Genomic DNA, 288,268 nt, shown 5'->3' with positions numbered 1-288,268 from the left:
ATAGTGGAGGTGAGAAAGGCATAGAATAGACAGGCACTTGAAGCAGAAAAATAGGTTGTGTTTCAGTGGACTTCTGTGAAGCCTATTAACACACGGTGTGACATTTAAATATAAATGTCAAGTCTATAGGCACATTGTACACAGACAAGCTCAGACATTGCTACTGTTGGGCTAACTTATGCACAAGCAATTCAAGGTAAAGGAGTTCAGATCATAGGCATTGCACTCACACTGAAAAGTCAGCAAATCTGCCTTTTCTCCAGCTTGCTGTTTCATGGTCTATTAGCGGATGCAATGCAAAAAAATGTGATTTTTACACCTTGTGTTTTTTCAGAACAACTTTATCCTGCTGATCGTGGAGTGCATGAAGAAAGGGAGGCACTTAATGTGCAGAATTTAATCACAGTTATTGTCGTCTTCCTCCCCACCCATTTCCTCCACCTGTTGTTGTTGTCCCATCATAAGAGTAGTCTGCAAGGTCTTTGTGGAAGAGACTGGGTTTTTTTTATTATATGCGTACAGCGTGCCTAACACAATGGGGGCCTTGATTCCCAATCAGGGTTTCTCAATTATTAATACTTTAGTACTAATATTATCACTTTGCTGATAACGATTGCTGAATCAGAATTAGGCTGCAAGAAAAAGGGGGGCATTAGCATTTTGGAGACCCTGGAAATATTAGTATTTGTTGGACCTCATCAAGGTAGCATTGAGGATTACAACTAACCTACAAAGTGAACAATATTGGATGAGAACACTTTCATCATTGTTTCTTACCAGAATTTACCCCTCCTTAGTTTAGAAAAGCACTCTCTCTAAAAGTCTAAGATCTAGATTAATTACTGACTTGACTGAAAGCAAATTACTTTATTAATTTTTCTGCCTCTTTCTAGGAACTCATAGAAAAATGTACACTGCTACGCTCACTGCGTCAGAACATTAGTCAAGGCAAATAAACTAAGACTGAGGGCACTGTTCAACTGGCCGAGATGTAAAACAAAGGTTCTGACCCTTTGTGCTAATTAAACATCCCATGGCTGCCTGTGTAAATGAGAGATTGAGAGTTACAGCTCAAAGTGTATGTGCACCATGATGCTTAAGGGAGTTTTTGACATTTCTCACCAAGATGATAACTCCCTCCCCCCCCCGTCAACTAGGAAGTACTTAAATTAAATCAACTTTTTACAACAAAAACAGAAGATTACCTTATAAGAATTATTACCTTGTTCACCATTTCCCTTTCTGTGATAAGAATTTTCAGCATTTAGCCATCCTGTGTTACTATCTTTAGACAAAATCCAAATTGCTCAGCTGCTTCAGGGGCATTTTTCAGTGAGAATAGTTCTGAATGTGTCTTTAGTTTTTTTTCTAGCCCAGCTAACTGTGTGATTATAATTTTTGTCAGGGCTTGTGATCAGCTGCAAATGCAGCAGCAAAATACTATATTGATACAAATGTATGAGCTACTGACCCCTTAAAAACTGTGGCAGTGCTTGTAGCCACAGGGGAATTGAGTGCTAAGACATCTTTTAAACCAGCTAAACTGTGCCAGGCTACAGAGGCTGCTCTGACTAATAACCTGAATTAAGTCCTGATACCTACTTCTGTATTTGTCTACATTCAAATGTAAATCTTAAGTTTAAACTTAAGTTTAAACTACTGCAAATACATGACAATGATACACTAAAATTTGATCAGATTCGTGGTTACATTTTAGAGTTATTCTAGTCACAATGAACTTTGACCCATTTAAGACCATTTCTGAGTGAACTATCCCACTATATCCTTCTCCCATATTATTTAAATAAAAGCAGAACTACTTAACATGGAATGAGCGCTAACACTTTAGTGTGAAATCCTGCCTCATTGACGACAATGACAAAACTCCCATTTTGTTCAACAGGGCCAGGACTGTAGCATTTGTGTTGTTGTAGCACTGTTCACTCCGACACATTTTTGAACATGTGACCTGTGATGTATGTAGCTATGATTCTTTATTTTGTGGTCGGTGGTACAATTCTGGGTGACTGCACATTTAACCCCCCTTCATGGTCTGCTCCAGGAATTCTCACTCAAGTCTCAGGCCTCTAGGGCTGTGTCTATCTTGCAATTAAAAACCCGTGGCTGGTCCATACCAGCTGACTTGGGATCTTGGGGCTTGGGGTTGAGGGGCTAGTTAATTGTGGAGTAGAGTTTCAGGTTCTGGCTCGGGCTGCTGACGGGCTCTAGGACCATGTAAGGTGGGAAGTCCCAGAACATCTACACTGCAATTAAACTGCCCCTTGGCCCAAATCCTGTGAGCCTGAGTCAGATTTCACAGGAACTCCGTGGGTGTCTAATTGCAATGTAGACATACCTCTATTTCTGTCACCTCTCTTCAGGGAGGGACCTCTCTCCCTTCTGACCAGGGTTCAGGCTACAGCTCCCATGCAATTCACTGTGTTAATCCCAGCAGGTCTGACCAAGGTCCAGCCCCTGTGCTGTTTTTTTCACTCTTCAAGGACTATGACCAGTGAATGCCAGTGTTTATAAGTAATCAAACAGCTCTGTCAATGCAGAGTACATTTATTTAAGGACAAAACCATACAGAGAAAACATATAAAACATAAAAGGATCTAAACACTTTACCAGTAGCCCCTCCCACTCCAATCAATCTCATGGAAATGCTGGCAGGTTCTAGTCCTTCCAGCTGTTCTGCAGGATTTGCTCCCACTCCCCCCTCAAACAAAAGGTCATGTCAGGTTGTTGAATCAAAATGAAGGCCCTCTTTCTGTGTCTCTTTCAGCACCCCCAGTATAATTGGCCATCCCTCAATATGAGGCTGATGTCTGTCAAGGGGAACAGATTCTCTCTGATGAGACTTAAGATGGCTGAGGAGTCCAATTCGTGCTCTACAGGTTTTTCCACATATATGATAGGTGGTTGTTTGGAGAGAGCAGAACTGCTGGCCAAGATTCTCCTTCCTCTGTCATTTCTCAGCCTCTAGAGCAGTGTTTCTCAAACTTTTGTACGGTGACCCCTTTCACATAGCAAGCCTCTGAGTGCAACCCCCCCCCCTTATAAATTAAAAGCACTTTAAAATATATTTAATAACGTCATCAATGCTGGAGGCAAAGCGGAGTTTGGGATGGAGGCAGACAGCTCCAACCCCCACCCCCAAGTAAAATCTCGTGACCCCCTGAGGAGTCCCGACCCCTAGTTTGAGAACCCCAGTCCTATGGTTATTTTCACAAAAAATGAGTGCTAACGCTATCTCCTGGGGAAAAAAAATCAGGTGTGGGGATACTACAATTACAACTTGCTTATCTATATTCTATTTTTGAGATCAGTTAATTATTAATCAATTCCCCTCCTACGAATCCTGCTGGGTAAAACTGAGGTGCAGATTGGTTGCTTTATTTCCATCCCCGAGGTGGCTGCATTTCAGTAATATGCACATGCAGCCTCTTTGAAATCTATTGGGATGAAATGTGCTGTATAAACAGAAGGTGTTCTGTATATATGATCAGTGGGGAAACCCAAATGTAAAAAGAAGGAGTAAAATAAAAGGAAAAGCAACAGATCATCATGAATGAGTAAAGATCACTGAGCCATGAACTATCAAATTAGAAAATACGCTGGAAAGTCCACTTTGCAATTTTACCTTGCAGATATTGAACTTGACAGTATAACAGAAATAATCTTTTTTGCAAAGATAAGCTTTTTTACAATATAAGCCTTGTACAATATGCTAGAGCAGTTTTCCTATTTTCTCCTTTTTCCAGAACAAATGTATTTCTTGTGGCTATTTCTCAGAATCTTCCACTTTTTTAATGTTAAACGTTCTCTCTCCCTGTTACAATAACAGACTGTAATGCCATACAAGCCCTAGAAGAAACCTCCTCTGAAACTGTTTGCCTCTGAAATTAATCCCTGGATACAGCTAGGACAGGCGGAGAGTTGTATTTAAGATCATTTATTACTAAATCATCTTCTTTACTGCAAAACACAATAGACGCTGACTGGTAATTTATGTAATAAAAGAAATAATAATTATATGCTTACAAAGTAACCCTTTGGGATTGTGTATATGGCAGAGCAATGAACACTAGCAGGGTATGATTTTTAAAGAGCACCAACATGTTACACACTAACTGACCCATTTAGACCGGCATGAACTAAAGGTTCCCTATTACTACATAGCAATAGGAAATTTTCAGTTCACAGCAGCAGGGTCTCAATGGGCCAGTTAATGTGCAACACACGGGTGTACTTTAGAAATTACACCCCTTTGGTGCACATTCCTGAGCAGTATAGACAAGCCTGTAGAGACAGTGAGCCTGATTCTCATTTACACCAAGGCCCCTATACTCTCTGGGGTGTAAATATAATTACAGCAACCATTCTAAACTAGCATATCTACACAAGGGATATTTTTGGAAGGGAAGTAAAAAAAAAACTTGTTCAACTGAAACTATGGGAGGAAGGAATTAGACAGGAAAATGTAATCACCCATGTTGGTATTTAGCCAGAAAAATAGGTTTAACAGCTTTCAAATTATCACTGAGAAACAATTAAGTGGTTCTTGAAAATTTGTAATGAACAAACTGAACATTAAAAAAATTACTCCCAAGTTATTTCCTCTGGTCTTCCCAGTTCATCTCATCTTTTCCACTTGTGTTATTTAGAACAGTAAGGTTTTCAACGCAAGGTTTGTCTCTTCTTTTCTATCTTGTATAGTTTAGAGCTTAATTGATATGAATAAAGAGTCAATAGAAGAAAATATTGTGGGCAAGGGAAGTGCATGGAGGAAAGATGGGATGCAGTTATTAGTAACATGTGAGGTGGGATCTAGTGATTATATCATATAGCCCCTTACTCTGAACAAACGTTGCAGTATTTTATACTGGAATATCTTTTTTACTGAGCGCCACTAAACAAAGCTAGAGATCTAAAAATGCTTAAAAGTTGGGTTATGCCAGGCTTAGATCTGAATTTTACAGTGGTCCCATAGAAGTCACCTAAATTAAGTCCATGAGAATACTTGTGTGCTTAAAGTTAAGCACATATATAGGTCATGAGAAGGATCAGAGCCTAAATTAATCATAATATAGAGATTAATTAGATGTCCTTATTCTGGGGGGTAGAGACTTGTAGACCTTGGAAAAAACAGGATTCAGAAGTGCTTTAAGAAGGAGAAAAGAACACTCATGTATTTGATAGAAAATAACTACTTTAACAGCATTGAAACAGAGAGTCATAGAGTAAATTCCAAAAGCAATGAGGTGTGGAGGGAGACAATAAGTACTTCAGAAGCATGGAGCACTTTTAAAAAATATTATTTGAAATTATTCCCAAAGCATTTGATGAAGAGTATGACTTTGGTTATTTTTTCCCTACCAAACATGTGAAATGTAAATGAAAGAGAGAATGTTACTGTGCTAGGGAAGGTAGTTTTCACATTAGGAAACTACCTTTGTTCTGGAATATTGTTGCACCCATCGTGGGACTGAGACCAAGAACCCCTGGGTTACAATATCTGGTGCTGTTGTTGGCATCCTTTTGTCTGCAAGAGACCGTGGGAATTGCAGACTGTGATGTAGATGTTTTGCAATGTCTCATGTGACTGAATAGTCCAATCCAAGATTTAAAACAAACAAAAGGAAATATTTTTTCACACAACGCACAGTCAACCTATGGAACTCCTTGCCATAGGATGTTGTTAAAGCCAAGACTAAAAAAAGAACTAGATAAGTTCATGGAGGATAGATCTATCAGTGGCTATTAGCCAGGATGGACATGGATGGTGTCCCTAGCCTCTGTTTGTCAGAAGCTGGGAATGGGCGACAGGGGATGGATCACTTAATCATAGAATATCATGGTTGGAAGGGACCTCAGGAAGTCATCTAGTCCAACCCCCTGCTCAAAGCAGGACCAATCCCCAATTTTTGCCCCAGATCTCTAAATAGCCCCCCTCAAGGATTGAACTCACAACCCTAGGTTTAGCAGGCCAATGCTTGAACCACTGAGCTATCCCTCCCCCACTTGATGGATCACTTGATGTTCATTCCCTCTGGGGCACCTGGCATTGGCCACTGTCTAGATGGTCCTTTGGTCTGACCCAGTATGGCCATTCTTATGTTATTTGCATGATCTTTGGCAGTTATGGCAAATGTACATATCTTGGTTGGGAGCTGCTTGCTTATAGATTCATAGATTCGTAGATACTAAGGTCAGAAGGGACAATTCTGATGAGCTAGTCCAACCTCCTGCACAACGCAGGCCACAGAATCTCACCCACCCACTCCTACTAAAATCCTCACCTATTTCTGAGCTATTGAAGTCCTCAAATCGTGGTTTAAAGACTTCAAAGAACAGAGAATCCTCCCTCAAGTGACCCGTGCCCCATGCTACAGAGGAAGGCGAAAAACTCCAGGGCCTCGTCCAATCTGCCCTGGAGGAAAATTCCTTCCCGACCCCAAATATGGCGATCAGCTAAACCCTGGGCATATGGGCAAGATTCACCATGCTTCCTATGGGCTCTTTTCTTGCCAAGCTGTAGGAGCCAGCTTCTGTCATGAACTTTGATACCCTGATGGAGATGATGGCGCCAATTGTTATGATCACTTGCCAAGATTTGCAATTGGTCAGGATCAATTCCAAATTCCTTCATATCTCGCTTGCATGTGTCTTTATAGCAAAGCTTGGGACATCCTGTTGTTCTTGTTCCCTCTGATAGATCTCCATGAAGCATGTCCTTGGGAATGCATCCATCTTCCAACCTACTCAGATAGCAATTGCGAAAATGGCAATTGCAACAACTACAGGGGTATCTCACTACTAAGTGTAGCAGGAAAAGCTTTCACAAAAGTCATCTTAGTGCTCCTACAACACCTGGCAAATCAGGTGCTGTATGGCTTGAGTAAGTCACTTAGAACTTGTTTACACTTGCTTGAATTTCATATGAGTTAGATCTCTGTTTATAAAGGCCGGAGGATAGGGTATTTTAGGGGAGCTGAGCTACAGTGGAGTTTCACAGGAACATATTATCAACACCCTCCCTGATTATTCTCTAGGACGATGCGGCTCCACACCATCCCCAATTCAGAGATGTGCTTAAATCCCAAAATTCACTGCCAAGTGTACATGTCTGCCTGGGACTATACATTGTAAGTAATGGCTATTAACTTGGTGGATCGAGAATTGTAAAGGGATAGTGATGATGCTTTATAAGATTATCCTCTGTAATGAGGCCAAGCCAAGGTCATTGTCACATGGCTAATTCCCATATCGGGAAGACAGCCTGTTCAATAAGTTAAGACTATCTAGAGCACCAGATTACTCTTTTCCCCTGGTACTGAATCAACAGTGTTTGGGCTTGTTTCACCTTTTTGACCTCATTCTCCTGCAGATGTTGTCTAAAGCATCTTTCTCATGTATTGGCTGAATGATTTTAGCACACCAAAGTACTGGTCTGAAAATTGGCTTGTATTGTTCATGGATAGCTAGTAGTGAATAAAGTTTGATCTCCTACTTTAACTTTCATACAAAACAGAAATGTATAAAGTCTCTTTGAACTGTCTGTGCTTATACAAATAGAGCAACTATACTGATACTTGATCATTATGATTGAAGCACTTAATTTTATTTTCTTCTGGTAATATTTTCAAAGAACATAAGTGTTTTAGGAGCCTAAGTCCAAAAGTGACTTAGGTACCTAGGTCCAGATACTCAAAGGTATTTAGGCACCTAACATTGATTTCAAAGGATGTTAGGTGCCTTATTGCCTTTGATGATCTTGGTGCTAGCTCCTAAATGCCTACATTTTACCCTTCTCCATTTTAGGGTGGACGGGGACTACCTTTTTTCCTATAAAAGTTGTAACATAGGCATTAGATGCTGTTATGAAAAACATCTTTTTAAATCAAACATAATGGAAAAAGAGAAAATAAAATATTTTTATAGCAATCACGGGCTGTGATGGCTGATGGAGGTTCAACCATAGGGGAACGTGTGATGCATCATGGGAGATGTAGCTAGCTGGGGAGAAGAATATGGTCATCTTCTATGTGACATCATGACAGCTCAGTTGGACACAGATTAATCGCAAAATGACAGGAAACAAAATGTTTTGACTCAGTTTGACAAATCAAAATGTTTCAGTGTGGGATGACCCAGCCCAAAACTACATATTTTGTTTAAGTTTTCCCAACTTAAAGATGAAATTTTTGTGCATAAACTTTTGATTTTTTGTGGAAACTATATTTTTCATAGAAAACATTTTGAAGGAAAATTTCCATCCAGCTCTAGTTAAATCATTGCTACATACATCATATTCACTCATCTTAGGACAGATCTTTAGCCGGTTTAAATGAGGGTAGCTCTGCAGAAGTCAGCAAAGATATGCTGGGTCATAGCAGCTGAGGATTTGGCCCACTGTTTGCCTACACTGAATACTGCAATGCTACATGGGGAAGAAGATACACCCTTTCCACATTTCTCCTATGGAAAAGGCAATTTTTCCTGTAGCATCCATTCAACAAGAAATGTAAAAATGTTCAGTTTTACTGCAAATACAACAGGAAAGGAGTTTGAATTAAACTGTGCACAGGTTAGGCGTGGTTTTATTTTAAAGAAAGCAAAGCATTGGCTATGTACAGATATATAACCGATATTTCACGATAAATAGTGTAAAGAATATGCTAAGTAGAGATCTATAATACAGATGGTAGGGGCAGGGCCAGTGGGTCTGCAACTAACTGGATTCACTGGCCCACTTCCCCAAAGCTAGGCGAACACAGCAGCTGTCTGGGTTGGCATAGCCCAGAGGCTGCAGTAGCCGCTGCAAAAAAGAACAAGTGCTACTGCTGCTGCTGCTCCATAACCTGTAGGAAACGAGTTCATTCAATCGCTCCCCGCAGACCTTCCCCAAGCACACACCGTGTACTCGGGCTGCGCAAGCTTGACCATCTTCTCTCCCATTTTGTTTGCACTGCTCTCTTTCCACTATAAAGAAAGGGATTGAGAGGAAGAGCTCCAGGGAAATATTAGTGCTCAGAAAGGTTAAGTGGAATTTTGGAAGCAAATTAATTTATTCATCTTCAGGCAAATTAAAGGCAGGGACCACAACTGTGTAAATGTCTGAAAGAAACAATTTCATCCCGTCTGGGGGGACTCCATTGCATGAATGACCAGTAATGTCTTCATGTCTTCCCTACCAAAGAAGAGACTATTAGCTATAAAAATCTCTATGGTATATGCTTTCCCTGTTGATTAGTGTAACTCTTATTAAAATCACTTGGAGTTACGCTTACGAAAGGGGATTCTGATCCAATACCCATTGACCCTGGATCAGGCCCTCAGAGGAGAAGAGACATCTTTATGTTAACAGACGTATTGGAGCATGAGCTTTCGTGAGTGAATATCCACTTCGTCAGATGCCATCCGATGAAGTGGGTATTCACCCACGAAAGCTCATGCTCCAATACATCTGTTAATCTACAAGGTGCCGCTTTTACAGATCCAGATTAACATGGCTACCCCTCTGATGCTTGATCTTTGTGTTAAACTTTCACAGTTTAGCCCATTCTTTATGGATAAAAAGTGATATTTGCCAAATACATTTCAGATACTAAAATGATCTTGATGGCATTAGTCACTGACCTTTGCCAGGTGTCATTCTCAAACACTAGGTGTTTGGGCCACATAATGCAGTGTGTGAGTGAACGTAGGGCTGGAGGAATGCTCTGTTTAACTCTGTTCCTATCAAAATATGATGTGAATACTTCACATATCACCACTTTCAAATGTATCATTCTATTGTTTTCCCATAAGCCTCCTTTGCCTTCTTATATTCGTCCACCTGTCAGATAATATGCAATGATAATAAGCGGACACTTCACGGGATTAAATCTTTTGACTGCCCTGTGGATCATATAAAGCACATCTCCATTTGGATGATTCAGAGGAAAGGAACAATGTACCACTTGCACTCTGCTAATTTACGTTTGACCCACTTACATGCGCAGCATGCTTAACAGCCAAAATGCAGCCGGAAGATTGTACAGGTGATGAATTAGCAATGCTTCATCAGCAGCCTCCAATAGCATTGTGCTAAATCCCAGCTCCAAATGCTCATTTAATGCAGCTGAATGCTCTTACCAACATCTTTTTCATAACTTCTCTATAGATGCAGATGCCTTTAACCAACACATGTTTACAATATTTACTTGGAAGAAGTCAATTACTTAGGAGGCTGAGAAGGGGTGTCAGATGCTTTCATTTAAGGTCACTAATTTGAACACCAGCACACTTTTGTAATGAATACGGCTATATATCTGTCATGGCCCTGACTTTGGTGACATAACACATGACTTTGAAATGTGGCTTATCTGTGAGACATCATCAGATGCTGCACCTGTGTGCTGATGGTTGTCTAGTGACAGGAAACTGAAAAGATGGATGAAATCGCTCAAAGGTGTTTTTCAATGTTTTTTCTGCCATAGTTAATAAATGTTGGAGGAGAAATTATTATGGAGCGTTGCCCCTTGAAGAATTAGGGCCCAGTCCTGCAAGCTGAGCTGCACAGGTGGTCCCTGCAGCTGTGCAGAAGCCTGTTGAATTCAGTGAGGCACCACACAAGGGCAGGAATCCTCCTATGCAGGTCAGCATGCGGGACTGGGGGCTTAATGGATAACATTTGGAGACAAAGTTCAGTTATTGAAGTATGAAATACTATTTCCTGCTTCAAGTGCAAATCTTAGTTTTGTTCAGTACCGTTGCATCCATTTATGTATTCCACTAGATTAGAATTTAGAAGAAATGCAAAATATGTCCCCCCCCCCCCCAAAAAAGCAGGGGGAACTCAGCTGTGGGTTAAATCCTGCCTTTGCAAAACAGAACCAAACTTGGAGTGGGAGGGAAGCTGGATGTGAATAATGATACCTATCTGCCGGAGAACCTTGTGTGGCAGTCTATATATAGCATGTTGCTCAAGCTTTTTCAGGTTATTTACCCCTTATTCAAAGTCTAAAAATGTCACGACACCTTCACATTCACAATAAAAGTAAGAGCAAATATTTATATTATAACTACTGCCACCACTACTACATTTGATCTGACAGACGTTGAAGGTTTTGGCCATCCCAAAGTTTTTTTGGACATTTTATTATCTGTGCTTTAGAACTGTAATAAAATTGTCAACAGCTTGCACCCCCTGCACCTCAATTGCCTTTTGTGATTTCCTCCTCCCCAACCACCTAATTAGTTAAGTGCTGATTTGGAGAAACATCCCTGTTCATGCAATAAGCACTTAAATGTGTCAAAATATAAGCACATGCTTAAGTGCTTTACTGAATCATCAGCATCTTAAAATAGAAATAAAAAGTCCACTTCTTCTTCTTTTTAAAATGTCTTTTATTCTGAAGTTTGGAAGTTGTTATATATTTTTTTGCCCTCACAGGTTTGAGTAAGACTTGGGTTTGATCTCATAGTTATGAAAAAAATAGTTCCCAATAACTATTTATCGGTTTAGGACATATATTTTGATTTCATGCTGAATTGTGGCAGTTTGATAATAACGTTTGTTTGTTTTAAACAGGACGCAATCTGCTAATGGATCAGCTCAAGCAAACATGTTAAAGGATACAACACATCTATCTGTGGAAACAAACAGCAAAAAACACCATGAAATGAAGACTTCACAGCCCAATATATTAGTTGAACCAGCTGATAAGGTATAATGTGTCTCAAAACAGCAGTGAAATCCTGTCCCATTGACACTGATAGGAGTGTTCCCATTGAGTTCTATAGGGCCAGTGTTTAATCCCCAAAATGTAATTTTAGGCCAGGTTTTCAGTGGGCCTCCAAAAATACATCTGCAAAACAGAGGGTACTGTTTGGTGGTTTGCTGTTTGACATTTTTATTTAACCAGTGCTCATATTTAGGCTAAGGGCATGAAAAATGGATGTGCTAGCAAGTTTTGTAGCACATTTTTAGAGGGATGCAGAAAATAGTAAATGTAAATAAATAAGCAAATAAAATTCTTGACTCAGAAATAGGAATGAATAAACAGATAAAGCAAAATGTATCACCCACCCCTGAAACCAAATATCAACTGAACCTCTTTTCCTTTCCCTGGGAAGAGCCAGAGGAGGAACAATTTGTTAGATACAGGAGACCCGGAGATATCAGCAGAAAGGTAGCACTAGGCTGGAGTAAATCCATGGATCCAGAAATAAATGGGAAGTAGAATTGTTTTCAGATAACGGATGATATATTTTCTTTGTCCATATGAGAAAGCAGGCAGTATTATTGTGCACAAATTGGGTAGTAGGGACTTTAGGCCACCATACAAAAGGGAATTATAATAATCAAGGCAAGAAGAGCTAGAGGAATGGGTGAGGTTTTCAGCAAAGGTGGAGCAAAAGCATTGCCGTACATGAACAATAAATAGGTGCTTAACCTGCAGTTGGATCCATGAGAGCAAACACCCTGCCCATTGCAGTTCAGGGCCATCATCTGTAAAGTATGAGAATCACTTTGCAATTTTTGGATGAAAGCGGCAATATATTTGTATTGTTATTATCATTAATCAGCCCCGGTCCTCTAAAGAAAGCCACTAGAGTCCCAAATCAGCAGCACATTTTAGTATGTGCATGAGTGTTTTGCTGAATCATGGCCTAAATTTAGATGTGAAATTAATATTAGCTTTTCTCTCTTCTGTTTAGGATCATGCCAATGGTCCCCAGATACTACTCTGCATGTAATTATTTTACAACATTTTAGAAGATAATGAACAGATACAATGTACTTCTTTGTACTTACATTTTTTTTAAAAATAGCTAATTAAGAAGCAGCTGGAATGATCCAGATATATTTATGCCAGACTGTTCTGCACTTTTGGTACAAAGATCTTCCATAACTATTACAATCCTGCATTACACATTTGTTTAGACTCTTGGCAGTAATATCACCATTTAATATCATGTTCCAAATTATGTTTCATTTTATTCTACCCCCTTTCTCGTAGTGCCACTAAAGCAATTAAACCTGGAGATAATATCTGTTGCAAAAGTGTATCACATTTTGCTTTTGAAAGTCTGAAAAAGATGCTTTACATATTTAATTAAAGAAAAAACACAGAGGAAGTCAGAAACAGTTGTTTTTTTTAATTCTAGAATATTATTAAGTGAAATATAAGAATAGAAATACTTCCTCCAGTTTAATTATTCATATTTTATCCCATCTATACATGTTGCATGTTTAGCCATTGGCACATATACTTAAAATATGATCATTTCCTTCCCTGGTACTCATCTGAATTAATTGTACTTCTTGTACATGCTAATCTTTAGATATTTTTAAATTTCTTGATTTGGAACTCTCTGTCCTGGAATTAAGAATAGGTAAATAAAATGAATCTATGTGCTAGGAAATAAGGATTCAAACATGACAATTGCACTTAGACCAAGATGTTGCTATATTTCTGACTGTCCTTTCTGCTGATATTCATAATTAGTGATGCCTGCACAAGCTTCATTTTTAAAACATGTCTTAATGAAGGTTATCTATTTATACAATTTTCAAGGTGATTTTGCAGCTTACCCATGTGTACAGCACCTGTAAAAATGTCTATGAATATTTTTCATATCAATGACAACTCTGACTGCATTTTCAGAAAAAGAGATCTCATTTGTAGTGCTGTCAGGTGATCTAATTTTAACTATTTCATTATTGCCCTGCAAATCAGGCTGTTTCTTCTGTTGCTACTCCTTTCAGATATTCCTCTCTCCTTTAAACTAATACCAGCCACTCCCAAGAAGTTGGATTTTATATATTAATTTCTCATTTGCAAAGGAACATGAGAGAAAAAATACTTCATTTGGAATGTTTTTCATGCTAAACATCAGAACAAGAAGAAATACTGAGCAAACAGGTAAATATAGATTATAAAAAACCCCATAGCTTCTTCTTATGAATACAGCAGTTAAAAAGGACATAATTGTCAGGGTGCATGGAAAAATAACTTTCCTAAGGCATAAGAACAAATAGAACCATAAAAGCATGCAGGCAGCAGAAAACAAATGACAACACAGATTCAGCAATGATTGAGAATCACAAAGATATTTCATTGACAAACTATTTGTGTCACTGTCACTGCCAGTGGCTAATGCAAAACTGTTTACAGGACTAGCAATGAGATTTTCCAGACTAGGTCTTCAGATTTTCTTGCTTGCCTTCTCTTTCTTCAACATCACAACATATTTTCAAAGGGATGGGTGAATAATGTTACTGCAGTATAAGGCAAAATCACAATGTACTATGTTGTAATACAGGTTTACTGTGAGGTATTACAAGATAACAGAAAGTTTCTAATAATCTCCATTTATCACTTTGAAATGATAAATTCACCTTCATCAGAGGGAGAGAACTATTAAATATTGCTATAACTATTGCTAGTCTTAAACTCTAGCTCCAATAGAAAGGAAACTCAACTGCCTGTTCTTTAAGGACTTGTGTGGTTGATCAATTTGCCATAAAGTTGAACTATTGACAGCTATTACCTACTTTAAGAAGATAGTGGAGTTATAAATCAAGAAATGCTATCAAACTGTTTAAATTATAGGTGAGGCTGGTGACATTGCTTATTATTTAGCTTTCCCAACACTCCCCATTATAAGACCCTGTTTACAGTTCCTTATAACTTTCCCAAACTTTAATCATTTGAGCTGACATTTTCTATGCCAGGTGTCTGCTTCAGGCTGATTTTGAGGTGGGAGGGGTGGGGATTTTATCCAGACCAGTTCAGCTGCTTCAAAGAACGAGGGGCTAGGGACAAATATATTGTTTTGCCCATATTAATAAATTATGGCAACCTTTTCTTTGAAAAGTTCTAGTGCACCCAGTTTTTGAAATTTGGCGGGGGTGGACCTCTGAGTCATGGATGTGTTTTTTGCTGTCCCCTGTGCAAATCTACCCAAATTTGGCTAAGTTATAAGCCTTTGGAAAATTATAGTTCACACATAAGCAGTAAAGACTTGCTAGACACGCACAGTAATGTAACCATACTATATGTTCAGCTTACGGACTGTAAGACTAGTATAGTTCAAAAGGAAGAGTGATATGCATGCAAAGGTCATGCCAATTGTCATGAAATATTTTATTATGTTTGTCTTGTTGAACAAAAAAGTTATTTAACTATTTTTGTTAAAGGTGGAAATTTTTGGATGATAAAGATAAATCTCACAGCACCATGACAAGAGCCATTCAAAATAGCTGAGTTATAAATAAAAAAACCCGAAATGTTTCAAGTTTTTTTTCCCCAAGTTTTGCAGCAGTTCAGTTTTGGAAGTTGGTCACCTCCTCACTCCTCACCCCCTCTCACACAACCTACATAATTGACAATATCAGCACAGCTTTTGTTGTTGTGTTTTAGACTGTGCATTTGTGACTAGATGGCTCTCCCAGATTTTTTTTTTTTTGACTGCTCCTGCCATGGAGTGTTGAGTTCACTGACTTAAGCTGAGTTACTCTGGATTTATACCCGTGAGAGGTGAACCACACCCATTATCTGTGTGTGTAATATTTCAGATGCAATATAGTAGTTTCAATGATTTCTATTCCTCATTTATTAGATTAATTTTCATCCTGCACTAAAGCTTCAAAATTGGTACCAATTTTTACAGCAAATGTAATAAGCTCTTAATAAAATGTAGTTTATTAATATTTTATTGTATACATTTTATATTGGCTTTGTACAACATCCTGGGGTGCTTGCATGGAGGATGCTCTCTAAATATTAATGTAATTAATTGTGTTTGCTTAATGAACAAGTATTAAAAAAAAATAACTCACAAGCAAATTATGCCATTATGCATAACATGGCACCAAGATCATTGTTCTATCATCAGTGGTAAAAAAACTAAGCATTGGGAGGGAAAATGTGTGTATGAGATCGAGAGGAGGAGTGGTATGGTGATGTGGGGGTGGGGTGAGATAGAACAGAAATGCCTGCAAAGCTATAGGGACATTTCAGGGGAATAGAAGGGTCCAGATTGTCAAAAGCTAGACTGAAATGAAGGAGAACAAGGAGCGGAAAGAGCTTCCATCAGCAGAAATAAGGAGGCTACTAACTACACAGAGGAGCGTGGTTGATATGATGATGGAAAGGTTAAGAGCATTGGAGAAATACATGGACGGGGAGATGAAAAGAAAAATATGAGAGGTGCCTGTATTGTCACAAATTACGGCAATATGGATTAAAGGAAGGAAGCAGATTCTTTGCATCTCACCAGGAATGGAGGGTGCATTGGAATGATAGCATAGAGAATAAATGGCACACAAAAGGGACTAAAAGAAAAGGAGTACTTGTGGCACCCTAGAGTCGCTAAGGTGCCACAAGTACTCCTTTTCTTTTTGCGAATACAGACTAACACAGCTGCTACTCTGAAAAGGGACTAAGGATTGCTAGAACTTTTGGAAATAAGGGAAGAGTAGAGATTAAACTTTTCAGTCAAGAGCCTATTCCTGCAGAGCTTCTGATAAGACTTGCAGATCTCATATGATATGATAATGGTGTAACGTGTGTTGTTTTTTTCTGAGGGGCTGACTTGTGCATTTGATGGTCTGTACTTGGTGCATATTTCAGAGGGAAGTTGAACAGTAGGAAGCAGTGCAAAGTTTGCTTTTGGCAAGATAGTTAAAGATGACACTGTATAAGTGTGATAGAATATACCCCTGCGTTCACACCCTACACACTATTGTAATAATGTTTGTCTAAGATATGCTGATTAGTAATATGGCAAAAATGCATGTGGCAGCATTATATATAAAATTATAAACAGAAGCTGATATCACGACTATAAATATGTTTTCCAGATAAGTCTGGAGAGTGGCCAAATCCTTTCCTCCTAGACAGAGGGCAAGCTGATACCTGAGCCAGGTGTAAACAAGGCTGATGGACCATTACCTGCTAAATGTCTATTGGAAACTGAGGCTTTGAATAAAATTTCCAAAAGCTCCTAAGTAATTTAAGAGCAAAGTCCATTTTCAAAAGTGACTTAGGGTGAGATTGTCAAAGGTATTTAGGTGCCTAAAGTTGAAGATAGGCATCCAGTAGGGTTTTCAAAAGTACCTAGGCATTTTTGAAATACTAATAGGTGCCAGTTTTCCTTTTTAGGCACCTAAATACCTTTTAGAAGTCTAGCGCACTGCAAATCATCTTTTTAGATTAGTGCAGTGCATCTATAATAGGGGCATTAGGGTAGCTATATTGGAATAACTATAGCAGTGCAAAAAAAAAAAGAAGTATATTCAAGCCTGAAAGGACATATAAATGTCTTGTGTGTGTGTGCGCACGCGCGCATGTGTGTGTGTGTAGTAACAAAATAAATGACAATTGAGCATAATTCTGTCTCAAGTTAATGGGATTTATGCTTGATGAAATGGCACCCACTTTAATCCAAACTAATGATTTCACCTTTTTAGTACTGAAAAATTGTGTTGTTATAACTAATACTCGCTCATGTTAGTTATTGCATATAGCTTTAGAAAAATTTGGACCAAAACCTCTCCAAATAAACAATAAATATAAATCTAATTGTAAATTTATAAACAGAAAAAGGGCAAGTAAATTATTCTTTACAAATAGTTTGTGAACAGCTCATTCTTTACCATGACAGGTTTTTTCCACTGGCGAAAGTGCTTTGTCAGTGACAAATGGTGTTGCCAAATAACTTCAAGGACGAATCATGACTGTCAATTTTTGCTACCTTATAAAACATCCTTAATTAATATTCCTCAGATCAAGCAATCACAACTGAAGTTTCTTATGGAAATGATTTGTCTTTTGTTTACCTCAGATAGTCTCTTCAAATTATAGATGTCAGGTAACCCTTGGCAGATCATAATCTATGTTCAGCACTAGCTGATAAATCATGGGACAAAATTTGGTCCTGTCCTACGAAGATGCACTAGAGAAAGGGCACCAAAAGTTAAAGGAGACACAGGATCAGGCTAGGACACAAGTCTTAAGCTTTCTCCTGCTGATAATAGCTCATCTTAACTAATTAGCCTCTCACAGTTTGTATGGCAACTTCCAACTTATCTGTATGTATATATACAGATCTTCTTACTATATGTTCCATTCTATGCATCTGATGAAGTGGGCTGTAGCCCACGAAAGCTTATGCTCTAATAAATTTGTTAGTCTCTAAGGTGCCACAAGTACTCATGTTCTTAATATGGGTGGTGGCACTCCATACCCCAAGGTCAGACAGCTTGAGAGTCATGGCCTGTTCCTAATACTACTGCTGTCAGAAGGTGATGTGGGGGAGGGGGGGAGATTAGGGAAGGTGCATATGTGCTGCTTTCTTGGCTCAGCAGTAAACAATGATTCTTCCAGATCCCACTCTGAGCCACTGTGTTCTATACAGACCCAATGGCTCAGGATTAGAAACCTTCCACTCAACTGCTACCACAAATCTGCGTCCCATGTGTCAGAAGATCAAGGGCAAAACTTTTCTCAAAGTGAGTAACATAACATCTGTGAAAATCAGAGGGGACAACATGTAAAGCAATAGACCATATATATGTAAAAAACATATGATAACTAACTAATTTTATTTCACCAGAGCACACGCTCTAATATAAAGTGGCCTGCAGTCCTTAGGTTAGGCAATATCTTCTCTTTTCCATTTCTATCAATTCCTAAAGAAAGGAAACCTCATTTGTGACAGGTTTCAGAGTAACAGCCATGTTAGTCTATATTCGCAAAAAGAAAAAGGGAGTACTTGTGGCACCTTAGAGACTAACAAATTTATTTGAGCATAAGCTTTCGTGAGTTACAGCCTTACTTGTTGGAAACTGAGCAGAATTATACCCCCTACAATCTTTAAAGCAGCTAATTGTTTTAAAACTGCTCTAACACTGTGAATCTATTGCTAATTAACATCATAGAAAATGGGACTTTTGGGCATGAATATTCATCGCATTCAAATCCTCACATTATTGCCTTGGTTTGCTCAATGTGACATAGCTGCTAAATTTTGTGCAGCTCTTCGTGTGCCATTTATCATAGATGGTGGAATGTCATTGATTTCCTTTCCCATGTCCTGCACCAAGCAGTGAGGGAATGACCTCCAGCTGGAAGAGATAGCTTAGGTGGTGGCAACTGATGGCTGGGGGACTGACTGCAGGGATTAGTTGGGGAAGTCGTGCTGGGGGAGGGGCCAGAATTGTGGCATTATCCCCACCAGCTCTTTGGCCAATATTGCCTCATACACGCCCGCTATCTGCTGCTTCTTCAGCCTAGTTGTTTGTCCCCAGCTTGAATTCAGCAAAGGGAGAAGCACATGGGGAAGAAGAGAGGATGCCTGTAGAATATGTAATGCAGTCGCTCCCGATGGCTGGAGGGACTGCAGTGAAAGAGCTGCCAAAGGTGTGAGCATTACATGAGGTGCATAAAACTTGGCAGCTCTTTAAAAGACAGCAACTGCCAATTATTAGTATACCATAAAGGTGACTAGTGAATTATGTGAAAAGTCCGTTCAACTTAAAGATGTGGGTAACCCTGACCTTGAGAGGACTGGTGTAGTTGTAGTCACATTGGCCTCGGGATATTAGAGACAAGATGGCTACGGTAATATCTTTTATTGGACCAACTTCTGTTGGTGAGAGATACAAGCTTTTGATGTACACCATGCTCTTCCTCAGGTCCAGGAAAGGTACTCTGAGCATCACAGCTAAATGCAAGGTGGAAGAGGTTGTTTAGCATAAGTAGTTAGCACATATTCTAAAAAAAACCAACCACACAACAAGGAATGTGGTGGCACCTTAAAGACTAACAGATTTATTTGGGCACAAACTTTCAAGGGTAAAACACCACTTCTTCAGATGATTCTAAGGGACCATTCAAGGTAAAGTGGCCATAACTCTGCTGACACTAAAAACCATGGACTGAACAGAGACACTAGATTTATGTCTTATTACAACAATATGTAACCCACTAACCCCTTTTGTTTGTCATATGACTGCAGAGGTGTTAACAGGCCACTCTACCTTGAATAGTGGTGCAAACTGTCTGGCACATCAAAGGTGATTACACAATCTATGCTCATCCTGGAGGTGTCACAGCCATTAACATGGGTATCCCCTCTTCTCTGAACTGAAGATCCAACTGTAGTTACGCCATTGTGTTGATAAATGAAAAGTAATGCCCCTTGGAAACCATAATCCCATATAAAATGATGGGGTCTAAATTAGCTGTTACTACTCAAGAAAGAGATCTTGGAGTCATTGTGGATAGTTCTTTGAAAACATCCACTCAATGTGCAGTGGCGGTCAAAAAAGCAAACAGAATGTTGGGAATCATTAAGAAAGGGATAAATAATAAGACAGAAAATACCATATTGCTGCTATATAAATCCATGGTACACCCATATCTTTAATACTGTGTGCAGAAGCGGTTGCCCCATCTCAAAAAAGAGATATTGGAATTGGAAAAGGTACAGAAAAGGGCAACAAAAATGAATGGATGTATGGAACAGCTTCCCTATGAGGAGAGATTAACAAGAGTGGGACTTTTCAGATTGGAAAAGAGACAACTAAGAGGGTATATGATAGAGGTCTATAAAATCATAACTGGTGTGGAGAAAGTAAATAAGGAAGTGTTATTTACTCCTTGTCATAACACAAGAACTAAGGGTCACCAAATGACATTAATAGGCAGCAAGTTTCAAACAAACAAAAGGAAGTATTTCTTCACACAACGTATAGTCAATCTGTGGAGCTCTTTGCCAGAGTATATTGTGAAGGCCAAGACTATAACACGGTTCAAAAAGAACTAGATAAAATCATGGAGGATAGGTCGATCAATGGCTATTAGCCAGTATGGAGAGTGATGTTGTCCCTAGCCTCTGTTTGCCAGAAGCTGGGAATGGGCAACAGGGGATGGATCACTTGATGATTACCTGTTCTGTTCATTCCCTCTGGGGCAACTGGCATTGGCCTCTGTCAGAAGACGGGATACTGAGATAGATGGACCTTTGGTTTGACCCAGTATGGTCGTTCTTATGTTCCCCTATCGCCACGCAAAAGAAAAAGAAGAAATGGATTTATCCTGCTCACATGGACTCAATATGAATTTTGTCACTGACCTTAGCAGAAGCAGGAGCAGGCCTTCTAGTTTTAATTTTGTACTCTTCTGCTGCACTTAGAGAAGTAAATCCAGCATAGTTCACTTGCAAACAACCTTCTGATTACTTACTTACTTGCTTATGCAACATAAACAAAAAGTAAATGGGGGAGTGAGAACAGTGTATTGCACTCCATAAGTATCAGCATTTGCCAATTCAAAAGAGACAAAATTAACAGGTGTTTCAAACTTCTAACTGGGTACTACAAATAATATAGAATAAGAAACCAAAAATTAAAACTCTCAAATTATGAGTACCCTGTGTTTTTTTTAAAGCAGACTAGTAGATTCACAGGCTGCTGTCATTTACTCTAGGAACTCTACTGGAGTCAGTTGGGTAAGTGAGGTCAGAATTTGGCTTGTAGCAATCTAAATGATATACTCATTTCTTTCCTATAGGTACAGTTTATCTTTCAGCTTGGAGCAGAACAATATAACTCACTGTCCTTAGAGACTTCTCTTGAATAAGTATTACTTGTGCCATGTGCACTAAAACTTGAGCTTTCCTGCCCCTGCCCTGGATTTGTCTTGTATACAGAATACTAATTCACAGTGATTCCAGTTGAAATAAAGGTCCAGGATAAGACAGATGAGATTGGAAGTGTCTAGGATCTGCTCTCAGAAAAAATTACCAGACAGAGATCTTCTTATCTTGCCAAGGTCTAGAGCTGAGACCTAAAACAAGGGACAAAAGATTAATCCATCTAAACAACTAAATGTGATCTCTATTTTTTTTTCCTAAAGCCACACATGGACTCATTAAAAAAATCTCAGCACCTTACTTTTATGGTAAAGATCTCCATTTTGGCTTGCTATCTATTTAGTATATTTTTATTGGCAAATAATATATTGCCAAATATTGATCAAATAATATTTTATGCATGATCGTTTATAGACACTTTATAAAGTGTCTATGTGGACCCATCACAAAGAGCTGTATATTAATCCTGTATTGCTTTCCTCTCTATTTTGAAAAGTAGTGTAGCTGGTACAATACATACTTTATCACACGGCACCATCTACTGTGGGAACTGAGAAGTGCAACAGTGTTTTATCAAAGACTGAACCACACTGTGTTTAGATACACTCAACTGTTCGGTAGGGATGAATGTGGGGTGTATTGTTAATCACAATAACTTAATTTGCAATGTCCAAGTCTCTCCTTGTCTGATATAACTTTTATGTTCCTTTTCTTTTCAAAGTTAATTTTGTTCAGATACACTTTATACAGCAGTTTTTTTCTCCAATCAGTTTTGAGGATAGTGTAGTTTTGACAGGTTTCAGAGTAACAGTTGTGTTAGTCTGTATTCGCAAAAAGAAAAGGAGTACTTGTGGCACCTTAGAGACTAACAAATTTATTTCTCCCCACAGTATTTTCCACTGCATGCATCCGATGAAGTGAGCTGTAGCTCACGGAAGCTTATGCTCAAATAAATGTGTTAGTCTCTAAGGTGCCACAGGTACGCCTTTTCTTATTGCAAAGAAAGTGTTTTAGAAAAGACCTGGTTATGTAAAAGAACGTGAGGATGTTCCCTTTTTTTTTTTTAGAATGTTATCTACCAAGCCATAAAGTGAAACTTCACCCAACCCACTGCTCACCCCATAAAGAAAAGCCTCTAGAAAAACACAGAATCAGAAATGTAGGATTGGAAAGTACCTCAATAGCACAGAAGCAGGACTAAGTATTATCTAGATTATCCCTGACAGGTGTTTGTGTAACCTGTTCTTAAAAACCTCCAATTACAGAGATTCCATAACCTCCCTAGGTAATTTGTTCCAGTGCTTAACTACCCTTACAGTTAGGAAGTTTTTCCTAAATTTTTAACCTAAATCTCCCTTGCTTGAAATTAAGCCCATTACTTCTTGTCCTGTCTGATAAGAAGGACAACGTATAACCTTCCTCTTCATAACAATTTGTATGTACTTGAAGACTGTTGTTATGTCCCTGCTCAGTCTTCTCTTCTCCATGATTCTGTGTCATGATGTGTGGTTGGAAGTATATGAAACCTTTTTTTATTTCTTAAATATTGAAATGGCAAACCCCTTTGTGAAATGCATACTTGCAAATGTTAGCTAAATGAAAAATATTAAATGTAATTTTCTAATTACATTGCTATGTAAAATGCTAAATGCTTTATGAACCAATCTGAAATCTAATGACTAATTACTAAATTACTATTGAATAAGAATCCATTTAAACATGGAATATTTAGATTAATGGGGAATTAAATATATAAGCAATTCCCTCATCTAACTCAGAATAACAAGAATCATCTCTTCAAAAATGGTTATGAAGAATCAACAACTTCTTTAATAACAATTTAAACTAGAGACTCTGAAAATTATTTAATTTTACAAAAAGACTTGAGAGCTAAAATCTTGTATATAAAGAACACAAAGGATTGGATTTTCTGAAAATAGAATTTCATTTTCTCCTGAATGCTAATCAAATTGAAGGGTTTCAGAGTAGCAGCCGTGTTAGTCCGTATCCACAAAAAGAAAAGGGGACTTAAATAACTTTAAAATTATCTGAGGCTGTCCCACCACAAGCGAACAAAAGTGTGTTGCATATTCGTTACGTAGACTTCATATTCAGGAGTGTGTTACCAAAATAAACCCCGGAAGGCACAAAGCCAATGAAAGAATGACAGCAGCCAACTTTTGAATCTGAATAAGTTAAAATCTGTTTTCCCTATAAATTCATGAAAATAAGAAGAGGATATAAAGCTCTGAAGTGAGCACCGCTCTCTCTCTCTTCCTTCTCTTTCTGTGCTACCCTACTCCACCGAATGCATCCAATGAAGTGAGCTGTAGCTCACAAAAGCTTATGCTCAAATAAATTTGTTAGTCTCTAAGGTGCCACAAATACTCCTTTTCTTTTTTACTCCAACACAGCATTCATCAACATGTCCTGTTCAACAACATAAGCAACCTGCCACAGACAGCTGAGAAGCCAATCCAAAAACAACTTTCACAAGCCTTTCATCACTGAAATCCAGCTAAGATAGAGGCAATGCTCGCGGAGAGAACAATGCCAATAATCTGTTAGGTGATTCCTTTTGCCTGTTATTAGATGACTGTGTTTAACTGGTGTCAAGGAAGTTTGCGATCTGGGTGTCAAATCTCTGCTCAGAAATCTCAGGTGACATCAGTGGTCAGATACGTCTTCTTGCCTCTGTGCTTAAACTTTCCATGTTTAAAGTTCAGCAGACTAGAGATGCAGGATCAGGCCCGAGGTTTCACTTTTATAGCTGAATCAGGCTGTCAAGTGTTTGAGCACAGCACGTGAATGAGGATTCTTTTTTCTTAAGCACACACTGACCCACCACTTTGAAGTTAACATTCAATTTCCTATGCCTACATAGTTAATCTAGTTACACTATAAGGCAACAATTGGTCATTTGTTATAACAGGGATAGATAAACTGAAGATAATGTAGATAATATTATTAGTTTCCTGCAGTATCTCACATCTTGATCTTAAGGTTAACTGAACACAGTTGCATACATAATTAAAGCAATTGAGACATGGAAAGGACTTAGCATCTAAACGCTAATTTGGTTATATTGGTAAACTTCTGACAGGATACAGGTACACGGACAAACGCATTTAGCATCTATCCTTGATTTCTGTTACTACAAATGAATGGCAGGTTTCTAGTAGCAGCTGTGTTAGTCTGTATTTGCAAAAAGAAAAGGAGTACTTGTGGCACCTTAGAGACTAACAAATTTATTAGAGCATAAGCTTTCGTGAGCTACAGCTCACTTCATCGGATGCCCGATGAAGTGAGCTGTAGCTCACGAAAGCTTATGCTCTAATAAATTTGTTAGTCTCTAAGGTGCCACAAGTACTCCTTTTCTATTTGCAAATGAATGGGTTAGTGATTGCTGGTCTAGTACATCTCTTTGATAGTCACATACAAGTGAATTGTCCTAATACAATTGAAATGCCTCTTGTAAAGTTGTTAGAGGTCATATACAGGTTAGCAGGTTTGCCAGTATCACAGCTGCTGCTAAACAACTAGGTAGCCACATTCTGCCCTAGCTGACCCTTCTAAGAAGTATTCAAGTATTTGACCCATGCACAGCTTCTAAGACAAGTGTTACTTTCCTTTTAATATTTAATGCAATGTAGCTAATTCATATATTTGCAAATAATTTGCACTTAACCATAAACAACAATTTTAAAGCCATTGTGTGGCTTTGTTGCTGACAAAACTGATTCAAACACAAAACTTCTCTTGCAGGGAACCGCTGACCAGTGGGATCAGGGGTAAGCAAGAACCTAATTCCTTGCTTTCCTTTTAGAAGGGATGGGGGAGCACTTGAGGGAAGCTAGAGATAACTAGGAGGTTTTGAGGGGATACCATTGCTGGGTTAAGGGAAACATGGGGCATTGATACAGGGTGGCACTAGCCCCATATCCTGTTCCCCCAATCCACTCCTAAATTATCCCTTGCTCCTTCCAGGAACACCTGCTCTTCCCTTAGGCTCTTGCCCTGGCTCCCCCAACCCATTGAACTCTATACCCTTTCTCAAGTAATAGTTGTCCCTGGTCTCTCCTGTCTTCCCAGTATTTCACAATCTCCCATACCTATGGTTTTCTGAGACTACCAATACCATCCCTTCCCTCTCTGTTGCTCCACATGACTGATAGTAACAGGTGAAATAGAAAGCAACCAGAGAGGGCGATAGAGATGCTGACAGCTTGGAAAATGCCCCAGCAGCTTCTAATGGCAACTGTTCTAAACTGCATCCCAAACCCCTCTCCTTGTTCACGGCGCAGCTGAGAGACGTGACATTCAGTCTGGTCTGGGGGGGAAGCGTGAGGGGCAGCTTGCATGTGTGAATGAATGCATGAGAGGAGAGACCTTTGGGAGGTCCCATGCTGCATGCATTTCAATAATCTATGGCATAGATTATGGTGATGAGATCTGCAGGAGGAAAAAATGGTCAGCCATTTAGCTACACACAGATGTCAGATGCATCTTCTTACCACTGATGTCACCTAAGACTCCTGAGCTATCAGAGATTCGACCGCCATACTGCAAACCGCCTTGACACCGGTTAAGCATAGCTTTTCAATAACAAGCCAAGGTACCACTTACCACCATCTTGAAATCATAATCCTTATCACCATTGCCTCCGTTTTGCCTGGATTGTGCCTTAACTAGCCTGGTCCACTCACATCCAAGTCCCAGTTGTCCACTGTGCAGCTGGAAATCAAAGAGATCAATTTGGTTTGACAACAATGAAGCATACAGTTATGTGTAGCTGCCTACTGGTGGCATCATAGTCCAAAATATCTCACAATCTCCCTTAAGAATTTTTATGCTGCATAATTTCACTGCTACCTGTCATAATCAGCCATGTGGGCACTCACTATATCTTTCAAACTCTGACTTTTGAGCATTTATCTGTATAACCCTGAATACTAGTGTAGATTTTAGCATTGTAATGTATATATTATGGTTCACTTTAAGTGTTTTTTCTTCATTCAACAAACTCTTTTTAAACTCTTTTGAGATATATATATATATATGAGGAAAGATTAAAAAGATTGGAACTGTTCAGCCTAGAAAAGAGATGACTAAGGAGATATGATAGAGGTCTATAAAATCATGAATGGAGTGGAGAAATTGAACAGGGAAGTGTTATTTACCCTTTCACATAATACAAGAACCGGATGTCACCCAATTAAATGAATAAGTGTCAGGTTTAAAACAAACATAAGACAGTTAGTTCTTCACACACCTCACAGTCAACCAGTGAAATTCATTGCCAGGGGATGTTATGGTGACCAAAAGTATAAGGGGGTTCAAAAAAGAAGATAAGTTCATGGAGAATAGATCCATCTATGGCTATTAGCCAGGATTGTCAACAACGCAGCTCCATGCTCTGGATTTCCCTAAACCTGACTGCCAGAAGCTGGGACTGTATGACAGGAGATGGATCACTTGATAATTGCCCTGTACTTTTCATTCCCTCTGAAGCATCTGGCACTGGCCACAGTCAAAATTGTCTTTGTTCTAAAAAGTTAGGAAGACCTAGAGAGGATTCAATTTCCTGTGTTCATCTGAGGTACAGGAGCCATGTTAATTCTCTGTCTCTTGAATGTGGGCTCGAGCTCTGTTGGTGTATAATATGAAAATTTTGGTAAACCCAAATTCCTTTGTTTAGGACAGATGTGTCTTCTTAAACATATTTTAGTAACATTATACAGAGGGAACTCATAACTTCACACATAAGATTAACACATGCATTTTACAATGATATTAATGCCCAGTGTGCTATTAGTTTTCAAATGACAACTTACAAGCCATATTTTACACACATCATTGCAGTACTGTGATTGCAGTAGGAGCGTGAATATAGGGATACTTAGGGTGACCCGGGGCTAGTGCCTCTTTGGACTCCATAGCTCCCCTCCATCATGTAACTCCCACACAGCAAGCAGAGATTAGAGGGGTACTTCAGACTCACCAACAGGTGTTTTCCACCTAGATCCACCTTCCTCCTTTTGCTGTACACTGGGTGGAGCTGGGACCCCAGGGGCTCTGATTAAAAGTTCACCCTTCAGAGTTAACAGGAAAACAGCCCAGACCCTGCAGAGAGAAATTGCTGACATGCTGATGTTAGGGGTGATCCATGGTGAAATAGTCCATAGGCATCTCCCATTGCACTGGTTCCTAAGGGGGATGGGTTAATCAGATTCTGTGTGGATTACAGAAAGCTCAACACCTGCACAACATATGACACACCCCCATGCCTCAAACAGACAATTTGGGGAAAGGTCCAATTCCTGACAATAACTGACCTTTCTAAAGGTTATTGACAGTGTCTTTGGACCCAGATGCCAGGCTCAAATTGCATTTACCACCCCCAAAGGGCACTTTGAGTTCCTTTTCCTATCTTTTGGCCTCAAGACAGTCCTGGCATAAATAGATAGATAGCCTTTCAGAGGCTGGTAACTAGCTGGGATAGGGGAGTTTGCCCTGGCATATATAGATGCTATCTGTATCTTCAACCAGGCTTGGGAAGACACATGACCCAGATAAGGAGGGTGCATCACAGCTTTCTAACAATAGGCGTAAATGTAAAAGTGGAAAAATAAAAGAGTTAGCCACATGTACTGGACACTGCAGGGATATGGCAGTGAAGTACAGATGGACTTTTTAACTTGCCATCACTTAACCTATATCCTTTTGTTAATTAGCTTGTTTTATTTTTAATCTAAACCAGTGCTGTGTTTCCATGGAAGTGATTAACTCCTATTAATGTGGCAAGCTGCTGGTTATTGTCTCTCTAAAGGAGAAAACAAACCAGATTATTTCTTTGAGAGGTCCAGGTTAGAGCTGGATGCTTCAGGTCAGATGGTTTGGGGAAAATTTGGGACTGGGGGTGTATTGGGGTCACGTGGCTAGCAGTAAGCAAGGCTGGTGGAGACCAGAGTGTGGTTGTGGTGTAACGAGGCTGCTGAAGTCAGAGTTGCTGAACCAGGGCTGCTTAAGGCATTGATACAGTGCATGCTTGTATGCTGGCTAGAAAGGTCCAGATAGGAGCCTACAGCAACAAAGAATTTTGAGACTCATAGGGTTACAGGATGAGCAGGGACACAACTCCGTAACTGGTCTGGATTGTGCCACAAAACATGACACCTTATTTCTGATAGAAAATTTCTGCTAGACACCAGATCTTCCCACCCCCCTCATCCTCCCAGTGATGACACATAGCTAGGGCCAGAGTCTCTCTGTCATAAATGGTTTCATCATGTTCACATGATATGCTTGGTGTTGAGGTGAGCAATTAGATAGCTCAACCATATAGTTTACCTTATTGAACTGTTTTATTATTTTAAAATGCCCTTCCCAAGGATCCTGGAGTTTATTCCACCATACTAGAATGAGCATCATATCTTGGTCCCCTGAATCATATAACAATGTGCACACAGTGCAATCATACCAGACTTTCTGTCTCTCCTGAGCTTTAGGTAGATTCTACCAGGAGAAACTCATGAATTCATGGTGTCTCCCTAAGGAGAGGCTGTACCTTCCCATTCCACCTTCATTTGGGCAGGGGACCCCCTACCATCCTCCATAGAGTGGTTCTAAAGAGAAGAGTCCTGTGGATTCCTGGGGAATTTCCTGATAGGCAAGCAGCAGGTGAGGTAGACTTTTATCCCAGTCAGCAGGGTATTAGTCCACAGAAGTTTTCAACATCATTTTAAGGGTTCCATAAAGACTCTCAACCAGCTGCTATTCTGGGGGTGACCGGGAGATAACCAAAGGTGTTGAAGTGCACATTTTCCCCATAGTCCTTCACATATGGCAAATTTTCCCCCAATCAGTCAAAACCTCATGGAAAAATCTTAGCCATCTGAATATGTCTAGTTTCAGAGTAGCAGCCATGTTAGTCTATATTCGCAAAAAGAAAAGGAGTACTTGTGGCACCTTAGAAGTGAGCTGTAGCTCACGAAAGCTTATGCTCAAATAAATTTGTTAGTCTCTAAGGTGCCACAAGTACTCCTTTTCTTTTTGTGAATATGTCTAGTAAGACTTCGGCCACCTTTTCTGCCTCTATAGAGGACAAGACTACTGCTTCTTGGTCATGGGTAGTGTAATCTACTACTACCAGAATATACCTTTTTCCCCATCTGGGCAATTTTGCTAAGGGACTGATGGATGTTTTGGGGTTTACCTATGTTACTAAGGGGTTCAGTCAATGTTTGCCTTAACCCTGGGTGTCTTGTGGCTGTTCAACTTTGGTTTAGAGCTCTGAACCCAACATCTGCCACCAGCACACAAGCCCCACCCTGGCTTTGCCCAACTTGGGTACTCCTTGCAGGCTGACCTTTGTATCCTTCCAGTCCTGAGCTTATCTCCCCAGATTGTCCTATTTGAAGAACCAGTCACTCTCACTGGACCCTCACAAAAAAAGTGTTAGGTTCTCTGTCTCTGAAAAAAGAGTAAAACTTGCCTGACATCTTACTAGAAGCACACACTTTATTGAACTTATCCAGCACTGATGATTTATGGTGAAAGCAAAACAAGTTTAACAAAAGAACATGGCTTGAGTGCCACCAAGCAAAAGAAATGAAGGTAAAGGTGGTTATAAGCAAAGAAAAGTGAAACACACATCTAAAACTTAATTTAGTAAGATACAGTCTTTGTTCAAGATGAAAAGGATTACCCGTGGCACCTTAGAGACTAACAAATTTATTAGAGCATAAGCTTTCGTGAGCTACAGCTCACTTCATCGGATGCAGTGAGCTGTAGCTCACGAAAGCTTATGCTCTAATAAATTTGTTAGTCTGTAAGGTGCCACGGGTACTCCTTTTCTTTTTGCGAATACAGACTAACACGGCTGCTACTCTGAAACCTGTTCAAGATGGTTTCTCTCTTGTGAATAGTTCTCTGAAAACATCCACTCAATGTGCTGTGGCAGTCAAAAAGGCAAACAGATTGCTGGGAATAATTAAAAAAGGGACAGTTAATAGGACAAAAAATATCATGTTGCCTCTATATAAATCCATGGTATGCCCACATCTTGAATACTGTGTGCAAGTGTGGTCGTCCCATCTCAAAAAAGAGATATTGGGATTGGAAAAGGTTCAGAAAAGGACAACAAAAATGATTAGGGGTATGGAACAGCTTCTGTATGAGGAGAGATTTAATAAGACTGGGACTTTTCATCTTGAAAAAGAGATGGCTAAGGGGAGATATGATTGAGGTCTATAAAATCATGACTGTTGTAGAGAAAGTAGATAAGGAAGTGTTGTTTACTACTTCTCAGAACACAAGAACTAGGAGTCACCAAATGTAATTAATAGGTAGCAGATTTAAAATAAATAAAAGGAAGTATTTATTCACACAACGCACAGTCAACCTATGGAATTCCTTGCCAGAGGATGTTGTGAAGGCCAAGACAATAACAGGGTTCAAAAAAGAACTAGATAAATTCATGGAGGATAGGTCCATCAATGGCTATTAGCCAGGGTGGCTAGGAATGGTGTCCCTAGCCTCTGTTTGCCAGAAACTTGGAATGAGCGACAGGATGGATCACTTGCTGATTACCTGTTCTGTTCATTCCCTCTGGGGCACCTGGCATTGGCCACTGTCAGAAGACAGAATACTGGGCCAGATGGACTTTTGGTCTGACCCAGTAGGGCCATTCTTATGTTCTCCCACAAGTTCCTTTCCAGTTTTTCATTGGCCGGCCTGGCTAGGACCCATCCCAGAGAGGAAATTGCTCTGTTTCTTTGTTTCCTTAAGGTGAAGGATTATTTAGGGATTTTCTCACCTCTCTTTATAGTTCAGTGAACCTCTGAAATATATTCTTCTGATAAAATGTATTAGTTCATGGAGCCATGAGGTCTGGCAGCTAAGTTTCCATGCTGCTTCCTCCCCCCCACCCCCACTACTATGCAAATTATCTCTGCCTGCTACAACAGCAGATACAAATAAAGAGCCCATTGAATTTGGTCACACCTGTCTTGAGGTGTTGGCCTCTTTCCTGTGTCTGGAGAAAACCTGTTTATCAGCTCCCCTTGATATGCCTGGTTAAACATCTTTTAGTCACAGACTTTACAGCATAATATTAGTGAATATTCATAATTTTACATACAGCATTGTTACACATATTTTGCAATGATATTGTGGAAGTAAAAAAAGGAATAAAGGGGATTTGGATGCAGACATCTTAGTTTTCTTAGGAATAGACTAAGAGTCAGGCTAACTCTAACTCTAATAATGCGAGACTTTAAGGCAGGGCCTGGGCGAGTGGGAAGCGAGTGGGAAAACTGTAAGAGATGCTGTTTTGACCTTGTGTTAAATAAGAATGAAATGCAGACTGTAGCAGGAACTGCTGAGAAAAAGTAAGATATCAGGAAGGAATATGTACAAACAAGATGCAGCAGTTGATCATTATTGTGCGTAACAAAAGGTATAAATGCTTGCCCTAATTGTTTATTGTGCGGAGACCTGCCTAGGAAGGGGGAATCCCTATCCGTGCACACTCTCCCCCTTGCCATTGCTTGAGAATAAACCTATCTCTGACTTGTTGCAAACTACCTAAGAGTGAAGACTTCCACAATATTATTGACCTGTGTATTATTAGTTTTCAAGTGATATCTCACAAGGCATATATTGTCCAAAAAAAATCATCAGTGCTCGGTATGCTCAGTAAAATGTGTGAATACAGGGATGCGTCTGGTCACAGACCCACAATGTCCACAGTGACCCTCTGAAAGGGTTCCTCTACAATGGGAAGGGGATCAAGGCAGTCTTATCCTTGCCGTAGCCCTTCCACATCTTTTGGCATGGGTCACAGTACTTACAGTGTTTTTGCACTGCATCAAAATCCCTAGGCCAATAGAAATTCTAGAGTCAGTACTGTTTGTGTGTTGTATTGCCATGAGCCCCAAGAAGGATATACCATGGGCTAAGCTAAATAGCCTAAGTCAGTACTTTTGTGCTACCACCAACTGTGGGCATATTCTCCATGGCTCAATATTCATAGGTGACATCCACTCTCTCTACAGTAGCCCCAGATCCCAGAGAAACTTTTCCAGCTGTCCTTCTGTCAGGGATCTATCTGGGGCTGGTTTTGTTCAACATCTTTATCAATTATCTGGATGATGGGATAGATTGCACCCTCAACTAATTTGCAGATGACACTAAGTTGGGGGGAGAGGTAGATACGATGGAGGATAGGGATAGAGTTCAGATGATTGGGCCAAAATTTCAACAAGGACAAGTGCAGAGTTCTGCACTTAGTAAGGAAGAATCCCATGCACTGCTACAGGCTGGGGACCAACTGGATAAGCAGCAGTTCTGCAGAAAAGGACCTGGGGATTACAGTGGATGAGAAGCTGGATATGTGTTGCCAAAAAGGCCAATGGCATATTAGGCTGTATTAATAGGAGCATTACCAGCAGATTGAGAGAAGTGATTATTCCCCTTTATTCGGCACTGGTGAGGCCACACCTGGAGTATTGAGTCCAGTTTTGGTCCCCCCACTACAGAAGGGGTGTGGACAAACTGGAGACAAGTCCAGCAGAGGGCAACAAAAATGATTAGGGGACTGGGGCACATAACTTACAAGGAGCAGCTGAGGGAACTGGGGTTATTTAGTCTCCAGAAGAGAAGAATGAGGGGGGGATTTGATAGCAGCCTTCAATTACCTGAAGTGGGGTTCCAAAGAGGATGGAGCTAGGCTGTTCCCATTGGTGGCAGATGACAGAACAAGAAGCAATGGTCTCAAGTTGCAGTGGGGGAGGTCTAGTTTGGATATTAGGAAACACTATTTCACTAGGAGAGTGGTGAAACACTGGAATAGGTTACCTAGGGAGGTGGGTGGAATCTCTATCAATAGAGGTTTTTAAGGCCCAGCTTGACAAAGCCTTGGCTGGGATGATTTAGTTGGTGTTGGTCCTGCTTTGAGCAGGGGATTGGACTAGATGACCTCCTGACACCCCTTCCAACCTTGATAGTCTATGATTCTATTCCTATGAGCTTCAGGGATCAGCTTTTGCAACAATGCCTGTGTGACTCCAGGAGCCCCTCAATGCTAACTAGCAGAGGGGCCCCCCATACTGTAACTGGCAGGGGGGCCCCATATTGTGACAAAGTCTTTGCCCCCAACACACTGTTTTCATAATTTAGATCCCAAGGGTATCATGTAAGGGATCATTTGTAAACTGGTGACACATTGTTTTCAAAAATCATTGCTTGACGTATATGCAGGTTGTGAACAAAAAGTTATACATATGTGCTGGAGATATGTTCTTAAAATGTGTTTGGGAGGCAGAGCATAAAACCAGCCTGCTCCAGACAAAGGAATGTGTATTTATCAGTCTGCCTGGCTTGGCTACAGGCAGCGAACAATTAAAATACAATATATGATTTTTAAAAAGCCATCAAACTAAATGAACGTGGAGAAGACCATTCAACAATCACACCAGGGGACAGAATCGGCTCCCACCAACCATCGCCCTGGGACCCTTTCTGGCTCTTGAGGTAAAGACAATGGCCTCTGAGCAATATAAGGGGAGCAAACAAGACATTTGCATTATCCATCACTTAGGGGACAGCACCCTTTGAGCTTATGAAAGCTGTGTCCTCTTGGCCTGAAAGGCAAGAGCTGCTGCAAACTTGATGTAAGTGAAAACCTGCATAGCCAAAGATTGTAACTTGCCAAAATTAAGTTTTAGTCACTAGAAAGTGTGTTTTGTTTATTTGTAACCCTACCTGTCTCATTGATTCTTGCTTAGTATCACTTAAATATCTGTTTTTTTATTAATAAACTCATTCGTGATTTATTACAAAACCATCTCAGTGTTAGGTATTGAAGTTGAGTCCTCAGTTAACCTAACAGGCTGGTGTGTGTGCTCTGTCTCTTCAGTGTCAGTGAACTTAATCATTTCCAAGTATCCAGTGAGAGGGACTGGACGCAGCAGGAAGGCATCCCTGAGGAATTGGGGTTCACTGATTGTTACCTGCAAGGACTAGCAGAGTTTGCTGGCAAGGCAGACAGGCTGGTGTGTCAAGACGCTGACAGCTTAGCCGCAGCAAAGCTCACTCTTGCTGAGTCAGAAGAGTAACACGGTGGCTCACAGTTCTGGGTTTCCTGAGCAACGTCACAGCTTGTTCTCATTGCTCATAATCTGTTTAGTCTGCTCAGTCATCTGGGTGAAAATGTCTAAAGCCTTTGTCCCTGACAGTAACGGAGCCAGATACTGTACCACGTCCTTCTGCTCTGTCCACCTCCATTTCAAAAGATTTTAGAAACACTTCCATCTCCGCCCCGTCACTAAAGTGAGGAAATAATTTGGAGTCTCTGCTGCCCATCAGGACACTTACATGGTGTCTGGTTGCACCTACTGGTTTAGGATTTTGCTGAAGCAGTCTATCGATCTTGAGCTGATGCTGACAATCTTTGTCCTTCTTTCTCCTTGTGCTAGTATTCCTTCTGTTGGTCTGCTCTCTCTCTCCAGGTCTACAAGGAGCTAGGCTTCTAGATGCAGCCTGTCTTTCTTGAGATGCAGCTTTTGTTGATGGATCTAGCCCAGGGCCTGATTATGACATTCTGAGGCTCTAAGATACGGCAAGTGTAAGAAGCCATAAAAAAATGTATTATTTTCACAGAAAGAATATTGAATATAGAAACACGAAATCAACTGTAGTTTAGTTATCTTATGCCTAATCCAGCTCTGATCTAGCCCATAAGTGCCTATGTCACTTTGAAAGATGTTTAGATGCCAAAATACAAAATTTAGATTGTCAAAACCCCTGCTTAGTTGCCACCTAATCCTGTAGGCACCTACATTTCTGCTGGTGGGCATGTGTAAAGCCATCTAAGTGCTGGCAGGATTCTTAAACTAGGGCTTTCCTATGTATCTTGCTTGCAGGACTTGCTCTAGTAGGAGCTCTCAGAAACCACTAAGGAGCATGCCTATTGGGTCCCACACAAAACACTGCCAAATAGGTGGTACCCTCCTTATGCTCCACTGGTTAGAGCACTCATCCGGCATTTGGTAGACACAGCTTCAAGTCCCCGCTCTGCCTGGTTTGGAACAGGGGCTTGAGCCCAGGTCTCGTAGCTAATAGGTGAGTGCCCTAAACCCTGGGCTATAGGATTTCTGGGGTGGACTGCTCTCAATCATTCCCATTAAAGATATACCATTTTGTATAAAATACTTAAATTGTCATTGGAGCAGGAACTGGAACCCCGGAGAGTGAACTAACCACTACACTAGTGGCTAACCTAAACTATTCTAAATATCTGAATCTTTAGACACATAAATACCTTAAAAAATTGGTCATAAGTACTGTTGAAAGTGGGACACAGGAGCCTAAGTCATAGAATCATAGGGCTGGAAGGGACCTGCAGAGATTATCTAGTCCAGTGTTTCTCAACCTTTTTTATACCAGGGACTAGCTTGCTGCCTTCCTAGACTGTATCAGGGAGATCTCAGGGTCCGGTGCTGGTCCACGGACCAGTCATTGAGAAACGCTCATCTAGTCCATCCCGCAGTGCTGAGGCAGGATCAAGTGTAGCTAAACAATCCCTGACAGGTGTTTATCTAACCCGTTCTTAAAAACCTCCAGTGATAATATGACAGATGCAAGACCTGGGAAGTGTAAAAAGTTCAAACAACTATATTGAATGTGCTCAATAGACATGGATTTGGGAATAAAATTAAGGTAGTTTCCTGGGGAATCGCTGGGGTGTGGTTAATCTAAATTCAACAACTACAGTTATGCAAAAACCTAGCATTTTAAAGATATGGCCTGAGGAGAAGGCTATTGACTAGTGATTACTTGTACCAGATGACTGGAAGGTCCAAGCAGTATAAAGAAACAGCTGAACGGGGACTCAGCCATCTAAGTCACTGGTGCCCAGATTTTCAAAGGTATTGAGGTTCCTAGCTCCCAAATCAACAAGAATTAAGCACCTAACTACCTTTGAGGACCTGGGCACTAGGCCTTGCAATGCAGAGATGAGCAAGACCTGCATACCATTAAAACTCTGAGGCTTAAATGAAAATTGGTATAGGTGGCAACTACTAGTGTGTTCCACATTTAGGAATAATGTGTAAGGTTAACAAAGATACAGGCACTGTACTTAGCCAAAAACAGTACTTAGCTAAAAATCTGAATCTGTCTCAATCCTCCTTGGCCCTTTATCGTTTGCAAGGAAAACTCAACTTCTGTTTAAATATTTTTGAGTTTATTTCAGCAACATTTGAGAGAGAACTAAAGTTTCTGTGAATAATCCTTGAAACTAGCTTTTATATACTAGATATACTTTTCCTAGCCACAGAGTGGCAGTGTTACTATACCTTATGATATTTTGTTTGGAAAATGATTGTAGATTCACTTTTATTTCCTGAAGGAAATGCCATGTCACTGCATATCACTTGAAAAATAAAATGTAATCTCATGTTTATCTTGTAAAATGGCTAAAATGGCATATCCAGCTATATCGTCTGGTATTTCCAGTAGCTGTTTGAACAGAATGATAGTTAATGTTATAGTAATTTTATCCTAAAAATTCAGAAGACTGAACTAAAATGGAATCAATTACTCCATGTGCATATACATTTAGGGGTATTTTTGTAATAAGCTTGAGAACCAAAGTTCCTGTAGTGACATGCTGAGCTGCTCTTCTACAAGATATTGACCAATCTCTGAAGTACATGGCAGGTTGAGGTGCCCAGAACATTTAGGATTGGATAATAGATGCTAGAGGAACTGGATGGCTCAAGGGATTGGTAAGGGAACCCAGAACTTCTCTCATTTCCATAACTGATTTAAATGCAGCTTGCTTCAGTAAATACTAAAAGGTGGGTCCATCTGACAGTTTTTGGCACCCTGACTGAAATAAGGGGAGGATTTCTGTCTGGTGCCTATTAGACAGATGCCCATGTTACGAAAGCTACTAATACTGGCACTCTTCTTGATGGCTGATCAGAGAGGCGAAGGAAGGAATGACCATGAAGACTGAATTATCCTTCCAAACTGCTCACAAACCTGTTGGCACATCAGTTGGACAGCATGGGTGAAGTTGTGGATTCTTTTTGCCAATAGTCAAGAGGGTGCCATTCAGTACTACATCCACTTAAAAGTATTTTTAAAAAGGGATACAACTGAATGCCTTTGAGCAGCAGTACCAATGTCTAGTCAATGTTTTGTTGTTTTTTAACTGTTCAACATAATATTCGTTTAACCTTTTGAAACATCTTTGTTTGGAAGTGAGCTTTCTACAATTGAGGGGGAGAGGCTCTTTTTTCCTCTGACCTGCTCTTGTGTTTTATTGGACAGTGTTGCCTTTGGCTTTTTATATGATTCTGCATGGTTTGTTTAGTTACTTTAAGCCACCAAGCAATCATTAGGTCAATGAGGCACCTTGAAAATGTATTATTTATCATCCATATTATAGTATTTCATATATACGTGCAGTGGTTCTCAACCACGGGTATGTGTATCCCTGTGGGTACACAGAGGTCTCCATGGGGATATATCAACTCATCTAGATATTTGTCTAGTTTTACAAGAGGCTACATAAAAAACTCTAGCAAAGTCAGTACAAACTAAAATTCTATAAAGACAATGACTTGTTTATACTCATACAATATTTATATTCCAATTGATTAATTATATGGTAAAAATGAGAATGTAAGCAATTTTTCAGTAACAGTGTGCTGTGACACTTTTGTATTTTTATGTCTCAAGCAAGTAGTTTTTAACTGTAACTTGGGGGTACACAGGACAAATCAGACTCCTGAAAGGGTACAGTAATCTGGAAAGGTTGAGAGCTACTGTTACATAGCACTTTTTATCCATAGATCTCAAAATGTAGTGTTATCAAATGTGTTATTAGTTTTACCATAACTTGACCGGAGGGAAAGAAAAAATCTTTTCTAGGCACAAACATATTGAACTGATGAAATCAGATGATCTTTCTTTCTCCAAATCAGAGATTTTATACCCAATATCACCACCTGGAAGACAATATCATTCTTGTGCATTTGTTACCCCGATGCACATATAAAGGCACTAGACCTGTTGAAATCTGTTTAAAAACCACAATCTTTTAACCACATTTGATTGCATGGAACTGTCTAATTTAAATTTTAAATTTTTAAACTGGGAATTGCATGCACATACATGAAGGCAGAATTTGGACCTCAGTGGTTTCTTGAGGCAGCCTGGTGATCTGGGGAACATTACTGAAATGTCTGCAATCATGTGAGAGAACCACATTTAGAAGCCAACTCAGATAAATTCCTCTTCTATCGGCTGTGAAGGCAAAAGAATATATCTGGCAGCTAATTTCTGCGATAGTATTGGCTACCTCAGAAGTTACCTGCTTTGACACAGCTTCAAATAGTAGTGTGCAAACGTCTGACTAGTTCCAACAGCTAAAGGTGGGTCCTTCTAACTCCAAGAATCTGCCTTAATCCAATATGGGGGCATCCTTTGTAAAGAGAATCATAGAATATCAGGGTTGGAAGGGACCTCAGGAGGTCATCTAGTCCAACCCCCTACTCAAAGCAGGACCAATCCCCAACCAATCCCTTACATAAAAAAACCTAACCATCCCACCCTCTTTGGTATTTGTCTTGGATCAGGTTTAAGACAATTTATATGAGACACTAGTACTTAGCACTTACACTGGGCTTTTCATCTTCAAAGTACTTTACAACCATTAAGTAATTAATCCTTACAGCCACCATGTGAGGTAAGTATAATTTTCTTACAGAGGAGAAACTATGAGAGAGGTTTCTTTTGGCGGGGAGGGGTGTCTTTGATTTTGAAGGAATGAAGAACACTCCTGATAAAAAGTCTTCTAGAGGGACTTGGAGGAAATGAATTAACCATCTCAGCAGCAGCTACTCAAGATTCCTCAAGCTTCTACAATCAGCACAGGACAATGCAGGCTAACTATGAGGACTGCAGATGGTTTTCTGGCTAGCAAGTGAGGACATAGGACAATTGTAGTGAGTAGTACATACTCAAATATCAAAACACTGCACTCCCTTTATTGCATGTTCCTCCCATGGGAGACAAATGTCATTAGAGCTGTGCAAAATGATTGCAACAAAACCTGACACCCAAAACAACATGAGATCATTACAAATTCAGAACTCACAGCAGCTTTATCTAGACTCCCTAAATTTCCTAAGCCTGTCCAAGCACCCCGGGCCAGTTTATGGTTGTATGTTGAAATTATGCCTAACTCCCAGTTTTGACATGACATCAAATGAAACTCTGTTGTTTCAATGGTAAGCTCCATTCAAAAGAAAAATTAAGGCCCGCATTCTCACCCAGTGTAGATCAGCCTCACTCTATTTCCTTCAATAGAGCTATGCTGATTTACAGCAACTAAATATCTGATCCTGTGAGAGTAAAGCCATGTGAATCGAAACAAAGAAAATGCTGAAATGAACAAGGCCATCTGTATAGTATGGATAGACTATATAGATGCAGACTGGCACCTTGTCAGTCTTCCCCTATTAACACCGTCCCTAAGCTTCATTTAGTGGAGTTTGAAGCCAGTCCAAATCTCATGGGTAACTCCAGTCCTTAAGCGAGCAGAAGTACAGAGGTTAAGGGCTAGGAAAGAAGGGTAAAGAAAAGGGAGTGAGAGTAGAATCATGGCATGACAGAGGAGCTGGACAGAGAGCACCCTGGGGAGTGGTGGCTAATAGGCAGGGGTGGTGTCCCAACAACCTCTGTTTGCCAGAAGCTGGGAATGGATGACAGGGGATTCATAGATTCATACATACTAAGGTCAGAAGGGACCATTCTGATCATCTAGTCCGACCTTCTGCACAATGCAGGCCACAGAATCTCACCCACCCACTTGATCACTTGATAATTAACCTGTTCTGTTCAATCCCTCTGGGGCATCTGGCATTGGTCAGCAGATGGGATACTGGGCTAAATGGACCTTTGGTCTGACCCAGTATGGCCTCTTTTATGTTCTTATGTGTTGATTTAATGGGATGGGAGAGGCCAGAAAGCATAACAAGAGAAGAAAGGAATGATAAAGAGAAAGTGTGGAAGGCAGCAAAAGCAAGGATGGGAGTTAGTGAAAATGAAAAATGATAATGGAGGACAAAGAAAGTGCATGGTAGAGATGGAGCTGAGGGTGGTAATAGCAGTGAGGGCTAGAAGGGACTGATTAGATGAGGGAAGGAGAAAATATAAAAGAAACTGGGGATGAGGGAATAGAGGGAAGGGAGGGCAGGGGAAAATAAGCAGTAAGGAGACTAAAGAGGAAAGTGATTTAAAGATTATAGATAGAGAACACATGACAGGAAAAGAAGCAGTGAAAGAAAGGAGTGATATGGAAGGAAAAAATATTACTCATTAGAGGCAGAGCTGCTAATGTCACTGATTGTTAAGGTTACCCAACCCACTTCCCATTATAAGACCCTGTTTTCAATTGTTTGTAACTTTGCCAAACTTTAACTGTTCTGGCTAAAATTTTCCATGCTGGTGTCTGCCTCAGGCTATTTTTTTATTTATTTATTTATTTTAAGTTTCAGCCAAATCAGGTCAGCTGTTTCTGAGAATGAGATCAGGGAAAATATGTTGTTTTGCACATGTTAAAAAAATCCTTACAAGTCTTTTGTTGAAAATCTCTAGTGCATCCATGCTTTGGAACAGGGACTTCAAATTTGGCAAAGGAGTCATCCTTGTAAGAGGGATGTGCTTTTTGCTGATGCTGGGGAAAAAAACACCCAGTTTTGCATTTGCAAATATGTTTGCTCACTAGAGACCTGTTAGGGTTTGGAGGCTCAAGGATCAAAAGATTCTGTCTGCATGAGCAATGCTCTATCCCAGGAGTTCAGAGGCTGAGCAGGACTTTCCTTGCAGTTGCTGCTCAGATCAGGGTAGGCTGGGCACTGAACTGAGAGAAGGGAAACTATCTTCCCTGGGCTCTCAGAGAATCTTCTGCTGGTGCCTGGGTAGAAAATATGTGATGAAAGCCATCTTACTGAAGTACAGCGGAGACAAGAGCTGCTATGAGTTCTGGTATCAAACAGCTGTAAAACCCACTGATGCTATGTGTTTCGTCCCCCTATAGTGATGGCCCATACAGATTTTGATTTGATGTTACTGGATTTACTCCACATATACACCAATATAAATTTGGCCCCTTTATTTCCTACTCCTTCTGTGCAGTAATTCTGTGTAAATAAATTCTGCTTGAATTGCTTTTCAGTCTGACTCTCCTTAGTTTATTGTTATGTTTGACAGTAGCTGAGATAGCTTTGTAACATCTATATCCTCCAGCCTTTGCCGAATGTAGGATTTTTGGTGAAGTCCCATCCTAATCTCATGTTATAAAGATAGCATTTGGACCCCATAGTAAGCTACATAAGGATTTTCCTCCTTTCAGATAGTGGAATTCATCAGAGTCCATAGTCTTTATCCTAGAACAATGAATAAAGATCATCCTAGGAAGTGTTAATAGGCTTGTGGATTGCATGTACTGGATTTATTGCTGAACTGTAAATTCTCATGAACGTTTGATATGCATTGTCTTTAATCAGCAGCAATGAAACAGTTCACAGTGCAGTATAAATACAGCACAGTCCTTTTGTCTGTGATAGTGGGCAGGAGGGGAAGCGTCCGGAAGGGCTTGTGAGAAACATGAATGAGCAGGTTTTGCTGACTCTTCTAGCCACAGGGCTTGACAAAGTGCCTATAAGCACATTTCCCATGTATTTAGCAGCAGTGCGGGAACTTTGTTGTATAAGTGAGTATTTTGGAGCTTGTCAAACTCAGACAAGTGGGAGGAAGGAGTAATTAACATTACTGAAGAATTAAAACTATGATTAATCATGACTGTTTTTTTTAATCTCATAATTAATTGCGATTAATTTTTTTAATTGTTTGACAGCCCTATTTATAATGTTTAATATTAATGTCATAGACCTAGATCAAGGAAGAGAACTGGTAGTGATTGTGGATACTAAACTACCTTCACACTGTTTTGAAACAATAAAATAAGACAAACTAAGTCCCAGGACATGTCTATTGAGATATAGAGTATAAACTTCAAGAAGTTTTTCTGGCCCTGATGAGGCCTCATTTACAAGAATGTGAAATTCTTCAAATAAGACAACACAGGGTTTGCAAAGGTTCAATGGTTTATCAGAGGGCAACTCAGAAGTGACTCATGAACAATGAATCTTGAGAAAAGATTAGTTTGATTTGCCTTTTAATGATGCTTAGAAGGGAAAAAGGAGACTCATTCATTCCCACAATTTGATCCTTCAGTATCAGGCACAACTCTATTGATAGAAAGAACTTGCTCTATCACTTTCAAAAACAACCTTCCAGCAGCTTTCCCTGAGCTATTCTTTTTGTCTTAGATTTTTACAGAGAGAGAGAGAGCGAGAGTAATATAAACTTTAAGGTGGATCATGCACATTCACAGATCCAAGTCAAAAAAATACTTAGCAATGTAACTATATTTTGATTTGTACATATATTCTGGGCTAGGTCCAAAAAGGGATTTAGGTTCCCAACTGCACTTTAGCTGCATAAGCCCAAAATTTATAGCCTCAAACCTCCAGTTATCTGCTACCTAACCTTGTAGATGCCTAAGGCTTGGTCTACACTAGGAACTTATGTTGGATTTTCCACGTCCCTTAGCAACGTAGCTATACTGACCTAATTCCCAGTATAAACAGCACTATGTTGATGGAAAGGCTTCTCCTGTTGACATAGCTACTACCTCTCAGGGAGGTGGAGTACCTAAACCAACAAGAGAAGCTCTCTGTCGGCATAGGCAGTGGCTTCACTAAGCGGAGTAAATGTAGGCCAGCTCTTAGTTTCCATCAAAAAAGTCCCCTAAAAATCTACTAGTTAGCATGCCTCAGTCTAGGCACCCAAGCCTAATGGCTATTTAATTATTTATACAAAGTGTAACAGCTTCAACAGGAGAGATTGGGCACCCCACCTGAAAATATCCAGTAGCCTTGTGGTGAGGGCAGTCTCTAGTCTCTAGCGGGATATGTGAATTCAAGTTCCAAATCTGGCTGAGGGAGGATTTGAACATGCGTTTCTTACAGGCTAGGTGAGTGCTCTAACCCCTGGGCTAAAGGTTATGGGAGGGGGCGGGGAGAGAGGTTGTGGGACCTTCTCCTTGATACTTTCAGAGAAAGGCATTAGGTGCCTAACTCCAGGAGAAGGTTCATGGCCATGAATCCCAAACTGAGGGAGGCACTTCCCCCTGACCTGGCCTTAGATGCCTAAGTCTTTTTGAGGGGTTGTGCTTAGGCTATACTACTCTCCCCAGCATTTCCCAACTCAGCTTACTGGCTTTTGTGGATCCAATTCATAGGCGCTTAACCTTCTCCAGAGAAGTGGAGAAGTGTTGCATAGAGAGCCTGGGCAGCTAACTTGGAGCTCTGGTTTCCATTCAGCCAGTGGTTCTCAACCTTTTTTTAACCTGGGACCCTTAAAACTCAAATAGACAAACTTGCAGAGCCCCATCCAGAGGTGATGCAGGAGGGCATGCAGGGTCACATGCCCCGCTCCCAGATTTCTGCCTTCCATTTGGCCCTGCTCCCTGAAGTGATGATGTATCAGGACAGAGCAGTGGTGTGACTGTGAGGTCACCTTGTCTGATAGCATGGGGAGATCTCTCTTCTGCAGTGATGCTGCAATTTTTGGTTGTGTCCCCTCCCCAACTAAGACAGGCTGGGTGGCCCACTGAGGTGAGTTGGGAGGGAGGTGGTGCTCCCTCCCCAAGTCCTGCCGCCTGGGACTGAAGCCCAGTCCCTGGCATACTCCCTGAAATTGGGGAGTTGCAGAACCCCAGTCGAGAATCAATGCATTAGGCAGCAGGTCGCCTAAAGTTAGGCATTGCAACACTAAGCCTAAGTCCCCTTTATGCATCTAGCCCTGTGTATCTTAAACTAAGGTTTGTCTATTAATTACATGCAATAGCTATAAAAGATCAGCTTCAGATTAAACTATGACATGAGGTAAGATGCCATTCAAATGTAGGTTTTTTTGCTTCTGGCATGCTTTTATGTTCTACTTAGATTGGTACTGTCTCATTTGAGGAGCCAGACTGGATATAGGGCAGGGAGAACTAAATATGTGTTTCGACTTTTAATTTTGAACTGATCTTCTTGAAAGTGTCAAGGTCCACAAATGTTTCAATCCCAATAGTTAAAGGTATTAAATTACTTTTTATTGGTACAATTTATAGCCACAGAATACATAATGGTATCCACATTTAAAGTTGTGATGTGGAATGCACATGGGATAAATTAGCCAGTAAAGGCATGTGTATCCTGTTAGTCCTTAAGAGAACAAGGGCACAAGTAGTTCTCCTACAGGAGATAAATTTATTTTTTTCACTCGCTATCAAGCTCATAAAATCAGGGGTTGTACTGGCTTTTACTCAGCTTCATATGTTCTTTCTGTAATTCCTGTAGAATCAGCTAAATCCTTCCCTTCAAAATAGCTAAAAATCTACTGTTATCCAAATAGTCATTTATATAATTCCCCGGACCAGTTGCACTAAAGTCAATGGAGTTAAACCAGTAGCAAATTTTAAATATTTGTTCTTAGATGGAAGAGCAGCATAATCTAGTCTTCATATGCCCCTGCTTACAGTTTTACAAGAAATTAGAAACATGTCCCTAATACACAGGAAATAAAGGCAATTGTGTTGCTAACTTGGATTTCTCCAAGGCATTTGACTTGGTACCATATGACTTTTTGATTAAAAATCTTGCATTATATGGAGCTAGCAGGGCACATGTCACATGGATTAAAAAACTGGTTTACAGATAGCTCTCAAAATGTAGTTGCTAATGGGTAAATATCAATGAGCAGGGCCTTTTCTGTTCGGGGGTCCTCCAGTAGGTTCTTGGGCCAACACTAGTAAATACCTTTATCAACAATCTAGATGATACAAATATTGCTGATAAAGTTTATAGATTACTACTCATCAATATTTGTATTAACAATGAGGACAGGTTACAGTTAGTGATCTGAAATGCCTGGTTAAATGGCCCGTGAGACAAATATGGCAATATCCTGGACAAATGTTATTTGTTAATGTAAGTTTACGTATTTTAGGAATTCTTTGTATTAAAATACAATTGTTTATATATTATTGTGGAATTGTATGCAGCTTCTCTAGGGACCAGACTAATATAAACTCTGCAAAGTTTTATGAGCTTCAAAGGACTATTTGAAACATTGTGAACTTTTAAATTTAAGTGGCTTTCCCAGGCAGTTGGAGGGGGTGAGGGGAGGCATGTATGCAAATGTGAACTCCTCTAGGTATGCCAAAACTCAGCCTTCGAAGCTTCATTGTGAGGAGGGGACCTTTTGCCACCTGATCACCTATTGCATGAGAACAGATAAAAAACCCCAAAACTGTATAAAGAAGTGACTAGATAGATCAACTTCTATTGGTGAGGGAGACAAGCTGTCAAGCTTACATAGAGCTCTTCTGCAAGCCTGGGAAATATACTCAGTATCACAGCTAATACAAAGCAGAACAGATTGTTTAGCATATGTAGTTAACATATATTTCAAGGTTAACACCCCTCCAGTCATAGGGGAGAAATGAAAGGGGGAGAGGGGTATAAGGCAGCTGGGGGCATGTTGTTAGTGGGTTATAAATTGTTGTGTTTAGCTGTGACACTCTGAGGACAGACCTGAAGGAGAATTCTGTGTAAACTCAAAAGCTTAGAATCATAGAATCATAGAATATCAGGGTTGGAAGGGACCCCAGAAGGTCATCTAGTCCAACCCCCTGCTCAAAGCAGGACCAAGTCCCAGTTAAATCATCCCAGCCAGGGCTTTGTCAAGCCTGACCTTAAAAACCTCTAAGGAAGGAGATTCTACCACCTCCCTAGGTAACGCATTCCAGTGTTTCACCACCCTCTTAGTGAAAAAGTTTTTCCTAATATCCAATCTAAACCTCCCCCATTGCAACTTGAGACCATTACTCCTCGTTCTGTCATCTGCTACCATTGAGAACAGTCTAGAGCCATCCTCTTTGAAACCCCCTTTCAGGTAGTTGAAAGCAGCTATCAAATCCCCCCTCATTCTTCTCTTCTGCAGACTAAACAATCCCAGCTCCCTCAGCCTCTCCTCATAAGTCATGTGCTCTAGACCCCTAATCATTTTTGTTGCCCTTCGTTGTACTCTTTCCAATTTATCCACATCCTTCCTGTAGTGTGGGGCCCAAAACTGGACACAGTACTCCAGATGAGGCCTCACCAGTGTCGAATAGAGGGGAACGATCACGTCCCTCGATCTGCTCGCTATGCCCCTACTTATACAACCCAAAATGCCATTGGCCTTCTTGGCAACAAGGGCACACTGCTGACTCATATCCAGCTTCTCGTCCACTGTCACCCCTAGGTCCTTTTCCGCAGAACTGCTGCCGAGCCATTCGGTCCCTAGTCTGTAGCGGTGCATTGGATTCTTCCATCCTAAGTGCAGGACCCTGCATTTATCCTTATTGAACCTCATTAGATTTCTTTTGGCCCAATCTTCCAATTTGTCTAGGTCCTTCTGTATCCTATCCCTCCCCTCCAGCGTATCTACCACTCCTCCCAGTTTAGTATCATCCGCAAATTTGCTGAGAGTGCAATCCACACCATCCTCCAGATCATTTATGAAGATATTGAACAAAACGGGCCCCAGGACCGACCCCTGGGGCACTCCACTTGACACCGGCTGCCAACTAGACATGGAGCCATTGATCACTACCCGTTGAGCCCGACAATCTAGCCAGCTTTCTACCCACCTTATAGTGCATTCATCCAGCCCATACTTCCTTAACTTGCTGACAAGAATGCTGTGGGAGACCGTGTCAAAAGCTTTGCTAAAGTCAAGAAACAATACATCCACTGCTTTCCCTTCATCCACAGAACCAGTAATCTCATCATAAAAGGCGATTAGATTAGTCAGGCATGACCTTCCCTTGGTGAATCCATGCTGACTGTTCCTGATCACTTTCCTCTCCTCTAAGTGCTTCAGGATTGATTCTTTGAGGACCTGCTCCATGATTTTTCCAGGGACTGAGGTGAGGCTGACCGGCCTGTAGTTCCCAGGATCCTCCTTCTTCCCTTTTTTAAAGATGGGCACTACATTAGCCTTTTTCCAGTCATCCGGGACTTCCCCCGTTCGCCACGAGTTTTCAAAGATAATGGCCAAGGGCTCTGCAATCACAGCCGCCAATTCCCTCAGCACTCTCGGATGCAATTCGTCCGGCCCCATGGACTTGTGCACGTCCAGCTTTTCTAAATAGTCCCTAACCACCTCTATCTCTACAGAGGGCTGGCCATCTCTTCCCCATTTTGTGTTGCCCAGCACAGCAGTCTGGGAGCTGACCTTGTTAGTGAAAACAGAGGCAAAAAAAGCATTGAGTACATTAGCTTTTTCCACATCCTCTGTCACTAGCTTGCCTCCCTCATTCAGTAAGGGGCCCACATTTTCCTTGGCTTTCTTCTTGTTGCCAACATACCTGAAGAAACCCTTCTTGTTACTCTTGACATCTCTTGCTAGCTGCAGCTCCAGGTGCGATTTGGCCCTCCTGATATCTTTCCTACATGCTTGTCTCTTTCACCAATAGAAGTTGGTCCAATAAACATATTACTTCACCCACCCTGTCTCTTTCCTATCCTGGGACCAACACCTGTACAACAACACTTCATAAAGATATGACTCACTGATTCATCTAGGCATATCTCACCTACTCAGTTCCCTACTATGTCAGGGGCCACAGGGACTGATGGCACCTCAGTGTCTCCTGTTCTCTGCCTGTGTCACCTAACAGTTTTGTCTCCTGTGGACTAAAATGCTTTAGTGTAACCCAAGTTATTTGGTTCATTATAGGGATAACAGAGAAATTTAATGGCCTGTGATATACATGAGGTCAGACTAACTGATCTAATAATAGTTTCACAGCATTTAAGGCAAGAAAGGACTAATTCATTTCCACTTCACAGGAAATTAGGCTCCTTGATTACTCTGTGGATTTTTATTTAATAACAACTGGAGAGGTGATTTCAACTGCCCCCAGATATAAAATTAGATACAAATCCTTGAGCATGCCATTCACTTGAAAAGAAGATGTGGAAACACCAGAAAGTTCAACTCAGCATCTGAATTTGTTTGCAACATGGAGACAAAACCAGCCCACACATTCCTATTACTCAGCAGTGCATGATTCCTTTTCCAGAGCAAATTTTGATTTCTTTCTTTTCCAAAGTTCTTGAAACTGAATCTCTCCAGAACCTACTGTATGCCGATCATTCTCCTTTATTCATATGAAACTAAATAAACTGGGATTTTCATTTTTCCAACAAGGAGAGTGGGCTACGCTGTCGTAGAGGCCAAAATCAGTAGCAGCAGTGCTAATGGTAGGGGTTAGAAAGGCTACCATTACTAAACATTAGGTGGTGGATGCACTATGGCAGTAGTTCTTAACCTTTACTGCAGCCTGCACCCCCTTTGGTTCTCAAAATATGTTCTTGCACCTCTATCAAAAATCATTGAAGTAGGTCAGTTCTTTAAACCTAGATATATTTTTTTGTTTGTATGTTACAGTAATCATTAAAAAATGTATAATGTTGTACTTATGTGCCTGTGCTTAATTTGTGTGTTCAATGATTTACCTTCTAAAAAAATCTGGCATATCTCGCACCCCCAGAAAAGACATCTCACATCCCAGGGTGTGTGTGCACCCCAGGTTAGGAACCATTGCACTATGGCATAGCAATAGTTTCTGGAAGATCCAGCTACATCCATGTATATCAGTGGTAATATTCCTAGAATTAGATGATAGAACTGTTGCATGTATCCAGCGCTAAAAGCAATGGTGAAAGGAATGAATAGGTTTTCCAACTGTTTGCTGAGTGCTGTTTGACTCCCTCTTCTGATTTCATGAAGAAAAAACCAAAAGCCAGCACTAAAATAGACAGCAAGCAACTAAATAGAATAGAAATGCACATGTGTATCTTTCCCATTGGATGTATGATCCTGAAATGAATGCAACCTGACTATGGAACAGACAGAAAAAGAACTTTAAAATTGACTAAATTCCATACCTTCGAAGAACTGAAACTATAGGGAAAGGTGACACTTCCACTTGAACATAAGCTTTCGTGAGCTACAGCTCACTTCATCGGATGCATTTGGTGGAAAAAACAGAGGAGAGATTTATATACACACACACAGAGAACATGAAACAATGGGTTTATCATACACACTGTCAGAGACTGGGAATGGATGAGTCATTACACAAAGTAAAACTATTTCCCCATGGTATTTCTCCCTCCCACCCCACCCCCCACTGTTCCTCTGATATTCTTGTTAACTGCTGGAATTAGCCTACCTTGCTTGTCACCATGAAAGGTTTTCCTCCTTCCCCCCCCCCCCCCCCCCCCCCCCCGCTGCTGGTGATGGCTTATCTTAAGTGAGCACTCTCCTTACAGTGTGTATGATAAACCCATTGTTTCATGTTCTCTGTGTGTGTGTATATAAATCTCTCCTCTGTTTTTTCCACCAAATGCATCCGATGAAGTGAGCTGTAGCTCACGAAAGCTTATGCTCTAATAAATTTGTTAGTCTCTAAGGTGCCACAAGTACTCCTTTTCTTTTTGCGAATACAGACTAACACGGCTGCTACTCTGAAACTTCCACTTGAATCACTCCCATAAGGTTCAAGTTCAAATGATCAGTTTAAGGGCCCTATTTTGTAACAAGCAAACTCACTTCACAGCTGTAAGTCTCTGGCCAGATGTGCCATGGTGAGGGGTGGAATTTCTTTTCTGCTTTTAGCACTTGAAGCTGGAAAGGGTTTGGAGAGTTTGGGTTTACCTTTCCTAACTTACTTTAAAAACAGTACACACCCTATATAAAGGCCATACTCACCTCTTTCCTAGACTTTAGATTTAATAGCCAAGCAATCAATGAAGTAAATGGTTACCTCAAACTGCAGAATCGTGATTCTGGCATGTCTTACCTTCATTAAAGAGCTTGAGGATGTTTTCTACACATTTGGTGAAAAACAGTTATCTGATCTGGGCTAGTTTAGCTGGCAATGTAGGAGCAATATCAGAAAATTAACTATGAAGCGCCACCACATTTCCTGGAGTAGCTCCCCTTGGTTTTTCTCAATGAGAACTTATCAGTATTTGGAGAGTTGTAGCACATTACTTGTAATATGAAACCTAGTCCTTGACTGTACTCAAGACCAGCAGAGACATTTTGAGACTACAATGGATAAGGATTCTCAATACTTTAGTTTCTAAAGAAAGAGTGCCAGCTACTTTTCAATAAGCAGTGGTAAACCAACTATTCAGCAAACCACCTCTTGTCATGAACAGGCTCACCAACTACAACCCCATTCTCTAACTTACTATTTTTGGGGAAGATTATGGAGAAAATGGAGTTCAAACAGCTACAGTCACCATTGGTCCCATAGATGTCTTTGCCCCTTTGCTGTTTGGTTTCAGTTAGAGAGAATGCTGTTGTTTGGGGCTGATAACCTAGACATCAGGGACATACTCTTGCTGGACTTGTGAGATCTATGAGAAGCCCTCAATACTAGTGACCATGGCCTAGATTCACAAAGAGACTTATTCATTGTGACTATAGGTATTTAAGAATGGGATCCACAAAAACCAGCATACTTGTCAAGGAGCTGCCTAAGATAGCCAATGGTAGATGGTAATGAGAGAAGCCCTGCCCTTCTCAAGAAGTTTGGGAGTGTGAGCTATGAACCCTCTCCTAGAGTCATCATCATCAGCACCTTCCATATAAACTTTAGCCCAATGGTTAGGGTCCTCACCTGGGATGCAGGAACTACTTGTTCAAGTCTCTCCTCACCCTGATGCAAAGGTATTTGAACAGGGGCCTCTCCTCTCTCAGCAAGTGCCCTAACCACTTGGTGATGTTGATGGGGCTGGAGGCAGTCTCAATCTCTTGGGTTGAAGCTGTTCCACTTTGGATAAATAATTAAAGAGTCATTAGACCAGAGGACAATAGCACATGAGAATGATGCTCTAGCCTGGTGGGTCAGCCACTCACACAGCACTTGGAAGGCTCAGGAACCATTCCGCCTTCTCTGAGAACACCTACAACACTGGGGCTGCAGGCAAGTCTGTGAATTTCACTAGGATGTCACCTGGAAGTTACCTGGAAGCCTAGAGTAAGGCAGCAGCGAGCATGAAACATAAGTGTGTAGGGAGCATTTACTACAATCAATTAGGCTCCAAATGACGGTGTGACAGCAGCAAAGCGGGGTTTTTATTAATACTGGTGATGCTTACATTTGGGACTTGGTTGCCTAATTGTTATTTTAGACAACTATGTCCCTTTGTGAGTTTTTTTGACTTTTGACTTGCAAGTGGGGGATGATTGAAAGACCCTTTTAACTGGGTTAGTTCCATTCTTCTGGAATGTTTTAGAAGCTTTTGACATCCTCCTATAGGAAATTCAAGTCTCAGGTTTCTACTTACAACCAAATATGTATGCTTTTCTGTTGCAGGCATATCATTTCAAACACATGTAAACACTCAAATTTCATGTGTGATGTTAGTACATCCATTTTGACAAAATTGCAAACAAAACCTTTGCAGGTACAAAGTCCTTTAATGCAGAGAAAAAAAATCATGAGAAATGCTGCCAAATAAAAATTGTAAATGCCGCACAACCCTAATCTTTCTAGACAAGCAGCAGTTAGAAATATTAGTTGATCTGAGTGATTTTGAATAAACAGCCTTCTCTAGCTGTGACCCCCAATATCTAGAAGAGTGAATTACAGTAAATTAGTTAATTTAGCTAGAACTAGTAATAATTTTTTATATTATATGTTGCAGTTCCCTTTGCATCAGGTCACACTACTTATCGAATTACTTAGTTAACCAGAGAACCAAACCATCTGCACTCAATTAACACATCATTCTTACTAAAGAGTGAGCATACACTGTTTGCAAAGTTATTCATAAAGTTCTTATTACTTAGTTTCTAAAGAAACCTCATGGAGACATAAACAACCTTCCATGCATAAAATCCAGTCATGGGAAAGAGTTCAAATTCACTTCAGATACTGTAGATTCCTGATGCAGTGTCAAGAGATGTCAAGGCCAGGCAATGAATAGTCTGTAAGTATAGGTAAGGTACTAAGTTGCAATCAGGAGACAAACAGCAGAGTCAGGATTGAGCTGGGTCTGGATGTCAGAAAGTCAGGGTCAGGCACCAAGTTGTAAGTAGCAGAATGAAGGACAAGCCAGGATCAGGAGCCAACATCTGGGATTCACAGCAAGGCAAGGGCTGGAGCAGAAGCAAGTAGGCAGCCTGTATCATTCCTCAGACAGCTCTCTGTGATGGCTTCCTGGTCTATATATTGGCATGAGCCAATCAGTAGGCTATGGGAGGCTGCCACTCAGGGCAAATTGGGTGGTACATCCTGCAATGTCTAGCTTCACAGGGTCCCCCAGGCGAAACCTAACCTGAGTTTCTGGTGGTGATATTGAAGTATCTCTGTTCTGCAAGGGAAAGTGACTCTCAATTTATTTATTTTAATTTGAACAAAAAATTTCTTCCTTTTCCAGGCTCTAATTCTTACCCTTAGTTAAATCCCTAAACAATTAAAACATTGCAAAACAAAATGGCAGCAAATACCCACTTATATACAACCACAAGTCAGAAAAAAAAAATCACAGAAAAATCTCCCTGGCCTTCAAATTCACGAAGGAAACAACACATCATAGCTCCCTCAATACATACTCAAAAGGTAGGCTTTATAGCATGCTTGGAAAGACTGCGGATTTGAAAACCTATCAGGTAGCAAGCTTCAAAGTCAAGGGGCACTCATGGGGAGCATCCTACCAACAGCTTCCTCTGTCATATAGGTTCATAGATTCCAAAGCCAGAAGGAATTATAGTGATCATCTAGTCTGACCTCCTGAATAGCACAGGCCATAGCACTTCCCTCCCCCAAATAATTCCTAAGTCATATCCTTTACAAATATCCAATCTTGACTTTAAAATTGTCAGTCATGGAGAATCCACCACCTGGATAAATTGTCCCAATGGTTAATTACCCCCACATTTAAAAATGTACACTTTATTTCCAGTCTGAATTCATCTAGCTTCAACTTCCAGCCATTGGATTGGGTTATTCCTCTCCTAGATTGAAGAGCTCATTATTAAATATTTGTTCTCTATGTAGATACTAATTGACTGTAATCAAGTCACCCCTTCACCTTTTCTTTGTTAAACTAAATAGGTTAATCTCCTTGAGTCTATCACTATAAGGCAAGTTTAGTCACTCTTATGCCTCTTCTCTGAACCTCCTCCAATTTATCAACATCCTTTTTGAATTGTAGCCACCAGAACTGGACATAGTATTCCAGTAGCAGTCACACCAGTGCAAATACAGAGGTAAAATAACTTCTCTACTTCTACTCAAGATGCCCCTGTTTATGGATCTTGGGTTTGCATTAGCTCTTTGGCCACACTCAGAGATGTTCAGCTGATTATCCATCAAGACCCCTAAATCTCTTTCAGAGTCTTTGCTTCCCAGAATAGAGTCCCCCCCCACATGCTTTGTTTCTAGATGTATACATTTACATTTAGCAATATTAAAACACATGTTGTTTGCTTGTTCCCAGGTTCTCAAATGACCCAGATTGCTCTATATCACTGACCTATCCCCTCATTATTTACTACTTTCCCAATTTTTGTGTTGTCTGCAAAGTTTAGCAGTGACAATTTTGACAAAAAATGTTAAATAATATAGGGCCAAGAACCAATCTTTGAGGGGTCCCACTAAAAACACATCCATCCATTAGTTTACAATTACATTTTGAGACCTATCAGTTAGCCAGCTTTTAATCCATTTGTGTTATGTTAATTTTATATTGTTCTAGTTTTTTTTAATGAAAACGTTGTGGAGTACCAACTGAAACACCTTACAGAAGTCTAAGTATATTCCATCAACATTATTATCTTTATCAACCAAACTTGTAATCTCACTACAGAAATCTAATTAGTTTGACAGGATATATTTTTCATAAACTCATGTTAATTTGCATTAATTATATTATCCTTCTTTAATTCTTTATTGAGTCCCATATCAGTTGCTCCATTATGTTGCTTGAGTTCAGTGTCAGACTGACAGGCCTATAATTACTAGGGAATCCTGTTTACCCTTTCAAAATATTGTCACAATATTAGCATTCTTCCAGAACTTCCCCATTGTTCTAAGATTTATTGAAAATCAATATTAACGGTCCACCAAGCTCTTCCACCAGCTCTTTTAAAACAGGTAGTGTAAGCTGCCATCCACAAGTATTACATCTCTCCATTCCTTTGGACTAGCTGGATTCCTGGCTCCTGTTAACGTGTGAGCCTCCTCCACTCCCCAGTGATGCAGGAAGCAAAACCACTGAGAGACGCTCCCTGATGGTGGATCTCTCATATACCCAATGCTAGGTAATAACATGAGAGGACTCCATGTTTCTAAAACTAAACTAAATAGAGAATTATTTACAAAGGTGCTGCACCTGCAGTAGGATTCTGGTTCATTGTCCCTGAAGGAGTGAAATGTGCCCCTGTTATCAGTCCACTTGGGGACACACACACACACCATCCACATTGCACAACAGAAACCTGCTTAAGATAAAAATAAACAAAAAAATATTTTTAGAAAAATCACAGATTCAAAGATGACAAAGTAAGAAAATGCAAATACATACAAGTTACATAGAAAATAGCTATAAAGACACAATCTCAGGCTTTACACTTCTATACCAGTTAAATTCCCTTCTCTAGGGCAAGTTACCTTTTGCCTCTCAACAGTTTCCCAGTGTGCCCTCTGTCACAGAGGGTATGACGCACACCTGGGGATACCCAGAGCTGTCAGCCAATGGGTTACCTCCCTGCACAGCAAACATAAGTTATACTGTTGATTAGACTCTGTGTCAAGTCCCTATCCCACCAGTCTATCTTCCTCACCAGCAAACTCCTCAAGGCTTTCCCAGCGCAAACCTTGCCTAGCAGGTAACAATCAGTGAACTTCAGCCCCCAAGCTTGTCAGAGATGTTTCTCTCTGCAATGCACAGCACCTAACCCTGTACATTAACAGATGATATTAAGTTTGCTGCTCTGTTAAAGAGTCAGTATATTACAGCTCTGGCCTTAAACATGTTTTAGTAACAGCATACAGAGGGAATTCATAACTTCACATATAACAGTAACACATGAAATTGGCAATGATATTAATAACCAGTGTGCTATTAGCATTAATCTGATACCTCACATATTTTGTAGAAAAATTATTTCAGTAGAGTGTGAATATAGAGGTCCCTTGGGTAGGGCGAATCAAGGCGACTGCTCTGGGCCCCGCACTTCAACATCACGGTGTCAGATGCAATACTTCGCATGCACCCATCAGAGCATGCGTGTGCATTGCTCGGGGGGCTCAGGGATTCCAGGAGCCAATCGGGGCTGGAGGATCCCAGGGCACCGGTGGCAACCCGTGGGGGGAGCCTAGTGGTGGTTCTTGGGTTCACCCCGCAGCAATGAAGGCAGTGGTGATTGTCCCTGCGTGGACCCCATGGTCGGGTTGCCCTGGAGACTGGGGGCTGTGGTGGCAGTGGGAGAAGAGGCAGGAGGCAATGCTAGGAAGACAGGGGGTGAGTGTGGGGCCGGGGGGAGAGAGTGCAGCTGAGTGGGGGCATCCCATGGGCTGGGATCTCTCAGTCCCATCTCATGGGGGTCAGTGCTGCCCTCCCGGGGTCCCCGGCCCAGCCCGCCAGCAGCAGGATCATGGGAAGGCCCCAGCTCTGGGAGCCTGTGAGAGGCCCCTTCACAGCTGGTTATTTCTGTGCAGGGCAGAGGCCTGGTCCAGCCCACCAGGACTGGCCCATGAGCTCTCCATGGAGGTGCGGAGCAGCTCGGACACTGGCCCCCAGCTAGAGGGGCCATGTACAGCTCAGTCCTGGGGTGGGGCTACCTAATGGTGAGGGTTTTTTTAGTTATATGAACTTCATTATAATTATACATCAGAACTATAATATAAAATTATTACATTATAATTATACAGCTGGGTGCTATCAATATTTAACTTGTAGCCTGCAGCTGCCCTTGAAGTTCACTGTAACCAGATTTCACCTGTATAAAAAATGTTAAGGGGGGTCCCATATAGGCTGATTTGTCCCGGGCCCCGCATCCCCCTAGGGACAGCCCTGACCGGGGGGGGGAATCCAGTGTTTCATCCCTGATTAGATGCTGCCCTCCATTTCTGGATAGCCTTTATTTCCACCTCTTCCCTTTAAACAGAGGTTTGCTGGTTTTTTTCCCTTTCTTTCAGACAATAGTAATTCATGATTACATAGAGAGGGGAAAACTCCCTCCTCTTCCTCAGTTTTCCAGTACTGGGATTTACTTTACCATTTCAGCATCTTGCTATTTTCTTTAATGGTCTACCATTGTTTTTCCCTGTGTTGTAAGTACAAGGCTAGGAGCTTGGAGTTAGTTTTGTAAAAAGGTGTCCCGTCCTGCCTGCCTGCTTCCCCACACTGCTGTGAGGTGATGCTGTAGTTGCATTCTGGTTACATGCACATTGTTCAACACATGGATACATGCATCCATTCATAACTTGCATACATATCTCCTAATGGCTAATTTCAGAATTGATAAAAAATCTTACCAGACAAAAATTGATACCCAATAACATTGTATATAATAAGTTGAGTTAATTGCTTATTCTTTGGGGTTCAGATTGCCTATTCTCCCCTTAGGGTGTCTGCTCCCTTCTTGTTAACATTTTTGCTCAGTTTTGGAACAAAAATGATTTCAAAAGATGGAAATGCTTTATGTAACTGATATTCCATTTTTCATCCAGCTCTTGATTTAGTACTGGTAGGTTTTTCTCTGCTTCCAGACCACATTCAGAGCTCCAAGGACTGTTTCTGCTATTAGCGTCCTCCCTGCTCTAAAGATACTGGGCCCTTTCCCCACTAACCTTCTTCCTGATCCTATATACGTTGTCCATGGAAACAAGCCAGCTCCTTTTTCCTAAGAACTGTTGTCAAAAGCAGTTCCCCAAAGGCGCTTAACATAGACCCTGTCTACCACTAGAGAAACTATCACTATTGTCCCATGTAGGTAGTCAAGACCTGTACTGCAGCATCCTAATGAGGCACTGCTATTCAGTACCTCACAAGATATTCAGTTCATAGATTTTTAAGGTGACAAGGGATCATTTTGTCTAACTTCCCACATAATACAGGCCATAGATGTTCACCCAGTTATTCCTGTACTGAGCCCAGTGCAGGATCATATAATTTTGCAGACCTCTCTCTGTTACTATTGACATTTATGTCCCTTTTCTTTGTGCCCATACATTTGCATAATATTTTTGAGGTCTGGGGGGCTTCCAAAATAGCACTTACATGTAATTCTATAAAAATTACTTTGCATTTTCCAAGTATGTGGGATTTAGTGGCATGAAGTCAACCAGTTACTGAACTGATAAAAACAAGACACGTGTCTGCACCAACATAGCTATATAATTTGAATTATGGAATTCTCTCTACAAAACAAAATGGAAATCTTTGAATAAAGTAAGTCCTGCCCAAACCTTCCTTTGTAAACAAAGGTTTCAGAGTAGCAGCCGTGTTAGTCTGTATTCGCAAAAAGAAAAGGAGTACCCGTGGCACCTTAGAGACTAACAAATTTATTAGAGCATAAGCTTTCGTGAGCTACAGCTCACTTCATCGGATGCATTTTACATCCGATGAAGTGAGCTGTAGCTCACGAAAGCTTATGCTCTAATAAATTTGTTAGTCTCTAAGGTGCCACGGGTACTCCTTTTCTTTTTGTAAACAAAGGCTATTTTGTCTTTCACTGTCACAGGTTTGTAGTATTTCTATGTCATCTGTTATGGACAGCTAGATTTAAATATATGCTGTGCAAGAGGGATAAATCACTTGCGGACTAATTAGTTATTTCTCACTGCCTGGTGATTTTATGTGCTTAAAAAGTCAAATCATGCTGACACATATAAGATGATAATGTTCCCATAATCATCCATAAGGGAGCACCTGACTGTCAATCAGAGCACACTGTACAACCACAAGGAAAATTTGGGGTAAAAGGACTGCAATGCAGCAACTTCCATGCAGAGTTATTAGTATCACTTTCTCGCCCACCAGGAGAAGAATACAGTGGGAGAAAGAGGGAGAGACGCTATTGTTTTCTGTATTTGATAAATTATTGAATGTCTCCAGGCAAGCTTCCCTTTGCCTATGTTATCACTCTAAGCTAAGAACATCTCTGTAGTTCTAATAATAGTCTGACTGGGACCTCAGATTAGCTTATTTCTTAGTGAAGGAAAGCTAGCTATAATTTCCTAAGAAAGACATACCTTTCTTTGAAACAGGGCTACAGTTCTTGATGAAAAAAAATCAGGTTTTAATATTAGATGGTGTTGAATCTCCTAGGAGAAAATGTTTTTGCCAGAAATCTTAATTGGTTATTTTGGAAGTAAAGAAAAATCAATTGTCTTCTTTTCCAGTAATATTTGTTGGTGACAAGGGAGGTTTCATTACTGGATACATTACTGATTAATTTTGGGTGACGAATGAGGAGCAAGTTTAGGAACTGGTCATATTAAATAACATCTCTTGGAAGGCTAGGCGTACCCATTTTTAAGCAGTTTTCTTTCTTTCTTTCTGAACTTGTGCTCCAAATGGACCATGCGGTTTTAAATAGCACCTTTCATGCCCAGCGTGTCCCAAGACATTTTACAATGAAATAGATAACTGTAGTTAGGTGGCTATGAAACGGATTGTCCTTCTTCCATAGAGAAGCTCTCATAAAAGGGTCTTGTGGGTAAGGAGGGAAATCACTGTTATCCTCAGACAGCTTTCCCCAGACCATTCTATGTGGGGAGCAGGGAAAGGGTTCACCACACAACTCCTATGGAAGAAGCAGGTGGATAGTTCCTCAAGATATGATTATTTCAGTAAACCAACTAAAGATTTATTAACTAGGCAAAAGAAATGAGAGAGTTATTTACAGGTTAAAGCAGGCAACATATAAACACAAACAAGTTACAATCTTAGGTTCCTAAAGGTGACAGAGATGTAGTAGTAATCTGTCTACTGAATGTCTTTTAGGACTAATCCAGGTTGATTCTAGGGATCTCTACTTTTTTTTTCTTAGATCCAGCCCTTGCGAGAGTCCAAACAGCAGAAGAGAACCATTTCTTCTTGTGACAGTGTTTATATTGCCTTCCCCCAGAGTTCAAACTGATGGTGTAAGGGCTCCTGCATGTAACTTCTTCCTGGGTGGTTGGGCAATCAACAAAGTTTTTGTCCTACAATGCCCCATTTAGTCTTGATAGTCCTTCTTGATGGTCAGGAAAATCATTCTTCCTGCCTAGGTTTACAAGTTCAAAGCAAGCATTTTTACTATTATAAATGGGGATGTCAAGCGATTAAAAAAATTAATCACAATTAATTGCGCGATTAAAAAAATGAATTGTGATTAATCGTGCTGTTAAACAATAATAGAATACCATTTATTTAAATAGTTTTGGATGTTTTCTACATTTTCAAATATATTGATTTCAATTACAACACAGAATACGAAGTATACAGTATTCACTTTATATTTATTTTTATTACAAATATTTGCACAGTAAAAAGCAAAAGAAATAATATTTTTCAATTCACCTAATACAAGTACTGTAGTGCAGTCTTTTTGTCATGCTCTTACAAATGTAGAATTATGTACAAAAAAACCCAGCATTCAAAAATTAAATAATTTAAAACTTTAGAGCCTACAAATCCACTCAGTCCTCCTTCAGCCAATCGCTCAGATAAACATATTTGGTTACAATTTTCAGGAGCTAATGCTGCCCATTTCTTCTTTACAATGTCACCTGAAAGTGAGAACAGGCATTCGCATAGCACTGTTGTAGCCAGAGTCGTAAGATATTTATGTGCCAGATGCAATAAAGATTCCTATGTCCCTTCATGCTTCAACCACCATTCCAGAGGACATGCATCCATGCTGATGATGGGTTCTGATTGATAAAGATCCAAAGCAGAATGGACCAATGCATGTTCATTTTCATCATCTGAGTCAGATGCCACCAGAGAAAGGTTGATTTTGTTTTTTGGTGGTTCAGGTTCTGTAGTTTCCGCATCTGAGTGTTGCTCTTTTAAGACTTCTGAAAGCATGCTCCACATCTCGTCCCTCTCAGATTTTGGACTGTGCTTCAGATTCTTAAACTTGGGTTGAGTGCTGTAGCTATTTTTAGAAATCTCACATAGTACCTTCTTTGCGTTTTGTCAAATCTGCTGTGAAAGCGTTCTTAAAACAAACATGTGCGGGGTCATCGTCCAACTGCTATAACATGAAATATTTGGCAGAACACAGATAAAACAGAACAGGAGACATACAATTCTCCCCCAAGGAGTTTAGTCACAAATTTAATTAATGCATTATTTTTTGAACATGCATTATCAGCATGGAAGTATGTCCTCTGGAATGGTGTCCGAAGCATGAAGGGGCATACAAATGTTTAGCATATCTGGCATGTAAATATCTTGCAATGCCAACTACAGCTACAAATGTGCCATGCAAATACCAGTTCTCACTTTTAGGTGACATGGTAAATAAGAAGCAAATAGTAGTATCTCCCATAAATGTAAACAAACTTTTTGTTAAGCCAATTGCTAAGACAAACAAGTAGGACTGAGTGGACCTGTAGGCTCTAAAATTTTACATTGTTTTGTTTTTGAGTGCAGCTGTATAATAAAAAAAATCTACATTTGTAAATTACACTTTCACAATAAAGATATTGCACTATAGTACTTGTATGAGGTGAATTAAAAATGCTATTTCTTTTGTTTATCATTTTTACAGTGCAAATATTTCTAATAAAAATAATAAAAAGTGAGCACTGTACGCTTTATATTCTGTGTTGTAATAGATATCAATATATTTTAAAATGTAGAAAAACATGTAAAATATTTAATAAATTTCAATTGCTATTCTTTTGTTTAACAGTACAATTAATCGCAATTAATTTTTTGAGTTAATTGCGTGAGTTAACTGTGATTAATTGAAAACCCTAATAATAAAGCAAAATTTACATACTTCCTTATAGCATGGGATACATACATTACAAGTAAGATTAATGCATGCCACAACTTACATGCATTTTATAAAGCCTAAGCACTAAACACATCTTTACAAGTTTAACACCTATCTTGAACAATATTAACATAAAGGTGAGCTGGTCTGGTTTCCAGCTATGAATTTGTCAGTGCTCAGCTGGAAGCTACAGCCTTGGCAAGAGCTGGCGCCCGTTTTCCCAGTGTCACATATACAAATACACAAGGATAGAAAGACCAATATACCCTCCTTCTACATATATTGTGAGGGTGGATACATTAAAATATTAAATAGGGTGTCTTGACCTTGCCAATCTTTGTGCAGTGAGCAGCAGAATGCATGGTTGTTGCGCTCCAGTGCAAGTGTGAGCAAAAACTGTGTGGGCATCAGGAAGATGAAGAAGTGGCTGCCTCTTCAGTCATCATGATCCAGGGTATAGGGAAGTGGACTAGGACACAGAATTAGACTGGTAACAAATAAAACCATTGAAAATGAAATCATTTTCATCAAAACGTCTCTAGACTTTTTTGTGTGTTCCCTTTCAAAAACAAAAAAGCTGAACAGCCTCAAAAATGTTTTGGTTTTCAGCAACTGAAAACTAAAAAGTGTTGGCCAATCGGTCAAAAATTTTGGCTGCTTTTTTGTGGAAAACAGAAATGTTTGTTTTGATTAAAAAAAAAGAAGCTATTTTCCACCACACAGTTTCAAACAAAAAAAATATCAACTAGTCTTACTCAGGAAAGCTGGGTTCTAGACTTGCCTCTTCCACTAATGGCCTGTGTGACCTCTCAGAACTTTGTTCTCCCCTCTTACCATTTCCCTCTCTTGTCTATTTAGACTGTAAACTCTTTGGAGCAGATACTGTCTCTCACTATGTGTTTGTACAGCATCTAACACAATGGGACCCTGATCTCACTTGGGGCTTCTAGGTGCTACCGTCATACAAATAAATAAAAATAACAACAATAATCCCCATGCATACCTATTCCCTTACTCATAGTCTGCTGGTTGAAAAATGGGATGGGAGCCAGGGGTTCTGTGGCTTATGGACATGTCTGAGAGACATGCACAAGGCACTTGACTACTGGTTCCCCTCTTCAGCTTATCCCTGCTTCTAGGAAGGAGTAGTTTGGAGACCACACAAAACCATTCTCATTAATGCTGACCAGATTCCCCTGGACTCCCTGTCTTTCTCAGTACTTTATCTGGTGCTTATAACACAACCCTACATAACTTTGCTAGTAAAGATCAAGCCTAATAATCCTGCATTCCTTTCTCTAGCAAATCTTCATTTGGCATTTTGCCTTGTAAGTAATGAACGTTCAGGCCTGTGACCCCTCTTTAGAGCCTATTACTTTACATAACTCATCTCAAGTATCTTTGTAATTCAATGCCCTAACTCTTTGGCTCCATTAATTTGTTTTAAAACCACATCTAGACACAATACTGCCCTAACAAAGTTTCTAGAGCCACTGCCTTCTGCTTGATCTCAGATTGCTAGCCTGTGAAAAAGCTTTCTGTAACTAAATATAACTTGGATACATTTTTTTTTTTATGAAACTGAGTTGTACCTAGGGAAAGCTTTGGATTTTTTTATTTCAATTCTTGCCATCTCTTAATTCATTGGTCATCTTGAATCCTAGCATATAACCAGAAGCTCTATTAAAATCCCTTTAAAATGTGGTTACAAATATTCGGTCAAGTTAAATATGGAAAAATCGAGGGCATTTGTTTATGACTTTGGTAGACTTTGGCATTGTGGCTTGTTTACCTTAGGCCCTTATGCCAACATTTTCAAATATAACTAGTGATTTTGCTACGGCTGGCCAGAAAACAATTCCATTTGGCCAAAAAAAGTTTGAGGTTTCAACCTGCATTGAGATGAAATCAAGACCTTTCTAAATTCCATTCCATTTGCCTATCCTGGAATATGTCTACAATATGTGATTTCTATTTTATATGAATGAATCCCTGATCTGTGAAGCCTGGCTCTGAGAAATGAGATAAAATATCATTTGTATATCTAAGAAACTTTGATCTACAGAAGTGTTTCTTAAACTGAGGTCCGCGGACCCCTGGGGGTCCCCGAGGGTACTCCAGGGGGTCTGCTAACCCTGCAGATCAACTCCTCCCTCTCCCTCTATCTCCTGGAGCAGGGGGGTCTCCATGCACCACCCCTGCCTCCAGAGCAGACTCTGCAGCTTCCACTGGCCGGAACTTCGGCCAAAGGGAGATGCGGGGCAGTGCCTGTGGGCAGGGGCAGCATGCAGAGACCCTCTGGCCCCAAGAGATGTGCCAGTTGCTTTTGGGAGCTGCCCAAGGTAAGCGCTGCCCGGCCAGTGCCCACACCCCTCACCCCTCCTGCACCCCAACCCCAGCCCCAGCCCAGAGACTTACCCAAACTCCTTCCCAGAGCCTGCACCCCTCATCCCTCCTGCACCCAAATGCCTTCCCAGAGCCTGCATCCCACACCGTCTCCTGCACCAGCCTGGTGAAAGTGAGTGAGGGTGGGGGGACAGTGAGCGATGGAAGGAGGGGGAATAGAGTGAGTGGGCAGATGGGGCAGGAGTGGGGCCTTGAGGGAAGGGATGGAATAGGAGCAGGGCCTGGGGCTAAGCAGGGAGGCTGGGGGTCCTCAAAAATTTTAAATCAAAATGGGAGGTCTTCGGGTTGCTAAAGTTTGAGAACCGCTGATCTATAGCGAGGAAAGCTCTAAAGCAGACATTAGACAATGCTATACAAATGTAATGTCAGCAAAATTTGTACATATTATATATACCAGATACTGCCATGTACAGTGGCATGTATACCATGTACAGTGCATTAGGCAATATGAAAAAAACATGAGTTGTGAATGATAAAAGAAACTACAGCATTTGCTCAAGAAACTCCCTGAAAAAGCACAAGAACAAATCCGCACAGACACACCCCTGGAGCCAGGACCTGGGGTATTCTATCTGCTACCCAAGATCCATAAACCTGGAAATCCTGGACGCCCCATCATCTCAGGCATTGGCACCCTGACAGCAGGATTGTCTGGCTATGTAGACTCCCTCCTCAGGCCCTTCGTTACCAGCACTCCCAGCTATCTTCGAGACACCACCGATTTCCTGAGGAAACTACAGTCCATTGGTGATCTTCCTAAAAACACCATCCTAGCCACTATGGATGTAGAAGCCCTCTACACCAACATTCCACACAAAGATGGACTACAAGCCGTCAGGAACAGTATCCCCGATACTGTCACGGCTAACCTGGTGGCAGAACTTTGTGACTTTGTCCTGACCCATAACTATTTCACATTTGGTGACAATGTATACCTTCAAATCAGCGGCACTGCGATGGGTACCCGCATGGCCCCACAGTATGCCAACATTTTTATGGCTGACTTAGAACAACGCTTCCTCAGCTCTCGTTCCCTAATGCCCCTACTCTACTTGCGCTACATTGATGACATCTTCATCATCTGGACCCATGGAAAAGAAGCTCTTGAGGAATTCCACCATGATTTCAACAATTTCCATCCCACCATCAACCTCAGCCTGGACCAGTCCACACAAGAGATCCACTTCCTGGACACTACGGTGCTAATAAGCGATGGTCACATAAACACCACCCTATATCGGAAACCTACTGACCGCTATTCCTACCTACATGCCTCTAGCTTTCATCCAGATCATACCACTCGATCCATTGTCTACAGCCAAGCGCTACGATATAACCGCATTTGCTCCAACCCCTCAGACAGAGACAAACACCTACAAGATCTCTATCATGCATTCCTACAACTACAGTACCCACCTGCTGAAGTGAAGAAACAGATTGACAGAGCCAGAAGAGTACCCAGAAGTCACCTACTACAGGACAGGCCCAACAAAGAAAACAACAGAACGCCACTAGCCATCACCTTCAGCCCCCAACTAAAACCCCTCCAACGCATCATCAAGGATCTACAACCTATCCTGAAGGACGAGCCATCGCTCTCTCAGATCTTGGGAGACAGACCAGTCCTTGCTTACAGACAGCCCCCCAATCTGAAGCAAATACTCACCAGCAACCACACACCACACAACAGAACCACTAACCCAGGAACCTATCCTTGCAACAAAGCCCGTTGTCAACTCTGTCCACATATCTATTCAGGGGATACCATCATAGGGCCTAATCACATCAGCCACACTATCAGAGGCTCGTTCACCTGCGCATCTACCAATGTGATATATGCCATCATGTGCCAGCAATGCCCCTCTGCCATGTACATTGGCCAAACTGGACAGTCTACGTAAAAGAATGAATGGACACAAATCAGACGTCAAGAATTATAACATTCAAAAACCAGTTGGAGAACACTTCAATCTCTCTGGTCACTCGATCACAGACCTAAGAGTGGCTATACTTCAACAAAAAAGCTTCAAAAACAGACTCCAACGAGAGACTGCTGAATTGGAATTAATTTGCAAACTGGATACAATTAACTTAGGCTTGAATAGAGACTGGGAATGGATGAGTCATTACACAAAGTAAAACTATTTCCCCATAGTATTTCTCCCTCCCACCCCACCCCCCACTGTTCCTCTGATATTCTTGTTAACTGCTGGAATTAGCCTACCTGCTTGTCACCATGAAAGGTTTTCCTCCTTCCCCCCCCTGCTGTTGGTGATGGCTTATCTTAAGTGATCACTCTCCTTACAGTGTGTATGATAAACCCATTGTTTCATGTTCTCTGTGTGTGTGTATATAAATCTCTCCTCTGTTTTTTCCACCAAATGCATCCGATGAAGTGAGCTGTAGCTCACGAAAGCTTATGCTCTAATAAATTTGTTAGTCTCTAAGGTGCCACAAGTACTCCTTTTCTTTTTATGACTGCATAGGTTAATAAGAGTACTTGTAGTATACGTTTTAATTTCCTAATCATGAGCTTATCCAGACTCCAGATTTTGCCTGGTTTCGATTAGTGGAATAGTAAGCATGTGTCTAATACGATCTTATCTACTGCAGAGTAGATAAGACAGTAAGAAAAGACAGCCACTTCCCATAATTAACAGTGGCTTTTACCAGTGAGAATGACTATGATCAAGAATAAGACTCTTCATTTGTAAAACAAACAAACCTGATTTTTTCCCCAGCTAAATTAAATACTAGATTTCACTAAGGCCAATAAAGGACAATAACCTGTACTTCAAAATCTACAGGATTTCAAAAGATTTTTTAAAAATTATACATCATCATTACTTATATTTAAACAACACATCCTGTATAGCAACTGATTTTTCAGTTCAACCATTTAATTCCTCTATATGTTATACTCCAAACTGTAATGGGCGTTGTAGGAATGTCTAAAGCACATTAGATCAATAAAAAGGTAGCTCTTCAGCTAGCTATTCAGGCAGAGACTGTCCCTTATCTTTGTAATACCCTGTAAATTTTGGAACAGCATGACAAGCCAGGTAAAAGGCTAGTCTACACTGGCCATGCTAATGCGCTGCTGTGGTAGCGCTTTAATGTGGTTTTTGGGGTCACGGCGCAGCGCTGGGAGAGAGCTGTCCCAGCACTAAAATAACCCACCTCAACGAGAGGCTGGTGTACTGTTTACACTGGCACTTTACAGCGCTGTAACTTGCTGCGCTCGGGGGGGGGGGTGGTCACATCCCTGAGCAAGAAAGTTGCAGCGTGTAAATTGCCAGTGTAGACAACTTCACATAGTGCAAGGGAGAGTGGATGGCCTGAGGAAGAGAGGAACAGGACCGGCTCTAGGCACCAGCAAAACAAGCATGTGCTTGGGGGGGGCACAATTCCAGGGCACCTCTGGCCACCTTTTTTCTTTTTTTCCCCGCTTGGGCAGTTGCGCTTTCAGAGCTTGGGGTGGCAAATTTTTTGCTTGGGGCAGCAAAAAACCCTAGAGCCGGTCCTGGAGAGGAAAATCTGAGGGTAAAGTGCTTGGCTTTCCCATTGATAAACTGGGAATTACTTAAAAACAACGAGGAATCTGGTGGCACTTTAAAGACTAATAGATTTATTTGGGCATAAGCTTTCATGGTTAAAAACCCCCACTTCTTCAGATGCATTTATGGACACAAATCAGACATCAGGAATGGTAACATACAAAAGCCAGTAGGAGAACACTTGAATCTCCCTGGACATTCTATAACCGATTTAAAAGTAGCCATACTTCAACAAAAAAACTCCAAAAACAGACTTCAAAGAGAAACTGCAGAGCTACAATTTATTTGCAAATTTATCAATTTGGGCTTGAATAGGGACTGGGAGTGGCTGGCTCACTACAAAAACAATTTTCCCTTTCTTGGTATTGGTATCAATTATTGGGAGTGGCCCACCCTGATTGAATTGGCCCTGTCAGCATTGGTTCTCCACTTTTAAGGTAACTCCCTTCTTTTCATGTGTCTGTATATTTATGCCTACATCTGTAATTTTCACTCCATGCATCTGAAGAAGTAGGTTTTTTTACCCACAAAAGCTTATACCCAAATAAATCTGTTAGTCTTTAAGGTGCCACCGGACTCCTTGTTGTTTTTGTGGATACAGACTAACACGGCTACTCCTCTGATACTGGGAATTACATGTACAACTTTTGCTTGCATAAATGAGATGGACAGTTCTGCTGCCTTTAAGTTTTACCTGCCCCATATTATTGTTATTTATTAATATTTGCACTGTAGTAACACCCAGACGCTCAAGTCAGGACCAAAGCTTCATTGTACTAGACTGTACAAACACATAGGGTATGTCTACACTGCAGTTGACCTCTTGAGCTTAGACAGCTAAGGACAGGTACCAGTGTTATATATGAAACCCAACAGCAGCCAGCACTCTTGTGTTGCTTCAAACTCAGTTGTCAACCTGACTTATTTTCAGTAGGCTCAAATATAATCCAGGATAGAAGCAATTTGCACAGAAAGCTGAGAGGTCAATTCAGTAGCACTTTGTGTTTGTTGGTTTACTTATGTGTATTCACAGTAGTTACAACAAAAGCAAGGACATTTTATTGAATACGTTTAAAATCCTCCCCACCCACACCATAAACTATGTGAAATGAGATCATCACCCTCAAAGGAGGAGACTGTCTCTTGGAGAGTTTATTCAAACCAATTCACAGTCCCCCAGGGTTTTTGTAAACCCATCAAATAACCAAAAATCCTATTTCTCCCTATGACCCAGAAGTTAGAGGAGCATAATGGTCATATCCCACTTCATTATTACACAATAAAAATAATGATGTGGTAATCCTTGTCCACTTTGTAGACAGCCAATGTTATCCAGGAATTAAGTCACTCTTAACCACAGCATTTTGGTTCTTTTTGTTTGAGATGATTAAGTTAATGGTTCAGAATAAACTACAAGGGAACTGTAAACAAAAGATCTCTCTTATTTTTCAAGTGAACTCCAACATTAGCCCACAGGAAGGCACTGAACTGCTGTTATCACAAATACTTGTTTGTAATCTGTCATGGTACATTTTGAAAAACAGAAACCTCATTTGACACAGTGAAAATTTCTGTACAGATAAAAATGAAAATTATCACAGTGAAAACAAGGCTAGAAAAGTAAAACAAGGGAAGAAAAATAACTACCATCCTGCCTTAACATGGGGGATGGACTCCTGAGGGCCCTTCCAGCCATGTATTTCTATGAATCCAGCTTTATTAATGAAGCTATCCGGGTCAGGGGGAGAGGTCTCCTGCCTTCCAAAGGGCTGTTACATGGCATAGTCAAAAATCCCTCTTTAAGAATAGGTCTACCTTGTACCTAAAAATAAAGGAGATAAAAATTATGCTATTGAGCAGCGTGCACTACAGCTGGCACACCATCACTTGTGCTATTTCTTCCAGCTCTCCCCACCTTCAGGTTGAGCCCCAGTAAGCAGCAGCAAAAACCGTGCCAGTCCCTTTGATGAACCAATATCTATGAACTCTGGGATACTTTATCTTTCTTTGAGGAAAAAAGTGTAGAGCTAGCTCTAAGTTCAATGTGATGGCCTAGGCTAGGTAAGAGTGAGTGAGCGAGCATGTGTGTGTGTAAGCAAAGGGAGGGGTTATGTTGAAAAGACTGCAGAGATGGTTACTGTTGAGGTAGAGGTAAAGTGATAAAAAAAACCCTCCTTAAGGAAATCTGTACTCCCAAAACAATAAAAAGGAGGTGGGAACCAACTGAAAGTCTAGAAGATCTATGTTCGTGGTCTCCAATCTTGTGTGGAAGGACTAGATACAAGAAAAATCCTTCCACAGCACCTAAGGATAACAGGGCTTAATCCTGTGGTCATTGAGAATAATGGTGAAACATCTATTGACTTCACGGGGACAGGATGAAGCACGTAATGAAGACTCAGCTTGCAGAAGTGCTATCTAACATCAGTAAGGAGAAATTCTGTGCAGGAAGAGCAGAAGTTATCATTATCTGATGTCAGGGACAGAGAGAAATTGAATGCTTGCTTAAGAACATGATTAAGTCCTTTATGGCAGAATTTTGTTTATTGTTTCTCTATACAGTATTCTTTTTGCATAGAAAGGCTGTGAGGTCCTACCAGAGCTTGGGCGCCACTGTGTCTGTGCGTGTATGTGGAAGCAACACCCACAATGCTGGAGATATGACACAAGAAGGAAAAAAGATGATAGATATTTCTTTGGGGAGAACAAGCAGAAAATCTGCATTCTATGTGCTCCTAACACCGACAAGGAACAGTACTAAATATTCACTCAGGAAATGCAGCCAGCTAGCACATTTTAAAATACTATGTTCCATAACCTGGAGTTGAAGTGCTTTCTTATTCATTATCTTTCCACCTTGTCTTGTCTAACCCTATGTGTACCCTAAAAAATTATGGGTCCAGTCCTGCAACAGGTCCCCATATAAGTAAGTGATCTTTCCTCACATGAGTAATCCCATCAAAATCAATAGGAAAACATTCTGCAGGATCAAGCTCCAAATTTCTGGTTCTTTGTGTTTTATTCTATTCCTGTTAATTGTTTTTAAATTTTTTTTTAAAAAATAGATAAATACAATAAATGCTTCAAAAATATTATTAAAGGGTGGAGGGAAGAGCATGAGAGAGACCCGGGCTCATACTTTTAGACTGAGGCCTGGTCTACACTATAAGGTTAGGTCAAATTTAGCCGTGTTAGGCCGATTTTATAATGAATGCGTCTACACAACCAACCCTGTTCCACCAACCTAAAGGGCTCTTAAAATTGACTGCTGTACTCCTCCCCAATGAGGGGAATAGCACTAAAATCGACCTTTCTCAGTTGAATTTGGGTAGTGTAGACGCATCACTGTGCAATTCAATGTTATTGGCCTCCGGGAGCTATCCCAGAATGCTCCAGTGTAACAGCTCTGCACAACACTTTCAACTCCTATGCACTAGACAGGTACACAGGAAAAGCACCAGGAACTTTTGAATTTCATTTCCTGTTTGGTCAGCGTGGCGAGCTCAGCAGAACAGGTGACCATGCAGTCCCAGAATCACAAATTAGCTCCAGCATGGACCGAATGGGAGACACTGGATCTGATTGCTGTATGGGGAGAAGAATCTATGCAGGCAGAATTCTAATCCAGCAGAAGAAATGCTGATATATATGCCAAAAATCACAGAGGGCATGGTGAACAGAGGCTACACCAGAGAGACACAGCCGTGCTGCGTGAAAATTAAGAAGCTCAGGCAAGCCTACCAAAAGACAAAGGAGGCAAACTGTTGCTCCAGGTCAGAGCCTCATACATGCCACTTCTATGATCAGCTGCATGTCATTCTAGGGAGGGACCCTACCAGTACTCCATCACTCTCCGTGGACACCTGCAAGGTGGCAACCTCACACAACATGGATAAGGATTTTGTGGATGAGGAAGAGGAGGAGAATGAGCAGCAGACAACCGGAGAATCCATTCTCCCTAGCAGCCAGGACCTTTTCCTCATGCTGGAGCCAATACCCTCCCTGGGCATATTGTTCCCGGACTCTGAAGGCAGAGAAGGGACTTCTGGTGAGTGCACCTTTGTAATGACACTACAGGGGTTAAAATAAATTGTTTTTAATGTTTGATTTGCCCTGAACAACTGGGAGGCATTCATGGCCAGTACAGCTATTGGAAAAGTCTGTTAACATGTCTAGTGATGGAGCGGGAATGCTCTAGGACATCTCCATGAAGCTCCTCTGGAGGTAAACAGATATCCTTTGCTGAAGGTTTCTGGGGAGGGCTACCTTATTTCATTCTCCATGGTAGGACACTTTACCACACTAAGCCAGTAGTCTGGAATCATTGCAGCACAAATCATGGCAGTGAATGGTCCTGGGTTTTGGTCGCATTCATGCAACATTCAGTCTTTATCTTTCTGTGTCAACCTCAGAAGAGTGATATAGTTCATGGTCACCTGGTTGAAATAGGGGCATTTTTGTAAGGGACCAGTAATCCCCTCTGTTTGGTGATCCCCAACACATTAGACCCCGGTCATGCTGGGCTGTTTGCGTTCAATTAAAAGGGATCATCCCAGAGAATAGCCACATGGGGGAAGGGAGGGGGTGTGCTGCACATCCACCCCAAAACCGCAGTCCTTCCTTTTAAAGAGCAAGCACAGACCCTCCTTTTAAATGGCAAACCCAACTGGCATTGGTTGCTATGGGAAGGAGGTTGATGCAGTTTGAAACTATTCCCACATGTTATGAATGTGGAAGATACCAACCCCACGTACCCTTTGGCTTACCATGGCTGCCGGGAAACAGAATTCTGTTGTCCAGCCGTGTGCGATGTGTCACCATACCGGCAGGTGCTCAATATAAAAGGCAAAATGTGACATTGTACCTAAAACACATGTGCTGTCTGCTGTGAATTGCTTGATTCACTGTGAAAGAGTCTCCCTTTTGTTCTCAGAAATGTATCTTCTTAAAATCTACTCTCCCTTTTTTTCCCCCGGCAGCTGCAAATGTTTCTATGTTCCCCACATCAACTCTGCCCCTGTGGTTATCACAGATTAGAAGATGAAAAAAAAATGCACTCGCGATGACATGTTTTCCGAGCTCATGCAGTCCTCCCACACTGATAGGGCACAGCTGAATGCATGGAGACATTCGGTGCCAGAGGCCAGGAAAGCATACTGTGAGCATGATTGGAACATGCAGGAGGAGATGCTGAGGCTAATGGGGGAGCAAACGGACATGATGAGGCGTCTAGCAGAGCTGCAGGAAAGGCAACTAGAGTACAGATCCCCACTGCATCCATTGTGCAATCACCTGCCCTCCTCGCCAAGTTCCATATCCTCCTCACCCAGAGGCCAAAAAAGGTGGGGGAGCTCTCCGGGCACCCTGCCACTCAACTCCAGGGGATGGCCCAAGCAATAGAAGGCTGTCATTCAAAAGCTTTGATTTGTAACATGGCCTTGTTCTTCCCTCCTCTCCCACTCCATCCTCTTATCAAACCCTTTGTACATCCAGGCTACCTTTTACGAGTCAGCATTGTCAGTGATCTCAAGTTTTTTTTTTAATAAATAAAGAATTAATGGATTCAGAAAAATAGGGACTTTATTTCCTATGCCAGCTGTAGTTGAAAAGCAGGAGGGGGATTGGATTACAGGGAAGTACATTCACCAAAGGGGTGGGTGGGTTGCATCAAGGACGAACACACACAACTGTCACACCGTAGCCTGGTCAGTCATGAAACCGTTTTTCAAAGCCTCTCTGATGCGCAGCGCACCTCGGTGTGCTCTTCTAATTGCCCTGGTGTCTGGCTGTTCAAAATTGGCCGCCAGGCGATTTGCCTCAACCTCCCACCCTACCATAAACATCTCCCCTTTACTCTCACAGCTATTGTGCAGCACGCAGCAAGCAGCAAGAACAATGGGAATACTGGTTTCACTGAGGTCTAACTTAGTCAGTAAACTGCACCAGTGAGCTTTTAAACATCCAAATGCACATTCTACCACCATTCTGCACTTGCTCAGCCTATAGTTGAACTGCTCCTTACTACTGTCCAGGATGCCTGTGTATGGCTTCATGAGCCACGGGAGCAAGGGGTAGGCTGGGTCCCCAAGGATAACTATAGGCATTTCAACATCCCCAATGGTAATTTTCTGGTCTGGGAAGAAAATTCCTTCCTGCAGCTCTTCAAAACAGACCAGAGTTCTTGAAGATGCAAGCATCATGCACCTTTCCCAGCCATCCCATGTTGATGTCGGTGAAACATCTCTTGTGATCCACCAGTGCTTGCAGCAACACTGAAAAGTACCCCTTGCTGTTTATGTACTGGCTGCCAAGGTGGTCTGGTCCCAAGATAGGAATATGCGTTCTGTCTATTGCCCCAGCACAGTTAGGGAACCCCATTGCAGCAAAGCCATCCACTATGACCTACACATTTCCCAGAGTCACTACCCTCGATAGCAGCAGCTCAGTGATTGCATTGGCTACTTGGATCATAGCAGCCCGCACAGTAGATTTACCCACTCCAAATTGATTCCCGACTGACCGGTAGCTGTCTGGTGTTGCAAGCTTCAGGCTATTGCCACTCACTTGTGAACTGGGAGGGTTGCTCTCATCTTGGTATTCTTGTGCTTCAGGGCAGGGGAAAGCAAGTCACAAAGTTGCATGAAAGTGCCCTTATGCATGCGAAAGTTTCACAGCCACTGGGAATCATCTCACCAGTCTGAGCTTGTTTTCTGGGCCCAGAATCGGCATTCCACAGCAGGAACCTGCCCCATTACTACCATGATGTCCATATTGCCAGGGCCCGTGCTTTCAGAGAAGTCTGTGTCCATGTCCTCATCACTATCGTGATCACACTGTCGTCACCTCCTCGCCTGGTTTTGCAGGTTCTGCACATACTGCAGGATAATGCGCAAGGTGTTTACAATGCTCACAACAGCAGCAGTGAGCTGAGCGGGCACCATGCTTGCCATGGTATGGCATCTGCAGGAGAGCAGAGTTGCAGCGGAAGTGGTGGATGACGACAACATGGAGAAATTTGTTATGGAGACTAAGCTCATTTACAAGACAAGGAGAGCAGAGTTGCAACGGATGACGATGGTTAGCAGTCCTACTGCACTGTTTGCTGACAGCATCACCCAGGACACAACAGCAGTGGTGACCTTGAGCTGAGCTGAGCAGGCTCCATGCTTGCCGTGGTATGGCGTCTGCACATAAAAAAGGCACAAAACAATTGTCTGCTGCTGCTTTCACGGAGGGAGGGGTGATTGACAACATGTACCCAAAACCACCCGCACCAATGTTTTTGCCCCATCAGGCATTGGGAGCTTAACCCAGAATTCCAATGGACAGTGCAGACTGCGGGAACTGTTGGATAGCTACCCACAGTGCACTGCTCCGTAAGTTGATGCTAGCCATAGTAGTGAGGACGCACTTCACTAACAATGCGCTTAGTGCGTACATGCGCAATTGACTGTATAAAATAGATTTCTAAAAATCGACCTCTATAAAAATCGACCTAATTTTGTAGTGTAGACATACCCTTAGAAAAAAGGGCCATGGGATTTTTAATGCCCATGGAGAGCAGATGGAATCACCATTTAGATGCCTCACTAGCCAATCCAAACAAATGAAAACACAATTTTCAAGTAGCCTATCATTATTCATTAGGTGTAACCAAAAGCTTCTAGCTAGCTACTGATATCTATGCACTGTGCTGGTCATCCTGGTACTTGAGAGCTTTACAACTTTAAAAACATTTTAGATTTTTAATTGTAAAGTAAAAAAAAAAATCTGAGCAACCACAAAAAAGCAGCTTTGCAATGGAAGAACCAACACAAGGCAATAAATTCAGTAAAATGTTACGCCTAAATTCATGTAAACATCCCTTTTACTTTTCACCCAGTAGGATCATCTCCCACAGAGAGACTACTGCATCTTTGGTGTCAACTGGCTCCTGTCTGGGCCTGGCAGAAGCAGTGGGTTAATTTTTAGCTCTTTCTCTTAAGGGTTCTGATCCTGCATCACAGAAGTCACTGGTGCTTTGCATACTGACTTCAGTGAAAGCAGGGTCACACCCCAGAGCAGGCATTGGCAGAGGTTAGTATTTGAAATTGTATGAAACATTTATATGAACTGGGGACAAGAAAGGGAGAAGGACAAAGAAACAAGAGTAGGATTCTGTATCTGGAAAGCCAAGGGTAAAGATAGAACAGTGTGTTTTGGACCCATCATATAGGCCTTGCCCATATTTGTCTTACTTTATTAATAAACAAATGTGCAACTTCCAAAGCAAGTTGGCAAACTTATCAGCAGTTAGCAGAGACACCCTGAAGAGAAACGAGGTCAGATCCTCAGCTGGTGTATATCAGTGTAGCTGCACTGATTTCAGTGAAACTAAGTGATTTACACCAGCTGACGTTCTGCCCCTAAATTATCCTCTCACAAGGTGAGGTATATTTGGGGCAATGTGGGGAAACTTGTATTGCTACTGCCTCTAATGAATCTTTTCTGTTAGAAGAGGACTTCAGTAACCAGTGTTAACCCTGGCACCATTCAAAAGCATTTACTCAGCAAACATTTTGGCAGCAAATATATTGGATCAGAGTTGTAAGGTATTATCCACAGCAATCCTTCACTGATCCATTTTAAAAAAAGTGTTTGCTTGCCAAACAGTTTCTGCAAACATTCTCCTCTGCAGACTAGCTGGAACACATGTCCTTGTCATTAGGGGTGATGTCTAATTGCCCTACTCCATACAGCCAAGATCATTTTAATGAAAGGAACTTCTAAACTAATATCACAGTTATGGGACTGAGCCTGATCCCCCTTATATTGCTTTTCACCAGTAACTCCAATGAGTTTAGTGAAGTTACATCTGCTTTCGAACAGTGTGAGAATCAGGCTTTATGGATTTAACTTATAGCTGGGCACAACTCCATAATGATTTTACTATTTGCCCTTCATCAAGGAGTTTTACATTGTCAGAGAAAATGCAGCTCTAAATGAAGATTTAGCCCAATTGTAGTTTTAAGACCCCTGTCACCTTGATATCTAAGCAATGACACAGGGTGACAATGAAAATGACAAAGCTGCACAGCAGACATTATGTGCTAAATTTAAAATCACAATTTCCATATTTGAATCCAAGGTGTCAAACCCTAGATCAGAGAGGTAGACTGAAGTAGACCAGATGGCCTAGCTTCTGGAAATAAGCAGATATGATTGTTCCCTAGCTAACACTAAAATCTTGCATCATCAGCCAATCTCTGATGTCAGTTGTTTAATTTTACCATTTTTCACTCTATGTTGCACATAATGTCTCTTTAGAAGCTTTTAAATAAGTTTCCCTTCTCCATTCTGCCCTTTGTTATTGTGAAACAATTGATAAATCCACATTCCCCCAAAGTTTTAACGGAAAGGTAATTAAACTTTTTTTTTCCATTTTCAGAGTGACTGCTTCCTTGTTGATTAACTATTAATCGTATTTGAGTGTTGATTTATAACACACAACAAAAACACATCATTGCACAAATACTGAAATTAGGAGCATCTAGAAATGTCTAGTCTGTATTGATCTGAAGTCAAACTGATTCCTGCTTTATCCTTATGCCAAACCTCTGAGCCTCTGCCAGAACTGAAAGGGCTGATATAACAGATAAGTCTTAGGGTATGTCTTACTACAGGCTCTACAGCAGTACAGCTACAGTACTGCAGCTATGCCGTTGTAATGTAGATACTTGCTGCACCAGTGGAAGGGAGTTTTCCGTCGCTATAGTAAATCCACCCCATCAAGAGGCACGTAGCTAGGTCAATGAAAGAATCCTTGTTGACCAAGTTACTTCTACAGTGGGGGTTAGGGTCAATCTAACTATGTCGAACAGGGCACAATATTTTTCATAGCCCTGAGCAATGTAGCTAGGTCAACCTAAGTTTTAGCTTTAGACCAAGTCTTACAGGGTGTCTTAACTTGTGTTCTTCAGCTAACTAGCTGCCTTTCCCAAATGTCCAACATTGCAAGACCTACATAAAAAGTGTCTGTTTAAAACCACAAAATCAGACTGAAACAGAGAGGTTTGATAGTTAAAGTATGTGGGCCAGATCCTTAGGTACTCTAAATCATTGCTTCATTGAGAGAATTGGAATAAAACTTATTTTGAAACTCTGCACAGACCTCGTCTATCTTAGGTTTAACCACTCAGAAATGTAATCTGGTACTGGTAGAGGCAAATGACTTTTACTGCTACTCCTCCGTCGGTGAAGTTTAAGCACCACCACTTAAAAACATAAGGTTGGCCATATCAGTTCAGACCAATGGTCCACCTAGCCCAGTATCCTGTCTTCCAACAGTGGCCAATTCCAGGTGCTTCAGAGGGAATGAACAGAACAGGCAATCATCAAGTGATCCATCCCCTGTTGTCCACTCCCAGCTTCTGGCAAACAGAAGCTCAGGACACCCACAGCATGGGGATGCATTCCTGGGCTAATAGCCATTGATGGATCTATCCTTCATGAACTTATCTAATTCTTTTTTGTACCCGGTTACAGTTTTGGCCTTCACAACATCCCTTGGCAATGAGTTCCACAGATTGACTATGCATGTGAAGAGCTGTGCCTAAAGGCATAATCTAGCGCTAAGTGGTGGGTCTCCAGAGATTTTTATTTCTCTGGTTTGTAAGAAGAGTTTTGCCAGCATGGAACTTTAAAATTAGCTGTTAAATAAACTGCTATTTTGTGGATGGGTATCAAGGGATCGGATTCTCCTCCTGCAGGAGATGGGGATTTCCCGTTGACTTCAGGATGTGAGGTGAGGGGTCCGCCCTCTGAAGGGGTGAGAACTATGTCTGCTGTTGGTGGGATTTAGATGCGCAACTCCAGTTAACATTACTGGAAGTACTATATAGTATGTTAGCTCACTTAAAGCCCCATGTACATGTTGAAAAAGCAGACACTTTGCATTCTGAATTTGAAAAGAGTTTAAAAGGGTACAGTGAAAACCATAAAAGCCAGGAACCAAAATCATCACTGTGTAAGGAATGAGGACCTGCAGCTGCCCACTCCCCCAGCAGCCCATGAGCACAGTTGAGCTACAGCAGAGCCACTTGATTGATTGAGGAAGTCAGCAAGCCTGACGTTTAGCTCCACAGTTATAACTGATCTCTGGCTGCTCAAATCACATGTCCACCATTGTGATCTCTTGTGCCTGCCCTGTTCCTGGCTGCTGACTCCAGATCCAGCCTGCTCTGACCACTAGGCAAGTTCCTGGTTTGTGACACAGTGATACAGTACATCTAATTCAGTGGAGTTACCCCAGGGATGATTACTGGCTTCGCATAATATTAAATAATAAATAATAATAATTAATAATACTTAGCTTTTATATAGTGTTTTGACAATAACAACTTTGAAATATATTTATATTCAGAACTCAATTTATATTGACTACTTCCTTTTTGCATTTCTCTCACTTTGGGCAATATAAGCAATAAATCAGTTTCAGCTCCCCCGTCCCCTCCATAGTCTATTTCACTTGCAGGATCCCAGAGCTGCAGTGCTTGCGTTAAAAACACTATAAGGGAATCTTTATTTGTTTTCAAACATCTGCTTCCATTTCATTTAAAGAAAAAAAAATCATTGAAACAATTTGTTCGTTTTAGATTCTGTAAAAACTTGCTTTTTAGGAAATCTAAATGTTGTGACAAATTTAAGTTGACAGTAGGCCCACACAGGGGGTGACTTTGTAAAAGAATATAAAACACATTTCAAAACCATTTTTGGTGTTTGGACTGCTGATTGTACAGCTATTTATGCTTTTTCTTCTCTTTCCTAATACAACTTATCTGTGACTCTGCAGAGAAGTACTTGTTAGCCGACAATCGTGATAGTAGTGCAGTCCTGATAGTAGTGCACAACAAATGATTGTGGTGTTATTAATTGAGGACAACATTGCAAAATGAGGGAGATAAAAAGAGAACATTTAGCAGGGACACCTGTTAAGAATGAGCTGGTTATTGTGACATGTCAAATGTGGGACTTGATCACACATATAAAAACTAATTCTAAAAAATATAGAGGAGTTTTTGCTGATACAGCCTAACATGGCTACCACTCTGAAATCTAAAAAAAAAATAAATATGTGATTCTAGAGAAAGTTACCTTGCCAATGGCATAATAAGCAGTAGGAGCCTAATCCAAAGTCCACTGAAGTCAATGGAAGGACTTCCATTGACTCTAATGGTAGTACTAGATTGAGTTCTAATAGTCTAGCACTACTTGAAATCCAGCCATTTGAGGTCATAAATCAATCCACCAAGTTAATGCAAATCAATAGAAAATTATTTTTCCAAGAATGTACCCATACTGCACAACCTTCCACCTCTGCTAGTCCAGGAGGAGGAGCTATGTCTAATAATATAATATAAATTTGCTAACATGGAACGTTTCATAAAAATTAGAGATGGAAAAGACGATGTAGTGCTGCCTACAATATATTCAGTAAAAACAAATTGAGAGAAAACACATCTTTGACAACTAAAATAGTAAGAGATATTAATTCAAATACCAGAAATAAAACTGGGTATATGTTCTGTAAGTCTGATGTGTTGGAAAGTTTCCCTCAGTGTGCAAGTTACCCTTTGGCTTAGAATATTTACATGGACAATTAAAACTTCCACACTTTCAGCTCTGGGCCAAGCAAGGCTTTGCTGGATTCTGTCAGCTGCCAGATGAGCAGAGGCCCAGAACCTTCACAAATTTTACTTGCATCCTTTTGCATGAAAAGACTGCCAAGGTTCACTGTCAGACAGTTGTAGTAAATCTCACAGCTGGAAAGGTATTTCCCATTGTTTAATAAGAAAAAGAATATCCAACTGGAGTGTGTGTAGATAGGGAGAGGGGGAGAGAAAAAACAAACTCTGTTTCGAAGACTAGGCCTTTTTTAAGACTGAACATTTTGAGCCTCTGCACCAAAACACATTTGCAATTAATTAATATGTGAAGGGGAGCAAGCAATTCAGCAGCCATTACAGAGTGAATTACAGTTTACAGTCTGAGACATTCCAGGACACAGCCAGTTTTATATATCAAGGGAACAAATCCATCGCATTAATTTCTCCTGGTCTGGATATGAATATATTTTATCATTAGTTTATAGATTCTTCTGTGTGGTTTTATGCTTTTTTCAATATCTAAATAAAATTCCTTTAGGAGCTTTTTTGGCTGACAGGACACCTCTTCCTTTGCACAGAGCACTTCCAAATTGGATTGTTAATGATATTTTCTTATTGCAACATCAAGAGCTAACTAAAATTAGTCAAACACCTGTGATTTTTGCCTTCTTTCAGCATATTGGTATTTACGGTGCAGAAACTGATATATACACTGCAGAAGCAGTAATCCTGTAGAAAAAGAATAAAATGCAACTTTAAACCATGATTAGAGAATGGCCATGTAATATGAAATTGAGTTCTAGCCTTGGAAATGGATAGCATGAGTTTACTATCATGGGTTAGTAAAGTCAGATTCTACCTTCATCTGAGCTGCTGAGTGACCGTGTGCAAGCCGTTTCACTCCTCAGTACTTGGGTTTCTCCTCCCATGCTTTGTCTGTTTACTGAGTGTGTAAGCTCTTCGAGCTAGGGACTGCCCGCACTATGTTTGTGTATAGTGCCTAGCACAATGGGTCAGGCCATCTGGACATGATTTAATAAAAATATAAGTAGAACCCATCATCCCACTTCAAATACAGAGAAATTCCAAAATGGCCTGTGTCATAGCTACTGAGCTAACTGCACCTCTGACCTCTCCAGGTCTCGCGCCATCACCTCTGTATACAGAACTATAAAATCCCTCCTGGTCAGAGGCAAAACCCCTTCACCTGTAAAGGGTTAAGAAGCTAAGATAATCTCGCTGGCACCTGACCAAAAATGACCAATGAGGAGACAAGATACTTTCAAAGCTGGGGGTGGGGGGAAAACAAAGGGTCTGTCCGTTTGTGTGTTGCTTTTGCCAGGACCAGGTTAGGAATGCTCTTCAGAACTTCTGTTACGTTAGTAAGTAATCTAGCTAGAAATGCATTAGATTTCCTTTTGTTAAATGGCTGGTAAAATAGGTTGTGCTGAATGGAATGTATATTCCTGTTTGTGTCTTTTTGTAACTTAAGGTTTTGCCTAGAGGGAATCTCTATGTTTGGAATCCGATTACCCTGTAAGGTATTTACCATCCTGATTTTACAGAGGTGATTCTTTTACTTTTTCTTTAATTAAAATTCTTCTTTTAAGTTCCTGATTGCTTTTTTATTGTTCTTAAGATTCAAGGGTTTGGGTCTGTGTTCACCTATGCAATTGGAGAGGATTTTTATCAAGCCTTCCCCAGGAAAGGGGGTGTTTGGGGGGCGGGGGGGAGAAGATGTCTCCAAGTGGGCTCTTTCCCTGTTCTTTGTTTAACACACTTCGTGGTGGTAGCATAGGGTACAAGGACAAGGCAAAGTTTGTACCTTGAGGAAGTTTTTAACATAAGCTAATAAGAATAAGCTAAGGGGGTCTTTCATGCAGGTCCCCAAAACTGTACCCTAGAGTTCAGAGTAGGGAAAGAACCTTGACAACCTCTCAGAGTGGAATCATGCAATTCTCCCACTCTCAGACTGGGTCTTGGGTTGTAATTCACTGGTGCTAACTAATAATTCCTCTGCAGGCCTGACTTAGGTTCAGTACAAGCAGTGACCATTAGCATCCAGGTACCAAACAATTTTCTTAAGGCAAATGTAAGAAAGATAAGGTTTGTTTTGTGCCCTAAGTAAACAACTGCCTAGCTGATTACCTTTACCACTTTTCTTAGGTTCTTTTAATTTTGGTTGCTTAACTAAACAAAACAAAACAAAACAGAGAGTTGAATTTAGTTTTATAGTGTTTTATTAAATACCTTTAGCAGCAACTAATAATATGGGGTATAAGATGACAAAAATACTATTGGACTATGATTTGGCCAATATAAATTAGGAAATTGGTCAATATAAGCACTGATGTGTCAATAGAAGAAGTTTTAGAACAAATTGATAAACTAAACTGTAATAAGTCACCAGGACCAGATGGTGTTTATCCAAGAGTTCTGAAGGAACTGTCATATGTAACCTACAACTGAAATCAGCTTCTGTACCTGGAAAGTAACCAATATAAACACAGATTTTTAAAAAAAGAGCTGCAGAGGAGATCCTGGCAATTACAGGACACCTAGTCTAACATTAGTACCAGGCAAATTGGTTGAAACTTTAGTGAAGAATATAATATAAAACAGATAGCTTTTGTAAAGGGAAATCACGCATCACCATTCTATTGGAAATCTTTGAGGAAATCAACAAGCATGTGATAAGGGTGATGCAGTCAATGTAGTGTATATGGATTTTCAGAAAGCCTTTGACAAGGCTCCCCATCCAAGGCGCTCCAGAAAACTAAGTAGCTATGATATAAGAGGAAACATCTTCTCATGGATCAGTAACTGGTTGAAAGATAGAAAAAGAGTAGGAATAAATGGTCGATTTTCACAATGGAACAACAGTATCCACCAAAGATCTGTACTGGACCTGTGCTGTTCAACATATTAATTAATGATCTAGAAATGAGGGTGAATAATGAAGTAGCAAAGTTTGTAGATGATATAAAATTACTCGAGATAGTTAAGTCAAGAGCAGAATGCTACAGAGGGACTCAGAAAACTGGGTGACTGGGCAACAAAATGGCAGATGAAATTCAGTGTTGGCAAGTACAAAGTAAAGCACATTGGAAAAAATAATCCCAACTGTACATATACAAAGAGGGGTGCTAAATTAGCTGTTACCACCCAAGAAAGATCTTGGAATCACTTGGAGTCTGCTCAGTGTACAGCGTTCAAAAAGACTAATAGTATGTTAGGGACTGTTAGGAAAGGGATAGATAATAAGACAGATGTTAGGGGCTTATTCCTTCACCCGCTCACTTCCCTGGTTCTTCTCGCATGAACAGAGAGCAACAATATCCGAAGTCCAAAGGTGAAAATAATTCAATGTTTATTGGGGTGAACTTCCAGCAAGAAATGATTCCAAATTTCCTTCCATAGTGTCCCCCTCCCCAGCTCTGACACCACAGAACCTTGGCTGTGTCCCTGTTCCCATTCCCCCCCTTAGCAAAACATGATTCCCCACCCCCGTTCCCATTTCCCCTCCAACACACACTTCCTGATTGACTGCAGACTATATAGTAAAACTTGAGTTCTACTTAGCTATACCTTAACCAATCATTTTCCTGAAATTTAACTAACCAATCCTAACATATTGTAACATGATTAGCCAACCAATTATATCCCACCACCTTAATTAGTTTTCACCCGGCAAAATTAATTATACAGCAGACAGGAACAATCACAGAACCAGACAGAGATTATACAGACAAACAATAGGGAAATGGGGACTACAGTGATAGAACAACAAAGAAATGAGGATTTCACATCCCAGCTATTGATAAGTGAGTTCTTGCCAGACAGAATGCCATCAAACTAAGTTTCCTTTTACATTTTCTAGGCACTTCCCTTTCTCTGGAGGCGATAGGCATTATCAGGACAGGATTGTATTCCTAATAGCCCAATAGCACCTGATTTCAGTGTGACCAGTTTTGAAATGCAAGGATGTGGCCATATGCTTCCCAGCTTATGGCTGCCTCCGCTATTTAGCCAAAGGCCTTAGCCTAAGAACAGGGCCTCAGACTGTCACAGTAAGAGAAGGCCCTTACACCAACAGACCGTGATTTTGATTCTTCCTTTTATACCTCTATGACTAGGTAAATGATAAACATTTATACCTAAATTCTTAAAGTATAGGCCTTTGCAGACAGCCTGAATATCTATATCCTAACAGAAAATATCATAATGCCACTATATGAATCCATGGTGCACCCATGCCTTGAATACTGTGGTCACCCCATCTCAAAAAGGATACAATAGAACTGGAAAAGGTTCAGAGAAGGGCAACAAAGATGATCAAGGAATGGCTTCCATATAAAGAGAGACTAAAAAAATAGGGCTGGTTATCTTAGAGGAAAAAAAAAAAAGGAGAGAGACCACTTAGAGGTCTATACATTCATGAATGGTTTGGAAAAAGTGAACAGAGAAGTGTTATTTACTCTTTTCCTCAATACTGAAACCAGCGGTCACCTCATAAAGTTAATAGGCAACAGGTTTCATATAAACAGGAGGAAATACTTTTCACAGAACATACAACTAACCTGTGGAATTCATTGCCCTGGGATGCTGTGATGGTCAAAACGTATAACTGGGGTCAAAAAAGAACTGGATAAGTTCATGGACAATAGGTCCATCAATGGCTATTAAGCAAGATGGTCAGCAACAGAACCTCAGGCTCAGAATGACTCTAAACCTGACTACCAGAAGCCAGGAGTAGAAGATGGGGTGGATCATTCCATAATTGCCCTGTTCTGTACATTCCCTTTGAAGCTCTGGTACGGGCCACTTCCGAGACAGGATACTGTGCAAGGTGGACCATGGTCTGACCCAGAATGGAAGCTCTTATGTTCTTATTCAGGTTTTTAGACTCAAATCATGCAACCACAATAGAAAATAACACATACTCAATTACTATCTTGGGAAGGAGACATTCTTTAGATTTTTGATTAAGAGTCCTTCAGCATAGGCTCTCACTTGTGGCTATTGGTTATCAACTCCACTGTTAACACAGAGGAAAAACATTCTAAAATTAGATTACAAGACAATTTGGTCAATTACTTACATGCCAACTCACCAAGATCTCCTTCCCAATGGATCTATGGTTGTCGACCCTTCTTACCTATTTCCCAATTAATTACATTAATTCCAGGATCTAACACTCCTAACTATCTGACAAAATCCTACATTTACAACTGAATAGACCGTGTGCACTTCAGGGAATTTTTACACTTGCTCTGTTTTCTGCCTGTATACACCTAGAACTTGTAAAAATTAAATATGTATGATGCTCTGTTCAGGGCACCCAGAACTAAGCAATTGTGCTACGCTTCTGCCTCAGCAAGTGAGTTATATGTCAGCTCTCTGCCACACCAATCTGTCCACTTCACTAGCAAATTCCCTGAGACTCTGCTAGTCCAAACCTTGTCTTGCAGGTAACATACAGTGAACCCCATTTCCCAAGTTTCCCAGAGATGTATTTCTGTAGAGTCCAGACTCTCTTACTGGTCACTCATAGAAATTATTAAGTTTGCTGCCTCCAAAGAGACAGTGCCCACACTAGCCTGTTAGTTTACTTCTTTCAGAGTAGCAGTCATGTTAGTCTGCATCCGCAAAAAGAAAAGGAGTACTTGTAGCACCTTAGAGACCAACAAATTTATTTGAGTATTGTTTAAGCTCAAATAAATTTGTTAGTCTCTAAGGTGCCACAAGTTCTCCTTTTCTTTTAGTTTACTTGAGGATTGATGCTTTACTTCAATATAACAGCCTTGGATGGTTTATAGTAAGAATAAGATTATTAAAAAAGAACAAAGATTTAAATGATACTAAGCAAGAGAAAGAGAGACAAATATGGTTACAAACAAAACAAAACATGTTTTCTAGTGACAACAACTTAATTTTAGCACCTTACAATCATTGCATCAGCAGTTTTCACCAGTGTGTCACCAGTTTATATAGGATGCTTTACATGACAGATTTTACATATTATGACAACAGTGGATCAGGCTTAATACAAGTTACAATATGGTAGGCCCTCTGCTAGTTGGCACTGAGGAACTCTTAAGGTCACAATATGGCAGATGAATGCAGAGTGTTTTATAATCTTAGTTAACAAACTGTTCAGTTTCAAATTTACAGTCAGCAGACCAGGTCATAGGTGGTCAGGATTAGTGCTCAGAGCAGGAGTCAGTCAGAGTTGGTCAGAGTCTAAATGCCAGAGCCAACGGTCAAGACAGAGTCGGAGTCAGGAATCATAGCTGAGGGACAGGACCGAATGCCAGAGTCAGTATTGCCAACTTAAAGAGATCAAAAATCATGAGTTGGATCACAAAAAATCATAAAATTTTAAAAATAGATAATATTGTGTCTTTTAGCTCAGTTTCTTGATTTTTGAACTTCCCCTGCCTATTCCCAGGGTGTGTGCATGTGACAATTAGTGTTGCCCATTCTCCCACATGTACTGGATAAGGTGATTTTGGCTCCTGCTGCAGGAGCTGTCACCCGCAGTAGTTAATCCTGTCCACTAGTCCCCCCATCAGTTCTGTTCCCACGCAATCCCCCTCAATTCAGCTCTCCTTATTCACCCATCCAGCCCCCATCACCACCATCCCATCAATTCAGACTCCCTACCCCATTGATCTCCACGACCTTCAGTTCACTCTCCCAGTACTCACCCCAGCTGCTCAGAACCCACCAATAAAACCCCACCACCACCTTCCTCACTTCAGCCCCCTGGGCCATAGTTCAGCCCTCCTGGCCTCACCTGTGCTCCTCTTAGGGTTCTTCAACTTTCCCAGGCCTGGGGTGGGGGCTGCAGTTGGGTCCCCTCTCCCATTTCCCAGGCTGGCAGGAAGAAGAGCTCTGGGTAGCTTGAAATCTTGTACCTTTCACCAACAGAAGTTGATCATATAAAAGATATCACCTCATCCACCTTCTCTTTCATTATTAACCAAACATGTACATTTCTGATTATTCTACTTTGCAGTAAACACACTATTCGGTTTTCATTCCTTTTATTGACTGCCTCTTTCAGCAGAGGTGTATATCATTAATTTGACAGCATAGGCATGCTTGATGGCCAACATTAGCCTTACTTCTTCACGTGATCACTTAAACTAAAAGAAATCAGTATAAATGCAACCCCTTTCTTTCCTAACTGGATTGTCCATGAGGTTAACCCTGCTATTTGAATTTACAATATGTTGCCCAAAGTTGTATCACTTTAGTCAACTTCTCTTTACACCTATAGCTTAATTGACTCAACAATTGTTGAGTCAATCTGATTTCTTATTTTTCCCACTATTGTATCTGGCAACACAAATATTAAAATACTATATTTGATTTTGAGTTAGGACAGAGTGCTGAGAGAATAAAAGCTCAAATTCTATCTTTTCTAAAAAGCCTGGATGCACTCATCATTTGGGGGCCGAAACAAAGTATAGTTTATTTAGAAACAAAGCATTTCAAGATTTTAAAACAATAAATATATTATATGCACATCTAGCTTAGTAGATGTCAAATCACAGATTCATAGATACTAAGGTCAGAAGGGATCATTCTGATCATCTAGTCCGACCTCCTGCACAATGCAGGCCTCAGAATCTCACCCACCCACTCCTACGAAAAACCTCACCTATGTCTGAGCTATTGAAGTCCTCAAATCGTGGTTTAAAGACTTTAAGGAGCAGAGAAGCCTCCCTCAAGTGACCCGTGCCACATGCTACAGAGCAAGGTGAAAAACCTCCAGGGCCTCTTCCAATCTGCCCTGGAGGAAAATTCCTTCCCGACCCCAAATATGGCGATCAGCTAAACCCTGAGCATATGGGCAAGATTCACCAGCCAGATACTACAAAAAATTCTTTCCTGGGTAACTCAGATCCCATCCATCTAATATCCCATCTCAGGGGATTTGGCCTATTTACCCTGAATATTTAAAGATCAATTAATTACCAAAATCACATTCTCCCATCATACCATCTCCTCCATAAACTTATTGAGTAGAATCTTAAAGCCAGATAGATCTTTTGCCCCCCACTGCTTCCCTTGGAAGGCTATTCCAAAACTTCACTCCTCTGATGGTTAGAAACCTTCGTCTAATTTCAAGTCTAAACTTCCTGGTGGCCAGTTTATACCCATTTGTTCTTGTGTCCACATTGGTGCTGAGCTGAAATAATTCCTCTCCCTCTCCTGTATTTATCCCTCCGATATAGAGAGCAATCATATCTCCCCTCAACCTTCTCTTAGTTAGGCTAAACAAGCCAAGCTCTTTAAGTCTCCTTTCATAAGACAAGTTTTCCATTCCTCGGATCATCCTAGTAGCCCTTTGCTGTACCTGCTCCAGTTTGAATTCATCCTTTTTAAACATGGGAGACCAGAACTGCACACAGTATTCCAGGTGAGGTCTCACCAGTGCCTTGTATAATGGTACTAAAAAAATCTCCTTATCCCTACTGGAAATACCTCTCCTGATGCATCCCAAAACCGCATTAGCTTTTTTCACAGCCATATCACATTGGCAGCTCATAGACATCTTATGATCAACCAATACTCCAAGGTCCTTCTCCTCTTCTGTTACTTCTAATTGATGCGTCCCCAACTTATAACTAAAATTCTTGTTATTAATCCTTAAATGCATACCTTACACTTCTCACTATTAAATTTCATCCTATTACTATTACTCCAGTTTACAAGGTCATCCAGATCCTCCTGTATAATATCCCGATCCTTCTCTGAATTGGCAATACCTCCCAGCTTTGTATCATTATCTTCCACGTGGTGATCCTGTCAGGGTATGGGTGTCACTTACACACTACAGGTTTCAGAGTGGTAGCCATGTTAGTTTGTATCTGCAAAAAGAACGAGGAGTACTTGTGGCACCTTAGAGACTAACTGAAAAAACAGGGGTTGCATTGTATGGCAATCCCCATTTTTTCATGTTGTGTGTTTGTACACACAGACACACACCATTGTATGGCAACCCCCATTTTTTTCATGCTTTTTGTGTATGTATACGTCTTCCTACTGTATTTTCCACTGCATGCATCTGATGAAGTGGGTTTTAGCCCATGAAAGCTTATGCCCAAATAATTTTGTTAGTCTCTAGGATGCCACAAGTACTCCTCACAAACTACAGTTCACTCTCTTTGAGCAGAGATTTAAAGACATACTACCTGAAGCAGTCTTGTGATCAGACCCCCACCACAAAGAGACTAAGTCACTTTTTAAACTGTTTATAGCTCTTTGATCTGCTAGCTTCCAGCACTGACAAAATAAGTCTTATAACTTTGTTGGAGACAAGATATAGGATCTTCAAAGCCAACTGCTTTTCTATTTTCTTTCCAGTATGTACTAGGATATTCTCATCTTGAAGCCATTTTCTTCCTGGTGATAACCACTATTGAATTAATGTGATATAGGCATACGGTAAACATTCCACTAACCTTGTCTCTCTCAATAAATAGGTTTCATACAGCATTAAATTATTACATAACAGCTCCATTTTCACCACTATCTACTTTCTTCTTTTTCCTCCCTCCAATGGTTACATTTGATTGATTGATTTGTGGAACCTTTTTTGACATAGTTTTATAATCATAGTACTTATTACCATGGCATATAATTAACTCATGAATTCTAAGCACTATACCTAGTTAAGATAACATGGTGCTTCATTCTTCCATACTTTTTATTTTCCCCCTAGATAGTAAAATATTCTTCTTCTCAGTTCTTAAGAACAATTTCCAAGTTATCTTATTATGTAGCACATTTAAATTACAGAAAGTGTGCGCTCATGCAATCCTTTGTTTAAAAAAAAACAAACACAGAAATAAAACAACAACAACAAAAAACCACACACCACACAGCATTTCGTGCAAATTCACATAAGACCATATATTATTCTGGATCTTCATTTGCAGCTGCCATTGCTCTTAGTGGGAACTGCCAATGTGGATTCAATACATTTCCTTTTGAGACTAATGTTAATACTTTTATTTAACAACCCCTCTGAGTCATCTCATTTCCTTCAAATCCTGTCCTTTCACCCCGATCTAAACAGAATAAGCCTGCTCTTCCTTTTTTGCTGCACATAATTTCATCAGAATTTTTCTCTGCTCTGTATGCATGAATTTTACTGTTTCCAGAGCATGGATTTTACTAATCTTTTGTTTTACCTGCTCCATAAAGTGACTGTAGCTGTAAAGATGTAATTGAGGTTAAGAGCTTAGCAGGATTCCAAAAAGGATTGGACATTTATATGAATATTACACAGAAGTTTTGTAAAGGATATAAATTCTCTTGCTTCCGGGCATAAACTGACCTCTAACTACTGGAGGCTAGGAAGGAACTGTCATAAATATAAAGGAAAGGGTAGACACCTTTAAAATCCCTCCTGGCCAGAGGAAAAACCCTTTCACCTGTAAAGGGTTAAGAAGCTAGGATAACCTCGCTAGCACCTGACCAAAATGACCAATGAGGAGATAAGATACTTGGGGGGGGGGGGAAAGAGAAACAAAGGTTCTCTGTCTGTGTGATGCTTTTTCTGGGAACAGAACAGGAATGGAGTCTTAGAACTTAGTAAGTAATCTAGCTAGATATGCGTCAGATTCTGTTTTGTTTAAATGGCTGATAAAATAAGTTGTGCTGAATGGAATGGATATTCCTGTTTTTGTGTCTTTTTGTAACTTAAGGTTTTGCCTAGAGGGATTCTCTATGTTTTGAATCTGATCACCCTGTTAGCTATTTACCATCCTGATTTTACAGAGGTGATTCTTTTACTTTTTCTTCTATTAAAATTCTTCTTTTAAGAACCTGATTGCTTTTCCCTTGTTCTTAAGATCCAAGAGTTTGGGTCTGTGTTCACCTATGCAAATTGGTGAGAATTTTTAATCGAGCCTTCCCCAGCAAAGGGGGTGTAGGGTTTGGGGAGGATTTTTTGGGGAAAAGACGTTTCCAAGCGGGCTCTTTCCTGGTTGTACATCTGTTAGACGCTTGGTGGTGGCAGCAATAAAGTCAAAGGGAAAAAGGAAAATAGTTGTACCTTGGGAAGTTTTAACTTAAGCTGGTAAAAATAAGCTTAGGGGGTTTTCAAGCAGGTCCCCACATCTGTACCCTAGAGTTCAGAGTGGGGAAGGAACCTTGACAGGAGCTCTCCTTGGGGGCAAGGTATTCCACAACTGCCTGCTGCAGTGTTTCTTGTACCTTCCTCTCAAACAGCTGGTAACAACCACTGCTGGTGATAGGATACTGGACCAAATGAACCACTGATCTGATCCAGATAGTGATTCCTACATTCCTGTCACTTCCATTCTTATTAATGGCTCAGTGCAAACACTGTCTACAAAATATTCACATTTTTAAACATGTTTGCTTTGACTGTGTTCACCCTATTTTGTGTTCTCTTTCCATAAATCTTCATGCAATTGAATTCTAGAATGGATCCTCAGGAAAATACTTGTGGAAAACAACTTCTCATAAGCACTGATGCCAGAAACATGATAATAAGAATTACACCTCAGCCAACCAGGGAACACAAACAATTCTGCGTAAGCCATGTAACCAAACAACTAATCAACAAAACCTGAATTTTAGATTTCTCAATTTGAATAGCAAGTAAAAGAGTAAATGAAGTTTACAAAAGAAAGTGTTGAATCATTTTTAATATCACCAACATTTTAGATAACTACTATCTAATGGCAGACATCATTGGTCAAATTGAGAACCCCTTACTAACAATTACTGACAATGAACTCAATGGAACCACTTACCATAAGGTAAGGCTCGCCCTGAGCAAGGGTATCATAATCTCATCCTCTTTGATGAGAACGAGAGGGGGAATTTATCTAGTACACAATTGATAGTTTATTATTTGCTCAGTTCTGCTTCTCAAGAGTGTAGAATGGTTCCTTTTTAAAAGAGCTATGGACTAGGTTTTGTTTCCAATTGTTTTGTCTCCTCAGAGTGGAATAGTGGGATCTGTAGCCCTATTTTCTAATGTCCCTTCTGCCTCTCTCTTTATCTGTTAATTCAGGCTTTAATTTCCTTATATTTTGTTTATGTGCCCAGAATTTTTTCTTCTGAATAAGGACTTTATTGGACCAATTCCAGTCACTAATGGGGTCTCTCAGGAATCTTTCATACTTTGTTCTTATACCATCTACCAAATACAAAACTTAATCCTGATTGTAAAGTGTATGAAAACTTAGGCTTTTGAATGAAAAAAAAATCATATTTTTTCCTCTACAAGAAGCAAAGGAAGAGGTGGAAATCTTAGCTTTAGTTATTAAGAAACCCAAAGGAAAATAAGACTGCAAATCCATTCAGCGTAAATACTCAAATTTGTATGTTCATTCAAAACTTATTGAGAATCCACCAAAGTCCAAAACAATCGAAATTTCCAGTAAGGCTGGAATCCCACTGGATATTTTTCCTCAGAGAGGTCTTACAGCAAAGTAGATTGAACACATGCAAACAATTAACAACAGCAATCTGCCAAGAGTATCCACAGAGCCGGGTTCCAAAAAGGAAAGCAGAGAGGATAGAAAAGCTAGAAAACAGGCTATGAAAGAAGAGTGAAAGGAAGGCAGAGTGGAGAAGAAAGCCAACAAATTAACTGTCAAGTTGGAGAAACAAAGGTGGAAAAAGAGCAGCTCAGTAGGAGACAAAAACATTCAAAACTGGCTAAAGCTGTCATAATAGAACAGCTAAAAGAAAAGAAGAATTTTTCCTGTAATGGACACTTCCCCACATTCTTGTGTTATTCTGGGATCTTGGGAAAAGACAACAGGCTTTTTAAAAAAAAATTCTCTCTTTATTTATTTGCTGTGTTATGCACAGGAGTTTATTAGAACACAGGATACCCAGACATCTGTTAAAGTTAAAGGAGCTCTGTCAGCTTGTGTCAGCTGAAAATCTGGCCCATGGTGTTTGAATTGTTCTATAACCAGATCCAGTAACAGACTATCTTTTTCTAATGGTAAAAATGAGCTGAATTGAAATCATTGTGATTACACATTAAAATTTACATAATTTGTGTCCGTCTCCCTCCCCCTCTCCTCCCCCCCCCAAACCTAAACAGTTGCCAGGATGCAGTGGTTATTGTGCTGTATCAGGTAAGTTAGGTTCTATTCCCACCACTGACCTAATGGGCCTCAATTCATCTCCCTGTGCCTCGTTTCTCTATCTTTAGAAAATTGTGCATAATGACACTTACTAAAATGCTTTACAAAAGATGATATCTATGAATGAAAAGCATCAGAGCTAAGTACTATTATTCTTATAAATAGAGATAATACAAAATGCTGCATCTTTTCCTTGAAAATATTTGAACTAAATTTTTTGTTTGTTTGTTTCATTCATAGTTATTCACAGACTTTCTCCCACCCCCCCAGTGATCAGGTATTTTTAAGTATAAAAATTAAGAGGGTTGTTTTTGTTGACAAAATAGGAGATTTTGACCAAAACAAATCTTCATATTGAAAAGTCACTTTTCATTTTTTTAAAAAAAAGAGTTGTGAACTCTCTTGATCAGCTGTATTTATTAATCAGGACCATAGTACTTACTGGACTACTTGCTAACTCTCCAGCTTCTTTGCATCCATTCCATCTCTCCACATGGACTGAGAAAAGGATATTTGGAACCTCAATGAGATTTATTCTATGTCCCTGCAAAACATCCCTGCTTGTACCTTAGCTTAGACTAGTGTGCTTCATATCTAAATGTATATACTATGCCATTGCAGTACTCCGAGAACCTACCTCATGGTGTCCAGCAAAAGGCCTTGGAAAAATGTGAACGTTGTCACCTAGTCTAGTCTGAGACATAAAGGGAGGATTGTGTTAATCTAACTTGACTGAGTTGGCTTAACTGAAGGGGGGGGGAACACCTTCCCTTCCCCCACAACCTATGTAGACAATCTTAGAAAAACATTATGATCTAGATCCTCAGTTGGTGTAAACTGGTGTAACTCCAGTGAAGACAATGGATCTGTGTCAATTTTATACCACCTGAGCATCTGGTCCTATATATTCATATGAATAAAAAAAAATTGTTCCACCATAACTCCTTTGGGTCTCCCAGTACATCTTTCTTCTATGGCTCTGTAGTATACAGGATTCTGGTAATATCCCTTTAAACAGTTTTGAGTGACTAAGGCTAGATCCTCAAGGGGACTTAGACTCTTACCTGTCACTTTGGGTACCTAAATCTAAAATTTAGATAATCAAAACCCTGCTCAGTTGCTGCTTAACTTTTCAGGTGCCTAAATTTTCACTGGTAAAGTTCCTTAACACTTAAAAAGCTACCAGTGACCATGTGCACTGCCTAGGCGCCCAGGCATCCAAACCCCACCAGAATCTTCAAACTAGACATTGCCCTTACTATTTCTCCTGTGGGGCCTTCTCAGTAACCACTTACCAGGTTGGGCCAGAGGAGGAGGTGATGGTTTTCTCTTATAACTTTTTAGCCCAGTAGTAACAGAACTCATTGAGGATGCAAGAGACTCTGTTTCAGTTCCCCCCTCAGCCTGGTGGCAAGACTAGATTTGAACATGGGTCTCTCCCCTCCCAAAAGAGTGAGAGGGAGTGAGATTGACTAAATAGCCCACTGCATATTTATTTATACCAAGTAGAACAACTTCAGGAGGAAAGATATATCATGACCAGGCTTAGGTGGTCAGGGCTGGTGTCCAAGTTCAAGTGCTGAAACCAGGGGGTCAGGATCAGAGTTGGGGTTCAAGGGCAGAAGCTGGGGGTCTAAGTAAGGGTTGAAGTCTGGGATCAAGCAGAGAGTCTGGCTGGGGAGGTCACTTAGTTGCATGGATATTTCTTGGAATTTCTCTTGGGCTTAAATAGGGTGCCTGGGCCAATCAGGGTCCATGAGGGAAGTTTCCATTCTAGCCTTATGAGGTGGTACCTCTTATGGTAATTTTCTATACAGGTCCTATGTGATAACACATATGGCCCTGTCACAGCTGCTAGGTAGCAGTGTGGAGGCATTGGCCACTCTTCAGGCCCAGAGTTCTGTTCTCCACAAAACCTCACAAAGTTGAGAGCAACCTACCCCAGAATATCGCATAACTTAATGGTTAGGACATGTTCCTGGGACAGGGGACAATAAAATACTAAAAGCATCAGGCCCATCTTGGGCCTATCATGATCGTTGCTCCAGTATTTTGCTTTGGTTTCCTCAGGACCTTCAGTATCATGGGGTTTGGAGGTGGAGTCAGCACGGCTGACATCTCTCTTGCCTGTGGAACTGAGGTCTTGGTGACTAGTGGTCTAGCCAGCCCCATCTTCCATCTGTCCAGCAAGGGTCACTCCAGTACTAGGCCTACAGCTAAATCATTTGGTACCATATATGCTGGAGGTGTCAATAGGGATGACACCAAGAAAATTGGTGCTGAGGAGTTGGGCCTGGATGAAGGCATTCCACAGGTTTAATGGGTTCCCAAGAACATGTTTCACAGTCAGTAATTCCAGGATGTCAGAGAGACCTTTGTCAAACCATTGGCTGTCCTTTGACTTCTGAGCCCAAGATGAGTCAAGCACATTCTGAATCGTGTTATAACTTGGTAGGCACTAAAGACGTTGACCTGTCTCATCTCATCTCTGGTGCCGTGTTCTTGCTACCCCTCTCTAAGATCACAGATGCCAAAATAGAGACAAGTGATTGAAGCCTCTTGGTCAATATACCGTAGGAGCTCAGGGTGGAATCTTGGCTCACCAGGGTGCTGATGAAGAGAGACTGACCAGAGGACAAAGGTCTAGCTATGTCCTTCCTTTCAGGGTCCACAGAGGATTGCATAGAGTGCTCCATGAGGAAGAATTTTAGGTGGGCCTCGCTGTCTATTTGTTTAGCTCACTCTGATGACTTAGACTCTTGGCAGCAGAAGGTACCTTTAAAATGTGGGACTATCACCAAATATGGAAGATTGTCCACTCTTGTAGCATTTTTTCCCATACAGACTATCAACTTCAACCTACTTGCACAAGAAGTGTTTATACCACATAACTAGCTACCTAAGTCAGAAACTTAACAAGCACCATGAATCATTTCGAGAAGGGAAGGGACAATTTCTTTTCTTTTTTAACTCAAAGAGTGCAATTACCAGCTGAAGTTTGCATGCTGCAATACTTATTACCTTGAAGTATTGTGCCTGCTTGAGAGAAACAAACTCAGGGCTCATGTATACTTAAAATGTAACTGCACCACTGTAGCACTTCTGTGTAGACACACCTATGCCGACAGAAGGGGTTCTCCCATCGGCACAGGTAATCCAACTCCCCAAGATGTGATAGCTAGGTTGACGGAAGAATTCTTCTGTTGACCTAGCGCTGTCTATATCAGGGTTAAATTAGATTAACTACATTACTCAGGGGTGTGGAGTTTTCACACAGCTGAACGACATAGCTGGATTGCCCTAATGTTTTAGTCTAGGCCAGGCCTCAGTAACAGTAAAAACCTGGAGGGTTTATAAGGGACAAGCCACTCTCTTCTTTGTTTAACATCCATCTAATTAATTTGAAGACAGACATAATGTGCAGCGTTAGCTATTTATAAATATAGAAGCCGTCAAGATATTGGGTCAAATTTCAACGCTGGTGTAAATAAGTGCAATCACACGGTCTTGCACCCCCGAGTGCTCACACAATTATTGATTATTCCAACAATGTCAAAATCTCAGATGTATTTGTTAGCAGAGAAAACAGATTACAGATCTGGATTAAGTTCAGACTAGAATTCAGAGTTCAGATTTGAAGCATTAAGGGAGCTGGGATTTGGTTTGGCTGCAGATCCTACAGTATGAAAATCCTGTGAATGCTTTGCATGAGATTTTAAGCAGAAATCTCATGCAATCTTCTGAGAATGACTGTTGTTATGAGATTGTGACTGCATCTCAACAGCAAATGGAAAAACAGGCCTCTTTGGTTTGGTATTTGACTGGAAATCAAAAGGCAGCAGGTGAGTTTGAATCAAATGAATTTGAATCTAACTCTCCCCTCTCAAAGAATCAAATGGAAATGGATTGGAGCTTCTTGTTTTCACCCATCTCTTCTCCCAACAAGTGATCTCCCTGCCTTTTGGATCCCAAATTCATTTAAGTGAGAACCAACTCTCAGAATATTAGACATTATATACATTCTATCATATCATTAATCACCACTTCTCTCCTCCCCACTTACATACTTAGCTATTCATCATACGTTCCTAACTTTATAGAGGCTGCTGTTCTCTCATAGATTTAACTTTAGATCATTTGGCTGCTAATGCCAGCTGGCAATCCAGTACAGCTCTAACTCTGGCCTGATAACTCTCTAATAAAGCCATGCCACAATGGTTACTAAAAGGAAAACAAATAGTCTTTGTCCAGCCAAAGTCTGGCAGGGGAGCAGATTCACTTCTGGTTCAATAGCAGTTTCTTTGACTGTAGCCCTCCCTCAGTCACTCCTTTGATTTTTTTTTTCACACTTAGTCAACCTGCCTAAATAGCTGAGGGCAGTAAGTGACCTACAGTCCTGCACACTACAGCTGCACCTTATCTGAAACAAAGGAAAGATTAACAATGAGTGCATAAGCTCTTCTAAAAGAATTCTTAGACTATATCCTTAATTTGATTCACTGATTCTTTTTATATGCACATACACATTCAATTTAAAAGCCTGGTATTGCAAGGAACGCCTGGCATTTCTCCCATCAGTGCTCATGTACATTACATGAGTTTATGGCATTTTTAGAAGTCCACCACATCTGAGTACAGATGAGTTCTCACCTAACATCACTGCCCTAACTGCCACATAGTCAGGGACATGGGGACTTATCTGATCAAGCACAAGGCTCTTGCTGAGTGCCTAGTTAACTTTCTTCATGGCAATGTTCAAGACATGGGGTTCTTGCTGACACGAAGGGGCACCATATATTCTAATCAAGGGACAAAATACATTTTACAAGCCCAATTACACAGAAGAAAGTAGTGCCACCCTCTCCACAAACATGGAGGGCTGTGCTGGCTGGGGAACTGATGCAGTTCTGCTGCACAGGAAGAGGGTTCAGGGGGTTGGAAGCCACACATAGGTTTGGCCATCACCTGCATGTGGAGTGCATCATGACTATTGTGGGTGGGGCAAGGTGGGCCAAGAGGAGGGGTAGGTGGAGCAGCTTGGTTGTCATTCACCTGGACAATATCTCCTACTGAAGGGGTGTGCGTGCAGCAAATACCTATAGTGAACTTGCATTTCTGCTAACTCGCAGTCTCGCACTATGTCAGGGGCTAGGACCCTGCATAGAAATGAAACATTATTTCTCCTGACTCAGCCTAGCAGTCAGGCCAAATAGGGTTTGAGTGTCTCTCTAAGGCAGAAGAAAAAACCCACACAGGGTCAAGGAGACAGGAGCCCTGCAAAGAAACCCTAAAAAAGAAAAGCTATGCTTAGGATAATGCTTCCACTGAAGTTTATGGTTTGTTGTTATTCAGCTCAACTAAAAAGGCAAACCCCAGGAAGGGGTATGTTTGGACCAGATCCGGGGAGGGGGGGGAATCCAGATCCTTTCGAAAGTCACTTAGGCCTTTGGAAAATCCCACCCTAAATTCATACTTGGGCACCAACATAAAAGTGGTCTTTTTAAAGGGGCTGCACACACATAGCTGCTTTGGAAATAAATGCATAGCTGGGGTGCTCAATATCTTTGAAAATGAAAATCTGTTTATTAAAGTGCTTAGTTTTATGGTACCTAATTTAGACACCAAAGTTTTAAAGTTTTGGCCCATAACTATTTGCTGAGTGAGATTGAAGGCTTGAACAAAGAATGTTGTGTCTATAACATAGCTTTGATCTAATGACTAACAGCAATAGAGTTTCCATCCCTACCCCTTCCAACACATAAATGAAGTGTCTTTTGTATTAATCTTGAATAAGCTTGTCTGCCTGGTAGGTCTAAGAGGGCACTGCATTAAAAAAGAATGCAGACCAAAAAAAAATTTAAAAAGTTCATTAGCCTAAGGGGAATCTCTACTCTCAGATCCACAGATTTAAAAAAACAAAACAAAAAATAAAGAACACCACACACACATAAAAGACTGAACTCAGTCTTCAAAGTGTCTTTAAGAAGCCAGAGAGAAAGAAAATGAACATTTCTCTGGCTCTGTATCACTTGTTGAATTTTGTGAACTGCTTACAATTTGGAATGCATTTTTTCCTTAACAGAAAAGATATGCTCTTAAACAATACAGATAACATGGTGTTATGCTACTGGAATTGTGAAAGCTCCTACAGCAGCCTGCACAAACACTGTGCAACAGCCAGTTGCAAGTCTTTCTAGTCCCTATGGTAACCGCCAGACCAACAAGTTGTTCTCAGGACAAGCGGAAAAAAAATGTTAAGAAAAACAGTCCATTCCTAACTACAGCACAGAAAAGGCCTGATTTCTGCAGCTTACTTGCAGTAAAGTACACAGTGATTATCAGTCTAAGTATGCAAAGAGAGATCCAAATGTCAAAGGGGATGAAAATAAAGAGTTGGCTATAGCGGTGACTGATTTTCTAGAGGGGCAAAATGCATGGAGGTCATTTTCAGGCTATAATTGATCTTTTCAAGCTGCTGCCAAGCCCTCTGGAGTGTCTAATCTCCCTTCCTCTGAGGGTTCCCCATCGGATATCCCACAAAAATCACTCTTGGGGTCTCTGATTGACACAGTGGTGGCTATTAAAGTTAGCACATAGTGGCACTTCCCTGAACACTCCTAGAGCTCTCTAGGTAACTATACTGCTCTGCCCATTTCCCACACATTCTGAGGCTCTCACTCCTATCCTCTACCACCTCCCCAACTTGTCTCAAGGCTCATCTTCAGAGCAGCATCTCAACATCCAGAGCACTCCCAGGCTTCTGTCTGATTTTCCCACCCCAGCACTTCTAGGGCTTCTGAGGAACAGCGGTATGAATAGTACCGACAATGGTAGTGTAACTTATCCAACATTTGACAAGCCCAAAGTAGTACTCAGTAACCAGGACCCTAGAATCTGTTCTGTCATGGCAGGATCTTTGGGAACATTCACTGAATATGAATTTTACTGCAAAATAAAAAACTTTAAAAAAAAATCACAAGGTCAACAGATTTGGCTGTTAAAACTCATCCGAATCCCTGCCCCACATTTCCATTTGCTCAATGTCATAATGAAATAAAATTCATGTGTTGCTTCAGCTACATATAGGTCTGCAGAGAGTCCAGTCAGCAGGAAGGAAGCTTTTAAGAGAAGCCCCAGGAAGTGGAGTTAGATATGAGGCACAAATTGTAAGGAGACAATTGCAGGAACTGACTAGAGATAATGAGCAGCTGGAATTGCAGTTCATAAAATAGAGGAATGTTTTCAGCAACTTACTTACATCACAGCAAAAAGCACATACAATAGCATTAAAATAAAGCAAGTTAATGTTATATTTAAATTGAATGTTTACATTGACCAAGGTCAGGAAAGCCAAAGCTATGGTGCTCACTGCAACTTTAAAATGTGCACATTTTAGGTGTCACATACACCATCGCAAAATACCACATTGGATGACTCCTGTAGTCCATGATCACTTTCATTTCCCATTGACATTAATCCTTACCTAAAGGAAGACTAAAAGACTCATCTTGAGCCCCATCCTTACATTACTCCAACCTACCTTCAAAATAATCCTCTCCAGCAAACAGATGTACCTTACATCACCCACTAGATGTCAAACTCAGTATCTGCCACGCTACCAGATGAAGTGATTTCCATAATGAGAGACCCTTCACTGTAAGCCGCCTGCTTTGAAACTAGGACCCGCAGGCCCACAGCAGAAAACTGAACAGGATGAGATTTTCTTCTTTAATGATCCCCATTACTATCAGCAGCTTCTGCAGCACTAGACTGGGTTGCTCTCGGTATTTGAAAAAGAGACTAACATTAATACATTTACTGTTTTAAAATCATGAAATTCTAGTATCACTTTTCTTTAAAAAGGCCTGGACAATGATGGGAACTATCTTTTTTAGGTCTGGCTGCACAGGCAGTGTCGGATTAAGGGCCTCGCAATATGAGGGGCCTCTAAAAAAAGAAAAATAAAACCTGACTCCATTTCAAATTTTATCAAAATTGGTTGATAAATAAAGGAGATATGGGAAAAAGAAGATTCTCTAAATATTAAAAAAAAAAATACAAGTACTTGTGGCACCTTAGAGACTAACAAATTTATTTAGAAATTTTTGTTCAAATATGATAAAAATATACACATCTGGCTACACAAATACCCTTCCACCTGTCCAAAAAAATTTAGTGAAGGGTAATGCCAGAGTGGAGAAAAAATGATAATTGCACTGGTAAAATTAGCATATTTACTTGTAGAAATACTATCAGTCTCCAAAGGCTGCTACTGGTCAAATTCTGTCCATGCCTTCAAAATTCATACATATATACATACATACATACATACTCTCACTGCCAATAAAATCAGGAAAAGGAAGGGGTGGCTAAGGAATGGCAATAACTGGGGGAGGAGATGGGGAAGAAGAATGAGGATTAAGTGAGAGCTCAGAATTAGAAGAGATGAAAGAGTCAATTAATTTTCTAGAAAGGTCCATCAATGGCTATTAGCCAGGATAGGCAGTATGGTTTCCCTAGCCTCTGTTTGCCAGAAGCTGGGAATGAGCAACAGGGGATTGATCACTTGATGATTACCTGTTCTGTTCATTTCCTCTGGGGCACCTGGAAGACAGGATACTGGGCTAGATGGACCTCTGGTTTGACCCAGTATGGCCGTTCTTATGTTCTTAAGGAGATTATCTAGGGTTTGGGGTGGGGGGGGACACCCCTAAATTCCACTAGTGAAAATAATGAGGAAAGAATCATGAGTTACAAATAAGAAAAAGGAAACCGTGACGGTATAAAATAGAAATAGATAATGGTTCAAAATAATTTTTTTTAAATAAAAAAAAGTAGGAAACAGGCATGGGTTAAAAAACAAGAGACAATCAAAATTGCAGCAGTTTGGCATGAAGTCCGGAGTAGTTAAGACACAGGTCAACATTTAAAACAAAAAAACAAGCAAACAAACAAAAAAGACATGACTGTATTGCTAAGCTAAGTCATACCCTTACATTTATAATCTTTCTTCTTCACCCCCTCCTTTCTCTGTTTTCTCTTTACTTTTGTCATCTGAGTAACTTTAGTTAAAGTCTTATTAACTTAACTGGGACTTACAGTCCTGTTCAAACAAGTGTGATTAGGCATTTTTAAAAACAATTTTTATACTATCGCTTACATTGCTTTATCATGATACCCCACTAGCGTGTAGGGTCAAGACAGATGTATTAAAGTATTTATTATTAATAATGATATTATTACATCTTTAATAACTATCACCTCTCATAGCTCAGAAATTACTGAAAAGACTGTCCCCATACCTTTGAAAAACATTTGCTTCTGGACAGAGAAAAAGACTGAAAAGTGTCATCCCAAAGATGATGATTAGAAGGTTAGAACATGTGAAAACAGGGTTAAGCCTAATGAAGTGTCTTTGAATCTTTAACAGTGAAAAGCCACAGCATGATCTGTTGTCAATTAAAAAAAAAAAGTTTTCAAATCTTGATCAAATCCTATACAAACTCCATCTTAAAACCTTTTAAAAATCTCCCATGATGTTAGCTATGTTCCAGCTAGAGACAAACTAAAACATCCACCATGAAGTCATAATGATTTTCCAGCATCTCCTTGCAAACATGAGGTGTGTCACAAAGGGATTTTTCCTGGTGAAATAATTCATAGCTACAATAAAGGGAGTTAATTCTGGAACACAGGATCTGCTTTGAATTACTGAGAGCTCTCCCTCTCCTCACGTGCCTTTTAATGACACTTTGGATCAGTGGATACTATCACTCATGTCACCAGAGGAAAATAGAACTTGGGTCAGGTAAGCTATAACTCCATTCAGAATCATTTGTCTTGGGGATGCCAGGCCCCACCTCTTTACCTTCCTTTGCTGCCAGTAAAGCAATAGGGAACCCTACCAACCACGATACTTTCCACCCCCATCATACCCACAGTGGAGAACTTATATACAGCTACCCTGTTACCGCCAGTTAGGAAAGATCAGAATATGTTCCAAGCTGCTTTGCATTTATAGTGCATATTAAATACATTATAATTATGAGACTGCTTGAAATCTTTCCAGCTTTTATACAACATGTTTGTTTTAGGGCTCTGGTGATGTCTGCAATGTGTGGGTCTACTGAGATTTGAAACAGATGCATTATTTTCCTCAGCCACCTGGAGGAGAGTAAAATACTGAGAAAAAGCTGGCCTATAAGAACTCCCTGGTGTTCAAAAACCAGGCTGGCTAATAGGAGAGAAAATAGTTCTGATTATTTAAACTGCAAAACAAATAACTAAGTATATTTAATTGCTGCTTTCCTTTAAAAAAATATACTGTCAAGGGTCTTACAGGCCTTAAAATTAATGCACAGTAGCTTGCCAGTTGTCCTGCTCTTTTAGGCCTTAATGATTCTGGGAATGTGTTTATTTTTCCAACCTGACCTTGTTGTGGTGCTAAATCTAAAACCAACCAGACAAAGCCCAGGCTTACTGTGGAACTCAATGTAAACTAATGAGACCCTGAATGTTATGACACAAGCAGAAGATGCCATGTGCTCTCTGGTTTGGGTAGGCACAGTTACTCAAGGTTTTGGGTTTGATAATTTTTAAAATAAACTTTGCTTGTGGGGTGAAGGTCAGTTTTAAATATAAATCCAATCTTGGCATCTTCAGAATAGATTTTTCTATCCAGGAGAAAGTTGTGTCCACCTGGGTAGCACAAGCACTGGAAATTCCTGGTTCTGTTGATCTAGTCAAAGGAAAGGTTGACCTGCAGCAAACTGCCTCTGAATAAAATACAACAAACAGCTCCACAGTCACGTTCCAAGTGCTCTGCACCACACACACATACCAGTGACAATGGCCAGAACCCCATCCTCAAGTCACATTCACTACTGTGGACTTCAGTGCCAACAATCTGTACTATACCCCATGCCTCCTCTCCCTGCATTGAAAGCTTTTTTCAACTCTACCTCATTCTTCTTGTGGTATATTGAGGAATGTGTTAGAATAGCAACCTATCACTTGGGGGGGGGGGGGGAGAAGAGCAGGAGAATTCCTGGACCTGTGCACAGGCTAGTATCTATTACAAAGTGTGTCAGCAGGGAGAGTTATGAAAAGAGCCAGCTTAAAACAAGATGGACTCAGTTGTACCTTAGGGAGCAGCCTGTTTTCTCTATGTTTTGGGGCTTTTGTGCATTGCCATTCTGAATTCTAAGAAATAAAATAGTATGATATTGCAGCCTTCTAGCCAGACTATTTTAAGGATTTTTCTAATATCTCTGTATATGTTGTTAACATAACCCTTCTGGCCAATGGAAAGGATGTCAATGACCAGGAGCTTTACAGATGTGTGACAGACTGTGCCTTGCGACAGACCGTGTGACTAACAGGCAGCAGATGGCCAGTTCATGGTTATAGCAGAAATGCATCTTAGAGGGAGGAAAGGTAGTTGAGCCCTGCCCCCCACCCCCACCCCTGAGTTCTGAGATTCATGGGGCTTGATCCTCCACTCTGCTCAGATGAAGTGAAAATGCAGGGCCCTAAGGAGCCAGTTGTGGCTCCCTGATCCAGAACTGACCAGTACCAACCCAAGATAGAGCCTCTCCTGTGTAAGTTTTCCCTTGAATAAGAGGGACAGTGGAGCTATAATCAATACTCCACTGGTGTAATGTCCTGATGTGACATCTTAGCTGCCACACTTGGGATTGAGCTAAGGAACCTTTAGAGCTAAAGTTTGTGCCTAGACTCTTTAGCAGGAGGGCGGCAACACCTCATATGCTTGAGAGGTTACACACACTCCCACAATACGTAAACATTTTCATTCATTTTAAAACAATGAATTCCTAAGATACTTAAAAACTCAATTCAGTAAGGTGTAACATAGTTGAATGATGTTTGTCCAGTTTATTTGCAGGAAATTACCATATCTGTCACAGACACTGTTAGTCTTTGTCATTTAGAGAGATTTCTGCCAGCCATTTCCTTTTTAACTTCTCATCAAGAGACCAGCAGCTAGCAAAAATGGCTCTCCCAAACCTGGTTTCTGACTTGTCATTCTGAGGACAGCAAAGCAATAGAGTGATTGTGCAAATTCTGATGATGGGGAGGGGAAGGGAGGTCATATGACAATAGCCATGGATGGATGCATCTCCCACAATCCAAATCTGTACGAGTTGGAAGGTTTGTTTGGTTTATAAACAACTCTGTGCAGCACCAGTCCTCTGGAATGTTTTACATGTGGAGGATGCATTGTTGCACAGTTTTCCCCTTCACCCATACTCGGATTGGAGATTTATTCCAAGACAGAGCCAGCAAATTCCATTTCTCCCCCCGCCCCAAGGAACTGAAACAAAGCAAGGTTATGGACCAGATGCTACTATGCGCTGAGGCTCTCTTGGGCTACATAACGCCTGTGCCACTAGAGACCGAGGCCACTCTTTGGCTTTGCTGAGGAATTCACAAGGTAAGCAGGAAACTCTGCAGCCTGGAAATACCCAGGCCAGGAGGGAGTGAGACGTGTGTCTCTGCCCAAGAGAGGCGATGGCTCTGGAGCCAGAAGCCTGAGAGTGGATGCCCTTGGTGGACCCTAGAGGGAGAATACAGGTGTAGTTGCCCTGAACTGTGACAGTGGCCATGGAAAAGCCCAATAATTTTGGTTCAGGGCCCTTTAAAAAGGTCTTCTTTGGCTGACTAGAACTCACCCACATTAGAATAGCTGACGCATTGCCTGAACTTATTTGGCTGAGTCACCTGAAACTTCATCACCCTGTAAGGAAAATGAGGCAAAGATAATTTGAGATACTGTTGAGAATGTGGAATGGCACAGACTAATTGAGTAAAATCTATATTCTACTTTGACCAGTGAAGACATGTAGCTAGCTTCATGGAATGTGGAACACAGATGGCTCACCAAATTTCTTCAGCTGCTGGCTCACAGAAGATGATATTTTGGATGTATTAAACTCTTTAAAAAGACATCTCTGAACGCAGATTAGTTTAAGTCTCAACAACATTGACAGTGCCCCCTTTTAATGCTATATCTCACATCTAAAGCAAATGTATTACTATTTTCAAAGAAGGGGAGAGTTTTTACCAGACATCTTCCATTACAATTCAATCCCTTGCACCTCATTGAAAACCATGGTTTATTAGTTATTTAAAACTTTGAGAAAACCATCAGCATCTGAAAACAAAAGTAAGCTACATTTTACTGTTGTTTTCAGTCTCTCTTCATTAAAAAGTTCAGTTGATTAGACCTTAATTATGAACCAAGCAATAGGCACCATATGTAAAACTCTTGTCTTCATCATACAGTGATGATTACAAATTCAACATTTTACCATAGTTACCATTTCTCTGTACTTGGAAATAGCTAGAGATATTAGTGGGTAAATACTGACATATAAATGGCAAGTACTGTATGTTAGTAACAATGACTGAGAAGTAGTTGGTACTTGTTCAAAATGTTAAAGCTGTTCAATACTGGATGTTTAATTTATTGCCTCAAACCGATTTAGAATATAAAATGTTAAAAGATGTTGACCTTTAATACTTATCAAATAAAATATTAAATACTTTCCTATGCAAAATAATGTCTAAATCTTCCATATCTAACATTCGAGTTAGTCTGTATTCGCAAAAAGAAAAGGAGTACTTGTGGCACCTTAGAGACTAACAAATTTATTAGAGCATAAGCTTTCGTGAGCTACAGCTCACTTCATCGGATGCATTTGATTAAATGCATCCGATGAAGTGAGCTGTAGCTCACGAAAGCTTATGCTCTAATAAATTTGTTAGTCTCTAAGATATCTAACATTGTATCACTAGTTACATCTGTAGAGCTATATAGTTCTATTGGAAAATCCCAAAGGTTCCTGTCAAATTTTTAACAGATGTATCACTGCTTTTACACAAAGAGGAATAATGGTTTGGTCAATTCTTCAGCCCACTAACCACAAGAAATACATCAAGTGATATATTCAACATCTGCCGATGATATCATGCCACAGTTTGTTTTTCAGCAACCTAAATGAACCTAGGGACTTGCTTTTGCTGTGATGCTCAGCAGAGACTTGGACCACAGTTCATTTCCAATTGCTTGTTTGGAATTTCCCATGAAATATTCTTTAATTGAAATATTGTATTTCTGAAATCTATCATTTCATGAGACATTTGCCATTCTTGTAACAGGGAAACAATCCAGGTATCAACTTTACAGGAAATGTCTGGCTCAATTAAAATAAAAAAAAAAGATATATTGGGACTTGTTGACATGTTTGATTCTTCCAGTTAAACTCAATTTGGAGCCCAGGGGAATGGAGATGGGGTGAGGGGAGGCTGGGATGAAGAGCTGAAGGGGGTGAATGGATTAAGAGGAAGCGATGGGAAGGAGGGAAGTGGAATGGGACTTGCAGTCAAGGGGAAGGGGCAATGAGAAGGCACTGGAGCGGAGAATACATGTATGGACATGGGTGAGAGGGATTAGAGTGAGACTGAAATAAGGACACCAGGGAGGACAAAGAACGAAAGCAGGACTGTAACCTCCAGAGAACATTCCCCTCAGATCCTGGAACAGAGCCCAGGTTTCTCAGTTTTAACATTCATTGCTGTTAGCAAATAGCTGTGAAACCAACTGGCATCATGTGTGCCTCATCTCACTCTAGAGGATGATTCACACAGAGGATGACAACTCACTACTACAAGTTACTCTGTTAGCTCAAGAAAGAGAGCTATGTGCAGTGGACACAAAGGTCCAAACGCCACTGATGAACAGTGTGGGAGTCAATATGGTTTCACATGATGGAATTTTATGTTTTTACAGCCAAAAAACTACATTAAAGGAATTTTAAGGTTGCAAAGTCAAGCACTCAGAAACTAAGAAATGCCAGAATTAAAAGCATCTGTGCAACTTTAATTCAGCCCCTTTGCGTATGTGCATTATGCTTAGGATGGATAGAATTTGATCAATGTTTATTCTTAAGCAAGTTTTTAATCTGTTCAGATTTTCACAGTTCAGAGAAATTATGTGGGGTGGGAGTTATCAGAAAGTTATTTGTTATTAATGTTATTAATTGTTATTAATGACAGAAAGTTTAACATTTTTTGAATCCCAATGGTTAGAAACCATTAAAAAGCAAAATTGTCAATATCATGTCAAAATATAAAAACAAAATATCTATACATCAAACTCTAATAATTGATGCTCTCAGGCAGCATTTTCCTTGCTTTGCTTATCCTAAATTTTCATTACTATTGATGGAAATACTGTGTGTGTGTGTGTGAATTGATGTTTACCAACATTTACTGAAACTTCCAAAACTGGAATGATACAGTCTTTAATTACATGATTGTGACAGATATCGCAATTTCCTGTAATGTCCCTGAGAAACCTTACTGAATTACGTTAAAGTAGCTTTGGAGTCCAATGTATTAAAAATGCAAAGTTTCTGTATTACTGTGGAATTGTATGCAACTTCTAGAGCAGGGGAGACATGACCAGTGTAAAACCTGAAAAGTGTTATGAACTTCAAAACACTATTTGAAACAATGTGCCAGACAAGAATGAATTTCTGGGACAAACAAAATTACATGGATTTCCCAGGAATTTCTAGGGGAAAGTGAATGCAAATGTACCACCTCTGCTTATGCAAAAACTCAGCCTTTTGAAGCTATTCCCTGAGGAGGGTCTTTTATATGCAGATCACTGTTACATAAGGAGAAGATCAAAGGTCCAAGCTGTATAAAGAAAAGAATGAACTGTTCCTAGGGGTAGTCTTTTGAGCTAAAGCAGTTATGAACTTGTAACCATAGAAAAACCCACATGGGGTCTGTTGGACTGATCACTTACCAGCTGTTAGAGTTTTAATTATCTCTAGGTAAGTTTATTAGAATGTGTGTAGGTTCTTTTATTGTTTTTCTACGTTTTCGCTGTAACGCTTTCACCTTATCAATAAATGTGGTTGCTTAGAAAGAGCTGTATGGTAATTTATAACTGGGGGCAAGTACACTGTTCATAGCCTCAGGAGAGAAAGCAAAATGCAGATGCTGGCTGTTCACGCCATTTGGCTTGCTGGGAATAATGAAGTTTAGGGAGGGGATTGTACAACCTGGAAAAACCCCAGTCAGGAGAGAGAGAGAGAGAGACACACACACACAGAGACAGGGATCTCTGCCCAAGGTGACAGTTAAGAACTCAAAAGCCTAAAAGTGTGTGCTCTTGCTGGACCATGGAGGGGGAATATAGGTGCATTTACCCTGAACCCTGACAACGATCATATGCTATTTTCCCACCAGACCCTACCTCATTTGGTACACAGGGTAGATCTGCTCCGAGGATGAATCAGAGTTATGTGGTGAAGGAGAATGCCTCATATGTTAGTTAAGTTGAAAGGTGTGTCATGAATGATGCAGTAGTTTGCAGAAGGAGAAAGGATGATCTCGTGGTTTAGACAGTTGAATGCTGTATTAGAGAACTGTGTTCTAACCTTGCTGCTGCGACAATGTTCCTGTGTGATGCTGGACAAAAATCACTTAACCCAAACGTTTCACAGATGGTCAGTATTTCTGGATGCCCAACTTGAGACCCAAGGGCCTCATTTTCAGAAATCCTGAGCAATTACCACTGCAAATGACATCAGCAGGAGCTATGCTTTGAACAATTAAGTGCTATAAAATTATAAGTACTCTGAAAAATCAGGCATGTCAAATTGGGCACCCAAAATTAATGGACACTTTTGATTTTAATCTGTTTATGCCTCAATTCCCCATCTGTAAACTGGGGATTAGAAATATGTTTAATTATTTTGGGTCATTCTCTAACAGCAGTTGATTATGATGTGGCTCTTTAGGAGCTCTAGATAATACCATTATGACAATATCCCCACATCCCTACTGTCTTAGGACTTGGCTACACTTACATTTTATAGCGCTCTAACTTGCTGGCTCGGGGGGGGGGGTGGGGGTGAAAAAATCACAAGAATGATGCTTTAGCCTAGTGACTGAAGCACTCACCTAAGAGGCGGGAGACCAAAGATCTAGTCTGGCTACTTCAGTGACTTTTAAAATTATTTTTCCATTGTGGAACACCTTCAACAGGAGAGACTAAGGGAGTCCCTAAATCACAATAACACAGAGCCTAGTACACTCCTGTGAGAGGTGGCAGATCCCATTTCAAATCTCTTCTTCCCCTCAGGTGGAGGGGGAGTTGAACCTGGAGCCTCCCATATGCCAGGTGAGTGCCCTTAGCACTGGGCTAAAATTTACAAGCAACAGCCTCCCCCCAGGTGCTTTGTTTTAGAGAGGCTTTGCAACTGAGAATCCAAGGCAGAGGGAAGCACCTCCCCTGCAGCCTGATCCAAAGCACCTATCTCGCAGAGACGGGCAGGGCTGATCTCCCCTTGGCAAGGTTAGGTGAGGAGCCACCTGGTGTGCTGACTTTTGAGAATCCCATTCTCAGGCACATGTCTCTCCCCATTCTTTTTGTAGGGAGCTGAGGCACCAAACTCAGGCTCTGTGAATCCTAGGTGTCTGTGAGAGAGCAAAAGGAGTAAGGTAAGAGAGAACGAGGCAGCTGCCTGCAGGAGACCTGAAGCCTGAAACAGGCTTGCTAAATGAGCTAACCAGACACAACTGGCATAGGCAGGGAACCGCAAGCAGCTGGTTCCTTATAAGAGAGCTGAAGCAGTTGTTTGGGAGAACTGACTCTGGGAAGTGAGCTCTGAGCAGGACAGCTGCAAGCCAAGCCCAGGCTGTGAGGTAACAGCCATGCTTTGGAACAGATTTTTGGGACTCTGAGTTTTGTTTTGAATGGTTTGAATAAACACAGACCCCTCTAAAGGAGGTGATTGGACAAGCAAGTGTGTGGAGTCTCTGCAAAGAAAAGGGCCTGGAAGCAGGAGAATAGATTGCAGAATAGAGGCACCCTAGCCACAAGGGGATGCAAAGGGTCAGCCAACCCCTCTTCAGTGCCTGACCTTCTTTGTGAACCTAGCCCTTAGTGATGATTTGTGGAAATGGGTGCCCTGCCTTAACAGTGAAGGCTAGCAAACTATACCTTGTCTCACTGACTACTTCTTCATGGAACCATGTATTCTTGTGAGAAGAAAAGGAGTATGTATGGCACCTTAGAGACTAATTTATTTGAGCATAAGCTTTCGTGAGCTACAGCTCACTTCATCGGATGCATTCCAAGTACTCCTTTTCTTTTTGCAAATACAGATTAACACAGCTGCTACTCTGAAACCTGATTCTTGTGAGAGGATCTCCTGACACTGCACTGAGACCAGAGCAGCTAATGAAATGGAGGCTACTTACCTGTAACTGGAAGTTCTTTGAGATGCATGGTTCCTATTTGTATTAAACATGTAGGTAGACAAATGCACCAACCACCCGAGTCTGGAGTTTCTTCCTCAACTGATGGTCCCTGTGTGTATTCAATATGGTGGAGATTAACAAGCAGTGGTCAAACAGGACACGGAAGTGATGGCTGACTGTAATACTACTGTCCCTGCAGCTGTGTCTGCAGTAGAAGATTGAACCAAAGCATAATGTTTTGTGAAGGTGTAAAAGCAGTTTTAAGTATTTGCCCTATATATCTCCAGCAGAGGTACATCTCTGAGATGCACAGAGGTTGCTTGCATTTTGGTGGAATGAGCAGTCTCCCCCCCACCCAGGGCTAATTGGTAGCAAAGAATAATACAACCAGAAATCTATTTTGAAAGTCTCTGTGCAGATAGTTTGACTCCTTGATCTCTGTGTTAGGAAACAAATAGTTTAGGTGTCTTTCTAATGACTTTTATAGATAAAAAGGCCAGCACCCTTCAGACATGCAGAGAATACAGCATCCTCTTTATTTGAGGCATGTGGTTTGGGGGGGGAATACCATTTAGTGGATGGTTTGACTCATATGAAACTTGAGCCTAGTAAATTTATATTCATTTTGGACTCCTGAAAGGTTCAGATGCCTTGTGCAGTATGATTGCCTGAGCTTTTCCGCCTAAGAGGGAGCATCAGTAATGACCGTTGCTGCAGGAGTCGATGTGAGGAAAGGGATCCCCACTTGCACCTTTACCGCTTTGTCCATCAGCCAAAATAGTGCAAAATCTTGGATAGAATTGTCATCTTGTCAAAATGTTGCTCCTCTCTGAGTACATGGACAGGAGCCAGGCTTTCAGACAATGAAGATAGAGCCTAGCAAATAGCTTTGTGTGTGTGAGGCCATGTGGCTGAGGAGGGAAAGGCAAGTTCTGACTGAAGTCTAGGGTCTGAATATGCCACAAGTTAAACTCCTGCTATATACGAGTCCAATGTGACCCCTATGACATTTATAGACTTCATGGGGAACAATATGGATTCTCTGTAGGTTGACACAAACATCTAGGGAAGACAGTAGAATGAGCAGGTTGCCCGCTGGATTCCTTCATATGATCTGCCCATCAGAAGCCAATTGTTGAAGTATGGGAAGACATGAGACCCTTCCTTCTCATCCAAGCTCCACCACTGAAAAAACTCTTGTAATGACCCTGGGTACCTACCTAGTCCAAAGGGGAGGACTAATTGATAATGGTCCTGACTGAAGAGGAACCTGCGGAACCTCCTGTGGGATGAGTGAATGTCTATGTGAAAGTATGCAGTGGCTGCAAACCATGTGCCTTCTTCTAGAGATGTAATTATTGATGCCAAAGAGATCATGCAGAATTTTAGCTTTTGGATGAATATGTTCAGTTTGAGAATTGTCTTCCATCTCCCACTCTTTTTGGGGAGCAAGAAGTAAGGGGAGTAGAACCCCTTCTGTTGATGATGAGGTGGAACTCTTTCTATGTCTCATCAGAGTGGTCCCTGAAAAGGAACTAGGAAAGGGGTTTGTGGGTAGGAATTGTGAGAAACTCGACTAGATACCCTCTGTGAATAACTTCCAGTATCCATTTGTTAGTAGTTAGGGCCTCCAGTTTCAGACAAATTGGATAAAGTGGCTTCCAAAACCCTGAGGAGGGAAATGTAGTACCAATAAAGGAATGTGGGTCTTGACAGTCCCATGAAAAGAAACTCTTTGGCTGCGAGTTACAGTAAGATGTGGTGGTGAATGTTGCAGGGGCTGCATTCATGGTCCTATAAACCCTCTGTCTTTTACATGCTAATTCCTGAGGATGTTAATGATATGAGGACTGAGGAGATGGTCTCGCTGTATAACCCTGTCTATGATGACTTTTCCTGGGGGGCAGGAATATAGAGAGCAAACAGTTGTCCTTGAGGGAATGAAGACCTGCATCTGTCATTTTGTGGAACAGATTGATATCATCAAAGGGCAGATCCTAGATGGTACTCAGCACATTTCTAGGGAAACCTGGAGTCTCTTTCATAACAATAACTGTAGCCATTCCTCTGTAAGCAGTGTCCAGAGCATCCACTGTGGCCTGAAGGGAAGTTCTGGTCACTGTTTTGCTCTTGTTAATTAAGGCTTGGAAGTGGGATCTCCTACTGGGAACTTGTCCTTTAACTCTAGAAACTTGGCATAAAATGATATTTAGCCAGGAGGTCCTGATAGTTTGAGATCCTAAACTGAAGGGAGGTGAGAAAAAAGACTTCTTCCCAGGAGGTTGAGGTGCTTGGGTGCCTTGTCAGAGGGAGTAACTTTTGGGTGGTGTTTCCTGAATCATTCCGTAACTCCTTGTACGACCAAGGAGTTAGGTGGTGAGTGTGAGGATAACCCCCCTCCCGCCCCCACCCTTTGGACAGAACAAAGTAACACTCCTTGGTCCTCTTTGGGGTGGCAGCAGAAGGAGGAATGTGCCATACCACATTTGCTAGGTTCATGATGGCCTTGTTGATTGGAAGGACCAGAAGACTGAAAAATGTCCAGAAATCTCTGTTGAGGCTCCTGAACTTACTCAAGCTGAATCTCTAGCTCGGACACCACCCTGTCCATGAGCTCCTGATATTGTCTGAAGTAATCAGGCGGAGACTGAGAAGATCATGTAAGTACTTTGGTGAAATTGTCCCCAGAACCATTGGCACCATCTTGCTTCCTTGCTGTGATTGGGTGTTCACCCCACACCAGAAAGGAAGGGGATAAAAGCAGCCTAGGGGCTAGCCAGTCAAATTAAAATAAAGGCTTCATGCCTGGCACCCTGTCTCCTATATACCATTTCAACTCAGGTGCTTCTGCTGCCTGCAACTGTGGCAGTACATCTCAGATACTACCTGTATCTTATATAGGTAGATGTGAGACTATTTCTTAGAGATGTTGTCTACTACAGTGCACACATTTTCTTATATAGTATTGTGTCTTACCTCCCCGCTTGGGATAAAATGCTATTACTTTTTTTAAAAAACAAAAAAGTACCTTATAAATATTGCAATGATCTGTCACAACAGTCTACTCTTTTACTAAGTTAGAAAAAATAAAGCATTCGGTGTGGTTCAGGATTTCCTGTGAATTTTTGTTGGTTTACTCAGGTTCACGTTTTAGATAATATAATACTTCCTAGCTCTGACATAATGCTTTTCAGCAGTAGATCTCACAGCGCTTTACAAAAGAGATCAGTATCACTATCCCTATTTTACAGATACGGAAAGTGAGGCACAGATAGGCAAAGTAACTTGCCCAAGGTCACCCAACAGACTAATATCAGAGCTGGGAATAGAACCCAGGTGTCCTGAATCACAGGCCAGTGCTCTATCTATGCTGCCTCCCACTGTGCAGTTTAGGAGTTAACAAAAGCCAGTTGAGGTGGGGATGTCTCTTGGTTTCCTCTTTCAGGCTTGTTCAGAATATCTGTAGGATCAAAACAATGATGATACAGTGATTTCCTGGTGGGATCCTAGGACTGAAAAGACAATGGAGGCAACCGCAGCCATGCTTGTGTAGCTCACTCATTCCAGTCCAACTGATTTACTGTCCAGATGGCTCTTTCAGCAAGCTTTAGATAAACAATGTCCAGAAAGGTGAGGCAACCAAATCATGTTAAAATTACTCATTCAAAAGACATGCTGGGGTTTTTAACTACTAACATTTCCTCTCATTTCTGGAATCTTTCAGCTTGTCATGAGCCCAATCCATGACATTAAAAGAAGCCTTGAAGACCCATTTGTGTATTTCTTTTAACTGAAACAATCCAGTTTGTACCATGATTTCTATCTCTAGCTTTTGCTTACTTTTGTAAACAACTTTATATAACTGGCTAGGTTGGACAACTTAAAATATAGGTCTCTCTGCACAACAATAGTACAAGTTACACTTCTTAGTATTACGTAAATCTGTGTTGGTAGCAACTCAAAGGAATATAGTACTACAAGGTGAAAGTCTGTGCTGTCATACTGGTGTAATTCATAAAGTATGAAATAGCTGAGAACTTGAAAATTGGATGTTAACAGATTGTCAACCCAGTAATGATTGACCCTGGTGATATTCTAAACAAAAACATCTCTGAACCATGCTTGTAGCTGTTTTTATTGCTTCATACTGACTCAAACAGATATCTAGACTGCAGAGTGACACACAGACAGAAACAATTCTGGAATATTACTACATAGATTGTATTGAAGAATGTAGCCACAAACGAACACTTTATTCAATTAATACTGTGATTAATTGATTAAAATCTTGATATAGGATATTTGTTTACTTGGTAATTGACTGGTTTGGAATGAAGCCCTGTTTTCAGGATAGGATTATTTGCTACCTTAACTTTATTAACAAAGGAATACATAACATAGTAAGGTTTTAACACATTAACAAAATGATACCTAATTAATATTGCAAGTATCTGTTACAACACAGTCTACTCAGAAAGAATAAAGATCCTTTTAAAATCATGCTAGTGGACCTTTGTAGATACTGACCAAGAAATTAGGTGCCATAAAAAGCAAAGTAGAATTGATGCATTTAGTTTTATTACAATTCAAGAATAAACTACTTATTAGTTTGTGTATATGCTTCATGGTCTGTACCCACACAGTGTGTGTAACATTTTTATAATTAAGCTAACCAGAAAGATCCATAAGGAAGCAAAATACCCAAAAGCAACACTAAAATAAGTTTCAGAGTAGCAGCCCTGTTAGTCTCTAGTCGCAAAAAAGAAAAGGAGTACTTGTGGCACCTTAGAGATTAACAAATTTATTTGAGCATAAGCTTCCGTGAGCTACAGCTCACTTCAGCGGATGAAGTGAGCTGTAGCTCACGAAAGCTTATGCTCAAATAAATTTGTTAGTCTCTAAGGTGCCACAAGTACACTTTTTTTTTTTTTTTTTAACTAAAATAAAGCAAAATAATCTGGAAACCTAGTATAAAGAGTGCTAAGATATGAGGGTTCTATCACAGCCTTGTATTAGTGGAAGAAGAATATATTTCCCAATGATTTAAATACCCCAAGTGACTAAGTTTTCATCACTTCAAAGACTATTCCTGAATCTTAAGAATTTGATAAATATTTTCCAACAATGTTCAACAATACTAATTTCCAAAAATGTCATTCCGTTAATCCTGTTTATACCTCCTTGGACAACCTCCCACAAAGTTTGGGTTTTTTCCTTGTGCGTTTCAAGTATTTCCTTTAACGTAATTATGGAGGCTATCTTATTTGTTCACTCCTTGGTGGTTGTTTGACTAAGGCATACATGCTAAACTTTAAGTTCCCTTGTAAATCAGTCAGTACAGCCCTCTAATGATTTTTGCTTCTCTCTGATATCCATCCAATTTGTTGAAAACTTTTTGGAACAGAATTACTTTGGACTGAATGCATTTTCTAGCTGCAGTTTCATCAGAAACAGAAAGGGGATTGCTGACTGAAGGACTCATCGTATAGAGATACTAAACATTATATCTAGGGTCCTACCAAATTCACGGTCCTATCTGGTAAGTTTCATGATCAGAGGAATTTTAAAATGGTAAATTTCATTATTTCAGGTATTTAAATCTGAAACTTCACGGTGTTGTAACTGTAGGGGTCCTGACCCAAAAAAGAGTTTTGCGAGGTCGCAAGGTTATTGTAAGGAGCAGGGTGCGATACTTTACTTCTGCACTGGTGGTGGTAGTGGTGCTGCCTTCAGAGCTGAGCAGCTGGAGAGCAGGGTCTGCTGGCCAGGAGCCGAGCTCTGAAAGCAGAGCCACCGCCAGCAGAAGTAAGCCCTGAAATCAATGCAGAAGTAAGGGTGGCAATACCATGACCCCCAGCCCCAATAATCTCATGATACCCCCCCGCAACTCATTTTTGGGTCAGGACCCCCAATTTGAGAAATGCTGGTCTTCCCTGTGAAATCTGGACTTCTATGTACTTTTACCCTCTACTATACAGATTTCACGGGGGGAGACCAGATTTCCCAGTCCGTGATGCGTTTTTCATGGCATGAATTTGGTAGGGCCCTAATTGTATCCTTCACATGGGCAAGTACAGGGAGCCAGATTCTCAGAAGCATTTACTTTTGAGGATCTGGACCACTGTCTCTATTCCAGATTGGGAGCAATCCTTGCCTGGTAGAACACTGTAAAAATACTCTGTATATTGAAGAAAGTATGTGCAATAAAGTCCTAGATCACATGGAATTTTTTTCTTCCTGTCTTACAGTTTGAAGTTAATATATTCCATGGAGATAGCTAATTGGCGCTAAAATTTAATTGATGGAAGGGAGTAGTTTTTCAGAGCCAGCAGGAATTTCTTTTCAAGGCCCCAAAGAAGAACATATTAATGAACACATCTCTATAAGCCCTGTTCTCTGTGCTTGTCTCCTTGCTCTACTGTGCAATGACTGATGTAACAGTAGAAACCTTGAGAAGCTTATTAGTCTCTGAAGACCAAAACCTGCTAATTGAAATCCTAAATAGCAGCCACATTTCTCATAATTTGGCAAACTGCCCAGGGTAATTTGATGTTTGCTGGCAGAGGGCGAGGCAGTAGGAGCACCTGTTCCAATAGGATGAATGCTTGACAGTCATGAAGTCTGGCCAGAAAGGTTTTTTTTTTTTTATACCCACATTTCACTTGTAACCAGTCAATGCTAGAGCATGGCCCACCTGGCTGCTTTTTGTGTGTGTGTGCACGTGTTTTCTTTGCCCTTTAGGAGATTTCAGCAAAATGAATGAGAAATTGATGACAAGTGGTGACAAATCCTGTACAGAATACATTTTCTTTTCCCAGGATTTCTGTCTTGGAAATACCTCCTGGGCTGCCGTCACCTAAAACTGTGTGGTAATGCAGTGATGAACCTGCAGGTAGCAGAAGGAATTCCTTAAAGGAAACTCTGCCATTAATTTATAGTGACATACTGTTCCTTGTCTGCCTAATGAAGTGCATTCTGTAAGGTGGTTCAGACCCTTGAGTGCCTGCAAATGGCCAGGACTGTGTAACGGGCAATTGTCTCATGGACTGCCTTATATCTTTAAGAGTTGCCTGGGAATTGGTTTGTACACACACACACACACACACACACACACACACACACACACACAGTACTGGTCATATGCCAAAGGAGGCAGCAGGACAAGGACTATATAAGCTGTAGTCACTATTTATTTTTGGGGGCGCTTTTATAAGATACTGTTCAGTGTTCACAGACTAGCCATTTGAACTGTTCCTATCCAAACATCTTTACTCTTGTATCACTATGACCCACTAGAAACAAAAAGCCTGCCTATATTCTCTCAAAGGGAATCCCAGGTCTCTCCTCTCTCCATGCAAACCCCATAACCTCAGGAATATTTTTAGGAGAGCTTGAGATCTACAGTGAATTCCTGGCCTCATTGAAGAGGATAGCAATACTCACACTGACTTCAGTGGGGCCAAGATTTAACCTTTGATCTTTATTTCCTGCCGAAATATTTTCACGGGACTTTGGTTCAATGTCCTACTTGAACAGTGCCATCTTACTGTAGTATAGTATCCCCCAGCATTGCTATGAAGATGAAAGAGAAAAACAATGGATATTATAGGTAAGGACTATCTAGATTTATCCCTATGTCATTCTATTGAATCCCAAAGTCAACCAGGGTTTGATGAAGTGAATTAAGCTAAACCAAATTAAAGCCACTTTAATTTTGAATGAGTGTGTCCAAACAGGGGTTTAATGCAGTTTACCTAAGGCCTGGTCTAAATCTAAAACTTAGGTCAACATACCTACATCACTCAGGGCTGTGAAAAATGTCATACCCTGTGCACTGTAATTAAGTTGAACTAACCCCCACTGTACATTGTCATGTTCAACTTCTAATATAAAAGTTGAACTGAAGCACTTCAACCTTCTCAAAACAAAATGTATTTAACTTTTCATAGAAAAATTTAACAAAGATCAATATGTTCTGCAGAGTATTTCAATTTTGGGGAATAAGCATTTTCTAATGAAAACTGGACCATTGGAAAGCCTCCCTGCCCCCGCCTTATGGAGGATATGAAACCCACTCCAATCGTGCGATGAACTACGCAAACCTCATCTAGCCCCGTGTCTTCCGATAGTGGCTGGTACCAGATACTTCAGAGGGAATTAACAGAACAAGGCAATTTTGAACAATCAGTCATCCCCTGTAATCCAGTCCCAACATCTGGCAATCAGAGGATTAGGGACACTCAGAGGGTTAGGAACACTCAGAGTAGGGGGCTGCATCCCTGACAAATAGCCTTTCACAGACCTATTTTCCATGAACTAGGTTAATTCTTTTTTGAACCCAGTTATATTTTTGGCCTTCACAACATCCCCTGGTAAAGAGTTCCACAGATTAACTATGCATTGTGTGAAGTCGTGTTTCCTTTTGTTTTTAAACCTACCTATTAATTTCACTGGGTGACCCTTGGTTCTTGTGTTATGTGAAGGGGTAAACACTCATTCACTTTCTCCACATCATTCATGATTTTATAGACCTCTATCAAATCCTCCCCTTAGTTGTCTCTTTTGAAAGCTGAACAGTCTTTTTTAATCTTTCCTCATGGGGAAGCTGTTCCATACCCCTAATAATTTTCGTTGCCCTTCTCCGTACTTTTTCTAGTTCTAGTAAATCTTTTTTGAAATGGGGAGACTAGAACTGCACACAATATTCAAGGTGTGAACTTACCATGGCTTCATACATTGTGACAGACCCAGACCAGTAGGGTACAGGAGTCTGGTCGTATTGGGATCCAGGAAGTGAGTGGGCAAAGCCTGTCCACTGCTAAAGGAGTCCCCCTCCCCCCAGCCTAAGAGGAGGATCCACAGGACCTGGAAAGCCAAATAATTACGGGGGACAACTAATGAACAACAGGGACTGGAGTGCGGTCAAATGAAGGGAACCGGGACACCGAGCAGAGAATCCCAGACAGTGCCCACTGCTCCTCAAAAGGTGTCAAGGGAGTCAGTGGACGCTACCCAGAGGAACTCTGCCCGGAGGCGTGAACGGATGGAGATCAGAAATAGGCCCCACAGTCACAGGAGACTCCATCGGCCAAATTCCTCACGCTGGTTTTATAGATAGCCGCTTTAGCTAGGGCCAGGAGGAGGTTGACCAGGAGATCCCACCATGGACAGGGAGTGCATAAATAAGGTGAGGGGAAAAGTGCAACCAAAATCTTAACAAAATATTCGTGAGGAGTCGGAATAGGGACTGCAGCCTAGTGCACTCTAAGTAGACATGCACCAGGGTATCCCTCATGCCATAAAAGGGGCAGGTATCCAGGATTGGGGTGAAACGCACCAAGTACACGCCCATGCTCACGTCCCCGTGAAGGAGCCGCCAACTGATATCCCTGACAGGCCTCGGAACCAAGGTGGAATAGAGGCCAGCCCACCGGGGCTTCTCACCCTCTGGGGTGGCAGGAGGTCCCGCCCCTTTGTGTCAGGGCAAGACATGAGGGTGAGGACGTGAAGGGTGTGGAGCACGAGTGTGTATAGATAGTTTCCAGACCGCGCCAAGGAAATGGACCGGCTGCAGCTCATGTAGTCGGCTCACGGTGAAGGGGTGGGGGGGCCAGTCGGGTCCATGGAGCAGGGGCCCTATGAAAAGGTCCGGAGGGCCTGGTGTGGAGGGTGGGCAGGGCACGCCCTCCCTTAGGACCCGGTTGAGGTAAACCCGAGCAGCGGGCGGCAAAGCGGCCCTCACTTCCCGAGGTACATGCAGGGGAGTACGAGGTCTGGAGAGCCCCATGCGCTGAGCGAGCGTCAGGGGATCCAGCCAGTCTGCCCGGTCGTAGTCCAGGAGGTCTCCGACTCTGGTGACTTCTGCCAGGACCAACCTCCGGCACACTGTGGGGGACTCCACCACCTGCGCACGGAGCTTGGGGTTGTGTAGCAGGGGCTCCACGAGGAGATCTTCCCCCACGGAGGCCACCACGGACCTGGTCACTGAACAGCTTCCAGGTCCGGAAGAGGTCCTGGTAGAAGACCGGCAGCTCGGAGAGGCCTCGCGGAAGACCTCTCAGATGGATCTAAAAGGAGCTGCCGGTCATATCTGAGCCCCAGAGGCGGCACAGGAAGGCGTGCGCCAATACGCTCCACGCTGGACTACCTGCACCATAAAGGAGCCTCTGCAGGGCCTGGAGGCAGAAGACACGGACCTGAGTGCAGAGACACTTCAGGTCCTGCCCTCCCTCCACCAGGGGTAGATGGAGGACCCCGGCAGAGACCCAGTGCAGTCCTGACCAGAAGAACTCCAGAATCAACGTCTGGAGGTTGGCCAGGAAATCCAGGGCCGGGACCAGGGTGTTGAGCTGGTACCAGAGCATGGACAGGACTAGTTGATTAAGCACCAGTGTCCTCCCTCGAAGGGAGAGACACCGGAGTAGTTCTGTCCATTTCTGGAGACACTCTACCACCCTGCCCTCTAAACCATGCCAGTTCTCCGGCGGAGAGGGATGCATGGCAGAAAGGTAAACGCCGAGATAAAGCAGTGGACCCGCGCTCCACCGGATGGCCTGAAGCGCGGGTGGGAGGGAGCTCGCCTGCCACAAGTCCCCTAGCACCAAGCCAGAGCTCTTGACCCAGTTGACCTGGGCGGAGGAGGCTGCCGAGTAAACGGCCTGGCCAGTCTCCACCCGTGCCAAGTCGCCCGGGTCCTGGACCATGAGAAGCACATCATCGGTGTACGCCAGCAGGACCAGCCGCAGCTCCGGCTCCCGCAGCGCCAACCTTATCAACCTCCTGCAGAGGAGACAGAGGAAGGGCTCGATCGCCAGAGCATACAGCTGGCCCAAGAGGGAGCACCTCTGCCGTACTCCTCGCCTGAAGCTGACCGGTTCGGTCAGGGACCAGTTGACCCTGACCAGACCTCTGCAGAGGCGTACAGCACCTGGAGAAAACCCACAAACTGGGGTCCAAAGCCAAACACTTGCAGAGTGCTCAGGAGATACCCATGATCCACCCTGTCGAACGCCTTCTCCTGATCCAGAGACAGAAGGGCAAACGACAGACCATCCCTACACCCGAGTTCCAAGAGGTCCTGGACCAGATACAGGTTGTCAAAGATGGTGCAGGCCGGAACGGTGTAGGTCTGGTCTGGGTGGATCAGGTCCACCAGCACGGACCCTAACCGCAGCGAGATGGCTTTCGCTACGACCTTGTAGTCCGTGTTGAGGAGCGAGATGGGATGCCAATTCTGTAAATCGCAGAGGTCCCCCTTCTTCGGCAATAAGGCGAGCACGGCTTGCTTGCACGAAAGAGGGAGGACCCTGCTCTGCAAAGACTTGGCCCAGACGGTGACTAGGTCTGGGCCGAGGACATCCCAGAATATGCGGTAGAACTCCACGGTCACCCTGTCCATACCCAGAGATTTATTAGTGGGAATACGGCCAGAGTGAGAGGCAGCTCTAGCCGGTCTCGGTCGCCCACGCTGACCATCGGGAGTCCGTCCCAGAGCATTCTGCAAGCATTAGGATCGGTTGGATCCGGGCAGAAAAGGCACGCGTAGAAGGTCCTGGCCCTCCCGCACATCTCCGCCGGATCCGTGAGGGGGGTGCCATCCTCCGCGAGGAGGCAGGTGACGTGTTCTTAGCCCCCCTCTTTTTCTCCAGGGTGTAGAAGAAGCAGGAGCCGCGATCCATCTCCTGAAGGAGGTGGATGCGGGATCGAACAAAGGCACCCCAGGCCCGATGGTCCTCGAGGGTCCGGAGCTCCTCCCACTTCTCCCGGCACACCCCGCAGAGGGATGGATCCTCGGGGCTGGTGGCCAGACACCTCTCCAGCTCTAAGACCTCCCGTTCCAACTGCTCTATCGCCGGATCCCTCCATCGGCTGGCACCCCGGCTGTAGTCACGGCAGAAGAGCCGGGCGCGCACCTTCCCCAGGTTCCACCACCCCCGCGCCAAGAGAAAGGCACGCCACTACCCTAACCGGGCCAGCCAGAGCTCCCGGAAGGATGCCACAAAGCCCACATCCTCCAACAAGCTGTTGTTAAAATACCAATAGGCCGGCCCCGGCCTCTCTGCACAGAGAGAGACCGTCACGTGGCTAAATGATGATTGGAGAACAGGGCCGGCTGAATGCTGGAGGAGTGAGCCCGTGAAAGGTGGAAACGTGATAAGTAGATACGGTCCAACCGGGAGTGGCGCGACCGATGGGCCTCCACCCGGACAAAGGTGAATGTTGAGACATCATCTGGGTGGTTGTCGTGCCAGACGTCCACCAGGGAGTGATGGTCGACTATCTGCTCGGTCTCCGAGCGGTCCCACTCCTCGACGGTAGTATTAAAGTCCACCCCCAGGACCAGGCGGTCGCGAGGATCCAAGGTGCCGAGGAAGGCAGACGCCTACTGAAAGAAACGCAGCCGCTCCGGGCCTGATGTCGGGGCATAGACGTTGACAAGATTGACCACGAGCCCCTCCATATGGACCCGGAGGTGCAGCAGGTGGCCCAGCACAGCCTTGGTGACCCCCAGCACCTCAGGCTGTAGGTTGAGGTAGAACAGGGTCATCACTCCAGCCGTACAAACTGTGAGATGGCTAAAGTAGACCCTGTCCCCCCAATCCAGCCGCCAGCTGTCTTCGGCAGTTGGAACCGTATGGGTCTCCTACAGGACAACCACAGAGTACCCCCCCTCCTGAAGGAAGGAAAGTACCTGGGACTTATGGAGACCCATCCTACAGCCGCGGGTGTTCAATGTTGCAATGGTAAGAGGTGCCATGAGGAAGGCTGGGGGGATCCTCACTGGCAGGGACGCTCACGGCTCCCTACGGGCCACGCAACAGTCCGTGACCCACCCCGTAGGTGAGTAAGGAGTCACGGAAGAGGGGGACCCGCTGGTAGGCCGCAGCGCCCTGTTTCCCGGTCCTTTTACCCTCCCCCATGAGGGCCCTCACGGCCCGGAGAATTTGATGGAAGTCCCCCCATCGCTGGAGAGTGAGACCTTGTTACGGGAGCCACGGACATCCTCAAGGAACTCCCACAGCTCCTCTCAGTGCATGGGGGGCCGGGGTCACTAGCCCTTGGCTTTGCTCCGGAGGGACCACCAACACAGCCCTGTGGCCCACCAAGTCGGGCAGGCAAGGGACTGGCGCCAGATGGGCTGGCACCACATGGCACCCCTCAAACCCCGGCTCAATTGTGGGCAGTGGAGGGAAGATAGCAGCCCCTGGTGAGTTGGGACTGGGAAATACAGAGGCCACTCTCTGGGGGCTATCCTCTGGGACCGAGGAGATGACGGCCCCAGGAGCGGCAATGATATCACGGGAAGTGGAGGGGACAGGGACGGGGTTGACATCAAGGACAGGGCAGGGATCCAGAGTAGGAGCAGGAGAGGGGTCGGAAGCAGAGTCAGGGAAAGGGGCAAAGGCAGGATCCTGGGCCCCAGGAGCCATGCAGCTAGAAAATGGCCCCCCTCGATAGAGCTCAAGGAACTGGGGGGTGGGAAAGGGGCCCTCCACGATGCTGGGCTCTGGCACCATGGCCGGCGTAAAAGCCATGGCATCTTCAGTGGGGTCCCTGCCCGGGAAGGAGGTCGGTTGCCCCACGCTCACAAGGGACAGCCCGTGGGGCTCGGGTCCCAGCCGCACGGCACCGGCTGTTGCCTCAATGGGCTCGGCGGCTGACAGTAGGGTGCCACCCGCGGCCGTGCAGATGGAGGAGCCCAGGGAACCCTCAGAGGTGGGAGCAGAAGCAGCGGTAAGGGGGAGGGAGCATGGAGAAGGAGGGCCCGGGGTGAGGTCGCTCAGATCGAGGCCTGCTGGCAGAGGGTCGTCCTCCCCCGGGTGACCGAGGTCAGACCCAGGGCTTCAATCTCCTCGTAGATGGAGGGGAGCTCCCCTTCCACCACCCCAGAGGTCTCCCAGGCAATGCCGGAAGCGACGCTCGCCTTGGGCCGCACAGGGGCTCCGGATGGTAAAGGGGCAGGAGGGGCTCCATCGGGGGCTTTGGAGGGAAGGGACTCCAATGGAGGGACGGTACTGCCCTCCCGTGCTGCCACGTCTTCCCCAGCTGGCACCGGGGGATGAAACACGCCCGTGGGCAAGGCAGAGGGCTCGGCATCAGTGCCCCCTTTTCTAGTCTTCCAGGGGACTTCTGCATCAGTGGAAGGGAGCGGAGCTCAAGCCTTCCACTTGCCCCGCTTCCCCGACTAGGGCCCAGCCCTCCATGGCATCATCAGGGGGCCGGCTAACAGGGGTGGGGTCGGGGCAATGGCTCAGGGACTGTGGAAGGCAGCGGTGGGGCGGCATGAGGGAGGGAAGAGTCCCCCGGGGCGGGCCCTCTCCCATGCTTGATGGTATCCCTGCCGCACCCTCCTCTAGGGGCCCCGCCGGATTGCAGGCAGCAGAGGCGGGGCTCTCCCACTTGTCTGGGCATGCTGGGGGGAGCGTCCCTTGGGCCCGAGCGGGAGCAATGGTGGACTGAGTGGGAGGAGGGGAGGCTCCGGGAAATCAGGGGCGCCGGTGATGACGGGGCCAGCGCCCCGCCGGGGCTCGGGGGTCCCGGATGCCCCTCCTTGCCGGGCCAAGGGGTAGTCCCTCCGGACATGCCCCATCGCCCGGCAGAGGTAGTCCCTCCGGACATGCCCCATCGCCCGGCAGAGGTAGCCCCTCCGGACATGCCCCATCGCCCGGCAGAGGTAGCACCGGGCCTCCCCCGTGGAATAGTGCACCCGGTAATGGGCCCCCTGGTAGGGGACCAAAAAGGACCGCTCAAGCACCTCTCCGTCACGCGCCGCCGGCGGCAGTTGAAGCTGCACTTGCCGGCGGAACGAGAGGAGGTGACGGAGAGCGGGGTCCTTGCAACCCAGTGAGAGGGGCTCAGGACGGAAATGGACTTCCCCAAGGTGGAGAGGGCGGGTAACAGGGCGGCATTGGGAAGGAAGGGAGGGACGGAGGTCAGGACGAGGCAGACGCCCAGGTCGTCCAGCGGCTCCAGGAGGACGAACACTGCCAGGCCCTTCTCCACCACCTCCTGGGCAGCGGCCTCCGATGCTAAGAAGAAGGCGACCTTGCCATACATTTTGGAGGCCGCCACAATGGCCGTGGGCCCCACCACCCTTGCCAACGCCCACACATAGGTCTCCACGTGGGGCGAGGCGGGCACCAGGAAGCAACGGACGCCGTGCTTCCTGGTCATGGTGGGAAAGGGGCCCCGGCCGCTATAGATGGTAGTGGAGGCGGTGGGCAGGAGAGATGACGTAGCAGCAGGCGGGGGGGCCGCTACCACCTGGGCATACGCCCTGGGGGCAGAGGGAGGGACACCCGCAGAGCTGGTGGAGGGAACAGCGGGGAGTGGGGCCTGGGCATTGGGGGCAGCTCCTGCCATGGAGGGCCTGGTGTTTTGGGTGGGGCCCTTCCCCTTCTTCTTCCCCTGGCCCTTCCCACCGGCTGGGGGGGCTCCCCCAGAATCTGAGGGCGCAAGGGATGTGGCAGCAGCCGAGGTCACCCCGGTGCCCGCCGCTGCCGGCGCCCCGGCAGGGGCAGGTGGTTTGGCAGCGGCGGTTGAAGTAGAGGCTTGGGGGGGTGACGGAGGGGCAGGCGGGGGAGGGGTACCTGGGGCTGCTGGAGGAGCCCCACCCGTCGTGTCCCCCTGCCATAATAAGCAGGGAGGGAGGGGAAAACACCAGAGAGAGGAGGAGAAAGTGGAGGCAGGTCGACCCCTCCTCCCCGCTAGGCTGCAGGCAGGGGAGGAGGGCACCAAAAGGGGTGGGCTGGACAGGGGGTTATCAAGGGCTTGTAGGGGACAGTCAGCGACTCAGGATAGGAAGCCGGCTCCTCTAGCTGCACGAGGGGAGGGGGGGGTCACAACATTGGGGGGGTGCAGTGAGATGGGGGCAAACTCAAACAGGGGAAGGGCACAAGCGCATGGGTGGGGGCATGGGCGCACTGAGTAAGGGGTCAAACAGGGAGGGGGTACCCCGTGGGGAAGGGGGAGAACCAGGCTGGAAAGAGGACAGGGAACCAAGGAGCTAGCTGCAGAGGCCAGGGCGGGGCAAATAAACAAAAGCTGCAGTGGGAAAAGGGCAGGGCAGGCAAACAAAACTGAAGCCAGCGAGGTGCTGGGGTAAAGGGAAGGGCAAAAAGGCTGCAAGGGGCAAATGGGGCAGGTAGCAAGGGACAAAGCTGGGGGCTCACTAAAGGGGTCCAGTCCAGTGGGATGGGGGGGGCACACGCACCCACGTGTGCTGTCAAAGAGTCAGTGCGGGCTGGCTCCTGCTTGAGGCCCAAAAGGTGGGGAAAGGGCACAGCAGGCCAAGCAAGCAGCGGAGTCCCAGAAGCAGGAGCTTGAGGCAGATGGTAAGTGTCCGCTGGGAGTGGTGGAGGGGGCAGCAACGACGATGGTAGGGGGGCTTGGGGGAGACATGCAGATGGACAGTGGGGCAGGCTCCGTGCCACACCCCTGGTGTCCCCACAAACACAGTCAAAACCCCCACCACAAGAGCACAGTTCAAAAGGTACTCAGCCTTAAGGCCCCCTCCACGGTGGTCTGCAGAGTCCCTGTGCGCTCCCCCAGCAGCAGACGGCCTTGTCCCCTCCTCTATCAGGGTCCAGCAGCTCCCAGGCAGCAGCAGCAGTAGCCGCCTGGTGGCCAAGCAGGCAGAAAGGACCCCTCACAGGTAGTGGTGATGGTGTCTACAGCAACAGTAGCAACAGCTGGGGTAGGCGTCCCTCACTCCCCCCCGCCAAGGGTCTGCAGCAGCTGTACCTAAGGGGGCAGAGTCCAGCAGCAATCTCCCTCCTTCTTCTTCCGGGCCAGTTGGGTTCAGCAGAGGAGTTAGAGGTGGATCTACTGGCCACTGGATGAACAGGTTTCTGTTTTCTGAGTGATGAGAACAGAGGCTGCACTAGAGCAATTGGGAACCTGCTAGAACCAATTAAGATAGGCAAGCTAATCAAGACACCTGGAGCCAATTAAGAACTTTCTAGAAGCAATTATGGCAGGCAGGTTAATCTGGTTTAAAAAGGACCTCCCATCAGTTAGTAGGGGAGTGCACAAGGAGCAGGGAGGGAAAAGGTGTGCTGCTGGAGGACTGAAGAGTTTGAGCATGATCAGGCTTCAGGAGGAAGATCCTACAGTGAGGATAAAGAAGGTGCTAGGGGAAGACCATGGGGAAGTAGCCCAGGGAGTTGTAGCTGTCACACAGCTGATACAGGGAACACTGTAGACAGCTGCTATCTACAGGGCCATAGTCTGGATCCTGGTGTAGAGGGTAAGCAGGGTTCCCCCCCCCCCATCCTCCCCCTGATTGGACACAGGAGGAATTGACCTGGTCTCTGAGAAACACCAGAAGGGAAGGACTAAATTGGAAAGGGATCTGGCCTGTCCCAGACCCACTAGGTGGGACATAGAGACTGTGGGGTTTTTCTGTTTCCCACATGCTGGCCAGTGATGAGGTTAGCTGAGTGGATGGCAGGTTTGAGCCACTAGCAGAAGTGGCCAAACTGAGGGCTGCTGTGAATCTCTGAGGCAAGCAAATTTGCCAATAAGTGCAGGATCCACCAAGGCAGAGGAGGAACTTCGTCAAAATATGTTGACTGATTTCTTGTAGGTGTGGCAACAGAAGAGGGTCTTGAGAAGGAATTTGAAGGAAAAGAGGATACTTACCTTACAGATCAGAACCAGGAAAGTGATGGTCACAAAGGGCTAGATGGACCTTTGGTCTGACCCAGCATGACTAATCTTATGATCTGATGCAACATAGGATGAGCAAAGGTGCAGCTGGGAAAGTTTACTTTTTTTAATTTTTGTGATAAATAAACAATGAAATAAAATAAACAATAGCAAATATTGTAATGTCTGTGTGGTTTAAAAAAAAAAAAAAAGGTGTGTGTCTCTATTCCCCCCCATTAATTCTTAAGGTGAAACCATTACAAAGAAAACATATAAAAACAATAAAAGTTCCCACACGCTTATTAAAAGCTTATCAGAGGTCACCCCCAGCCCCAACATCGGGCTCTACTAGGTATCAGTCTTTCAGCAAGGTTTGGAGACCCCATAGGACCTATAGTCCTGGCATTTTGTTGCCTTCTCTCTGAGGCAACAAAATGCCACTAAATCAGTTTCAGCTCAACCTTTTTATGCCAAAAACCTCTCCTTTGTCTGTTGGTCATTGGAAAACCAAGTTTGGACCAATATATGCAAGACTTCCCATGGGGGAGTACCTCTCTGGAAGAGTTTACAACCTGAGTGATTCACCGACATCACCCCCCAACTGCTCTTATTTCAGGCCAAGCTGTGGCAAACCCTCTCCCCGAACCCTATAATTGTTGCATGCAATCCCTGCCCCACAGCGATAAACCATATTGCATGTAGTTGCAATATCTGTCACTAAAACTGCCAAACATGTATCAATAGATATTCTTTCCAGCCTCCCCACAGCTCTGGGCAGGTATATGTCTTACACAGCATATGTATATATCCTTAATATATTTGTGTATGTTGGCAGGTGCATTGGGGGTGGGGGAAATATCCACTTCTATCTATAATATGACTGGTGCATATTCATATATGAAGTGCATAAATTAATCAGTTTCCATATTCTAAAAGGCCCCATGGGATACATAGTGGAGAAAAACTTCACAATACTTGCTAGAATATTTTCACCCCCCATAAAAAACACTCTTTCCATCACCCAAGACAATCCCAATTCTTCTTCTGTGGGTATATTTTTATGCTAATCCCTATGAATAAAGACAAGCCAAATTAGCGAATACTCACTGCAGTGCTCCCAGAAATGGCTGCAATCCTGATAACAGCAGACTACAGCCCCCTTAAAGATATGAGTAAGTGATTTAGTTTGATTTTCAGAATATAGCAAAAAAAATTTAAATCCATGTGATTTGTGGGATTGTAAAGTTATATTACCGAGAAGAAGCCTTAAAACATTCACTAGACACAGATATCCTAAATGTACGTAACCATTATGTTTCTTGCTTTTTTACACAAGTTTCTTATCTGCTTTGCTGCAGGATCTAAACAAGGAGGTTCAATTAAACTCCTGAGCTACACACAGATCTCTAGTTACTTTTGTAGATTATGCATATCTGATCAATGCTGTGCTCTGTCTGCTACCAGGCTGAATACCAGAGCTCCAATCACAGGAGCACTCCCAGCCCTGCCTGGGATAAAGCATAGATTATTAAGAAAATGAACTGGGGTGTGGGAGCAGAAGAGATTTCCTTTCCACCACACACAGGCCAGGAGAGGAGGGAAGGAAGAGTAGAGATGTTGCATGAAATTGAGCAACAGAAGCCACCAAATAACAACAGAGAAACAGGCCGATATTAGTAGGAATGTCTGCCTCAGAATATTGTGTCAATAGGTGAAATCATTACAACTCCATGACTCAGCATATTCACATATTGATCTGCATCATGCTGTAAACATTGTGCCCTGATCACTTGGTTACTCTGTATGATTCCATTTGGTAATGAAATTTTCCTCCAGCCCTTCAAGCTTGAGTAGGACTTATCTAGTAATTTATTTTGCTCTCATTAATTTCAATAAGGATAACATTCTTCTTCTCCTTAGTGGATTTTGACACAGACTTTTGTGCTCAGTAATCCTTTAAACATTTGAGGTTGCCACTTATCAATATTCATATGGGTATTTAATGATGACACATTCAATCTAACAAGCTTTTTGTCACATATCACATTCCTTCTCGTGGGTGATAAAATGAATGTAATGAAATCTTCAATGTATTAATTGTTATAGACTACATGTAGAGCCCTGCCCAGATACAAAATTTGCAATTCGCGATTTGCAAAAATAATCCACGGATATCTGCACCCACAGACATAAAGCGGATATCTGCAGATTTGCAAGACTTTAGATATAAAATTTGGATCCGCATTCATCCGCGAGCTGCAAAATTGGTCCACTGATATCCACAGATATGCAGGGCTCTGTGCGTGTGCAAGACCTTCAGAAGGCTACAAGCTGATTCTCTCTCTGCTGGGTAATCTATGATGCCATAGTCCCGAATATGCAACGTTACAATCAGTTTCCAGGAAATTAGTGTCAGAACTGTCCAGAAAGGTTGATAAAGAAACTAGTTCCACCAGCTTTTTGATACTTTGCTCTAATCACCATAATAAAACTATGGAATATTCCCAACATTTTAGAAAGACTCACTAAAAATATACTAATTCAGTATAAAGCAAGGCTTTTGTGTTTTTCTGTTTACCACTGAGTGTATGACCATTTAAGGAGTGAGTAGGCAGTGGTTAAAGCAGGGGACTGGAAGTCAGGACTCCAGCTGGGGGCAGATTAAGTTCAATGGTGCTATGACAATTTCACCAGCTGAGTTCTATTCTCAGCTAAACCTCTGACTTGCTCTGTAACCTTGGGCAAGTCACTTAATGCCTTCTGGGCCTCAAATTACTCATCAGTAAAATGAGTATAACTTGCAAGGGTGATTGAAGACAATTTATGTAAAATGTTTTTAGATCCTATAATGACAGAGCACTATAGCAGCATATCATTTTACAATGCAAGGCCTTTTTTTTTTTTAAAGCTGTTGTGTGTGTGGAGTGGGTAATCATTCCATAAAAGGCAACTCTGGCGATCGTGGCAGCCAGCCGATAAAAGGCAGCCAGCCGATCCTTGCATGAAGTTAAACAACAGGAATAAATCAATTAGCCCAGAGTACTTCAAATCTAATTTAATCCTTCCCAAAATATTCTATTAGTAGCAGCCAGAAAGTTTTGTCCTAAATGATTGAAGCTTTTGAAACCCCTGTTATTAAAGATGGCAATTAACTCTGTGGAACGCTGGCAGTACTCCAGCTTAGCCAAACACAAAGACATTTATGGAAGCAAAAGCTTCTAAGCAAGGCTCCCTCTATTTTACAATCATGACAAGTTACCAAAAGAGCGAGACTCAGTGATGAATACTAAAGCACAGTAATAGAATTACATATTAAACAAACAATTTGTCCCCTAGATTTGAAACATATATTTATAGGGAGCCTCAGTTCATCTCAATATGACAGTATTGCCCAATAGGATTATGTGTCGCGCACATTTGCCTTTGAATAACATAGTACCCTATATCTAATCCAAAATACATGAAAAAAGCCAAGTTAGAAACAGCACTAGCAAAGCCTTATATAGATACTACCTGCTGCTTTCATTACTTCAAGTAGCTTCACTAAACAGTGGCTAATATGCAAGAAGGAGGGGTTACTCACCTTGTGCAGTAACTAGAGTTCTTTGTCAGATGTGTCTCTATGGGTGCTCCACTTCAAGTGCATGTGAGCTTCCTTTGTCTTTGATCAGAGATTTTTGGTAGTGATGCCCGTTTGGTCCATGCATGCGCCCCATATATGTTCATGCCCTGTGGCAAGGATATATAGGTCTCCATGGATGACCACCAGCCAGTTCCTTCTCTACCATGAAGCCCCGCAGCAGAAAATCTGAAGTAGAGAGAAAGGAGGGTCCCATAGGGACACACTTCTCAAAGAACTCCAGTTACTGCAAAAGCTGAATAACCTCTCCTTCCTCTTCAAGTAGTATCCCTATGGGTGCTGTTTCAGGTGATTCCCTGAAAGGTGAAGCAGTATCCCCACAAAGATGACGGAGCTTCAGAACAGAATCTAAGATAGAAAACAGAACTGCATTGCCAGCCACAGCATCTACTTTAGAGGCATGTAGCAAGGCATATTACTTGGAAAAAGTATGAATGGAAGTCCAGGTTGCCAACTTGCAAAACTCATCAAATGGAACATTCTTGAGTAATGCCATGGAAGTAGACTGCAGCCTTATAAAATGGGCTAGCAGTCTAGAAGAAGGTTGAGTTTTCATAGATTCCTAGAGTGCAAGTCCAGAAGGGCCCATTGTCATCCTCTAGTCTGTGATGGAGAATCCACCACGACCCTTTGGTAAATTGTTCCAATGATTAATTACTCTCACCATTAAAAATTTACACCTTATTTCCAGTCTGATTTTGTCTAGATTCAATTTCCAGCCATTGGATTGTGTCATATCTTTCTCTGCTAGATTGAAGAGCCCATTATTAAATGTGTGTTCCCCATTAAGGTACTTATAGACTTAATCTTCTTTTTGTGAAGCTAAATAAATTGAGCTCCTTGAGTCTGTCACCATAAGGTTTGTTTTCTGATCCTGACAGAATCATAACATGAAATGTTACAACCAGAGATCAATCTTGAAAATCTCTGGGCAGATTGTGGATCCATATGCAATTGAAACAACCAGCCTGGGAGATTTTCTGAATAGTTTGGTTCTTTCTAAATAGAAGTCTAGTACCCTCCTGACATCCAGGATATGGAAGACAGCTTCCTGCCTAGTCTGATGCTGTTTTGGGGGAAAATGGGAGATGAATGGTCTGGTTAATATGAAATTCGGAGGATACATTAGGTAAAAACTTAGAATGTGGTCATAAAGCAACCTTTTCCCTGAAGAACACTGTAAATGGGGGTGGAATCTGCCATTAAAACTCCCAGTTCCCCAACCCTTCTTTTTTGAATATCTAGGCCTCTTGGCCAGTGGGTTTGGTGGCCTCTGGAAGTAGATTAATTGTCTGGGCAAGATCTCTGAGAAGTGCTAAACTTTCTTTTATTTGCAGTTATATAGATCCCAAGGGTCAGTGTGTGGCCCTCAAGTCGTTCAAGGTGTAAAGGAAGTCATCTGTAGACTCTGAAAAAAAATTGTGACCTTCAAAAAGGAAAGTCCTCAGCAGTGCTCTGCACTTCCCTAGGGAGTTCCGACAGCTGTAGCCAAGATGTACCTCACAACACCGTAACAGTGGAAACAGACTGACCTGCAGTATCTGCTGCATCTGAGGCCTGCAATGACATTCTTGAATTGCTCACAGTGCTCCACTTGTAAATGTCCAATAAAGTGTTAAATTTGTTATAATTCAGATAGTCATATTTTGAAAAGAGAACTTGATGATTTACTACCCTTAATTGTAATCTCTCAGGGGAGTAGCTCTTGTGACCGAAAAAGATCAAGACACTTCTGGTCCTTATTATATGGGGTACCATAGGTGGTGTACAGCCACCCATGTTTGTTCACTGAATCCACAACTAAAGAATTCAGTGCGGGTGTATAAATAAAAAATTGAAATCCTTGGATTGGACATAGTACTTCTTGATGAAAAACTTGCATGGAGGTGGCTGTTGTGGTAGGAGTTTGCCAGATTGTCTTGGCTGGCTGCAGAAAAGCCCTATTAATTGGGATTGCCACACATGCTGAAGCTGAGATGTGTAAAATGCCCAGGAGTTTATGATGGGAGTCCTGGTCTTCCTCAGGGTGAATCTGAAGCATATCTGTGATTAACTTAATCAACTCCTGGAACTGCCTGAAGTCATCTGATATGGAAGGTGGTAGAGGCATTATAAACTCATTCAGTAAAGAAAATGAAATATTCATATGAGGTATGACCTCCTTTATCTGCCCTTGCCTCTTATTCTTCAAAAGTCTCCTCTATTGGTTCTGGCTGGTGAGGAGGAAAGGAAGGTATGGGAGAGCGAGAATCTCTGTGCTCTCTGCAGGGGGAACTCTGGGTCCAATAAGGCCACTGTGATGGACCATAAGGCATAAGAGGAGATAGCCACTGTCGGTCATCCCAAAAGGTTGGAGGAGAGTAATGTCCCACTGAATAAACATGATCTCCCTGAACTGAGAGTTGTGAGTCACAAGCAGAATCTCTCCATGGGAGGTGATAAGTGCTCTCCTGGGATGGTAGAAGTTGGTGAATTGGGGGGGTCTTGATCAGAGAGGTGCTGTCGGTGACCAAGAGGAGCTCAGTAGCGAGAGATGTGTAGAACCTGACAGTACAGGAGACTCTGGTTCACTGGGTAAAAATAGATCTCTTAAGTACTGGAAATCCTGTGGTACTGAGGAACAATGGCGGTCAATATCTGGGTACCTGGCTACTACACATGATCAGATGAGCCTGTGTAAATGTAGACTCAGATGGAGCAGCCAGGGGTGATGAAAAACATATCAAGGATACCAAATAGTCAGATGGTGCTGATCTCTTTGTCATAGAATGTCTACTAACAGGGCTGTGACCAGGTGTAGCAGAGAAGATATTCGGTACTGGGTCTTTTTTCATAGACGCATGTCTCTTAGAAGCCTTAGATACCTTCACAGTACTGGACACAACTGATGCCTCAGTAACACTGCTCTTGGGGTCTCAGGTCTCCAGTGACTGAGACCTCTTTAAAGGAGATCTAATAGTTGTGCTCTTTTTGATGGTTGGTAATGCAGGTGCAGATGCAGACCTCTCATCCCTCGAAGCTCTGAGTAACCAGGACCTCGAGGAAAATGGGGTAACGGTCGTCTGAACCCTTATTGCTCTCGATGACTGGGACCCAGCAAAGGATGGGATAGCAACAGTCTTACCCATAAAAGTTCTTGGTAATCAGAATCCAGAAGTAGATGGGACACTACGTACGGGAGGGTTCTTGGTGCTCTGGTCATAAACTGGTTTCAGAGCTTCCTCTATTATGCAGAGTTTGAATTTTATCTCCCTATTATTATGGGATCTGCTTTTAAATGAAGAACAGATTTTACCTATATACTCTCAAGCTGTATCCTGAAAGTGCTTAAGACACCTAGAGTGTCCATTGCTAACTGAGAAGGATTCCTGGCAGGAAGAGCAATGTTTAAAGCCTGGGAATCCTGTCATATCCCATAATAAGTATCCAAAAATTATGCCAGAAATGGGGAAAACACAAACAAGAGAAATCTAATGAACACAGCAGAGTGGGCATGCTCGATGCTCTGTCTCAGGCCAAAGCCAGTTGAGAAGGAACTGAGGGTGGTTTACCCACACAGACCTATATAGCCTCACTACCAGGCATGAAGATGTGTAGGGCGCATGAGTTGGCTGAATGGGCATTGTTACCAAACATCTCTGACCAAAGGCACAGGGAGGTGAATGCATGCCTGAAGGAGAGCACCCAGAGGAATACTACTTGGAAAAGTGTATTATCTATGTTTTCTGCTTCTTTAATTCATCTCTTCAGCTGACTGAAAAAAGTCTGATGAACGCAGAACTCAAATTCAATTACTGATATGTCTTACAACCATTTATTGTAGATTTTGAATTATGCTTCTGGAATACATTAGCTTTTAACTTTTCCTATTGCATAACATTGCATACCTAGCGCAAAGAGTCCTGTGGCACCTTAAAGACTAACAGACGTATTGGAGCATAAGCTTTCGTGGGTGAATGCCCACTTCGTCGGATGCACATGCATGTGTCATGACTCCTGTCTGCATTAAGTCCTAATTCTGCTCTACCCCAACTGCCCTTTTCAGTGACAAACACTTACGCCTGCATGTTCTACCACAGCCCAAAAAGTAACAAAAGGAAAATGGCATGCACTTGTAGCAGAGGCCAGAAGCAGGACTTCCTGCCATGGCATCCACAGAAGCTCAATGGTGTAGCAGCAGCCAGCTGCTAACAAGCAGTATGAGCCTGACTACCCCTTTGTGGAATGGGAAGAAACCTCTTCTAATTGTAGAAGAGGGGGATAGAAAAGTGACAGTGCTCTCATTTTGAAGGTGGTAGAAAGACTGAAGGAATTGTGCTGGAATGAGGCATGGGTTGGTGATATGTGGCATCCAAGTGTCCTTAGTGTGTCTGTGCAATTTACTTAGGGTGAAAAAAGGTTAATATCAAAAAAGCTTTCATTTTTTTTCCTGAGAAAGGACTAGACTAAAGGGAAGCTGTAAAGTGCCCAGCTGCTACTAACTAATTCCTTCTCTGATCCTGTTTTTACCCTCTGTCCTCCCTCCCTGCAAGGAATAAATAGTAAATATATACTTTCACCACCTAAATACAAAGCTATAATTTTATTATAGTGACATTTATTTATCCCACTAACTGATCATTCTAGTGTCAGATATGGAGGGTTAATACTAAGCTCCTTTGAGGAAATTGTTGGACTGGCCGTTTGATAAAAAACATACACACTGTAGCTTCAAGAAATTAACAGGTAGAATATTAGGAAATGTGGCCCATTTATTTCAATTGAGAAGCATTCATTACACAGTGCAAACAGTTCTTTGGTAAATTTACTGATTATAATAAAAATAACAAAGACTGCTTTTGGTAACAGTTTTAAAAAGTAAATAAATATGCACAATTTGTAACATATTACAACAATATTCTCACAGTGGATACTGAGGAAATGATCATCCAGCCATTGGTCACTGTTTCAGAAATGTTAATATGGGTGCTGAATCTGTAGACACTGTAATAAAAGTAAATTTATACAATTCTTGATAGCTTATTACATTTAAAATTGCTGGTGAAGATCTGCTTTTTCTTTGTTTTATGTTTATAGAAAATAACTCAGGATGACAGTGGTATAAGCATTTCAAGAGTTATTCCAGAATCTTTTTATATACTGTATGAATAAACACTGAACAAAGAACAACAGATATTCACTTTATTCTGTGGCAGGGAGCAGGGGAATGAGATACATGATACTGTTATATAGTGTATAAATGGAAAAGCTCTTCTGCTATGATCTGAAATTCTAAGAATATTTAATTCATAAAAACTTGGGAGGAAGTATAAAATTAATAATCCATTGGAAGCACCTTTTTTTACTGGTCTACATAACCATATACATACTTAAATTATGATATTTGATTTGTTTCTGCAAGCCTTTCTCTTGAGGAATTCTTATTGTAGTTCAATGGGAGTTCTATGTGCATAGGGTTTCCAGGGTGACTGTGTGATTTGGACTCTCAAGAAAACAGAACACAGTACTAGAGTATCAAAAAAGGGGAAGGAATGTGAAGCCCTGGATAACATAGGATACTCAAACATGCTTTCCACACAGTTTCTAAAAATATTGAAACAGGTTATATAAGTCAAAACGTTATATATATAAAAATCAAATGAAATCTTCAAAATATAAATGGTAGTACCTCATGTACCTCTAACATACATCTTTGCTTAACACACCACTCACATGTACATATTACTCTTACTACACTGTCAAACAAGTCATTGTATGTAAGCTTGTAATATATACCGAAGTTTGAAAGCAGTGTCATAGTATGTAGTTTATCAAATTATAGAACATTAAAGCTACTAACCAGGGAAATTATGTGCCAAAATATTATAGTGGAAATGGCACTATTGCTATAGATTAGCTATTACACGCAAATGTGATTTACTATGCAAATTAAGTCTTTGCATAATTTGAAAAGACTTACAAGTTTACATGTTGCTTGTCTCTCTCACCAACAGAAGTTGGTCCAGTAAAAAGATATTACCTCACCCACTTTGTCTCTCTAATTTTTACATTTGTGCAGATTTCATTAATCCCTAAGTCCCTGATTCCTAAATCCTAACAATTAACTCAGAATCCAGAGAATTCAATAACTTCAGTAGGAGTTCTGCATTAGGACTGCAGGACTGAGCCCTGAACTGTAGGAAATTAGGGATTTTTTCAGAAGATGCACTAGAAATGAAAAACAAAACTGTAAAATGAGGTATGATAGTTGTCTTTCACTGAACGTAATAATATATGGCTGTTAAAAAGGTGAAAAATTGGTGTGCTAACGCATACACTGCATTGACATAGACGTATATTCTATAATGCTAAAAAATGAATTATGTGAGCAGTAAAGTTCATTGGAGGATCATTTTTAACATGAGTCATACAAAGGGACTCAGATACAAGTATGCATGTACTAGCTGAAAAATGAAGAAAACCTATAAACTCAAATACCTTGTCAGAAAAAAACAGAAAGGAGTAGTCAATCCACAATTAATGATAAATGCTTCATTTTGATTGTTCTTTTCATAAACAATCAGTGCCATAATATACTCAGGAACATATGTCTACTGACAATATGTACAATGGATCAGTAGCTATCTTTGTATGCAAAATGGCATGTGACGTTTTCACATTTTCAAAACAGGGCCTTAGTAACTATACATGTGAGCACGTCTGAGATGGAGAGAAGCATGCTTGCAAACTGGACTTTGGATGGTCACTTTACATTGATTTAAAATAAATGAATCTAAGAAGTAGCCAAGCAATTACATATATTTTGACAAAAATTATTATATTAATTTTAATATCAAAGGCTACTTATGAGTCATGTACTGCTTCCTAAAGTGAGGAATAACATTCAAGGAACACTGTCAAACACTTTTTTGTAATACACATTGTTTTACTACCTTCCTAGAAATTTGATGTTTGTTTCTCTTTCCCTAGCAATTTTATGCTTTTCAATTTGTCAAACACTGATTAATTTTCCTCTTCTATTAAAGAGAGGTTGAAATGCAATAGATTTGACTTTTTTTTTTTTTAACTTCATTGTCTCTATACTGGCATAATTGACTGAGCAATCCAAATGCACAGATGGCTTGCAGAAATTGGCCTTGTATTAGCACGGCTCTGAAGATAGTTTTTATTAAGCTTTTATTTTAGCTTTTCCTCTTCTGACTTTATTAGTAGAGCACTGAACATCAAGTCATACTGATACTGAAAAAGTAAATATTTTAAAAGAAAAAGTAAATATTTTTATTGTGCTTATTTCTCATAAATGGGAGATGTTCTGATTTTATAATGTAAACATTTTAAGGTAAATCAGTTTGAGTGCCTAAAACTACTTGACAGTGTCCTTTTAAAGTAGCACCAGATTCAGTTTCCTAACCTGAGAATCTTAACACAAAATTATCTTCACCTGTTTATTTCCCTTTCAACATTTTTGCATTGTGGTTTTATTTTATGGGCAACTAATAAAATAATACATCATCTTATACTGTTACAGCACCATTAGAATGTTTGTCATGTAAAATCTTGATTCTTGCTGTTGTTTTAAGCTTCTGGTTACCTGTATTTGCCATCAGCAGGCATCGTTATGATTTGAAGAGGACACATCTGAAATTCTTAGAAGAGATTTATGGCTTCTTTTCATTGCTAATAGTTTGTTTTAAACAGACTGGACAGCAAACTCCTTTGACTTTCACTGGTGTAGAGCAATCAGTTGGTGGACATGATTCTACAAACAGGTAATCTGACCAACCTGTATTAGCACAAATATAACACATTATTTAGCTTTCTTACAAAATAAAATATATGATATTTACATTATTCAGGAATGTATTCTCAGACATTCTTTCTAAGGTTTTGGCTACTGGGACAAATTCTGAATGTATCATCGTTTGTTTTGAGAAGTTTTTTTTAAATTTGCATCTAGAAGAAAACACCTTGTATGGCAATTTTTTTTAATGGCAGTTTGCTCTAACACTCTTTCTTCCCCTCTCTCACAGTCTCATCTCTTAAGCGTCAGTCCATACCTGCCCCTCCTATCCTCTTCTCCCCTACCTTGCTCCTCTCATTTACACTTCCCTTCAATGTCCTCTCTCCTTTCACATTTTTTTTCCATGTAGCTTATCACTTCTTAACCAAACCCATCTAAAAAACAGATGGAACTAACATGAAAATAGGTTTAAATTCAATAAGGACAAATGCAAACTTCACTTAGAAAGGAACAATCAGTTGCACACATACAAAATGGGAAATGACTGCCCAGGAAGGAGTGCTGTGGAAAGGGATCTGAGGGTCATAGTGGAACACAAGCTTAAATATGGGTCAATAGTACAACAATGTTGTAAAAAAAGCGAACATCATTCTGGGATGTATTAGCAGGAGTGTTGTAAGCAAGACACAAGAAGTAATTCTTTCACTGTACTCTGTGCTGATTAGGCTTCAACTGGAGTATTGTGTCCAGTTCTGGGTGCCACATTTCAGGAAGGATGTGGACTAATTGGAGAAAGTCCAGAGAAGAGCAACAAAAATTATTAAAGGTCTAAAAAAAAAAAAATGACCTCCAAGGGAAGATTGAAGAAATTGGGTTTGTTTATTCTGGAGAAGAGAAGACTAAGGGAACTTGATAACAGTTTTCAAGTACATAAAAAATTGTTACAAGGAGGGGAGAAAAAATTATTCTCCTTAACCTCTGAGGATAGGACAAGAAGCAATAGACTTCAATAGCACCAAGGGCAGTTTAGGTTGAACATTAGGAAAAACTTTAACTGCACTGGGATAAATTGCCTAGGGAGGTTGTGGAATCTCCATCATCAGATTTTTAAGAGCAGGCTACACGAATACCTGCCAAGGATGGTCTAGATAATACTTAGCTCCCATGAGTGCCAGGGACTGAACTAGATGACCTCTCAAGATCCCTTCCAGGCCTACGATTCTATGACCTTGTGCTGCATATTATTATTAACTCTGCTTGTGTGTTATACTCCTTTATCCCATCATGTGTCTGTCTTGCCTATTTAGACCAGGGTGGGAAACCTACGGCCCGTGGGCCAGATCTGACCCACCAGCCGTTTTAATCCGGCCCTCGATCTCCCACTGGGGAGCGTGGCTTGACCCGCTCTGGCCCTCCAGCCAGGGAGCAGGGTCGGGGGCCACGCCATGCATCTCCTGGAAGCAGCGGCATGGCCTCCCCTCCAGCTCCTACACATAGGGGCAGCCAGGGGCCTCTGCTCTGCACACTGCCCCGACCCAAGTGCCACCCCTGCAGCTCCCATTTGCCGGGAACTGCAGTCAATGGGAACTGCAGGGGTGGTGCCTGCGGACGGGGCACCGTGCAGAACCACCGGGCTATGCCTCATGTAGGAGCCGGAGAAAGGACATGCCTCTGCTTCCGCGAGACGCTTGAGGTAAGCGCTGCCCGGAGCCTGCACCCCGGAGCTTCTCCCCGTGCCCCCAGCCCTGATCCCCCTCCTGCCCTCAGAACACCTCGATCCCAGCTCAGAACACCCTCCTGCACTCCAAACCCCTCATCTCTAGCCCCACCCCAGAGTCTGCAGCCCCAGCAGGAGCCATCACCCCATTCCCCCGCCCCAGCCCAGACCCCCCCTCACACTCTGAACCCCTCATTTCTGACCCCACCCTAGAGCCCTCACCCCCTCCTGTACCCCAACCCCAATTTTGTGAGCATTCATGGCATTCATACAATTTCTATTCTCAGATGTGGCCCTCGGGCCAAAAAGTTTGCCCACCCCTGATTTAGACTAAGTTCTTATCTACTATTCTGTGTTTGTATAGCACTTAGCACAATGGGGCTATATTCTTGCTTGGTCCTTAGGCTTACCAAACTAAACATGATTAATAATACAATTTAAAGGTTATATATCGATTTATCATCTAAAATTCACTCATAAAGTTCAGGGATCCCACAAAGCCAAAGTTTTTTCTTCCTACATTATATTATTTTATTTCTTTCACTAAAGATAAAAAAAAGGGAAATATTAACATTTTGGTATATGAGGTTTTACCAATTTTTATGTTTTTTAAGAGGCTGCTTTTGGAAAGGCTTCTTGTGGGCCTCCCCCTTTTTACCCACAATTTTGCAAGTACCATTTAGCACCAGCCAAATGATGGAAATTAGGTTATGTAGATGTCTAATTATTAGATTTGTAAGTACTGTTAGATAGATGGATGTCTGAATGGTGTCAATTTCCCCAGCAACTAACTGCAGGTACAGATTGAATCAACAATGACGAGAACCTACAAAATTGTGGGTACAACATCATCAGAGGCTGCATCTCAAAAACAAATCATAGTATGTCCTAAACACTGAAAATGAAGTCCAGCACTCACTTTGCATTCACACATGGTACAACGGTCCCTTTTCCAGGTTTCATTGTTGGAGTGTGATTTACCCTTTTCATCAGTGCAATCAGTTCTACTGAGACGTGATTCCAGTTTCTTTATCTGAAGACGGAAAATACGTAAGTTATTAACTGAACCAAAGTAAAGCTTTTCCTGTTTAAGGTACGTACTCTCTCCTTAACCTTATATACAATCCCCTAACAACATTCATATGGTTCATCTGGCTGATTACTCAGTTTTAGATCTGGTCAAATATAATGGAGATTTGGCGTGGTGAAATGTTTCACTTCATTTATTACAGATTTAGCAAAACTTTTGCTGAAACACAGCAGACCACAGGCTGCTCTGACTCTCCCCAGTTCCAGAAGATAGAGAGGCACAACCCTCAGGAGGTCTGCCTCTCCACCCCCCAGATCCAGGGTATGGAGAAGTCCAGAGCCAGGGCACTCTGCTTCCCCCCCCCACATTCCCAACTCCAGGTGATGTGGCAAGGGAGTGTACCTGGAGAGCCCGTGTTCTGCAGCACTACTCAGCTGTTAGAAGGACACAATTTAGAGCCCACCCAGGTATCTTTTAGGCCTTATCCACACTGGCAGCAGCATGTAGGATACCAGCACTATACGTGTAGCTACATGCTGCAGTGAAAAACATGCTGCGTCCACATGCAATGCTTAGGTACACTTGTCAATGAAAGGCTCTGGTGATGGGGAAAGGCTCCAGCAGTGGGATACTACACTGCTAAAAATAGCTATGTAGACAGTAGAGGCACTGCTTGGGGGTGAAGAGAACCATTCCCTAAGGTTCTGGCATGTCTGTACTCTACTTGCCTAAGCAGTGCCTCGCAATTGACTGTTTATACCTGTGCTAGGCTACGTGCAGAGTATTTACTGTACACGCCACCATACGATTTGTGCAGTGTAGACAAACCCTTAACTGCACCTGTAGTAGAACCAGCCCAAAGACAGTCTCTCGTTTGGGGAATGGAAATGCTGAATGCAGCTTGGCCAGCCCATAGTATCCTCTCTCAAAAGGGTAGTTTGCTCCTGAATGACAGTCACAGCATAATTCTGGTTTCCTCAGTATTGTAGCCACATGTCAAAGTTATACCACTTACATTAAGATGGACTTATTAACAAGTATCTTTTATAACAAAGATTAAATTACCATCTAAAGAGAACATTTTAATTTTCAGAGGATTTTTTTAAAGTTTTAGTCGGGTGCTCCAGGAACTAATGCAACAACTAAATTGGATGATGGTGACTTGCTACTGGTTAGAGAGTGTTTGTGTGAGTGTAAAAGTAATTACTGATACAAAATATTAAATCAAAGTTAAACCATAAATGGCCAAGAGTGGTTTTATTTTTCCAAATAATGTTTACATTTTGGAGAACAATTGCGCAGCCAGTTCTACTGATGGAAATATGACACCTCCTTACGGCATTTTTAATTTGCCAGAGTTTGAGATAAGAAGGTCCATTTACATGATACCAAACCTCTTCCATACCAATTTTTGTATTACAAAAGAAGAGTTTAGAGTTTATATATTGGGAAATATATACTCATCCTTAGAGACTACACTTGCATGTAGAATGATGACAGTAAGGTTGAAAATATATGCCAATGTCATCTGAATTTATACTTTTTGGGCTCCAATTTACAAATTATGTATGGCTGTACAGTTCATACCCAAATCCAAACTTGTCCAAAGCTGTAAGATGTTCAGATCTAGAGTTCTGATTTAGACCTAAACTATATATATAAACTATATCATGCTTGTGATATAATAAAGTGAAAATTCCAAATGGGTGGATTTCCTTTTGCAGTGTAATTTGTACCTGAATTTTGGTCATTCAACTCCAAGTTTGAGTAGCTGAATGACCTAGGTTGTAGATACACACTGTGGGTATAAATTGCACTTGCGAACAGGGAGGTCAAACTACAGTCCAGACAAATATATGCTTAGAAATAACTAACGTATCCAATACATTAATGTGGAGTTACTTTTGAAGGAACTTCAATCCTTATGACCAATTTAGGGAGTTCTCTGATATGTAAAAGATCTTGTGCATAAATATTAACTTTTTTAAGTGGCTACTATTATGGCTACTTTAGTTAGTCTGATTATTAAGAGATTTAATTTAAGTCACACTGTAAAAGTCTTTTAAAAAAAGATCTGAATCGTGGGTATAATTATTTACAATTTCAATTTGGCACATACCACATTATTTCATAACAATTGCATAGTTTATCACAGATACGGCTCAATCAACAGTTTTTACTCAGATGCACACCATAAACCCAGATTCTATAAATTCCAGGTCTTAAACACTATAAAAGAATGAAGGAAAAAGCTAATTCCATAAACAGTTTCATACATACATGGAATGCATTGCTTACACAAGGTTTTGGTGACAGAAATCAACAAAGACAAACTGTATAATCTTTGTTTTAAATAAGATTAACAAAATATGCAAAAATAAACAATAATATGTACACTATGTTCTGTGTTTCATTTTGTCAAAAGATTACAAAATAAATTTTGGATTGAGGAATGCTAAGGGAAGGATCAATATCTTGTAAATATGCTGTTTAAAGTTAAAATGATTTAAATTAAATTTAAGATTAGAAAATATTCATTATATCTTCCTACCTGATTTCTGAGACCTGTAATGGTCTTTTGCATTTCTAAAACAATTCTCTGAAGTCATCACCACAGGTAATTTTATATGTTCATCAGATGCTGAAGTGGCATTATTAAATGTTTACCCTGTTTTGTAGAACTGCAACAAGAGGAAAATAGATCAGGATATTCACCCAATAAATTTTCACTAGACAGGCTATTTGCATAGGGGCTATCCAAAATATAAATTATGAATAAATTAAGTATAGGCAGCTGCTTGTATGAGTTTTATGAAGCACAACAGAACACCAGTGCCATTGTAGCAGGATATGGGCTCAGGATCAGGGTACATTAATGTATTACTCCTTTTACCAGCAGGGACAGGAAGTTTTGAGGACAGAATGCATCAGTCTTAAAAGTGTTATGTCTACTATGTTAGGGGACAGAAAAAGTTGTTAGTCAATACCATTTTCATGGCAGTGTCTACTATTCACAGAGAAAATAACTAGTGAAGCAGTTAAGCTAAACATCCAACAATAAGCCAGAATGGAAGAATACTACTTATTTATTGTAATCAGCATTGTGTTTGGACTCACTTTAAGTTTCTTCCCATGAATAGACATCAGAAAAAGCATCTATGCTTAAATCTCAGTCTTTGAAAATGGAAAAAGTTGGTTTACTTGCCTGTTTCCAATTTAATAAGCATTTGAAGTCAATAGTGCTTTCACTGTACAGAATAATTTAGAGCCACTTGTCTATTGCCTATTGTAATTGACATCTGGCAGCCCTTACATTCCAAAATCTTTTTAATCAGTTCAATCTTCAATGAAAATATTGTGTAAAGTCATCAGAGGAAAATGGACATATTCACTATTAATCATATCTAAATAGATTTCATATAACATTAAGTAAAATAGAGATAGTATTAATTATTAAACCATTTTTTACATCAAGTATGAATACAGCCCTTGCATCCTACCGGTATATGTAATTTCTACATCTCTCTCTTACCAATCTAGAAAATTCCTTCCTATTGATATTTCTGTTAGAACTGTAAAGTTCAAAAGATTCTCTTGTTACCAGGGTAGGAGAAACTGATGTTTTCTTTTGACTTTCATTTTTATGGGACTTAACTTCTTTATAGCTTTATAAATATGTGACAAAGAACTTTTGCCTGTATATTATTGTTTATGCTATGGAAATTTGGAAAAGTTGGTAAAAGTTCACTTGGGAAGGAGAACCATAATCTTCAATGCTCTGCTACTTCAGGACAACAACAGTCAAAGTGAAAGTTACAGTGTTTGTTGAACATTTTTGATTCCTACTCCTACTTTGATTCCTTAGTGTTATTAAATATATAAGTTGTTAAATGGCTGAAATGTTGTGCAACAAATTCACGCCTGGTGTAGCTTCATAGCTCTCAGTGGAGTTATTCCACACATGAATTTTGTTCAGTGTTGTTATAATTCATATAGAAGCAGCAATAAATGTTTTGTTTGCCGTAAGAACACGATTTTTTGTGCATAGCCTTGCATTTTACTAATGCAAAATTTGCCAGCAGAGCTCAGATTTGTCTGATTGAGTCACCATTAAAGCATTCCAGTTCACTCATTTCATAATACTCACACGAAGTAAGCCAAGTAAACACTCTCTGAGTTGTTACCTTATATGAGCTTCCAAGCATATCCTGACTTCTCTTTGCCTTCTAGATTATAACTTCTTTGGAGGCAGGGACTATCTTCATCTTGAGTCTATATAGCACTTGAGGTTCTTGTCAGTGCATAACACTATTATTAGGACCCTGGAGTATGCTGTACTCATTAAGTCAAGATGCAACTTTTACTTCAAGGATATCTTTTTCTTTGCATCTATTATAACATAGCAAGAGGTCTCTATACCAAACAATTACCGGATTAAATTAAACATTTTTAACCCTTTCTCCTCAAGTCATATTTACACAATTATGGTCAGTAAAAGGACCTGAGCTAGAGCCATACTGATATAAAATAAAAGGTAATGGTGGGATACATTCTCCTTAAGGGTTCTATACTTTTGGAATCTGATTCCCATAGCATCCCTAGTTTATCATCTTCAAGAAGCCTATGCAAGCCCATCTTTTCTCCCTGGCTCAGGAGTGGGGGGAATTTATGGGGCTAGAAAATGGAAAACCACAATAGTGGATATTCTGTTGGAGCAATTACATTTTTGTTAGTTATTTGCTGGGGCCACAATTTTATGTTCTGGCAGCAATGAGGAAAGATAGTTTATTTAATGTGTATGTTATATATATTTAAAGAGATTGTCAAGGGAACCGAGAACCAGGGGTAGGCACATTTTCGTGGTTATAAAAATAAAATAAATAAATACACTGCAAATTCCTGTCTATACTTTGTTCATGTTATATAAGAGTTGATCAAGTTGGCATACAACTATACACTATATATGCAAAGTGTGGTCACACTACACATTTTGTCCTACCCAGTATTCTCGTTTCATAAGAAGAGCTTCCAACTGACCCTGAGGGAGAAAGGTGTCCTGGAGAAGGCTGGGATCACTCTCCTGGCTCACTCACTTTCGGGCTTGAGAATGAAATGAATCGAAGGGCCCTGAACAGTGGCTTGATCCAAATTTTACTTTTAAAATCTGAGGTCTTGGTAGCAGAAATGTTGTATTAGCTAAAGTGCAAGGCCCTTCATACATACTAGCCTACCTGTAAACATGTAACTGGATACTTCAGATTCATAAACCAGTTCTGTGAAAGCTACAGTCTGGTCATCCTTACATTTGTGGTGATGAAAAAATAAGGAGTGTACAGATTCTTAAGCATTGTTTGGAGAGAGCATTAATGTGTAACACAGTCGGTTATACTCTGGCATAGATTTTGGTAGTCAAAATAATTTTGTCCCAACTGTTTTGAGGCTCTGGTTGAGAAAGATACAATGTCTTAGGTTTATACATATACACACAAATAAATAGTCTGTGACAAAATGTATGTAAAAGCTTGTTTCTTTCAGAATCTGAGAGGATTCCAACATCTCTGTGGGAGAGTGAGCAGATGAACTCCTCTATTGCTGAACTAGTTATAATAATTTTTCATCCTCAAAAGGTGCCTATGAGGGTGAGATTCTTGAGAAACTGTCTGGGCTGTGATCACATCCGAGAGAGAGTTATACTTGAAGAATATAATATTCTTAATTCTCAGCTTAATATCTAAATCACAGGGTACCTGGGACACAAGGAACACAATTTCTAGACAAAAAGGAGACAAGATGGAATCTTATTATGCAAGGGCATGAAGACCCTCCTTTCTTGTAGATCTGGAGATATGAACACACTAGGACAGATTCTCCCTTTCCAAGTTCCAGATGCTGGACTAGATTCTGGCTGCTACTGCTGGTTTGAGAATTCCTCTGGAAGGGGACACTTGATATCATAAAACAGGTGACACTGGTTCTACACCAATTGTACTAAGGTGTGTGTCAGGGCAGGGAAAGGGCACATCTAGATGGAGAAGAGCCCATCTCTACTCCGCCAGTTCACAGCTAGCATAGGGTCCCCTACAGTACCCAGTTTTCATAAACCAGAGCAGAACCTATTCTGCTGTAACTTATATCAGTGCTAGCACAACTTGAGGATCAAGAAGCCATAACCAAAACTCTTCTCTCCCCGATTCCCGCACTGAATGGATTTTGGCATGAGAGAATCTAGCCCATTATTACTGATTTCAATGCTACTGCCCCAATATTTGCCCTGCTCTGGCTTCTAAGCAAGTTCCTAGACACTGAGGTGGGGGCAAATATGATCTATAGTCCTGCTTGTATCACTTTGGGGACCAGCAGGACGTGTGGGCATTCCAGGCAAACAGATGCTGTTATTGATGGATGCAGTAAGGACCCAAATTTTTCTGCCGCTTTTTCCTTACATTTCACGTTTCTTCTGAGGGAAAACAAACAAGACTGGGGGTTTAAGTGTTATTGTTTCACATGTTGATGGTCTTAGAAAAATTAGAGCTGGAAGATAAACCAAAGCAGAACATGGACGAAAGTTGACAACACAACTGTCGCATTCATTTTGCTTTTGCACATTTAGAAGCATCAGAGTGAAAGGCCAATCAATCCCAGACGGACTGGAGACTGCCAAAACCTAATGTGCATTTGCAGAAAATATTCCATTTTCCTCCACCTTACACAAAAACAAAACAAAACACCCTTTTTCATATCTTAGTACAAAATCCTTACCTCACTGTTGGGCATTTTCATTTTCTTTAAGGGCTTGTCTCTGAAAGCTATAATCAAGAGAACGTTCTTCCCCGGAAGTGATATGAAAATGCATTAAACTGCCCTCTAGTTCTACAGTCTGAAATAAGACAACAAATTATATGTTGGAAATTAAACTATAAATTGATAGTTTTATGACAATAATAATTGTAAATTAATAATATATTTTAAAAAAAAACTACAGAATTAAATCCTCTTTCCTCCAATATGGCTTCTTATGGAAGTTTTTTCTTTTCTTTAATTAAATCTTGTGATTTTTAAAAAACATATTGTCTCTTTAACTATATTCACTCTTCCATAAATTATCAGATCTTCACACCTCCTTGTACAATTCAAAATCTATATCTGCTTCATGAAGTCTACAATTTTGTTTATAGTGTAGTATACTCTGAACAGGTGCTTGCTAAACAAAAATGGCATTCATCAGATCTTCTTGTATCTATTCAATGACAAGTTTTTTAAACTATTTGTTGCTTCTATTGGCTTATCACAGTCAACAGAGATTGAGAGAGCAAGAGAGATCCTTCAGAACCTCTCTTTATTAAAAAGATCTGAAATCAGAATTCTGGTTACTAGTAATGCAAAAGAAGAACTTTTCAAAGCCCAGGTTTGAGTTGCAGCATTAGAAGCTAGAAAATGGAAAAAATGGTGATTTCCTTGTCAAAATGACCTCTACCAAGTCTGAATATCTGCAAATACTGGAGGCAGTTCAGTTTTGTCCATAAAGCTCCAGAACATAGCATGCCCTTTCTTTTCTGTCTCTAGATAAGATCTTGCAAAGTTAAAAGGAAAATACTCAATCCAAATATACATTTCTTAACACTAATCTCTTATCCATACATGAACTGTAGACGTGCCCACCAAAGAGGCCAGTGTAGAAGCACCTAAAGGAAGGAAGTAATCAGATAACTAATTTTAATTGTAGGTCATAAGCTCTCTCTCGGTGCGAGATATCTGGGAAGCAATGAGCATCAAAGAAGAAATAGGAGTGAGAGCTATGTACGAGAGAGAAGAAGAAGAATCCCCTCCTTTCCTTAAAATTAACACAGGTTACTTAGGGACCTACATGTGGTACACCTTCCTGCAGAAGTATGCTTCTGCAAAGGAATGGTGGTCAGTCTCAGACACCTTTGTAAAACTGTGGATAGAGAATCAGGTTGCAACTTTATAAATTTCATCTGGACTGGCTAAAGCCCTTTCTGCCCAGGATGCTACTCTGAAATGAATGCAGTGTATTTTGATCACATCAGATCAATTTGTCTGTGCCTGAATATGCTCCACATTTGAGCTGACTGTATACAGATGATTTGAATATTCACAGACCAGGCATTTAGGGTGGAAGGAAATAAAAAGCTGATGTTTTCCTGAACTGCTCAGTTATATAAAGGTATATTTAAACGCACTTCTCATATCTATCATGTGTCTTTTTCATTGGGTGTTGAGGCTAAGGGGAAAACAAGGAAAGAATATATTTCCCCCTCCAACCCATTCAAAGCACTGCTGCTAGGCTCATCTTCCTGGCTCATCGATCCAAACACATCCTTTCTTTGTTGCATCTGGCTCTAAGTTCCCTGTAAGCTGCTCGGCCACGCAGCTGCCTGTCAAGCACCGTGCAGGCGCTCAGGGCTGCAGGGGGGAGATGCCCCCCCCTCCAGTCCTCTCCGAATGTGCTGTGGCCAGGGGACAGGTGTCCCAGCCCAGCCCGGCTCTGAATGTGCCACAGCTGGGGGACAGGCGCCCCTTTCCCTGCCCCAACCCAGCCTGACCCAGACCTGCCATGGGCGGGGGACAGTCATCTCTCCCCCCTCACACAGCCCAGGTGCTACTGTGGGGGGAGAGAGCAGGGAGGCGGGGGGAGGAGAGTGAGAGTCCTCTCTCTCCACCATAGCCCCAGGGAGCCCCACTGCACCTCACATCCCTCATCCCCAGCGGGAGCCCTCAACCTCCTGCACCCCAACCCTCTGCCCCAGCCCTGAGTCCCCTCCGGCACCTGAACCCTCATCCCCAGCCTCACCCCAGAGCCCGCACCCCAGCCAGACCCCTCACCCCCCTCTGCACCCCAACCCTCTTCCCCAGCCCTGAGCCCCTTATCTCTGGTCCCAACCCAGAGCCTGTCCCCCCCAGCCAGAACCCTCACCCCCCTGCACCGAACCCCCTCCCACACTCCAAACCCCTCAGCCCCACTCCCGCCACATGAATTTTGTTATGTGCACCAATATGGATGTGATGTGTCACACATCATGTCCATATTGGTGCACATAATAAAATTCATTCCGCACATGGGTGGGAAAAATTAGAGGGAACACTGATCTGGCTTCCAATTTTTTAATACATCAAACTCAAGCTCTTCATCTTTGCCTTTTTAGGCCCTTTACCATTTAGCCCACCCCATCTATTGGATCTGTTAGCTCCTTGATTGTCACTCCCCACATGCCCTTGGACAACAGAGCCAACATCAATTGCCCACTTGTCCATTTCTCCCTTAAGCATCTTTCTACTTTCATCCATGTTGTCCGCGACACATGAGAAAAATTTCTTGCCAAAATTGGCCACATCAGCCATGCCTACAAATCATTCCCATGTCACAGGGAAGGAAAAGGACTTTAGTGGCTGCATTTTGTATGAACTGAGGAGGGACATGTATGTATGGGAGGCCACAGAGGAAGATGTTACAGTATTTGAGGAGAGATATGAGGTCCTGAATGAGAGATTGAGCACTAGGGATAGCAAGAAAAGGACAGATCTTGGAGATGTCAAGGTGGAAGAAATGGAATGACCTGAATAAGATGTGGATGATGGTGGTGGCATTAACAGGAGGGAAGATAAGGCGTTCTGTGTTAGTTCTGAACGACGTTCAGTTCAAGACAACACCACGTACAAAGAGATGTCAGAGAGATAAACTCAGATGTAGAATTGGATGAAAGGAGACAGGATAGTAGTGGTGGAGATTAGTAGTGACCTGTGCTATTGATTGCTGAAAATGGAATGTAGGGGATGGAAATTCTGTCCTAGTTTTGGAAGGGAGATATTTGTCCTTGGTTTTATCTCCTCCTCTTTCTCTGGCTGGACTTCAGTGTTGACGATCATTTTCTTCCCAAGACATTCAAAATCTCTAGAGGAAAGAGCCTCTCATGCTTCTCCGTCTCTGGGTTATAATCAGAAAGAGAGGTCTTCATCTTTGGAGAGGAACAAAATGACAACGGAAGAATATAATAATCTGAAGTGCTTTATGGCTCTCCCTACACCCCCCATGTTATTTGGCCTTTTCAGATTTTATTTTGACTTATGGGAGCCAAAGAGGATTTTTGGACTTATCCCTGAAGTGTCTTTGATAAGTGAAGACAATCTGGTTTGACAAGTCCCATCTCCTGCAGAGGCACCTCTTGAGGAGTTTCAGCTAGCAGCAGAGATGTTGCAATGCAGGGATGCTGAGGCCCCCAATAAGCCACGCAGACTTCCCCTTGTAAAGCAGGGATTGGGAGCTGGGAGAAATTATGGCCGCACTTTATTTATGAGATTTCTAAGAGGGTCTTTTCATAGGAAGAGCATGTCTTGCATTCAGTTTGCTCCATTTGGCCTTCTTCCCCATGATGGGGATGGGAAGACATCCCATGTAGGGAACAAAACTGGAAATAAAAGCCTCCGTTGGAGGGAGAGGAGAGAACATGGGAAAGTAATTTTGCTTCACTGCTACCACAAATCAGTCTTAAAAGCTAGGATTGCAATGGAGTAAGCTGGAGCACTAACCCAGCACTCTGTTTGCAACTCTGGAGACAGAATCTAGTAACAGGATGAAAGGGTTATAGTCAAGCCCAGGAGCCTCATGAACAAGTCTGAACTGCAGGATGAGTCACCACCTAAACACCCCTGACTGGGGCAGAGGTCAAAATCTCAAAAACAGCTTTTAACTGGAAAACTGAGCAAATCAGCTATGCAAATCATTGAAACGCAATACAATTTTACAAAGTGACTTTTCAGAATTTAGCAGCACTTAAATCTAATACCCAAAGTATAACAGACACTTATTGCACAGGTTTTGAAGTCAAAGAGCAAGAGCCTCTTGGCTCTTATTGAATTAAGTATGCTAATGTTGTGTCAATACTCAAAAGAGCAACTAGGATGACCCAAGTAATTATAGGCCCGTTAGCCTAATAACAGTCCTGGGCAAAATAATGGAAAAAATGATATGGTATTCAATCAATAAAAAACTGAAGGATGGAAATACAATTAATGACAGTCAATATGGTTTTATGGAAAACAAGTCTTATCAAACAAACCTAATTTCATTTCTTGATGTGATTACAAGTTTCGTTGATAGAGGTAACTGTGTAGGTGTAATATATTTAAAACTTTTGTATTACATTTGACTTGTTATTGCACAACATTCTCATTAAAATTAGCACTATTTAATATCAATAAAGCAAATGTTACATGGATTAAGATCTGGTTGAATGACAGATCTGAAAATGTAGTTGTCTATGGGGAATCATCACCAAATAAAAGTGTTTCTTGTGAAGTTCCACAAGCTACAAAACTAGGCCAGCATTTTTATCAATGACCTGGAAGTAAACATAAAATCGCTGCTGATATAATTTGCAAATGACACATCCATTGTTGAAGAGGTAAATAATAATGAGGGAAGAGCAGTCATACAGAGTGCTAGATCTGGATTGCTTAAGAAAGTGGGCCCATTCAACCAAAATCCTTTTAATACAGCCAAATGGAAGGTCAAACATAGAGGAACAAAGAATGATCACTCTGCCTACAGAATGTGGGACTATTTCCTGGGAAGTAGTCACTCTGAAAAAAGATTTAGGGTGCATAGTTGACGAGCAACTCAGCATGAGCTCCCAGAGCAATGCTATGGCAAAAGAGATTGCTAATGGAATCCTTGGATGTCTATAGCAGAGGAGTTCCAAAGTAGGAGTAAGGAGATCATTTTACCTCCGTGTACAGCATTTGTGAGACAGATACTAGAATACTGCACACAGTTTTGATGTTCACATTTTAAAAGGATGCTGAAAAATTGGAGGAGATGAAGAGAAAAGTTAAAATCTGATTTGAGGGCTGAAGAAAATGCCTTACAGTGAGTCACTTAAAGAAAACAAATCTGTTTAAGCTTATCCAAAAGGTGATTAAGATGTGACGATTACAGTGTATAAGTATCTTCTTGGGGAGAAAATACCTGGTACCAAAGGTCACTTAAATCTAGCAGAGTAAGGCATAACAAGAACAAATAGCTAGAAGTTAAAGCCAAATAAATTCAGAATAGAAAGGCACATTTTAACAGTGAGAGTGATAGCCACTGGAACTAATTACCAAGGGAAGTGGTGGAATCTCCATGTCTTGTTTCTGGAAGATACGCTCGATTCAAACACTTGTTATTGGCCACAATACAGGGGTAACTGGATGAAATTCTATAAACTGGAGGACAGACTAGATAATATAATGGCCCCTTCTGGCCTAAAAACCTATCATCTACATGCTTAAAATAAAGCATGTACTTTAATTCCATTGATTTTAATGGGATTTAAACACATTTTATTTTACTTGAATAAGGATGCCTTCCTGAATCAGTCTTAGAAAGGATAAAAATGTACAAGAGAGAAATCTCTTATGCTTCTGGGCATATGCCAAACACTAACTAGTAAGAATTAGGAAGAAATGTCTCCTCTGGACAAATTATTCTAATATGGGGTTTCTTGCACCTTTCTCTGAAAGTTCAGGTATTGAGCCACTGTAGAGATAGGATACCACATTAGATACCCCTATTTTCCGATTTAGATAAGATTTCGTAAAGATATTTAAAAACTTAGAAAATTATACTGATGAATGATACATACCCTAAGCAACTGGGGAGAAATCCTGGCTCCAAAGAAGTAAATAGTTATTTTGCCATTGACCTCAATTTGTCATGTTTTCATGCCTAATGTTCTGTCATCTTATACAGTATCTGTGGGTATGTCTAAACAGCAATGCAACCTAGGGACCCTATTTATGGGTTTAAGGGTCTACACTGAATTTTAATCCTAGGTTAAGGATTTTCTGACCTGTGCTCAAATCTAGGGCTCTGGAGTCTGCACTGCAGTGCACAGACCCCCGAGTCAAAGTAATCCCATCTCAGTGTCTTACATCCCTGCCTGTCAATGTCAATACTCTAGCCGTACAAATGTGTTGTGTGGGAAAACTCTATTGCCCATCTTGTTTCCTAACTGTGACGATGCTATCGGTGGGACTCAGATGCCCATAAGGAGCACATGAGTACATAAACTGAACAATTAGTTCCTTTGGGTAGCTGTCTCAGTAGAATCACTGTAGTTTGAAGCAGCTTTACACTGAACTTAATGAAAATTGGGGTTTCCCCCTCCAGACCGAGTCACACTGGCAAGAAAATGTACATGTGCACCTGTTCTGAGGATAATTGGGACATCAGTCTCCAAAGCTATCAAACTAATTAAATGAAACTGCCATTTTAAATTTTTTAAATGGTGTGGTTCAAGATATTTTTGCTTGGTTGTTTTTTTTATTTTTTGTCTATTTTGAAGTTTGACATAAAATGTAGGTTTCAGAGGAAAAACACACACATGTCCCAGCCTGGCTGCTGCCGGTTGTGGAGCAGTGAAATGCATCCCCAGGGTTTGGGGTGCAGTATGCTCCAGCACACCCCAGGGTTATTCCTTGACTTTAGCAAAGCTTTTGATACTGTCTCCCACAGTATTCCTGCCAGCAAGTTAAAGTAGTATGGGCTGGATGAACAGACTGTAAGGGTGGATAGAAAGCTGGCTATATTGTTGGGCTCAATGGGTAGTGATCAATGGTTCTATGTCTAGTTGGCGGCCGGTATCAAGCGGAGCACCCCAAAGGTTGGTCCCAGGGCCGGTTTTGTTCAAAATCTTTATTAATGATCTGGAGGATGGAGTGGATTGCACCCTCAGCAAGTCTGCAGATGACACTAAACTGGGAGGAGTGGTAGATACGCTGGAGGGTAGGAATAGGATAAGAAGGACCTAGACAAATTAGAGGATTGGGCCAAACAAAATCTGATGAGGGTCAAAAAGGACAAGTGCAGAGTCCTGCACTTAGGAAGGACGGATCCCATGCACTGCTACAGAGCAGGGACCGAGTGGCTAGGCAGCAGGTCTGCAAAAAAGGACCTAAGGGTTACGGTGGACGAGAAGCTGGATATGAGTCAAGAGTGTGCCCTTGTTGCCAAGAAAGCTAATGGCATTTTGGGCTGTGTAAGTAGGAGCATTGTCACCAGATCGAGGGACGTGATCTTTCCTCTCTATTCGGCATTGGTGCGGCCTCATCTGGAGTACTGTTTCCAGTTTTGGGCCCCACACTACAAGAAGGATGTGGAAAAATTGGAGAGTTCAGCGGAAGGCAACAAAAATGATTGGGGGCCGGAGCACATGACTTATGAGGAGAGGCTGAGGGAACTGGGATTGTTTAGTCTGCAGAAGAGAAGAATGAGGGGGGATTTGATAGCTGCTTTCAACGACCTGAAAGGGGATTCCAAAGAGGATGGATCTCTAGACTGTTCTCAATGGTAGCAGATGACAGAACAAGGAGTAATGGTCTCAAGTTGCAGTGGGGGGGTTTAGGTTGGATATTAGGAAAAACTTTTCACTAGGAGGGTGGTGAAGCACTGGAATGGGTTACCTAGGGAGGTGGTGGAATATTCTTCCTTAGAGGTTTTTAAGGTCAGGCTTGACAAAGCCCTGACTGGGATGATTTAGTTGGGGATTAGGTCCTGCTTTGAGCAGCGGGTTGGACTAGATGACCTCCTGAGGTCCCTTCCAACCCTGATATTCTATGATTCTATGATCCCTTATCCCTGCCCCCTAGGAGGCAGGGATAAAGGACACGGTGGGTAAGTTTTGGGGCTGGATCCCACTCACGGCCCTCACAGTGCACACTGACCAGGCGACCCTGCACGCACGCACACACACCCAGGAAGGTCGGGGTGGGGGGAGCGGAGCAAGGGACAAAGGGTAGAGCAGGATCAAGAGGAGCCCTGCAGGGATGGCGAGCAGCAGAGCTCCCAGGTCAGCATGGCCCGGGAAGGGATGATCCCCAACATCCTGGCATCCAGGAGCTGTCTCCCACCTGTCAGTTGCTCTGGGCAAGGTCTGTATAGCAGCGAGGAAGAGCTGGAGTCACTACCACAGGAGGCTGTGAGGAGGTTTGGAGCTGGCTCCCACTCGCCACCTTGATAGTGCATGCTCCCCGGGTGCCCTTGCACATGCAGCCCCGGGAGGTGTGTGTGTGGGGGGGGGGGGTGAAGAGAACAGAGCAGGGACAGGGGAATTGCCCTAGAGGAGGTGTGGCTGGGGACTTGGGAGTCATCCTCCCCAAGCTGTGCTGAGCAGGGAGCTTTGCTTCTTTCCCTACCCACAGGGCATCTGCTTAGTCCCTGATCTGCTCTCTGCCCCTGCCCTCAGCTGGATAGCGTACACCAAAATCTGGCTATGCTCTTGTGACCAGAAATCAGCTCTCTTTGCAAAAAACTTCTTCTGAATGGTCTCCATGGAAAACCCTGCAGGCTTCCTGACAGCAATGCTCACAGACCAGTGTTCAGAAGACAATGCACTAATGCTGACCTGAGCTGCTGCCTTTGCAAAGGGAAGTGTGGCTTCTGTTTGCAATAGAGTGCAACAGACTGCACCACAGATTGTCAGCATAGAGAAGACTAAGGAAATTGTCACAAGGAACTCTGGGATACATCCGGAGGACTTCCAGGACTCGAGTCAACAAGCTGGGGCCACGTGCACACAGGAAAGCAATAGGGCTCAGACTCTAGGTCCCAGTTTAACACAGACTCAGACCCTCCAGCCCTGTAGGGACCTGGAACCCTAGGTTTGAGTCGTAGGTTAACACAATTGGCATGTGGACTCAAGGCGTGAGTCAAGGCTCAAGTCTGGTCTTACACTGCTGTGTAGACATACCTAAGCATCCTACCAAGATTAATACTTTTATCTTTACAATACACTTTTGAGGTAAGAAAGGATCATCATCACCATTTTACAGGTGCAGAGCTGAGGTACAGAGGGAATAAGCTACTTTCCCAATGTCACACAGGAAGGATGTGGCAGAGCCATGAATTGATACCATTTCTCCTGAGTCTTAGTTGACTACTTGAAACATAGGGTAATTGTTCCTCTGTTAAGATTGTTCCTCTGTTGAGAAAAAAGCCTCAGAGGTAGCTTTCTTGAAAAATCTGAAGTTGATCCTGGGGAGCTCATTGCTCATACAGTTCACTCTGCAGAAAAGTTAGGTCCTGGGGCCTGTGACAATCCCAAGCAGCAGGTTAGAATGTCAAGGAAGTAGAAAGAAAATACTGGGTGTTTCATTTAAACTGTAATTCTTTTATAATGATAAATCAGTAATTCTGCTGTATGATTAGTTAAGTAAACTTTAGAGGCAATCTGGTTTTGTTATTAAAGAATAGAACAGTTTTGCATTAAAAAAAAAATTAAATCCGGGTTTTGTTCAAGCAATCTAAGAGGTAACAGCTTTTGTAACTAAGTGTCTGCTCCTCTGCCCTCCATGTGGAAAAGCATTTTGCACTGAACAAAACAGGAAGGATAACAAAAACAGATGCTTCCTACTTATACAGCTATAACAATTAAATACATGGATGATTTAGTACATTAAATTTAAGTACAGTGAGCTCAACATTGATTCTTACAGTCTAAATTTTAATCAAACAATGCAATTTACTAGAATTTTTAAGGTCATTTAGGAAAAATAGTAAGCTTTCAATGTTTTTTATAAATAAAATGCTAATACAACAGAACCAAAACCTTAGCTATACAGTAGCTACATCAATCTCCTGACCAGATTCCTTCACCACCTATTACTTCTATGGGAAGTGGAATATTACTTCTGCATACTCCAAGTGTGGTTTTGTAAGCACATTATCCATCTTCCTAGTTCAGATTGAGTTAGAGTTGAATAGTAACTAAAAATCTCATAAAATTTCTTCAAAGCAGGCCATTAAAAAAACATAACCAGAAACACAGGATGCACTCCCAATACTCTCCCTGGATACAAACCTTCACAGCAATCTTGCCACATCCTGAGATCCAATTTAGGAATTTCTTCACAGCTACCATAACCATGTGGGAACTCGGCCACCTTAAAGACATCACGTTGCACTCTGGTTATATGTCAGCGTTGTCGCACAAAATTGCTGGCAAGACCAGATTGTTTGCTTGATCTGAGTCAGCTGAGGTGGACTAAATACACCAGGATTCTCATACCATAACCTGTAGTCTCACAAAAAGAAAAAAGTTAAGTTCTTAGACAGTCAAGACAATGGTAAATAAAATAAACTAAAATAAAAAAGACAGACAACAGATAGTTTGTACTTTAGAGATCTTGGAGATTATAATCAACACAAAATAGTATTCTTTGAAAAACAGATCGTAGGAAAAATACAGTTCCTGAAAGCAGATGACTTTATACTCTGTCTTCATGTTCCTTTCTAATTAGCCATGAGGTCTCTGTCCACAAATCTTCCTAGGTGAACAAATTTTTTTGGTAGAAGAGACAAAGCAGCCAGAGCATACTTGCAAATTAACATGGATTTACAGTTGCTTTGCATAAAGACACCAAAGCTTACATGCCAATTTCCCTTTCCCTCCTGTTATGCGCATGCTCAAATTTGTACCCTCTCGAGGCATCCGAACATTCCTGTGCACACACATTCCCCAATTTCCCCCTCCCTCCTGTTTCCCATTTTCTCTGAACATACATACCCCTAAACAGAGATGGGCAAACTACGGCCCACGGGCCACATCCGGCCGTGGGACCCTCCCGCCCGGCCCCTGAGATCCTGGCCTGGGAGGCTAGTCCCCGCCCGCTGTCCCACAGCCTCAGCGCCGAAACGCTCTGGGCAGCTGAGCAGCGCAGCTGCAGAGCCACAGCCAGACTCTGGGCAGCACGGCTGTAGCCACCGCCAGCCACCAGTGCTTCAGGTAGCATGGTAAGGGGGCAGGGGGTGTTGGACAGAGGGCAGGGTCGGGGGTGGGGTGTGGATGGGGTCGGGGCACTCAGAGGGCAGGGAACAGGGGGGTTGGATGGGGCATGGGTCCCGGGGGGCCAGTCAGGAATGAGAGGGGGGGTTGGATGGGGTGGCAGGGGGCAGTCAGGGGTGGGCGGTCCGGAGGTGGTCAGGGGACAGGGAGCAGGGGGTGGTGGATGGGGTAAGAATCCCGGGGGGGAGGGCATCAGGGAACAGGTACAGTTGGATGGGGCAGGAGTCCCGGGGGAGCTATCAGGGAGTGAGAAGCGGGAGGGTCGGATACGGGGCAGGGGCCGGACCATGCCTGGCTGTTTGGGGAGACACAGCCTCCCCTTACAAGCCCTCCATACAATTTTGGAAACCCGATGTGGCCCTCAGGCCAAAAAGTTTGCCTGCCCCTGCCTTAGAATATCTGTCTTTCCTGCAATCTATGGAGTAGAACTGGTGCACCAGCAGTTTGTGAAAAGAAATAGTATCATAGAATATCAGAGTTTGAAGGGACCTCAGGAGGTCATCTAGTCCAACCCCCTGCTCAAAGCAGGACCAATCCCCAATTTTTGCCCCAGATCCCTAAATGGCCCCCTCAAGGATTGAACTCATAACCCTGGGTTTAGCAGGCCAATGCTCAAATCACTCAGCTATCCCTTTGTCCTTTGAGATGTGTTGCTCATGTCCATTCCATATTAGGTATGTGTGCTCACCACATGCACTGGTGCCGGGCATTTTTCCTTTAGTGGTTTCTGCAGGAGACTGGCTCTGCCACCCTCTGGAGCAGTATATAAGGGGTGGGGGGGTGCCACCGGCTACGCACACCATCAGTTCCTTCTTGCCGGATACTCTGACAGTGGGGAAGGAGGGCAGGTTATGGAATGGACCTGAGCAACACCAGGAAAAGGTAACTGTCTTCTCTTCTTCGAGTGCTTGCTCATGTCCATTCCATATTAGGTGACTCCCAAGCAGTGCCAATGGAGGCGGGTAGAAGTTCACAGATGTGTAGACTGCAACACAGCTCTTCCAAACCCAGCGTTGTCTCTGGCATGCTGAGTGATGGCATAATGTGCCGTGAATGTGTGCACACATCGCAGCTCTGCAAATGTCCTGGATGGGAACGTGTGCCAGGAAGGCCGCCAAGGACGCCTGAGCTCTGATGGAGTAGGCCCTCACAATCAGCGGTAGCCAGACCTGTGACAGCTTGTAATAGGTCCGGATGCAGGAAGTGATCCAGTTGGAAATCCTCTGCAATGACACCGGAAGGCCCTTCATCCTGTCTGCTGTCGTAATGAAGAGCTGGGTCAACCTGTGAAAGGGCTTGGTACGCTCCAGGTGAAATGCCAGGGCATGTCTGACGTCCAGGGTGTGCAGCCTCATTTCCTCCAAAGTGGTGTGCAGCTTGGGACAAAGCACTGGGAGGAAGTGTTCGGTTGACATGGAAGGAAAACCCACCTTCAGCAGAAAGGCTGGATAGGGCCGCAGTTGAACTTTGTCCCTGTAGAACACCGTATACAGTGGCTCCGATGTCAGGGCTTTAGGCTCCAACACTCATCTTGCGGATGTTATCGCCACAAGGAATGCGACCTTCTATGACAGGTAGGAGACGGAGCAGGAGCCCATAGGCTCAAAGGGTGGGCCCATAAGCCTAGAAAGAACCAAGTTAAGGTCCCACAGTGGAACAGAAGGCCGGCCGGCAGGAAGAGTCTCTCGAGGCCTCTCAGGAAACAGACTGACATGTCGTGTGAAAATACTGTCTGACCTTGGATTGGCGAGTGAAAAGCGGAGATAGCAGCAAGGTATACTCTGATGGACGAGAGGGAAAGCCCCTGATTCTTAAAATGGAGCAGGTAATCTAAGATAGATTGTAAGGAGGAGCGGATTGGAGAGATGTTATGCTCAGACGCCCAGTGAGAGAACCTCGTCCATTTGGCCAGGTAGGTTGCTCTAGCGGAAGGCTTTCTGCTTTCCAAGAGGATTTGCTGGACCTTGTTAGAGCAGGCCCGCTCCTCCAAATCCAGCCACGCAGCATCCACTCCATGAGGTAGAGGGGGGGCAAGACTGGGATGTAGGAGACACCCATGATCTTGCAAGAGCAGATCTGGTTGGTTGGGAAGGGGCCAGGGAGTGGCCACTGCTAGGTCCATCAGCGTGCCAAAACAATGTTGGTGCAGCCATGCCGGGGCAACCATGATGACTTGGCTCTTGTCTCTCTTGACCTTTGACAGGACTCTGCTGATGAGTGGGATCGGTGGAAAGGCGTAAATCAGAGCCCCCGACCATGAAAGGAGGAAGGTGTTGGAGAAGGAGTCTTTGCCCAGGCCCTGTAGGGAACAGAAGCGAAGACATTTCCTGTTCTGTCTGATGGCAAACAGGTCCACTTGGGAAGTTCCCCACCTCTGGAAGAGGGACTGGGCTACTTCTGGATGGAGCAACCATTCATGGTGAGAGGAAAAGGTTCTGCTGAGGCCATCTGCCAGTGTGTTCCTGATGCCGGGGAGGTGACAGGCCTCCAGTTGGATTGTGTGGTCGATGCAGAAATCCTACAGTCGGAGTACCTCTTGGTAGGAGGCCAATGAACGTGCTCCCCCTTGCCTGTAAAATATCGAAGCCATATTGTCTGTGAACACTCTCACCACCTTGTCTGCCAGGTGCGATAGAAAGACTCCGCAGGCCAAGAGTACTGCTCTGAGCTCCTTGACATTTATGTACAACGTCATCTCCTCTGGAGACCACATGCCCTGGGTCTGGAGGCCACTGAGATGTGCTCCCCAGACGAGGTCTGAGGTGTCTGATATCAACTCGATTGAGTGACAAAAGCTGTTGAATGGAACTCCTTCCAGAACTGCCCTGGGGTTGGGTCCACCACTGTAGTGAGGTAAGTATCGTCAGTGGGATGATAACTACCTTTTCCAGGTGATCTCTGGACTGTAATAGACCGTCAGCAGCCACTGCTGTAAGGGTCACGTCCTGAGCCTGGCATGGTGGACGACATATGTACGTGCTGCCATGTGTCCCAGCAGGCACAAGCAAACCCTGGCCATGATCAAGGGGAACACGGAAACCCACACAATGAGGTCCACTATCGTCTGAAACCTCTCCTGCAGTAGAAACTCTGCCACAGGTGGAGTTGAGCATTGCTCCAATAAACTCTATCCTCTGCTCCGGAACTAATGTTGACTTTTTGTCGTTTACCAGAAGGCTCTGGGATTTGGTACGTGGCCTGCAGCACCACAACATGCCTCTGAACTTGGGACCTGGAGCAGCCTTTGAGAAGCCAGTTGTCAAGGTATGGGTAGATCTGGATACCTTGACATTTAAGGTTACTACCAACATGCACTTGGTGAACACCCTCAGTGCTGTCACAAGGCCGAACTGTAGGACTGCAGACTGATAGTGGTTGGTTCACACTGTGAAACATAGGAAGCGTCTGTGACCTTGAAAGATCACTATGTGGAAATATGCATCCTTCAAATCGAGGGCGGCATACCAGTCTCCCAGATTCAGGGAGAGGATGATGGAGGCCAGGGAGACCATGCGGAACTTCAGCTTCTTCAAGTATTTGTTGAGGTCTCGAAGGTCCAAGATGGGCTGTAGACCGCCCTGGGCCTTTGGGATTAAAAAGTACCAGGAATAGAACCCCTTGTTCCTGTACTCGCGAGGAATCTTTTCCACTGCACCCAGCTGCAGCAACCCTTCTGCCTCCTGTGCATGAAGACTCTCATGAGAAGTGTCCTTGAAGAGGGACAGGAAGGGGTGTAGAAAGAAACTGGAGGACATAATCTTGTGCCACAGTATTGAGGACCCAGAGGTCCGAAGTTATAGTGGTCCATTTGGGGAGGAAAAATGAAAGGCGGTTGGAAAACAGTGGGAAAGACGGATCTGGGGTATAGTCCGGGGTAGGTCACCCTCGAGTGCACCCTCAAAACACTTGCTTGCCCCCCTGCTTGTTGCAGGTCGAGCCTCATTGGGCAGAGGGTGGAGGTGGGTGGCTCGGACAGCACTTGTAGCCCCTATTCTTATGGGGTGGCTCCTGATGGGGTTGGCTCCCTTGATCCTGAGATGGCTGAGGTTTGAACCACATATGGGCTGGACCAGGGACATACAGCCCTAGGGTTTTCAGGGTAGCGTGGGAGTTTTTCAGTCCGTGCAGTTTACTATCTGTCTGGCTCTGCAAACAGGGCCTGGCCATTGAAGGGGAAGTCCTGCATCCACTGCTGAGCCTCAGTCGACCGACCCGAGAGGAGCAGCCAGGATGCCCTCCGCATGGAAATGGCCAACGCCATGGTGCAAGCCATGGAGTCTTCCAAGTCCAAAGCCACTTGGAGGGCCGCTCTGGCTGCAGCCGTGCCCTCTTCGAGGATTGCCCGGAACTCCTTCCTGGACCCTTGGGGCAGCAAGACCTCAAATTTGGCCATGGTCTGCCACATGTTATAGTCGTAGAGGCCAAGGAGGGCTTGGTGGTTGGCCACTCTCAACTGAAGGCTGGAGGATGAATATATTTTTTGCCCAAACAGAAGTTTGGAGACCTTATTTCTGAGTCAGAATTTCTCCCTTTCATTCATCTACATACAAACATCAGATTTACATAGTTCTGGATTCCATGTCTAAAATTTTAAGGTTTTATGCAAAGGAAAAAAAAAGACAGAAAAGTGAACTGAGAGGGCTGTAACACTCACCTGCGGGTATTCAAATGATCTAAGAGTTTAAAGTGCCAGCCTACAGTTTTGTAAGATACGCTCTGATCCACCCTCCCTAATGATATTTTAGCAATATTTGCTTGAGGCATTGTTTTAAATTACATTTCATTTTGCTTCATTTCATGATTCATGCTCTCTCTCCATTTTCCCTCTCTTAAGGCACCTTTTAATTATGAAAAAATAAATTTAATTAGATAGTGGTAACTATTAAAATGTGGCTAATCATTGCCAGGCATCTACAATAAAAAGAAACCTGTCTTTCTTCCCTCAAGAGAAGCAAAACCAGGCAAGACATCACAGACTACAAGTTACATCAAAAGGAGAGAAGTGTGGATTTTCAGACATCAGAATGAGAAGGGAGAGTGGTCAAATACCAAAAGGAGTGCCAGGTAATGTAACAATAATCATTAATATTTTATCCCCTTTATATTTTCACCTAAGGGCATGAAAGATGAGTGGGCCCAAGTGTCCCTTAGTTCCTTTGTCCAGTTCAGAATCCAAGTGGTGTAGAACTCCTTAGTAGAGGGGAAAGAGAGCAAGTCACAGAATTCATGTGGACAACATATCTTGAAAAAACACAGTTACTGTAAGGTAAGTAACTGTTCTTTCTATCTCAAGTGATTGTCCACATCTATTCCACTTCTGGTGACTAGTGAGAAGTGACCTCATAATTAGGAGAAGGTTTCTAGAAGCCCTATTTAAATCAAGACTGCAGGAAAAGCTGTCAAAGAGGACATCAAATCTTGAGGCCTCAACTAAAGAATAGCTGGATGAAAGTGTGGACTCATCCCCATTGTAGCTGCCCTGCAAATTTCTGAAATTGGTATGCTTGCCACAGAAGACACAAAAGATCCTGAGCCCTGGTGGAGTAGACTCTAATCTAAATAAGCCATAGAATTATCTAAGGCCATGATACTATGTCTACATTAGGTCTGGTCTACATTAGGAAATTAGGTTGGTATAACTGTGTCACTCAGGAGTGTGAAAAATCCACCCCCACGAGCAACACAGTTAAACTGAACTAACCTCCAGTGTAATCAGCACTAGGTCAATGGGAAAATTCTCCTTTCGACCTAGCTACTGCCTCTTACCTATGCCGATGGGAGAACCCCTCTTGTCGGCATAAGTAGTGTCTTCACTGAAGCACTACAGCGGCGAAGCTGCAGAAGTATTGCTGTAGTAGTTTATATGTATATATGCCATAATACAATTAGATACCAATTTAGACGGTCTTTGGGTCGATGTTGCCTAACCTTTCACCCAATCTTCAAATGCTAGGAACAGCCTGGGGGAACTCCTGAAGGTTCTTGTTCTTTTAAGGTATTATGAAAGAGTCCTAACCACATCAAGGGTGTGCAATTTGGCCTCTCCCTGGTTGAAGTGGGGCTAAGGAAAGAAAAATGGCAGGTGAATAGTCTAATTGAAATGAAAATCTAAAACAATCTTGAAAAACATTTGTGATGAACCCTAAGGATCACTTCGTCTTTATGGAACACAGTCTAAAGTGGACCAGCCGTGAGGACGTGCAGCTCCTTTACCTTTCAAGCTGATGTTATAGTCACTAAAAAGGTCATTTTCATAGAAAGATGATATGGTAAGCAAGTTGCTAACAGCTCATAAGGGGGTCCCCATTAACCCACCTAACACTATATTGAGGTCCCAAAAAGAAAGGAGCTCACAGAAAGTGGGAAACACATGAAATAAGGCCCCTAAGGAATATAGCAACTGTAGGGTGAGAAAACAGTTTCCCCTTGGATGGGAGGATGATATTGGTGCTTGATGTACCCTTATGGAGGTGATGGATAGCCCTGAATGCTTTAGGCATATCAGATAGACCAGAATAGTAGGAATTGGGAATTCTGAGGGAGACAAGTGACACAGTGTTGCCCAAATAAAGAACCTCTTCCATTTAGGTGCATAGGTCAATCTGGTAGAGTCCTTCCTGCTATTCGCAAAAATATTCTGGACTTCAACTAAACAGCTTCTTTCACTGACAGAGAGAGACAAGGTGGGTGAGGTAACATCTTTTATTGGACCAACTTCCATTGATGAGACAAGCTTTTGAGCTTACTCTGCTTTAGTTTGGGAAAATAATTCAAAGTGTCACTGCTCTTTGTAAGCTTGAAAGTTAGTCTCTCTCACCAACAGAAGTTGGTCCAATAAAAGATATTACCTCACCGACATAATCAGTGGATAAGTACACTTTATTCTCAGAGTCCATGAGATAAGGAAAACATCTGACAAGACTGAATTCAGCCTTTCCCCAAATCTCCCACTGTTGAACAGAATGTTTGGCATTTCTTGTTCTGATCTGAAGCAACACTGCTGATTATCCCCACCTGCAGACGATGGTTTGCAGGCTCAAATCTTTAGTGGGCAATTTGCAGATGAGAGGGCTGGTCCAGCAGGACATTCTGAAAGTCTGATAGAAGCAGGATTACTGGTACAATCTGCTGATGAATGCACCAATTCCAGAGATGAACTTGCTTAGCAAAGGAGGGATAATTGTATTCCTTCCTGTTTGTTGACATAAAATATTGCTGTTGTGCTGTCTGTCATTTCCTCAACTGTTAGTCCATAGCATAGGAAGAAATGCTTTGCATGCTAGACAAATAGCTCTGCGTTTCAGAACATTTATGTGAATCTCTTTGGCAGTCAAGAGGCCTTGTGCCTTGTGATGCTGTATGGAATACGTGTGACCATTTATAATGTTATTGATACCAATATTAAAAAAATAGAAATGAATCTTACAAGATATGCCATGGAAGGTGTCAAGGTTCCTTCCCCACTCTGAACTCTAGGGTACAGATGTGGGGACCTGCATGAAAGACCCCCTAAGCTTATTCTTACCAGCTTAGGTTAAAAACTTCCTCAAGGTACAAACTTTGCCTTGTCCTTGAGTCCTATGCTGCCACCACCAAGCATATTAAACAAAGAACAGGGAAAGAGCCCACTTGGAGACAACTTCCCCCAAAATATCCCCCCAAGCCCTACACCCCCTTTCCTGGGGAAGGCTTGATAAAAATCCTCAACAATTTGCATAGGTGAACACAAACCCAAACCCTTGGATCTTAAGAACAAGGAAAAATCAATCAGGTTCTTAAAAGAAGAATTTTAATTAAAGAAAAAGTAAAAGAATCACCTCTATAAAATCAGGATGGTGAATACCTTACAGGGTAATCAGATTCAAAACACAGAGTATTCCTCTAGGCAAAACCTTAAATTACAAAAAGACACAAAAACAGGAATATACATTCCATTCAGCACAGCTATTTTACCAGCCATTTAAACAAAACAGAAATCTAACGCATATCTAGCTAGATTACTTACTAAGTTCTAAGACTCCATTCCTTTTCTGTTCCCGGCAAAAGCACACAGAGAGAGACCTTTTGTCGTCCCCCCCCCCCCAGCTTTGAAAGTAACTTGTCTCCTCATTGGTCATTTTCGTCAGGTGCCAGTGAGGTTATCCTAGCTTCTTAACCCTTTACAGGTGAAAGGGTTTTGCCTCTGGCCAGGATTTTATAGTTCTGTATACAGAAAGGTGGTTACCCTTCCCTTTATATTTATGACAGAAGGAAGGTATCAGTGGAAAATTTATGATTTGCTAAGTATGATAATCTTGTTTATATGTATGTATCATCTTTGTTTCATGAGTTATAAATGTGTGATATATCTGTAACTCAAACTTGTGCTGTCTTTCTGAGTGACACCGATGAAGTGAGCTGTAGCTCACAAAAGCTTATGCTCAAATAAATTTGTTAATCTCTAAGGTGCCACAAGTACTCCTTTTCTCCGTACAGATTGGCATCAGCACTATCCAGCCTGTTTAATGGCCCATCAAGGGCAATCAGCTGTACAATAAACCAACAAAAGAAGCCGGGGCTATGCCTATGAATCAGCAGGACATACAGGGACATGCCTGTGGACAGGAGACTCCAAGAGATTTCTCATGCCCATGTGCTGTGAGCATCTGTTTGGGACAAAGGATGTACAAGCCACACAGCAAAGGATATAAAAAGGCAGCTACATCTTCTTCATTTTGTCTTCAATCTTGCTTCTCACCTCTGAAGTAACTTCTCTACAAACTGAAGCTTTGAACAAAGGACTAATAGGTTCACCCAAGCTTTGGAGATGTTCCAGAGGGACTTTACAAGACAGCAAACTCACCAGTGCTGCTAAAAACCTGATATATGGACTTTGAAGTCATATGTATGTGTCTGATTGCTCTGACCATTTAACATCTCTCTTCTCTTTCTTTTCTTTTCTTTTATAATAAAACCTTTAGTTTTAGATACTAAGGGATTGCCTGGCAGCATGATATTTTGGGTAAGATACACACTAATATTGATCTGGTACTGTGGCTAGCCCTTTGGGGATCAGAAGAACATTTTGTATAGTTAATACAGTTTTAAATAACTTCTCACTTTACTGGACCTATTTGCTGATTGAGGGCCAGAGAATGGAATGCAATAAAGGGAGCTGTGTGATTTCTTTTTTTTTCCAGCTCCTTGATAACTTGTGTGGGGGACCAGGAGCACAATTTGTGACTGGCTGGTGAATCTAACTACAGTGTTAAGCACCAGCTTTGGGAAAATCTGCTCTCCTTTTTGCAGCCTGCCCTGACCTTGGTATTTTCAGTGTGGGCTACTCTAGGCAACTTGGGTCACAGACCTATGGGATGGTCTAGGTGGGCTTCCCACCCAAGTGTGGAAACATCTGTCACCAATGTTTTGATAGGTAGGCACAGCTGGAGAAATCAGTACTCCTTTGCACATGGAGAGGGTTCTTCCACCAATTTAATAATGAGAAGACTTCTCAGGGCATCTGTGTCCTCATGTCCATGTGATGTATCTTGGGCAGATACACTATTTTCAACCACACTTCTATGAAGCAGAGGTGAAATCTGGCATGCTATGTGGCATAAGTGAGAGACATGCTCTCGCTCATGTGTTTGGGTGAGCCTACAGCTGGTTTATGAGGTCTAACTTGGTCTTGAATCTGTCCTGTGGCAGATTAGCCCTTGCTGACAGGGAATCTAGCACTATCCGCATGAACTCTAGTCTCTGGTTTGCAACAGTGATTGACTTTCCTTTGTAGATTCTGAGATCTGGTATGGTGAAAAGATGTAGGTCTAAGTGAATAGAATCGTTCACTTGCCATGGTGATCTTCCTGAAATGAGCCAGTCATTGAGGTATTGGCATACCTAGATCCCTTGCTTCCTAAGATGAGCTTGCCAATCATTTCCTGAATACTCTTGGTTTTGTTGAAAGACCAAAGGGAAGGATTTTGTACTGGTAATGGGAAGTTCCCACTTGGACTCTTATTTTCTGTGTGCCAGGTGAATTGATATGTGAAAGTAAGTGTCTTGTAAATTGAGAGCTGTGAACGATTTTTGAGGATCTAAGGATAAGATTATAGAGGCTAGAGTTACCATACCGAATTTGAAATAGCAGATGAAGCTGTTTGAGTTGACTCAAATCTAGTACTGGATGCTTGTCCCTCTTCAACTTAGGGATTATAAAATAATGGGAGCAAAACCCATTTCTCTTTTAAGTCCAGAGGCTCTTTTTCCACTACTTAGAGATTTAGAAGGGAGTTCACTTCTTAAACAGTTTTTTGTAAGAGGAGTCCTTAAAGAGGGGTAGGAAGGGACTGCAAATGAATAATACCTCACATTGTTAATCTCTAAAACCCAGTGGTTTGAGTTAATTCAATTCCAAGCCTCTCAAAAATTAAAAAAGTGGTTGCCAGAAGTGGGGGTGGCAAGAAGGGTATAGATCCTCCAACCGCTCTATATGGCTCTCAGTGATGGTGTCAAACTTGCTGCCATGAGGCAGATCTAGAGGTGCAGCATCAGAGGAAGAGAGCCTCTGTGTTGGAAACTTTGCTGCTTCCCTGGTGGCTCAGGTGATCTTTGTGGGTTATAATCACCTTTGTCCTCTTTGTCCAGGTTGTCCTCGTCCGTCTCTCCACGAATGCAAGTAGATGCCACACCATCCTGTTTTGTTGCGAGCATGTTCTTCCATTTCTGGCGAACGAGTTTTGTCATGGGATCAGCCCAGCATGTTTTCAGTCTGTCCAGCGTTTGCTTGTGGTCTCTGGGGATCCAGTCATTGATGCAGGTTGTCCACCTATTGTCTTCCCTATGGATTATATGATACACCCATCTCCGCTTTGCATCATACATCGCCTGCACTACATCGGTCACCTCTGGATACCTTCTAATCACCTCATTCGGTATGTGATCACGGAGCAATATCTTACACATTCGCCTTTTCATTGCTTTCTGAGTGACGGTGAATTTTTCTTCCTCCACTTTCCTTGTTGACCAGCTTTCCGCTCCATATATCATTACTGGTAGAACAGTGGAGATAACAGTTTTCTTCATGGGCAGTTCATAGATTCATAGATTCATAGATACTAAGGTCAGAAGGGACCACTCTGATCATCTAGTCCGACCTCCTGCACAGCGCAGGCCACAGAATGTCACCCACCACTCCTATGAAAAACCTCACCCATGTCTGAGCTATTGAAGTCCTCAAATCATGGTTCAAAACTTCAAGGAGCAGAGAAGCCTCCCTCCAGTCAACCATGCCCCATGCTACAGAGGAAGGCAAAAAAAAACCTCCAGGGCCTCTCCAATCTGCCCTGGAGGAAAACTCCCTCCCGACCCCAAACATGGCAAACAGCCAAACCCTGAGCACATGGGCAAGATTCACCAGCCAGATACCCAGGAAAGAATTTTCTATAGTAAATCAGATCCCATCCATCTAATATCCCATCTCAGGGGATTTGGCCTATTTACCCTGAATATTTAAAGATCAATTACTTACCAAAATCCCATTATCCCATCATACCATCTCCTCCATAAACTTATCGAGTAGAATCTTAAAACCAGATAGATCTTTTGCCCCCACTGCTTCCCTTGGAAGGTTATTCCAAAACTTCACTCCTCTGATGGTTAGAAACCTTCGTCTGATTTCAAGTTTAAACTTCCTGGTGGCCAGTTTATACCCATTTGTTCTTGTGTCCACATTGGTGCTGAGCTTAAATAATTCCTCTCCCTCTCCTATATTTATCCCTCTGATATATTTGTAGAGAGCAATCATATCTCCCCTCAACCTTCTTTTAGTTAGGCTAAACAAGCCAAGCTCCTTAAGTCTCCTTTCATAAGACAAGTTTTCCATTCCTCGGATCATCCTAGTAGCCCTTCTCTGTACCTGCTCCAGTTTGAATTCATCCTTTTTAAACATGGGAGACCAGAACTGCACACAGTATTCTAGGTGAGGTCTCACCAGTGCCTTGTATAACGGTACTAAAACCTCCTTATCCCTACTGGAAATGCCTCTCCTGATGCATCCCAAAACCGCATTAGCTTTTTTCACAGCCATATCACATTGGCAGCTCATAGTCATCCTATGATCAACCAATACTCCAAGGTCCTTCTCCTCTTCCGTTACTTCTAATTGATGCGTCCCCAACTTATAACTAAAATTCTTGTTATTAATCCCTAAATGCATAACCTTACACTTCTCACTATTAAATTTCATCCTATTACTATTACTCCAGTTTACAAGGTCATCCAGATCCTCCTGTATTATATCCCGATCCTTCTCCGAATTGGCAATACCTCCCAGCTTTGTATCATCTGCAAACTTTATTAGCACACTTCCACTTTTTGTGCCAAGGTCAGTAATAAAAAGATTAAATAAGATTGGTCCCAAAACCGATCCCTGAGGAACTCCACTGGTAACCTCCCTCCAACCTGACAGTTCGCCTTTCAGTAGGACCCGTTGCAGTCTCCCCTTTAACCAATTCCTTATCCACCTTCTGATGTTCCTATTGATCCCCATCTTCTCCAATTTAACTAATAATTCCCCATGTGGCACGGTATCAAATGCCTTACTGAAATCTAGGTAAATTAGATCCACTGCATTTCCTTTATCTAAAAAATCTGTTACTTTTTCAAAAAAGGAGATTAGGTTGGTTTGGCACGATCTACCTTTTGTAAAACCATGTTGTATTTTGTCCCATTTACCATTGACTTCAATGTCCTTAACTAATTTCTCCTTCAAAATTTTTTCCAGGACCTTGCATACTACAGATGTCAAACTAACTGGCCTGTAGTTACCCGGATCACTTTTTTTTCCTTTCTTAAAAATAGGAACTATATTAGCAATTGTCCAATCATTCGGTACTATTCCTGAGTTTACAGATTCATTAAAAATTCTTGCTAATGGGCTTGCAATTTCAGGTGCCAATTCCTTTAATATTCTTGGATGAAAATTATCTGGGCCCCCCGATTTAGTCCCATTAAGCTGTTTCAGTTTCGCTTCTACCTCTGATATGGTAATATCTACCTCTATATCCTCCTTCCCATTTGTCATGCTACCATTATCCCCAAGATCCTCTTTAGCCTTATTAAAGACTGAGGCAAAGTATTTGTTTAGATATTGGGCCATGCCTAGATTATCTTTAACCTCCGCTCCATCCTCAGTGTTAAGCGGCCCCACTTCTTCCTTCTTAGTTTTCTTCTTATTTATATGAATTCATCAGTTCATCATCTGTTAGAGATATCTTTATTTTGTTGAAACTTGCCCACCCTGCCTTTCTCCTCCTACTATTTTCCACTTTGAATGAGTTGTCTCTGTTCACCTGCTGACCCAGGTAAATATATTTGTCGACCTTCTTGATTACTTTCCTGTTTACAGTGATGATTCTTGCTAAACAATGCTCATTCCGCATCCACTTTGTCTTCGAAGTGTTTGCTTCCAACCTGATATCATGCAAAAGTGTTTGCAGTTGCTGCAATTTGTTCTCCAGTTCTGCTGTGTCCTTTGCCAATAATACCCAATTGTCAGTGAAGAGAATATGCATTAACTGTTCTCTGTCAATTCTGATTCCTTCTTCCCCGTACAATTTCTTTAACTGCAACTCCAGTACTGCTGAAGACAGCTTCAGTGACTGTCTGATTCCTCTATGAATAATAATAATGCACAGGACATTGAATAATGTTATCTCTGTCGAACAATTGCAGTTTATTTCTTCCAACAGGTCAATCAATGTACCTTGGGTTGATTCCAGTATCATTGAGTGCGCTGAGTACAGCGTTAATCTCCACCAAGTCAAATGCCTTTTTGTAGTCTGACAAATTCAAGACACAATGGAACTTTGTATTCCTTGCATTTTTAATGGGCTGCCAAACTGAGTGGATGTGATCAATTGTTGAATACCCTGAGCAGAAACCAGCTTGTTCTCTGCTTTTGTGCATTTCAAGATCCTTCTTAATCCAACTGAGTGTGTCGCGGGTGAAGATCTTGTGAGAGGAGTGCATTTGAATGATAGTTCTCAGTTCTTCTGGATCGCCTTTCTTCATCATCAATACTATTGTTTTTGATTTCTTCCATGCATCTGGAACATGGTTGCTACTGATGTAGACAGTAGCTTCAATAATAATGTATTAAAAAACTTTATCTAGAGTGGCTTGTGACCAAGCCTGCTCTGTCTTAGGGGCTGGCATGTAGCCTCCAAGAAATGGACAATAGCTCTTTAATCTTTTGCAAAGTGTAGGGCTTTATCAGTTTTTGAGTCATAACCTTCAAATGGGAGGACCTCAGTAGTTGTCTGGAGCTCCTTCAGTACTCTCAAAGGCTGCAACCAGGAAGCCCTGTGCATGGCAGTGGAGTGTGTCATTGATTGTGCTGCATGTCCAATGCGTCTAATGCTATCTGCAGGGATGTCTGAGTTACCAGTTGTCCCTCAGCTACAAAAGACTTCAGGTCCTCTCTAAATTCTTGAATTTATGTGTCTGCCATGTGATGCAGAAGTTCCTGAAATGTTTTTAAATAGTCATACTGAATGGATATGGAGCGCACAACTGCTTCATCTGGTGAGGAAGAGGCGATCATTGCTGAGATCAAGTGCTTCTCCATTTGCAGGTGTTTTTCCTCACTTTCCCATTCTTACTGGGGTATAATACGAGTCAATGCCAGATGTCCTTCTCAAGGAACCAGAGGTTTTACAGGGAAGGGAGATTTATATCTAGTGGTGGTAGCAGAGCTAGGTTTTCTTGCCAGATCACTCAGTACCAAGAATAACTTTGGTGCCAAGAAAGTCAGAGCCAGGAGCATCTGTGCTGCAAGATTCAGCACCAGAGTCACTGGCATGTGTGCATCAGTATTACTGCTGAGAAGTTGGTACCAGCAAAATGTGGACAGCTGCCCGAGACAGCATCCTATGGGCTCGGGGACCAGGTTTTGCCAGGTTGTCAAAGGCGCCAAATTTGGGCTCTGAACTACCCTTTGACCGAGTAGTGACAAATCTATGCCTCCTTTTATTAGTTCCAGGGAGGGTAACCAAGGCCTGTACTTACTGTGGAAACTATGCCCCTTCCAACTCCTTTCAGACAACTAATGAAGGACATGACTAGCTTGCTCTGCTGGCCTCAGTGGATGAAGTTTTCTTTGAAGAGTGAGCCTGGAACAGAGCGGGCAACAGGTCAAAGGAGCACTGGACTGAGGAAGCCTGCTGAGGCCTAGTTGGCCTTTTTTTCCTTCAGTTCTGAGGAAGCTCGCCTTGAGTGCTCCTGGTGAAACATTAAGATGGGCCTCTCTTGCTGTCTACATCCTTTTGGAGAAGAAGCAACAGATCTAGCATCTATCGAGCAAAGATCCTCTCCAAGACAAAAGAGGCACCTTGATGTCTGTCATTAAATGAAATAGTTGCTTATAGGAAGGGAAAGTTTTGAAGCCAGAGGCTTAATTTCAGCCATAGCAGCCTCATCCCCATTAGGTGGGAAAAGTCCCAAACACTAATAGAGGGATATTGTTGTTGTTTTTACATATAGCTAAGAAGAGTAAAAAACAACAACAAAAAATGACTACAATAACTATGCTAGTATTAGCTAACTAGTCTCTCTCTCACACACACATAATGCTAGGAAAGTTGCACAGTATGCAGAGAACTGGACATTGCAGGGTTTCCATCTCGCAACCACAGGCAGTAACAGTACAGGAAAGGCCCCAGTGGACATTGCTGGCCAACAGAATCCAATCTCATGCATGTGGATGCATGTGCATCAGAAGTGGAATATACGTGGACAATCACTGAAGAAAGATTATTTTCATCAATTTACAGTGAAGTAGTCTGAACAGTAATTTGCACAAGGGCAGTCAAACAATGTCAGAAATAGGAAAATCAGGAGTTCCTGGGTCCCAGTCCCCTGCTCAGTCAGCTACTCTGTACTGCCTGTTGGCGCTTTATATGCTATTTTCACCATAAAAGATAACAGGCCTTAAAAATAAATAAGCATAGCTGTTATTTCAGCTGCTTTGACAAACTATAAAATCAGCTTTTTTATCACTTTCATTTCTATATTCAGATCATAAAAAAAAGAAAACAGTTGCATTTGAAAACATCATTCAACAATTTTAAAAAAATAAATCTATTCTAAAATCACTTAAAGTTTTCCATGGACATTTTGGCTTTACCTGTCCTCCATCTCGAAGACGTTTAAACTGTGTATTCAATAGACACATCAAAGTTGCCCCAATCGGCTACCAGGAACTAAATCTTCTAACCATAAGAGCAGGAAATAAATCTATGTTCAGAGGTGAACCATAGAGCCTATAACAAGAGAAACACAAACATTATGTTAAGATTATACATTATACAAGCATTCAGTATTATGACAAAAACAAGGGTAATGGATATGAACTATTCACAGCAAAAATGACCGTGATATTAAATCACCATTCTCTTCTTGGTGGAGTGGAGAAATCAGATCTGGATAAGTCTCACTGGGGAAAAGACATTCTGTAGCTTATGCAGGTATTGGGGAACCCTGAGACCCCCATATATGTCTCCTGATGTTGGCAGGAAGTTTTGTGGGAGATTCCCTTTATCCCTTTCCTAACAAATACTTCCTTCTAGGTTAGACATTTAAAAAATTATTATTTTCACATGCTCATTTAGATATAAAAGTATATTTGAATTTTTAACAGTTCACCTTCACCTCAAGCTCACCTGCTAAGTTTCTCCCTGATTTCAGGATTCCTCATTTCATTTTTCAGATCTTCAAAAGTATGAGCTGAAGAAAGATTACAGTAAACTCTAAAATCATGGTAGGGAGGAATTCCATGATCTCTGCCTCTCTGAATATTCATAGCTGCCAGATCTAAAGCCACGGTACGTGCCATGGAGAACAGTCTCTCTGTTAATTCTGTATTGAGTAACTGTGATGGTACTCGCATCTTACCAGCAACACCAAACAATCCCCTTAAAAGTGGATCAATGCCTCCTTCATTTACAATCCGAAAGGGAGAGAAGAATGCCTTATGAAGAGGTATATGGCCTTGTAGAATAGGTTCAAAGTTTTCATCCAGCCGATACAGTAAGGGATTGATAAGTGTGTGACCAAACCTAAAAGCGGCAGTTGCAAACTCATTAGTTATGCCAGAATTAACATTGGGATCATAACCTTTATATTCGCCAAGCATCTTCATGCCTACCTCTCCAAAGATCTTAGGTAGCCAATGGTTGTATGTTATATGTTGCACCTCTGCACCAACAATTTTGCGTGTTTCATGATATATTGTGTCCCCATCCCAGTGTGGGTTGAGTTTCAGTAACTCTGTAGCAATTCTGTTGTGTTCTCTAAACCACAATGTATGCATACTGGTGAGACCCAGTTGCTCATTAGCACGATGATCCCCAGCTAAGAAGCAAGGAATTGGGCTCTCATTTTCATCTCTCATGCATTCTGTTGGTGGACCAGTAGCAAATGGAAGAAGAGGCTTTCCAGATCTCTGTACAATGCCCTGTCTCAGAAGACCCCTTTGACTTGCCAAGTCTCTGATTTCTCGTGACTCATGGTCTGAACTGCCATACACATTGGATGCATCAATATACGAAGTCAGCTGGTTAATCTGTTCTCGTGGATAAACAGAATTCATTAGAAGAGATGTCATGCCACTTCCACAAACAGGACTGGAGCGTACAAAAAACATGCACCGTGCACCATTTCTAACTCGGGGGTCATTTGGTGGTACCATGATTGAGAAACATGGAGGATCGTTGGTACAAACTGAACTGCAGTGCTGACCATCAGAAAACCTGGCTTCACTCAGAGCAGCAACAGTAGAGTCAAGGTCATGATCAAGGAACTGACCCCACTGCATTAGCATGTGAGTAAACTGATCATCAGGGGTTATTGTTTCAGTTCCTATTAGAGATGTTGAAACCAGGCGAGGCATGGGGAGCGTGTATCCATTATAGTGTCTATTAGGTCCAATGCCCCTAGGCAAATTAAATCCATTTTCATAGACTGACTTTAACAAACGTTCAAAGGCTGTCAGAGAGGCTCCCCACATCGGATGCTGCAGGTTATTGCAAGTTCCATCATGTGTCCTGTATTTCTGGTGAAAGCACATATCTGAGCAGTTATTCACTCGTCTATGGGCTGTGCAGCCTGACAGATTAGCTATCAGGTTCAAGTATTGTGGAGATACAAGATCGTTATAGTGATAGCCTGAAACAGAACAGAAGCATAGGGAAAATTAAGGATTCATCAGATTCGCAAAATCACAAATATACTAGACATAATTTTATCATCTTTTGATTTTAAAAAAAATCCCACACACCCTTGGACAAATTCAAAGGAAAAATAATTGTCATGACAACAATGATACAAAGCTTTTCAAAAGATCTCATCTCCCACTTAGCCACCTATATGAAATAGGCAGATTTTGGAAAGTACTCAACACAAAACATCTGCCATTGAGAATAATTTGAAAATCTGCCCACTTCATTTAGGTGCCTAAATGGGAGATGAGCTCTTCTGAAAATCTGATCATAACTGGATGTTGAGAACATTTGAAAATCTGGCCCAAAATTAATATCAGTTGAAGCTTTTCTACTCTCAGAACTCTGTTATCTTATACAAGCTTTTGATTACTTCAAATTATATTTATTACTAGTATATATTTGTATATGTTATATAAATATTATATCAATACAAAAAAGACACACACACTCTCCGCCCTGCTCAGAGTACAAGTGCGCCATTGTGCTAGGAACAATAAAACACATTGGTAGTTATGGTCCTTAATCTCATCAAAGACAAATGAGTGTAACAAACAATAGGTAGGAAGACGGGAGGAAGGATGAGGTTAACTGTAATAAAATAAAATGTTTACATAGTCTAACACAATAATGCACAATAATGTTACAATAATGTTAATGATCTGAATGAAAAATTCAAAGAGTAGGTGTCAACTAGCTGCCCTACAAATAATATTTTCAGGACTACTCTGGCCTCTGAAACACTGCACACCATGGTGCAGAATCATTACTGGCTACTAAAGAACAGAACACAATACACTGTTTTGAGGATTTTTAACACTTTAAGATGAGGCTGTTGTGGCTCTGCTGCTCCAATGCCTGTCCTTGTAATCAAGTCTCCCTTTCAGTAACACCCCTTTCTAAGTTATCTTCATTTATTATAGTCTTCTGAATCTCTTTCCTTTTGCTCTTTACTTGTGCACAGTTGAGATAAATAATTGTATGCTGTGGTAATCCTGGTTTCCATCAAAATTTCTGGAACAAGGGTGTGAGCAGAACCAAACTTCCACGTTTTTGGACAAGCTGGCCTGAAAAAAATAATTTTTGCCACATACTCCAAATGTAACACATTCCATTACCATACCACTATATATAAGCCTGGTTTAAGATTTTTTTCTGAAGTGATAGCAAGATGATTCTTTGGGATACAGCTGAAATTTAATCGTTTCATTTAGTCAAAAGTTTATAGATTGGCAATTGTTAGGTACCCCCAATTTTTCTGCTACTAAAGTGGGACCCATCCACTTGTTCTTTTCAACTTTAGTAGCAGCTTACATTTGTTAGCTTTGAAAACACAAACCAAACAAGTGCAAGGACTAAGGTTAGAAATTTAGAGGGAGGGTGTTTAAATGAAAACAGATTCTCTTTACATTTCTAGTTTTGTGAAATCCTGAGGCCATGGTTGTGAATTTTGCAGGGACCAAAAGCCAGCTCTGGTTGTGAATAATTTTCAACACTATAAAATGTTGTCTGAGATTATTAGCTTGAATTTTTAAATGAATGCACTTTGGCCATGCTCACGATCCTATTGCATTCACTTTCAGCAAACATTAGAATGATTGTTTTTACTAGCATTAAAGTTGATAAAAATTAAATTTCAGTGTTTCATACATGAGTATTCATGAAAAAAGAATGTTAGATTTGGATGCACTAGTATTTATACTACAAATACTTGCATCCAACCATAAAACAAACAAAAAAACCCTGCGATTATCCTAATAAACTGCAATTTCTCAAATGTTAAGATTTAAATACTTGCAATTTGTAGTTAAAAAATATTGAAGAAAATGTTAAACGATTCTGAATGATTAGCAGCAAACTCAATGAAATTATGATCTGTTTGTGGATGTTCTGTAGTCAAAAAAGAAGTCAAATTTGTGAGACAAATTATTCCTTGCAAATTGTTTGCTCGGTATTATGAGTAACTGTCCATTTTTACTAACTAAGCTTATAGTGCTTTAATTCTACCAAGCTTACAGTCTTTAGCCTTGTACATATTGGCCTAATTCAGGGTCACAGTTAAAGTTTTAGGAAGTTACAGTGAAATTCTCAATTATAAACATCAAAAGTAGTATTTATAAGTTAAAATATTTCCTCAGATTCCAGTCTAGCTGTAACATTTGGCTACATGCCACACCTCAGCATCTCTCCTAAAACTCCATCATTATTTCCAAAGGTTTTAGTCATAAGTCTCACACACTGACACATTACATTTCAACTGCCAAAAGCAAGAACTTATAAGCACAGCAGAACAATTAGCCTACAGTTCTCTTTGCAAGTGTGTTTAGCTCTAAATTTTCCGGCTGGGCATTAGAATTCTGAATTCTGAGTTCAGCAGTTAATGAGCAGAAATATTAAACTTTACTTTTTTCTTACTATTTATAAAAAACCAAAAAACATATTTCTTAATAGCAAATTAAATACGAGAACAGACTCCCAGGAAACTGTTGTAGCTTAGTTTGATACTATACTCTGCTTTAAGAATAAGTAACAATTACTGCAGGAAAACTGGTAATGCAGTAAATGAAGAAATACAGTTCTGTAAAGTGATCAAAACAGTGCACAAATCTTTGATGTTTGATAATATCCTCTCTGTGATAAGACAAACAGGGATTACCATGTTTTCTTTTGATGCAATAACCAATATGAAAACTGTCTTAATAGTACATACTGAAAAATTCTAACTCTAAGAAACTATTAGCCAAATTCACCCCTTTGTTAACAGCCATGCAACTCCATGTACTTTAATTGCATTACTTTTAACTGAGGGAAGAATTTGACTGCAGCATTTTTTTCCTTATGTCAAATAATGAAGAATTAAAATAATGTACCAACACATCTCAGACAAACAAGTTACATCAAAATATAGCAATATGTGAATCAAGCACCTAATCTTTATTCATATTGGTGAGCCCTTGCACACTGAAGAAGCCACAATGACTTCAACAAGAGTAATAGCTGCATAGTGGGGCACAGAGCTTTTAAAATTAATACTCCTTGAAGCATTAATGAATTGAAATGACTTATACACTACAAAACACAGAAAGTAAGGAAAAAGGTACTGACTTGTTCCATTTAGGTCAACCATTAAACCATCTTGCACATGATCTTGAATTAACTGCAATGTCCTTTCAAATATTTCTCCAGCTCGTGCTTGCTCAACAGTGTAAGGATCTCTTGGGTATCGAAATAAGGCTAGCAAATCATTTGGAGAACGAGGACGACTAACAGGTAATTGAAAAAATAGTAAGTGTATACACAAGTGCTATAAGACTATAAATGGTTTAAAAAGTTTCTGCAACTTAAGATATCACTAGACGTGATTGACTATACCTTTGTTACTCATCCCAAAATGGAAGGCAAAAATAAATAAAAATAAATATCTACGTTTAATACAAGATGACTGAAAAACATATTTAACCATGCAAATAGATTAAATTTGTATTAAAATGCATTAGATCCAACATTAAAATACCAGTAGGCTTTTGAATAAAACCAAGCTTTTTAAATGTTTCCCCCCAAATAACTGAAATAACTATTCAAGTCCTATTAGCTAAATTTGTTTGTTAGTGGCACTTAGTGCAGTTTTCATTTAAAAACATGGCTTTCTTGCTAAATTGCTAGCACTCCTGAAACTAACCAGATGCTAAAGTTTGTTATTTAAAACCATTATATTGTCTCATCTTTCAAATGAGTAATAGTACTGTAGTCAAATAGGTTTACTGATAGTAGCATTTCTTTCAGTATATCCAAAATTAATTTTGACTTCCCCATAAAAAACCTCAAAGTACATGATACCTGTCAAACAAATGTGTACGTGTTGAATTTATAGCTCTGTCAACAGTTGCAATTGCTTCAACAATTGATGTTGCTACAAATGGATCTCCATTTCGACTGACATTAGGAACTAGAAAAACATGAAGTTACATATTACTACAAAAATTACTGCACACAAAAAAGTTACTCATATAAAGCAATGTCTAGACACTACATCATTTCAGTTTCACAAAGAAAACCACATTTCCTTAAGTTTTACTTCCTCCAAATTTAAAATGACTAATCATTTGGGAACTCTATTGAAACACATTTACATCCCTGCAGAATTAAGTTTTGTTTTGTTTTTAAATGCCAGTTACAAATAAGTGTTCAGTTAAAATGAAGCTACTGTAAAAATAAGACAGTGTGTGAAAAACAAATAAAACTAAAGTAACTGTTAAGTAGTCTTACAATTGTTATACAAACATGACCAAAGCAAAAAAAGTGAAGTCAATATTCTAGCTCAGCTTCTGCTTGTGGTGCACCATATAAGCAGCTTAAAAGTTGCAACCAAAAGCTTAACCAACATCCACTAAAGTCTATGGAAACATTCCCATTGATTTCAATGGATATTGAATTGAGCCCCAAGTATATGGGATTAAGTGGTGTGACAAAGCTCTGTCCCTGGGTCCCGCGTTTCCTGGCGGATTTCGCTAGCCTCAGAGGCTCACTGTGATCCTCTACGTAACCCTCTTTCTCTAGAGACAAGGGTCACAGTCTACTGAGCCATTTTCATCGTAAGCCAGCAAGGAAGGTGAGGAGAAGTTATCTTTCCTTGCACAGTCTCTGTTGTCTTCCAGTCTCAGTGATTAATCAGAGAGAGGGCAAAGGGGGGGAGCCCAGGCCCGCCCTCTACTCCATGCTCCACCCCAGGGACCCTAATAGTATCAGCTATGGTAGCTGACCTTTTAGAAACAGGACACGTGCAATTCCCTTGGCTACTTCCCCACAGCAGCCCTCACTTCCTCAGGCTCCACTTCACTCTTACCTCAGGGCCTCCTTCCTTGTGCCTGATATGGTATGTACTGCTCAGTCTCTCCAACCGCGCAACTTCCTCCCACAGCTCCTAACATCCACACCCACCTGCCCAACTGGGAGGCTTTTAACTAGTTTCAGCCAGCCCCTGATTGGCTTCAGGTGTCCCAATCAACCTAGCCTTCTCCCTGCCTTCTGGAAAGTTCTTAATTGGCCCCAGGTGTCTTAATTCACCTGGAGCAGCTGCCATTTCACTTATCCTGGTACCAGAGATTTGTTTAGCCTGGAGCTAATATATCTATCTCCCAATACTCTTCCATAGCCATCTGGCCTTGCACTGTCACAGTGGATAACATATTTCAGAGTAGCAGCCGTGTTAGTCTGTATTCACAAAAAAGAAAAGAAGTGAAGTGATGAAGTGAGCTGTAGTCACGAAAGCTTATGCTCAAATAAATTTGTTAGTCTCTAAGGTGCCACAAGTACTCCTTTTCTTTTTAGTGGATAACATGAAACATGACAGTCAAAAGCCCCATATTTATAGGCTTCATTTTTAATTTTAGAACAGCTGTATTATACAAGTTCAAAGAAGCTTTTCCTAAAAAGCTGTTAGAGATTCCCAAGTAGCTATGAGGATTTGTTCATGATTATAATCTTGGGATCTCTCTAGGAAGCAAGAGAGACCAATTTGGGGGCTTTAAATCTTTGTTTTATTTTCAGCGTTATCTAGCCTCAGAAAAGTAAGACAAAGATCACAAACTCATAGACCACATACAAATCTTCATAATACTAGCAATGCAAGATCTCATGGGTCTCTGAGACTGCGTTTTTATGAAATGTTTGGTCAGCCACTGCTGCTGTTGCAGTGCAGCTGGGTTCATACAATCTATCCCTTCGTGCCTCTCTCTTACCCTGTGTCGGGGGCCACCAGATCCAGTGGCAATACCGAAAGATTCCCCAGAGTGGTTGGTAAAGTGACACTGAGGGAAGGGGGGGTAAGGGTGAGGGGAAAGAGGCAGGTTTGCAGTGGGTACATAATCTCATTCATCATTACCTACCTCACATGGTTGCTGTGAGGCTTAATGTTTGTAAAGAGCTTTGAGATCTTCAAATGAAGGTGCTATACAAGTGAAAAGTATTTTATTAATAAAGTAACAGCACTGTAACTTTTATCTGAGACCACAGCCAATACGCCAGAATGGGATGGGTAAAACCAGTTTTAACTCTGAACATCCTTGCTCTTGTTAGTTTGATATGAAAGTTTTACTTTACTGTAATATTTTTGTCCAATGTGCTTTTTAAAACACCCAGTGCACTCTTCAGAGCAAGATTTCACTACTTTTGCATAACTGGAAGCTCAGCGACTGGTTCTATTACAGCTCCAGTAGAGTGGTCTTTCTGAGTAGTGATAAACACTCTTGGAAAAATAATTTTTGGGATCTGTGGTGGGGTGTGCAGCTCCTCACACCAGCCCTGCAGGAGCTGAATTAGACCAGGTGGGCCCAATCAGGTAATTAGGCTGCAAACAGTGGAGCTTTAATCTGAAGGCAGTTAATTAGAGAGAGGCTCACTTGTGAGGGACAGGCGGGTTTCTAAAAAAGACTGGAAACTGGAAGCAAAAGGGCTGGCAGGGAGAAGGTTGCAGTTACTCCCTGGGAGAAAGGAGTCGTACTTAAGAGGCTGCAGAGACAAGTTGTCTAAAGTTACTACCTGGGAGGAGGGAGAACGTAACGTAAGAACAGCCATACTGGGTCAAACCAAAGGTCCATCAAGCCCTGTATCCGATTTCCGGCAGTGGCCGATGCCAGGTGCCCCAGAGGGAATGAAGAGACCAGGTAATCATCAAGTGATCCATCCCCCGTCACCCATTCCTAGCTTCTGGCAAACACAAGCTAGGGAGTGAAGAGTCTGGCAAACCCAGAGAAGTGGGGAGGGCTAGGAGGTATGAAAGCGGCTCAGGGAAAGACAGCAACATGCAGGAAATGGATTTTGGCTGCTGTGTAAAGGGTCCCTGAGCTGGACCCCAGAGTAGTAGGTAGGCCCGGGATTCCCCTGCCAGGTAGTGGGAAAGGCACTGTGAGGCAGTGAAGTGAAAGACTGCCTGATATTACTGGAGAGCAGGAACTTCAATACACATCTTGTCTCTTCCCCTGGAGGGCTGACTCACAAAGAGAAGGTTATGTTTGATGGAGTGAGAGAACAGCTGCAAAGGTGAAACTGATGGGGTGTAACTGCTGGAAGGGGCGTCGGCCTGACCGAGCTAATCCCCAGAACCGACAGGTGGCGGCACCATCCAGCAGTGAGTAGAGCAACCCGTGACAGGATCTCAACAATGAAAGCAATGGTCAGATATCTAAAGACATTTTTGCATTACTTTATTTTTGTTTTACATATTCGCTACCAATCGCTTACTTGTTAGACTGATATGGTAAACAAGTTTACAATTCAAAGACTGAGAGTCTCAATGTTTTCAAAAGCGGGGGGGGGAGGCTTAAGGGGGTCCTACAAAAAGTAGCTCAAGCAATTAGGTTTCTTTTGGTGTGTTAATATTTAAAAAGCAGGTTCAAATTTTTCAAATATAGTTTTGTAAATTAATAAACTCTATCCCCATTGTATCCTGCCTTAAATTTAAGCCAGAGTTTTTAGAAAGTTGCAATCTGGGGTAGGACACAATGGAGAAAGATCTCCCAGAAATTATATCAGATTGCTCCGTGAGCTTTGTTTATGAGGAGAAGTTTGTAAGAAAGTTTGATTTGCATCATGCTTTGAAAATAGTCAGGGACCGCAGTCTGAGTCTGTGCGACATTGAGGTGAAGAGAATTTTGTTGGCTATGGTTTTGTGGATGTTGTGACATAGGAATGGCCACACAGAGGCCTCAGGCAGAATCTGAAACAGAGGCCCCGCATCCTTAAAAAAAAACAAAAACGAACAAAAAAAAAATTACCACTAACGGGAGGCCCCAGAAAGAGGTTCGGGGTTGGATAGTGAGCCAGCTCACCACTCACCCTGTAGTAGCAGCTCCTGTCCCGCAATACTGGGCCCAATTCCTTGCTCTGGGCATTGCAACCTAGAGCACAGAGTCACAGCTCCACTCATGTTTGGTCCAGTCACTCCTCCGTCCATCATGACGGAGCGGCAGCCAGGCAAAATTTGAGTGAGTGGTGTGCTGTGACCCCCAATGCCAGGTCGCAACACCATTCAGTTTGGGGGCCATCTTAAACAGAAGCCCAGGGCAAATTGCCTCTTTTGCACTCCCTTCTGGGTGGCCCTGGACATAGAAGAAGAACTGAGCTTAAGTATCAGTTAAATATTGTATAGTTCATATCACATAATATTCTTCACTTCCAGTCCTAAATTATTGTGCAGTGCCACATGGCCATATTTCACTGGATTCTCAGGTAATACAGGTGGCTTATACCTTGTTTGTTCAGATGGTTAGGTAAAATGTATCTATCCTTCCTTGTTCATGAGGAAAATTGTCAGAATTAACCATGGCTTTATCACCTCAAGGTTGGACTACTTCAGTGGGTTTTGTCTGATGATATTATTCAGTAACACTGAAGAACATTGTGGCTACTGCTTATTGGAGCTGGTTAGAATTAGTACATTACATCTGCATATATGAATGGCACTGGCTTCTGATTTGTTCTGGGGCAATTCAAGGTTTCATTTGAGACCTGACTAACTTAAGGAACTTTCTCTCTATGAATCACCATGGTGGCTGAGATCAGCTGATACCTTTGTAGACTGTCACTAGATTTGCATTCCTCGTTAACTGGAAATAAAGATTTTTTGGTGAAGGTCTCCCAACTCTGCCATTTGTGTCCTCTGGTGTTCTGACAGACTCAAGTTCATGACATTCAGAGCTCGGAGCACACCACTTATTTTTGGTCAAAAATGTGTTTGACTACGGATCACTGATGAAGCAGTACATGGGACAGGGGGGTGGAGGAGGGTTGAATTGTCTATTACATGCAATATAATTTTATGCATTGCATGTTTTTTTATGTTATGTTATGTGCCAGAGGCCAGGGCAATCAGCACAGTAAAACATTTATATAAAGTTAGCAAGAGCAAAACAGAACTCAGGCCAAGAAACAATAACCACATATTTTAAAAAAATATGTGGTGGTGTGTATCCATTTTATATTACACAGATATTGTGCCATTCTTACCTAGATTTAAATTAGTTACTTAAAGGAAAAAAAATGTGTACACTATATTGTGTAAAATTTTCAATGTACAATCAGTAAGAAGAGCTTTGGGATTAGTTTCTATAAGAGCATGGAAGTATTACAAATGATTTTGATAGTCTCTCAGCCAGCCTATTATTTTTATTTATATTTTTACCAAGTAATTTGTTCTTATACTGGCTTCTTATAAACAATTAAGACTTTTAGGAATTCTTTGTGGCAGCAAACTATTTTCCAATTAGCCATGGTAGGTCTACCTTTAAAAATGCCAGAGGCTGATTGTCTAGTCATTCACAAAAGTCAGTTTGTGCATGGGACTAGCAAGTTCAGATAGAGCCAAAAAATATCTCAAGAGGAAACTTGTGTGGCCCCCCGGAGCCCAAACCATTCTTTCGGACTTCAATCATGAATATGCTCCAAGCATGCTAGGCTATGAAGTCACATAGATGCTTGAATATTAGAGATTTTGGATGACTTATTCCCCAAGGACTAGATTTTGAACCTCTTACTCACATTGGTTAGCTGTTACCTGAGTAGTCTCATTCAAATCAACACAATCACTTAGGTGAGGAAGGAGTTCACAAGCTGGCCTGTGGTGTTGAAGTTGCATGTTTGTGCCTTTAATGTTAAGCAGTATAAATTGTATGACCTAACTCATATCTTGCTACCATGATAATTTAAAAACCTTACCATTAACACTTAGCACCATGCTAACTGAGGAGTATCCAATAGTATTCCGGGCAACACATTCATATCGACCTTCATCAGCTGTTCCAACATCACGAATGGTAAGAAATCCCTCCGGACTAACATGAAATTTTCCACTTTCTGTTACCTGAACTCCATCCTGCAGCAAAGCACAATGCTCAGTTATTCTAAATGTATCATCTCTGGCAATTTTATTTGCATTTTAAATTGTTTTTAGATTTTGAATATTTTTTTTCTTCTGGCAGCATGAACTTGTTCTGAGAACAGTAATAGATTATCTTTATTTCATACCAATTTTAAACGCCAAGTCAATCATTTAAATTAACCCAACAGAAATCCACTAATAAATCTCATGGAAACTTATTTTTACAGTTTAGATAACAAAATTTAGCAAGAAAAAGTAGCATAACTCACCGTACTGTACAGTTCTACTGAGACAGGACGGTTTGCATGCAGAATAGTATACGGAATGTATTTATTATGTCTACAAACTTAAAAAAGCAGCACAAAATATCCTCACAGTTGTGTGCCCTTTCCATATAAAATATAGGCCCAACAAATAATAAAACAAGACTCTGTGGGGCCATATACTGTAAGGAATGGATTGCATTCACTTGAATACAAATTCACATTCATATTCACTTGAATACAACCTCTTGTAACTGAATGCTTTGGCAAATGCTAATTATCCTCAGAGGAGGCAGAACAGAAACACTGCCACTCAGACTCCTTTCCCCCCTCTAATACTGGGAAAAGAGGAAAGCCTAGTCCTCTCTCAGTGGTACCCAGTAGCCCCTCTGCTGGCACTCAGCCCTGCAGCCTGATCTGAGTACCCCACCCATTCCACAGGGAAGGAGAGGAATACTGCCAACAAGTCAGCAGGAAGGTGGAGTTCAGTACCCTCTCCGCTGGGCCCTGTGCCATAGCTCTGAACACATTTCCCTGTGTTCTGTGCCTTCCAAGTACGTTGTTGTTGCCTCTCAGCTGAGCAGTGGTTGACCTTGCTGCAGGTCAGTTTCCATTATTGGAGAGAAACTGATGTCAAGTGCACTATCATTTGTTTATTTCCACTATGTACAGTTCTCATCTGAACTGTGTAGGTGAGTTCTGTTATTTTTCAACCACAAGAGACTCCAGAGATGCCTACGCAGATTTGAACTCCAGCTTAGTCATACTGAATAACCACCAGAAACAGCTGCCTTCATCTCTGTCCCACCAGGTTGCCCATCATCCTCCCAAAAGCCAAGGGACCATCTGCTGCAGAGTCAGTGGAGTCGAGACTCAGTCGCCTTCACCTGGGCAGCTCTGCGCTTGCAGAAAGAAAGGGGGCGGGGGGGAGTGGCATGGAACCTCATGTGCCCTACATGCCTCACCTCTGTTTGGAGGGGAGAAATCCCCCACCAAAAAAAGGGCCAATGGTCGCCCCCCCGTGTGGCTTCCCTGCCATTTTCCACAGAGAAACACAGGAAAGCTGCGGGAGTCGGGGGGGGGGGGGAGGTTTTTCTGTGGATGCACAGTCCTGCAGAATCCCCCCAGGAGTATACTGTGTACTTTATAGTATGCATTAAATTTCAGAAATCTCAGTGGTCATTGGACCGTGTGCTGTGGCCGGCAGTTGGAAGCTGTGAGCTTCTAAACAAGGTTTGAAATCTAGAAGCCTCTGTTCATTGGCTGAGCCTTAGTCAGGGGTCAGGGCTATCAAGAACGCCAGGGTTTTATAAAGCAGTGAGCAAGCGACCAGGGAACTTTGTGAACAGGGACCGCTAACAGGGAGTTTTGAAAGGGAGTTGGGGAGTGGAAAGGGGGCGAGGTACACTATAATCAAAATTTCTTGATTTTAAAAAAACCCTATCATTAACCTAGGTCGTTGTAGGAGAAATGCAGGCAGAAGCCCATCTGCCCCCCTGTGGGCAGGTGGCGTATGTATGCATTCGGTGCAAGGAGCTCCTGGCCCTAAAAGACCGTGTACAGGCTTTGGAGGCCAGGGTGGCGGAACTGGAGAAGCTAAGGGAGGCAGAGAGGTATATTGATGAGGCTTTCCAGGACACTGTAGATTTGTCCCACCTCCGATCAGACAGCCCCTGCGCTATTATGAAGGATGAAAGGCCCAGAGGAGGAGATCAGTCAACGGGAACAGAGGGAAACCATCCCATAGTTGGGACCCTCTTTCCAGATGATGTTGGGGTATCCTCTCGCACTGAGGTTACCTCTCCTGGGGAGGGAACTCCAGTCATTAGGAAAAGGCAGGTGTTAGTAATGGGACATTCGATCATTAGAAACATAGATAGCTGGGTTTGTGATGACCAGGAGAACGGTATGGTGACTTGCCTGCCTGGTGCGAAGGTTGTGGATCTCTCGAGGTATCTAGATAAACTTACGAGTAGTGCTGGGGAGGAGCCAGTGGTCGTGGTACATGTAGGTACCAATGACGTAGGGAAGGGTAGGAGAGACGTCCTGGAGGCCAAATTTAGACTGCTAGGAAAGAGACTGGTTTCAGAGTAGCAGCCGTGTTAGTCTGTATTCGCAAAAAGAAAAGGAGTACTTGTGGCACCTTAGAGACTAACAAATTTATTAGAGCATAAGCTTTCGTGAGCTACAGCTCACTTCATCGGATCCATTTGGTGGAAAAAACAGAGGGGAGATTGATATGCACACAGAGAGAACATGAAACAATGGGTTTATCATATACACTGTAAGGAGAGCGATCACTTAAGATAAGCCATCACCAGCAGCAGGGGGGGGAAAGGAGGAAAACCTTTCATGGTGACAAGCAAGGTAGGCTATTTCCAGCAATTAACAAGAATATCTGAGGAACAGTGGGGGGTGGGGTGGGGTGGGAGGGAGAAATAACATGGGGAAATAGTTTTACTTTGTGTAATGACTCATCCATTCCCAGTCTCTATTCAAGCCTAAGTTAATTGTATCCAGTTTGCACATTAATTCCAATTCAGCAGTCTCTCTCTGGAGTCTGTTTTTGAAGCTTTTTTGTTGAAGGATAGCCACTCTTAGGTCTGTAATCGAGTGACCAGAGAGATTGAAGTGTTCTCCAACTGGTTTTTGAATGTTATAATTCTTGACGTCTGATTTGTGTCCATTCATTCTTTTACGTAGAGACTGTCCAGTTTGGCCAATGCACATGGCAAAGGGGCATTGCTGGCACATGATGGCATATATCACATTGGTAGATGCGCAGGTGAACGAGCCTCTGATAGTGTGGCTGATGTGATTAGGCCCTATGATGGTGTCCCCTGAATAGATATGTGGGCAGAGTTGGCAACGGGCTTTGTTGCAAGGATAGGTTCCTGGGTTAGTGGTTCTGTTGTGTGGTGTGTGGTTGCTGGTGAGTATTTGCTTCAGACTGGGGGGCTGTCTGTAAGCAAGGACTGGCCTGTCTCCCAAGATCTGTGAGAGTGATGGGTCGTCCTTCAGGATAGGTTGTAGATCCTTGATGATGCGTTGGAGAGGTTTTAGTTGGGGGCTGAAGGTGATGGCTAGTGGCGTTCTGTTATTTTCTTTGTTGGGTCTGTCCTGTAGTAGGTGACTTCTGGGTACTCTTCTGGCTCTGTCAATCTGTTTCTTCACTTCAGCAGGTGGGTATTGTAGTTGTAGGAATGCATGATAGAGATCTTGTAGGTGTTTGTCTCTGTCTGAGGGGTTGGAGCAAATGCGATTATATCGTAGAGCTTGGCTATAGACAATGGATCGTGTGGTATGATCTGGATGAAAGCTAGAGGCATGTAGGTAGGAATAGCGGTCAGTAGGTTTCCGATATAGGGTGGTGTTTATGTGACCATCGCTTATTAGCACCGTAGTGTCCAGGAAGTGGATCTCTTGTGAGGACTGGTCCAGGCTGAGGTTGATGGTGGGATGGAAATTGTTGAAATCTCGGTGGAATTCCTCAAGGGCTTCTTTTCCATGGGTCCAGATGATGAAGATGTCATCAATGTAGCGCAAGTAGAGTAGGGGCATTAGGGGACGAGAGCTGAGGAAGCGTTGTTCTAAGTCAGCCATAAAAATGTTGGCATACTGTGGGGCCATGCGGGTACCCATCGCAGTGCCGCTGATTTGAAGGTATACATTGTCCCCAAATGTGAAATAGTTATGGGTGAGGACAAAGTCACAAAGTTCAGCCACCAGGTTAGCTATGACATTATCGGGGATACTGTTCCTGATGGCTTGTAGTCCATCTTTGTGTGGAATGTTGGTGTAGAGGGCTTCTACATCCATAGTGGCTAGGATGGTGTTTTTAGGAAGATCACCAATGGACTGTAGTTTCCTCAGGAAGTCAGTGGTGTCTCGAAGATAGCTGGGAGTGCTGGTAACGTAGGGCCTGAGGAGGGAGTCTACATAGCCAGACAATCCTGCTGTCAAGGTGCCAATGCCTGAGATGATGGGGCATCCAGGATTTCCAGGTTTATGGATCTTGGGTAGCAGATAGAATACCCCAGGTTGGGGTTCTAGAGACTGAAATCCAGGACCTCTATGGTGGCATTCTCAGAAATGCTTCCAGTTCCATGCACAGGGGCAGGTAGGCAGGCAGAGCTTCAGAGTCTCAATGCATGGATGAGACGAAGGTGTAGAGGGAATGGGTTTAGATTTGTTAGGAACTGGGGAAACTTTTGGGATGGGGGAGCCTATACAGCAAAGATGGGTTCCACCTAAACCAAAGTAGATCCAGACGGCTGGCACTTAACATTAAAAAGGTTGCAGAGCCGTTTTTAAACTAAGAGATGGGGGAAAGCCGATTGCTGTAGAGGTGCGTGTGGATCAGACAGACTTCTCCTAGAGGAGAGTCTATTGATAGAGATTCTCTAGTTTTAGTCAGGAGGAAGGGATGAAAGAGGACAAAGTATGGGCCAGATCAGATGAGAAACATTCACAAAGAATCTGACACATCAGAAAAGGGCAGACAAATAAACAGTGACAAGTTTTTAAAGTGCTTGTACACAAATGCTTGAAGTCTAAATAATAAGATGGGTGAACTAAAGTGCCTCGTGTTAAGGAGGATATTGATATAATAGGCATCACAGAAACCTGGTGGAGTGAGGACAATCAATGGGACACCATCATTCCGAGGTACAAAATATATCAGAAGGATAGAACAGGTCATGCAGGGGGGTGGGGGAGATGACACTATATGTGAAAGAAAATATAGAATCAAATAAAATAAAAATCTTAAATGAATCCACATGTTCCATAGAATCTCTATGGATAGTAATTCCATGCTCTAATAAGAATATAACAGTAGGGATCTATTATAGACCACCTGACCAAGACAGTGATAGTGATGCTGAAATGCTAAGGGAGTTTAGAGAGGCTATCAAAATAAAAAACTCAATAATAGTGGGGGATTTCAATTATCCCCATATTAACTGGGTACATGTCACCTCAGGACGAAATGCAGAGACAAAATTTCTCGATACTTTAAATGACTGCTTCTTGGAGCAGCTGGTACAGAAACCCACAAGGAGAGAGGCAACTCTCGATCTAGTCCTGAGTGGAGCACAGGATCTGGTGCAAGAGATAACTATAAGAGGACCGCTTGGAAATAGTGACCATAATATAATAACATTTAACATCCCTGTGGTAGGAAGAACACCTCAACAGCCCAATACTGTGGCATTTAATTTCAGAAAGGGAACTATGCAAAAATGAAGAGGTTAGTTAAACAGAAATTAAAAGGTACAGTGACTAGAGTGAAATCCTTGCAAGCTGCATGGACACTTGCCAAAGACACCATAATAGAGGCTCAACTTAAATGTATACCCCAAATTAAAAAACACAGTAAAAGAACTAAAAAAGAGCCACTGTGGCTTAACAACCATGTAGAAGAAGCAGCGAGAGATAAAGTAATAGTAATAGGATGAAATTTAATAGTGAGAAGTGTAAGGTTATGCATTTAGGGATTAATAACAAGAATTTTAGTTATAAGTTGGGGTCGCATCAATTAGAAGTAACGGAAGAGGAGAAGGACCTTGGAGTATTGGTTGATCATAGGATGACTATGAGCTGCCAATGTGATATGGCTGTGAAAAAAGCTAATGCAGCTTTGGGATGCATCAGGAGAGGCATTTCCAGTAGGGATAAGGAGGTTTTAGTTCCGTTATACAAGGCACTGGTGAGACCTCACCTAGAATACTGTGTGCAGTTCTGGTCTCCCATGTTTAAAAAGGATGAATTCAAACTGGAGCAGGTACAGAGAAGGGCTACTAGGATGATCCGAGGAATGGAAAACTTGTCTTATGAAAGGAGACTTAAGGAGCTTGGCTTGTTTAGCTTAACTAAAAGAAGGTTGAGGGGAGATATGATTGCTCTCTATAAATATATCAGAGGGATAAATACAGGAGAGGGAGAGGAATTATTTCAGCTCAGCACCAATGTGGACACAAGAACAAATGGGTATAAACTGGCCACCAGGAAGTTTAGACTTGAAATCAGACAAAGGTTTTTAACCATCAGAGGAGTAAAGTTTTGGAATAACCTTCCAAGGGAAGCAGTGGGGGCAAAAGATCTATCTGGTTTTAAGATTCTACTCGATAAGTTTATGGAGGAGATGGTATGATGGGATAATGGGATTTTGGTAAGTAATTGATCTTTAAATATTCAGGGTAAATAGGCCAAATCCCCTGAGATGGGATATTAGATGGATGGGTTCTGAGTTACCCAGGAAAGAATTTTCTGTAGTATCTGGCTGGTGAATCTTGCCCATATGCTCAGGATTTAGCTGATCGCCATATTTGGGGTCGGGAAGGAATTTTCCTCCAGGGCAGATTGGAGAGGCCCTGGAGGTTTTTTGCCTTCCTCTGTAGCATGGGGCATGGTTGACTTGAGGGAGGCTTCTCTGCTCCTTGAAGTCTTTGAACCATGATTTAAGGACTTCAATAGCTCAGACATGGGTGAGGTTTTTCAGAGGAGTGGGTGGGTGAGATTCTGTGGCCTGCGCTGTGCAGGAGGTTGGACTAGATGATCAGAATGGTCCCTTCTGACCTTAGTATCTATGAATCTATGAAAAGGCATCTTTTTATTTACCTCACTAGAATTTGAATTCCCCTTTTTAAAAGGAGTATAAACACTGCCAAATTAAATGTAAAAATGTAATAAGCCAAAAAGGAGTTTGAATAACAGCTAGCCAAAAACTCAAAAGGTAATAACAAAATGTTTTTTAAGTACATCAGAAGTAGGAAACCTGCTAAACAACCAGCCCCTGGATGATTGAGATACAAAAGGAGCACTTAAAGACAATAAAGTCATTGCAGAGAAACTAAATATATTATTTGCTTTAGTCTTCATGGCTGAGGATGTTAGGGAGATTCCCAAACCTGAGCCATCTTTTGTAGATGACAAATCTGAGGAATTATCACAGACTGAAGTGTCACTAGAGGAGGTTTTGGAATGAATTGAGAAACTTAACAGTAACAAGTCACCGGGACCAGATGGCATTCACCCAAGAGTTCTGGAAGAACTCAAATGTGAAATTGCGGAACCATTAACTATGGTTTGTAACCTGTCCTTTAAATCAGTTACTGTACCCAATGACTGGATGATAGCTAATATAATGCCAATATTTAAGAAGGGCTCACGGTTATCCTGGCAATTACAGACCGTTAAGTCTAACGTCAGTACCAGGCAAATTAGTTGAAACAATAGTACAGAATAAAATTGTCAGACACATAGAAGAACATAAATTGTTGCACAAAATTCAACATGGTTTTTGTAAAAGGAGATCATGTCTTACTAATCTATTAGAGTTCTTTGAGGTGGGACAAACAAACATGTGGACAAGGGGGATCCAGTGGACATAGTGTACTTAGATTTCCATAAAGCCTTTGACAAGGTCCCTCACCAAAGGCTCTTATGTAAATTAAGTTGCCATGGAATAAGAGGGAAGATCCTTTCATGGATTGGTATCTGATTAAAAGACAGGGAACAAAAGGTAGGAATAAATGGTAAATTTTCAGAATGGAGAGGGGTAACTAGTGGTGTTCCCCAAGGGTCAGTCCTAGGCCCAATCCTATTTAACTTATTCATAAATGATCTGGAGAAAGGGATAAACAGTGAGGTGGCAAAGTTTGCAGATGATACTAAACTGCTCAAGATAGTTAAGACCAAAGCAGACTGTGAAGAACTTCAAAAAGATCTCACAAAACTAAGTGATTGGACAACAAAATGGCAAACGAAATTTAATGTGGATAAATGCAAAGGAATGCACATTGGAAAAATAACCCCAACTATACATACAATATGATGGGGGCTAATTTAGCTACAACTAATCAGGAGAAAGATCTTGGAGTCATCCTGGATAGTTCTCTGAAGACGTCCATGCAGTGTGCAGCGGCAGTCAAAAAAGCAAATGGGAGGTTAGGAATCATTTAAAAAGGGATAGAGAATAAGACGGAGAATATCTTATTGCCCTTATATAAATCCATGGTACGCCCCATCTTGAATACTGTGTACAGACGTGGTCCCCTCATCTCAAAAAAAGATATACTGCCATTAGAAAAGGGCAACTCAAATGATTAGGAGTTTGGAAAGGGTCCTGTATGAGGAGAGATTAAAGAGGCTAGGACTTTTCAGCTTGGAAAAGAGGAAACTAAGAGGGAATATGATAGAGGTATATAAAGTCATAAGGTGTGGAGAAAGTGAATAAGGAAAAAATATTTACTTGTTCTCATAATATAAGAACTAGAGGCCACCAAATGAAATTAATGGGTAGCAGGTTTAAAACAAATAAAAGGAAATTCTTCTTCACTCAGTGCACAGTCAACCTGTGGTACTTCTTGCCTGAGGAGGTTGTGAAGGCAAGGACTATAACAGAGTTTAAAAGAGAACTGGATAAATTCATGGAGGTTAAGGCCATTAATGGCTACTAGCCAGGATGAGTAAGGAATGGTGTCCCTAGCCTCTGTTTATCAGAGGGTGGACATGGATGGCAAGAGAGAGATCACTTGATCATTACCTGTTAGGTTCACTCCCTCTGGGGCACCTGACATTGGCCACTGCCAGTAGACAGGATACTGGACTGGATGGACCTTTGGTCTGACCCAGTATGACTATTCTTATGTTCTTATTGTAGCTTACTAATTGTAGATTAGTTTTCAGATGTGCAATTCAGTGTACTCTGGAACATAAAAATCATGGAAGATTCAGATTGCAGTTGAGTGTGAATACAGCAACAATGGCAGGATTCAGCAGAGGTTTTATTTTTTATTAAAGTAAAGGGGTAGGGAGCAAGGCATAGTGGTGATGAGAGCTCCCTGGCTCTTGCCAAAATGAGATGGGAGAGCAGACACTGTTCCCTGCAGGATATACAATGAACATTACACTAAAACAGTCAATCAAATTTTGAATAATTTATTTTTATTTAAAAATGTATGGAAGTGCTTGCTACAAGAGATCAAGAAAAAAATACAATACAAAATAATTAAAAAATTAGAAGCCAACCAACCCAGATACACAATCATCATATGAAACATAGGTGGCAAAAGGCCAACCCATTAAGCATCAGGAAAGTTAACTACCAAAAGAAATCAATTAATCATTGATAGAAAGAATGGGAAACAAAACAAGGTTAGCAGATGCAACTAAAGAACAAAAACCAAAACCACACAAACCCAAGAAAGAAAGGAGGCCAAAGAACTGGCGAGAATAAGCAATCAAAATGCAGTGAGTCCTAACTGAAAATGATATTCATCTAATCCATGTGTTATGTATCTGCAGTCACTTACAAAAAACATGCTTTTGAAAGTTGTGGCATGTGGGAGACTTGTTATGAAACAATTAGAGTATTATAGTGGTGTTCAAGATTCATGTTGGTGCTTTATTCTTAACTCATGTCATTGGACACTACTACAGTATAGCATGCTATACAGGATCACCCACTGTTGTCAGATTCCTGCAATGGTTAAGACCACAGTGGAAATCGAAGACTGAGTAGGAGGCCTGCCTGACTTTTCTTGCTTTTGTTAGTTTTCATTTGTTTAGCATAATATCATTTCTGTGTGAGATTTTTTTCATTAAGACACACTCATTTACAGAAAATTTTAAAAAAATATTTGTCAAACAAGCACAGATAGAAAGGTACAATTCAACAACTTCACCACGAGTCACCAACCACTCTCCTGGTTGAAGCTACAGTACTGTCTAGGGCCTCTGTAATGCCAGCAAAATGTCTGCAAGGAGTCCTTATCCTATTCTTGATATAGACTTGTAATTTTCAAAGCTGCACAAAACTGAAATAGAAAAGCCTTTGCAATAACTTTGAACATCCTTTTTCAAACCTGGAATGTGAATTTTAGTCACAGTTCCTGTATTAGAGGTGCTCCATAGGCCTGATCTATTCCTAAAACTTAGATCAACCTAGGTACATCTCTCAGGGAGGTGAAAAATTTCACACCCTGTGCAATGTACTTAGGTCACCCTACCCACTACTGTAGATGCAGCTAGGTTGATGGAATTCTTCCATCAAACTAGTTATCGCTCTTGGAGATACTGATTGCCTACATCAATGGAAAAACCCCTTCTCTAATTGTAAGAAGCATCTACACTACAGTACTTCAGTGGCACAGCCCCTGTGCAAAAGCTGTGCCACTGTAGCGCAGAATTCTCAGGTTAAGTACCTGAACACCCTCGGCAGCAGAGATGCCTGAGCTGCTGATGTCATTTGAGGTCAGACACTGAACAAGCAACAATCAGCCACAGCACACCTAATAAAGCCTGATTTAACGGTGGTGAAATCTGAAAAAGCCACTGCACTCTGAAGCAATCTGACAAAGATTTATTACCTTATTCCATGTTATTACTGGCTCAGGCTCTCCTTGAGAACTGCATGGAATCTGAACGTTTGTGCCAACTTCTACTGTCATATCACTCGGAACGTTAGCAAACACAGGGGTAACTAAAATGATGTTACATGGACACAATGAAAAAATGTGAAAGTATTTTATGTTTGTACAATAAAGAAAATTACAAAGGCATAGTTCAAAATCACATACTACAACAACTTAGCTTAATGAATGCAATAAGAGCTGCATATACAACAGCTGAGTCTTTATTATGGCACTAAAAACAGGAAAACTTTTTCAAATAAACTACTCATCCTATTTGCACACAAAAAATTCAGAACAAGAATTATAGATGGGGCTCATACCACTACCTATTTCCCCAACACTTCCGATTATAAGAACCCCTTTTCAGTTGCTTGTTACTTTGCCAAACTTTAACCACTGGGCTGAAATTTTCCATTTTCCTCAGGCTGAATTTTTTTTTAAAGAAAATTTTAGGCAGAATAGTGCAGCCACTTCCAAGCATGAAACTATGGAAAAATATGTTGTTTTGCCTATGTTAAAATGCTTATTGTCCCTGGAGATTTTTTTGAATAGTTCTAATGCCATGCTTTGGAGCAGGCACTTGAAATCTGACAGGGATATGTATGGCCTTTCTGTGAGTGATGTGCTTATTTTCTGGCCAATCTGACCAAATTTTTTAAAGTTGGAAGACTTCTATTTTAAATTTGTAGTTAACAAATGCTCTGTTAAGATATCTTAGATTTTAGCAGCTAAATTCCCCCCAAAGATTCAATGCACATTGGGCATGTTCCACCCAAGACGTGAGCAGGACTTACCATGTGATTGCATCTATGGGCTGCTGCAGGTCATGCTGGGTCCAGGCATAGGAACTGAGAATTGGGAGACTCTCCCCTGTGCTTTCAATAGGCCCCCTGCTAGGCCTAGGAAGTATGGAGGAAAAAACTGAGTGATTTGAATACAGAGGGGACAAGAGCTGGACCTTTGTGGGCAATGGGGGAGTAGACTGGGATAAAAAGCCAGGTGGTGAGAGTCTGATTGAAGATTGGCAGAGGCATGAGAGGGAAATTGGAATGATGGGGAAAACTTGGTCAAGCTAGGCAAAGAGACTTGATCCAGGGGTCAGGGAGGTGGGGGGAACTGAGACTAGCTGGACAAGAAGACTAGAAGCCAAGCCAAGAGGGAAGGGGCTGGAACTTAGATGGATGGAAGACTGACACCAGATGACGAGCTTCAGTAGGGATTGAGAAAAAGTTCTGGCTGAGCAAGAACCAGTGGGATGGGGGAAGAAGGGAAGGGTAAACAGAGCCAATGAGAAGCAAGGTGGAAGGAGAAGTGGGACTGGCAAGAAGGAGAAGTGGGACTGGTTGGACAAAGAGACTGGGACAAGGAGCCGGTGGGAGTGATGGGGAGACACTGAGATTGGACGAGGAACACAGGAAGGGAGGTTGGGAGAGGAAGCTAGTAGGGACAAGGAAGATGGTTGGGGAGAGAAGAGACATAAGATGAGGAGCCAAGGGTGGGAGGGATTGCGACTGGCTGGGACACGCAGCTGGGCCACTGAGGGAGAGACTGGGACAGGGAGAACAGGGAGGTAGTCCAAAGGGGTGAGACTAGGACTTGATGGGCTACAAGACTGGGCCTGGGATGAGAAGCCTGAAGAGTGGAGACTGGGACTGGCTAAGTGAGGAGAATGGGACCGGGGTGAGAAATGAGGCGAGACACAGGATTGGGACAGGTGAGAGGGGACAGGGCACAAAGGGCCATGGTTGGGGGAATGGGCAGAGGAGTCTGTGCCCTCCCATCCAGACACTGAAATGTCAGAAGTGCTGAGAACTGGAGACAATGTGAGCCGGGCTTTCGACATATAAAGTGATATGTAATGCTAAGTACTCTGAAAAAAAAATTAGGTCCCAGGTGTCTCAAACTGGTACCCAAAACTAATGGATACTTTTGACCTACATCTCTGTATGCCCCCGTTCCTCATGAGCAAAATGGGGACAATAGTACTCCCTCATCTCACAGAGGTGTTGCGAAAATAAATTCATTAATATTTGTGAAGCAGATTCTATAGTGATGAGCACCATAGAACAGCTCAGGCAAAAAGAAATAATTCTGTCCTCAGAGCAGGGTATAAATAGCCTACTGCAGTTAAGGCATGGGGCATCATATTGAACAATAAGGCGGAAACAAAATTTTGAGTAACTTCTAATTAAATGAGCCCCACCTAGTCTGTGGCACAGGTAACTTTTTTGTGGCATTTTCTAACTTCTGTATGATTGACTTTGCAACATAAATAATATTCTTTTAACACAGTTTCTGGATTGTAATAATTTGTATAAATTCAGCAACAGTTAGATTTAACTTTAATTAATGAGTTTACTCAGTGAACATAATTTTCTAGTCCCGCAGCTTCTGTCTTTGTCCCCTCTAGTTTCCTCACTGAGGTCAGGGTTGTTATTTTTAGCTGAAGTCAATGGGTATTTTCCCTGAGCAAGGACTGAACTCAATGAGATTAAACATGTAATTCAAAAGCATTTTCAATTAGTAATATTACTTGAAACATTGATATGTCTACACAGAGAATCAAGTACAAAGCACAAACTAAAATGTTCCTACTTAATCCTTAGAGGCACATTATGTAGAGTTGTATGAAAAAGAAAAAAAAAAGGGAAATGGACAACATTTTTCATGTTTGATTTTCTGTTTCAGGAATGACACTGAATACTATGAGAAGGCCATCTTTCCTTTGCTCTGGGAAGAGAAAGTTTTGGGGTTCTTGCCACCAACACATAATGAAAAAAAAATAGTCTAATTAGTTACACATGTACAGCAGTCTTATGGGAAACACACCCAGAAGAAAGGCAAAATTTTCACAACACAAAAATACCTCACAAAATCTGAGAAAACAGTCATTCAAAGAGTAAACCTCCCTCCACAAAATAAAAAAAACAGAAAAATGTTTCATAAGACAGCAGCATTTTCTTCAAACAAAAGTACTCTGACATAAATACTGGTCAGCTTCTGACCTTTTCATTTATTAAGCAAACAGTAAGGAAAACTGGAAGCTAAAAATACACTTAGTCAGAATTTATGAACTAGGAATCCGGAATAAGCAGCAAAGTTTCCAACGGACACAAAAAAAAATTCTATTCTGTTAGGCTCTGATCCAACAAAGCACATATGCACATACATAACTATAAGCATGTGAGCATTCCTGTTTACTTCAGTCAAGATCACAGTCCTACTGAGCTAGATGTTGAACAAACGGAGACAACCGAGTTCCTTATCTTTGCTACCCATTGAATTATGGGGCTACTCACATGCCCAAAGTATGTATTTAAGAGATTTGCTGGACTAGTTTCTAAGCTGTATCCCTGGCTCTGGCACTGCCTCTATGTTGCCCAAATATGACATTTTACTTCTGTATCTCAGTTTATTCATCCGTAATGAGGGTGTATAAATAGATTCTTACCTCAAAGTGTATGGTGAGGTTTAATTAACATTTTTAAATTGCACTGAGATCCTGGGATAAAAGCTATTATGAAAGTGCAAATCAGGAATAGTCTTCAAGGGTGAAATTAACTCCTTTGCAGAAATCGAGCACAACCAGTTAAATTCCTCTTAAGCACTATTTTAAAAATGTAAATCATGTATAGAGCTTGTGCGGGCCCTACAGACAGAGGTGAATTGCACCTGGTGTATGCATCTATATTAACAGTCCATTTTTCATCCTCTAAACTAAGTCCACACTTAGGTAAAATTATTATTATTACTATTATTATTATTTGTATTATGGAAGCACCCAGAGGCTCCATGCAGGATCAGAGGTGCTAAGTGCTGAAGAAGATAAGCTCTCCAGGAGAGGAGCCTATCTTTGCTAACTAAATATTTGAATTCTATCACGATGAGGGTAAAAGAAGCAAAGTTAAAAGGTGTCTTTTAAAACAAAATTGTTTGACTCCAACCTCATAAATATTAACTCCAAGTTTCAAGCATGGTTTTCAAGAGGAAAAGAATAAGTCAAGCATGCCAATAAATATTTTAACGTAAGTCTAAGACTCATATTTATAAAGGTATTTAATTGCCTAACTCCACTTGATACTCCCGCAATAGCTGGCCCTAAATGTACTTTTTTTAAATAGATGCAAATATGGTTATAGTGACTATACCTCTAGGTTGTACTGTTAACTGTACAGCTGTTCTTTGGGATCCTACAATGTTGACGGCTTGACATTCATATTGGCCTTGGTCATGTAGAGCAACTCTGGAAATCCTCAGTGTTCCAGATGATAGTACTAGATGTCTTCTATCTACAGAAAGTTGGCTCCCTGAAACACAGCATTTGTTATTTACTAATTACAGCCATGTAAAATAAAATACTATCTATATTTCAGACACAACTCAGAGCCATTTAGTATTTGATAAAACCTATACAATTTTTTAAATAAAAAAGTAAGATTTCACAAAACAAATTATTTAGAAAAAATGTTTTGAAACTACTATCTACTCCCCAGAACACACACTGTGGCATGGTCTACACTAGGAAATTAGGTCGGTATAACTACATCACTCAGGAGTATAAAAAAATCCACAACCCTGAACAATATAGTAAAGTTGACCCAACCCCTGGTATAGACAGTGCTAAGTCAATGGAAGATTTCTTCCATCAACCTAACTACTGCCTCTCAGGGAGATGGAGTACCTAAACTGATGGGAGAACCTTTCCCATCAGCATAGGGAGCATCTTTACTGAAGCGCTACAGCGGCACAGCTGCAGCGGTGCCACTATAATGATTTCTGTGGAGACAAGCCCTCATGTTCCTGACCTCTTCCACATCTACTTTTTACAGCAGAAAACAGAGGAATGCACGATATTCACACCCACAAAGCATCAAGTCAACAAATCATTATAAGAAGGATGCAAATGAAGAGCATTGTTACTTTCATGTCATCACGTAGGAAGAATATTCACCATTCATCTTTTCTCTCCATCTCACCCACCTAACGATCAGAAAAAAAGTGTATGGCTCTTCAGAACTGGATATACCAGCGTAAAGGAATGAAACAAAACGCACCAAAATAAGGCTGAGTGCCAGTCTTGTCCACCCACCTCTGCTACCTTTCCACCACACTCTATTTGTCTTCATCTGTGGCCACTGTACATAACATTTGTTTGGAGCCACCTCAAGAAGTGGAGGAGAGGGAAAATCCATAGACACTGTCAGTGCCCCAATGATCAAGTTCTTACTGAAACTCTGCTTTATCTGCCACCACTTGCAACCTCCTGTGAGTTGCTTTTCCTGCTATAACCTCACCCTACCACATGTTGGTACATGTAGTAGATCTACTTACTGATCTTATGTACACTATCATTTCTATCACCCCTGAATTTGGCCTACCATCTTTACAGTACCATTCCTGAGATGCAGTCGACTAGAGTGGACCCCTATGCCCATGCCAAGTCATATCAACTCCAGTTTGAACTTCCATTTGGTCATTTATTTTGTCAATGTCTTTATGCAGTGGGACAGGTGCCAGTGCTAGTGGATTATAACTCAGGATCAGCGCCAAAGTCTTTCATCTGCTCCACATGAATGGAAAGAATATTTCTTGTACAAACATTTTACAGATGGCAGTTAAAGATTATCACATTATATGTTTAATCTACTTAGATTATAACTACTAAGTGTTTTACATTAACTAACCAAATTGACATCTTCCATCAGAGACTAAGAAGCTTTTAAGGCAATTGTACAGCACACACATATATATTTTGTGCTATTTCATAAGTGATTCTTAAAGGGATGTAATATTTTAAAGGTTTAAAAGTAAAATCTCTAATCAACTGCTTACCTCCTTTGGTCCAGGCAATAACGGGCTGTGGATAGCCTTGCGCTTCACAAGGGAAATCTACAGTGTGGCCCTCAATCACTACTCTGTCTTGAGGAGTGACAGTAAATTGAGGTACAGCTACAGGACGGAGAAAAGAACTTGTTAAACAACAATTAAAAGATGCTCCATTGGTTGATATTACTTATTTTCTATGTGACTTGCACAGTTCTGTGGGGAAAGGGATCCTGCTAGCTCTTTTAGATTGTAAGCTCTTTGGGGCATGAATTCTCTCTTACATATATGAACAGAGCCTAACACAATGGGGCCCTGATCTCAGTTGGGATCTCTAGGCATTACTGTAATACAAATAAATAATAAATCATAATCATAATAATAGATCCAAAATATGATGTACCTTAAGACTGGTATAATCAAGTAGAGAATGTTCTCTGGATTCAAAATATCTTGCTTTCTTTCTTTCTTTAAAAAAATCCTCAACTAAATTATGAAGAAAACACAACGTGATCACAACCAGCCTGAGCTGCTCTTTTCTTGTAACACACACACAGTGCCTTTATACAAAAGAAAACCAATGAACAACGTATAGGCCAGCTTCTGCAGTAACACTGGGGCATTACCAATGAGAGCGGGCATTTGTTCAGTTCTCAAAATACATCCACCCATTACTTGATGGAAAAGTGGAATTAAACACATAAGGGCAATTTGTTTTCTATAATTTGAAAAATAAGTATGTATTGATTGACATGGTTCTTGCTCTAAGGAGTTTACAATCTAAAAGAAAAAAAAAGTGGGAAAATACCAAAACTGATGAGGAAAGAACAAATTTAAATTTTTAAAAGATATTAGAAACCTAAGGAAAAATCACTTCCAGCTTTAAAGACTAGCAAGTAATAGCCTACGTATAAAAGAAATTTATTGCATATAGTGTTCCTGAAAATATTTTATATTCTAGGCTTTTGGCAAATTATGCTGAAAATAAAGTTACTATGATTACAATAATTTGTACTACTATAATTGCCAGTTCACAGAAGAGCTGTACAAATGATATGGGGGCTGGAGGGATTGCTAACTTCCATGCAGCAAATCAGTCAAAAGAAAAATGATTAGGAAAGATGGGTGACACAGAACTACACTCAGAACTCCACTTCCAGTAGTACATGCGTACATATTAATCTTTAGATATGCCAGCTGCTGCAGACAATATTTGAGTCCCACACAAACTGGGCACTGACAGTATGTATAGATGTGATTATATAAACAGACCAGCAGACAAAATCTTGAGCAGCAGACATTTCAAAACATGAATGGGGATATAAACATTTGTGTATAATTCTTCCAAAGTTTTATTTCTAAATTAAGGGCCTGAGATTCTGCTCTCGCTGAAATCAATGGCAAAATCCCATTGACCTATATTAGGAGAGGGAACAGGATACATAATTAAAATAATGCATTTATGGTCTAATTCATTTCCAGCAATTTACAAAACAGAATAGAAATACGTTTGCTTTGAATTAATTTGCAGTTTTGAAAAATATAATGTCTTTCCTTGTTTAATATTACTTACCTTGCACTATGATGTAAGCAGTTGCATGGATATTATCTATACTGTTGGTTGCAAAACAGGTATACTCGCCACTATCTTCCAGGTTCACATTTTGTATGTAAAGGCCTCCTGAAGGAGTTATTGTGATGCGAGGATCATTTGGTAAGGGGGTTCTGTCGCCTTTTGTCCATGTGATCCGCGGTTGCGGGTGGCCAGTTGCACTGCATTCCAAAGTAACACTTTCTCCAACTAATACTTCTGTATTTTGTGGGTGGATCACAAAACTTGGCCTGGCTATCAGAAGAGAACCATGCTTAAATGTGGCTTTCATCTATTTCCAGACCCTTATAAACATCAACAGGCTAGAAGAAAAACCCTTATAAAATTGTGTTTAAGGAATTTATGAAAAAAATATCAGAGCACAAAGCACACTTTAGATAATCTGTTGCTGTTTAAAAGGTTCTTTTCACCAAGAAAGAAACTGATACAGAGAAAACAAACTGACTATAGACAAAGTGCTGTTTAATGCACAAAGAGGAGGTGGGGGGGAGATAAAAATGGTTTTAAATAACTTCTTTCAATTATAGCAGTCATAAGTGTAATTTGTGACTAAAGTAGGTACATTTTCAGGAATGTAATTTTTAAGTCTCTTTAAACCAGGGGTCTCAAAGTCCTGGCCCGTGGGCCATCTGCGGCCCAAGAACCTCCCCATTGCAGCCCGCAGAGGAGAGAAGCTGCATGCAATGTCTGCTGCAGGCGCCACCCTCCACAGCACCCATTGGCTGGGGGAGAGGGACAGAGATACTATCACTAATCGCTGGGCAGAGTCAGCCATGGAGGCAGCATCATTAGTTGCTGGGCAGAATCAGCCATGGAGGCAGCATCACTTTTTTCCACAATTAATAAAAACAAGTCAAAATACTGAACACAACTATCTGATGCCCACCTTGCTGCAATCCTGAACGTTTCAACTGCTTAGTCACTGAGGCCAAACATCAACAAACCAACAGAAATGAAGCACTGCTAGGTATCTGGCAAAAACTCTCTGGCAGGCAAAGAATTGTATGACAGTTTTATTATTTCTAAGACATTTAAAAAAATACAACAAACGTTTTCTTTTCTGAACACCATCTTCAGTGACATTACTGGCCCACTGGGAAGTTTGAGGACTGGCCCTGGCCCTAAGGTAAATTGAGTTTGAGACCCCTGCTTTAAACATATATAATACATCTCCAAAAACAATTCTACGGGTAAAGTTAGTGCTCATATATGAAACACAGGCAAGACTCTGACATAGTGCCAGAAGGGGTTGTACAAAAGTATTGTTTAGTCCTCTGCGATGCATCTCCAATGCATCTCATGATTGACCTGTACCACTTTTGCTATTGTCTATTCTTGGCCCTTCTTGAACAGAAACCAGAAACTGTTTGATTTTGTAGTGTGCCAAAGTAGTTAGTTAAGCAGGACTTGCAAGTGAATGAGGACAGGCACAAGGATGGATTTAAAATATTAGGCCAAAACTCTATTAAACTTAATATGGAGAAAGGGTACTATGTGTCCCATCTCCCTGTACCACCCATTGAAGTAGGTCCAGTGCAGGGTTTACAGGTCTCCTACCACCTACCATAATTCAGGACCATACCCACCCCTAAAATGGGCAGCTGAAATGGGGCAAGAGGCTTGAGAAACCCTGGGCAATGTTTTAAATGATTGTGGGAAGCAAGGAGCCAATTAGCTCCCATCTCCCTCTGTCTGGACAATGGGTGGCAGAGTGTCCAGAAGAAGAAGTGTCCTACGCCTGCATAGAGTTCACAGTTGCCAGCTTTGACACACACTGATTTTCACAATAAGACAAAAATCAAGCTAATCCCATTTCAAAACAAGGCCAAAACAAGCCAATCCCTAAGAACCCCAGTACTCCATGTGACTAGATCCCCCCCAGCATGCAGTTTGGGTCTGTGATGGGCCTGCTCTGCACCCCTGACTCTCTCCATTCCTTGCCCCTGCTTGCTGAGAGCTGATAAAAAAAAAAAAAGAAGAAGAAGAAGCAACAAGCTACAAACCAAACAAGCAACAAGCCAAAAATCAGCCAACAAGCAACCCACAAGCCAATTAAGTCAAAAACAAACCCAATTTCTGCATTTTTTTCCTGGGTTTGGCATGTCTGATAGACTCCCCTTTTCATTCTAAAGCTGTCTGGCACATTACATGTCCAATCAAGTCTTCCATCCATTAAACTGGGTGGGTGGCATTTTTATTTTTGTTTTGAGCATCTGAACTCAGGTCTCTAAAGATCAGACACTAGAACAACAGCACCATTTAATTCTCTTCTTCCGTCCCTCATACACTACTAAAGATAATCTACATTATTACTCTGATTAAATGGTATAATACAATTACTACTATAATGGGTTGATAATTTCTAGAACTGCAATAACTAGATGGTGATGCAAATGAAGTTGCAAAGATGCACAGGAAATATACCTGCAGTTAATGTATAAAAGCAAATGTACTTCATTATGAAAGTAGTCTTCTGATTAATAAAAAACAAACAATTCCATATCTAAAATCTATTTACCTGGTGACCCAAAGTATCTAAGAGTAACTTCTTGAGTTTTCACTTCTCCTGCCACATTTTTCGCCATGCACTGGTAAATACCCTGGTCTGTCTCTTGAGTATTCTGAATCATCAGAGTGCCATCATCTAGCAAGTTGAGACGGGAATCTGTTTTCATACTGAGCTCATTACTGTAAAGACAGAAATCTGCTGAACTAAAACTTTTAAATCAAAAGCACATAAAAAACATATCAAAGAACAAAAGTCTAATTGTATTAACAAATGTAACCTACAAGAATAAATCTTTAGCATCTTAAGTCCAGTGGTAAGTGTAATAATAGAACTTTTAGTCTTAAATTAACAAAAAGCAGCAGAGATGAATACCAAACAGTGTGACATTTTAAAAAATGTAAACATTTTGACTTCAGAACTGAAAAGCTAGACTAATCTTAGAAGTATAAATGTTTTATACAGTTTGGAGGAAAAAACAAAGTGTGAGTTACACACATCCATTTCCATTTTTTATTCAGGATATCAATTGTTCTCATTGCCAAACATCTCTAAATGTCTCAAGCCAGTGTCAATAAACCCACACTTGAATCTCTCTTATTTCTTCTTAAAACTCTTTCATATGTGGATGTTGAACACATGCTTTTGTTGATTATAAAAAGGCGATGTTTTCAGTGTTGAGATTTTAAAGTTTTTTTTTTTAAATCTATAAAATATTTTACCATCTCATGTTTAAAAGTAGCTCTCTAGGTTTCTCTTTGATTTGTTAAAGTGATATTAATTCAGTATGGAAATTGATCTTCTAGCTACAGCATAGGGTCCGCAGACAGATATCACATAGTAGGTAATGAAACAATGGGTGCACTTGGACAAAATGCACCAACACCAGCTGCACTTGCAAACTCATTTGCATGCACCTGCAAACTACATATTACATGCATTAATTTATAGAATTACCTGATCTTTATATACAAAAGCCTATTAGTATAGTTACTCTAGAGTTTTTCAGGTCTCTGAAATTTTGTGGGTGCAAGTGCAGTTGAAAAATCTTGCCCATGGTATCATGATATCATATATCAAGTTCCTTATTATAAAAAGGTTCTTTATTATATGATTGTTATACTTTGAATTGCAAAGAAACTAGATCTAGTTATAATTGCCAATATATTAAACTTTTTATAAAACTAATATGATGTTCTTAAGTTCATGTTTGTGTACATGAATGGTGAATTTCGTACACCAACTGTAAAGAAAACATATACAAACAATTTCTCTCTCTCTCCTTTTTTTCCTTAACTTACTTGTTTCGAAGCCAGATAATTTCTGGTTTGGGATTGCCTTCAGCTCTGCAAGTGAAGTACACTGTATTCCCTGAGGTAACGTCCACATCCTGAGGTTCTGACGTAATTCTTGGCCTCTCTGTATCAACAATAAACGGTATCAAGGAAATCTTGCTTGTTTTAAAACGGTTAAAGTAAATAATTCAATATTCATTTTCCTCCCACACTGTATATAGATGAACATTTTTCACAAATGTTTCAAGTAAAAATACTTCATAGATTCAATCAAGATTAAACACATTTTTCTCTACACAAAATTATCATTGGTTTTCTGACCTCTCTCAACATTTACTAGTGTCAATTTAGAAAACTGAAAAATGGTTTGTGTAAATTTGTATCAGATTCTGAAGCAAAGAATTTGTATATATTTAGTTTTACAGAGATTTGATTTCCATTACAAAAACGAACTTCTAGCCAACACAGTACCATTGAAAACTATACTGGCTAGTGGAATATTTTTGGGCTATAGCATGGCGAAGTATTGCAACGTAAGTAACAGTAACTTTACAGTAACAAAACTCTTCAGAGACTGTGTAGACTAAGCTTCTCAAACTTGACTGAGTGATAGAAATCAAATGACCTAATCTTACTCCCACTGATGTGAGAGTCTATAAGAGATTTAACACTGACTTCAGAGGAACCAGGAAGAATTCCTTAATGATCCTGTTTCCTTTCCTCTTTGCATTGTCTGAGGAGCAATGTAGTATAAAAAATAAACTTTTAAACTTCAAAACTGACCACTAAAGACTCCTGCTTGCATTCTTTTTATGTTCAGGTCTCCTTTTGGACTCAACAGGGGTTTTGAATGCAAAGGCGGCAAGCTCAGAAGCCAGCTTTGTGTATTCCATTGCTTATCATACAAATGTACAGAGTATTCTCTCCAGTATACTTTCTAGTTTTATGTTCACTAAGTGTTCAATTATTTCATGTCTGCACATCCCTTATACTGACATATTTATTGTTGAATTTTTGGTATCTTGACTACTTAAGGTTATCATCCTGTGTTTACTGCAGTCCATTATCCACAAAGGAACCTAGATCCCAGATTTAGGTGCCACTGTGACCCACAAAACCCTTGCTTAGCTGCCATCTAATCCTGTAGCTGCCTAAACTTACTCAGTGCCTAAATTTTCCACAGAAAAAGTTCCCTAAGTGTCTAAGTTTCTGCCTCTGGGAATGGACACGACAACCTGGATGCCTGTCTCACACCTAAGCCCGAGAGGGATCCTCAAACCATGTGAAAACAGATGCTCCTCTGCCTATCTTGCCTGATCCAGTAGGCATGCTATGAGTATGCCTACCATACCATGGCTCATACAAAATCGAGGAGGAAGAGGTGGTGTTGGTTCCAGTGCTGTCTCTCTTAACTTTTAGCCCAGTGGTTAGAGTACTCATCAGGATGTCTGACTCCCACAGCTTCAATTCCTCCCTCTGCCTGATGGGGCCAAAGAATTTGAACAAAGGTCTCTCAGTCGAGTAGCCTAACTGCTGGGCTATGGAATATTCTGATATGGATCTCTCTCAATTTCTACAGTTGAAGCAGACAAATACAGAAAGCTGTTAAGGAAAAAAAAATCTTTTAAGGATGATCATGCTCAGTTCTTAGGCTTAATCTCCCTCACGGGGCTTGTCTATGCTGAGAAATGGAATTGTACCATTGCACTATCAACTAATGTGATGTTAAAGAGAGGCAGGAGACAGAAGGAGAGGTGAAGACACTATATTAAAATGTGAGCAAGTGGAGATATAGGAGGAAAAGCAGAACAGTATGGTCAAAGAAGCCGAGAGTAGAGACTGAGTGGAGTGAGCGATCATCTGTATCAAAAAGCAGCAGACAGACTGTGGGGAAGGGATATAGAGAAGATATACTTAGAGATGGCTAGAAAGTAGCTATTGGAATCACTGGCCAAAACAATGGGGAAAAAATCCCAAGAAAAACATAGGTGGTTTTGGAAATATTTAATTTTTTTTCTTGAACATTAAGTGGAAAACTCACCACAGTTAAGTTCTTCTGGTGTTATTGTAGCCACTGATCGTCCCTGGATCCTCCTTGGATACTCACAAGTAGCTGCTGCTTGAGCATTACCAGATTCTGCATATGTCTTCAGCAAGTCTGCCAGCCACAGGATTTCACAGTCACAATGCAGAGCATTTGAATCCAAACGCCTGTGTAAAATGAGTATCATCCATTATTCTTCCTAATCAGTTGGAACAATTCATTAGATTTTATATGACCTGGCAATATTGCCCGTCTATTTATTCTTACATACAAAAACCTACATTAAAAGAAAGCTGTCCAGGTCCCCTTGTGCATATGCATTATGATACAGTCTTTAATTAGATCATCAAAAACTATTTTCCCCCCATAGACCAATACTCAATCACTGTATAGGACAGACAGTGCTCTCTCTCTCAAACTATTCAATACTTTTAATCCTCATCATTCAATAATAGTTCCCCCACCTATCCTACCTACAGACTCTGATTTGGTCACTGTTTTTGAGGACACCTAACTCTACGCAAAATGGCCGAAAGGAGAATTCCCTTTTTAACCTTTAGACCAGTGTTTAGGGAACTCCCCCAGGATGCGGGGAAATCCTGGTTCAACTCCCTTGTCTGCAATGAGAAGAGATTTGAACGTAAGTTTCTCACCTCTCAGGTTAGTGCCTAACTATTGGACTATGGAGTTACTCTCACTCATTTTCTGGCCCAATGCATAATTAATTATTTATATACATAATGAAACAGCTTCAGCAGGTGAGGCAGAGAGACACCCACATGAGAATATCCCATAGCCCAATAGTTAAGGGCACTCATCTGAGAGGTGGGCCACCCATGTTCAAATACCTTCCCCTTGTCAGGCAGAGGGAGGAATTGAACTAGGGGTCTCCCACATTCTGGATGAGTGCCTAAACCACTGGACTAATGGTCATAAGGGAGGCTACTGCCTTCTTCTCTGGGCCATTTTGAATAGAGTTAGGCATGCGCCACCTCCATTCTCGAGGGCAATGGCTTAGGCACTGGACTCCAGGAGAGGGTTCCCAACTGTGGCTTCCAAGGGGAGATAGGAGCCTCCCTCCAGCCTGATCTTAGGTGCCTAATGCTCTGAGAGGGACAGGGCTTAGGACACAATGCTCTCCATGGCATCTGCTATTGGCTAACTTAGGTCACTTCCCGCTGAGCATGCTGGTTTTTGTGGAGCCCATTATTAGGCTTCTATCTCTCCTTATTCATTGTATAGGCAGCCTAGGCAACTAACTCAGGGTTTGAGGATTCCAGTGGGTAGCTAGCACCTGAAAGTTAAGTGTTGCAATGACTACGTCCCTTTGTGAACTGGGGCCAAAGTGCCTACGTCACTTTAGATCATTTTATGTCTAGTCTCTACAGTTTAGGAAGGATCTAGAAAAAGCAACCTAGAAAAAATACAATGGGCAACAAATCTTATAAAAAAAGATCAAAGGTATTTAAAACAGTAGGAGGAAAGATTGTAGAAGCTGAGTTTATTTAGTCTACAAAACAGAAGACTCATTGCAGACAAGGCCACAGTCTACACATAAATTCAAGATAATAAAGCAAGGAAGGGGTTTAGTCACAGTCACAAAAGACTGGAGAATAAAGACCATGGAAGGAAAAGTTTAGACTAGGTTCTTTAATGGTAAGAACAATTAGGCAGTGGAACAGACTGCCAAAGGAGGTGAACACTATAAGATGAGACATAAGTATAATTAGACTATTTCAATTCTTTCTGTATGTACATTTAATTTACTTACAGTCTCTTCATAGATTCCAGATGATTAAATGTCCCAGGAACTAAATGGGCTATTCTGTTGTTATGCAAAAATCTGTTAAAAAACACAGAGGAGTTCATGTATGAGTTCAGATTTTGAAATGTTTTCATTCCATATACATTCTTCTGGAATTCCTTAAAGAGATATGAATTTTACAACATACAAATAATCATTTTTTAAATCAACTTTCTTCTGCTACTTCTTTTAAAAAAGGCTTCCCATTCCTCATCTCCTCCTCCATCCAAGAAAGAAATATTTTTAGTCAACACTGGAGACAAAACTACATAAAACATGACAGACAAGTATGGGGGGGGGAGTAATCAAATGAGCCATTTTTACAAAAATTTAATCCTCCTATGTCATGTTTCATATAATCTATTTTATGATAGACAAACGTCAATCAGAATGGTTTTGAACTCATTTTGAGATTGCAAATTGTACACAAAACTGTGTTATTAAACCACTTCCCCAATCTAGGGCCTGACTAGAAGTCACTGGGAGATAAAGGTGCTCCACACTTGCCAGAAGGTGCTCAGCACTTCGCTCCTCAGTCTCTTATACCATGAAAGTTTCAGTACAAAATAAAAGCTACATTAAAGATAAGAAAGTTTTTTTCTCACTTTCCACACTATTGATCTGGGTCAGACAAAGAAGCTATTTGACTACTACAGTTTACCAATACTTCCAAACAAAAAACAAAACTTACAGTCTTTCAAGTTTTGGAAGATGCGTAAAGGATTCAGGTTCCAATGTTTCTATGTGATTAAAGTGCAGATACCTGTAAATGTTTTAAACAAAACATCACTGAAATAATTTATTTAATGAAAGTAGTACTGTGCAGCTAGAAACTTGGTATGTAAAAGACTTCTCATGCTGCAGAGCACATCTGTAAATGACTACAGGTTAATAATGTAGTAGCATAATTGTCTTTTGGATCATACACTTTTCCATGAAAGAAAGAGGCCTTACATAATAGGAAAGTTTTAAAAGTTGCTATTATATTGGTAAAAATAACAATATATTTATATCAACTCATCATACTTCAAACAATCTTCTGTCAAAACTAAATATTTATAAAAAACTTATGGGACAATCAGTAAGCCCACATGTATCATAGGACTGATAAGAAAAGATAGATTATAGTATTTGCAAAAAACATAAGCTCACAGATCCAAAAAAACATTTTTTTCATAAAAAGCCAGATAGGTATTATCAACTATTAGAAATGCAAAACCAGTATCTTTTCTACAAGATTTGGATCAACCAGTTAATATGTAATAAAGCTTGTTTTATTTACAGTAGGATCAGGGCTTTTAGAGAAATATTGGTTTTATATTTTCTGACCCTCTCTCCTGCAACTATCATATTTTCGTAGTGAATCCTACCACCCAGACTACCATATGAAATCACTTGATTTATTTTATGAGGTTGAATAAATGAATATGAAACAATTTTCCGTAGGAAAAAGTTATATCTTTATTTGTAAAGATTTGCAACTTTAAATGGACATGCCAACAATTTTTGGTATCCTGCCTTTTGAATGTCATGAGAATGACTGAAACCTTTCCAAAGATGCTGTCCCAAGAGAGGTCTTTTGCCTGTAATGCCACTGCCCTATCCGTAAGTTCTGGCAATTCTAATCTCTTCTTATCCCCTCTCAAAGAAAAAAAAAAATTAAACACTCCTGTCCTCTAACCAGAAGGATACTATTCTCAGACAAATTCATAAACACAAAATCAGTGCAGGTGGGCTGTATCACCAACTGTACAGATCTCCCCTGCAAAAGTTTACCCAATAGTTATTACTGTCTGATGTACGAATAGACATCTAATTGCAACATTAAAAAGAAAAAGATGCCCTCTATTTGGTGTATATATTGGCTATTAAAAGTTCCTTCTGGAGAATAAAAGATATTAAAAAAATACTTGGCACTTATGGAAGGTCTGAATCTGCAATCCTTACTTACACATTAGTTCCACTAATGGTAACAGGCTATTCATGATCAAGGACTGCAAGGTTAGGTTCATATTGGTTTATAAATTTTAGTGAGTATTAACAATTCTGTCAGGAATGTGTTAGCCAAACTTTAGAGATGAGTAAACAGGAAGCAGAGCTGTGGGAGCAGCCTGGGAAATGATTTGTGAATATGCTTGTAATCAGGATGCTGATTACATGCTGTCCCACTTTTCTCCCCCCACATGAATGTTCAGGAGGAGCTTAATGAAAGTATGGAAAAAACAGTAATTAAAAACAACTTAAAAAAAAACACCACCAAAAAAACAACTCCTCAGCATGAGAAGATGGAAGACATTTAAAAAGCAGAAACTCTCTTTCTTGGAAACACTCTGACCATGTTTCAGCTCCAGACCAAAGAGCAAGGTCCACATGGCCAGATATTGGAAATCAAGTGGGGAGAGGGATGGGGGAAAATAACCAGAGGGGATAATCTCAGAAATCACTGCCCTGTAAAACTACTCCTTTCACAGTACAGGACCACATATATGGTTTAGCAACCAAACAAGTGCCCAACAATCCAATGCTGATGGGCTGCTGACAGGAAAGAGGCACATCAGCCTCAGCACTATCATCAAGGAGAAAGTGTATGCCAATAAGTGGTTCCAGAAAGGGGACCAGAGAACCAGTCAAAGCAATAAGACTAGCTTAATGTGACAAGTGAAATTTTAATGTCAAATCTATTAGACAGCCAATAAATCTGGATTGTGACCTTCTCTCTGCTAAATCATGGAGGAACTCAGAATTTTTTTACACCTGGAGCCAGTGTACCTAGCCAACATACATTTATATGCATAAAGGTTCATACCGTCAATATACATAGCTACTTCTTGAGCAGAAGATAGGATTTTTCGATACTGAAAGTCTGCCCTTTCTCCTTTTTGTCTCCTCTGATTCTCTCCCTAAAGTGCTCTCCATCCTTTTCCTGAGAGATTTAACATCTCAGTTTCTTCAGGCACTCACGTGGTTTATAGAAGTTAGGTCACAGAATCAGAAACCAGGCCATGTGACATAGATCAACAGCTAAACTACAGAAATACTCTACTTGATAATGAATAATTCATAACTAGCCATAAACTCAAATATATTTGTGAAGTTATTTGAACTAATTTTGAATAATAACACAATATAAATCCTGATCTGTTTCTCAGGCAATCCATGGCTAGAGAAGGGGCCAAATTTAAGAAGAAGAAATTATTTGCAACTAATAGTTTGACTAGCTCCAGTAGAGGCTAAGGTCACAAATTCAATTCCAAAACTAGGACTACGACTAGAACTCTAGAGTTCCCACTCTATGTACTGTGCTCTATTATTTCTGACTCTTATTCACTTTTGTCTGTACCAACAACTCATATAAACCTCCTTGTTTAAGTATTTTAAAATTCTCCAATCACAAGTTTTGCATACATCTAATAAAACAGACCAGCCTACCTTGTTTAATGAACAACAGGCTCATACAAAGATCCATCTTGGCACCATTGTTCTTTAATATTTATATCAGCAATGTACCATTGACCGAGTCACTGAAATTTGGATACACGGATCTCACACTCTCCGTTCAAATGAGTACTTTCACCCTAGCAGAAGATCTGATCAAGCTGTAGATGACTTACAGCTTATGGCAACTACGACCAAATCCTCAAAAACAGCTGTCTCCATGTTCCACCTGATCAACCAACATGCAAAGAAGCACCTGAATGTCACCTTCTGTGACACCAAACTCAGGCACAAGGATTTCCTGAAATATCTTGGAGTAGTTCTGGATCATAGCCTCACATCCTGACAACATCTGATGAAGACCACTAACAACATAAAGGCTAGGAACAATATAATCCACAAACTAATTGAGACTAATTGGGCAGCAGATTTCATACCTTGAAGACAACCACCAGTTGTTGCATCCCTGCATGCCATTAGTCTTTGACTTCAGCAGCTGAGAGAGTGAGATTGCCTCTGTGCAATAGTCTTCTCACTTAAAAAAACTTAGTGCACAGGCATTCACGCATCATAGACATGAGATCACGTCATGTCATGGTATCGTCATTGGCTACAATGGACAGCTATATGGTGCAAGCACTCTAGAATACGGACTGAGTTTATGTTTATAGTCTGTAGTATAGTTTGAAATCTATCAATTGTTCTTGTCTAATAATACCTCCAGATCTTTGGGGGGGGTGTGGGGGGGAAGTGTTTAAATCCATAAAGTTAATACCAACTATGTACTGAATGTTTAAGTATGTCAGCAATAATATTACATTGAGTGTTTAAAAAGGCCATTGTGAACAGTTTTATTCAAAACTGATCAAAAGAACTTCTGCATTTGTTTTGCAAAATGCTCCCCTTTTACTATTACTATTTATTGTAGGTATTATGCTTGTGTATATTATTATTATTATTACTATTATTATTTATTTATATTACCATAGTATCTAGGTACCCAAGTCATAGAGGCCCCAATCAAGGATCAAGTTCCCATTATGCTAGATGCTGTACAAACACATAATAAAAAGGCAGTCTTTATTCCAAAGAAGTTGTCATCTTTTTATACCAATATTTCAAAACCACAGAAAACTTAATAGAAAAAAATCACGATAAATATTGGTTTCAGAAACTATAGTATAGTATGTAAGATTTCATACTATTACTGACTCAGTTAACAAAGAACATGTACATCTGTATGCAAGCTGAATGCATAGCTCTTATATTAGAACAGGTAAAGTTATAACAAGCAGAAGTATGTTAATATGAAAATCATACACATAATTAACATTCTACTAAAATTAAATAGCTAAAACTTCAATAATTCAATTAGCATTATGGAAAGAAGGCTTCTCTTGTTAGAAGGATTTCACAGAAAAGGTTTTATTCTCCTTGTATGAAAAGTACTATAGCAGTGCTCTTTAGAATATGTTAGTTACTTGGGAGGAAAGATGTGGGAAAAAGACTACAGGACAATAATACATACAAGCACTTAGAATTTCATTTTATTAAGCTTCTGTGACCAGGGCTAAAAAAATATCTGTCATCCATCACACTAGGTATCTGTGGCACTTTCAATTTGCCATGACTGACTTAATATTCAGGTATCTAAATAAATTTGACTTGATTTTTCAGTGGTGTTGAGCATGCACGACCCTGCTGACTTTACCGGAGTTATTCTAAATTTACGCTGGTACAAAAAAGATCAAAATCTGGTCCAGAGATGCTACTCCAGTTGCTGAATTCAGAGGGTGGGTGGGAGGTTTCCAATGAGTCATTAGGTGAGGATGATGCCACAGAGCCTATGGGAAAAGTGGAATCCTGCTTGCGGACAATGATGGGGAGCTAACTCTACTTGTTTTTTCTCTCTCAACATCATAACTTAAGGGAACACAGGTAAGAAACAAACAAAACTTTCTGTTACTTTATTCAATTAAAATGTATACATATATACATTTTAATTGAATAGAGTAACGATAAAATATACACACACAAAACCTCCCAGTTTCATTCTGTGTGAATGCCAAACAAATATTATGAACTAAATTTTTCCTTTCGATATGTACATGCAATTCTCAGACTTCAGAAGGAGTTTCACTGTGTACTGGAGTACAAAATTTGGCTTAGTCAATAAACCTAGGAAGGAAATTTGTTAATAACTAAAGAAAATAAGAAGCTTGTATTGATCTCAATATAGTGAAGCAGCACAGTGTTGTGGATATGGCGCTAGACTATCAGACAACTTCGATTTTATTTCTAAGCTCTGCCACTGAGCTGCTGTGTAACCTTTGGCAAAACATTTCATATATGTGCCTCAGTTTCCACATCTGTAAATTGAGGATAATAATACTTCCCCTTCCTTTTAAAATATACAAATAAAAAGTACTATATGAGATGTAATATTAGCATATACATTTAACAGAATTATATTGTTTCCATAATGGGGAGACTGTTCAAAAGAGCAACTAAGTTATATTCACTGCTTGGGGTAACAAACATAATCCAAGTGAAGCCGGACTTCAGATGTCGCTCCACACTTTTACAACTAAAACTGACACTGTCTAAATCTAAGTTCTAAGACTCTTGAACCTCATATGGAAATGAAATTGATAAGTAATAAGACTGATGGTCTCAAGTCATTTCTTACATTAAATTAATATTACATGACAATTCTCAAACCAGAGAGTCTGTGCACAAGTGAGATCTAAACCAGAGGAACATAAAGTATGTGTTATTTACCCGCACAGAGAGTTAGATCTCCTAGTCATAATGCAGATCACTAGTAAGGCAGTGCATGGGAAAACCTGTCTTTTGCTACCTACAGCATCTCTCACCTGTGAATAAGCTGAAAGCTTACTATTTTACAGAAGTTAGTAATTTAACAGGCCACACCTAAATAATTAATGTACTATGAAGAAAATAAGATTTGCTATTAGCATGCAAGTAAGCCCTACCAGTTGCTGTCAGTATGCTGCAGTAACCAGTGCTAGAGAGGGAGGAAGAGAAAGGCATTAAGGAGACAAATGACAGTTATCATATGTGTTTCACACTTAGTACCTAAGTAGAAACTGTTCCCCTAAAAGGCACCCAAGTGCCCTCTAAAATATGTGTATATGGATTGTATAAATGTTTATTTGCGTAGTTTTCTTGCATATAAAACTTCATATGATGAATAAAAACGTAGAGACAGGTATGTATAGTACAAATACAGACATATGAATATAGTCTGGAAACTCAAAATTCCTATTGCCCTACAGGAAAGGAGATTCTCTTTTATGGGAACTCAATGACAGACAATGAAATTCACCCTGCAAAGCAAAAATCCACTGCAAAATTAATGGAAATTTAAGACTTCAGGACTTCGCAAACAGATCTGCAATATTATCTATTTAGTTATCGCTGCTTCTACCAGTCCAAGTACTCCTTGAATTACTGTGTAATGGTGAACTGTTTTCTGGTTAAGTAAACTGAATAACCGAACACATAGCCGAAACAATACATTCCTTTTTAATCGTACTAGTACAGGCTATTTTCCATTCACTTTCAAATTAAATTCTTCTTCACTTGAAACTCAGTAAAAGAACAATAGCTTACACAATGTTGCTAGCAGAAAACTGAAACACTTTCCATATTACAGACAATGAGGATACCACTCCCACTCCCACCCTCTGCCTCCCCCAATATATGGCAATCATCAGCCACATGTGTAACAATAGTATTCATATTTTAATTAAGAAGGGTTTTTTAAATGAAAGATAAAAGCACTGAAATAAATTTCAGGGCTTGTTTCAAACTTTCATTTACACCAGTGTAAAACAAGAGCAACTCCAATGCAGCCATAGGAGTTGGAGCATTGTAAAACCTATGTAGGTGAAAGCAGCATCAGACCTTGAATCTCTAATTAATGCACACTGTTTTCAATATTTGTCTGTGATCATGCTTCTTCTCCAAATCTACTACACAGTGCACTAGGACACTTGGAATGTAAATCACAAATAAAAGACAAACATAGAAATGAAGAATTTGACACTGATCAATTTTGTTTTTTCACATGCAAACGATTATAAGAACGTTTGACTAACATCCCATTCCAGTGCAGACATGCAAGGCATGCAGGCAGAAAATACTGATCAAGACGTGCACTTTTCCTCTGAAAGGCAACCACGTAGATGACAGCACAGAAGAGAAAAGGCACTTACAGTTGTTCTAGAGAGGCAAGTCCTTTAAATGCTTGCCTGTCAATTGACTGGATTTCATTCTTGTACAAATAGCTGAAACAAGAAACAATCAGTAATATTAGTACACAAACAAGAGCTACATTAAGGTGGAAAAGAAGAATTAAGTCGACACATGAAGACAGTTTTTCTACTACATATTAGAAAAACAAAACAAAAACATGTACACACTAACAATGCTTCCTGCTTGAGAATCCATTCCCCAGTCCCACCAGAAAAGGCACAGAAAACTGGGGGGCCCTCTATGCTCTGACACTGATAGTTGGAGGGCCTTTGGCCTTCTGGTTGTTACCATGCCCTTGTAGAGCTTCCTTTGCCCTCATTTTCCTGACCCAACCCCAATTTCATGAGCATTCATGGCCCTCCAAACAATTTCCATACCCAGATGTGGCTCTCGGGCCAAAAAGTTTGCCCACCCCTGTATTAGTGACATGTGCATATACTTTACTAGGATAAAGAGTTTGGGGGAACAAAATTCTACAATTATTATTTGTTTGCAGTAGCAACTACAGTAAGGTGTGCACTTTCCAGATACTCAGGAAAGGATAATCCTTGCCCCATCGAGTTCACAGTGTAAGGATGGATGGTAGACAGACAGACAGCAGTCAGAGAAGGGGAATAACAAAAAGGGGTTTGTTATATGTCAATAAGATTCACTGTAGGCAGCCTAGCATAAATGGATTTTTATGTGAGACTTAAAAGCTCACGGGATATGGCCCTTGCAAACAAGTTCAGAGCATTCAAATAACGTATAGAAGGTTGAGTGAAGAAAGTCATGGAAGTGACTGTTTGAGAGACTGACAGACGTGTGGAATGTTCACGGAGGGTGACCCAAAACTTGACAAGCTAGTGCAAGTATGGAAGAGCAGATGCGGAGCCACTGGAGAGATTCAAAGAGGGGAGTGACATGATCAGCTCATCAAACAAGGAAGATAATATCAGCAGCTACATATTGTATGAACTGGTGAGGGACAGTGTGTGTATATTAGGGAATCTAGAGAGGAGGATCCTGAAGAAGTCTCCCAAGATTGTAGCCTTGGTATTACATTTTACTTCTCTCTCCATTCCCCCATATCCAATCTTTCACTAAATCTTGCCACTTGTTCCATCTTAATAGTTCCAAAATCTGTTCCTTCCTCATTGCTAAAACTATTCTCCATGTCCTGGTCATTATCTCCTTGATTATTGTAACTTTTATGTCTGGCCTCAGACCTCTCACTTCTCCCTCAGCCAGCATGCCCCAAATTCTCTGCAAAAATAATCATCTCCCACAATGATGAGCACCTCATCCCCTGCTTTGAACTCCCTGAATGGCTTCCTGACTACCAGTTCATATTCAAACTCCTTGTCCTCACCCATAAGGTTTTGGGTTTTTTTGTAATCTTATCATAGCTGCATTTCTACTCACATTTTCCCCACACATTTCCCTATCTTTTTATCTTGCACCTCCTTTTTTCCAGTGCTGCACATTGTGCCTGAATAGTTTCCCTGTCTGCATCTGACAAGCACCTTCTCTCCTGAAAGTAAACTGTTTCTGCTGAGGCATATATTACAGGGTTTAGGGTTTTTTTCTTCCCCATTTTTCTGCGCCACTGCTACTGTCAGGTCAACCGAATAATTTACCAGAAGTGAACAAAGCATATACATATATAATAAGTAACAAAGCACAGAAAGAATAAAACATACAGTGCATCATTTATTTAGATAATAAATGAAGACAATATTCTAGTCTTTGTTTTTAACTGCTGTGTTTACATTGTACATTGCAGAGGGAGAGCATGTAACCAAAGTAATATAGAGTTACTGCAGGACAGAATAAACATGTGAATTAACTATGATATAGATAAGGCCTAGGTTACCTGTAATGAGATGTTTTTGGGAAGGTCTGGGGTTGCACATTGGCTAAAGAATTGCTACCAAAAATTAAGAATATGAAATTGAAATTAAAGGCTTCAAAGCAAAACAAAGCCAGTTTTCTAACAGCAATAAAAAATTCATTTTGTCCTTCTTTTACCATCAGAATTTGAAGTTATATTATTACCTCAGACAATATAGTATCACTGGGTTAGAGAGATTGTGGCAATGTAGCTGTCATTGATTTAAAAAGTAAAATAACTAACCCCAGCTACACACCTACCAAAACAAGTGTACTTCTTATGAAACAGGAAGGATAGAACATATAGAAAGATTCTATGGGGGAGGTTTAGGTTGGATATTAGGAAAAACTTTTTCACTAGGAGGGTGGTGAAACACTGGAATGCGTTACCTAGGGAGGTGATGGAATCTCCTTCCTTAGAAGTTTTTAAGGTCAGGCCTGACAAAGCTCTGGCTGGGATGATTTAGTTGGGGATTGGTCCTGCTTTGAGCAGGGGGTTGGACTAGATGACCTCCTGAGGTCCCTTCCAACCCTGATTTTCTATTATTCTATGATTCTAATTTCTAAATACTTAATTTTTTTGGTATACAGAAAAAAAACAGAGTGCCTACCTGTACTGTAATTGTTGCTCTTCAAGGTGAGGGTGCAGAGATATATTCCACCAAGACGTGTGCACACCCGGCATACCAAAGCTGCAGAACTTTGCCTAGCACTATTTGTAAGGGTGGTGCTGATGCCTTCTGGCCCCATAATTCTTCCAATGGGAATTTAAGGGCAGTCCCACTCCGATTCCCTACAGAGGGGATGGAGGGTGGGCTGTGGAATACACATTTGCACAACAGTTGCCAACTTTCACGTGGTAAATAAGCACCCTGACTTTCACAGTAAGCCAAAAATCAGCTAATCCCATTTCAAACCAAGGCCAAAACAAGCTGATCTCTAAGAACCCCAACACTCTGTGTGACTAGATCCCCCTGGAGTGCAGTCAGGGACTGTGGTGGGCCCTCTGTGCGACCCTGACTCTCTCCCCTCTTGCCCCTCCTTGCCACCCGCCCCTGCTTGCCTCTCTTTGCCAGGAGCCGATCAAAAAAGAGAAGCAACAAGCTACAAGCAAAACAAGCAACTAGCCAAAAATTAGCCAACAAGCAGCTCACAAGCTAATTAAGTCAAAAACAAGCCCAATTTCTGTGGTTTTTTTCTACGGGTTTGTCATGTATGATCTGCACTCACATTTCAAAGAGCAACTGTTACAGTACAGGTAGGTAACTGTTTTTTCTTCGAGTTCTTGCAGACGTATTCCATTCAGGTGACTCGCAAGCTGTAACAAATGGAGTTCGGGCTTGGAGTCTACTTCAAGAAGGACTGCAGAACTGCCTTTCCAAAGTTTGCATCTGATCTAACTGTAGTCATAATAGCATAATGTTTGGTAAAAGTATGTAGGGAAGACCAAGGAGCAGCCCTGAAAATGTCCCATATCAGAACATCATAGAGGAATGCGATCAACTCTGCCTCCAGAGAGGTTATGAGCTTAATTGAAAAGGCCCCAAGCAAAGTCCAAGCTATCCCATAACCATAATAATGCAGAATTACATCCATCTGGAAATGGTTTGCACAGAGACTACTTGGTCCTTCATGCAATCTGCATCAGAAATAAAAAGTCAAGGTGATGAATGAATGGGCTTAGCTCTTTCCAAATAAAATGCCACGCTTCATCTCACAACCGAAGAACTAAGATGCTGTTCATCTGTGGTCAAGTGAGGCTTGGGGAAAAAATACAGATAAATATATTGTTGGACTGGAGATGAAATTGTGACTTCCCTTTACACAAAAATTTAGGATGAGGCCCCAAGACCACCTTGTCTTAAAAAGAAATTAGTATAGGGAAGCCATTAGGGCCTGCAACTCTCAAACTCTCCTCGCAGCAGCAATTATCACAAGAAACACTGTCTTTTGACATTTGAGAGACCGAGAACAAGTTGCCAAGGGCTCATGTGGAGGACCCATGAAGACAGCCAGCCCATTACTAAGGCCCCACAAAGGAATCACTCTCTTCACTGGTGGGAAGGAGACAAATTATCCCTCTCAGAAATCTCACTACTATGGAGTTCAATAAAACTGATTTCTCTTGGACCAGAGGATGAAACACCAGAATTGCTGCCAAATGCACCCTCGGTGAACTGAGAGATAGACCAGAGGACTGAAGGTGTAACAGATGCTCCGAAGTGTCCTGAATGCAGACATGCATCAGTTGAATTCCCAGAGCTAGGGACCAAATTGAAAAACATTTCCACTTAGCCAAATAAGTAGCCCTAGTAAAGGGCTTTCTACTATTAACTGTCAAACAGTTTTGGAACAGCACTCCTCTTCCTTAACTAAACATGCAGCATCCATGCTGTGAGATACAGACTGATCAGCACTGGATGTGAAATCTGACCATAACATTGAGTCCGTACATCAGGGTGAAAAGGAAAAGGAATAGGAATGGGAATACAAACCAAAAGACAGAGGAGGTTGAAGAACCAACATTGTCTTGGCCAAGCTGGTGCAATGAGAATCAGTCTGGCATGATCCAGCATCAGCTTGAGGAAGACCAGAGGAATGAGTAGGATTGGGGGAAGCATACATCAATGTCGACCACCAATTCAGATGATATGCATTGGTTAAGGAGCCCTGACTGAGACCTGCTTGCAAACAAAGTTGATGGCACTTCTTTTTGTCCTTTGCTGCAAACGGGTCAATAGTAGGAATGTCCCATTCCCTGAAGATGGATCACAGAACACTGCTTTTCAGACACCACTCATGATTCTGGGAGAAATTCCTGGTGAGATGATTAGCAAAGTAATTCTGGCTCCTCGTAAATAAGCAGCTGAGGGAGTGATGCTCTCCTTGATACAGAACAGCCAGAACTTTATTGCCTCCTGGCAAAGCTAGTTGAAGCTGGCTCCTCCCTAACTTCTTCACATAATACATTACAATGGTGTTGTGGGTAAGTATGTTAACCACTGTGTTCTTGATCTGTGCTCAAAATGCTCTGCACGTATTATAAATAGCTTGATATGAAAATAAGCTTAATGCTCTGTCCACAAACCTTGAAACTTCAATGCCCTCAGATGGCCTCCTCACCCTATTGGGGAAGTATTGATATCTCAGGTCCTGATCTTAAGAGGATGAGCAAAAGGAACCCCTTTGCAAACATTGACTTGATCCCTTCACCACATTAAGGACTCCAGGACGGGCAATGGTATTCACGCTAAACTGTCCAATGATTGACTAATTTGGGGATATACCAATTTCAACCAGCTCTGAAGAGGACGAAGGCACAAATTTGCAGGCTTGGCCCCATAAGTGAATGTGGTCATATGAGCTAACAGCTTCAGGTAAACCTGGATCATGGTTGAAGGATCAAAGTGGAGAGACAGACACAGGTGACAAATCAAAATGTTCATTTGGGAGAAACACCAAATCTTAGAATCTACCGGCGCCCCAAATGAACTTGATTTTTGAGTTGGTATTAATGTTGACATTTCCTTGTTTAAAGGCAGACCCAGACAATCAAAGAGACTTTGTGCATATTGGATGTGTAGGAGGACTTGTCCTCTGGACTTACCTCCCTGGACTTACTAAAGAATCATTCAGGTATGGAAAGACATCAATTCCTCTTTTCTGAGGTATACTGCTACTAAAGACATGCACTTGGTCAAAATGCGTGGAGCCGAAGACATGCCAAAGGGAAGCATTATGTATCGGTAGTGTAAAGCCACCATGACAAATCTCAGGAATCTCCTGTAGCTTGGAAAAAATCACAATATGGAAGTAAGCACCATGCAGATCCTGGGCAGCAAATCAGGAAGAATAGTAGCTGGGGTAAGCCATGTGGAATCTCATGTATTTGATATACTTGTTGAGACAGCAGAGATCGAGACTAGGTCTCACTCCTAACTTAGACTTGGGGAACAGGAAGTACTGTAAGTAGAAACCCTTTCCCTGATGCTGCAGGAGGACCTCCTCTATAGCTACCAAAGCACACAGAGTCTGGACCTGCTGAAGAAGCAGTGGCTTATGAGAGGGGTGCCTGAAAAGGGATCACGTAGGTGGGTGGGAAGAAAGTATGCACAGGAATTGTATGGAATAAGCTGATCGCACTGTGCTTAGGACCCATTTGTCTGTGGTTACTCTATCCAAATCACTGTAAAAGCAAGACAGCAGGTCCATGAACTGAGGAGATACACTCAGGGAGGTCACAACTGGAATGCTGCAAGTCAAAATGGCTGATTGCTCAATGCTAGTGAAGGATAGGCTGTTTAGCTAAGACCTCTGTGACTTACGTCCCATCTAGGAGATGTCTTGCTGCCTAACAGGGAAGGATGACTGCTGGAAAAATTCCTGCAATAATATTGCTGCTGTTGCTACTGACCTCTATAATGATGCCTCTCTGTGGCTGGGGTAAAAACCCTCAATGAACGTAACATAGCATGGGAGTCTTTAAAAAAACATAAGGTCTCGTCATTCTTCTGAGGAAATAAAAACCGACCATTGAAAAGTAAGTCCTCTATGCTCTCCTGAATGTCAGGAGCTACACCGGAATTTGGTAACCACGAGGCCCTTCTCATAGTCACAGCTGATGCCACAATACTGGAAGAAGCATTTGCCACATCCAGAGCCTCTGGTAATGATATTTTGGCTTACCAGATGGCCCTCCAAAATAAATTATCTTAAACTCTTCCCTGCAACTTCTCTGTGAATTTAGACATAAGGTCCCAATTGACAAAGTTATATTTAGGTAACAGCACCCTCATGATTTTCAGTGTGCATTTTCAGTGTAATAGTGAAGTCAAATATATTTTTTTCCTGATCAAGTGCAGCCTCTTAGACACTTTGTCGTTAGACTTGGACTTGTATCTTTCCTGCCTTGATCCGTTATTTACTGCTGTTACAACAAGAGAGTTAGGGGGTGGATGGGAATATAACCACTCGAACCTATGCATAGGAATATAATCCCATTTCTCAGTACACTTTGCTGTAGGTGGTAATGAAGCTGGGGTATTCCACAAGGACTTTGCATGGTCGAAAAGAGTTTCATTTATCGGGCGAGCCACTCTCTGTGGAACTGAGGACTCGAAAATATCCAGCTCCTTATGCATATTCTATTGCCCAAGCTTGGCTTGAATGTCCAGGCAGAAGCCATATGCCTCAGGAGGTCCTGATATGACTTAAAATCTCATGCACAGCAGAAGAAGAATCTGATATCATGGAATCAGCCAGTGAAGAGGAAAAGGAAGGAAACAGGACAAATGGAGGCTCCTGCAGGACTACTTGTCCCTGTAAGAGAGGTTTAGGCTGAACTGGTTCAGGAATGATCTCAGTCTGTGTCTGCAACATATGTGGTTCAAGTAGAGAAACTGCAGACAGGTCTGACCTGGGCCAAAGAATGAGACCATGCAGACTGAGGGAAGCCACTGGGGATAAATATATGGCATTGGTGGCCACTAGGTGTTGGGCCAAGAGCTCCTGTCCCTACCACAGGAACAGTGCCAATCTCAGTACTGATGGTGATCCCAGGGTGGTTTTGAGGATCTCCAAGAGTGTTGCCTTGAAGGTCAGGGAATGGAAGAAGACATCCTCAAACTCTATCTCAATGAGCTCTGGAAATTGTCCAGTGGTAGCAGATGAGCCATCTCCAATGGAGCAAACAAATGACCAGCCTCATCTGAAAGACAATATGGCAATAGTATCAGTACAGAGGAGCAATCAACACCCTAAGCACTGAAAGGGACATTGCACTTCCAGTTGGCACCGAAGCCAGGCTGGTACCAATCCTCAAGTCTGCACTGAAGGTATCATCAATGCCAAAGATAGTATCTGTGTCAATGGACTCCTCAATACCAAAAGGGAAGCTGACCTGCACTCCAAACCTTAGGCAATGTGAGAGATGATGCTGGTAACAAAGATAGCTCTGAGATCAGTCCAGGCACAGCCGAAGGTACAGTAGAAGCTCAGCTGCTGAAGTGTCTTGAATTAATGGAGAGTCAGGAAGGGAAAAACAGACCAGGTGTGATGTCACCTGGTACACTAAGGCATTGAAGCAGTCTGTGAGGATGCCAATGTCAACAGCACCAGACTCAACTGATGTCTAATGGCTAGTACCGGAATTGACAGTACAGTGTCCAACTGATCTCTATGCAGCACCTGGGAGTGGCTAGATGGCCCAGCTCCATCCCACATGACCAGCACCATGAGTCTTTGAGTAACACACTTAGAAGATGAAGAGAAATCTCTGAGCCTTGGAATGTCCTTGTTCTGCCATATGAGGCCTCTTCCTCAGAGGACCCAAGGAAGGAGAACGATCTCTCATCCTCCTAGCAGAAATATCCAATCTTGGGTCTGGAACAATATCCCATGTCAGCTGCAAAGGTCTCTGTTGGACCAGACAATCTGCAGAGGTCCCTGGTATTGAAATGGGTCTCATGTCCTGCTCCAAAAGGTGCTGCTTGAGGTGCAAATCCCTCATCACCTGCATTCTCTTTTTAAATGTCTTAAAGATGGAGTACCTTTTCTTAATGTGCCCTTCTCCCAAGCACAATAAGCACTGAATGTGGGGATCACTATTAGGGATAGCCACCCCATGACAGGTAGCATTTAAAACCTGGCGAGGGCATCACAGCAGTCTAAAAGTTATTGCTTACCACTAACAAACACCTAAGGTTACTACTAAACTGACTATGCTAATGAACAAACTAAGTAGCTATATACAACAATTCCAGAAACGCTGGACAGAAAAAAGTGTGACTCAAGCCTCAGCAGTGAGAAGAAACTCAGGGGATTCAAGATGGTGTAGCCCTTAAATACTCCTGGGATGGACTCTTGGGTCAGAGAGTGCAAGCGCCACCCATGTGAGTACTACTAGGAAAAGTTCTCCAGCTTCAGCGCGCTTGGCAAGTGCACACCTGAGTGGAACATGCATCTGCAGCCACTCAAACGAGCATGTAAAATTGTGTCCATGTCATCAACATTTAAGAACATAAGAACAGCCATACTGGGTCAGACCAAAGGTCCATCTAGCCCAGTATCCTGTCTTCCGATAGTGGCCAATGCCAGGTGCCCCAGAGGGAATGAACAGAACAGGTAACATCAAGTGATCCATTCCCTGTTGCCCATTCCCAGCCTCTGGCAAACAGAGGCTAGGGAGACCATCCCTGCCCATTCTGGCTAATAGCCATTGATGGACTTATCCTCCATGAACTTATCTAGTTCTTTTTTGAACCCTGTTTGTCATTTATAAAGAGACAATTTTGAAAGCCTATGGATTTGAAGTAACCTTTGGAACTCTCCTTCAGTTCATTTTAACCTTTCTTCCAGTGGAACAGTAAAGTTGGAAAGAGCAAGCTCACTTTCAGAAAGGAAGTATGTAGTACAAGTATTTGAAATTTAACACTTTTGTGAGAATTTGCTGGAAAAAAGAATTCACTTTTCTCAGATAAAGACACTGACGTTATTTCTTCAAATACCATCTAGAACTGCTAATATTTACCTAAACAAATTTCCAAAATTCCTTAAGGAAAGGATGGGTTTTCTAGAAAGAGTGGATAAACCATATCAGTTACAACTCTGGTCCCCAAGCCTGAAAAAAGAGCCATACAAGTGTGACCCAAAGAGCCCCTCAATGCCCACTGGCAAAGGGCACACCATACTGTAACTCATATCAGGCCTGACAAACTCACTACCCCCAAAATACTGTTGTCATAATATGTATCTCAGAGTGTCATGTAAGTTATCAAATGTAAACTGGTGACATGATAGTCCCAAAAATCATTGTGTGATATAGGTACAGCTTGAGTATAAAGAATTATATATATGTGCTGGAAATATGTTCTTAAAATGTGTTTTGTAGGCAGTGCATAAACCCAGCCTGCCCTAGACAAAGGAATGTGGATTTACCTGTCTGACCATCTTGCTTACAGGCAGAGGATAATGAAAGTACATTTACATATAAAGTAAACAAAGCCATCAAGCTAATCAGCACACCAAGGGTCTGAATTTGCACCCTCTTGGCTCCTAAGACAAAGACAATGGACTTTGGAAAATATAAGGGGGAACAAAAAGACATTATAGTTACCCATCACTTGGGGAACAAAGAGGACAGCACCCTTTGATTCTGTGAAAGCTGGATCCCCTGGCCTGGAGGGCTAGAGATCTTGGTAACGATGTAAGTGAGAAAACTCTTTGATCGTAACTTGCTAACATTAATTTTTAGTTACTAGAAAATGTGATGTTTTGTTTGTAACTGTGATGGGGTCTGCTTACCCCGCACTAGCCCAGACAGAGTTAAGTCCATATTATTGACAGTGGAAATCCTGCCTCCCCGGTGGGACTGGGTAAGCTCCAGATGCTCTAGCAGTATAAAGCAGCTCATTCTGGGCTGGAGGCCGCAGTGGAAGGACCAGTCTGGGAAGCTCCAGTGGAGGGCCAGCCACAGCGCCTGACTGCGCCGAGAATCAGAGCCTCCCTGGGCCCACCTGAACTCCGGCGACTGGAGGAGCCACAGGAGGTGCCCAGCCCAGCTGACCATGGAGAACCCTAAGTCTCATGGGAGACCTCAATGCAGACACTGATGGGAAGTGACCCAGGGAGGATGATGGAGTGGTACCTCCCACCCGGAAAACCTCAGTGTGTTTCGGTAGGACCCCCCTGTTGAGTCGGTGACAAGTTGATACGCTGCAGTTAGAACCTTGGGTCAGGGCCCGGTGTAGTCAGGAGGGCCTGGGCCCCGCTACCGGGGCTGCCACACCTCTTGGTGGGCACCCTACCCCTATAGACTCTGGCCGCTAGGCTATGCTGCCCCGCACTGAAGCGATGCTCTATAGACTCTGGCCATTAGGCCACGCTGCCCCTCTCCGAAGGGATGCTCTATAGACTCTGGCCGCTAGGCCACGCTGCCCTGACCCGAGGGGCATAAACCATCACAGTAACCCTAGTGGTCTCTTGCTTAGTGCCACTTAAATCTCTGTTCTTTATTAATAAACTTATTCTTAGTTTTACTATAAACTATCTCAGTTATACTGAAGTTAAGTGTGAGTCCACAAGCAAACAGGCTGGTGTGTGCTCTGGCTCTTTGGAGGCGGCAAACTTAATTTCTGTAAGGACCCAGTGAGAGGGACTGGACAGTAACCCTGGAACGGGTTACCTAGGGAGGTGGTGGAATCTCCTTCCTTAAAGGTTTTTAAGGTCAGGCTTGACAAAGCCCTGGCTGGGATGACTTAGTTGGGGATTGGTCCTGCTTTGAGCAGCGGATTGAACTAGATGACCTCCTGAGGTCCCTTCCAACCCTGATATTCTATGGTTCTATGATTACAGAAATGTTGCTGGGAAACTCGGGAATTGGGGCTCGCTGATAGTTGCCTACAAGGCAAGATTCAAACTGGCAGAGTTTTGAGGAGTTTGCTGGTGAAGCAGACAGATGGTGTGGTAGGAAACTGGCAAACAGTCTACTCTTCAACAAAACTCACCGGGGCAGAGGGGTAATAGTGATTTACAGTTCTGGGCTGCCCTGAGGAGAGTCACAATAAGTAATTTCACATACAAATAATGTCATTGAATTTAATGGGACTACTCAAGTGCATAAAGTTATTTATGTTTGTAAGGGTTAGCAGGATCAGGGCCCTTCTGAATGAATAATACCTAAACATTTTAGAATAATTTGGATTATTTGGTAAGGTTTCTGTGAAAAGATTTATGGCTCTTAATAAAAGAATCTAGATTTTAGTTGATTCCTTCTGAGTTAAGGGGCCAGCTTTGCTTCCCTGCTCTTGCCTCGGCTGCAGGCATTAGCTAAGAACTGACAAACGCACAGCTGGGGACCAGACCAGTTCACCTTTATTTTAGTTTAGCTCAAAACAGGTTTTAGTCTTATAAGAATGTATTTAGTGTTTAGACGCTAGGAAATGCTTGTAAATTGCTGCATGCATTAATCTTACTTGTTATGTCTGTATTCTATACTCTAAGAAAATATGTAAGTTTTGCTTTATAACTTTGAAAATGAACTTGTGAACCAAGGCGTGTGAATTGTTGTCCCCCATACACACACATCTATGCAGAAGAACTCTCAAAATAAGATCGTGCATCAAGGAACATCACAATACAAAAAATTGGTTAATGGCCCTATCGCATCTGGGAAATACTACAGACAAGGAACCTCATCCTGTAGGCTTGGAAGCTGAATGAAGGATATAAAACCAAGCCACAGGAAAATATTCTGTCTTCTTGGCTGTTTGAACTCTGACAGGGCCAGAGACTAAACTGAGGCTGAGTTCCCCTGGGTCCACCCTGAAAGACACTTTGAATGACTACAATTACACTACAACTCTGTCACTCTTAGGATTTATATGACTTGTTTTAACATGTAAACAACTCTCTAATTTCTTTAGCCTAATTAATAAACCTTGAGAAAGTTTATTATAGGATTGGCTACAGGCATTGTCTTTGGTGTAAGATCTAGGGTACCAATTGACCTGGGGTAAGCGACTGGTCTCTTGGGACTAGAAACAACCGGAGCGTGGTGTGATTTTTGGTGTAAATGACCATTTATCAGTAAGTCCAGTTTGTCTGGGTGGCAAGATAGGAGAGTGTAAGGGGACTATCTGTGATTCCATGTTAAGACTGTTACAGTGATGCAGGAGTTCACATTTGTTACTGGCTTGGTGAAATTTAATTATAGAACAACCACCAGTTTGGAGTCTCTGCCCTGTTTTTGACAGTCTGCCCTGAGGTAGGCACTCATGGTCATGAGCCATTCCTGTTGTGACAACTTAGTTAACTGAACTTGCAGGCCAGTGTCACTACATTTTTACTATATAAGCAAACTGTTCCATTCTGACATATTAACACCAGATTAGCATCAGTACTGCTGACAAATCTTCTGGCTGCACTATAGTAGTGTCTGTTTATACTGCATTCAGCAGTCAACTAAAAACAACAGTAAAAAGAGACTTATTAAAAGCTATGTTAAACAATGGAGGAAGGATTTTAAAAAAGAATTCTGCTGACAAAGCCCTGTTATTGATCAGGAGTCCACTGCTGAGTTTCATCTTATTCAACTGCCATGTCACATCCACAGCTTTCAGAGAGGCAGAGGAAAAGGAAAGAACCTTCATCTGGATATTAGAGACTCAGGATATGAACAACAACGGAAGACAAATATATTGGGGAAGCTGAGGATGGAATAATTTAAGAGTTTGTTTTCAAACTTTCACTGAAATTGTTGTGTTCAATATTATCTCAATTACTGTATATGATAGAAACGAACACCAGAAAATAAGTAAAGTTAAAAAGTATATTTGTATAACAGATCATGCTGCAACTGACTTCATCATTTCACTGAATTGGGTACTCCTCTTCTTCTTCCAGTTTTATAATTAATAAACAATGTTTTTATTGATTTACATAAACAAACAACATGGAATTAAATCAGTTTTAACACATAGATGCAAAATGTGGTGTGAAAAAGCTCTGTCTTTGTCTCCGTGGGTCCCGCATTTCCTGGTGGATTTTGCTAGCCTCAGAGACTCACTGTGACCCTCCACGCAACCCTTCTCTCTCTAGAGACAAGGGTCACAGTCTACTGAGTCATTTTCATCATAAGCCAGCAAGGGAGGTGAGAAGAAGTTATCCTTCCTTGCACAGTCTCTGTTGTCTTCCAGTCTCAGTGATTAATCAGAGAGAGGGCAAAGGGGGGGAGCCCAGGCCCGCCCTCTACTCCGTGCTCCACCCCAGGGACCCTAATAGTATCAGCTATGGTAGCTGACCTTTTAGAAACAGGACACGTGCAATTCCCTTGGCTACTTCCCCACAGCAGCCCTCACTTCCTCAGGCTCCACTTCACTCTTACCTCAGGGCCTCCTTCCTTGTGCCTGATATGGTATGTACTGCTCAGTCTCTCCAACCACACAACTTCCTCCCACAGCTCCTAACATCCACACTCACCTGCCCAACTGGGAGGCTTTTAACTAGTTTCAGCCAGCCCCTGATTGGCTTCAGGTGTCCCAATCAACCTAGCCTTCTCCCTGCCTTCTGGAAAGTTCTTAATTGGCCCCAGGTGTCTTAATTCACCTGGAGCAGCTGCCATTTCACTTATCCTGGTACCAGGGATTTGTTTAGCCTGGAGCTAATATATCTATCTCCCACTACTTTTCTACAGCCATATGGCCTTGCCCCGTCACAGTGGATAGATATATCTAAGTAGAATATGTGGGGACAATATATAACTATTTCAGTATACCACAAAATTTGAATTAGTATATTGTAATTATACAAATATGAATTATTTCAGGATTTTTTTTAATTCACAAAGTAATTTTGAAAAGGGTGCAATATCAGAGTGCTTAAGATAGAAGACCATTACTTCTATACAGTGTATATAGATAGGTAGATTATATTCAATATCTCAAAAGTTGCAAAAGTAAAGCTTTCCCATACTATACAAATCAGTATTGGAAGGACCAACTCCAGAGTGAGTATTCATGGGAGAAATCTCATTATCCATACCAGTTTTTAGTTGCAGGTTCTGATTACACGAATGGGCCAATATTTTATTGACTGTATTTTGCTATTTTCCTTAAATTAGGAGAAAATGGTGCATACATAACCTAAATAACTAAAAAAAGGTTAAATTCGCATGGCACAACTGTTACAATTGCTATAAAGCTTTGCCCAGCAGCAGTGAAAGCATATCCATACGTAAGATTTTAAATGACCTTGTTAAATTGTTTATTTGGTATAAAACACAATGTAGGAACAAAAACAACTAGAATACAAAAGAGAAAGAAAACATCTTTTGGAAAATTGCACAAATCTGGAACAGGTGTATGTGAAGTATAGGAAACAGTACAGTCGATTTTCAAAGGATCTTATGGATTTGGACTCCAAACTCCTTTAAAAATCCCATCTGTAACAGATGTTTTGCAAATCCCGACACAGATTTCTATTGTAACTAGCAAGTATTTTCAGTTAGTATCAATTGTACCTGGATTCGAACCAGCAATATAGCTGTGAAAGGCTCAGTATTACTTTAGTAAATGCCAAACCATCTATTTATACTCCATCCACATTTAAGAAATCACATTTAAGATTTTCAAGAGTGTGACGCCTGAGAATGTGAATAAAAATAAATTATGTTTGGTTTTTCCCCATTTCTGAAGTTATGTTTAATTCACTTTTGATATAAAAATGTCACATTAACTTACAGATATTTTAGATTTTCAAGGTCTTCAAATGCCCCACTAGGTATTCTTTTAATCTGATTGTTGTTTAGAAGCCTAAAAAAGAAATGAAAACAGTACATTTCTTAATTCATAAATTGTTAAAACAATTTGAAACTGAAAAGAAGCCAGAATGCCAGGCTGTCTGACTGAAAGTTTATACAAGCCAAGCATCAAAAACTAGATTAAACAAAAATAAACTAATGACACATTAGCAATTGTTACCAGAAATAAACTGATGAATTTGTGCCTTCTCTGTTTTAAATCCAAATGTGACTAAATATTTCCTTACAAAATCATGTGCTTAAGTGCTCTGCTGCATTGAGGTGAAAGTGAAATCCTTAACAAACTGAGAGAGAAATTAAAGAAAAATACATAATACCTAAATAATCTGCAGGTTTAATAATCTTCATGCAGGTACCAAGAATCGCGAGAAGGGGGAAAAAATCTCTTCCCCAATGCTACTCCAGATTATGGGCTGGAAGAGGAAATGCTGCTTTCTGAGATGCCTACATTGAGCTTTCCAGCCAATTACTAGAGTATTCCACACAGTTTTAAAAACACAGCTGTGGAGAAGCATTTGAACAACTTGGCTATAACTGGCTGGTCTACAGAATCCGATGTTACAGATTCGTAGAGTTTAAAAACACAACACAATTATGAAAAACTGTTAATATGCAGTTATATATTTTTCATATCTTTCATAATAAGTGTAATAAACTTTAATAAAATATTGGGGCCCCGGCCCAGAAGGGATTAAAACAGCCCTGGGAGAGGGCTGCCTGGGGGAGCCAATAGTAAAAGCAGTCCTGGAGAGGGCTGTGGCTGGGAAAGGCTAGGCTGATTGGGGAAGCAGCCAAAGCTGTTGCCAGATCAATGGGCCAGGAGCTGAAAGAGTCTCACTCTAGCCCTGGAGTAGGAAGGGCTAGCTGCCTGGGAGTGAGGTACCTAGGCTGGAGCAGTGGTGGAGAATAGGGCAAGGGAGCTGGGGAGCTCCAGTCTAGTAAACCCCCAGGCTGCAGGCCTATGAAAGGGTACTGGGGCTGCAGAGGGGCAGCCCGCGGGTAGGCGAAGGCAGCAGGTCCTAACCCCTTGCCAGTGATGAGTGGCCATTACAGATTGCAGTCTGCCCCAATGAGTGGGGGCTAGAGGATGACTGGCAGTAGCCACTGAGGCAAGGTGGGGATAGAGGGTTGGGGGTTCCCCTGGGAGTTGAGACCCAGAGTGTGGGGGCACTGCCAGGGAGCAGGACCCCAAGGTAAAGGGGCATCAGGGTCTGGGAGGGACACAGGGCCAGTCGTAGGCAAGACACTGGCCAGCAGAGAATGCTTTGAGGCTGGAAAGAGTTAATTCCCAGACAACCAGCAGGAGGCGCCGCGCCGGTGAGTCGTCGCTCCGCTACAGGCTGTCAATGTGTTTTCTGAGGCCTCTAAAGTTTTAACGAAGTGTCCAACATATTTGAAAACAAAAAACAAAGACGTGTATATTCGTTCACAATTTGGCCAAATCTTGCTAGCCACACTCAGGTGAAAAGTCCTTTTTAAGTAAGATTAGCAGAATTTGGCACATAATCTAAGAAAAATCATTTGATTGAAAGGGGGGAAAGTGTTTTCGGGGAGCAAGGGAAATAACTTACAGTGTGTTCAGGTTTTTAAGCCGTCTAAATGCTCCAGGCTGAATTTCTTTAATTCTATTAAACCGTAGATCTCTGTGGGGTAAAAAAACAAAAACACATCAGTATGAAAAACATTACTGTGGGTCACCATTTTGGCAAAGGGTCCTCGCCTTTCTGCATAATTCATAGCTCATGACCAAATGGGAGGAGGGTGGGTGAAACTCATTTAAAATGAGGGCTAAACAAAAATGGGTACAGTGAGACAATGTGGTTGTGAAGGGCAGTATTTGAGCTCAGTTGTTAAGCCTTTGAATAGCAGCCATTAATCCTGAAGGGTCTTCACTTCTTCAATGGACCATCTCCTAGCAGGTGGAAACTCTACTGTCTTTCACTTCAAGCTGGAAGATGTAAATTCCAGCTCCAATTGTGATTGAGCTAGCATAGATAGTCTCCTAGAACTTGAATTTAAACATTCCAAATTGAAGTGTAGATATATCTCTTGTCTTCAGAAACTGTTTGGGAAAAATGAGGAAAGAATGGGGGAGGGAATATAATAAGGAAGGAAAATAAGCAGGACAAAGAAGAGTTGGTATAAGGACAGCCAGAGAGGCTGCCAGTCTGGCCAGCAAGAGGATTGCTTTTAAGAGACATAAGCGATTAACATTTTCTTTTTCCCCCAACAACAAAGATGAAAATGACTTAGCTAGTGTAGCTTATGAAAAGTGTAAATCTAACTACGTTAAACAAGCTGTTTTTGTTTTAATTCCATTTTCTCTGTTTTTATTCAGATTACTGCAGTATGGGTAATATAAAGAGAATATCAAAGAGAAAAGAACCATGCTAGTTTTAAAGACAAATGCAGACAGTAAAGCATTTCTGGAGCCTACATCTTGCCATTCAGTCTCAGGGCATGGCTACACTTACAGATGTAGAGCACTTTGAGTTAAACTAACCTTCGTAGAGTGCAGTAGGGAAAGCGCTGCAGTCCATCCTCACTGACAGCTTCAAGTGCACTGGCGTGGCCACATTTGCGGCACTTTCAGCACATTGGAAGTGGTGCATTATGGGCAGCTATCCCATCATGCAAGTGGCTGCAATGTGCTTTTCAAATTGGGGGAGTGGGTGTGTGGAGTGTGACAGGAGTGTGTTGTGTGTATGTGGGGGGAGAGAGAGTGGGTTTTGGGATGCTCAGAACATGTCAGCATGCTGTCTTGTAAATTCAGACAGCAGCAGACCTCCCTCCACCCCACCCCACCCCACCTCTCTCTCTAACACACAGCATTCCACAGTAATGGTTGCTTTGTCTCGGAGGAGATAAGCAGCCAGCTGTCAGAAACAGAGCTTTCAACGGGCATTTCCTCATTCCTACAGCTGATTCCAAACAATGCCAAGAGTGGCCACTTGACTTAAGGGGATTATGGGATGTTTCCGGAGGCTGATCAAAGCGCAGCAAAGCAACACCTCATTCACACTGGTGCCGCTGCGCTCCAGCGAGGGCACAGCAAATGTTATTCCACTCACCAAGGTGGAGTACCAGCAGCGCTGTAGCCACGGAGTCAAAGCGCTCTACGTGCCTTGCCAGTGTGGACGGGTAGTGAGCTAGTGCACCTGGGGCTCCTTTATTGTGCTGTAACTCGCAAGTGTAGCCAAGCCCTCAGACAAGAGCATGGACAGAAGAGTCTGCTCCCAGTAAGCTGTGTTGCCATCAAGCTTCAGCATGCAAACACAAAGGGAAAGACTAAGAAGGAGAGGAGAATGTGTTGTGAGGTAGGTCACACTATTGTTTTACTGTTTTTACAATTAATAGATTCAATCCACCTATAAAAAGATATCATATAAATGTCTACATCACAATCATCTCTCTCCTTGAATCAAAACAATCACCTCAATTGAAAAATTCATATAACATTTTAATTATTTTAGATACCGAATCCCAGAGCTAGATCTTAAACTAATCAGGGAAAAATCACAGAATAATAGAAAATCCACATTCAGCTGTTTGCTACACCCATTCTATTCCGTTGACTGAGATTTTACATAACTGAAGGCATAGCTTAGCCCAAAGTCTTTTGCAAAGGGTATGCTTAAACCAGGGGTGGGCAAACTACGGCATGCGGGCTGGATCTGGCCCACTAGCCGTTTTAATCCAGCCCTTGAGTTGGGTCGGGGGCTTGCCCCATTCTGGCACTCCAGTTGGGGAGCAGGGTCGTGCACCACTCCACGTGGCTCCCAGAAGCAGGGGCATGCCCCCTCTCCGGCTCCGATGTGTAGGGGCAGCCAGGGGGCTCCACTCTACACACTGCCTCCACCCCAAGTGCTGCCCCCACATCTCCCGTTGGCCAGGAACCACAACCAATGGGAGCTACAGGGGCAGTGCCTGCGCTCAGGGCAGCGTGCAGAGCGCCTGACTGCACCTCCACATAGGAGATGGAGAAGGGACATACTGCTGCTTCTGGGAGCTGCTTGAAGGAAGCACCACCCGGACACTGCACCACCTCAACATCCCACACCCCAAAGCCCTGTCCCAGCCCTGATCCCCCTCCCACACTCCAAACCCCTCAATCCCAGCCCAGAGCACCCTCCTGCAGCCCAAACCGCTCATCCCCAGCCCCGAGTCCGCACCCCCAGCTGGAGTCCTCACTCCCCCTCCGCACTCCACCCCGAAGCCCCGTCCCGCATCCTGAACTCCTCATTTCTGGCCCCACCCCAGATCCCACATCCCGAACTGGAGCCCTCACCCACTCCTGCACCCCAACCCCAATTTTGTGAGTATTCATGGCCCGCCATACAATTTCTATTCCCAGATGTGGCCCTCGGGCCAAAAAGTTTGCCCAACCCTGGCTTAAACCCTTATTTTTCATGAACCAAATCCTTAAATGCTTACTCAGTTTCTACTCAGCCAAGCAGAGTCAGTCTGTGGACAGACAGCCCATAGTAAAGTAGGATGAGCTGTGCCTCTCTGTTCTGGGGTGCTGTATGTTACGGTTCTGGTTTCCAAGAAATAAAGTAGTGTCACATTGCAAACTTCCAGCAAGAGTATTTTATGTTTTTATCTAATTAATCTGTTTGTATCTGTTTATATGCCAGGAACATAACATAAAATGTTATCTTTACCTCAAAACATTCCACACAGACACGCTGTAGTTAAATTGCATGTGTGTCTAACAGCTGCCAGGAACTGAACTAGGGATTTCTAGAGCTAAAGGCACAAGTTGCTACAGCTTGAGCTAAAGTTCTCTGATAAGAGCTGAAGCATTCACATCTTTTGTGGATAAGGCAGACATATAACACACACTGACTGATCACTGGATCATATTTCCTCTGACCAAAGTAAGCATATCCTGAATGTCTGAGACCCACAGCAGTTTGAATCCCAGAACAAATTCCCACTAACATCAGACACTCTGAGGATTTAACCAGGGACCTCCAAAGGTAAAAAGCATGAGCTGCTACAGCTTGTACTAAACAGCTAAGATTCCTTAGCTACAGCTTTAACAGATTCATATCCTTCATGGACTGGCACAGAAAGGAGTGTTACACATACAATAATTCCATTTTTTTCCCCAAAAATATATTGTTTGATTCTAATTTAGGTAAAAATTAAACCATACTTTCAATGCTTTTAATTTTGAGTAAAATTTAAAAAGTGCCTAATGGCACCAGTCAATGGGATTTGGGCTCCTGGGCTTCTGTGTCACTTTACCCCTTTAAAATAAGCACCTGTGACCAAAGTCAACATTTACCCAAAACAAGCACAATGATCATGATCTATATGTAGAATGGGGAAATTAGGACTCGGCATCCTAGCCCTCATCCGGCAAACAAGTATGTATTTAATTTAAACATGTTAGGTAAGCATTTTGAATCAGTACCGGAGTGCTCAGCACAGTGCAGAAGCAAGCCCTTAATGCAGTAACTCAAATACCACTGTGATAACTATGGATAGATAATCTTGATCACCATAAATTCACATTATTTGATGGTTAAGGTTGCTTACCCAAGCTACTGCTATAGTTTCTATCTGTATATTAATTTCTGCAAGACTGAATTACAAGTCAAGCTGAAAGGCATGGCAACTTATTTCATTCTGTTCAGTAGTTTTCAGAAAGTGCCTGACAAACAAACTATAGTGCATACATTTTCCTAAAAGTCAATTGTTCTGGCATCTTCACGGAATTATGTTTCATGAAAAATTATGACCACACAAATTTTAATCTGTGTTTACTTTACATATCTAAGGAAAAAATTCTCTCTCTCTCCCTCTCTCTATATATAGTTTAAAAACTAGTAAAATCAGACATGATATTAGAACAAAATAACCAATCTGTTTATCAATCTGCTCATAATAATGGAAGTCAAGATTTTGGGTACCATTCCTTCAAAAGGGATACTGCAAGTCAATCTGGTAAATAGAGATGGCAATATATTCCCATCAAGCTTTATGGTTTGGCAGTAAGTTTTTCTGAATTTTAGTAATGTTTTTTTTCTCTCCCCTGGTTATATATGAGCCCCTCCACTCCAAAATAGAGGGGGAAGAAACTGAGAAAGTAAACATACTTAAAATACTGTTAAAAATAAAGAATAAGCAATCTGAAACAACAGATTTCTTTTTTTCTCTGATCCATTTTAGTTATAGCAGTCTTAGGTGTTACTTGTAACAATAGGTAAGAAATTGTTAGACAGAAGTATGATTTTTAATTTGACAGTGTCCCTTTAAGTTTTGCAAGTCTCAAAAAAATTAATGGGGATATTTTAAGTGACAAAAGGGAGACCACTATACAATATTGAGAGAGGCCACCTTGCTAAATTAAGATCACCACGCTCATTTCACTTGTGATCTGTACTAGCTCTGGACTAAGGTCTCCATAAATATTGCAATAGAATAACCATGTCCCCAATGAAATCTTTTAAATACAGATAACGTGTGGGGGGGAGAAGAGGGGTGTCACACACATGTATAAAAAATATGTTATATATGCCTAATTTACTTGGGACGTGCTTAGAAAGCACCATAGAAAATCTTAAGATCATAGAATCATAGAATCATAGAATATCAGGGTTGGAAGGGACCCCAGAAGGTCATCTAGTCCAACCCCCTGCTCAAAGCAGGACCAAGTCCCAGTTAAATCATCCTAGCCAGGGCTTTGTCAAGCCTGACCTTAAAAACCTCTAAGGAAGGAGATTCTACCACCTCCCTAGGTAACGCATTCCAGTGTTTCACCACCCTCTTAGTGAAAAAGTTTTTCCTAATATCCAATCAAGATACACACATAGGTAAGAAATTTAGTAAAGGTATTGCTCAGATGACTTTTAAAAAAACATAACACATATAAAGCAAGCTAAAAAACTATAAACAAATAAATGTTATAGTTAGAGAGTCAAGCACCCCAAATTTAGGAAATGTCAGTTAAGATTGCCTGTGCAACTTTAATTTCATCCCTTTATGTAGTATGATTCTGTCTTAAATTACTCACATACTATTTCTCCACACATAAAGGACCTCTGCTTCACTCAGTATATAGGATGAATGGTGCTTGCTAAACAGGAAACTATTCAGTCTACCTTTTCTTACTTAATCAGTGTGTGGCCTCATGCCTTATTTACGTGCTTATCCACATCATATAAACCTTACACTAACTAAAGAATTATTAATTTCCTCATAGGCTTTTCTCATAATGAATACTCATCACCACAGTATTCAGGTGATTCACAAATGAGAATGAATTTCTCTCCAAAACCCCCTGTAAGGTAAAATAGCACCATCCCCATTTTTACAGATAAGGCACAGATGGATTAAGGTCAAAATTGTCCACTAATTTTTGGTGCCTAGCTTGAGAAATCTAGGGCCTCATTATTCAAAGTACTTAACATTTTTATAGCACTTTATATGTTCAAAGCACAACTCCTAATGACTTCAGTTGCCGATGTGAGCATTCAGCAGTTCTGCGTATCTGACCCCAGATGTCTCAAGTTTGGCACCCATAAAACCATCAACACAATTTGTGGCCAACGTTTTATTTAAAGTGACCTGCTCACCAGCACATAGGAATTTTTTGGGAAAAGCAGGGTAGAACCCAGTTCTTCAGCATGTTACCTTATCCACAAGACCACTCTTTCTCTTCTTTTGCAACCAACCAGCGAGGGATTTTACAGACAACAATTTAATTTACTCCACAACCCTGATTCATTCCATGACCACCATCCCTCCCAAGGACTAAAGAACATAAGGGTCTGGTGGAAAAAATATTTGATCATGCAATTAAAGACTTTCATAGTGCATATGCACAAGGGGGCAGATTTAAGAATGAATGGACAACCTTAATTCTGGGATTTCCTAATTTTCCAGAGCTTGGCTCTGCAACTTTAATGTTCCTTTAATGTAGGGTTTTGCTAAGAATGTCATTTCCTAGTTTACAAAAAACCCAAAACCAAAATAACCCCACATTCTTTCATGTGGAACAATAATATGACCCCACATGGATCAATATCAGGATTGGAACCAAGATCCATGCCACTGACATTTACTGTTTGAGTATATAGTTATACAGAGTAACTAACAGCAATACTCTCCAGGTCCACCAATGACTAAAAAGGGAAGAGCTCTGTGCAAGCTTGAAAGCTTGTCGTTCTCTCCAACAGAAGTTGGTCCAATAGAAGATATTACCTCACCCCCATGTCACTCTAAGATGGGAAGAGACACTTTGCGGGTGGGTTTCACAGCTATTTGCCAGACAACAAAAAAAATACTGAAATTCAGGAATCCTGGGTTTTATCCCAGGTTCAGGAAGGGAATGTGCTCTAGTTGTTTGGGGCCCATCTTCTCCATTCACCCGTCTGCCCCACATGTACCCTTTGCAGCCTGCCTCGGCCCCTGTGTGTCCTCCGCCCCCCTTTGCCCATGTCCACCACTGCAATCTTCTCTGTCCACCCCATGCCCCCACAGGGGGATTTGCATAGGGACAACAAAAGACACCTCTCTGACCCCAGAGCAACTCCTAGCCAACTTTCAAGTCCCTGATCCACAGCATGAAAACGTTAAGAGATTCACAGCAAAGCAGTTGTAAGAAATTTTTAACATGGCAAAACAATGTATTTTCCCCTATCCTAATTCTGAGAAATAGCTGAACCATTTTGTCACAATTCCCCAGGTAACTACTGCTCTTCTAATCATTTTGTGGACTCCTTGAGGGTACCCCATTTAGATCTCAGACTTCTAGCTGTCACCTTTCTCAGGGCAGGAGCCCACATTGCTCTCCCTTCCACCTGGGGATTTAGGCTTCAATTCCGCCTGCAAATCATTGTGATCAGCTTAGCAAAACTGAGTTTAGTTCAGTACTTGATGTCCTGTTCTCTCCAGGGACAATGAAAGGGTTACCATTGACCAGCCAGCCCTCTAAAGCAAAGTTGGGGGGGGGGGGAAGCGTTTCATTTTTAAGAACAAAAGCATCACAGAGAAAACATATAATAAAACAATAAATAGCTTACACAAATGCTTACCAGGTAATACTTATCTACCACATATGTCACAGTGTCATATTGGTTCTTGGATGGAGTGAGAATGATCCCTCATCAATATCAGCAGGCTGGTCACTTTATACAATTTTCAGTTGTTGTTTGCAGGGCCTCTTGAACCCAGTCAAAACTGGTATGTGAAATTTTCCCATGGAGTGGTACTTCTCCACACATGTTTACCAGTCCAGGTATGTATTATCCCCCCAGTGATTTTAGTTTATTCATGGTAGGTGACTCCTCCCTGCCAAGTCACTGCATTTCTTGTCTTATTCAAGACAGAACCTAACTCATTCACACCCAGCAGGTATCCACATAAAGGGAGAGTGAAAACTGAGTTTGCATTTTTTATACAAATAAATCAGAAGTTTCTCAGTTATCCATACATTTTTGGTGAACCATACCCAAAAAAAAGACAAAAAAATCAGTCTGAGACAGACACTTGGCATGGAAAATTTCAGCCCAAATAGTTGAGGTTTGACCAAGTTATAAGCAACTGAAAACAGGGTCTTACAATAGAAGATATCAGGCAACCTTAACATAGGCATCACTATCAGATCTATATAAAAATATCATAAAGTTGTTTTCCCAGTACTGAGTACATTTAAGTAATGCTTCACTTCCAAGTGGCTCTGAAATTCTACCAGTGTCTTCCATCAACAATATTTAGCCTGTAAATGCAAAACCTTTATTTGCAGAATCTTCTCTAAAAGTAGTTGTACCAAGTACTGTAGCCATTACAAAGACCCCCATTGAAAGCATGTAAGCATAGAGGCGATAACCATCGTCAAGTACAGAGGCCACTCACGACAATCTAAACCCTAGGCAAAACTTCAGTGTGCCGCCCCCAACCCCATTCTCATAGGCGTATGGTGGCAGATTTGGCCCGGGTGCCCAGTCATGTGAGAGAGGTGGCCGGACCAAATTTGAGTGTGTGGCATTGCAACTGGACTCCCTGGGTCACAATACCACTCATGTGACAGAGGGGTGGCCAGGCCAAATCTGCCACTTTAGGTAGCTGCCTAGATCCCTTTAGCTAGAGTGACCATTCTCCAAAGATAATCTCCTGCTAGGAAGCCCTTTGGCTTTTCCAATTGTGTTTGCCCACCGAATAACAACAAAACACACTAGAAGTGGACACCTCTGTTCATGTCTTTGTCATCTCATATCATGTCTCTGAGACAGCAAAGGAGCGGGCGTAGGTTTCAGAAACTACCTTTCAGCACCTCTCCTGAGAGGTTATTTTCTTTTCTTTGAAAGTAGTCTGCAAGAAATTATCCAACAGAAATCTTAACAACACAAGAATGATTAAAAATGTAATTAACAGACAGGAAACAGTTTACTCAACTTTTCTAGACTTACACTTCTCATAAGCAAAAGTAGATTAGCCATTCTCAGCTCAGTTACAGAGTGAAGAAAAGTGAAGAGCTTACCTCCCTTGAAAGCTACCGCTGATTCTTTGGCCAAAACGGTCATCAGCATTGCCGGCTATTTAGAGAGCAGCTCTTCCTATATTCAAAGATCTCTCTTATCAACACCCTGTAGCTGGGTCAGTTTGAATCTCCTAACATGCCCCTCATGATGTAAGGCAGCATGACCTAATATACCCCTGTATTCACACCCTACACACTATTGTAATAATCTTTGTACAAAATATGCTTTGTGAGGAATCATTTGAAAGCTAATAACTCACTGGTCAATAATAGTGAAATGTATGTAGCAACATTATCTGTAAAATTATGAAATTTCCCATGTATGATATTAAAGGCACATGTTCAAACTCATATATCCCCAATTAGGTAGAACTAATCAAGCAGGCCTGTCTTAAAGAAAGGGATATATGTTTAACTCAGTTTGCATATAAACCCTGTATGTTGTAATCAAGGCCGCCAGAAACCAGAGTTCAGAGTAGCAGCTATGTCAGTCTGTATTCGCAAAAAGAAAAGGAGTACTTGTGGCACCTTAGAGACTAACACATTTATTAGAGCATAAGCTTTCGTGAGCTACAGCTCATCTGATGAAGTGAGCTGTAGCTCACGAAAGCTTATGCTCTAATAAATTTGTTAGTCTCTAAGGTGCCACAAGTACTCCTTTTCTTTTTGAGAAACCAGAGTGTGGCCCATAGATTTTAAGGGCAGAAGGTAACATCATGATCATCTAGTCTGACCTCCTGCACTTTGCAGGCCACAGAACCTCACCCACCCTTTCCAGTAATAGACCCCTAACCTCTGACTGAGTTACAGAAGCCCTCAAATCATGATTTAAAGACTTCAAGTTACAGAAAATCCACAATTTATACCTGTATAAACCTACAAGTGACCCATGCCCCATGCTGCAGAGGGATCTCTGCCAATCTGACCCAGGGGAAAATTCCTTCCCAACCCCAAATATGGAGCTCAGTTAGACCCTGAGCATGTGGGCAAGACCCAACAGGCAGAAGAATTCTCCGTACTAACTCAGAGTCCTCCCCATCTAGTGTTCCATCTCCAGACATTGGAGATACTTGCTGCCAGCAGTCACAGATCAGCTACATGCCATTGTTGGCAGTCTCATCATCCCATCCCCTCCATAAACTTATCAAGCTCAGTCTTGAAGCCATTCAGGTTCCTCCTTCCCCCCCACCCACCCCAGCCCCCGGAAGACTGTTCCAGAACTTTACTCCTCCGATGGTTAGAGATCTTCACTTAATTTCAAACCTAAACTTGTTTATGGCCAGTTTATAGCCATTTGTTCTTGTGTCCACAATGGTGCTTAACTTAAATAACTCCTCTCCCTATCTGGTATGTATCCCTCCGATGTACTGTATTTATAGAGAGCAATCCTATCTCCCCTCAGCCCTCTTTTGATTAGGCTAAGCAAGCCAAGCTCATTGAGTCTCCTCTTAGAAGGTAGGTTTTCCATTCCTCGGATCATTAGGAGCTCTTCTCTGCACCTGTTCCAGTTTGGATTCATCTTTCTTAAACATGGAAGACAAGAACTGCACACAGTATTCCAGCTGAGGTCTCATCAGTGCCATGTATTTTAGTATAAATCTATATCTGAGTGATAAAAGTTCCTAAATAAAAGAAAACCCGTCAATTTGAGTGGGAAAAAAGTAAATATTATGCATCTTATATTTTTAAATCAATGACTGAAATTCTACTTCCATTTTCATCTTTTTATGATATTTTAAAATATTAACATTTTTAAAAAAACAGCAGCATGTATTGGACAGCAAAATAGCAAAGCTGCGCTCTAATTACTTTTGACACTGGTGACAGGAAAATTTGTTCTTGTAAATTTCTCTTCTTGGAAAAAGGAACCCATTAGTCACTGTTTAGGCTTGAGTCTTTTCTAAGGGCAACACAGTGTAAATATAATTTTAAAATATAAAAACTTTTAATAATATTTTTCCTGGCCAAATTAAGTGCAAATCTCTAAGTATATATTAGAGAGCATTATGCAGATATTACCAACAAATGTGATCTAATACTCCAGTGGTTGCTGTTCAGTCCTTGAAGTTCTAGAATATACAATGTATCCCAATGCTCAAGCTATCACTGACTACGTAAAATTATGCAAATTCAAATTAAGAGGGAACCCTATTGTGAGGGGCAAGTTACAGTCCATAAAATTATTACCATGCTTCCAGGGAAAGGAAGGCTTCCTACTGATATTTATCATTTTAAGAAGAAAATGTGTGCCTATTGCGAAGCCTCCAAGAGCATTTACAATTTATATACAGCATCAGCTACTGTTGCAATATGTTGACTCTAATAATCAGCAGTTTCCATGCCTAATGATTAGCACAGTGGTTCTCAACCAGGGGTATGCGTACTCCTGGGGTACACAGAGGTCTTCCAGGGTTACATCAATCCAGCTAGATATTTGCCTAGTTTTACAACGCGCTCCATAAAAACCACTAGCGAAGTCAGTACAAACTAACATTTCAGACGGACAATGACTTGTTTATACTCCTCTATATACTATACACTGAAATGTAAGTACAATATTTATATTCCAATTTATTTATTTTACAATTATATAGTAAAAAATGAGAAGGTACGCAATTTTTCAGTAATAGTGGGCTGTGACACTTTTGTATTTTTATGTCTGATTTTGTAAGAAAGTAGTTTGTAAATGAGGTGAAACTTGGGGACACACAAGACAAATCAGACTCCTGAAAAGGGTACAGTAATCTGGAAAGATTCAGAGCCACTGGATTATCAGACCAGCGTATCTAAACAAAACCATAAGAACTAATCACCTGGAGGCAAAAAGTATGTAAAGAGATATACATTGCCTCCCGATCAACAGACTTGGATTCTATCACAAAGGGAGAGTGAATTCAGGACCTGAGACCATGCCATACAACCACTCTCCCTCTGCCCTGAAGTTCAAAATCTCCTGTCAGCAGAAATGCTTCTACAGATCTCCTGTTCCAGAATGGCAAGGTAGCATTGCCTGGCTATACCGAAAGAAAGACAGGAGACACTTGATATGGATTTAATCAGGCTGCAACTTTATTATTAGATGTCTTGGACTACCTGGCAGATAAAAGTGTACAGTGCAGTCAAATCCATGTTCATTCAAATAATTACCCTGGGTTTCCACCAGCCTCATTTCATTTTCCATCCAGGTCCCCCAGTCAGCCCATGGCTTGGACCTTACCATCCACCTCCCTCCCCCTCGTAGGAGAGTTAAGGTGGACCATAAGAAAGGGGGAGTTGGCTCTCTGCCATACCAATCAGAGGAGCCCCAAACCCCCAGCCCTGTTTCATTAACCAGCATCTTCTTTTAAGTCCCTTACCAGGCCACTTATCTGGTCACTGGATGCCTTCCCTATGGAGTATCTGTACTGGACATCTGCCCCACACTTGCAAAATAAATTGCAACAGGTAGCCTAACCACTTTTCTCCTCCCATAATTGGCCCTCCCTGACACCCACTGTGGAGAAGGCAAAAAAAAACCCACTCTACCAAAGCAAATATGGTGGTAAGAGAAAAATTCCTTCCCAGCCCCCCTACAAAGGAGCAACTAGTGCAATGCCCACAGCAGGACCTAACCCAACCTGATATTCGCACCTCAAGGGTGGGTGCTGCCTTGCCTGCTGCGTAGAGAAAGGGCTTCCAGCTCTCAGGAGTACACCTTTTAAAACCTTCAGTCCTCACATTCCCAGCGTGTGTGTCAGCACCACAGTGCCCCGTCCTGTCTCCCACGGCCCCACCCCGCCATCCCTTCCACTTCAGGTACAGTGCGGTCATTATTCAGAGTCACCAGATGACATTGCTAGTTCCGTTATTTGAAAGCAAAGGAGGTTACCGTTGGAGAGAAACATAGCAAACCCAAGGCCGCATACACATACAGATTCCAGTCATAGAAGGCATGGAGCCTGGGACCTCCTATTTGGAGCCAGGGCTCTACTATTTGAGCAAAAGAATTCTTTTACATGTAAGAAAGTAGCAGATTATATAATCTCATTCCATAAGGGAGGGGAACATAGAGGTTCAGGACTTTACTGAAAGATTAAATTAAAAACTAAAAGATTAAATAAAGAAATAAAGCCTTGTTTAAGGCATAGAAATTACATCACATTGGTGATATATTCCCCACCCACAGCCCCACAATATTGTGCTACACAATAAATTCCCCAGGTACCAAATGACTGAATTTAAAAACCAAACAACTGTTAAGAAGGCTCATGTTAAAGATATTTTGTTTCATCTTTCACTTCAATAGCAGTAATCTCTATTAGTGAAGAGACTTTTCTAGTCAGAACAAAGCATGCTCCTTATACTCAGGCAGTGATATTATTCAATTTAACTAAAATAATTTAATTTTGTAATCAGGAAACTGCTTTTAAAAATATTTACATTTAACATTCTTTTGATGTAAGGGGTTTTTGTTTGTATGTTTTTGTGATTTTTAAAAACCAGGTCTGCTTTCCAGTAATTGGAAAACACATTGTCTAGCAGATGTGTTATACAAGGGAGGAAATTAAGGCTTGGAACTTCATTATTTAAGTACAACAGAGTGCACTTGGTTTATTTTAATAATTGTGTTTTACTTTAACTAGAGTAATACAAATATTCTTTTGCAGGGCATTGCATGTGCTTGGTTTTTAAATACTCTCTTGATTAACCAAACTAAAATAAAAGAATGAATAATGTTAATATGATTACTAGAAGATAGTGCTCATAGTAAAATGTAGAAGCTGGTACAATGAGAACCTTGAATTGGCATTCTTTCTGTGATGAACTGTGGTCACAGACATTCAGGCACAATGGATACCAGTACGATCAAGCTCTGAAATTAAAGCACCAAAATCCCACCTCCCAATCACTTGAGATAAATTCTGTTAGCCATCAGTAAGAGAAGACATTTACTAATTTGAGGCTAACCCCAAAATATGGAGTCTGAGGTAGAGTAAAGGTACAGCTCCTTGGCAAGAATCCCAACATCCTCCACCTTTACATCAGCTGAGAGTGAGAAGGAGCAGAACAGGGCTCCTCATCAGGGTGTTGCCCTTGGACATCATTGTTTTGACGCATACTTTTCAGTCTCTGGCTAATAGATGTCTTCACTAGCATTCTTCAAGCCCTGATATTACTCCTGAAATTCTTTTAAAGCCCGTTTTCATAACATAAGATATGTACAAAGAGAAGGCGAGGCCATGGTACTTTAAGTGAATCAGGTAATCCAGAATGGACCGTAGAGATGACTGGGTCGGGAGATACCCAGCCCCGCTGCCCAGCAGGAGAAATGCTTCCACTTTGCCAGATAAGTTGCTCTGGTGGAGGGCTTTCTGCTCTCCAAGAGAGCCTACTGTATCTGACTAGAGCAGGCTTGTTCCTCTGGATTCAACCATGCAGCATCCAAGCTGTGAGGGGGAGGTGAGGTTCGGGTGCAGCAGCCAACTGTGATCCTGTCAGAGCAGGTCCGGGCAGCTGGGAAGTGCCCACAAGGCTGTTACGGACAGGTCCATGAGAATGCCAAACCAATGATGGCAAGGCCATGCTGGGGCAATCATGATGACCCAGGCCTTGTTCCTCTTTTAAGAGGACTTTGCTGGTGAGTGGGATTGACATGAAGGTGTACATCAGGTCTCCTGACCATGGCAGGAGAAAGGCATCAGAAAGTGAGCCTCTGACGAGGCCTCGCAGGCGGACCGCATGTTGGATGCGCAAGTTCCACAAGTGAAGGGCTTCCTGGCACAAAGCCGATGAACGAGCTCTCCCCCACCTGTTAACATAGAATATGGAGGCCATGTTGTCTGTCAACACCTGCCCTACCCGACTGGATAGATGGGGAAGGAACACTGTACAAGCTAGATGGATGGCTCTGATCTCCCTGACATTTATATGAAACGTGAGCTCCTCTCTCAACCATAGCCCCTGTATTTGCAGTATACCAAGGTCAGATGCATCCGGTATCAGGGAGAGTGTGGGTTGCGGGCTCGCAAATGGCACTCCCTCCAACACCAGCGCCGGGTTGGACCACCATTGCAGGGAAATAAGTACCCATGACGGGATCAGGTTATTAGGTGATGCCTGGCCGGGGAGAAGACTGACACCAGCCACAGCTGGAGGGGGCACAGTCTGACTCTTGCATGCCGAAAAACTTACATTCCTGCGGCCATGTGCCCCAATAGTCTGAGGCATACCTGGGCTGTGGTGAGTGGATGAGCAGTGATGCTGGCAATCAGATCTGACATTGCCCTGAACCTAACCTCCAGAAGAAAGGCTCTGGCTCGGGTAGAGTCAAGGACCGTTCCAATAAACTCTATGCTTTGAACAGGAACCAATGTTGATTTTTGTTCGTTTATCAACAGCCCAGAGCTTGACAGGTAGCTTGCAAAGTCTCAATGCTGCACTGGATCTGGACTCTGCAGCGGCCCATTATGAGCCAATTGTCGAGGTATGGGTAAATCTGAATACCCCAATGTCTAAGGTGGGCTACCACTACTGACCTGCACTTTGTAAACATCCTTGATGCCGTTGCTAGGCCAAAGGGGAGCACTGCAAATTGACAGTGCGCAGTCCTGACCAGGAATCACAGGAACCTTCTGTATCTAGGGAATATTGATACATGAAAGTAAGTATCCTTGAAATCGAGGGCAGCGTACATATCTCCTGGATCCAGGGAACGAATGATGGAGGCCAGGGAGACCATGCAGAATTTGAACTTCTTGAGTTATTTGTTGAGGTTCCACAGGTCGAGGATGGGACCAAGGGACCTCCTCCATGGCTCCCACCTTCAGTAGGCTTTGTACCTCCTCATCGAGCAGATGCTCGTGAGAAGGGTCCCTGAAGAGGAACTGGGAGGAAGGGAGGTACAGAAATAAAATGGATGGTATATCCCCTTGCTACTGTGTTGAGGACCCACTGGTCCAATGTTATAGAGGCTCAGGCAGGGAGGAAGGGGGACAAACGGCTGGAAAATAACAGGGGTGCTGGATCCAGGACACAGGCTTGAAGGTCACTCTTGAGCACACTGTCAGAATGCCTGCTCATTACCCGGTTGGTTGTGAGTAGCTTTCGAGTGAGCTGAGGGAGCCGGCTGATGGCCCTGCCACTGCTTATAGCCCTTGGCATTCTTGCAGAAGGGCTCTGATCGAGGTTGGCTCCTGAATCTGTGGGACTATTGTGGTTTAAACTGCTTCCTTGCAGGCCCCGGCATGTAAAATCCCAGGTTTTAAGGAGCTGAGGGGGGAAGAGCCAGCGGCACCCCTATACCGATGCATATGCATGCCATTCCAGAGGACGCTAGAGCCGGTCCCCTACGGTTACCACTGAGGGAAAAAATTCCAGCACCAGTGTACATGGCAAGCACACACACCTACAATAGAATGGTCATGAGCAAGCACTCGAAGAAGAACCTGATTGTTATGGTAAGTCTGATGCAAATCGCTAAAGTAATCAAAAAGAAAAGGAAAATCAGAGCATAGTATCATAGAATCATAGGGTTAGAAGGGGCTGCAAAGGTCATCTAGTGCAGTGGCTCTCAACCTTTCCAGTCTACTGTACCCTTTCAGTAGTTTGATTTGTCTTGAGTAGCCCCAAGTTCCAGCTCACTTAAAAACTACTTGCTTACAAAATTAGACATAAACATACAAAAGTATCACAGCACACTACTACTGAAAAATGTTTTACTTTCTCATTTTTACCATATAATGATAAAATAAATTGAAATATAAATATTTTACTTACATTTCATTATATAGTACAGGGGTAGCCAACCTGTGGCTCTTCAGAAGTTAATATGCGGCTCCTTGTATAGGCACCGACTCCGGAGCTGGAGCTAGAGGCGCCAACTTTCCAATGTGCCGGTGAGTGCTCACTGCTCAACCCCTGGCTCTGCCACAGGCCCTGCCCCCTCCCCTGAGCTTGCCATGCCCTCGCTCCTCCTCTGTCCCTCCCCTCTACCTCTCCTCCCCCCCCCATGAAACAGCTGATCGGGAGGTGCGGGGAGAGATGGAGAGGCGCTGATCAACAGAGCTGCCGGTGGGCAGGAGGCGCTGGGAGCAAGGTGGGCACGGACTGATGGGGGGCTGCTGACATATTACTGTGGCTCTTTGGCAATGTACATTGGTAAATTCTGGCTCCTTCTCAGGCTCTCTTGGCCACCCCCATATAGTATATAGAACAGTATAAACCAGTCATTGTCTGACATTTTAATTTGTACTGACTTCTGTAGTGGTTTTTATGCAGCCTGTTGTAAAACTAGGCAAATATCTAGATAAGTTTATGTAGCCCCTGGAAGACCTGAGCGTACCCCCAGGGGTACATGTACCCCAGGTTGAGAACCACTGATTTAGTCTTACCTCCTGCCAAGATGCAGGATTTGTATTAAATGCATATTGAATATTGCTTGGTACATATTCATCTCTATATATTCCACAGGCCAAATCCTAGCCCCATAAAATATCCCAAGTAAACCACCATACATAGGGGTGTTCTATGGGACCTGTGCTGTGGATGACAGACCAAATCTTTCCCACGCAGGCAACAGAGCCACACTGGACATGTTTGTGTTTAGCTGGCAGATCCACACAGTTGTGGATCCAGGTTCCCTAATTTTCCACTAGACAGATCCACAATTCCCTTATCTGATACAGTAGAAAGAGCTCCTCCTCTCCACATCACAGAGTCCCCCAGCATCATGGCTTCACCGTACCAGTTCTTTTGTCTATTAGGTAAGCCCTGCTTGCCTCCTGACTATTCACATTGGTGAATGGTGGGAGGGAAGCTATATACAGCCAAGCAAGGAAAATCCTCTGAAAGGAATTCTCAGATCAACAAAAACAACAACAAAAAACTTCAATATCAGAAATTTGGATACTCTAACTTACATGAATAAAGGATGCCTTACGCCATGCTGATTTATTGACAGATAATGAAATATCGTTACTATGACATGTGTCTTGTATATGGGGACATTTTTTGCAAGGAATCAGTACATCACCAAAAATCTTTATGGTGATAAACATATATTTATCATGAAACAAGTTCTGTATGTTCCTATGCAAAAGTAATGTACAGTATCAGGAAAGTTATTATACATAGTGTTCTCATCAGTTAATGAATAGCACACTTTAAACTGTGTGCAGTTGTTCTTCAAATGAATTCTTTCAAACAAAACATAGAAAAGGGGAAGGCCAGCTGAAAGCTACTCCAAACTATTGAAATCAAAAGCCTCAGCTTCCTGGCTAATGATGGAAACAACAGCTTTAACCATCCTTGAGATAACTAACACCAACCACACAGTGAAAGAATGAAAACAAAAACAAAAATATTATAACCAGGGGAGTCATTTGCTAGGTACAATATTTAGTAAAGAGCTTTATAACATAGAACATGGGGAAACAGTTTCTGGCAATAACAGCTGGAATGCACTAACATACTTTCCATATAATGATATCTTCAGAATCTTGAAACTGAGTAAATCAGGGAGCTTATGTTTACATTGGACATCCTCTTTGTTCTTGCAGTAAAAACTGCCTAAGGGTGAACTTATCTTTATGCATATGCCAAGATTTAGACATAATGTGTAATCTCTCTTTTGTTTGTGCTTTAGTCCTTCTCCTGGAGGGTCAACACAAAATTCTTTGTTATAAATTCTAGCCTCCTTTCAGCTGACAAAGCAAATTTTATAATAATGCATTAGCTACTTTACTGTTTCACAGCATATTGAGGAGACAGGAAGTTGAGAGTTTTCCAGTAAAGGATTTCACTTAAATAGAAATCCTGTGTTTTGTGACGTGAAAGACCCTCAATTACACATCACCAAAACTTCACAGGCTACCTATGATTGCTCAATAGTCCCCTACATCACAACAATTCTTCCAGCTATACTGGAAATACATTGCTCGTTTGCTTTATAATACCGGAATGCAATCAGTAAAACTCATTGATCATCTGACAAATGCAAACTTTATAAACACTTATAGAAGTTGTTCTGAAGCAATAATTGCTCAAATTCTTTCAGTGTACTGTCTAAAATGTGGCAGACTACAAATTACAATAAAAAAGATGTGTCATGACAACACTACATACATACAAATTAATAAAAGCAAGGAAATTACTAAATTCCACAGGAAAGGGGAGTTAGGCAGCATTGCCAGATTGTCTCAATATTATATCTGTCATCTACAGAGGATGCAGTGAGGTTGCCTGCATCAAAGGTAATACTGGCACAATGACATTAACTCACTTAGGGTTAGCAATACAGAAGTTATATTATCCCATTGAAAACAGCCAACTACAGTATATTCAAAGTGAGATGCTGCTCTTTTCCATCCAAAAAAATTATTTATATATCTTTTACTGAAGAAAAAAAATGTTAATTTGGATGCACAAACACCAGACTTGTACAACGTACCAGTGTTTCTAACATGACATTTTGACACCAGTAGTGACTTTTCATTGTGAAATTTCATCAAAATGAGGGAAAATCTGCAACATTTATCAGTGAAAACGAATGAAGGCTAGGATTTTTAAAGGTTTCAGAGTAGCAGCTGTGTTAGTCTGTATTCGCAAAAAGAAAAGGAGTACTTGTGGCACCTTAGAAACTAACAAATTTATTAGAGCATAAGCTTTCGTGAGCTACAGCTCACTTCATCGGATGGATTTTTAAAGGCGCCTATAAGAGTTAGGCACCTGATCATTTAAATCTTTTCAGCTCCTTTGAGAGAAAGGATGGACCAGTGTTTCAGGTGCTATCTTTAGATACAGGAGACCTAGATTCAATTACCCATTCCACCATGTGTCATTTGTGACCTTGGGCAAGTCATTTAGTTGCCCCATGTGCAAATAAATATATTAGTACTTGGTACCTTACAGGGATGTTGTTAGCATAAATACATTAAACATTATAAGGAGATCAGATACTACATATAGTAATGGAGACCAAGATCTCAGATAAATAGTTTTGAAAGTTCCAGACATAATCTTTACTTAAACACCTGTTCATAGATGAAAACTTTCATCCATATGTAGATATAAATATTATAATATGGTAAAACAATCTTCATTGCTTTAATTTGGCAAGTTGAATGGAGAAAACATGGTCTTTGATTCTATTTGAATAAGCAGGGATAATTATATTCCTCAAAACTGTTTTCACAGGATGGATTTTAATCAAATTAGAAGTGGGCCTTTCACTCATCATTGCACTTTCTTGCACCAAAACTTGTATGACAGCAGAGGTCTGAAAAAAAGTTGGATCTGAAATGTAATGAATTTATCCTTCCATCAGCGTGTAATGGCACTTATGAAACTCCAGTTAGCAATAATTGGTGATGCCTCCAACTCATCAAATGTAGTTGGTCCTAACTGGTTATATTCCTTTGTCAAAAAAAATAGTGCAAATCTCTAGAAAACTTTTTTTTTCCTTTAAAGAGAGAGGGATGTAAGTTAATGGCCTATATTTACAGAAATTCTACAGATAAAGATCAGTGATTAAACAATTTTTTCTTGATTAAATATTTTGGTAATTCATTCCAGTTTCCTAGGAGTACTTCAGAACAATGGCCATTACTCTCAAAATTCTCACAAATAGATCACTCTGCCATTGGTACAGCATTTTTTTTTTTTTAAGGAAAGAGTAAATATTTTTCTAACAACTAAAGACCAATTATCAGCAACAGAAAATCCTCTAACAGAAATGCCAAGCCACTATGTTTCTCAATGCAGAACAAAAGATCTGTAAATACCAACACGACTACATTGCTTATGTCTACTTTATTCTTATTTATTCAGGGTCATTGCAGCAGGAAATGAAAAACAACCATCAGCACAGCAAAACATTCAAACAGAACAAAGCATGAAAATTGCACAAAAGAGGTTATATAATCAAGTCAATGCAGTAACTGGAAGATGTCAACGGCACATTAATGCTGTTTTAATGACAGCCCTGTTTAAAAAAAAAAAAAAGTGACACTTTTATGTGACACATTGAACAAACAAGATAAGTTTGTCACTCTTTTAAAATGAATTCTCAAAAATATTAGCTACTTATAATATCTCTCTGTGCAAAAGCCTATAATCTTCTAGAATATGAGACCAACAAAGGAAATTTAAAAAAAAAATCATTTTAAAATGTTAAACCTGAAATTTTATTTTCAGAGACTCTTTAGAATCAAACCTACAATGCATGTTCATTCTCCTTGCAATTCATTTCGTGGGTGATTTCTTCCCCACTGGCTAATCATTAAAAGCAGTAAGTGATTGCCATTCACTAAACAATTAAATATTTTAATATTTGATTATATCAAAACACAGTCATCCTAAATTCTCGTAAGTAAAAACAACACCATCTATGAAAGAGACTCGAACATAAAAATACAACCACTATCAATTTTGGATCAATAACTAAGAGAGGATTTTTAACTGGTGAATGGATTTCATTTTATTTTATATTTCATTTTAATAACTATTATTTCATAACAAAATGGAATGGTAAAGCCTTTAAAATACTCTTCCACAAATTTCAGAGTAGCAGCCGTGTTAGTCTGTATCCGCAAAAAGAAAAGGAGTACTTGTGGCACCTTAGAGACTAACAAATTTATTTGAGCATAAGCTTTCGTGAGATACAGCGGATGCATGCACTGGAAAATACAGTGGGGAGATATATATACACACACAGAGAACATGAAACAATGGGTGTTACCATACACACAATAACAAGAGTGATCAGCTAAGGTGAGCTATTACCAGCCGGAGAGAGCGGGGTTGGGGGAGGAACTTTTGTAGTGATAATCAAGGTGGGATTTCTTGCAAGGATAGGTTCCTGGATTAGTGGTTTTGTTGTGTGGGGTGTGTGGTTGCTGGTGAGTATTTGCTTCAGGTTGGGGGCGCTGTCTGTAAGCAAGGACTGGCCTGTCTCCCAAGATCTGTGAGAGTGATGGGTCCTCCTTCAGGATAGGTTGTAGATCCTTGATGATGCATTGGAGAGGTTTTAGTTGGGGGCTGAAGTTGATAGCTAATGGCGTTCTGTTATTTTCTTTGTTGGGCCTGTCCTGTAGTAGCCCATTGCCGTGTCCACATGTCTATTCAGGGGACACCATCATAGGGCCTAATCACATCAACCACACTATCAGAGGCTCATTCACCTGCACATCTACCAATGTGATATATGCCATCATGTGTCAGCAGTGCCCCTCTGCCATGTACATTGGTCAAACTGGACAGTCTCTACGTAAAAGAATAAATGGATACAAATCAGATGTCACGAATTATAACATTCAAAAACCAGTCGGAGAACACTTCAATCTCTTTGGTCACTCGATTACGACCTAAAAATGGCAACTCTTCAACAAAAAAACTTCAAAAACAGACTCCAACGAGAGACTGCTGAATTGGAATTAATTTGCAAACTGGATACAATTAACTTAGGCTTGACTAGAGACTGGGAGTGGATGGGTCATTACACAAAGTAAAACTATTTCCCCATGTTTATTCCCCCCCTCCACCCCCCACTGTTCCTCAGATGTTCTTGGCAACTGCTGGAAATGGCCCACCTTGATTATCACTACAAAAGGTCTTCCCCCTCCCCCCCCCCCCGCTGGTAATAGCTCACCTTACCTGATCACTCTTGTTACACTGTGTATGGTAACACCCATTGTTTCATGTTCTCTGTGCATATAAATCTCCCCGTTGCATTTTCCAGTGCATGCATCCAATGAATTGAGCTGTAGCTCACAAAAGCTTATGCTCAAATAAATTTGTTAGTCTCTAAGGTGTCACAAGTACTCCTTTTCTTCTTCCACAAATGAATCTATTACCACGGGATGCAAACTCATTTTGTAGCAGTGATCCTTTTTCACAAAGTAGCTTATAAAAATTACCAACAGCGCAGCCTTACTCATTTGTACATTTCCCTATTCAAATAGTGTATAATTTGCACAAATACTTGCTGGTTTCTCCACACTCCTTTTATCAGTACCTTTTGCATTTACTGACTGTAAAAATCCACTTAAAATATGCTTTGCCTGTTGAATGTGGATAGACCTAAGTCATTAATTTCTGCAAAAGTTAATTTTAATGATAAATAAATAATAGTTTGCTGTTTTCATGAGAAGATAATATTCCAAATGTGAATCAAATGACAATTGATGCTGTCATCTTATTAGCTTCAGTGCTTTTGGTGCTACTGTCTGGCAAGCTTTTCCAATCAGCTGTGCAAGTGAAATTAACAAAGCACAGGTCAATTTCATTCCTTAATAATACAACAGAAAAGTTAGTTAACTGCTGTTATATCCTTTTACAGATGCCCAAAACTCTGGGCTAGTCTACCCTGCAACGGTAAAGCGCTGCCGTGGCAGCGCTTTATCGTGGCTTGTGTGGTCGCGGTGCAGCGCTGGGGAAGAAGAGCTCTCCCAGCGCTCTAAAAAACCCACCTCCACGAGGGGTGTAGCTCCCAGCGGTGGTGCACTGTCTACACTGGCGCTTTACAGTGCTGAAACTTGCCGCCCTCAAGGAGGGTGTTTTTTCACACCCCTGGGCAAGAAAGTTGCAGCGCTGTAAATTGCCAGTGTAGTGAGACAAGCTCTCTGGCATGTACATTTACTTCACCAGATTTAAAAATGGAAGCACTACCATTACACAGATATAGCCATACAAATACTTCTTGTATTTTGTATCGTCAGAAACTGAAGTCTACCCCTTGAGCAAAACTGTACTTCAAAATCTAAGATTTCAAGTTTTGGGGGTTTTTTGTTCATTTTTTTGTTTCTAATTCTTACGACTGGTTTTAAAAAAAAGCTAAAAATTGTGAATAGAGTTTTAAAAGAGGCACTTCTGTCTGCATGCATCCTGAAGAAATAACACTACACAAGGTGTGAACTGTCCCTATTCATCTCAACAATCAATACCTCTGAAAGCAAATGATGATAATCTTTTGCCAGGTTTCAGAGTAGCAGCCGTGTTAGTCTCTATTCGCAAAAAGAAAAGGAGTACTTGTGGCTCCTTAGAGACTATAAAAAATAATATGTTGGTCAGAGGTGTGTTGGAAATATTCCTTGAGTCGGAGACGTCAAAAATAGGATTCTAGGTCACCACAGAACTGTATCATGTTCGTGGGGGTGGAGGGGCAAAAGGAGAGGCCCCGAGACAGGACAGATTCTTCTGTCTCTAAGGTGCCAAAAGTACTCCTTTTCTTTTTGATAATCTTTTGGTGACACCCACCTTGTCTCTCAAACACTCAACTAACTCCCTGCAGATTATTCTGGATAACGGAATTATCCAGCTAATTTTCCTACAGCCCCTCACGGGTTCCAAAAGTCCCAAACATCCCCTATCCAACTGTCAAAATATCCAGCTTCATGTGTTTCTCTTCATAATAAAAGGGAGAGAGAGAAGTATTAGCATATTGATGGCATTGTAGGTGGTAATACTTAATCTCCACCAGCAACATTCCAGACACATTTCACAAAAAGGGTGACCAGGACTGAAGTCTGTAGGATTCAACAGCCAAGAGTCCTAGGGAGAAGCAATCACCCAACTCTACCCTTCTAGGAACACTTTGAAAGGAATTTGTGAAACCATTTTAAGATGATTTTGTCCATCCCAGCCACAGGTCCACAGTCACATAAAAAAGAGCCCCATGATCAATGGTACTGAAAGGGTAAGCATTACCAGCAAGGAAGCTTGATAACAGTCCACTGCCCCAAGCACTTGACACCATTTGCAGAGAACTGGAGGATATCAAATGTTGCTGGAGTTAGGCCTCCACCACAATTTCAATAATTTCCACCAGAAATAGGAGGTTATCAACTGGTGACAGCTGACAAGACAGTGTCCCATGTTGATTTCCTGAGAATGATTCCTTTGGTGGATTGCCTGTAACAGACTTTAAAGATCCCTTCCACTATACAATGAAGTTATCACCAAAAAAAATGACTAAACTACACTTATAGAAATACATTTTTATAATTCACTAACCTTATTCATTTTATTCATGTATTCAGGATCTTGCATTATGTGTGAATTAGTTGGGGTCTACTATACATTACTTCAGGGTACATTTACAAAAAATAAGCACCACAAAAACAAAAACATTTTATATGTCCATATAATTAAAAGAAGTGTGGTTTCTAGTGTCTTGGGTCCAGCAAACAATCAAGACTCTTGGATCTTATTCCTGAATTAGTCACGGACACATTCTGTATCTTAAAGGGATAGAGATAATTTGAAATCTAGATATGGGGAATGGGGAGGTAGGTTAAGGGTGAAAAGTAGCTCCAAGTACAACATCTTTCCCTCTGCGCTCGTGCCAATTTTTATGGTTTTAGAACAACATTTTTCAATTAAAAAACCAAACAAACAAACCTCTCCCTTCCCATTGTGGTGCATGAAAGACCACAAAAACAAAGGGGAAAATTGACTGACTTACTGTACAGGGGAAAATGTTGAAATGTATTACACAAAAAATTGTGGTTTTATCCCAAATATCTGTGATTACAAGTAATAGCTAAGATTACTGTAACAACAGCAAGCAAAATAATTCAGAAGTGTAATTTTTGAGTTTATGGTCACCATTTATTCTCTCTTACTCCTGTTTATCTGTCTATATTATGATGATTAATAATAATTCTTACACTTGTCTCTCTCAGAGGGATGTTATGATGCTTAATTCATGTTTGTATGGAATACTAAAATCGTTAGATGAAAGACTCAGATTTTAAGGTCAGAAAGGACTATTATGATCATTAGCATAGGCTATAGAACCTCACCCAGTGATTGCTGCATCAAATCCATAACTTCTGGCTGAGCTAGTGCATATACTTCAGAAAGATGTCCAATCTACATTTAAAGACTTCAAGTGATGGAGAATTTACCCATCCTTAGGAAAGTTGTTCCGATGGTTAACTATATTCCATTTTAAAAATTTGCATCCTATTTCTAGTTTGAATTTGTCTAACTTCAGGATCTAGCCATTGGATATTGTAAGAGGCTATGTAAGTGAAAAATATTATTAAATATATCAGCCTTGGATACTGGAGCTCCAATTTCTACAACGTAATAGAAATAGAAGTTAAACATTTAAAGTTCCCATGTGCGTAAGCTCAAAAACTAAATCAACAAAATTAAGATGAACTATCCCCCAAAATTAAAAAAACAAAAACAAAAACCAACCTGTGCAGAAAGATGCAAGTGAAAGATTATTCCTCAGCAAAGGGGATTTTTGTGATTTCTGTTCACTAGAAAATTAGAGAGGCCTGGTGGGTGAGGCAATATCTTTTACTGGACCAGCTTCTGTTGGTGAGAGAGAGACAAACCTTTGAGCCACACAGAGCTTTTCTTCAGGTCTAGGAAACTTACTCGAAGTGTCACAGCTAAACACAAGATGGAACAGATTGTTTAGCAAAAAGATATAATCACACCCACCTGGTCTCTCTAATATCCTGGGATCAACACAGCTACAAAACACTGCATACTACACTGGAAAATTAGTTATTTTTTCCTGTTACGAAAACAAGATGCAGCTGCAAGCAAATATGTACAATTTTTTAATGTAAAAACACACACATTGATATAGAAGAATAATTTCTGCCAATATTCTGAATACCCTTACAATTTGCATATGTGCCAGAAACCAGAGTTTAGGTCCTATCTTGAGCCACCACCTCATTGCTCTGACTTTTTGGGTCCTTTCCCAGCAATTCAGCTAGACAGTTGATTTTTTTGGCCAGCTCCTAGGGTAGGCAGGGCTGATTCCCTCCCCACTAATCAGTGCTCTCCTGCTCCTCAAATCCTTCCTCCTCCTTCAGTGGAGGAACAACAGCGCAGCAGAAGTTGCTGCTACTTAGAAGAACCAAGCCTGTGTGAGAGAAACAGGAGTGAACTGAAGAACATGGTAGGCAGACTAATAGATCTGTTTCAGAGTACAGCCGTGTTAGTCTGTATTCGCAAAAAGAAAAGGATTACTTGTGGCACCTTAGAGACTAACAAATTTATTTGAGCATAAGCTTTCGTGAGCTACAGCTCACTTCATCTGATGCATTCAGTGGACTTTACAAAAGCTAGATAAGCCATTTACAAAACACACTTTGCTTCTCTTCAAAAGAAAAAGGACACTAAACTATCTAAACTACTACATGCCACAAGGGGCAACAGTGGTTCCCTTAACCCACCCAGCAATATTGTTAATCTATCCAACTATACTTTTAGCCCAGCAGAAGTCCACTGAATGCATCCGATGAAGTAAACTGTAGCTCACGAAAGCTTATGCTCAAATAAATTTGTTAGTCTCTAAGGTGCCACAAATAGATCTGTGTCATTCATCACTATTTTTTTAGAACCTTTTGTTCCACCAGCATAGGCAAGTCTGGATGCAGCCACACAGGTTCACTGTGTGTGTGGACTTGGCTGACCAACGAGCAATGCCTGGAATTGAACAATAGTAGCCTAAGTGGAGAGCATCCATTTTGTCTCCTTTAATGGAATGTGAAGTTTTACAAGACAAGAGAAAGAGCAGGCTTAAGGCCTGGGACAGGGGAAATCAAAGGGAACAGAATTATACCAGAAAAAAAAAAATGAAATGCCCACAAACTGCTTAGGAGGCCTTTATTCATGGCAGATCCACCAAATCCCCTGAACCCATCCTGTATCCTTACCTACTGGCAAAACATGGGGGCTTTTCAGAAGAGCGTATTTTCAGGATTATGGTAGTTTTCAAATTCTTCTTATTTAAAGACTAACTGTATTATTCAGATGGACTCAAAAGCATTTCTGTAGTTTAATTTAACACTTAATGCTTGGAAAAGTCAGGACAAGCATTCCATGAACTTTAGGTTTTTTAATTTCTTTTAAAGTTGGGTATTTTACTATATTTCCTTTTGCCTCCTTGTTGTAGGCAGACAACAGCCTGCCCACTGCCTGATATAGGATGGAAAGCCCTACACACTTTGTTGGGGCAAGCTGCAACACATGGAATGATATATTCTGCCTCATGATGCTTCTGAACAACAAATTGGATCATGGATAGAAGTAGGTGAGTTAATAATTGTCGTGCTCCAGTCTCTTCCAAGATCCTTTCACTTCCCAGCATAATAGATCCAACAAAGAAGCCAAAATTGAATCCCTGTCTCCCCACTCGCATCAAAGCATAAAAATCCCATCCACACCAATCCTACAATCTCATCTTCCATTATTACTGACGTCCCCTTTTATGGGGCAGAAGAGGCTACCCCAGAATAACACCTCCTCCTGCAAGGGGCAATAGTAGTTATTCTCAGGAGACAAACTTCCTTACAGGATCCAGTGGAGCTGCTCTAGGATTCTCCCATGTGATGAGTTCCTCGGAGCAGAGGTCACACCCTTTTTTCTATTTGGCAGTTGTGGGTATTGCCAAAAATGAACAATAATGATGAAATGAGGAGAAGCCTCTATCCCAAAACCCACAAGGAGAAGCAGTCATTCACAGGTTCCACCTCAGTCAAAATCTCCATGCCTGCCTGGTTTTAGAAGGTACCAGTGTACCACAGCTTGGTCACCCATGGAGGAACTAAGCAGATGTGAAAGACTCATCAACACGAGAAGGGAAAAGACTGTGGCTGGCATACACTAGAGCTCCTCTGATTTGCATAGGAAGCTGAAAGAACAGCTCCTTTGCTCAGGAATCTCTAGGACAGGAGGTCTTCTTACACACAAGCACACCCCAATGTCATTCTGGTTAGCAATTCCTTCTACCTGTGCAAGGTGAGATGTTTCCATAGCACAACTATTCTTATCTCCACAGAAAGAGTGCCCTGGTAATGGCTCTTTCTGTCCCCACAAGGCAGGGGAGGAGAAGATTCAGTGATGATGTCATCTAAGGGTGTTGGGAAAGGAGACCGCATTGTATGGTGACTGCCACTTATTCACATGCTTCGTACCATCTTTATGCTAACACTGCCTATCTCAGTAGGAAAGAGGGTATAGATATGTTGTGGCTTACACCCCCAGACTCGATTTCTAGCAATAGGGACAGGAGAAAAGGACACATTTGCCCACTAAATCCCACCCTGGGCTACATTTGTGGTTAAGAAGCAACATGAGGCAAAGTTCCCCATGCTCCTGCTGCAGCTCCAGAAAGGAGAATTCACTCTCACAAACAGCAGTGCTGTCTGCCTGAAAATAGAAATGAGTGATCAATAAAATACCCTAGCAGGGTGCTTTTTGAAAGGCAAAAATATATGTGGTAATAAAAAGAGACCAATAGAAAGACCATGTTATGCTTGCCTTGTCTGTCCTAACAATAAAAGTTTACGAACAAAAAACAATTCTACTATAACAGCTTTAAAGCTACAGTTCTCTCATCATGTAACAATTTACCTTACATTCTACATTCATATTTACATTTAGGAAATAGAATGTTGATGTATTATTGCTTTTTATCATATTGTACAGTGCTTTCCATACTGGAAAGATATTATTGACACCCAATACATTTCATCTATGTTATAAAAAGTAGGACTAAACTATATCATACATTTGAAACTTTTCCCCTTCACGTATCTCTTCTCATCCCTTGCCCCCCAAAAGTAAGTCTAAATTGCTTAGCAAAAAAGCATAAGGACAAGTGGAAAACCTGACAGTTACAGATTCCACAGATGTGTCCGTCATTTCAAAGAAGACTTTGCTAGTCTTGTATATGTTGTTAATCGTTTTACATACTGACAGCCTCAGGCTATCAAATTCATTTAGTCTAAGTTGTCTACCTTCTTCCTGCTAGCAAACAAAGCCATGATAGTATCATCAGTGTTCAGCCAACAACTGGTTATACATACAAAATGTGGGTAAAAGGGGAAGTAGTCATGCAAGTTGTCTGAATCCAAGCCAAACAGAAATAGGAGACTACATGTTTTAAAGTAAATTATAATCTCCTGCAATTCTTTTATTACAGTAAACAAAGAAGGGAAACATAAAATAGCAGGAAGAAGCAGTTGTACACATACAAATGCTTTTGTCTGTTATTTTTTTTTTTAAATGACACCAAAGCGGTATAAGACAATACACAAAGTTCATTCTTCCATATAAATGAAGATATACTGTGATAAAAGAGAATGGGAGGAGGGGTGGAGGAGCTCCCTTTTATGAACACCCAGCCAGCCAGCAGCTATAAAATCCCTCTTAGTAGCTGTTCTCTAATTGATCTAAGAGTCTCACTGATATGCATAGGTAAAAGGAAGTGAGTGAGCACCTGGCCAAAAGAGCCAATGGGAAGGCTAGAACTTTTTAAAATTGAAAAAAGTCTCCCCTTTTGTCTGTCTGTTGTTCTTCTCCTGGGGAGAGGCAGACAGGACAGCAGCTTTGCGGTAACAAGCTTGGGCCAGATATGAAAAAATCATCGGTATTAATTGGTGGCGGAGGAAGGAGGGAAAAGAACAGAAGGATCCTCAAGAGAGTTTCACAAGAGGGTCCTCAACTGTGGAATTCACTTCTGCCCATCTCTTTATTTGACAGAGCCCAAATTTGAGGATCGTGAAGTCAAATTACAAAGCCAGTTTATTCTCTTGTGCTTCCCCTAGGGCATAAGGTATTAAGGGCAGTATTTGGGCATTTTTACACAACCACTTATGTCCGCAAAATTTATGTCCCACGGGGTTATGAATATTCCACCCTCCTGAGCAACATAAGTTACAGTGGCAGAAATGGTACCGCCAACATAGCTACCACTGCTCATCAGGGATGGTTTAATTATGCCAACAGGAGAGCTCTAAAGCAGCTACACGAGCGATCTTACAGCGGCGCAGCTGCAACAGAACAGCTATTACACTGTAAACTCTGTAGTGTAAACACAGCCTTCCTTTAGGTGTGTCTGGGTTCTTTAACTGTGAGGTTGGTACAATCTCTGTTCTGTAATTAAAATGTTCCATTTGTGCCTAAAGCAAGGGATAGGTGTATTTTAAATAAATCAAACGGGCACACCGTAGCTTTACTATACTAAATATACTATGCTGAAATAGATAAGATTTCTCAAGAAGTTGCCCAGAAACAGAACATAGTAAGTAGATGACCTTCTTAAAGTGTCATAGTTGTGAACATCATGCATAGCCAAGCATCTAAAACTCAAAATATTAATAAGAAAAAGTATTCCCTCCTAATTAAAAACAACGAGGAGTCCTTATGGCACCTTAGAGACTAACAAATTTATTGAGTGCCACAAGGACTCCTCGTTGTTATGCCCAGACAAATTTGTTAGTCTCTAAGGTGCCACAAAGACTCCTTGTTTTTTTTACTGATACAGACTAACACAACTACCCTTCTAAAACCCTCCTAATTAGTTTCTCAGCTATGAAATATGGGGGGGGGGGGGTGTTAAACTACATTTTAATCCAAAATGCATTCTCACCTATTGAAAAACTTGTATTGGAGAATAAACTGAGAATTTCTTTCCAGTACGAATATTAAATACTGTAGTACACACAGCTCAAAATCCATTCACCCACACTTTCATTTGCAAGCAATCAGTATACACTGACAGGAAAGAAATAATTTTAAGGAGTATGTTATTTTAAAAATAAGGAGTTTGTTAATTTGACCCCAAGACCCGTAGTTCCTGTTGTTTCTAAGTATGCATCCCATAATGCACCGTGAGAAAAAATAGAGCATAGAGCAGAGTGGCAGAACAGTGCATTATGAGATATCTGTCCAGAATGCTGAGTGATTAGTTTGCACTGATACAGAACTAGGAGAACGTAATGATTAACCATAGGGGAAATCAGGCAAAGGCATTTAAGATGATGCTACAGCTAGTTTGTCCCACCACAAAGATCCTGAGCTGCCAGAGGTGACCAGAGAGTTGCATCCAAAGTGTCTTCCCTTTAAGTTCCAAAGATAACCTCCCAGATGTGAAATGAACATTAAACTGATTCACTGCTGTCTTCTAAAATCTGCAGGGAGACAGCTCCATTGCCTCTGCTGCTGCTCACAGCTTTCCCAAGTAGTAGATTGACAATTGACCAGATACTTACCTTTTATTGGTGCTAACCAGCTACAGACATTGGATCAATACAAGTTTTTACCTCACCCACCTTGTCTCTTTCATATCCTGGGAACAAACAGGGCTACAACACTGCAAAAAGATACTTAGCAGTATTCATCGCAGCTATTGGGAACCTTCTCAGAAACTGACATGAATTAAGTCAGTTTCATGCAGCATTTTCTGGGAAAGCTGCAAGCAGCTGCAGATTCATAGGTACTGGAGCTATTCACAGAGGAGGAGATTTCAAAATGGAGACTTGGGAGACAGGAGAATGGTGGAAACACCACTATTCCAGCAGCCAGTGACAAAACTACATTTTTCAAAGGGAAAATTGTGCATGAAAAATTTCAGCCAGCCCCACTTCCTGCTCATGATAATGCAATATTCCTGCAACAGCTATATTAATTGCTAATATGGAAAAGGAGCAATTGGAAAGTACTTATCTATTTTTAACTGCGTATTAGTCACAGGGTTTTTCCCCCCCTTTAAAAAAAATGTTAATGAGTGTCTCTTTTAGCTCCAAGTTAAATTTCAACAGATGCTATGAATGCCACAAAGTTCAGGTTGCTATAGAAAAATCATTTACCAGATGCAATAGGTTTCTACTTATTTTCAGATCTTGCTCCAGATACACAGTAAGTGGACACAAAGATTTTTTTTAAAAGACACACTATGCCCGCACATTTGTTTTATCTAATACCTCTTAAATTAAATCTGGACGAACCAGAATTTTGAAATATAGTCCTCAAAGTTATCAAGATACTTTTCAAAGAAGACTCTATTTCAACTACCAATAAATAAATCAAAGATACTTTGTCTTTACATAATCTTACGAACGTACATTCTCATTTCTATGACAGATGAACATTTAGGATTAGTCTTCAGATACATACTCAATCATACTTCTTAGGAAGAGTATGGGGGAGTAGAAGAGAAATAAGCAGAATATAAACCATGTGAGCAATAATTATATACAGGCAAGTTAAGTTAGATAGAGATCATATGTTAATAGTATTAAAAATCCCATTCCAAATGGAATCCAGAGAAAAAAGTGAAGGAAACTTCATGAAAAACTGTTTTGTGAAATACCTGAATTGTCTGGAGTGTCCAGATTGTGAATATTACCGGACTATGAAAGCAAGTTTCTTTTCTTCACATAGCTCAGGGGTCTCAAACTCAATTTACCTTAGGGCCAGGGCCAGTCCTCAAATCCTCCCAGTCACTGAAGATGGTGTTCAGAAAAGAAAATGTTTATATTGTATTTTTCTTTCGAATTTCTCAGAAATAATAAAACTGTCATACAACTTTATACAATTTTTCGCCTGCCAGAGAGTTTTTAGTGTTTGCCAGATACCTGGCAACACTTCAGTTCTGTCGGTTTGTTGATGTTTGGCCTCAGTGACTGAGCAGTTGAAACCCTCAGGATTGCAGCAAGGGGTGCATCAGATAGTTGTGTTCAGTATTTTGACTTGTTTATATTCATTGTGGAAAAAAGTGATGCTGTCTCCATGGCTGATTCTGCCCAGCAACTAGTGATGGTATCTCTATCCCTCTTCCCCAGCCAATAGGAGCTGTGGGGGGCAGCACCTGCAGCAGACATTGCCAGCAGCATGGCTGCATTCGTCTCTCCTCCACGGACCACATTGCGGAGGTTCTAGGGCCGGAGATGGCCCATGGGCCGGGACTTTAGACCCCTGACATAGATACTAAGGCACCCACAAGAGGCCATATACCTCTGAAATCATTACTGACAATAACTAATAATAAGAAATCATTACTGACAATAACTTGCCTTGCAAGTAAAAACAGTTACATAATTATATTATTTGTATTCCAGTAACACTCAGGAGGAAGAAATCCATAGTGCTAGGTGCTGTACAAGTACAAAACAAAAAGACAGTCCTCACCCGAAAAGACCTAGAGTTGGAAAGGCTGCTTTATTATAAAGTTTATTGACTAGAAGTGAGAAGGACAATTAGCTAATATGTAATACACCAGTTAATGTATGAAACAATAGCTACATGTTTATACCACGCATCCTGGAATCATTACATTATCTTGAATGATTTCTATTGGGTAAATTTTGAAAAGTGTCTAGGTGATTTAGTCATTTAGGAGCCTAAGTCCCATTGAAAGTAAATGGAACTTAGGCTCCTAAATGATTTAAATATTTTTCAAAAATATTCCAATAATCAAGAAACAACTGTTATTTTGATTCAGACTAATTTTGATATTCGGAACTGAATTAGTCCAAAAATATTACCAATTAAAGAAGAAAAAAATATTTTTTGTCTTGACAGAAAATAGGTTGTCAGCAGCCAAACATGAATTCAAATAAGTGAGCAGCAGTTCTGATTGACATGGGAAGAAGCTAAGACTTCAGCAGGAGACTGGCAAAGATGGAAGATGGTGAAGGCCCTGTGTTCTGCAGGGAACAGAGAGGCACAGAAAAAGAAAGATGCTCTGATCAGTTCCTGATTACACATGGTCAGTAAATATGTTAGCTATACAGGATATAGAATGTAAAGCAGTGGTTCTCAGCTGGTGGTACTTAGAGGTCTTCCGGGGGTACACCAATTCAGCTAGATATTTGCCTAGTTTTACAACAGGCTACATAAAAAGCACTAGTGAAGTCAGTACAAACTAACATTTTATTCAATGATTTTATGCTGCTCTATATACAATACACTGAAATTTAAGTACAATATTTATATTCCAATTTCTATATTTTATAATTATATGGTAAAAATGAGAATGTATGCAATTTTTCAGTAAGTGTGTACTGTGACACTTTTGTATTTTTATGTCTGATCCTGTAAGCAAGTAGTTTTTAAGTGAGGTTTAACTTGGGGGACTCCTACAAGGGGTACAATAGTCTGGAAAGGTTGAGAACCACTGATGTAAAGCATACACAAACGGTATGCAATGATTAAAATGGGAATACTTTCTGGGGGAGGGTTTTTTGTTTATTTTTTTTTAAATAAGAGGAATGGGTCATGGCATGTATTAAAAAGGGCATTTTTAATTTCAATTGTTTTGACTATGTTTAAAAAAAAAACAATTTACTGACAGAGCACCCTTTGAATGGAATGCCGGGAGGGGGATTTGGGTTTTTTGTTTTTGTTTTTGTTTTAAGAAGGGGTGCGGGGAAGGAAGTTTCTGTTTCCCTTATTAAAAAATATTTTTTTGGGTGGGCAGTAAAACCAAACATGCTCATAACTACCATACTCCTGCCTGTTGTCTTTTCAGTCTCAGGCCTTGTCTACACATAAAATTGAACTAGCTAAAATTATTTTTTAAACTTAAACAGGTGAAAACCCCAGTGTAGATACACTTAAATTGGTTTAAACTTGGTTTACATCAATTTAGTTTAATTCAGTAAATTATTGATGAGATTCCAATTTAGAGGAAATAAGTGCCCTGATCATTACTTAATCAAGTTCCAGCTGGTCACACTAACAATGGATCTTGATGCTCTGTGAGAACTTTGCATAACAACCTCAAGATGGAACTTCATCCTTGTTGGTTGTTGAACACAATTGTCTGGGTCCTTTACTATGGAGACAAAATGCCTCCAAGTCAGGGCAAGTAACCAGCAACTCATATTGTAATTTGACCCTTTCTAAAATATCCAATGATCTTGTCTATTCTCCAGGATGTAATCAAGGAAAGTTGCTGTCAAAACCTGGCCTAAGCTGTTTTTCCACAATCATGATTCCAATGATCAGATCTCAGAAACAAGAGTTACAACATTGCTCAAAGGCAGCTTGTTGCGTTAAGCAACCGCTCAGCAATAAACCAATAAAAATATGGATTTGCTGGTTTCTCACCCAAATGTACACTGCACCATCTGCTTGTTATGTCTTCCTTCTTCACATCGGTAAAGTATTTTCATTTAAACAGATTTTCGAATGAGCTATTCAGAGTTGACTGAGTGCTAGGACCATGCAACTCTGTACACTTAGAAAGTATTTTCAAAAAATACCAAGAGGAAAAAGTTCTCTAGAAGACCACCAAATAAAACATGTTAAAACCTCAGTTAAGACAAAGTTTAAAGGTTATGGTACTTTGGACACATTTATACAAATAATCTTTAAATGTACGCCACTAAGGGTCACAGATATGTTTTACAGCCAAATAGCAGAATAAAATCTGTTGGAAAACAGTATCAAAATCATTTAAAGATACTCTATTGCTCTCTAAGAATGAAGGAGGCAAACTGACTAATAAAAGGATACTATGTGCACCAATGTACCTAATGCTAAATAAACACTGAGCATGGTCCCCATTAAAAGTGGCCAATACTATAAATATAACACTGCATATATTGAGTGATATTATTTTCCCCTCTTCTGCTAGACAGGCAGCAAGTAGAATGTTATGCTTGGTATCCTTTTTAAGAAGGAAGGAAGGAATGTTGGAGTCAGAACATTCCATAAGGTTTGGGGGAGTGGTAACTGGAAAGAGAAAAGGAAAAACTAAAGAAAGTACATTAACAAAACAGCAGGACCCCACGGAGAAAGAGGGTATTGGCAAAGTGTCATTAAGGTAAAATCAGAGTAAAAGGTAGCAGAGTATATCCCAATGTTTTTCAATAGAGTTCCCTTTTGTAACTCAGGGGAACAGAGAGAGGACACAACTTTGTTCTGAACTCTTTTACTTCTTCATAACTTTGTGTAGTGCTTAATAATATTCTAAAAGGTTTTTTCCACCAAATGCATCCGATGAAGTGAGCTGTAGCTCACGAAAGCTTATGCTCTAATAAATTTGTTAGTCTCTAAGGTGCCACCGGTACTCCTTTTCTTTATTCTAAAAGTTGTATTACAGTAGCACCCACAGACCTTAACAAGGATTGGGGGCCCATGTTGGGCACTTTACAAACTCATAAATCCTAGCCCCAAAGAAGTGCCATATAAGCACAGATTAGGCAAACAAGGACAAGAGGCTGAGAGCACACACTGCCAATGGTAGTTCATGAAGATCTCCATGAGAGACCACAGGGAAGCCTGCACTATCAAAAACACAGTTTGGGAATCCTTGTTTTATTTGCTGTAACTTAGATGTTCGTTCAGTTTTATTTGTAATGGAATCAGTTGGCTCTTGTTAACAGTAATAGTTCCATAGCAAAAAGAAACAAAATCCAGCAGCAGGATAAGAGGATGAACAAAAAAAACAACCTCAGCACATTTGAGTCATTCCATTTTAGTTCATCTCACCATCTCTCTGGATTGTTTTGAATTTCTGTCCATGTTTACAGTAGTAAGTCTGTAACATTTTTTTTAATCAGATTCAGAGTGGAACCAAATGGTTAAGGCAAATGGGACCAGCCATTTCATTTTTTTTTAAAAAGGGAGGAAAAGTTCATCAGAAACCCTATTATTTTATACAGCAACCCTTCCAAACATATAAATCATTATAAATTTCTCACCTGAGCAATGTATATTATAAAAAGTAGTTTTACAACTGTAGTTTTCCAGTAAATAAAGTTTTAGCCCAAATCCTGTACACACTTATTGTTACTCACTATAAATAGTCCCATAACAAGTGTGCATCTTTACAGGTTCAGAACCCTATGGACTAGTCACAGTGAGGAAAGTTAAGCATAAGCATAAATGTTTCCAGGATCAGACCTATAGTATTCAAAATATACATCTTCATCATCTGGACCCATGGAAAAGAAGCCCTTGAGGAATTCCACCAGGATTTCAACAATTTCCATCCTACCATCAACCTCAGCCTGGACCAGTCCACACAAGAGATCCACTTCCTGGACACTACGGTGCTAAGAAGCGATGGTCACATAAACACCACCCTATATCGGAAACCTACTGACTGCTATTCCTACCCTACATGCCTCTAGCTTTCATCCAGATCACACCACAGATCCATTGTCTACAGCCAAACTCTACGATATAACCGCATTTGCTCCAACCCCTGAGACGGAGACAAACACCTACAAGATCTCTATCATGCATTCTTACAACTACAATACCCACCTGCTGAAGTGAAGAAACATACTGACAGAGCCAGAAGAGTACCCAGAAGTCACCTACTACAGGACAGGCCCAACAAAGAAAATAACAGAACACCACTAGCCATCACCTTCAGCCCCCAACTAAAACCTCTCCAACTCATCATCAAGGATCTACAACCTATCCTGAAGGACAACGCATCACTCTCACAGACCTTGGGAGACAGGCCAGTCCTTCCTTACAGACAGCCCCCCAACCTGAAGCAAATACTCACCAGCAACCACTCACCACACAACAGAACCACTAACCCAGGAACCTATCCTTGCAACAAAGCCCGTTGCCAACTCTGCCCACATATCTATTCAGGGGACACCATCATAGGGCCTAATCACATCAGCCACACTAACAAAGGCTCGTTCACCTGCGCATCTACCAATGTGATATATGTCATCATGTGCCAGCAATCCCCTCTGCCATGTACACTGGTCAAAATGGACAGTCTCTACGTAAAAGAATAAATGGACACAAATCAGACGTCAAGAATTATATCATTCAAAAACCAGTCAGAGAACACTTCAATCTCTCTGGTCACTCAATTACAGAAATGAGAGTGGCTATCCTTCAACAGAAAGACTTCAAAAACAGACTCCAAGGAGAGACTGATGAATTGGAATTAATTTGCAAACTGGATACCATTAACTTAGGCTTGAATAGATACTGGGAGTGGATCGGTCATTACACAAAGTAAAACTATTTCCCCATGTTATTTCTTCCCCCCACCCCACCCCCCACTGTTCCTCAAATGTTCTTGTTAACTGTTGGAAATGACCCACCTTGATTATCACCACAAAAGGTTTTCCTCCTTCCCTCCCCCCCTTCCTGCTGGTAATAGCTTATCTTAAGTGATCACTCTCCTTACAGTGTGTATGATAAAACCCATTGTTTCATGTTCTTTGTGTGTGTATATAAATCTCCTCACTGTATTTTCCACTGAATGCATCCAATGAAGTGAGCTGTAGCTCACGAAAGCTTATGCTCAAATAAATTTGTTAGTCTCTAAGGTGCCATAAGTACTCCTTTTGTTTTAGCTACTAAAATATGGACTGATGTATTATAGATGTATTCTGACTATGGGGCAATCCTTACCTTCCATCTTTACCAAGAATATCAATATATAAACCCAAAATGAAATATTTGTAAAAATTACAATTTTGACAGAGAAATCCCCTGAGAAAAAATTATCAAAAGTTTGTTTTTAAAAAAGAATGTTTTAAATTTCTATATTATTTCATGCAATCAGGGCTTGGAAAATTTACCCAGCATCTTCTAGTCTTTTCAAACAAGGTGAAAAATACCTGTGCAAGCAACCAAAGAATAAAATGTATTTTTTGTGTAATTGCTACAGATTGTTAGTTAAGAGTATATTTAATATCTTTATTTTAAATGTAATTAACTACTTCTCTTTTCATTTAGTTCTATCTTATTTCTCTTCTTAACTTCATTCCACCATGTTTTCCTCTTTTGTTTCCCATACTATGTCACAGTGTATCTTCTCCAGCAGTGGTTTTACTGTCTGTTTTCTCTTTCCTTCTGCCTTCCTCAGGCTATATCTATACTGCCACTTATGTTGATATAACTTATGTCACTCAGGTGTGTTAGCCACCCCATGAGCAACATAAGTTACACCGACCTAGCGTTGTCCCCACCAGAGCTCATATCACCAGGAGAGCTTTTTCCGTTAACATAGCTACAGCCGCTATAAGCTCTCTAGTGTATCCATAGCCTCAGTCTCTTCTCGTTTTCTCCCTACATCTACCTCCTCCCCTGTACTTTCTGTTTCCTCAACTCCCAAAATCACCTCTCAGTACCAATTCTCTTTTCCAACTAACAACTACTTTCCCTTCAGACCAATCAATTCACACAAAGAGAGAGCTTGAAAATTTTACCAAACACTAAATAGCCAGAGGACTAAATTTACCTGCTAAATATCAGTTAAAAAGATACAGGGCCACCTAATGAGCAGCACCTCCCAGGTAAGAAGACAACATGAGCTACTGGGAAAGGGGAGGATGCTGGGATACTTATCAGTGTGCCTTCCTTGCATTATGCTTACCTTTCATATCAGCCTTTGTTTAACAGGTGTTTAAAAAAAAGTTTAGACCCACTGCCCCAAACACCTTTGTCCCCCTAATGCTCAAACCCACAATCTCCTGAGTGCTGCAAGCATTAGGGATCTCACTACTCTTACCCTTACCCCTGGCTCCTGTGATTGGGGCAGGGAGGGTGGCTGTGCCTCTGCTCCAGTATCCCTTCCCAAGCATCCATTTTTGAATCTTTCTACCCAGTGAATAGCTCTAGTGCCTGCCTCTGTTGCTCCCAATTTTCAAAAGCAGCAGATTGAAACTGATCTGTTTCTAGTGAATCTCACTGCTTCCTTTGGACTTCCCAGTAGAGGCAATGAAAATTGACATAACTAGTCACTTATCATTCTACAGCCAAAAAACTGAGCTGTAGCAGAGGCATCAGCAGACTTAGGAAGATAGTACTACATCAGAGTGGTAGCCGTGTTAGTCTGTATCAGCAAAAACAATGAGGAGTCCTTGTGGCACCTTAGAGACTAATACATTTATTTGGGCATAAGCTTTTCGTGCACTAACACCCCAGATGAAGTGGGTTTTAGCCCACGAAAGCTTATGCCTCAAAAAAATGTGTTAGTCTCTAAGGTGCCACAAAGACTCCTCGTTGTTAGCACTACATCAGTTTACACTCAATTTACAATTGGATGCTTATTTTTGCAACCATCTGCTGAAGCTAATGGCACTCATCGACAAAAGCTTCCTACTGAAACCAGGTGACTGGGTAAGCCAATTTTTCAAGCCCCAATTATAAACTATGGCTCAAATATCAAATTTGATAGCAAAGATGAAGAGGCAGCCTCTTTAACCATATGGCTAATATGATATCCTACTTCAATAAGTCCTATAATCTGTGACCTGTCAACTAATAGGTACTAACAACAATTACAGACCTTCAGAATTTTTAAAGCAGCAACCACACGCGAAAACAGTTGCAACCTTGTTGATACCTAAAATGCATACCACTTTATGGACTCACTAGATTCATCCCTCTAATATACTGGTAAATTGGACATCTGTAAAGCACACATTCTGTGCTGTAGTATTTCTTACATCAAGAGACAAGATAGGCTGTACTAAATGCACAGAGCCCAATGTAAGATTTACAAATGTTTCAAATATTGTCATAAAAATATAGTTCTACTAAGAAAGTGACTTTGCATAAATGGCAGCTTTATGTTTAATAGATCTGTACTCTATGTGCATTACAAGCCATATCCACTTGTGCAAGAAATTTTTACTACTTTTTAGTCCTGTTCACAATGAATAGCCAACAAAGCTATGATAGAGCGAGCTGGATTCTGTTCTTATTCACCCTCAGAATTCCAGCTACAGTAAACTCAATTAAACCTGTACAACCCGAGTTTCTTAACTGGGACTACCTGGGTGTAGCCAAGGAAAAAAACTATGAGGATCAGAATAGGGCTGCACAGGTGTAATTGAGAGCAGAATCTGGCCTGTGGAATCTTTTTTACTGGAGATGATCGGGAGTAAATTAAGGCAAGATACATTATTATTTGTAAAAAGAAAAGGAGTACTTGTGGCACCTTAGAGACTAACGATGAAGTGAGCTGTAGCTCACAAAAGCTTATGCTCTAATAAATTTGTTAGTCTCTAAGGTGCCACAAGTAATCCTTTTCTTTTTGCGAATACAGACTAACACGGCTGCTACTCTGAAACCTATTATTATTTGTATTACAGCAGCATTCAAAGGCCCCAAATCATGAGCACAAAACACAGAATGACACCCTTGACGCAAAGAACTTATTATTAAATTTAGGATAAAATGCAACTAGGGAAAGGGAGGACAAGAGTAACAGTAGTAAGAGCACACATCTACTTAAGTGCCATATGCACAACCTGATGGTTCTGAATCATTTAAATTTTTAAAATATAAATAAATATCAGCAATTCCCACCGTACTCTACTTAGTCATTTATTTGGAGATTTTCTGTAGGCATCAGGAAGAAGTGGGTCTTGAAGATGCCACTAGAAGGATGAGAGGGTACTAGCTTTACAAGCTATTTTGGAGAGGGTATTCCCTGAACCAGGGATGGAGCGAAAGTAGATTCAAGGAGCTGCAGACATTGAACTGCGACACAGCCCAGGGACACACAGAAGACCTGATTCATAGATTCATAGATTCATAGATACTAAGGTCAGAAGGGACCATTCTGATCATCTAGTCCGACCTCCTGCACAGCGCAGGCCACAGAATCTCACCCACCCACTCCTATGAAAAACCTCACCCATGTCTGAGCTATTGAAGTCCTTAAATCATGGTTCAAAGACTTCAAGGAGCAGAGAAGCCTTCCTCAAGTCAACCATGCCCCATGCTACAGAGGAAGGCGAAAAACCTCCAGGGCCTCTCCAATCTGCCCTGGAGGAAAATTCCTTCCCGACCCCAAATATGGCAATCAGCTAAACCCTGAGCATATGGGCAAGATTCACCAGCCAGATACCCAGGAAAGAATTTTCTATAGTAACTCAGATCCCATCCATCTAATATCCCATCTCAGGGGATTTGGCCTATTTACCCTGAATATTTAAAGATCAATTACTTACCAAAATCCCATTATCCCATCATACCATCTCCTCCATAAACTTATCAAGTAGAATCTTAAAACCAGATAGATCTTTTGCCCCCACTTCTTCCCTTGGAAGGTTATTCCAAAACTTCACTCCTCTGATGGTTAAAAACCTTTGTCTGATTTCAAGTCTAAACTTCCTGGTGGCCAGTTTATACCCATTTGTGTCCACATTGGTGCTGAGCTGAAATAATTCCTCTCCCTCTCCTGTATTTATCCCTCTGATATATTTATAGAGAGCAATCATATCTCCCCTCAACCTTCTTTTAGTTAGGCTAAACAAGCCAAGCTCCTTAAGTCTCCTTTCATAAGACAAGTTTTCCATTCCTTGGATCATCCTAGTAGCCCTTCTCTGTACCTGCTCCAGCTTGAATTCATCCTTTTTAAACATGGGAGACCAGAACTGCACACACTATTCTAGGTGAGGTCTCACCAGTGCCTTGTATAACGGTACTAAAATCTCCTTATCCCTACTGGAAATGCCTCTCCTGATGCATCCCAAAACCGCATTAGCTTTTTTCACAGCCATATCACATTGGCAGCTCATAGTCATCCTATGATCAACCAATACTCCAAGGTCCTTCTCCTCTTCCGTTACTTCTAATTGATGTGTCGCCAATTTATAACTAAAATTCTTGTTATTAATCCCTAAATGCATAACCTTGCACTTCTCACTATTAAATTTCATCCTATTACTATTACTCCAGTTTACAAGGTCATCCAGATCCTCCTGTATAATATCCCGATCCTTCTCCGAATTGGCAATACCTCCCAGCTTTGTATCATCTGCAAACTTTATTAGCACACTCCCACTTTTTGTGCCAAGGTCAGTAATAAAAATGATCCTGCACTTTGATCCACTCAGGTGAAATGTGTTTATGCAGAGCTCCATAGACTTCAGTAGGACTGCACTAGCGTAAGAGTCTGCCTGTGTGAATCAAAGCTAGAATATGAAAAGCAGTCTCTAAGGTGCCACAAGTACTGCTTTTCTTTTTGCGAATACAGACTAACACGGCTGCTACTCTGAAACCTGTCAAAGCTAGAATATGGATCTCCAATTATGGAGTACAGAAATGGCAATGTCAGAAAATGGGGAAGCAGAAGGGTAAGAAACCGGGACTGAAACAAGCACTTTTGAAGAAGGAAGACATTTGATTTGTGAAAGGAACATTTGTCTGGATTGTATCCAGGTCCATTTTGTTTTAATCCACCACTGGAAGTGATGTGTGAGCCAGAAAGAATACAGCTCAGCTCTCAGCTCCCATGGAGAGGCAGTTATAAACTTAAAAAAATGAGCTCTGGAAATCAATGAGACACAATATACAAGGAAATCCCATTACGCCATTTTTACAGAGTCACTTTTCAGAGTAGAACCATACATTAAGAGGGAAAAAAAAGATAAGGTAAGAATGGCAAATAAAGTGCTTCCAGTGAAAACATGCTAAGACTCCAGTAGTGTTGTTTGCAGGATTTTTATATGTTCCTGTTCTAGCAAGAATGAATGTATTTAAATTAAATCAATTAATTAATACTTTGAAACAATCCAGCTATCATTGCCATGCAGGACAAATTATTTGTATTGCCTTACACTAAATATGACACTAATATAAAATTATAGCTAAATAGAATAGAAAATGAAGGTAAACAGGTAGATACTGACAGATGTTTTATAGATTTGGCTGGAAAATTTCTACAGATTTCTATTGTCCTTACCTCTGTGAAATGCGTTAGCTGGCTCAGTCTAGTTCAAAACGGACAAGGTTCACATCACATTGTTTGCAACCTTGCCAATCTTATAGTCTTTAATGCATTTAAAAATACTTATTCCAAAAGAAAGAGATATAATCTGATGATTCACAAACTGAAAGTGATTTAAATGTATTTTATTTTTGATGCTAAAAAAATAAGCCATTGCTGAAGGTGGAGGTTCATAACATTCGTCCTACTTGGGTGACGACGTGTCTCCATAAAAGCATAAAATTTCTGTGAGAGTTTACAGTACATACTTTTAGCAAACTAAGTAGCACTCAGGTGAGGTATAATTATGTAAACCATTTGGTGCCTAGACACTACCGCAATAAGTACCTCAGAAACGTATGTAATAATTAATTATAAGTATTCATAGTGTACATCTTTGAGCTACAGGTAAAAATATTACTTTTGATATATTCATATCCAGTGGAGATCTTCAAGGTACGGCTTATTAGATCAATTTTATCAGTGTCTGTGCCAAGGGATTCTTAAACTTTTCCATACTGTAAGAGTATCTTATGGTCCACCTCCTTCCCATTCACCATCACATAACATAACTGTAGCAGCTACAGAAATTGCTTATATGGAAAAGTATTATTAGGAAAGTACTTGATATATTTCTAATTGCCTTTTAATGGTGATATAGTAGGTGGAAACAAGGAGGACAGTCATCACCATGTGAATAGTAAGAGCTCAACAGACCACCAGCAGACTATAGGCCACACTTTGAGAACAGTTGCTTTAAGCCAAATTGAGAATATTTAAATGTTAACCTTTTTTTAAAAAATGTCCTTTACTACATCATAGGCTAGAACGGTTACACAAATTTGAGAGACTAGAGGGTTTGATATTGGAGAGGTTAGACAAATATAATGTTTGTATTGTTCATATATTTTCCTCTTACTTACTCACAAATTATAAATATCCCTGGTGAGGAGAGCTCTGCCTTGTCCAGTTTTAATCTAATATATTTTGCTGTTGTACGCATCAATATCTTTGCCATGTATCCAAACCTCTTAGACTCACATCCCTATTGTTAGGATTTAAAAAAACAAAACAAAATCAAGATGATTCACAACACATGACTACAGAAAATTGTGTAAAGCTCAATGACCAATATAAAATGTGCTCTGTATATGTACTTAGTTCCAAATGCAAGAAACATTAACCACCCACTTCCTGTGTTGTTCACTAAAACTTTTACAGCTACTTCAGGACTGCTCCAATCCTGACAAAAGGGTTCACATTGTGCCAAAGAGGGAATCAGAAATGTGAAATAATTGTACATTAAGATATTTAGAGTCTGAAATGCAGCATGGCTTTCTGAAAATAACTGAAAGCCACAAGTCAATATGTTGTCATATTGAAGGTCATGCAGAAAATATCCAAGGCCACGCTCTGCTCTCCTAGGTTTTCCATGGTTGCATTTGTGTAAGTGAGGGCAGGAATTAGTTCCAGGAGTGTTTCTGAGTAGCAGCCGTGTTAGTCTGTATTCGCAAAAAGAAAAGCAGTACTTGTGGCACCTTAGAGACTAACAAATTTATTAGAGCATAAGCTTATGCTCTAATAAATTTGTTAGTCTCTAAGGTGCCACAAGTACTGCTTTTCTTTTTAGGAGTGTTTCTGTAGCCCAAGAAACATACAAATGGGTTAATGGAGCTAATCCTTTTCTCATAATGAACTCTAAATCAAAGTGTGTGTGGTTTGTATGGATTCTCTTTTTTATTAAAAGGGTGTTGGCAGAAAGGTTAAAACTGGTTTCTTTAAAAAAAAATCAATGTCAAAAATATTTAGACCAAATTCTTTACTGGCTTTCACCCCCATGCAATTCCACTGAAATCAACTGAATCGTAATTCTGCAAAGACTTATGCATGTATTTAACTCTTTTAGCAGCAATGAGTTAATCCCATTGACATAAATGTGACCATTCACACTTCATCAAGTTAAGCATTTGCACAAATCTTTGCAAGATTGGGGCCTTGGCCTGTATTGGGTATGATTCCGTATAGAATTTGGCCCCTGTGTATTATTATATGTCCACGCTGCTGCTTAAAATTCAGCCAAAAGTATGACATTCCCAAATGATCCATTGCCACCAATGAAATATACTGTACCAAGCTACTAGTAAGAGTCACAGTGAAAACATTTTAGGAATCATATACACTTTAAAAACCAACGGCTGTTATTAGATACAAAATACCATGTTTCACGATTACTTTTATTTAAGAACATCTACAAATCCACACGGATTGACCAAAATCCAGTAGCTCTACAATTCAACAGCCTGATTTCTGAAAGCAACCAAAAAGCGCGTTCAACCGAAAACATTTAGGGCTGGGTGGAGTGCGACGAAACCTTTCACATAAAAACGCGAATCAAAGCCAAGTCTCCAATGGTGAAGCAACAGCTTCTTAAACCAGCTCTCCGCAGCTCGCCTCCCTCCGAAAGATGCTGCTGAGAATAATTAATGAAATGATCCAAGAAAGGAAAACTGGAGCCCGCTGAGTGACTTCACCACCACTCGCCCCGCTGGCTCCAGGCCTCGAGGGGGGAAGCCACACGGCAGCGGGCCAAGCTCAGCCGTGCAGCACCTCGGTGCCTTCTGCAGATAATCAGACCGAGAGGGAAGACACCAAAAAAGCGAGAGAGGAATGCACCAGGCAGAGACAACCGACGAGCAAGTCACTGACCACAGCCTTAGCTACCAGAACGGGGGGGGGGGGGGAGCTGCTTCACCCCCGGCTCTCTAAAATCAGTCTCCCCTGGAGCTAACAAAAGACTCCAGCGGGAGAGGGCAGCCCAGTGATCGGGGCTTCCAACCCGAGAGGCTAGAGACAAAGGGTCGTGGCGGCTGCTGCACGGTGCCCTCCGCCCCAGCTGAGACCCTCCTGCTGCCCCCTCCAGGCCTCTCCCTACATTCAGGGCGGGAAGCTCCCGGCCTCTCTCCCTCTCGGGCTGCCGAAGCCCCCCCGCCCGGGGAGGGGGGGGGGGTACTCACAGGATGGTGGTTTGGGGCGACACGGCGGGGACGCTTTCCAGCATCAGATGCATGCAGCGCACCGTGGTGCGGAAGCACAAGCAGCGGCTGGGGCACCACACGCTGCCCCGCGGCGGCTGGGGCTGCGGGGAGGCGGCGAGGAAAAGCGCCCCGCTCCAGAGCAGGAGCACGAAGCCGAGCCCGGCCGCGGATGCGCAGCGGGCCATGGTGCGAGGGGCGGCAGCGGGCTCTCCGCCGTGCCTGCTCTCGCTCCTGGACCTGGAGGCGACTCCCGGCCCGGCGCAGGCTGGAGAGAGGAGGGGAGGGACGGCAGCCGGGACCGCCCCAGCCGGCGCGCTCGGAGAGCTGGGCAGGCAGCCCCGCCACTGGCTCCCCGGCCCGAGCAGGGGCGCAAGAGGGCCCCGGCCCCGAGCAGAGCGTTCCCCAGCGAGGCACCGCCCGGAGACGGGGAAGCGGCTTCCTCCGCCCGAGGGCGCATGGAGGGGGCGGCCCGAGGAAGCGCATGGCCGAATCCCCTCACCCCCGCCCCTCCCCCGGGGGCACAGAGCGGCTGCGCGTGCCCGGCCCTCCATCCCCATCCCCATCCCCTCCTGGGCCACAGAGCAACGGTCCCCCTGCAGGGGTCTGAACCTCCCCCCCCCCATTCCCTCCAGGGGCACAGAGCAACAGGTTACCCCACTGAGGGGACCTCACACATCTGAACACTACTGCCCCCCGGGCACAGATAGCAACAGGTCCCAAATTACCCCACTGAGGGGTCTTCACACATAGCCAAACCCTCCTCCCTTCCCTAGCGGGGCAGAGAGAGACCCCAACAGGGCCCACAGATTACACCGAGGGGAACGCCCATTGCCAAGCCTCCTCCCTTCCCTAGAGAGACAGAGGAAGCATTCATCCCAAAGAGCTCAGAGTAGCAGCCGTGTTAGTCTGTATTCGCAAAAAGAAAAGGAGGACTTGTGGCACCTTAGAGACTAACAAA

The 288,268-nt window shown here is 41.5% G+C and overlaps 1 protein-coding gene and 1 pseudogene across 1 annotated transcript; both read right to left on the bottom strand.

Annotated features, from left to right (window-relative positions):
- Window positions 1-137,941: 137,941 nt before the first annotated feature.
- LOC119852656 lies at window positions 137,942-153,058 on the bottom strand (annotated as a pseudogene).
- Window positions 146,289-287,728, bottom strand: PXDN (peroxidasin). The gene is made up of 21 exons (XM_043510316.1): window positions 287,290-287,728; window positions 239,909-239,980; window positions 238,258-238,329; window positions 223,111-223,182; window positions 216,126-216,197; window positions 215,402-215,473; window positions 213,628-213,797; window positions 211,593-211,710; window positions 210,304-210,473; window positions 207,747-208,019; window positions 206,183-206,299; window positions 204,499-204,657; window positions 200,306-200,418; window positions 189,507-189,663; window positions 183,633-183,741; window positions 182,901-183,058; window positions 178,239-179,742; window positions 177,709-177,839; window positions 160,555-160,771; window positions 150,458-150,575; window positions 146,289-146,379 (listed from the first exon to the last, which is right to left on the bottom strand). The coding sequence occupies exons 1-18, from the start codon at window positions 287,493-287,495 to the stop codon at window positions 177,770-177,772; spliced, it is 3,684 nt and encodes a 1,227-aa protein (XP_043366251.1). The 5' UTR covers window positions 287,496-287,728; the 3' UTR covers window positions 146,289-146,379; window positions 150,458-150,575; window positions 160,555-160,771; window positions 177,709-177,769.
- Between the last annotated feature and the right edge of the window lie 540 nt (window positions 287,729-288,268).

Source organism: Dermochelys coriacea, chromosome 3 (genome assembly GCF_009764565.3).
Source record: "Dermochelys coriacea isolate rDerCor1 chromosome 3, rDerCor1.pri.v4, whole genome shotgun sequence".
Taxonomy (NCBI): domain Eukaryota; kingdom Metazoa; phylum Chordata; order Testudines; family Dermochelyidae; genus Dermochelys; species Dermochelys coriacea.
The sequence above is the reverse complement of the archived record's forward strand: the minus strand, read 5'-3'. Positions and strand labels throughout refer to the sequence as shown.

Bases quoted from the DNA above. Each gene is read 5' to 3' on its own strand.
- PXDN (XM_043510316.1), bottom strand. From the start codon at position 287,495: ATGGCCCGCTGCGCATCCGCGGCCGGGCTCGGCTTCGTGCTCCTGCTC. The intron at 213,798-215,401 runs GTAAGTAAATTA...CATTTTACACAG, and splicing joins CTGGAATCTATGAAGAGACT to GCGTTTGGATTCAAATGCTC. The intron at 211,711-213,627 runs GTGAGTTTTCCA...TTGTTGATACAG, and splicing joins ACCAGAAGAACTTAACTGTG to AGAGGCCAAGAATTACGTCA.